We start from the raw sequence: 234,478 nt of genomic DNA, 5'->3' as shown, positions 1-234,478 counted from the left end.
TATTTAGTAGAGATAGGACTCGAACGTATATATATATATAATAGAGGAAGTAAACAAAAATAACCTTAAGCTATATAACTAACTATAGTATCTTGCTTTACTTATAATAGTTATAACTCTTCTACTATAATATATCCTTTAGCTATAGTATAAATTATTAGGGACGAAGTACGAATTACTTATCCGACTTGACTATAAGGCTATTATAAGGAGTATCTATCTATAATATTTAGATATATACGATTTTGCTAAAATTTATATAATATAGAATCTGCTAATCGTAAGTCGTAGTAAGTACGGGTACTAGTTTAAGTATTATAATTAGCTAGAATTACTATACTACTTCTTATTATATATATTATAGCTTTTCCTTAGTAGTTTCACGGAGAGTAGGGCTAGAGCTATATTCCTATTTCTTACTCTCTTCGACTATAATATATTAATTACTACTCGTGCTATTAACCTATTATAATAGAATAATAATAGATAACTACTATAGGTACTAGCCTAATAATTCCTCGGTAGTCTTATAAGTATACTACTATAGATCTTCGAAGTTAAGTAGCCTTATAGTAGTAGAGGATATATATATAAGTCCTAGGAGTAAGTATCTTTCCTATCTTTAAGACTATAGTAATAGTATTTACTTAAGTATAATATACTAGACGAAAGATATATTATATATTATATAAGGATATTATCTCTATTTTAATAAGCTCTTTTTCAATCTCCTTACCTTTAACTTCTCCTTATATCTCCTTTTTACTATAGAGAGTACTAGTATACTTAAAGTCTTCTATTAGGAGCAAGATACCTCCTTAGGTTAATAACGAATACTTAATTATTAATAATACTAGCGAGACTATTATCTCTAGTATTTTTAGCGCGAATAATCTTAGACCTAAATACTCTACTAGTTAATATATATTCTAGCTAGTAACTAAACTATTAGGTATCTAATTAGTCGCGCTCTTAGTTATTATCTTAACTATAGAGTCCTTAGTTACGCCTACTATATATCGCTCCTATATAATCCTATTACTTACTTCTAAGTATCCTACTACTCCTTCTTTAATAGTAAGATACCTACCTCCTATACTACCGTCGACCCTTAAAGTTATCTTACTTATAGATAGTTATCGCTATAAGAACTTTATTATCTTCAACCTACGATTAGGAGAGGACAAGAAACTAACTACAGAATATAAATTAACTTTTATCTAATAGTAGCTTTATATATAGGCTAGGAACTAGTCTTAGTAGAAAGAGTTAAAATAGGATATAAAACGCGACGAAAAATAGAACGGAATTATATCGATTACTAAGATAGATATAGGGGAGCTAAGGATTATCTATCTAGGCTACTCTATAGTTATAAAATATCCCCTACCTCGTGCTAGGGATTTAGTAATCTAGCGTTATCTATTATAATACTATAAGGGAAAGAGGTCGAGCTCCTTAATTATATAATACCTAGAACTAGTAAGTTTATATACCTTCTTAATAATAATATTTATACTAAGTCTTATATTTTTAGGGTACTACTATAAAGATATAGTCGAATAAAATCTTAAAGGAATTATAAGAAAAGGCCTAGCTCGATCTTATTATTAAGTTAAATTTAGCTTTCTAGGTTCTCGCCTATCCTAGCTTTTAGAATATTATCGATATAGCCTAGCGGATACTAGAACGCCTATCTCTTCTAACTCCTAAGTAATATTAGAGTCGCCTACTCGAGACTATTAGGCGCTAGTAGTAGGATATCCTTACTACTCTTCCTAGCGACCGGATAGTCTCGCTAGCTCTTAATTACTAGATATCTCTATTTTAGTAAGTATTTATAGCTATTATAGACTACTTTATTAATAGTAGTTAGAATTATCAAGAGTTATTACTTAGATTCGAGTTACTAAGCTATTAGTATACTAGCGAAAATCTCGGTCGGATTTTGATAGATATTATTAACTAGCAAAATATTAGCGGCTATATCTATATAATTACTACTAATAACGCCTTATATATATAATTTAGCTCGCTCTTAAGTAGCTTCTTAATATAATAAAGGTCGCGCTAGAGAACGATACTATTAAGCTATAGTCCGACGAAATAGAAAATAAAGTTACGTTCTAGCGTAATTAATAGGATATTATAGATACTCTTTAAAGGTACTCCTCCTTCTCCTTACTATTTTTTCTACTAAGTTTCTTAACTAATAATAAGTAGGTCTAAAGCCTTATAAGTTTTATTAACGCGAGTCCCTAGTAATAAGAAGAGTTTCTCTAGATCTAAGACGATTTTCCGCCCCTTAAAGAGATTCCGATTAGGCCTCTAAAGATAACGAAAAAGAAGACGCGACTAGTCCTAATCTAAGATATTCGGACTTAATAGAATTTAATATACCTAATACTTCGCTAGGCTCGTTATCTCCGAAATACTCTTAATTACTACTATAAGTAATAGTATAAAAACCTTTTGATCGATTCTAAGTAGTAGCGCTAGGTTAAGTACTTTCTAAGTATTATATAAAAGTTCTATTACTTTATCTTAGCTTTTTCGAAGACTAAAACTCCGATAGTATACTAAGTCTTTAGTATTTATAACTCCCTTTTCGATTATATAGAAATAGCTCTATATAAACTTCGAAAGAAAATAGTAAAGTAGAAGGAGGTAATAAGTAAGACGCTTAAGGCTAGTTAGGAGAAACTTAAAGATTACTATAGGGATATATTATCTTCCTATAGAGAAATCTTTTACGCTCGCTATAATCCTCGATCTATAGAAGAAACTTTACTTTTTTAAAGAAAGAGATTAGAAGATAAGGCCTAGTAAAGAAAAATAGATAGATATCTATTATAGGATCCTTATTAAAGTATTTAATAAGTACTAGAAGGATTTATAATATAATATTACTAATAAGCCTATCTTATAGGTAGAGTACTATAACGTAATTCACGGCCGGTCGGGACACACGGCCGGTCGGGACACCTAGTACTATTACAAAGATTCAAAATTGATTATCTCAACTAACACCTATTAATTTAACTAGATAATACGATTTTTATATAAAGTAATCCTGTGGCTAGTTTGGCTATATCTACTATAGGTAGGCGGAGCCCTCCTGGCCGGTTGAATCGGCTAATTAGGCATATCGACCTCCTTATGCGATACTACCTTATTAGCTTTAGGTGGTTGAATTAGCTGCTGAACTAGCTATAGGCCCTCTTTGATCGATAGGCCTCCCTTATAAGCTATCTGCCTAGTCGATCGAGTGCGCTTTCGACGTTTCTTTTTATTCGCTGCGCGTAGATCGGCGTTTTCCTTTACTAACAAGGTAGTGTGATATAAAGCTTAATAGTAGCCCTTGAGAATCTAATTAATTACTAATTTTAGTAGGCTTAGAGGGCTTTTTGACCGCTAATCTATTAGATCTTTTATTATTCTAGCCTGCTTTTCTAGCTACTTTACCGTTCGAGGCGTTTTTAGTGTAAATTAGCTAGATCTACTACTTAGTCGACTTAATAGTGGTAGAGGCGTTCGAAGCGATATATTAAGCTTAGAAAGCACTCGACTAGTATTAACTAGCACGATACTAGTAGCTACGAAGCTGCTTTGGACGATATTCGGTTAAAAAGCTTCTAGCAGTACGCGAGGATAATCTGTAAGAAAATCGAGCTTGTCGATATGATTATAGCCTATTCGGGCTAGATCGCTTACGAAGCGACTATACGCACGCTTTAGCACTATAAAGCACCTAATATTAAGCGGCTATAGTAAGTAAGACGAATATAAAGGTATACAAAGTAATATAATATCAATTTCGGCACAGATTCGATCGAATTAAGGTGTAAGATAGCTACCGTGCCCGTTAAGGATTAATAGCCGAAATCGTCCTCGTACACGCGAAGTAGTGTATAGAATAAAGAGCTTTTGAAGCTAGCAAAGGCCGATTTCATCGGTAGTCTAGCTATTATTCGATACTTCGATTCGCTAATTCCTAGGGATATTCGGCGATTCAAACTACCTAGCGATATAAATCTAGCCTTTGAAAATAATATAGGGCGGTAGCGTATAGCTATTAGCGCATATTGCTTCGATCGTAGTGACCTATTCGCGATTACTAGGCTATAGGATCGATCGCCGACCGTAGTATTTAGCGCGCGTAACTACCTTTTGCGAGGATATAAGGCTTATCGCAAAGCCTATCTTATTAAAGTTGTAGATATCCTCCGGTTAAATCCTATTCTCCTTAATCGTACGTTGTACTATCAAGAACCACTCTTTAATAGCCTTTAGATCCTCGTTAAGAGCGCACTAATAATTATATCGTTTAGAATAGCGTGATTAAAGCTTATCGCGCCGTTTAACGAAGGTTGATACCTAATTAACGCTAACCGTTAATAGGGGGTTAGTTCTACGCGCTATAAGAAGGATATTAGCTATCTCTCGAACAGTAGAGGGCCTAGGCGCTATCCTACGCGAATCTATAGAGAGAATCTATTTAGTAAGCGAATCCTCTTCTAATTAAGTTAATTTATGACCTAATAGGCGTTTATTAACGTGTGAGGATCTTCTATGCGCGCGCGCGTATAGTATAGAACGCGGTATACTATATAGCTCCGCTGCTACGCGAATAGATTTGATGCGGCTATTTTCTATATCATCAAGGGCTAAAAGGATCTTGCCCTCCTAATTAGCCGATTTTTGCGAAGATTTAGTGCGAATTAGTAGTATAGTAGGCTGTTAAATTAGGTAGGGTAGTAGGAATACGCGATTTTGGAGTGGGTGTCCCGACCGGCCGTGTGTCCCGACCGGCCGTGAATTACGTTAATAAGCTAGATTTATTACTAATAGACTCGGATTTTAGGGGTGCTTCTATAAAAAAGGATATAGATAAGCTTTAGGCCTATCTTAATAGCCTACTTTATATTCTATATATATTCCCTTCTCCTCTTACTTCTGTAAAACGAGCTAATATATAATAGAAAAAAACTCTATACTAAACTAGCTACTATAATAGTAGAAAGAGCGCGAATATATTTACCTAACCCTCTTAAAAATAGCCTATAATATCCTTATAATTCTAGTAACTAGTACTAGTATTAAGAGGCTTTTTAACTTAGCTCGCGATATCTACTACTATTATCGGGGCTTACTAAAGTAAATAATAATTAGTATATTAATAATCTATCGCTTATTAAAGTATCCTAAGAGGGATAAGAGTAATAGTAATATAGATCTATATACTAAAGATAATAAGGATATAGTTAACTAGGCCGAGCGAGATCTATAAGCTAAGGAGTACAAGGCTTATATAATAAAGAATAGTTTCGGTAATATTAGTAAGGATAATAAGGATAAAATAAGGATTATAGTCGAAGTAGTAGATAAGAGAGTAAAGCGCGGACTCTATATAGATAAGGTAATTTCTAATAAGGAAGGAACGGATATTAATAGAGATAGTAAATATAATAATAGGGTTTATATTAGAATAGAGGCGAAGAGTACTTAGCCTCGAATTTTAGGAAGACCTTAAAAGCGCGTAAGGATTCCGAATAACTTTATTAAATACTAGAATTAGGGAATATAATATATTTTATTACTTTTATATATTATAAAAAACCTAAGCTTTTATAAAAATAATCTTTACTTATGATTCGAAGAGTAAAGAAAGGTTGATTTTTAAAGTATATCTATAGTATCTCTTAAATATTAGGTCTATAAGGATAGTTATAGGACTATACAGGGCTAAACAGGGGTATTCACGTAAGCTATAACTTATATAACTACCCTTCTAGGATCTTATCCTCCCCTACTTAGACTAAACTCGCCCCGAGCTTTAGGGTAATATAGTCTAAGCTTACTATCGCTCCGTTCGGTTATATCCGCAGGTTCCCGCCTTAGTGCGTTTGTATATATAGGGCAAAGTTAAAATAGTAGGGGTTTAATAAAGGAGAAGGTGTAATATTATTTTCGGCTACTTATAACTATCGCGTATAGCTAATAGTCGCCGAAAGCTCCTATTAGAGTAGTCTAGGGGAATAAAGGATCCCTTATTATAAATATAGGTAAATTCCCCTAATCGCTTCTTCTTCTCTTTATCCTTCTTCCTTATCCCTTCTAATACTATTTAGGTTATCCTATATATTCTAAGACTTTTTCCTAGGCTAGATAGCTTATTCCGAGTCCGAACTAGACCTTTAAGTAGCTAATAGGTCTTTAGTTCCTCCTTATTCTCTTTCTAAGCTAGTAGCTAATCCTCCTACTAAATTCTCTCCTATCCCTTTATCTCCTCTCGTTCTTAACCTTTCTCTACTAGACGCTCTATTAAGCCTTTAGTAATCCGAGGGCTAGCTTATAAGCGATTAGGAGCTTTTAGTATCTTGTGCTTCTATTCCGTCGCCTTTCCCTAAGCCTCCCCTTAGTAGCTCTATTAAGTATTAGGTCTAGACCGCTTAGTCGCGAATAGCTCTAGTAATAAGGAAGAGGGCTATTATAGTAAAGTATACTCTAGCCTAGATTTTCGCGTATACGCGCAAGAAGGACTTCGATCCGAATACCGCGCAGACTAATAGGCTATAGACGGGCTTAGATACCTAAGGAAACCCTCTAGCAAGCTAGTTTAAGACTAACTATATAAAGGACTCTTAGACTAATAGCGCGCGAGTTCGGGATGTAGACTAGAGAAACGACGATCCGAAGGATTATAGTATCCTAATAAAGGTTCGGGCGGCCTTTACCTAGTAGATTAGTAAACCTACTCCTAATAGTACGGAGTGCTAGTTATATAGTAACTAAAATAGTCTATTTAGTTCTTATCGTATTTTCGGGACCGTATAAGAGGGTCTGTTAGGGGGCGAAGGCTATAGAAATTACTAATTTAATAGTAACGCGTCCTAGTACTCCTTGCGGAGGGATAAGCTCCTTGATCCTTAGGTATAGGAGTATTATAATAAGATATATCCTAATTACGTATTAGTTAAGGATAAAAAGGTATATTTCCCTCCGTTTATTCCCGATCTCCCTAGCTAACCTTTAGTAGCGCGATCTAAAGGGTAAGAAACGGGCCTATAATAACGATAGCGGTAAGGGTAGCTCTAAAAAGAAGAAGGGCTAGGATAATAAGCCTAAGAAGGGGAAGGATAAGGGTAAGGGTAAGACTAAGGATAATAGTACCTTCTTTAAGAATTCGTGGCTATCTAGTCCCCTAAAGGATCCTTAGATTTATAATAAAAACGACTTTATAGTCGCGTTAGAGGCCTATAAGGCGATTTCGGAGATAATCGCGGCTTTAGAGAGCGATCTCGAGATCCTAGAGGCGTACTTAGTTAAGAATAGGTAGATTAAGCTTAAGGATAATAATAATAATAATAACGATAATAGCGATAGTAACGATAACCTATTCGTCTCTATTAAGAAGTATTTAGGGAAGTAATCTCCTTTTCGTATACTTTCGGCGTTAGTATAGGTAGTTAAATACGATATACTTTATATTAGTATTAGTACCTTATAGGAACTACGATAGCAAAAGGTCTATTAAATAAATCCCGTTTGTCTTAGTTAGCGTCCTAGCTATTCCGAATATCCCCTAGTAGTAGTTTACTAGATCCTAATAAGTCTGTATCCTAGAGCTCGTCCCTAGATATAGGTAATTAGAGCTCCTCCTAGTCTATCGCGCGTCTCTTAGTCTTTCTGTTTTCCCTATCGATATATTTATAGCTTTAATCGAGGGCTTCTGTTATAATATTCTCCTCTCCTACTTTACTCGGGCGTATACTATTAGCCTAGTCTATTAGGAATTAATTCTATTCTTCCTTTATAAAGATAGATAAGTCCCTATATATAGGGGGAGTATTATCTTGTTCGATAATTTTTAGTAGCTCTTAGGATCGTCTTAGTCGGATCCCCTATCTCCGGAGTACTACTTATACTACCTATAATATCTATAGGCCTCCTAGATCCTTTATATTAGCTTTAATTAGCCGCGAACTATTAATTAGGTTCTTTAGGACCTATCCGTTTAGTTCTTCTAGTATATATATACTAAGTAGGTACGCTATAAGGACCTTAAAGGGTCTGAACTACTTACTCTCGAATTTCTGTACTAACTTATTCCGAACGAGGACCTAATCCCCCTTTTCGAAGCTCGTCTTTGTTACCTAGCTATCCCTAATCCTATTAGTCCGAATCGCTTAGGATAGTAGTAGCTTATTCGCTTTAGTATAGGTATTACTTATATCCTAGAGCTCCTTAGTCCGCCCCGCGAATACTAAGGATTCTTTCGTTAGGTCGTTACCTAGTAAGCGGGGGTAGGCCCTATAAACTAGAAAGAATAGGCTATACCTAGTTACTATATATTCCCGGACCCGTATAGCTAGGGTCGCCTACGCTAGGTATAGATCCTACGCCTTTATTAGCTTTCCTATAAGATACTTTATTAATATACGGCCGAGTAGACTATTAAGGTTTTCTACTTTCCTATTCGTATAGGGGTAGTAAGGGGTAGTTAGCCGGTACTAAGTTTTTAGTAGGTTTAGGTAGTAGCTAACTATACCCGAAAGGAGGTTTAAACTATTATCGGAGAGGATCTCGAGTAGCGCTCCGTAATTTATAAAGATTTCCTCGTAGAGGAAGGTTCTAAGCGCTTCTTCCGTAGCTTCCGGGATAGCTCTAGCTACTAGCTATCTAGTTAACGTAATCCATAGCCATTCGGAACACACAGCCTTTCGGAACACCCTATCCAAAATCGCGTCTTCCTACCTATCTACTAACTTCAACTACCTACTATGCTACTAATTCGCTCTGAATCTCGGCAGAAATTAGCTAATTAAGAGGGCAAGGTCTTACTGGCCCTTGATGATATTAAAAATAGCCGCGTTAAGTCTCTCCGCGAAGTAGCGAAGATATACGAAATACCGCTTACGACACTGTATTCGCGCTTACACGGTCAAGCATCACGCGCAGATAAACGCCCGCCTAGCTATAAACTAACCTAATACGAAGAAGACTCGCTTATTAAATAGATTCTCTCTATAGATATACGTGGAGTAGCACCTAGGCCCGCTACTATAGGAGAAATAGCTAATATCCTACTAGCTACGCGCGGTAGCTATCCTCCGCCTACCGTTAGTGTTAATTAGCTATCAAATTTTGTTAAACGCCGCGATAAGCTTCGTATACGCTTCTCGAGACGCTACGCCTACTAGCGCGCCCTAAACGAGGACCTAAAATCGCTACGAGCGTGGTTTGCGACCGTATAACGCGTGATTGATAAGAACGGTATCTAACCCGAGGATATCTATAACTTTGATAAGACTAGATTCGCGATAGGCCTTATTTTAGCGTAGAAGATAGTTACGCGAGCAGAATACTACGGTCGGTGATCTACCCTATAGCTAGGAAATCGTGAATAGGTCACTACTATCGAAGCAATCTGCGCAGATAGCTATTCGCTTCCGCTATACGTAATCTTTAAAGGCAAAGTTACTATTACGGGTTAGTTTGATAACCTACTAAAAGACTAGCGGTTTAAGGTCTCGAATAATAGCTAGACTACCGATAAGATAGGCCTTCGCTAGCTATAAAAGCACTTTATCCTATATACGAATTCGCGCGTACGAGACTAGTTTTAGCTATTAATTCTTAACGGCTATAGGAGCTACCTTACACCCTAATTCGACCGAATCTGCGCAGAAAATAATATTATTCCTCTTTATATACCTTCGTATTTATCGCACCTACTATAACCGCTTAATATTAGGTGCTTTGCAGTGCTTAAACGCGCGTACGGTCGCTTTATAAGCAACCTTGCGCGTAGAGGATATAACTATATCGATAAATTCGATTTCTTAGATAACTACTAACGCGCGCGGCTAGAGGCCTTTCACTAGCTAGCTATTATCTAGAATAGCTTCGTAGCTAGTAGCCTAGTACTAGTCGATACAGAAAGAGTGCTTTCGAAGCTAAATATCTCTCTACGGACGCCTACACTACTAAGTAGCTAGCTAAATAGCAGATCTAGCTAATTTACGCTAAAAACACCGAGAACCGTAATTTAGCTACAAAAGTAAGCTTCGATACTTAAAGATCTACTAAAGTAGCGGTTAAATAGCCCTCCGAGCCTATCAAAGACTATACTAGATCAGATTATTAAGGGCTACTATATAGCGCTATATAACACCGCGCTACTAGCGCAAGAAAACGCGAATCTACGCGTAGCGAATAAGAAGGTAGTGAAGAAGCGCAATCGTTTAACAAGGTATATACCCTACGAAGAGGGTTTAACTATCGAAGAGGGCCTATAGCTAGTTACGTAGCCAGATTTGCTAGTAGAAGCACCTACGGTAGAATCGCATAGGCAGGGCGAATTACCTATTCAGGCAGACTAACTAGCGAAGAGAGCTCCGCCTAGGTGTAGTAGGTGTAGAGAGATTGGCTACAGGATTAATTCATGTAAAAATCGCTATATTTAGCTAAATCAATAGGTATTGGTTGAGACATACCGATTTGAAATTTTCTAATAGGTGTAGGTGTTCCGAAAGGCTATGTGTTCCGAATGGCTATAGATTACGTTACGTAGTTAATTACTTTAATAATCTATCTATTACTATTCGGTATTATTAGTAGTCGTCCGATAAGATCGATCCCCTACCTCTAGAAAGGCCTAATCCCTTTAGTTACTAGGTAGTAGGCTATTTCCTGTTCTAGGGCCTTCTTTAATTCCTAAGAAACCTAGTACTAAGAGTACTTACGTACCGCGGTCTCTATATCCGCTCTTATCTAGGGCTACTAAGCTCTCGGTCTTAAGATACCGTTTAGGCCTAGCTATCCTAGATATCTATATTATAAGTATATCTTATTAACTAGATTACCCCTAAATACTAGTTCTAGGTAGGGGACTTTTAGTCAGTTATTATATATAAAGGTTAGTTAGCGGTTATTAGTATTCTCCCGGTCCTATATAGAGAGGTAATCCGAGTATTAGGTTACTACCTTAGATAGGAGCTTATTATTAGGGAGTACTCCTATATCTAAGAAGTTAATAGTCGCGGCTAACTACTTATCCTCGGCTATCTTTTAGATAGTTATATTTATAGCTATTAGGGCGGCCTTCTATATAGGCTAATCTCGTGTAATATTAGCAGGTAATCCTTTAATAAAGTCCGGTCGTCTACTTAAGGCGTCGGGCACGATAGCTTTAGTACCTAGACGGTATCGGATCTTAAGATTATACTCCTAAAATTCGCTAATCTAGCGGGCGAGACGCTTACTATAGGTAACAGTCGTCTATAGGTACTATAGGCTAGCGTAGTCTATCACGATTTCTATTTAGGTTCTATTATTAATATATTTATCCTAAAGCCGTAGGGCCTCTTTAATAGCTAGTAGCTCCTTCTTATATACCGGGTAGTTAAGCTTAGCGCCTATAAGCTTCCGCCCGTTATATACGATAGGGTAGAGTACTTCTCCTAGCCTCTTCTAGAGTAGGACTAGGCTAATCGCCTACTTAGAAGTATTAGTCTTAATAGTAAATAGCCGCGTAAGGTCTAGTTATAAGAGAATAGGGGCTTCCGATAGCTTCTTCTTTAATTTTCGGAAAGTAGCCTCGTAAGCTATATTCTACTAGATAGAGCGGAACTTAAGCTTCTAGAGCTTAGCGTCTGATTCTTTTAGGAGTTCGTATAGGGGTATATATATCTCCGCGAACCTATAGATAAACCGCTAATAGTATATCGCGAGGCTAAGGAACTACCGTAGTTCGTATATATTCTAGGACTATAGCTATATACGGATAATATCGACCTTAGCTAGTATAGGCCGTACGCTCTCGCTCCTAACGATATATCTATAGAATTCTAGTTCGCTAGTTACGATCTCGTACTTCCCTAGTTAGATAATTAGTCGTTCCCTCTCGAGGATCTCGAGTACTTTTTCGAGGTATTCGTAGTACTCTTCTATACTATCTAAGAAGATTAGGATATTATTAAGGTATACGACTACGAACCTGCTAAGATAGGGCCGGAGGGCCTCGTTTATAACTATCTAGAAAGTTATAGGGGCGTTATAAAGGCTAAAGAGTATTATAAGCTACTTATATTTTCCCTAGATAGTGTTAAAGGTAGTTTTAGGTACTATACGATTAGTTAGGCGTACTTACTAGAACCTAGACGCGAGATCGATCTTTATTAGGACCCGTATATTTCTGATTTAGTTAAGAAGGTCTTAGATCTAGGATAACGGATACCTATTCTTCTTAGTTAGGTTATTTAGGGTATAGTAATTAATATATATCCTCTACTTACTATTAGATTTAGGGGCGAATAAGACCGGAAACCCCTAGGAGCTAGCTAAAGAGCGGATTAACCCCTTCTTTAAGAGAAGATCGAATTAGCGTATCTATTCGTCTAGCTTCTCTTTAGAAAGAGAATAGGCGTAGATATTTATAGGCTTCGCGTTACTAGTATTAATATTATAGAGAATCTCTCTTTCCGGAGGCAAGATATTAGGGAGTTCGTCGCGGATAATTATCCTATATTTCCTTATTAGGGTCTAGATCTAGGAGTCTAGGTACGAGATAGGAGTCTCTAGAGGAGGGGAGTTAACTCGAGGAGCCCTTATAGAGATTATAAGGGTATCCTTATTTTTCTTGCGTATTTATCTATATATCTATTTAGCCGATATTAGGAAAATACTAGCTTCTTCGAGTTCGTGATTAGATTGAGCCTCGTAAGGTTCGATAATATATATTCGCTAGTAATTACGGATAGTTAGCCGAGAGCTAACCTAATTAATAGTCGGCTTTTATTACTTTAGGAAGTCCTATCTAAGGATAATATTAAAATTAGGTAGGTCTAGGATCTAGACTTTTATACTTCTAGTCTATATACCTATTCTTAGTAGGACGCAGGTATATCCTTCTATATATAGGAACCGCCTATCGGGTAGTCTTACCTAGAGGACGTCTAGTAGCTTCTTTAGGCGTATAGATCCTCTTAGTAACGCTATAGCTCGAGAGGAGATAAATATATAGGAGGAACCGGAGTCTAGGAGGGCGTATATCGGTACTTTCTAAGAGCTAACTTAGGCCTAATAGAGTAGGAGGCCCGCTTAGATAGCGAGTAGGGAGGCTTTGTATATATTAGGTTTAAGGAGGTTAGGTCCTAGTAGCGGGGGTATATAAGAGGCGGCTCGGAGCTAGCTAGCGAAAGCCTCTAATTCGTCTAGTCGCTTATATTTTTTAGCTATAAAAGGACTCCCTTAGGGTAGTCTCTCTTAATATATTCTAGCTTCCTATATATATAGTACTTTACTAGGGTCTATCCCTATATCTTCTCTCGCGAGGCCGTACTCGAGCTATCGCGACCGCTAGCTATTACGTTTATTCGGAAATCGCTATTAGCGTCTCTAGTCTTAGAGAGGGAGTAGTTCCTAATCTACCCGGAGATTATTTCTCTCCTCTTATACTAGATAAAGTAGTCGATTATAGCTCGAAGAGTAGTTAGGTATTCGCGATCCTTAGCCTACTTCTTTTAGAGAGTAGCTTTTATACCCTTTCGGAGGTATTAGATAACGACTTCCTCCGGAAGGAGCACCTCTGTATTAATAGCTACTTACTATAGGTTTATAGTATATTTAGCGAACGCAAGAGATCCTTAATATATATTAGCGAAGCGATCCTAGCGCTTTTTAGGGCTAAGGTATTCGGAGAATTCCCGAAGGATCTAGGCGCGATAACCTTCCTAGGTCTTAACTAGTTCCGCGTACTAGTTAATAATCTGCTAGCGGTAGGTATTCTATACCTTCTTAGCTCGCCCGGTTAGGGACTCTTAGGCGTAGATAATCTTATCGGTATCCGGAATTCCTGCGCCTATAAGATACGAGACCTCGTAGAAGAACCTTTCGTAATCGTATAGATATACGTAAGCGGTATCTTAGGCGATTATTCCTAAGTAGGGGCGGATACTAGGTACTTTTTTTATTAAGATCCTATAAATCTCTAGGAGGTTTAAGTTAATTACTAGAGACAGAGGAGAGCTAGTTTAGTTAGTTTCCTCTAGGGTAGTAGCGGATACCTCCCGGAAGGATAAGGAGGTATTCGACTACGCCTAGGTACTATTCTATTATAGGTAGATACTAGAGGTAGTAGTCTTAATATCCTATATAGTCTTAGCGTAGTTATCCAGGGTATAGTTCCGAAGCTATATTTAGTAGGCTTTAGCTATAATCGGGGGTAGGAAGGAAAGGGCCTAATCGGTCTTAGGAGTATTTAGGCGTTCCTCTCGCGGGTAAGGATCCGTAGAGGTAGAACGGTAGATCGAAGTAGTATCTATTAGAAATAGGAAGGATCGAGGAGAATTCTAAGAGTATCGTAAATAATAGCCTCTTATATTAATAAGGGTTTCCCCTTCTTATAATCTGTTCCTAAGTATAAGGGTCTATAAAGAGCTATATAGGGGTGTTCGGAACTTTAGGATAGATAGTACGTTATTACTATTAGGGATTAGCTATTAACCGAGGTCCTCGGGTATTATAGCTAATTAGTAACGTAGGGGGAGAGGCGGGGCTATAAGAGCCGTAACGGGGGTTAACGCTCTCCTCTTAGGACCGTTCTTTAGGGGTTTACGAGGTCTCCCCCTAAGCTAGTCCTTCCTTATCTTTGTTCGTGAGTCTTTAGATAAGGATTACTTTTCTTCTCTACGAATACTTATTTTTGTAAGGATTAGGGAGGGAGGAAGAAGTATATAGGACTTCGCGCTTCCTTTCGGAAGGGGTCCTTCCTCCGGAGAGGACTATAGAAGGCGCCTCCTTTAAAAGGTTTACTACTAGATATGATTCGAAGAGTAAAGAAAGGTTGATTTTTGAAGTATATCTATAGTATCTCTTAAATATCGGGTCTGTAAGGATAGTCACGGGACTATATAGGGCCGAACGGGGGTATTCACGTGAGCCATAACTTACGTGACTACCCTTCCGGGATCTTATACTACAGAATTTAATAATTATAAAGGCTATATTAAGACTCGCGAGTTCGAGCCACGATAGCCGGCTCGCAAAAAATTACTCGCGAGTTCGAGCCAGAAGCGCGAGCCGGCTCGCGCGTCGAGTCTAAAAAGCCAGCTCGCCGCGAGTAATTGTAAGGCCTAATCCTAATTAATTTAACTATAACTCCCTCCTCTAGTAGTAATTCCTTAGAGGTTCCGTAGCTACCTAATATTATAAGCTTTATTAGCGGACCCTATCGATACTATTATAATAAATCAACTAGATTTTATAAGTAACTAGAGACGCTCTATCTTTCTAGTAAGAAGAAGCCTATAGAGATATACTCTAAGATAACTTATAGAAGGAATAGTTAGATATACTATAAAAGGACTAGTTAAGGAAGAGTATAAAGAGAGAACGAAAGGAAGTTTATACTTTACTATATCTACCGAAGATAACTTAATTAGACCTAGTATATTAAGTATAGCTACTAAGATAATATAGTTAGTAATAGTTAAAATCTCTTAAATCTATAGGGAAGCTATAAAATCCTAATTCGCTAATTAATAGCTTAAAGCCGAAGAGACCTAATTAAAGAAGTTTAAATTATCTAATATAATAACTTTAGTAACTAAACCCCTAAAAGATACTAAAATCCTCCTAGATAAATAGGTCTATAATATTAAATAGGATACCGAAGGATATATCCTAGAATTCCGTGCTAGATAGGTTATATATAGTAACCGCTAAAGTCTAGGCGTAGACTTCTAACCTAATAAAAGATATATCCTAGTTATCATATCATATATATATATCTAGCAACTCGACTCAGTTTTTAGCCCTTCTTATTAGTCTCTTCCTACGGGTATTCTGCTACTTCACCCTATCAAAACCGCTTCCCGCCCTACTAACTTCTTTGACCGCCCTTTATAGCCTACTAGATTCTCCCGTGTATTACCTACCTTTGAGTCCTTTTATTCCTAAGTTATCCTACTTACTATTCTCGACTCGCGTTAGACTTTTTATCTGACTCCCTAGGTTCAATCCTCTCCCCCTTTATTTTTGTCTTCCTATTTCCTCCTATACTTTTTTTATACTATCTATCTACCTCTTAATACGTAATCTACTATTAATCTAGATATAGAACTATATACTACTAAGCCTAATCAATAGCGTTAGATATTAATAGATTATATTAAAAGTTAGACCAACTATCTATTTAATACTATATCCCTAGATATCGAACCTATAATACTCCTCTCTAAGCGCTAACTTTACCTTTAGTCCGCCGCCCGCCGCTATCTACGCCGTCGTTCTTCGCTTATAATAGTACTATTTACTTTGCTATAGGCACTAAAATATACTTTATAGAATTACTTCTAGAGATAGTTAAGGTCGTTTATACTCCTATTATAGGCTATAGTACAGAGCTTTGTCTTCGCGTATATAATAGTCTTTCGAAGTGCCCTTAGAATCTAATAAAATTAGTACTATATCTAAGTATAGTATACTAATTTATATACCTTAATATATTCGCTTCGGCGATTTAAGTAATACCGATATTTCTTATATCGCCCCCCTTCCTACTCGTAGTTAGGTACTTCGAACCCCCTATTTTTAATACCTACTTCCTAATCACTAAAATAGCGAATATAGATATCTAGTACTACTCTTTCTAACGGTATAGCACGATCTATACTACTATACGAGAGTATACTTCGCTAGGTCCTACTAGTAGTTCTACCGCTTACTATCGTCTAGGAGTCCTCCTTGCCTACTATACTAAGTTTATAAAGAACCTTTCGATACTAGGCGGCCTATTTACTCTTATCCTCCTCTAGCGAATTAACTAGCTATTCGATCTACTAGATTAGGTACTCGATTTATTAAATTTTAGTAAATACTATCTTAATAGTAGATAGTAATAACGCGTATATAATAGTAGGGAAACTCGAAGTCGCGGTATAGTAATCGTCTACCGTCTCTTCGCAAATTCTCTGCTTCCGACGCTATCCTAGTTCGAGTAGTATTCCCGAACTATATCTTCCCGCTATAGGCCTAGCCCGTCAAAAATTACTTAATATACGCGGATATATTACTAAGTCTACGATTAATTCGATAATTCGATAATTAATAATCCTCGGGTACTAGTAGATATATAACCGCGTTTTAGTAGTACCTTTAGCTTTATATACTATATAACACTTTTTTAATTACCTATACCTTCTGTCTCCCTTATATATTACTACCGTCGTTATAGTATTAGTTATACTACTACTTCGCGATAAATAACCTAGTATCGTGCCTATACTATAGATATTACCTCTAGTGCTTCGCCTTACCTAGGCCGGAACTATTACTGTACTTCCTATAGTATCCCTATCTTAGTATTAAAACGTAGGGCAAAGTATTCTCGCTATATTACCCTATTATTAACCCCGCCTCTTACTTACCCTAATCCCTCTATACTTAATTCTCCGACCCCGGTCGATATTCTACCTATATTACCTATCCCTTAGCTCCTATCCCTAGTATATTATATACTATCTACTCTATAACCTTCGATTTTACTATCCCTCCCTCTATTATAGATACCCCTACTAACACCTCTTCTATATCTACTAAGGACCTAGTATACAAGATATCCTAGGTCGTTTAGTTCGCTAATTTGTTCGGAATTTTATTACTAATATCGCTAGGAGGTACGTTAGATACCTCTAACTCGAATCGTCCCTCGCGGCTAGATATCCTCTACTACTATATAGGTCCTATTAAACCTTAGTCCTATAGATATAGAGTATAAATTTTACGGTGCTCTTTTTTAGTCTAGCGAGGTCTATACTTTAAACGATATACTATTATAGGAATTATATTATAAGCGAGGCGGTATACTACCTTATCCTTTACCGAAGCCCCTAACCCTAATACGTTATCTCTTCGAGTCTAACTCCTAGTAGGCGATTCTATTTCGAAAATAGATTCGTACGTTAAATATAGCACTTACTTATACGTTAATAGGTTATTAATAAGACCCGCGTCTCTAGCCCTATAAGGCTTTCTATATCTTTTAGATCTAGGATACTTTTATTATCTCCTTAGGCTACTCGCTAGGGATTTACCGGTATTCGCGTAGATATACTTTTTAGATCTGTCTACTACTATAGAGGAGCGTTTACGCTATAATCCTCTCTTATACTTTTACCCCGAACTCCTACAGAAGCTCGATCTTCTTTTATATAATATAAACCCTTTCTATAAGGTATTCTATCGTACTATAGCGTTCCTATCGGAATATATAGATATCCTAAATCTCCGTTTAACTTCTTAGGTATAATCTCGATTTATATTATAATAGATATAATATCTTATACTAAAAATATTATAGCTTTACTTAGTTTAAAATACTTCCGAGGATCGATAGTATAATCTTCTAGCTACTAATACTAAGCTTATAGCCTTCCTCCCTAATATATTAAATAAATTCGATAGGTAGGGCTATTATAATATTATACTATATCTTCGAGAGGCCCTACTATATTATCCTAATATATTGTCTAAGTTTTTCGAAGGTTTAGGACTAGTACTAGAAGTCTCTATCCCTCCTAAGCTTCTAACTAATCTATCTATACCTACTACTAATATAATTAAGGACTCTGCCCTAGGCTTTAGTATACCCCCTCCTACTAATTACGAGACTCCCTATTACCTCTCCTATATCTATTATAAGTATATACTATATCTTCTACTATAGTATATACTCTCCTACCCCTATAGTAGAACTAGCTACTCTCGCTATATAGAGCTAAGTAGTCTAATAACTACTAGTAATTAGAGGAAAAATATAAATATTACCCTAATTATATACTACTACTAGCTTCTCTATCCTAGAAATAAGGGTACCGATATTCTTTATTAGAGGAGTATACTCTTCTAGTAGTTCTTAGTTAATACGTTTATTACCGATAATTTTAAGAACCTAGAGTTCTATTAGTTTAACTAGAAGTCCCTTCGTGCTAATAAGTACTCTACTACTTATTACGTATTCGCTTATAATATTAACCTAAGTAATATTAGTTATCTAATAGTACTACCCTCGACTATTAAGGGTAGTACACGATTTATATAATAACGCTACTAAGACTCGATAGCGATCGTTCGTTACTTTAGAAAGCTATATTTCTTTATAACCTTTACGTGTAATCCTTACTAGGATAAGATTACTAATAAACTAAAGACTAATTACTTTAGGGTCCTAATATAGACCTAGCGAGACCGCCTAGACTTAGTTACCCGTGTTTTCTATCTTAAATTATAGGCCCTAATTCACGACTTAACTAGGCCTAATAGTATCTTTAGCCCTTATATAGCTAATATCTAGATTATTAAGTACTAGAAGCGCGGTATACTATACGCCTATATCCTTATCTAGATTAATAAGGTATATACCTTTAATACTCTAGAATATATCGATAAGGTTATATTAGCAGAAATTCCGGACCTAGATTATAACCGAGGTAGCTATAAGGTCTTTAACGTCGTGACTTAGAGCTTAATCTATACCCTATATAGTAAATATAACCCTTATACTTCCTATATAGAGGAACGGAATAGTAAGCGAGTTTGCACGAAGGGATTCCCTAAGCCTCTATCTAATATAATAGTAGTTAGTAATAATAGATATCTAAAGTACCGACGTTCCCCTACTAGCAAGATCCTATATAAGTACCTAAAGACCGGCTTAGATATAATAATCGGTAATAAGTAGGTAGTACTATATAACTATTTTCTAGCTTAGAGGTATAAGGTATATATTAATATCGAGGTATACTCTACGATTAAGGCGATTAAATATATCTATAAGTATATCTTTAAAGGATCGGATCGTATTACCGCGGAATTCGAGGTTAATAAGATTCGAAACTACGTTAATAGTCGTTTTATTAGCTCCGCTAAGGCTATATAGCGCCTTTTCGAGTTTCCGGTCTATAGTATAATACCGCCTATTTTAGTATTAGTAGTATACTATAAGGATAAGTATACTATATCTTATAACCCTTTAGTTACCTCTACCTAGGCGGCTAAGAGAATCTGTAGCTAAATATCGATATTAATTAGCTTTATAAAGTACTATAAGAAGAACCCGGATAACTATAACTTTATTTACTAAGAAGCCCCGTCGTTTTTGATATAGAACAAGACTACTAAGTATTAGACTAAACGACTTCGCTATCTAGTTAGGAGTCGTACGTAGATTAGGCGTATCTATATAGTCTACCTATATCACGGTAAGGTATATTATCTCCGCTATCTCCTTATAATTATAAAAGGCCTAGCTTTATACCTCGTACTTCGGTCTGTGCTAGCCTATCTTGCGTACCCTCTAGATAGCTATAATATCTAAGATAAGATCGTAGTATACCTATCCTTTAAGAATATATATCGCCTATAGTATTATTACCCTTAATACTAAGTAGCTTAAATATTTCTAAGAAGCTATTAAGATTCGGACTAGATAGGAGCTCTAGCGTCTTTTTATTAGTTACCTTCTTTTGGGTAAAATTAATAATAGGAGTTAGATTTAATCGGAGTTTAAAGGTACTATCTATAAGAGGCTTCGCGCCTATATTAATAATAATTACCTCTAATACTTACCTATACCTTTACTAGATTTTCTACTCTATAAACCTAATTTTCCTAAGTATAACTATAGGTTATAGCTTATTACTCAGGAACTTCTTACTATTAATAAGATACTTACTAACTATAAGCTACCCCTAGTTATAAATAATTAGTCCTCTGCTACACCGAATCCCTTAATTATAGCAGAGAGATCGTATATTATCCTATAGTAGCCAGAACGGTCCTAGTAGTTCGAATCCTAGTTAAACGAAGACTAACGAATAGCGTATTTAGCTATTTTAACTAGAGTAAACACGATACTATAGAATACGTAGTTCTTCCTTTACAGGCTAGGCGGTACTAGCAAGACCTTTATATATAAGGTAATTATAACTAAGTCCGCTAAACTTTCTCTAATACTAGTTCGAGCTACTTAGGTCCTCTATATAAAGCTCTGCTCCGAATCCTAGATTATCCTCTATATTACCTCTACTAGGATTATATCTTTACTACTTCTAGGTAGTCGTATAGCCTATAAGCGTTTCTACCTCCTACTTAAACTAACTATAGGCTAGTAAGGTCTTATTAGTAGAGGTACCTAAGTAGCTATATTAATATAGAAGGTATCCTTAATTATTTAGGATAAGATAACGATAATATATAAGAAGTACTTTAATATCGTTAATAGGAATCTTCGAGATATTCGTATAGATATAGTAGTACGTCCTATAGATTCCCTCGCTAGAGAGTCTAAACTTCTCGGGAAAGACTACCCTTTCGGCGGTATACCTATTATACTAGATAGAGACTTTTAATAGATCCTTCCTATTATTCCTAAAGGGAATCGTACCGATACTATAGCTACTTCGGTCCTCTACGCTAGTATATAGTTATATCTAACCTATCTTTATCTCCGTGTTAATATACGACTCGATACGGTGTCGCTACGGAACCGAGTTCTCGGTAAGTAGCTTCGTTATATATCCTATAATAGCGTATATTATAGTCGTATTTACCTCCCCGATATTCTATAGATAACTTCGAATATAGAAGGCTTTCTATATTTAGTCTACCCTATATAAAATCTCTTCGCTACCCCTAATAATCCGGACCTTCTTATTTCACGCGCTATTCTAAGCCCGCGAAATATCTTCGTTTACAATATTAATAATATCCTACTTAACTAAACCCTAGGGACTATATATACTCTCTACTTAGTTAATAGTTATATAGTAGAGGATAAGGACTTTGCTAATACGAGCGATATTATACTAGAATTCTTAAATAGTATTAATATAAGCGGCCTATCTCTTACCTATCTCCGTCTTAAGATATATTTACCTTTTAGTACCTACCTACTTCTACTTAATACACTATACTAATAACTTTATATAGATTAGTACTTCTATTATAGTACTCCGGAACCTTAACCCTATATAGGGCCTATATAATAGAATAAGATATACTATCCTAAGGATTACTTAACGTTACTTAGAGGTAAAAATTACTAATAAGTCTGTTAAGAATCCTATTCGTTTAATCCCTCGGTATAAGCTCTCTGTTTAGGTTCCTAACCTCCTATTCAACCTTACCTATTACTAGTTTCCTATACGCCTCGCCTACGCTATATTAATTAATAAGGCCTAAGGTTAATTACTATCCTATATTAGTATCGATATTCGAACTTAAGTGTTCTTGTATAGGTAGCTCTATATCGTACTTTCGCGGACTATAAATACGGATAATATATCTATCTTAGTGTCGCCACAGAATAAGGACTATTCGGTAGAGAATATTATTTATCCCGAGGTTTTACGCTATACCCCTAGCCTATTATAGTTAAGTTCGTTTTTATATAAATAGAAAGTATCTATTATTTCTAACCCTATTAAATTATATCCGTGTACTAACTCTCTATACCTATTACAAATTTATAATTATTGCGCGATTTAATAACTCTAGGTAATATATCCGCGTAGATACTCTTAATAACTACGTAGATATCCTCTATAATCGGGTATCGCCTCGGTGATATATCCGCGTTAGCCTCGGTCGTGCGTCCGCGTAGATACTCTTAATAACTATATAGATATAATTATCTATAGTTAGCCCCTTTTACTCTATATCCGTCGTATTATTAGGTATATATCTACGTTCTACCTACCGGTATATATATTAGTCTTTAATAGTTATCTATATTCCCATGTTATTCCGTTTAACTCTACTATAATATAGGCTACTCTATAATAGTAATACTAATAACTTCCGCGGTTATATATCCGCGAATAATATAAATATCGAGGAGTGTCTTTATAATTAACTCGATAACTAAATTCCCTAACTAAACCCTTTCCTTAACCCTTTTAAAGCTATTATAGCTCCCTCGAGTATTCTTTATACTTATTATAAGTATAATACTATTATTTAATTAATAGATATTCCCCTCTTTACTAGAAGCGCCTAGCGCCTATATATAAACGCGTATTATAATAGCCTAGCCGATTTAACCTTACAAAACTTAGTTATTCTAGAGGAGACTATATATCGGGTAGAGTACTATAACACGAATAAGACTCGTCTATTAGATAGTTACTTTACTAAGCTCGATAGGACCTTTAGTATTAGAGAGGCTTAAGTATATAGCGAGTATCTTCTACTCTATCTACGTACTAATCTAATATCTATCGTGCCTAGGAACGTTACTAACGAGGACTATAACCTACGGTATCTACTAATTTTAACTCCTAAGCTCTGCTATATAGGCTCTATTATTACCTATTATACCGACCCCTCTAGCCGCTATCTATTCCTTTTGTTAATTAATACCTATATAGGCCTAATAGGTAAGGTTCCTAAACCCGAGTCTAAATACTCGACTTAGCGCCTATAGTATAACCTCCCGAGTACCCCGCGGTAGTAATTAACTTAGATCCTAAGAGTAGGCTATCTTTACTTAGTTTCTAGTAATTTGTTCGGCTTCTATCGATAGGAGAATATCCTTCTGCCGTATATTACTTTGACTAATATATCGTACTTACCTACCGACTCGGCCGCTCCTTCGACTACTTAGGTCTCTTCTATAACTCTATCTAACAGAAAACGACCTTATAACTTAATTAGCACTCGGTCTCCCCTCACGACCCCTATAGTATTAATCGCTACTACCCCTATTTAGGTTCTAGCTACTTAACAGGATACTACGACTACTAGCTAGGGTTAGTCTAAATACTACTTACCTTTTATATAGTATTTTCTAATACGTTTCTGATTAGGGTCGTTAACTATTAAGCCTTAGGGTAAGACTACCTAATATTCTAGTCGTAAGTGTAACTCTTAAAAGCCTCGTAAGTCTTACAAGGGCGAAAAAACACCCTCGAAGAGCTCGACATAGCCTCCTCTAATATTAAACTCACGGATCGAAAATAATATATAAGATTCGAGTAATTCCGACTAACGCTATAATCATAACTAGTTACTTAGGCCTAAGATAAAGTTCCTACATAGGTAACTAGAGCCCGTAGGCCTCGAAGGGCTTAGTAATATATTAAGGTAATATCTTCAAGATTATACCTAAGTCCGAGAGAATTAAGGGATACTAATAACTAGCGAATATATTTTAACTTTATATAACTAATTCGGAAAGGTACGGTATACCTCCCCTACTATTCCTTTCGCATCATAATTATACATAGTTAACACTTACAGATACTCCTGCCCGTAGAGTATCTAGCTAATATATCTCGAGCCGGGCCAAAGGCCCGGCCCCGCTACTTGTCTTAGATATATTAGCTAAATTATTTATTACTATAGCTACTATCCGTAATTAGAAAAAGAAATAGTAGGATATAATTAGAGCCTACCTTAATACTATAATTAATAACTATATTATATTTATAAAGTAACTAACTAGATATAAATAATTTAGCCTAAAAGGAGAAGATCTAGTATACGTACTAAACTAGGCGCTTTATAGATTACGATAAGTAGGATACCTCTAGTATAAACTATTTAAAGATAACCTATCTAGCCTAGGCCTCTCTCTAATCCCCTCCGAACTATATATCTTTACTAATAAGGACTATACTATATTTATTATAATCTATATAGATAATATTCTTATAACTAGATATAAAGATCTATTAAACTCTATAAAAAAGGCCTTTTAAATAAGAGAAAATTAAAGACCCTCCTATTTAAAAGATTCCTTGGTTATAATATAATTAAAGAATCCTCCGGTAATATCTTTATAAGCTAATAGGCTTAATTAATAATTTTAATCTATAATAAGGGCTATAAAAATTATAATCCTTCTCTAATCCTAATAAACCCCTCTTAGAAAATCCCCTATCTAAATAATCTAATAGAGGATAATATATTCGACTAGGGCGCCTATACTAAAATAATAGGAAAGATTAGTTAGCTCTTAATTAAAATACGCCCGGATATTATAGCGACCGTATTAGTGTTATAACGCTATAATAAATACCTAAGAAAAGATAATATAGTAGTATATAAAATTTTATTATAATACCTTATAGGTACCGTAAATTTAGGAATCCTATTTAGAAGAGAACCCTCTAAGGGTCTAGAAGGATTTATCGGCTTATTATATACTAATACAGAGGATAGAAAATCTACCGAAGTATATATTTAGTTCTTTGCTAGTACCCTAATCTTATAGAGCTTAAAAAGATAAGATATCGTAGTAGCCTTATTAACTATAGCCGAGTACTATACCCTTACGACTATAGCGAAAGAAGGACTTTACCTTGCTAAAATTACTACAGAACTTTTACCTATACCTCTATTAAACTAAGATAAAGACTTCGACAAAAATATTCCGATCACCTTATTCTGTGATTCCGATAATACTATCACGACTGTTATAAACCCTAAAGTCAGCCCAGAATTATCTTAGATTAGCACGAGATACTATCTAATCAGGGATCTTATTAAAAAGAACCTTATTTAGTTAATTAGTATCCCGAGCAAGGATAATACCGCTAATATACTTACCAAAACTAAGCCTAATAGGATTTTTCAAGATGACCGTGCTAAATTATTGTATATAAGAAATCCTAACTAACCCTTTTGATAGACCTACAGGTCTACAAGGCAAGGAAGCAATCTGGAGGCGAGATAACTAGGATTGGGAAGTCTAGGGAGAAGGAAGAAGAGAGAGAGAGAGAGAGAAAACCCACGATGGGGGAAAAACCCTCAAGACACATGACCGCTACTAGGCCTAGCAACCATCTGGAGAGGGCAAACTCTCTCACCTTTCTTTTCCCTATTTACTATACCATACAATTATGTATGTAAAATTTTCTATATTGCTACTAGTCCTAGGGGGGTATAAGAGAGTTTGCCCTCTCCGGATATTTGCTAGGCCTAGCAGCGGTCATGTGTCTTGGGGGTTTTTCCCCCATCGTGGGTTTTCCCTCTCTCTCTCTCTCTCTCTTCTTCCTTCTCCCTAGACTTCCTAATCCTAGTTATCTCGCCTCCAGATTGCTTCCTTACCTTGTAGACCTATAGGTCTATCAATAGGTATAAGGGGCGCTTATTAAGAAAGTGTAACCCTTCTGCTTAGCCTATTCTTTGAATTTAAAGAAACTTCTGTCTCTATCTATACGGATTTCGGAAGGCTAAGTGCTAGTAGAAGTAAAGATATACTTTAGTATTTAGATTAGGATATCCGACGCTTAGCCTTTTATCTTTATTAGGATAGCCTATCTAAACCTAGTAGTATCGTTAACTACGATTAGGACGTATAATATATTCCTAATTCTAAGGGGGGTATATAGCTAGATATTAATATAGATAGATTCCTATAGTATCTTAGAGCGTATCTAGTTTGTGTAGGATACGATCCTCTTAGATTTTGTAATCTTATAAGCTATATAATTAAAATATTCGTTACTATAGACCTCCTTACCGATTTTGTGATAGTTAATTTTTGCGGTAGGCTATCTAATCTAACCTAGATAGTAATAGGCTACTTCTAGTAAAATTATAGTAAAGGAATATATAGTCGCTATAATTAGGGGGGCCTTCTTTTCGTACGCTATAGATAGTTTAACTAAAGTAGCCTTTAGAAATAGGACCCCTCGTTTCCTATATATGTATACTAAAATCTTTTATTTATTATTTAGGTTAACGAATATATTTTCCTAATCTTTCTAGTCTATTTTATAGTCCTTGTATATTTAGGTCGTAGACAGGAGGTTAAAGTTACCTATTAGCATATATTAGTAATATATATTAAGGGTTTTAGTGCCTTCTAGAAGGATTAATTTAATTCGAGCGATCGCTTTTCTAAGAGATTTAACGGTTCTTCTATCAGAGATTTAGTATTAGTAGCTATAGGGGTTACTTTAGAATTTTATAATTATATTTCTATTAACACAAATCGAGCGTAATACACCTAAATTAACGATCTATTTAGTAGAAGGATTCGTTTTGACTAAGGCTATAGTAAATTAAGGATCTAGGCGGTTAGCGAAGTCGAATTCTACTGCTATAAGGGCGTAGTAGTACTTATCTTCTTCTCTATTAACCTAAATTGCTATATTCGCGCTTATACTCGTATTATTATCTTCTTGTTCTTTAAGATCTCTTCTGTATAGTTAAGATTAGGATTAGGATTAGGATCCCTTTAAAGTAATTAAACTCTTGTTCCTATCGTTCTTTCTAGTAGAAATTGTTATTAATAGATTTTGCTAGTTTTTCCGAGGATTTTAGGACGATTAGGCGGGAATCTAGGTATTACCTCCGTTCTTCTTAATCTTATTATTATATATTATAGTCTATCCCTCTAGCGGTAGTCTATTCGGATTGTCTGTATTCCTCTACGGGGTATTTACCTAAATACCCTTAATAGATCTCTAATCTAACGTTCGCGACGTAATAACTAAGTAGGTATAGTCCTTAGTAGTATAGCTCTTCCTTCCGTAAAAGAAGTAATTACTATTCGGGACGATTTGATTTAGTCCTTCGATCTATTCTTTTACCTATTCCGATAGCGATTTACCCCTCGGGGGTATATACTTTAATAGGAGGTATTTACCTTTGTCTGACTAAGGTTTTAAAGGGTTTGTCGTGGTTATAACGCTCGAGAATTAGTAATTTCTAATTTCTAGTTTATAGATTACCTTAGTAAAGGTTCGGAAAAGGTCTAGTACTATAATCTTTGTAATGTTTTCGTATCTGTTAGAATAATCTGCTAGTCTAGTAGCCACAAAGGTTAGGATATTACTTTATAATTTATCAAGAAATAGGGAAACGATTATGCCTAGGGTAAGTTAGACTTCTTCCGTTACTTTAGTATAGGCACTACGAAATTTATACACAAAATCGATTACCGATAGGTAGTTAGCTCGGTAGGTTCGTAAAACTCTGGTTACCTTCTTTTTACTAGGCATAAAGCCAGTAGTATAAAGGGCCTTTTTTAAGCTAATAATATATTTATTAGCGAATTCGTATCGGAATCTTATAGCTTTAACTATCGTATCGATATCCTTTAAGATAGATTATTATAGCTATATCTGTATAGTATAAGAGTGCTCGACCTAAGTTTCTGCTTCGTTAGATATTACTTTAGGCCTATCGTATTTTAGGTTAACGAGGCGATAGAGTCCTTTCTTTTTAAGGATTTAGTATATATCTCTAAACTAGTCCTCGAAGTCTTCTATTCTTTCTAACAATTTAAGTAGGTTAAGGGTAAATTCTTTAGGGGCGCTAGTAAGTTAGTTTACTAGCTAGCCTCGGGATTTTAGGGTAAAGAATTTACTATAGTCCTTACGAGATATAGGGAATTCTTTAATATTAGCCGCTTAGCCGAGATCTTCTTTAGCTATAGTTAGTATTTAGGAATATAATTAAGGTTTAGGTAAATTTAATAATTTAGGTAATTTAGATAGGATTTAGGGATAGAATTTAGTAAGAAGGGAGGTTTGTAGGGAATATATAGTATTATTGTTAGTGTATTATAGTAGGGTCTGAAGTAAGAGATATTAATATTATAGTAGTCCTAATAAATATTAACAGACGCGTCTTTCCTTTGTTGATCTTAGATTTAGCTTCTATAGCCTAGTTAATTATATTATATTTAGTGAATTTCTAGCTTTTATAGCCTAGTTGAGTTTGTTGAATTTGTATTAGGTTTAATAATTTAAATTTGAATTTAGTAATTTGGTGATTATAGCTTCTATAGCCGAATTTAATAGGTTTAGTGATTGAAAATCTAAGAACTTGCGGTTTTCACAAATTTAGGCCTTACTATTACGATCGGGCTTATAACCTGATAGACCTATAGGTCTACAAGGCAAGGAAGCAATCTAGAGGCGAGATAACTAGGATTAGGAAGTGAGAGAGTTTGCCCTCTCCAGATGTTTGCTAGGTCCAGCAGCAGTCATGTGCCTTGAGGGTTTTCTCCCGCTCATGGGTTTTCCCTCTCTCTCTCTTCTTCCCTCTCTCTAGACTTCCCAATCCCAGTTGTCTCGCCTCCAGATTGCTTCCTTGCCTTGTAGACCTGTAGGTCTATCAGGAAGTCTAGGGAGAAGGAAGAAGAGAGAGAGAGAGGGAAAACCCACGATAGGGGAAAAACCCTTAAGACATATGACCGCTGCTAGGCCTAGTAAATATCTAGAGAGGGCAAACTCTCTTAAATATTATAATAGAAGCCCTCGATCGAAGCTATAATATATCGATAGGAAGAATAGAAAGACTAAGAAACGCGCGATAGACTAGGAGGAGCTCTAATTACCTATATCTAGGGACGAGCTCTAAGATATAGACTTATTAGGATCTAGTAGACTACTACTAGGAGACGTTCGGAATAGCTAGGATACTAACTAGGATAAACGGGATTTATTTAATAGACCTCTCGCCGTCGTAGTTCCTATAAGGTACTAATACTAATATAAAGTATATCGAATTTAACTACCTATACTAACGCCGAAAGTATACGAAAAGAAGATTACTTCTCTAAACGCTTCTTAATAGAGACAAATAGATTATCGTCGCTATCGCTATTACTATCGTTATTATTATTATTATTATTATCCTCGAGCTTAATCTACCTATTCTTGACTAGGTACGCCTCTAGGATCTCGAGATCGCTCTCTAAAGCCGCGATTATCTCCGGAATCGCCTTATAGGCCTCTAACGTAACTATAAAGTTATTCTAATTATAAACCTAAGAATCCTTTAGGGGACTAGATAGCTATAAATTCTTAAAGAAGGTACTATTATCCTTAGTCTTACCCTTACCCTTATCCTTCCCCTTCTTAGACTTATTATCCTAGCCCTTCTTCTTTTTAGAGCTATCCTCGCTACTATCGTTATTATAGGCCTATTTCTTACCCTTTAGATCGCGCTACTAAAGGTTAGCTAGGGAGATTAGGAACGAATAGAGGGAGATATACCTTTTTATCTTTAACTAGTACGTAGGAAGGATATATCTTATTATAATATTCCTATACCTAAGGGTCGAGGAACTTATCCCTCTATAAGGAGTACTAGGATATATTACTATTAAATTAATAATTTCTATAGCCTCTAGCCCCTAATAGACCCTCTCGCTTAGTCCCGAAAACGCGATAGAAATCGAATAGACTATTTAGGTTACTATATAACTAGTATTCCTTACTATTAGGAGCCTATTTACCGACTTATTAAGTAAAGGCTACCTAAACCTTTATAAGGGTACCGTAATCCTTCGGGTTATTATTCCTCTAGTCTACGTCTCGGACTTATAAGCTATTCGCCTAGAAGTCCTTCGTATAGTTAGTCTTAAACTAACTCCCTAGAGGATTACTATAGATATCTAAGCGTATCTATAGCCTATTTGTCTACGCGATATTCGGATTAAAGTCCTTCTTATACGTATACGCGAAAATCTAGGCCGGAGTATACTTTACTATAACGGCCCTCTTCCTTATTACTAGAGCTATCCGCGACTAAGCGGTCTAGACCTAATACTTAATAGAGTTACTAAGAGAAGGCTTAGGAGAAGGCGATAGAATAGGAGTATAAGACTCTAAAAGCTCCTAATCGCTTATAAGCTAGCCCTCGGATTACTAAGGGCTCGATAGAGCGTCTGGTAGAGAAAGGTTAAGGATAAGAGGAGATAAAAGAATAGAAGAGAATTTAGTAGGAGGATTAGCTACTAGCTTAGAAAGAGAATAAGAAGGAACTAAAGACCTATTAGCTACTTAAAGGTCTAGTTTAGACTTAGAGTAAGCTATCTAGCCTAGGAAAAAGTCTAAGAATATATAGGATAACCTAGATAGTATTAGAAGGGATAGAGAAGAAGAATAAAGAGAAGAAGAAGCGATTAGGGGAATTTACCTATATTTATAACAAGGGATCCTTTTGAGAGAGTTTGCCCTCTCCAGATGTTTGCTAGGCCCAGCAGCGGTCATGTGTCTTGAGGGTTTTTCCCCCATCGTGGGTTTTCCCTCTCTCTCTCTTCTTCCTTCTCCCTAGACTTCCTAATCCTAGTTGTCTCGCCTCCAGATTGCTTCCTTGCCTTGTAGACCTATAGGTCTATCAGGTTATAAGCCCAATCGTAATAGTGAGGCCTAAATTTGTGAAAACCACAAGTTCTCAAATTTTCAATCACTAAATTCATCAAATTCGGCTATAGAAGCCATAATCACCAAAATCACCAAATCACCAAATTCAAATTACTAAATCTAATACAAATCAACAAATCCAACCAGGCTATAGAAGCTAAATCTAATATCTTCAAAAGAAAAGACGCGTCTGTTAATATTTGCTAGGACTACTACAATATCAATATCTCTCACTTTAAAACCCTATTATAACACCACATATATCCCCCACAAACCTTCCCTCTTACTAAATTTCATCTCTAAACTACCTAAATTATTAAATTTACCTAAATCTTTATTATATTCCTAAATATAAACCATAGCTAAAGAAGACCTCGGCTAAGCGGCCGGTATCAAGGAATTTCCTGTATCTCGCGAAGACTATAGTAACTTCTTTATCCTAAAATCCCGAGGCTAGCTAGTAAACTAACTTACTAGCGCCCCTAAAGAATTTACCCTTAATCTACTTGAAATATTAGAAAGAACAGAAGACTTTGAAGACTAGTTCAGAGATATATACTAAATCCTTAAAAAGAAAGGACTCTATTGTCTCGTTGACCTAAAATATAATAGGCCTAAAGTAATATCTAACGAAGCAGAAACTTAGGTCGAACACTCCTATACTATATAGATATAGCTCTAATAATCTATCTCGAAGGATATCGATACGATAGTTAAAGCTATAAGATTCCGATACGAATTCGCTAATAAATATATTATTAGCTTAAAAAAGGCCCTCTATACCACTAGCTTTATTCCTAGCAAAAAGAAGGTAACTAGGGTTCTATAAACCTACCGAGCTAACTACCTATCGGTAATCGATTTTGTATATAAATTTCGTAGTACCTATACCAAAGCAACGGAAGAAGTCTAACTTACCCTAGGCATAATCGTTTCCCTACTTCTTAATAAATTGCAAAGTAATATCCTAACCTTTGTAGCTACTAGACTAGCAGATTATTCTAACAGATACGAAAATATTGCAAAGATTATAGCACTAGACCTTTTCCGAACCTTCACTAAGGTAATCTATAAACTAGAAATTATAAATTACTAATTCTCGAGCGTTATAACCACGATAACCAGAAAATCTTCAAAACCCTCGTTAGACAAATATAAATACCTCCCGTTAAAGTATATACCTCCGAGAGGTAAATCGCTATAGGAATAGGTAAAAGAATAGATCAAAGGCCTAAATCAGATCGCTCCGAACGGCAATTACTTCTTTTGCGGAAGAAAGGGCCATACTACTAAGGACTACGCCTATTTAGTTATTATATCGCGAACGTCAGATTAGAAGCCTGTTAAAGGTATTTAGGTAAATACCCTATAGAGGAATATAGATAATCTAAATAGACTACCGCCGGAGGGATAGCCTACGATATATAACAACAAAATCAAGAAGAACAGGGGTAGTAATACCAAAATCCTATCTAACCCTCCTAAAATCCCTAAAAGCTAATTTCTATTAGAAAGAATAATAGAGATAAGAATTCGATCACCTCGAAGGGATCCTAATCCTAATCCTAACCCTAATCCTAACTATATAGAAGGGATCTTAAAGAGGAAGATACTAATACGGGAGGTAATACAGATAATAATACGAGCGCAAATATAGCAATATAGGCTAGTAAAGAAGAAGATAAGTACTACTACGCCCTTATAGTAGTAGAATTCAACTTCGCCAACCGCCTAGATCCCTAGCTTACTATAGTCTTAATCAAAAGAAACCCCTCTACTAAGTAGATCGTTAACTTAGGTACATCACGCTCGATTTGTGTTAATAGAAATGCAATTATAAAATTCCAAAGTGACCTATATAGCTATCAATGCTAGACCTCTAATAGAAGAACTATCAAATCTCTTAGAAAAGCGATCGCTCGAATTAAATTAATCCTCCAGAAGGCACCAAAACCCTTAATATACAATACGAATACATACTAATAGGTAACTTTAACCTCCTATCCACGACCTAAATATATAAGGACCACAAAATAGGCTAGAAAGACTAGGAGAATATTTTTGTTAACCTAGATAATAAACAAAAGATTATAGTATACGCATACAGGAAACGAGATATCCTATTTCTGAAGGCTACTTCAATCAAACCATCTATATATAGCGTACGAAAAGAAGGCGCCCCTAATTATAGCGACCGTATATTCCTTTGCTATAATTTCACAGAAGTAGCCTATTACCGTCTAGGTATATTAGATAGCCTACCGCAAAAATCAACTATCACAAAATCGGTAAGGAGGTCTATAGTAACGATATTTTAATTATAAAGCTTGCAAGATTACAAAATCTAAGAGGATCGTATCCTACATAAACAGACACGCTCTGAGATACTATAGGAATTTATCTATATTAATATCTAGCTATACACCCCCCTTAGAATCGGGAATATATTATATATCCTAATCGTAGTTAACGATACTACTAGGTTTAGATAGGCTATTCTAATAAAGATAAAAGGCTAAGCCTCGGATATCCTAATCTAAATACTAAAGCGTATCTTTACTTCTACTAGCACTTAGCCTTCCGAAATCCGTATAGATAGAGACAGAAGTTTCTTCAAATTAAAGAATAGGCTAAGTAGAAGGGTTGCACTTTCTTAATAAGCGCCCTTATACCTATAAACAAAATAGTATTACTAAAAGCTCTAGATATCTTATTATACAGGGGCCCGAACCCTTATAGTAGCTACGCCCTAAGCTCCCGTATTTTTGTAGCCTAAAGCTATAGTTACTACTACCTATTATAAACCGAATCCGTAAACTAAATAAAAAATTATCCCCTTTAGAAAGATAGAATAAGTACTAGCATAATACTAATAGCTCAGGGTAAAGTAACTAATCGATTTAGGGTTTTTACGTATCTAGTATTCTAAAGCCTATATCTATATTCTAAAAGAATAACGAACCTAAGGACAAAAGATAGCCCTAAGGGTATAGATTAGATACCTAGTTAGATATAATAGTAAGAATAGCTACTAATACAGGATTTACGACCTATAAGAGAAAAGTTATAATCAGAAGAGATATAGACTTTTAGGAAGAACTATCTACACTACTATTAGACCTAGATAATCGAATTAAACAGATTATAAGAAAGGTTCTATAATATAAAGATCTAAAATATTAAAAAGACAACCGATATAACCGTGAAACGATTAAATAGGCCTACCTAAAAGACTACCCGCGGATAACGACTACTATAAAGATCCCGACCGTAACACCTACTCTAATATAAGCCTAGATACCTACGAAGAAATCTAAATTTATAAACTTCCTATACTCCAAAAATTCTACCTCTCTAATAGGAAAGAGGAAGGGATATAATCTTCTACCTCCTTAAGTCTAATTCCTAAAAGACCTAGAATTACGCGAGGGACGAATTTTTCCCTAACCCGCTCTAATCCCTCTAAGTATACTACTAACTATACTAGAGGACTAAAATATCCTAATTTTACAACCTTCCTAATATCGCAAAATTTTACTAATATAACCGAGGAAAAGAGCCCCTAATACTCGACCGGATCCTAAAATCTAAATCCCTAGAGACCTAATTCCTAACTAGGAGGAATTTTTTCACGCTAGAACCCGGATAGTCTAATCCCGTTAATTAAGAGAAGGACTATACTAGGATAATTCCTACCTACGCTAGAATCTAACCTAAATCCTACTATTAAAAAGTCTAAGATACTATCCTAATTAATTTAACTATAACTCCCCCCTCTAGTAGTAATTCCTTAGAGGTTCCGTAGCTACCTAATATCACAAGCTTTATTAGCGGACCCTATCGATACTATTACGATAAATTAACTAGATTTCACGAGCGACCGGAGACGCTCTATCTCTCTAGTAAGAAGAAGCCTACGGAGATACTCCGAGATAACTTATAGAAGGAATAGTCAGATATACTATAAAAGGACTAGTTAAGGAAGAGTATAAAGAGAGAACGAAAGGAAGTTTATGCTTCGCTACGTCTACCGAAGACAACTTAATTAGACCTAGTATATTAAGCACGGCTACTAAGATAATACGGTCGGTAATAGTTAAAATCCCTTAAACCTATAGGGAAGCTATAAAATCCTAATTCGCTAATAATAGCTTAAAGCCGAAGAGACCTAATTAAAGAAGTTTAAATTATCTAATATAATAACTTTAGTAACTAAACCCCTAAAAGGTACTAAAATCCTTCTAGGCAAATAGGTCTATAATATTAAACAGGATACCGAAGGATATATCCTAGAATTCCGTGCTAGATAGGTCGTATGTGGTAACCGCTAAAGTCTAGGCGTAGACTTCTAACCTAACGAAAGATATACCCTAGTTATCTTAGATATATCGGCTAAGTTATTTATTACTATAGCTACTATCCGCAATTAGAAAAAGGAATAGTAGGACGTAATTAGAGCCTACCTTAATACCGCTATTAATAACCGTATATTTATAAAGCAACTAACTAGATATAAACAATTTAGCCTAAAAGGAGAAGATCTAGTATACGTACTAAACTAGGCGCTTTATAGATTGCGATAAGCAGGATACCTCTAATAAACTTTTCAAAGATAACCTATCTAGCCTAGGCCTCTCTCTAATCCCCTCCGAACTATATATCTTCACTAACAAGGACTATACTATATTTGTTATAATCTATATAGATAATATCCTCGCGACTAGATATAAGGATTAATTAAACTCTATGAAAAAGGGCCTTTTAAACAAAAGAAAACTAAAGACCCTCCTATTCAAAAGATTCCTTAGATATAATATAATTAAAGAACCCTCTGGCTACATCTTTATAAGCTAACAGGCTTATTTAACAAATTTAATCTATAATAAGGGCTATAAAAATTATAATCCTTCGCTAATTCTAATAAATCCCTCTTAGAAAATCCCCTATCCAAATAATCTAACAGAGGATAACGCATTCGATTAGGGTGCCTATACAAAAATAGGAAAGATTGGTTAGCTCTTAATCAAAATACGCCCGGATATTATAGCGACCGTGTCTAAACTATAGCGCCGCAACGCACACCCAAGAAAAGATAATATAGTAGCGTACAAAGTTTTATTACAATACCTTGTAGGCACTACAAATTTAGGAATCCTATTTAGAAAAGAACCCTTAAAGGGTCTAGAAGGATTGTCGACTTATCGTACGCTAATACAGAGGATAGAAAATCTACCGAAGTATATATTTAGTTCTTTACTAGTGCCCTAATCTTATAGAGCTCAAAAAGACAAGACATCGTAGTAGCCTTATCGACTATAGCCGAATACTATGCCCTTGCGACCGCAGCGAAAGAGGGACTTTACCTTGCTAAAATTGCTACTAACCTTTTACTTATACCCCTATTAAACTAAGATAAAGAATTCGACAAAAATATCCTAATACCCTATTTTGTGATTCCGATAATACTATCACGATTATAAACCCTAAAGTTAGCCCAAAATTATCCTAGATTAGCACGAGATACTATTTAATCAGAGACCTTATTAAAAAGAACCTTATCTAACTAACTAGTATCCCGAGCAAGGACAATACCGCTAATATGCTTACCAAAACCAAGCCTAATAGGATTTTTCAAAATAATCGTACCAGATTATTACACATGAGAGATCCTAACTAACCCTCCCCTTCCAAATTTTATTATATCACACCACTATTATTATTATTTATATTGCTACTAGTCCTAGGGGGGGTATAAGAGAGTTTGCCCTCTCCAGATGTTTGCTAGGCCAGCAGCGGTCATGTATCTTAAGGGTTTTTCCCCATCGTGGGTTTTCCCTCTCTCTCTCTTCTTCCTTCTCCCTAGACTTCCCAATCCTAGTTATCTCGCCTCCAGATTGCTTCCTTGCCTTGTAGACCTGTAGGTCTATCACCTTTATTCTTCTAGACTACTCTAATAGGAGCTTTTAGCGACTATTAGCTATACGCGATAGTTATAAGTAGCTAAAAATAATATTATACCTTTTCCTTTATTAAACCCCTACTATTTTAACTTTACTATATATATATAAATACACTAAGGCGGGAACCTACGGATATAACCGAACGGTGTAGTAGTAAGCTTAGGCTATATTATCCTAAAGCTCAGGGCGAGTTTAGTCTAAGTAGGGGAGGATAAGGTCCCGGAAGGGTAATTACGTGAGTCCTAGCTCACGTAAGTACCCCCGTTCGGCCCTATATAGTCCCGTGACTATCCTTACAGACCCGATATTCAAGAGATACTATAGATATACTTTAAAAATTAACCTTTCTTTACTCTTCGAACCATACTAGAGGGGGGAGTTATAGTTAAATTAATTAGGATAGTATCTTAGACTTTTTAATAGTAGGATTTAGGTTAGATTCTAGTATAGGTAGGAATTATTCTAGTATAGTCCTTCTCTTAATTAATAGGATTAGACTATCTAGGTTCTAGCGTGAAAAAATTCCTTCCTAGTTAGGAATTAGGTCTCTAGGAATTTAGACTTTAGGATCTAGTCGAGTATTAGGGGCTCTTTTCCTTAGTTATATTAGTAAAATTTTGCGATATTAGGAAGGTTATAAAATTAGGATATTTTAGTCCTCTAGTATAGTTAGTAGTATATTTAGAGGATTTAGAATAAGTTAGGGAAAAATTTATCTCTTATATAATTCTAGGTCTTTTAGGAATTAGACTTAAGAAGATAGAAGATTATATCCCTTTCCTTTTTCCTATTAGAGAGGTAGAATTTTTAGAGTATAGGAAGTTTGTGAAATTTAGATTTCTTTATAGGTATCTAGGCTTATATTAGAGTAGGTATTACGGTTAGGATCTTTATAGTAGTCGTTATCCGCGCGAGTAGTATTTTAGGTAGGCCTATTTAATCGTTTTACGGTTATATCCGTTATCTTTTTAATATTTTAGATCTTTATATTAACGTAATTCACGGCTACCTAACCCTTCTACTAAATTTTGAATAAGGATAATTTAGCTAAAGGATATCAATTTATCTCAAATCAGCTCTTGTTATAACGAGTAATCTTATAGCCTATATTCCTATACCTACTGCACCTCTGGGGAGCCCTCTTGCGTAGTAAATCTGCCTTATTCGCCGATCCGCCTGCCTTATTCGATACTATCTAGCTATCTTCGACTAGCTATACTAGCTACTAAGATAGCTATAGGCCTTCTGCGATAGTTAGGCCTCCTTCGTGGGCTATCTACCGATTTAACCGTATACGTTTCTAGCGTTTCTAGCGTTTCGTCTTATTTGCGCGGCGTAAATTAGCGTTCTCCTGCGCTAGTATCGTAGCGTTATATATCGATAGATAGGTACCCTTAATAATCTAATCTATAGCGGTTTTTGATAGCGACGGAGGGCTATTTAAGCGCTATTTTAGTAGATCCTTAAGCAAAGTAGCCTACCTCTATAGCTAGATTACTATTTTAGGTGTTTTTAGAGTGAATTAGCTAGATCTGCTACTTAGTCTGCTTGCTAGTAGTGTTAGCGTATGAAGCGAGATATTAAGCTTTGATAATATACGCTCTGAGTCTATTAGTGTAAGACCGGTAGTAGCGAAGCTAGATTAGATAATTTGCGATTTAAATATCTCTACTCGCGCTTAAGGATAGGTTAAAAGGAAATCGAGCTTATCGATATAGTTATAGCCCGCGCGGGCTAGATCGCTTACGAAGCGACTATACGCACGCTTAGGCGGCGTAAAACACCTAATATCGAGCGGTTATAGTAGATAGGAAGAATACGCTAGTATATATAGTAGTATAATATTATTTTCTGCGCAGATCCGGTCGAATTAAGGAGTAAGGTAGCTACTATAGCTATCAAGAATTAATAGCCGATAACGACCTTATACGCGCGAATTTATATATAGAATAAAGTGCTTCTCGAGCTAGCGAAGGCCTATCTTATCGGTATTATAGCCGTTATTCGAGACCTCGATTCGCTAATTATAAGGCAGATTCGATTCGAACTAGCTAGCGATATAGACTTTGCTAGTAAATATTATATAGGGCGGTAGTAAGTAACTATTAGCGTATATAGCCTTAATAGTAGTTACCTATTCGCGGTTTCTAGGTTATAAGATTAAGTAGCGACCGTAGTATTTAGCACGAGTAACTACTTTTTAAGCCGATATTAGGCCTATCGCGAAGCTAGTCTTATCGAAGTTATAGATATCCTTCGCGAGGATACTATTCTCCTCTACTACTCGCCTTACGCTCTTAAACCACCTATAAAGCGACTAAGGATCTTCGTTTTAGGTACGTTAGTAGTCGTATCGCCTCGAATAACGCGATCGGAGCTCTTCGTGGCGTTTTACGAAGGTTAAGATCTAATTAACGCCTATAGTAGGCGAGGGGGATAAGCTACGCGTAGTAAGTAGGATATTAGCTATCTCTCGAATAGTAGAGGGCCTAGGCGCTATACTACGCGTATCTATAGAGAGAACCTATTTAACTAGCGAATCCTCTTTAAATTAAGTTAATTTATAACGTAATCCACGGCCGAACCGGACATACGGCCGAGCCGGACACCCACCCCTATTACAATATTTTAAAATCGATTATCTCAATTAACACCTATTAATTCAACTAGATAATACGATTTTTATATAAAGTAATCCTGTGGCTAATTTAGCTATATCCACTATAGGTAGGCGGAGCCCTCCTAGCCGGTTGAACTAGCTAATTAGGTAGATCAACCTCCTTATGCGATACTACCTTATTAGCTTCTACTAGCTAAATTAGCTGCTAAACTAGCTATAGGCCCTCTTCGATAGTTAGGCCTTCTTCGTGTGTAATCTGCCTAGTCGATCGAGTACGTTTTTGACGTTTCTTTTTATTCGCTACGCGTAGATTAGCGTTCTCCTTTAATAGTAATATAGTGTAATATAAAGCTTTATAGTAGCCTTTAAGAATCCTATTAACTACTAATTTATATAGGCTTAGAGGACTTTTTAACCGCTAATCTATTAGATCCTTTATTATTCTAGCCTACTTTTCTAGCTACTTTACTATTCGAGGCGTTTTTAGTATAAACTAGCTAGATCTGCTACTTAGTCGGCTTAATAGTAGCGAAAGCGTATAAAGCGATATATTAAGCTTAGAAAGCACTCTTTCGGTACTAACTAGTACGATACTAGTAGCTATAAAGCTACTTTAAAACGATCTTCGGCTAAAAAGCTTCTATCCTCGCGCGAGGATAATCTGCAAGAAAATTAAGCTTATTAATATAATTATAGCCTATTCGGGCTAAGTCGCTTACGAAGCGACTGTACGTACGCTTAAGTACTATAAAGTACCTAATATTAAGCGGCTATAGTAGGTAAGACGAATACGAAGGTATATAAAGTAGTATAATATCGTTTTCGGTATATATTCGATCGAATTAAGGTATAAGATAGCTACCGTGGCCGTTAAGGATTAATAGCCGAAATCGCCCTCGTACACGCGAAGTAGTATATAGAATAAAGAGCTTTTAAAGCTAGCGAAGGCCGATTTTATCGGTAGTCTAGCTATTATTCGATACTTCGATTCGCTAATCCCTAGGGATATTCGACGATTTAAACTACCTAGCGATATAAACCTAGCCTTTAAAAATAATATAGGGCGGTAGCGTAGAGCTATTAGCGTATATTACTTCGATCGTAGTAACCTATTCGCGATTACTAGGCTATAGAATCGATCGCCGACCGTAGTATTTAGCGCGCGTAATCACCTTTTGCGAGGATATAAGACCTATCGTAAAGCCTATCTTATTAAAGTTATAGATATCCTCTAGTTAAATCCTATTCTCCTTAATTATATATTATACTATCAAAAACTACTCTTTTATGGTCTTTAGATCCTTATTAAGAGCGCGCTAATAGTTATATCGCTTTAAGTAGCGAGATCGAAGCTTATTACGCTATTTAACGAATATTAATACCTAATTAACGCTAACAGTTAATAGGGGATTAGTTCTATGCGGTGCAAGAAGGATATTAGCTATCTCTCGAATAGTAGAGGGCCTAGGCGCTACCCTACGCGAATCTATAGAGAGTATCCATTTAGTAAGCGAATCCTCTTCTAATAGTGTTAATTTATAGCCGTTTAGGCGTATATCGACGCGCGTAATCACACCCTTAGCGCGATCGCATAGGGTAGAACTTAGTAGGTCGTATAGCTTCGCCAATAGATTTGATACGGCCATTTTTGATATCGTTAAGGGCTAAAAGGATCTTGCCCTCCTGATTGGCCATTTTTGCGAAGATTCAGTGCGAATTAGTAGCATAGTAGGCTGTTGAATTAGGTAGGGTGGTAGAAAGACGCGATTTTGGGGTGGGTGTCCGGCTCGACCGTGTGTCCGGTTCGGCCGTGGATTACGCTAGAGGCGCGTAAAGCTATCCTAGTAGCGCGGTCTTAGAGGGTAGTCTTCGGTATATTATATAGCTGCGCTATAGCGCGAAGAGACTTAATTTAGCCCTTTTAATAGGCTTAAAGAGCTAATTAAATCCTACCCTCTTGCTCGGCAGATTTCTAACGAGATTCAGAGCGTTTGGGTGGCATAGCTAGTGGTTGAATAAGGTAGGTTGCTAGACGCGCGTGATTTTCGTGGGGTGGCCGACTTAACCGTGTGGCCGAGATAGCCGTGAATTACGTTATAGAGCCTTTCTTATATAATCTATTTAATTCGATTATCTAGGTCTAATAGTAGTATTGATCGTTCTTCCTAAAAGTCTATATCTCTTCTGATCATAACCTGTCTCTTACTTAGGTCGTAAATCCTATATTAGTAGCTATTCTTGCTATTATATCTAACTAGCAAAGAGGGGAATACTTACGGTAGTCTGATCTTACTAGATAGGTCGAGTCATAGAGGAACTAAACTAAAACCATAAGTAAGTCCCGGAAACCTCTAAGGTAATCGTGTAGTCTGATATTAGGAACTAAATGTAGGAATTAAAAAGAGTATAATATTATAAGTATAAGGAATCCGACTATAAAGACTATCCTAAATCCTCCGTCTAAACTATTAATTAAGTATAATTATAATCAAAGATCCTATAATCTAGGTCTTTAGATAACCCTCCTTAATAGTAAGGCTCTAAGGCACCTCTTACTACGGAATATCTACCTTTAGGTATATATAACCGAATCCCCTACTATATAACCTCCCTCCCTATAATTTACCGTCCCTTAGTTAATTTTCCGTCTCCTTCAATAGTAGCGCAAGATCTTTTAAAGGACCCTAGGATAGGCTTATTAGACTATATAAAGTTTAGCGAAACTAATAGCCCCTTCTCCTTCCGTAGAAAATAAGAGTATTCGCTAAATTACTACTATTCGGCCTTTATTATTATCTTAAAATATAGTAGGTAGGGCTATCTTGCCTAGTCGCGCTACTCCTAGATTAATCTATACGCTCGTTGCTAATTCGGCTAAAAAGAATATCTAATTCTTCGATAATAGTAAGTGATAGACCTATAGGTCTACAAGGCAAGGAAGCAATCTGGAGGCGAGATAACTGGGATTGGGAAGTCTAGGGAGAAGGAAGAAGAGAGAGAGAGGGAAAACCCACGATAGGGGAAAAACCCTTAAGACACATGACCGCTGCTAGGCCTAGTAAACATCTGGAGAGGGCAAACTCTCTCAGTAAGAGAATCCTATCTTTCGCGACTAATTAGCGTATCTCCGATCGGACTTAATTCTAGTAACTAAATTAATATAGAAAAAGGATATATAAGCCGACTACTATATTTCTAACTAGACTATCCTAAAGGAGTCTTTTTAGGTAACAAAAAATCGCGATAATAAGCTAAAAGCTTAGACTAAGTACCTAATTTAGGACTATCTAGGGTCTTATAGTCTTCTCTAATACTAATAAACTATAGCAAAACTATTCGCTAAAGATATTTCGCTAGTCCTATTAATCTATAAGGAAGGTATAGCTTCGAAATTCGTATATCTCCCTACCTATAGGTAACTTTTTCCTAGAAGAGACTAAATTTCTCCTTATCTTCTACTATCTATATCGTAGCTAATATCTTATAGATTAAACTACCTTTTTAGTAACTACGATCGTATAGATCCTACTACTACTTAGCGAGGTATCTTTATATTCTAAGTAGTATCTTAGTATAATTTCGCGGGTCCTTATTAGTTAAAGAGACCGTCCCCTAAATTATATTTATTATTCGCTAATATATAAGAAGATCTATTATATTAATATCGAGATAGCAGAAAGTAGTCTGTTCGCTAGGGTACGCACTCTTCGCGTAGTAAGGAAACAAAGCTAGTCGATATTAATAATCCGGTCGTAGCAGAACGTAGAATATATAGTAGATATAGTTATCACGGCGTAAGTTATACGTGGTAACTCAAGACAATTCACGATCAAATCGACCCCGCGTCGCCTTAGGGTAACAACCCCAAGAGCTCTGTATAGGGCTATAGGGACTTAGTACGCGGAACCTCTATATATATATTATAGGAACTAGTAGAGCCTACTAGACCCTAAAATTTAGTCTTTAAAATCAGACCCTATAGACTTAGACTCTCTACCTAGCTAAAAGGTCCTCTGTCCTGCGATATAGACCCCTTAACAATAGTCGCGCTATACTAATTACTAGATACTACTATACTATACGTTCTTAGCCTATCTAACCCTTAGCGTATACTTTCGCGATTAGTAGTACTAGTTATACATATTGAATTTTTCCTCGATTATATCTATTGGACCGCGAGGATAATAGCCGTCCTAATTATTACGTAGCTATAAAAAGATTTGAGAGAGTTTGCCCTCTCCAGATGTTTGCTAGGCCTAGCAGCGGTTATGTGTCTTAGGGTTTTTCCCCTATCGTGGGTTTTCCCTCTCTCTCTCTCTTCTTGCTTCTCCCTAGACTTCCTAATCCTAGTTATCTCGCCTCCAGATTGCTTCCTTGCCTTGTAGACCTATAGGTCTATTAGGTTATAAGCCCGATCGCAATAGTAAGGCCTAAATTTATAAAAACCATAAGTTCTCAAATTTTCAATCACTAAATCTATCAAATTCGGCTATAGAAGCTATAATCACGAAAATCACTAAATTACTAAATTACTCAATTCAAATTATCAAATCTAATATAAATTAACAAACTTAACTAGGCTATAGAAGCTAGAAATTTACTAAATATAATATAATTAACTAGGCTATAGAAGCTAAATCTAATATTAACAAAAAGAAAGACGCGTCTGTTAATATTTGTTAGGACTACTATAATATTAATATCTCTCACTTTAGACCCTACTACAATATACTAATAATAATACTATAACAAACCTCTCTTCTTACTAAATTCTATCCCTAAATCCTACCTAAATCATCAAATTTGCCTAAAGCTCTATTATTATATTCCTAAATACTAACTATAGCTAAAGAAGACTATAGCTAAGCGGCCGGTATTAAGGAATTCCCTGTATCTCGCGAGGACTATAGCAAATTCTTTACCCTAAAATCTCGAGGCTAGCTAGTAAACTAATGTACTAGCGCCCCTAAAGAATTTACCCTTAACCTACATAAATTATTAGAAAGAACAGAAGACTTCGAGGACTAGTTTAGAGATACATACTAAATCCTTAAAAAGAAAGGACTCTATCGTCTCGTTGACCCAAAATATAACAGGCCTAAAGTAACATCTGACGAAGCAGAAACTTAGGTCGAACACTCCTATGCTATACAGATATAGCTCCAACAATCTATCTCGAAGGATATCGATACGATGGTTAAAGCTATAAGATTCCGATGCGAATTCGCTAATAAATATATTATTAGCTTAAAAAAGGCCCTCTATACTACCGGCTTTATTCCTAGCAAAAAGAAGGTAACCAGGGTTCTACGAACCTACTAAGCTAACTACCTATTAGCAATCGATTTTGTGCATGAATTTCGTAGTGCCTACACCAAAGCAACGGAAGAAGTCTAACTTACCCTAGGCATAATCGTTTCCCTACTTCTTGATAAATTACAAAGTAATATCCTAACCTTTGTAGCTACTAGACTAGCAGATTATTCTAACAGATACGAAAACATTGCAAAGATTATAGCACCAGACCTTTTCCGAACCTTCACTAAGGTAATCTATGAACTAGAAATTGTGAATTACTAATTCTCGAGCGTCACAACCACGATAACCAGAAAATCTTTAAAACCCTCGTCAGACAAATATAAATACCTCCTGTTAAAGCATATACCTCCGAGAGGTAAATCGCTATAGGAATAGGCAAAAGAATAGATCGAAGGCCTAAATCAGATCGCTCCGAACGATAATTACTTCTTTTGCGGAAGGAAGGGCTATACTACTAAGGACTGCGCCTATTTAGTTATTACATCGCGAACGTCAGATTAGAAGCCTGTTAAAGGTATTTAGGTAAATACCCCGTAGAGGAACATAGACAATCCAAATAGACTACCGCTAGAGAGATAGCCTACGATATACAACAACAAAATCAAGAAGAACAAGGGTAGCAATACCCAAAATCCTATCCAACCCTCCCAAAATCCCCAAAAGCCAATTTCTATTAGAAAGAATAATAGGGATAAGAATTCGATCACCTCGAAGGGATCCCAATCCTAATCCCAACCCCAATCCCAACCATATAGAAGGGATCTTGAAGAGGAAGATACTAATATAGGAGGCAATACGGACAATAATACGAGCGCAAATATAGCAATACAGGCTAGTAAAGAAGAAGATAAGTACTACTACGCCCTCACAGCAGTAGAATTCGACTTCGCCGACCGCCTAGATCCCTAGCTTGCTATAGCCTCAATCAAAAGAAACCCCTCTACTAAGTAGATCGTTAACTCAGGTACATCACGCTCGATTTGTGTTAATAGAAATGCAATTATAAAATTCCAAAGTGACCTATATAGCTATCAATGCTAGACCTCTAATAGAAGAACTATCAAATCTCTTAGAAAAGCGATCGCTCGAATTAAATTAATCCTCCCAGAAGGCACCAAAACCCTTAATATACAATACGAATACATACTAATAGGTGACTTTAACCTCCTATCCACGACCTAAATATACAAGGACCACAAAATAGGCTAGAAAGACTAGGAGAATATTTTTGTTAACCTAGATAATAAACAAAAGATTATAGCATACGCATACAGGAAACGAGGTGTCCTATTTCTGAAGGCTACTTTAATCAAACCATCTATAGCGTACGAAAAGAAGGCGCCCCTAATTATAGCGACCGTATATTCCTTTGCTATAATTTCACCAGAAGTAGCCTATTACTGTCTAGGTCATATTAGATAGCCTACCGCAAAAATCAACTATCACAAAATCGGTAAGGAGGTCTATAGTAACGAGTATTTTAATTATAAAGCTTGCAAGATTACAAAATCTAAGAGGATCGTATCCTACATAAACCAGACACGCTCTGAGATACTATAGGAATTTATCTATATTAATATCTAGCTATACACCCCCCTTAGAATCGGGAATATATTATATATCCTAATCGTAGTTAACGATACTACTAGGTTTAGATAGGCTATTCTAATAAAGATAAAAGGCTAAGCCTCGGATATCCTAATCTAAATACTAAAGCGTATCTTTACTTCTACTAGCACTTAGCCTTCCGAAATCCGTATAGATAGAGACAGAAGTTTCTTCAAATTCAAAGAATAGGCTAAGTAGAAGGGTTGCACTTTCTTAATAAGCGCCTCTTATACCTATAAACAAAATAGTATTACTAAAAGCTCTAGATATCTTATTATACAGAGGGCCCGAACCCTTATAGTAGCTACGCCCTAAGCTCCCGTATTTTTGTAGCCTAAAGCTATAGTTACTACTATCTATATTATAAACCGAATCCGTAAACTAAATAAAAAATTATCCCCTTTAGAAAGATAGAATAAGTACTAGCATAATACTAATAGCTCCAGGGTAAAGTAACTAATCGATTTAGGGTTTTTACGCATCTAGTATTCTAAAGCCTATATCTATATTCTAAAAGAATAACGAACCTAAGGACAAAAGATAGCCCTAAGGGTATAGATTAGATATATGGTTAGATATAATAGTAAGAATAGCTACTAATACAGGATTTACGACCTATATAAGAGAAAAGTTATAATCAGAAGAGATATAGACTTTTAGGAAGAACTATCTACACTACTATTAGACCTAGATAATCGAATTAAACAGATTATATAAGAAAGGTTCTATAATATAAAGATCTGAAATATTAAAAAGACAACCGATATAACCGTGAAACGATTAAATAGGCCTACCTAAAAGACTACCCGCGTAGATAACGACTACTATAAAGATCCCGACCGTAACACCTACTCTAATATAAGCCTAGATACCTACGAAGAAATCTAAATTTTATAAACTTCCTATACTCCAAAAATTCTACCTCTCTAATAGGAAAGAGGAAAGGGATATAATCTTCCACCTCCTTAAGTCTAATTCCTAAAAGACCTAGAATTACGCGAGAGACGAATTTTTCCCTAACCCGCTCCAATCCCTCTAAGTATACTACTAACTATACTAGAGGACCAAAATATCCTAATTTTACAACCTTCCCAATATCGCAAAATTTTACCGATATAACCGAGGAAAAGAGCCCCTAATACTCGACCGGATCCTAAAATCCAAATCCCTAGAGACCTAATTCCTAACTAGGAAGGAATTTTTTCACGCTAGAACCCGGATAGTCTAATCCCGTTAATTAAGAGAAGGACTATACTAGGATAATTCCTACCTACGCTAGAATCTGACCTAAATCCTACTATTAAAAAGTCTAAGATACTATCCTAATTAATTTAACTATAACTCCCCCCTCTAGTAGTGATTCCTTAGAGGTTCCGTAGCCACCTAATATTATAAGCTTTATTAGCGGACCCTATTAATACTATCACGATAAATTAACCAGATTTCACGAGCGACTGGAGACGCTCTATCTCTCTAGTAAGAAGAAGCCTGCGGAGATATACTCCGAGATAACTTATAGAAGGAATAGTTAGATATACTATAAAAGGACTAGTTAAGGAAGAGTATAAAGAGAGAACGAAAGGAAGTTTATGCTTCGCTACGTCTACCGAAGATAACTTAATTAGACCTTGATAGACCTACAGGTCTACAAGGCAAGGAAGCAATCTGGAGGCGAGACAACTAGGATTGGAAGTCTAGGGAGAAGGAAGAAGAAGAGAGAGGGAAAACCCACGATAGGGGAAAAACCCTTAAGATATATGACCGCTGCTGGGCCTAGCAAACATCTGGAGAGGGCAAACTCTCTCACACCCCCCCTAGGACTAGTAGTAATGTGAATAATAATATATATAGTAGTATAATATAAAATTTGGAAGGGGAGGGTTAGTTAGGATCTCTTATGTATAATAATCTGGTACGATTATTTTGAAAAATCCTATTAGGCTTGGTTTTGGTAAGTATATTAGCGGCATTGTCCTTGCTCGGGATACTAGTTAGTTAGATAAGGTTCTTTTTAATAAGGTCTCTGATTAAATAGTATCTCGTGCTAATCCAGGATAATTTTGGGCTAACTTTAGGGTTTATGACGGTCGTGATAGTATTATCGGAATCACAAAATAGGGTGATTAGGATATTTTTGTCGAATTCTTTATCTTGGTTTAATAGGGGTATAAGTAAAAGGTTAGTAGCAATTTTGGTAAGGTAAAGTCCCTTTTCGCTACGGTCGCAAGGGCATAGTATTCGGCTATAGTCGATAAGGCTACCACGATGTCTTATCTTTTTGAGCTCTATAAGATTAGGGCACTAGCAAAGAACTAAATATATACTTCGGTAGATTTTCTATCCTCTGTATTAGCGTACGATAAGTCGACAAATCCTTCTAGACCCTTTAAGGGTTCTTTTCTAAATAGGATTCCTAAATTTGTAGTGCCTACAAGGTATTGTAACAAAACTTTGTACGCTACTATATTATCTTTTCTCGGGTATACGTTATAGCGCTATAGTTTAGACACGGTCGCTATAATATCCGGGCGTATTTTAATTAAGAGCTAACTAATCTTTCCTATTATTTTAGTATAGGTACCCTAATCGAATACGTTATCCTCTATTAGATTATTTAGATAGGGGATTTTCTAAGAGGGATTTATTAGAATTAGCGAAGGATTATAATTTTTATAGCCCTTATTATAGATTAAATTTGTTAAATAAGCCTGTTAGCTTATAAAGATGTAGTTAGAGGGTTCTTTAATTATATTATATCTAAGGAATCTTTTGAATAGGAGGGTCTTTAGTTTTCTTTTGTTTAAAAGGCCCTTTTTCATAGAGTTTAATTGATCCTTATATCCAGTCGCGAGGATATTATCTATATAGATTATAATAAATATGGTATGGTCCTTGTTAGTGAAGATATATGTTCGGAGGGATTAGAGAGAGGCCTAGGCTAGATAGGTTATCTTTGAAAAGTTTATGCTAGAGGTATCCTGCTTATCGTAATCTATAAAGCGCCTAGTTTAGTACGTATACTAGATCTTCTCCTTTTAGGCCAAATTGTTTATGTCTAGTTAGTTGCTTCATAAATATAATGCGGTTATTAATAGCGGTATTAAGGTAGGCTCTAATTACGTCCCACTGTTCCTTTTTCTAATTGCGGATAGTAGCTATAGTAATAAATAACTTAGCCGATGTATCTAAGATAACTAGGGCATATCTTTCGTTAGGTTGGAAGTCTACGCCTAGACTTTGGCGGTTACCATATACGACCTATCTAGCACGGAATTCTAGGATATATCCTTCGGTATCCTATTTAATATTATAGACCTATTTACCTGAAGGATTTTGGTACCTTTTAGGGGTTTAGTTACTAAAGTTTTGTTAGATATTTAAACTTCTTTAATTAGGTCTCTTCGGCTTTAAGCTATTAGTCGGCGAATTAGGATTTTATGCTTCCCTATAGGTTTAAGGGATTTTAACTATTACCGACCGTATTATCTTAGTAGCCGTGCTTGATATACTAGGTCTAATTAGTTGTCTTCGGTAGACGTAGCGAAGCATAAACTTCCTTTCGTTCTCTCTTTATGCTCTTCCTTAACTAGTCCTTTTATAGTGTATCTAACTATTCCTTCTATAAGTTCTTGGAGTATATCTCCGTAGGCTTCTTCTTACTAGAGAGATAGAGCGTCTCCGGTCGCTCGTAAATCTGTTATTTGTCGTGATAGTGTCGATAGGGTCCGTAATAAAGCTTGTGATATTAGGTAGCTACGGAACCTCTGAGGAATTACTACTAGAGGGGGGAGTTATAGTTAATTATTAGGATAGTATCTTAGACTTTTTAATAGTAGGATTTAGGTTAGATTCTGGCGTGGTAGGAATTATCCTGTATAGTCCTTCTCTTAATTAACGGGATTAGACTATCCGGGTTCTAGCGTGAAAAAATTCCTTCCTAGTTAGGAATTAGGTCTCTAGGGATTTAGATTTTAGGATCCGGTCGAGTATTAGGGGCTCTTTTCCTCGGTTATATCGGTAAAATTTTGCGATATTAGGAAGGTTGTAAAATTAGGATATTTTGTCCTCTAGTATAGTTAGTAGTATACTTAGAGGGATTAGAGCGGGTTAGGGAAAAATTCGTCTCTCGCGTAATTCTAGGTCTTTTAGGAATTAGACTTAAGGAGGTAGAAGATTATATCCCCTTCCTCTTTCCTATTAGAGAGGTAGAATTTTTAGAGTATAGGAAGTTTGTGAAATTTAGATTTCTTCGTAGGTATCTAGGCTTATATTAGAGTAGGTATTACGGTCGGGATCTTTATAGTAGTCGTTATCCGCGCGGGTAGTCTTTTAGGTAGGCCTATTTAATCGTTTTACGGTTATATCGTTATCTTTTTGATATTTTAGATCTTTATATTATAGAACCTTTCTTGTATAATCTGTTTAATTCGATTATCTAGGTCTAATAGTATAGATAGTTCTTCCTAAAAGTCTATATCTCTTCTGATTATAACTTTTCTCTTGTATAGTCGTAAATCCTATATTAGTAGCTATTCTTACTATTATATCTAACTAGGTATCTAATCTATGCCCTCGGGGCTATCTTTTGTCCTTAGGTTCGTTGTTCTTTTAGAATATAGATATAGGCTTTAGAATACTAGATACGTAAAAACCCTAAATCGATTAGTTACTTTACCCTGGAGCTATTAGTATTATGCTAGTACTTATTCTATCTTTCTAAAGGGGATAATTTTTTATTTAGTTTACGGATTCGGTTTATAATATAGGTAGTAGTAACTATAGCTTTAGGCCACAAAAATACGGGAGCTTAGGGCGTAGCTACTATAAGGGTTCGGGCCCCCTATATAATAAGATATCTAGAGCTTTTAGTAACACTATTTTGTTTATAGGTATAAGGGGCGCTTATTAAGAAAGTACAACCCTTCTGCTTAGCCTATTCTTTAAATTTAAGAAACTTCTGTCTCTATCTGTGCGGATTTCGGAAGGCTAAGTGCTAGTAGAAGTAAAGATACGCTTTAGTATTTAGATTAGGATATCTAAGGCTTAGCCTTTTGTCTTTATTAGAATAGCCTATCTAAACCTAGTAGCATCGTTAACTACGATTAGGACGTATAATATATTCCCGATTCTAAGGGGGGTATAGCTAGATATTAATATAGATAAATTCCTATAGTATCTCAGAGCGTGTCTAGTTTGTGTAGGATACGATCCTCTTGGATTTTGCAATCTTGTAAGCTTTATAATTAAAATGTTCGTTACTATAGACCTCCTCACCGATTTTGTATAGTTATTTTTGCGGTAGGCTATCTAATATAACCTAGACGGTAATAGGCTACTTCTAGTAAAATTATAGTAAAGGAATATACGGTCGCTATAATTAGGGGGGCCTTCTTTTCGTACGCTATAGATAGTTTGATTAAAGTAGCCTTCAGAAATAGGATACCTCGTTTCCTGTATACGTATACTATAATCTTTTTTTATTATCTAGGTTAACAAAAATATTCTCCTAGTCTTTCTAGCCTATTTTGTGGTCCTTGTATATTTAGGTCGTAGATAGGAGGTTAAAGTTACCTATTAGTATATATTCGTATATATATTAAGGGTTTTAGTGCCTTCTAGGAGGATTAATTTAATTCGAGCGATCGCTTTTCTAAGAGATTTAACAGTTCTTCTATTAGAGGTCTAGTATTAATAGCTATATAGGTCACTTTGGAATTTTATAATTATATTTCTATTAATACAAATCGAGCGTGAATATACCTAAGTTAACGATCTACTTAGTAGAGGGGTTTTTTTGATTAAGGCTATAGCAAGCTAGGGATCTAGGCGGTCGGCGAAGTCGAATTCTACTACTATAAGGGCGTAGTAGTACTTATCTTCTTCTTTACTAGCCTATATTGCTATATTTGCTCGTATTATTATCCGTATTACCTCCTATATTAGTATCTTCCTCTTCAAGATCCCTTCTATATAGTTAGGATTAGGGTTAGGCCTTCTTTAAGATAATCGAATTCTTATTCCTATTATTCTTTCTAATAGAAATTAGTATTATTAGATTTTGTTAGCTCTTCTAGGATTTTGGAAGGTTTAGGTAGAATTCTAGGTATTACCCCCGTTCTTCTTGATTCTATTTTATATATTATAGTCTACCCTTCTAGCGGTAGTCTATTTAGATTATCTATGTTCCTCTATAGGGTATTTACCTAGATACCTTTAAGGCTTCTAATCTAGGGTTCGCGATATAATAACTAAATAGGCGTAGTCCTTAGTAGTATAGCCTTTTCTTCCGTAAAAGAAGTAGTTACCGTTCGGGGAACCTAATTTAGGCCTTTAGTCTATTCTTTTGCCTATTCCTATAGCGATTTACCTCTCGGAGGTATATACTTCAACGGGAGGTATTTATATTTATCTAACGAGGGTTTTGAAGATTTTCTGGTTATCGTGGTTATAACGCTCGAGAATTAGTAATTTACATTTCTAGTTTTAGATTACCTTAGTAAGGTTCGGAAAAGGTCTAGTACTATAATCTTTACAATATTTTCGTATCTATTAGAATAATCTGCTAGTCTAGTAGCTACAAAGGTTAGGATATTACTTTGTAATTCATCAAGAAGCAGGGAAACGATTATGCCTAGGGTAAGTTAGACTTCTTCCGTTACTTTAGTATAGGCACTACGAAATTTATGCACAAAATCGATTGCCGATAGGTAGTTAGTTCGGTAGGTTCGTAGAACCCTAGTCACCTTCTTTTTGCTAGGAATAAAGCCGGTGGTATAGAGGGCTTTTTTTAAGCTAATAATATATTTATTAGCGAATTCGCATCGGAATCTTATAGCTTTGACTATCGTATCGATATCCTTCGAGATAGATTGTTAGAGCTATATCTGTATAGTATAGGAGTATTCGACCTAAGTTTCTGCTTCGTCAGATGTCACTTTAGGCCTATTATTTTAGGTTAACGAGGCGATAGAGTCCTTTCTTTTTAAGGATTTAGTATATATCTCTGAACTAGTCCTCGAAGTCTTCTGTTCTTTCTAATAATTCAAGTAGGTTAAGGGTGAATTCTTTAGGGGCGCTAGTAAGTTAGTTTACTAGCTAGCCTCGGGATTTCAGGGTAAAGAATTTGCTATAGTCCTTACGAGATACAGGGAATTCTTTAACCCCGGCCGCTTAGCCGAGATCTTCTTTAGCTATGGTTAGTATTTAGGAATATAATTGAGGTTTAGGTAAATTTGATGATTTAGGTGATTTGGATAGGATTTAGGGATAGAATTTAGTAAGAAGGGAGGTTTGTGGGGATATATAGTGTTGTTGTTGGTGTATTATAGTAGGGTTTGAAGTAAGAGATATTGATGTTGTAGTAGTCCTAACAAACATCAACAGACGCGTCTTTCTTTTGTTAATATTAGATTTAGCTTCTATAGCCTGGTTGATTGTGTTGTATTTAGTGAATTTCTGGCTTCTATAGCCTGGTTAAGTTTGTTAATTTTATTAGGTTTGATGATTTGAATTTGAATTTGGTGATTTGGTGATTATGGCTTCTACAGCCGAATTTATAGGTTTAGTGATTGAAAATTTGAGAACTTGCGGTTTTCACAAATTCAGGCCTCACTATTGCGATCGGGCTTATAACCTAATAGACCTATAGGTCTACAAGGCAAGGAAGCAATCTGGAGGCGAGATAACTAGGATTAGGAAGTCTAGGGAGAAGGAAGAAGAGAGAGAGAGGGAAAACCCACGATGGGGGAAAAACCCTCAAGATACATGACCGCTACTGGGCCTAGCAAACATCTGGAGAGGGCAAACTCTCTCAAATCCCGCTATACTACTAGAGATTAAGAGCTATACGCGATTATATATAGTTTTAAGATTTAGCGGTATTACCTTAAAGGGTCTTAGTACTAAATCGAAGTCTTTTTAGACTATAATAATTTAAGATCCTTTAATAGAACCCGTAATTATATAGGCGTTAAGTATAATAGTATATAACCCTTTCTATATTTAGTTTTATAATCTTATATTACGTAAGGAAGAAAAACCTAGTAGATATACTCTTAAGAATAATAGAGCTAGCTTTAAGAGACGCCTTAAATACTACTCTGTTAAATCTATTATAGGCCTAAATAGTAACCGAAGAGGTACCGGAACGGAGCTAGGTAGTAGTATAGTTAGTACTAACTAATCTTTATTAATTTAAAAATAAATTACTACTAGATTCGGGGATTTAAGAGCTAGATAGTATCTTAGATACCTAGAGGCAAGAGCTAGGTCGCGCCTATTACTTCTACTATAAAAAAGTAGTAGATTATTATCTTAGGTAATATATCTACGTCTTAAATATAACTAGTAACCTATAAAGTATAATACTCGAGGCCTAGCGAGATAACCCTAATACAAGAGAGATTCGTTTATTAGTTAACTAGAATATCCTAACGTTAGGGTACTAGTTAGTTAATCCTAATAAATTAGTATAGTTTAAGGGACGACTATATATTCTAACTAGTAAGAAATTAAAGCAAGAGCTAATAAAGCTATATTATAATAATCTAGTAATAGGGGGCTACTTTAGCTAGTCACGAACAATTAAATTAATTAGTCGAAAATTCTACTAGAAAAAACTCTATAAATAAGTAGATAAATACGTAAAGTTCTGCCCTATATACTAGAGAGCTATACTACTAAGATATAAGAAGTACGGCTTATTAAAGCCTCTTCTAATTCTAACCCGATCGTAGCAAGAAACCTCGATAGACTTTATTATAGGCCTCCTACCTACGATTTATAAAGGAAACGAAGTCGACTCGATCCTAGTCGTCGTAGACAGATTTACTAAATTCGTGAAATTTTTCCTTTAAGTTATTATCGGTATAGATTAGAATATTATCTATAAAAGTAGTACAGAAATCGTTAAGATAATCGCCTAATATATAGTTAATATAACGTTAGAATATAGCTAGTCTATTAGTTAGTCTAAATAGTAGAACTTTGTACTTATATAATCTATATCTCGACTTAAAGGTTATAAGGTCTTCTAAATCTAGATATATACGAATTCTGTGAAACCCTTATTAAATATCGAGTTTAGTAAACTATTTAGCCTTACTAATTTATTAAAGTAGTTCGTTAATTAAAGGTAGAGGATACCTATCCTTCTTAGTTAAAGTATTTAATTTTCGATAGTTAATATAGAATCTTAATCTACTACCTAGCTTAACTACTATTAGGATTAGTAATATATATAGCATAGATAAAGATACTATAAAACCTTTTACTAGATTCTATAGTATATACTACTTAGTAAAGCGTAACTCTTCTTCTATTATCTTGTAAAGTAGATAGTAAAGAGGTGAATACTTAAGGTAGTCTGATCTTACTAGACAGGTCGAGTCATAAAGGAACCAAACCAAAACCACAAGTAAGCAAGTCCCGGAATCCTCTAAGGTAATTACGAAGTCCGATATTAGGAACTAAGGGTAGAAATTAAGAAGAGTGTAATATTGTAAGTGTAAGGAATCTGACTATAAAGACCGTCCTTGAATCCTCTCTTTAAACTATTAATTAAGCCTAATAATAATCCTAAAGATCCTATAGCCTAGGTCTTAGATAACCTCCCTAGGCGGTTAGGCTATTAGGTATCTCTGACTACTAAATATCTACTAAATATATAACCGAATCCCCTACTATATAACCTCCCCCCCTATAATTTACCGTCCCTTAGTTAATTTCCTATATCCCTCGATAGTAACGCTAGATCTCCTAAAGATCCTTAGGCTAACTTATTAGACTATACAAAATTTAGCAAAACCGATAGGCCCTTCTCCCTTCGCAGAAAATAAGAATATACGCTAAATTGCTACCGTTCGGTCTTTATTATTATCTTAAAATATAGTAGGTAGGCCCGTCTCGCCCGGTCGCGCTACTCCTAGATTAATCTATACGCTCGTTACTAATTTCGGCTAAAAAGAACGTCTAATTCTTTAATAACTATAGGAGAATCCTATCTTTCGCGACTAATTAGCGTATCTCTGATCGGACTTAATTCTAGTAACCGAATTAATATAGAAAAAGGATACGTAAGCTAACTACTATATTTCTAACTAGACTATCCGGAAGGAGTCTTTTTAGGTAATAAAAAATCGCGATAATAAGTCGAAAGTTTAGACTAAGTATCTAATTTAGGACTATCTAAGATCTTATAATCTTCTCTAATACTAATAAACTATAGTAAAACTATTCGCTAAAGGTAGGTCGCTAGTCCTATTAATCTATAAGGAAGGTATAGTTTCGAAATACGTATATCTTCTTACCTATAGATAACTTTTTCCTAGGAGAGACTAAATTTTTCTTTATCTTCTACTATCTATATTGTAGCTAATATCTTATAGATTAAACTATCTTTCTAGTAACTACGATCGCGTAGATCCTACTACTACTTAGCAAGGTAGTTTTATATCCTAAGTAGTATTTTAGTATAATTTCGTGGGTTCTTATCCGTTAAAGAAACCGTCCCCTAGATTATATTCGCTATTCGTTAGGATTTAAGGAGATCTGTTATATTAATATTAAGATAGCGGAAATTAGTCTATTTACTAGAGTATATACTCTTCGTGTAGTAAGGAAACGAAATTAGCCGATATTAATAATCCGGTTATAGTAGAATATAGAGTAGGTAGTAGGTATAGTCGCGCCTTACTAGTTATTAGATACTACTATACTATACGTTTTTAGCCTATCTAACTCTTAGTACGTGCTTTCGCGATTAGTAATACTAATCGTATATATTAAATTCTTCCTTAATTATATCTATTAGACCGCGAGGATAATAGCCGTCCTAATTATTACGTAGCTATAAAAATATTAGTACTACTATACTCCTATTAATATTCTAATCCCTCTCTATTTTCTTCCTAAAATTTAGCGGAACCCTTCTAAAATAGCGAAAACTTATATCCTAAAAAGTCAGATACTATAGCTTCTCGAAACTTAATACTAGTAGTAGTTATATCTTAGGAGGGAATCGAAAATAGCTCCTAAGTTCTTTTCTAGAAGATAGTGTAAATTATACCTTAAATTCCTTCTTAGCCCTATCCTAGTTACTAAGCTAGATATAAAGGTATTATAAGCGTTATACTAGAGTCCTATAATTAATACTATTAGTATAAATATACAGAAGATATACTAGCTAAGTTATATATCCCTTATAAATCGAATTAGGGCTAATTTCGGTCGTATTTTTGCGGATAGATCTACTAATAAGCTAAAAAATTACTAGCGCTTCGCGCTTACTTTTAGTATCTAATTTCGTCTTTAGAATTACTTTAGCTAGCCTAGAAGTATCTATCTTATATCTATAGGGTACTAACTTTAATAAACCTAGCGATATCTTTAGTTTCTTAGTAGTAGGCTCTATTAATAGTTCTGATTTCTATAATTATTTATCGTTATCGTTATTGTTATTATTATCGCTTAGTTCCGGGCTCTGTTTGCGCGATTAGATTTCTTCTATAGAAGAAATTCGGCTTCCTTCTAGATCCTAGTTTTGCGATAGAATTTCTTCTATAGAAGAAATTTAGCTTTTATCCTTATCTAGAGCTATACTTTAATTCTTGTCTACCTTATCTAAAATTCGCGGTATCTAATAGTATTTATATATAAATCTATCCTTATTAATCGATAGATATTATCTTAATAGCCTTTCTAGCGTTAACTCTATTAAATCTAGCGATTTATAACGTAATCCACGGTCACCCTGGACACACGGTCACCCTGGACACCTACCCCCATTAGAAAATTTCAAAATCGATTATCTCAACCAACACCTATTAATTCAACTAAATAATACGATTTTTACATGAAGTAATCCTATGGCCAACTTGGCCACATCCACTACAGGTAGGCGGAGCCCTCCTGACCGGTTGCATTAGCTGATTAGGCAAATCGGGCCCTTCATGCGATACTACCTCATCAGCTTCTACTGGCTGAATTGGCTGCTGGACTAGCTGTAGGCCCTCTTCGATTGTTAGGCCTCCCTCGTGTGCAATCTGCCTAGTTGATCGAGTGCGCTTTTGACGTTTCTTTTCATTCGCTGCGCGTAGGTTGGCGTTATCCTGCGCTAGTAATGCACCGCTATGTAATGAGAGATAGGCGCCCTTGATAATCTGATTAAGTATAAGTTTTGACGGCGTAGGCGGGCTATTCGATCGCTGTTTAAGAAGCTCTTTAAGCATAGAAGCTTGCTTCTCTAGCTGTATTACTGTCCTAGGCGTTTTTGGGGTGAATTAGCTAGATCTGCTGCTTGGTCGGCTTGATGGTGGTGTAGGCGTATGAAGCGATATATTAAGTTTCGAAAGTACTCTGTCGGCAGCTACTGGTACGATACTAGTAGCCGCGAAGCTACTTTGAATAATATTTGGTTGAAAAGCTTCTATCCTCGCGCGAGGATAATTAGCAAGAAAATCAAGCTTGTCGATATGATTGTAGCCTGTTCGGGCTAAGTCGCTTACGAAGCGACCGTACGCACGCTTTAGCACTACAAAGCACCCAATATTAAGCGGCTGTAGTAAGTAAGACGAATGTGAAGGCATATAAAGTAGTATAATATTATTTTCGGCACAGATTCGATCGAATTGAGGTGTAAGATAGCTACCGTGGCCGTCAAGGATTAATAGCCGAAATCGCCCTCGTACACGCGAAGTAGTGTATGGAATAAAGAGCTTTTGAAGCTAGCGAAGGCTGATCTTATCGGTAGTCTAGCCGTTATTCGATATTTTAATTCGCCAATCCCTAGGAAGATTTAATTCAAACCAACTAGCGATATAAACCTAGGCTTTGAATATAATACAGGGTGGCAGCGAGAAGCTATTAGCGCATATTACTTCGATCGCAGTAACCTATTCGCGATTACTAGGCTATAAGATTGATCGCCGGCCGTAGTATTCTGCCCGCGTAACAACTTTCTGTGATGATATAAGGCCTATCGCAAAGCCTGTCTTATCAAAGTTATAGATATCCTCCGGTTGTATCCCGTTCTCCTTAATCACTCTTTGTATAGTCGCAAACTAGGCTCGTAGGGCTTTCGGGTCTTCGTTTAATGCGCGTTGGTAGTTATATCGCTTAGAGTAGCGCGATTAAAGCTTATCGCGCCGTTTAACGAATGTTGATGCCTAATTAACGCTAACAGTTAAGGGAGGGATAGTTCCACGCGCTGCAAGAAGGATATTGGCTATCTCTCGAACGGTAGAGGGCCTAGGCGCTGCCCCCCGCGAATCCATAGAGAGTATCCATGTAGCAAGCGAATCCTCTTCTAACTGGGTCAATTTCTGGTTGGGGTTGCGTCTCTCATTGATAGAGACTACACCATATGCACGCGTATGTAGGGTACTGTGCGGAATTTCGTATAGCTTCGCTGCTGCACGAATAGACTTGACGCGGCCATCTTTAATATCGGAGAGGGCTAATAGGATCTTGCCCTCTTGACTAGTCAGTTTATGCGAGGATTTAGCACGAATTGGTGGCATGGTAGTTGGTTGAATTTGGTAGGTTGGTAGATTAACGCGTTTTCTGGTGGGGTGTCCAGGGTGACCGTGTGTCCAGGGTGACCGTGGATTACGTTAGGCGTTATTAAGATTACCTTATATAACCTCTTTAGCTCTTCGGATCCCCTACCTATATATTCCTTTCTTAAGTCGTTTAAAAAATAGCGTTATTAACTCTAAGTTATATTTTTTCGAAACTAATCCCGCTCCTTACTAGCTTACTAACCTTTTTAGCGAAAGTTTTTATTCGGACTCTAATTATAATCTTTTTAGCGTTACTATTCTAAGCTTATAGCGCTATATATATTACTTACTAGATATAGTTCTTATTATATTCGCGGCGATTAATTACCTCTCTTATTACTATCTAGCTATCCTTATAATCTTCCTAAGTCTTATATCCTTTCTAAAATTCGCTATCCTTTATAGAGATATAGAGTTCGATCGCGATAGAGTCTAAAAATTCCTGTCCTTTTTCGTAAATCTTATATAGATAGAGTTTTGCTATCTTATAGATCTAGTCTATAGGTAGCGTTCGTAATTCTTCGATAATCTTACTAGAGGAAGTAACTAGTATTAAATAATTACTTAGTATCGAAGATATAATATTAAGATACTAGTTCGTAGCTAATATCGTAGTCCGGTTTGCTATATTAAATTCTTCTACAGAAGAAATTTTATAATAGAATTTTATAGAGTTTCATATATTATTATAGGTCGATATCTTCTGTAGAAGAAATTCGTAGTATTTAGCGAAAATCGTCTATACTTAAGCTTTACTTCGGAAGCTTCTCTCCCCTCCTAAAATCCTTACTATCCCTAGTAAGTTCCTTTCTATTACCTTTTTAAAATAGTCCGAAAAATTACTAAATTTTTAAACAAAGCTAAAATTTAATAAATTTAATCCTTCTCTAAGAGAAATTAGCAAAACGTAAGAAATCCGGAATATTTGTATTAAATAGACTAATTAATACGCAAGATTTTAATAAAGAAAATTATAGAGTTAACTTAACCCTGCTCCTCTCGCGGTAGCCGTCCTCTTCTGCGTCTTTATATAGTAGGTAGTAATCCGTTCTTAGCCTTAATCCTTTTATCCTTATCTAAATTTCTTTTATCCTAGAGCGCTTAGTAATAAAATCTTTTTAGCCTACTACTATTAATACTAGCGCTCGCTTCGTTTATTTATTAGTAAAGGGTACTATCTAATTCTTTAATTTCGTACGCGCTATTTTTTAGATCTTTTCTAATTCGATACGGCCCTATCTATCGAAATCGGAGCTTATTTCTAGACTTTATATCGTCTTCTAACCTAGTATTATAGAGAAGGACTAAATCTTTCTCTTTTAGTAGCGTAAGCTATAGGTTTCGGTACGAGTTATAATATTCTTTATTCTAAGCTCTTAGCCTCTATAGGCGTATTATCGTATTAGAGATATCCTAGTCTTATCTTTTAATTTACTTAGCTCGTAACGCTATTAGATCTACGCGTATCTTAATTTTATCCTAGGATAGGGTTAACTAAGTAGGTATATCTAATTCTACTAGCAAGATAGCGTCTTACCTATAAATAAATTAGAAGGGCGAGATACTAGTATATATATATAAAGTCGCTCTATAGGTAAGTATTATAGCTAGTAGCTTTTAGGACTATTTTAGTTTAATCCCTCTAAAGATTTATACCTATTTATTATTTTAGATAAGGTATCCTTTAACGTTCGTATTACTCTTTTAATCGCTCTATTTACCTATAGGTTATATACAGAAATAGAGACGGTATTAATACGATATAATTTTAAAAAATTCTATATTTCCGAATATATTTCAGGACTAAAATCGATTATAATCTTATAAGGCACCCTATACCTATAGATAATATCTTCCTAGACGAATCTAGTAGCGCTTTTGCTATCTATCTTCTAGAGAATCCTCGCTTCTAGCTATCTACTTACTAAGTCTCTTACCTAGATAATCCCTTTCTAACCCTCCTTATTTAGTAGCGGGATAGTATCGATATACTATTCCTCCTAGATTCGTATTAGTCTTACGCTTCTAGTAGGTTTATATAGTCTAATAGGATTACGCGCCTAGTATTTAAAGTATATACACACAAATTTCGTAGTCTCGTTATATATTTCTAGCTAATAGTACTATATAGCTAATAAGTTATAAGTAGCTTCGCGGCCTTTATAGCCTAATTCTTTATATAAGCGCTATAGCGTCTCTTTTCGTATCTTAATATCGTCTAAAACCCTTCGTATAATTAGATCTCTGCTATATCCTCTATAAAATAGATACTAATCTTAGACTATAAATTTTGAAGCCTTTTTCTTAAATATACTAAATTCGCTATAAGATATCCTAGTTAGTCTATATAGCGTTATTAAGAATCCTATAATTTTCTAAGATTCTTCTAAATAAGATCCGTCTAGAATTTCGGTACCGATATTTATTTCTTCTATAGAAGAAATCTCTTAAGAGACCGGAATTTTAATAGAAACTATAGTTTTAATAGGGGATCCTATAACGCGAATATAAGAGATTTCTGTTACGATAAATTTATTAATATCTCTCTCCTTTTCTTACTCTTCTATTTCTTTAGGCGTAGTAGGCTTCCTAGATAGGCTATTAGCGGTACTATTTTTTGTCCTAGGAATATATTTTATATCGAAATCGAAGAGCTAAATCTAAGTTAACTATCGCGTTACTAAGATACTAGGTAAGTCCGAAGCTAGTTAATTTAATTACGTAACTAGCGTATTAGTATTAGTTTCTAGCGTAAACCTTACCCTATATAGCTAATACTATAGCTTTTTAAATACCTTTATTATCTCGCGATATTCTAATTTTCTAGTATCGTATATCTACTCTAATTTAGACTATACTCCTAACTTATATCGCGTAATCTATTATACCTCCTCTCTTTTCTATATTAAAACGCTACCCTATCCTATTTTTAACGCGTCTACTATAATTATTAAATCCAATAGGTCCTAACCGTAATCGACTAGTATAACTATAGGAAAACTATATAGTATCTCTTTAATTTTCTTAAAGGTATTCTACTTATTATTACCCTAATTAAATATTATATCCTTCCTTAAGATCGTATATAGCGGCGCTATAATATACTAAAAATCTTTTACTAGGATTCGAAAATAGACTATAAGACTAACAAAAGAGCGTACCTTATCGCGATTAGCAAGGACTAGCTAGTTAGCTAACTTCGAAATCTTCCGCTTATTAGGCCTACGCCCGTTAGAATCGTATATCTAGCCTATAATCTTAAGGCTAGATATTATAAGTTACGATTTTTCCGCGGAAACTCTCGCTCTCGCGAGCTCTAAAAGATATAGGGTCTTGTCTAGATTTTATATATATTCTAAGATAAATCTCCTAATCCCTAGTTTTGTAAACTCTTTATTATATTAGGTTTTAGGTCCTTTAACCGGAATATTATCTATAAAAGGTTTAGTAACCTATAGAACTTTAGCTAGAATCTATATAACTACTCTTTAGAATTACGGTATAGAATTCGAAGCCCCTTATAATAGGGTAGTCTATCTTAGTAAACTAATCGGGATCTAAATCGCTATTATATTTTGGTCGCGACTATCTAGAGTTATTTAATTATATCTAGAAAATAGATTAATAGTAGATATATTACTATACCTAAAGGTTCTTTAATAAATTCGTCTGTATTAGGGAGTATATTCGTATCGCGTATTATTACTTTATTAATATATATTACCGCGTTAACTATTCGATATTTTCTATTTTTCTTGCGTACTAAAAACTAGGAGTTATAGTAGGAACTATTATAATATTTAAGAACCCCTTTTTATAACCTTTCTTATAGTATCTCTTTAACTACGTCTTTTAGCGCTAGCGGAATTCGGAATCCTAGATATTACTATACCTTATACGGAATCGTTTTGATATATTATAGTAGTATTACTTCTAGAAAGATTAAAGATATATAGGACTAATCCTATATAAAATAATCTTCTCTTTTAAATAGTATCTCGCGTAGTAGCTCCCTTTCCTTTAGTAGAAGATTCTTTCTAACTACCTATTAATAGCTAAACGCGTTCCTTTTACAGAGTTTGTGATTCGAAGAGTAAAGAAAGGTTTATTTTTAAAGTATATCTATAGTATCTCTTAAATATCGGGTCTGTAAGGATAGTTATAGGACTATATAGGGCCGAACGGGAGTATTTATATAAGCCGTGACTTACGTAACTACCCTTCCGGGATCTTATCCTTCCTTATTTAGACTAAACTCGCTCTGAGCTTTAGGGTAATAGTCTAAGCTCGCTATTACTCTGTTCGGTTATATCTATAGGTTCCTGCTTTAGTACGTTTATACCTATAGGGTAAAGTTAAGATAGTAGGGGTTTAATAAAGGAAAAGGTATAATATTTTTTTCGACTACTTATAACTATCGCGTATAGCTAATAGTCGCTAAAAGCTCCTATTAGGGTAGTCTAGGGGAATAAAGGGTCCCTTATTATAAATATAGATAAATTCCCCTAATCGCTTCTTCTTCTCTTTATCCTTCTTCCCTATCCCTTCTAATACTATCTAGGTTATCCTATATATTCTAAGACTTTTTCCTAGGCTAGATAGCTTACTCTAAGTCTAAACTAGACCTTTAAGTAGCTAATAGGTCTTTAGTTCCCCCTTATTCTCTTTCTAAGCTAGTAGCTAATCCTCCTACTAAATTCTCTCCTACCTCTTTATCTCCTCTCGTCCTTAATCTTCCTCTACTAGACGCTCTTATAAGCTCTTAGTAATCCGAGGGCTAGCTTATAAGTAGTCGAAAGCTTTTAGAGTCTTATACTCTTATTCCGTCGCCTTCTCCTAAGCCTTCTCTTAGTAGCTCTATTGAGCGTTAGGTCTAGACCGCTTAGTCGCGGATAGCTCTAGTAATAAGGAAGAGGGCTATTATAGTAAAGTATACTCTAGCCTAGATTTTCGTATATACGTATAAGAAGGACTTCGATCCGAATACCGCGTAGACTAATAGGCTATAGATACGCTTAGATACCTATAGTAATCCTCTAGGGAGTTAGTTTAAGACTAACTATATAGAGGACTTCTAGGCGAATAGCTTATAAGTCCGAGACGAAGACTAGAGGAATAATAACCTAAAGGATTATAGTACTCTTATAAAGATTTAGGTAGCCTTTACTTAATAGATTAGTAAATAGGCTCCTAATAGTAAGGAATACTAGTTATATAGTAATCTAAATAGTCTATTCGATTCTTATCGCGTTTTTAGGACTAAGTAAGAGAGTCTATTAGGGGCTAGGGGCTAAAGAAATTATTAATTTAATAGTAATACGTCCTAGTACTCCTTATAGAGGGATAAGCTCCTCGATCCTTAGATATAGGAATATTATAATAAGATATATCCTTCCTATATACTAGTTAAAGATAAAAAGGTATATTTCCCTCTATTCGTTCCTAATCTTCCTAGCTAATCTTTAGTAGCGTAATCTAAAGAGTAAGAAGTAGGTCTATAACGATAATAGCGGCGAGGGTAGCTCTAAAAAGAAGAAGGGCTAGGATAATAAGCCTAAGAAGGAGAAGGATAAGAATAAGAGTAAGACTAAGGATAATAGTACCTTCTTTAAGAATTCGTAGCTATCTAGTCTCCTAAAGGATTCTTAGGTTTATAATAGGAATAACTTTATAGTCGTGTTAGAGGCCTATAAAACGATTCCGGAGATAATTATAGCTTTAGAGAGCGATCTCGAGTTCCCGAGGCGTACCTAGTTAAGAATAGGTAGATTAAGCTCGAGGATAATAATAACGATAATAATAATAATAATAATAATAATAGCGATAGTAATAATAACCTATTCGTCTCTATTAAGAAGTATTTAGGGAAGTAATCTCCTTTTCGTATACTTTTAGCGTTAGTATAGGTAGTTAAATTCGATATACTTTATATTAGTATTAGTATCTTATAGGAACTACGATAGCGAGAGGTCTATTAAATAAATCCTATTTATCCTAGTTAGCGTCCTAGCTATTCCGAATATCTCCTAGTAGTAGTCTACTAGATCCTAATAAGTCTATATCTTAGAGCTCGTCCCTAGATATAGATAATTAGAGCTCCTCCTAGTCTATCGCGTATTTCTTAGTCTTTCTATTCTTCCTATCAATATATTTATAGCTTTAATCGAGGGCTTCCGTTATAACGTTCTCCTTCCCTACTTTACTTAGGCGTATACTATTAGTCCGGTCTATTAGGAATTAATTCTATTCTTCCTTTATAAAGATAGATAAGTCCTTATATATAAGAGAAGTATTATCCTATTTAATAATTTTTAGTAGCTCTTAGGGTCGTCTTAGTTAGATCTCCTATCTCCGGAGTACTACTTATACTACCTATAATATCTATAGGGCTCCTAGGTCTTTTATATTAGCTCTAACTAGCTACAAACTATTAATTAGGTTCTTTAGGACCTATCTATTCGGTTCTCCTAGTATATATATACTAAGTAGATATACTATAAGGACTTTGAAAGATCCGAACTACTTACTCTCGAATTTCTATACTAATTTATTCCGAATAAGAACCTAATCTCCCTTTTTAAAGCTTATCTTTATTACCTAGCTATTCCTAATCCTATTAGTCCGGATTACTTAGGATAATAGTAGTTTATTCGCTTTAGTATAGGCGTCGCTTACGTTCTAGAGCTCTTTAGTCTATCCTATAAATACTAAGGGTTCTTTTATTAGGTTATTACCTAGTAAGTAGGGGTAGATCCTATAAACTAGAAAGAATAGGCTATACCTAGTTACTATATATTCCCGGACCTATATAGCTAGGGTCGCCTACGCTAGATATAGGTCCTACGTCTTTATTAGCTTTCCTATAAGATACTTTATTAATATATAGCTAAGTAGACTATTAAGATTTTCTACTTTCCTATTTATATAGGAGTAGTAGGAGGTAGTTAGCTAGTACTAAGTTTTTAGTAGGTTTAGATAGTAGCTAACTATACCTAAAAGAAGGTTTAAACTATTATCGGAGAGGATCTCGAGTAGCGCTCCGTAATTTATAAAGATCTCCTTATAGAGGAAGGTCCTAAGCGCTTCTTCTGTAGCTTCCGGGATAGCTTTAGCTATTAGCTATCTAGTCGCGTAATTAATTACTATAATAATCTATCTATTACTATTTAGTATTATTAGTAGTTATCTAATAAGATCGATCCCCTATCTCTAGAAAGGCCTAATCCCTTTAGTTACTAGGTAGTAGGCTATTTCCTATTCTAGGGCCTTCTTTAATCCCTAAGAAATCTAGTACTAAGAGTACTTCTATATCCGCTCTTATTTAGGGCTACTAAGCTCTTAGTCTTAAGATACTATTTAGGCCTAGCTATCCTAGATATCTGTATTATAAGTATATCTTATTAACTAGATTACTCCTAAATACTAGTTCTAGGTAGGGTACTTTTAGGCTATCTTTATACGTAAAGGTTAGTTAGCGGTTATTAGCGTCTTCCTAGTCTTATATAGAGAGGTAATCCGAGTATCGAGTTACTATCTTAGATAGGAGTTTATTATTAGGAAGCACTCTCGTATCTAAGAAGTTAATAGTCGCGGCTAGCTACTTATCTTTAGCTACCTTTTAAATAGTTACGTTTATAGCTATTAGGGCGGCCTTCTATATAGGCTAATCTCGTGTAATATTAGTAGGTAACCCTTTAACGAAGTCCGGTTGTTAGCTTAAGGTATTAGGCACGATAGCTTTAGTACCTAGATAGTATTAGATCTTAAGATTATACTCCTAAAATTCGCTTACCTAGCGGGTAAAGCGCTTACTATAGGTAATAGTTATCTATAGGTACTATAGGCTAGCGTAGTCTATTACAATTTCTATTTAGGTTCTGTTATTAATATATTTATCCTAAAGCTATAGGGCCTTTTTAATAGCTAGTAACTCCTTCTCGTATACTAGATAGTTAAGCTTAGCGCCTATAAGCTTCTGCCTATTATATATAATAGGGTAGAGCGTCTTATCTAGTCTCTTCTAGAGTAGGACTAGACTAATCGCCTACTCAGACGTATTAGTCTTAATTATAAATAACTATATAAGATCTAGTTAAGAGAGAATAGGGGCTTCTAATAACCTCTTCTTTAGCGTTCGGAAGATAGCCTTATAAGCTATATTCTATTAGATAGGGCAGAACTTAAGCTTCTAAAGCTCGGCGTCTAATTCTTTTAGGAGTTTATATAAAGGTATATATATCTCTACGAACCTATAGATAAACCGCTAATAGTATATCGCGAGGCCGAGGAACTATTATAACTCGTATATATTCTAAGATTATAGCTATATATAGATAATATCAATCTTAGCTAGTATTAGCTATACGCTCCTATTCCTAATAATATATCTATAGAATTCTAGTTTACTAGTTATAATCTTGTACTTTCCTAGTTAGACGATTAGTCGTTCCCTCTTAAGAATCTTAAGTACCTTTTTAAGGTATTTATAATACTCTTCTATATTATCTAAGAAGATAAGGATATTATCGAGGTATACGACTATAAACTTACTAAGATAGGGCTAGAAGGCCTTATTTATAACTATCTAGAAGGTTATAGGGGCGTTATAAAGACTAAGAGGTATTATAAGCTACTCGTATTTTCCCTAGATAGTATTAAAGGTAGTTTTAGGTACTATACGGTTAGTTAGACGTACTTACTAGAATCTAGACGCGAGATCGATCTTCGTTAGGACCCGTACGCTCCTAATTTAGTTAAGAAGGTCTTAGATCCGGTATAATAGATATCTATTCTTAGTTAGATTATTTAGGGTATAGTAATTAGTATAGATTATTTAGGGTATAGTGAGATCCCGGAAGGGTGGTCACGTGAGTCATGACTCACGTGAGTACCCCCGTTCGCCCCCGTATAGCCCCGTGACTGTCCTTACAGACCCGATATTTAAGAGATACTATAGATATACTCCAAAAATCAACCTTTCTTTACTCTTCGAATCATATCTGGTAGCAAACCCTTAAAAGGAGGCGCCTTCTACGGCCCTCCCCGGAGGGGGGACCCCTTCCGAAAGGAAGCGCGAAGCCCTATATACTTCTCCCTCCCTCCCTAATCCTTATAAAAATAAGTACTCGTAGAGAAGGAAGGCAACCCTTATCTAAAGGACTCACGAACGAAGATAATAAGGGACCGGCTTAGGGGGGACCTCGTGAACCCTCGAAAAACGGTCCCGGGGGAGGAGGGCGTTTACCCCCGATATAGCCCTTACGGCCCCGCCTCTCCTCCTACGTTACCGATCCGCTATAATACCCGAGGACCTCGGTTACTAGCAGACCCTTACTACCTTCTTAGAAGAGTCCGGACACCCCTATATAGCTCCTTACGGATCCTTACACCTAGGAATAAACTATAAGAAAGGGGAAACCCCTATAGGCATAAGAGGCTACTATTCACGATACTCCCTATATTCTCCTTAATCCTTCCTATTTCTAATAGATACTACTTCGACTTACAGACCTGCCTCCGCGGACCCTCTCCCGCGAGAGGAACGCCTAAATACTCCTAAAACCGACCGGGCCCTCTCCTTCTTGCCTCCGATCGTGGCTAAAGCCTGCTAAACGCAGCTTCGAAACTATATCCTAGACGACTACGCTAAGGCCGTGCAGGATATCAAGACTACCGCCTTTAGTATCTACCTATAACAGAACGGTACCTAGGCGTAGTTAAATACCTCCTCTTCCTCCCGGGCGGCGCCCGCTACTACCCTAGAGGAGACCGACTAAACTAGCTCTTCTCCGTCTCCGGTAGTTAGCTTAAATCTCCTAGAGATCCGCAAGGTCTTAATAAAAAAGGTGCCTAGTATCCGTCCCTACTCAGGAACGATCGCCTAAGACGCTACTCGCGTACACCTACGCGATTACGAAAGGTTCTTCTATAAGGTCTCGTACCTCGTAGGCGCAGGAATTCCGGACACCGACAAAATTATCTACGCCTAAGGGTCCCTAACTAGACGAGCTAAGAAGGTATAGAATACCTATCGCTAATAGATCGTTAACTAGTACGCGGAACCGATTAAGACCTAGGAAGGTTATCGCGCCTAGATCCTTCGGGAATTTTCCGAATACCTTAGCCCTAAAAAGCGCTAGGATCGCTTCGCCAATATATATTAAGGATCCCTTACTTTCGCTAAATACGCTATAAATCTATAGTAAGTAGCTATTAATACTAAGGTACCCCTTCTAGAAGAAGTCGTTATCTAATACCTCCGAAAGGGTACGAAAGCTACCCTCTAGAAGAAGTAGGCTAAGAATCGCGAATACCTAACTACTCTCCGAGCTATAATCGACCGCTTTATCTAGTATAAGAGGGGAGAAATAATCTCCGGTTAGATCAGAAACTACTCCCCCTCTAAGGCTAGAGACGCTAATAGCGATTTCCGGATAAACGCTATAGCCAGTAGTCGCGATAGCTCGAGCATAGCCCCGAGGGAAGGTATATAGATAGGCCCCTATAAAATACTATATATATAGGAAGCTAGGTTATATTAAGAGAGACTGCCCTAAGGGAGTCCCTTTATAGCAAAAAAACATAAGCGGCTAGACGAATTAGAGGCCTTCGCTAGCTAGCTCCGAGCCGCCTCTTACGTGCCCCCGCTTCTAGGACCTAACCTTCTCGAACCTAACGCACACGAAGCCTCCCTGCTCGCTATCTAAGCGGGTCTCCTGCTCTATTAGGCCCGAGTTAGCCCTCGGGAAGTACTAATACGCGCCCTCTTAGACTCGGTTCCTCCTATACGTTTTATCTCCTCTCGAGCTATAACGTTACTAAGAGGATCTATTCGCCTAAAGAAGCCTTCGGACGCCCTCTAGGTAAGGCTACCCGATAGACGGTCCCTACACACAGAAGGATATACTCGCGTCCTACTAAAAATAGGGATATAGACTAGAAGCGTAAAGGCCTAGATCCTAGATATACCTAACCTTAAGATCGTCCTTAGTCGGGACTTTCTAAAGTAACAGAACCTAACTATTAATTAGGTTAGCTCTTAGCTAACTATCCGTGATTACTAGCGAATATACCTTATCGAACCTTATAAGGCTCGACCTAATTACGAACTCGAAGAAGTAGGTATCTTCCTAATATTGTCTAAATAGATACGTAAGTAAATACGTAAGAAAGACGAGGGCACCCTTATAATCTCTATTAGGGCTCCTCGAGATAACTCCCCTCCTCTAGAGGCTCCTATCTTATACCTAGACCCCCGGATCCGGACCCTTATAGGGAAATATAGGAAGATTATCCGCGACGAACTCCCTAATACCTTGCCTCTAGAAAGGGAGATCTAGTATAATATTAATACTAGTACGCGAAGCCCGTGAATATCTATACCTATTCTCTCTAAAGAGAAACTAGACGAATAGATACGCTAAGTTAATCTCCTCTTGAAGAAGGGACTAATCCGCCCTTTAGCTAGCCCCTAGAGGTTTCTAGTCCTATTCGCCCTAAGTCTAATAGTAAGTAGAGGATATATATCGATTACTATACCCTAAATAACCTAACTAAGAAGAACGGGTATCCGTTACCCCGGATCTAAGACCTTCTCGACTAAATCAGGAGCGACGGGTCCTAACGAAGATCGACCTCGCGTCTAGATTCTAGTAAGTACGCCTAACTAATCGCGTAGTACCTAAAACTACCTTTAATACTATCTAGGGAAAATATAAGTAGCTTACGATACCCTTTAGTCTTTATAACGCCCTGTAACCTTCTAGACGGTTATAAACGAGGCCCTTTAGCCCTACCTTAGTAAGTTCGTGGTATGTATCTCGACGATATCCTTATCTTCTCGGATAGTATAGAAGAGTATTACGAGCACCTTAAAAAGGTACTCGAGATCCTCGAGAGGGAACGACTATTATCTAACTAGGGAAGTACGAGATTGTAACTAACGAACTAGAATTCTGCGGATATATCGTTAGGAACGGGAGCGTATAGCTAATACCGGCTAAGATCGATATTATCCGTACGTAGCTATAACCTTAGAACGTACACGAGCTACGATAGTTCCTCGGCCTCGCGATATACTATTAGCGGTTTATCTACAGGTTCGCGGAGATATGCGTGCCCCTATATAACTCCTAAAAGAATCGGACGCTAAGCTCCGGAAGCTTAAGTTCCGCCCTATCTAGTAGAATATAGCTTATAAGGCTACCTTCCGAAAGCTAAAGAAGAAGTTATCGAAGCCCCGTTCTCTTATAACCGGATCTTACGTAGCTATTCACTATCGAGACTGATACTTCTGAATAGGCGATTAGCCTAGTCCTACTCTAGAAGGGACTAGAAGAGGCACTCTACCCTATCGTATACGACGGGCGGAAGCTTATAGGCGCCGAGCTTAACTACCTAGTACACGAGAAGGAGTTACTAGCTATTAAAGAGGCCTATAGCTTTAGGATAAATATATTAATAACGGAACCTAAACGGAAATCGTGACGGACACGCTAGCCTATAGTACCTACAGACGACCGTTACCTATAGTAAGCGCCTCGCCCGCTAGGTTAGCGAATTTTAGGAGTATAATCTTAAGATCCGATACTGTCCGGGCACTAAAGCCGTCGTGCCCGACGCCTTAAGCCGACGATACCGGATTTTATTAAAAGGTTACCTACTAACGTTACACGAGATCGACCTATATAGAAGGCCGCCCTAACGGCCGTGAACGTAACTATTTAAAAGGTAGCCGAGGATAAATAGTTAGCCGCGACTGTTAACTTCTTAGATACGGGAGTACTTCCTGAAATAAGCTCCTGTCTAAGGTAGTAACTCGATACTCGGATTACCTCTCTATATAAGACCGGAAGACGCTAACGACCGCTAACTAACCTTTACGTATAAAGATAGCCTAAAAGTACCCTACCTAGAACCGGTATTTAGGGGTAATCTAGTTAATAAGATATACTTATAATACGGATATCTAGGATAGCTAGGCCTAAACGGTATCCTAGACCGAGAGCTTAGTAGCCCTAGATAAGAGCGGATATAGAGACCGCGGTACGTAAGTACCCTTAGTGCTAGGTTTCTTAGGGATTAAAGAAGGCCCTAGAATAGGAAACGGCCTACTACCTAGTAACTAAAGGGATTAGGCCTTTCTAGAGATAGGGGATCGACCTTATCGACGACTACCGACAACACCGAACGGTAATAGATAGATTATTATAGCAATCGACTACGCGACTAGATAGCCGATAGCTAAGGCCGTCCCGGAAGCTACGGAAGAAGCGCTTAGGACCTTCCTCTACGAGGAAATCTTTATAAATTACGGAGCGCTACTCGAGATCCTCTCCGATAATAGTTCAAACCTCCTTTCGGGTGCGGTTAGCTACTACCTAAACCTACTAAAAACTCGGTACTAGCTAACTACCCCCTACTACCCCGTACGAACAGGAAAGTAGAAAATCTTAACGTCTACTCGGCCGTATATTAACAAAGTACCTTATAGGAAAGCTAACGAAGGCGTAGGACCTATATCTAGCGTAGGCGACCCTAGCTATACGGGTCCGGGAACACGCGGTAACTAGGTATAGCCTATTCTTTCTAGTTTATAGGGTCTACCCCCGCTTACTAGGTAACGACCTAACAAAAGAACCCTTAGTATTCGCAGGACGGACTAAAGAGCTCTAGGACGTAAGCGACGCCCGTACTAAAGCGAATAAACTACTACTATCCCGAGCGATCCGGACTAATAGGATTAGGGATAGCTAGGTAACGAAGATAAGCTTCGAAAAGGGAGATTAGGTCCTCGTTCGGAACGAATTAGTACAGAAATTCGAGAGTAAGTAGTTCGGACCTTTCAAAGTCCTTACGGTATACCTACTTAGTATATATACTAGAAGAACCGAACGGACGGGTCCTAAAGAACCTAATTAATAGTTCGCGGCTAGTCAGAGCTAACGTAAAGGACCGGAGCCCTATAGATATTATAGGCGGTATAAGTAGTACTCCGGAGATAGGGGATCCGACTAAGACGACCCCGAGAGCTACTAAAAATTATCGAACAGGATAATACTCCCCCTATATATAGGGACTTATCTACCTTCACGAAGGAAGAATAGAATTAATTCCTAACGGACTAGGCTAACGTGCACGCCTAAGCAAAGTAGGGGAGGAGAACGTTATAAAAAGCCCTTATCGGAGCTATAACGTATTAACAGAAAAAAAAACTAAGAAACACGCGATAGACTAGGAGGAGCTCTAAGTACCTATATCTAGGGACGAGCTCTAGGACACGGACTCGTTAGGATCTAGTAGACTACTACTAGGGGACGTTCGGAATAGCTAGGACGCCGAACTAAGACGAACGGGATTTATTTAACGGACCTCTCGCTATCGTAGTCCCTACGAGGTACTAATACTAATACAAAGTATATCGAATTTAACTACCTATACTAACGCCGAAAGCACGAAAAGGAGATTACTTCCCTAAACGCTTCTTAATAGAGACGAACGGGTTATCGTCGCTATTACTATTATTATCGTTATTATCGTTATCGTTATCCTCGAGCTTAATCTGCCTATTCTCGACTAGGTACGCCTCTAGGATCTCGAGATCGCTCTCTAAAGCCGCGATTATCTCCGGAATCGCCTTATAGGCCTCTAACGCGACTAAAGTCGTTCTTGTTATAAACCTAAGGATCCTTTAGGGGACTAGATAGCCACGAATTCTTAAAGAAGGTGCTATTATCCTTAGCCTTACCCTTACCCTTATCCTTCCCCTTCTTAGGCTTATTATCCTAGCCCTTCTTCTTTTTAGAGCTACCCTCGCCGCTATCGTTATTACGGCCCGCTTCTTGCCCTTTAGATCGCGCTACTAAAGGTTAGCTAAGGAGATCGGGAATAAACGAAGGGGAATATACCTTTTTATCCTTAACTAGCACGTAGGAGGGATATATCTTGTTATAATATTCCTATACCTAAGGGTCGAGGAGCTTATCCCTCCGTAAGGAGTACTAGGACGCGTTACTATTAAATTAGTAATTTCTATAGCCTCCGGCCCCTAACGGACCCTCTCGCTTAGTCCCGAAAACGCGATAGGAATCGAACGACTATTTAGGTTACTATATAACTAGTATTCCTTACTGTTAGGAGCCTATTTACCGACCTATTAGGTAAAGGCTACCCGAACCTTCGTAAGGGTACCGTAAATCCTTCGGGTTATCGTTCCTCTAGTCTACGTCTCGGACTCGTAAGCTATTCGTCTAGAAGTCCTTCGTATAGTTAGTCTTAAACTAACTCCCTAGAGGATTACTACGGTATCTAAGCCCGTCTATAGCCTATTAGTCTGCGCGGTATTCGGATCGAAGTCCTTCTTACGCGTATACGCGAAAATCTAGGCCGGAGTATACTTTACCGCGACGGCCCTCTTCCTTGTTACCGGAGCTATCCGCGACTAAGCGGTCTAGACCTAACGCTTGATAGAGCTACTAAGAGAAGGCTTAGGAGAAGATACGGAACAGGAGCACGAGACTCTAAAAACTCCTGATCGCTTATAAGCTAGTCCTTAGATTACTAGGCTCGATAGAGCGTCTGGCTAGGAAGTTTAAGGACGAGAGGAGATAAAGGGGCAGGAGCGAACTTAGCAGGAGGATTAACTACTAGCTTAGAAAGAGGATAAGGAGGAACTAAAGACCTATTAGCTACTTAAGGGTCTAGTTCGGACTCGGAGTAAGCTACCTAGCCTAGGAAAAAGTCTTAGAATATACAGGATAACCTAGATAGTATCAGAAGGGATAAGGAAGAAAGATAAAGAGAAGAAGAAGCGATCGAGGGGATTTACCTATACTTATAGCGGGGGATCCTTTGTTCCCCCGGACTGCCCTGATAGGAGCTTTTAGCGACTATTAGCCACACACGGTAGTTATAAGTAGCCGAAAATGATATTGCACCTTTTCCTTTGTTAAACCCCTACCATTTTGACTTTACCGTGTATATACAAACGCACCAAGGCGGGAACCTACGGACATAACCGAACGGAGTAGCAGTGAGCTTAGGCTGTGTTACCCTAAAGCTCGGGGCGAGTTCAGTCTAAGTAGGGGAGGATAAGATCCCGGAAGGGTAGTCACGTAAGTCATACTCGTAGTACCCCCGTTCGGCCCCGTATAGCCCCGTGACTATCCTTACAGACCCGATATTTAAGAGATACTATAGATATACTCCAAAAATCAACCTTTCTTTACTCTTCGAATCATAATAGTAATTAATATATATCCTCTACTTACTATTAGACTTAGGAGCGAATAGGACTAGAAATCTCTAGGAGCTAGCTAAAGGGCGGATTAGTCTCTTCTTTAAGAGGAGATTAACTTAGCGTATCTATTCGTCTAGTTTCTTCTTAGAAAGAGAATAGGTATAGATATTTATAGGCTTCGCGTTACTAGTATTAATATTATAGAGGATCTTCCTTTCTAGAGGTAAGGTATTAGGGAGTTCGTCGCGAATAATCTTCCTATATTTTCTTATAAGGATCCGGATCTAGGGGTCCGGGTATAAAATAAGAGTCTCTAGAGGAGGAGAGTTATCTCGAGGAGCCCTAATAGAGATTATAAGGGTATCTTTATCTTTCTTATATATTTATCTATAGATCTATTTAGCCGATATTAGGAAGATACTAGCTTCTTCGAGTTTGTAATTAGGTCGAGCCTTATAAGGTCTAATAATATATATTCGCTAGTAATTATAGATAGTTATAGGCCTTGCAATTACTCGCGAGTCCTCGGCTCGCGCTACTCGCGAACCGGCTCGCAGGACTCGCGAGTTCGAGCCAGGAAGGCCGGCCCGCGGAAAATTACTCGCGAGTTCGAGTCAGAAAGTCCGGCTCGCGAGCTGACGACGGTAATACACTAGTAATCGAGCCGATCGAACCGCGAGTTTTTCTGGCTCGCTATATATAATAATAAATTACCGGCTCGATTTTACAATACCGTACGAGCGGGAAGACTCGCGAGTCCTTGGCTCGCGAGTTCGAGCCAGAAGTGCGAGCCGGCTCGCGAGTCGAGTCCAAAAAGCCGGCTCGCCGCGAGTAATTGCAAGGTCTACTATATAGTCTATTATAAGATTATAATCCTTCTAGTCCTAATTTAGATCCCTAATAGCTTTTTCGATCTAATTAAAAGAGATCTATCTTTTACTTCTAGAAAGATAGTTAATATTAATTTTCTCCTTCTTAATTAATTTTAATCTTAACTTTTAGGTTGTTCTTTAATAAATTAAGTATATTATTCTAAATCGCTTATATCTTCTCTCTTTACTAGATATAAGGAAATAGATAAAAAGATAGTTAAATATATATAAAAGTTATCCTATTTAATATAATTCCTATAGAAGCTCTATAGCTAGGTATAGGTATAGGTAGCTTATAGGCTATCTATATCGCGATACTAATCTTTAAAGTCTTAGAAAAACTCTTCCTTATTCTTCGCTTACTAGTTAGAATTCGCCTTAATCTATATACGCTATAGCTAACTATAGTAATCTAGAAGGATCTCTAAAATTCGCGTATTATTCCTTATATTATAGCGCTTATATATATATTTAAAACTATCTAAGAATTCTAATATATTTCTATCTTCGAATTATAGTATACTAAGAGTCCCTAGCTTAGGTATAGTCCTAACTATTGTAGTAGGGGTTTCGGTTGCATGTACTTTGTAGATGTTTAGTAGTAAGAGATACCTGATAGCCTAACCGCCTAGAGGAGGTTATCTAAGACCTAGGCTACGGGATCTTTGGGAGGATTATTATCATACTTAATCAACAGTTTGGACAGAGGATTCAGGACAGTCTTTATAGTCGGATTCCTTACACTTACAACAACACACTCTTTTGATTCCTGCCTTTAGTACCTAATATCAGATCTCACGATATCTTAGAGGATTCTAGGACTTACGTGCTTATAGGTTTAGTTTAGTTCCTCTATAACTCGATCTATCTAGTAAGATCAGACTACCGTGAGCATTCCCCTCTTTATTAGTGACCGACGCAGGGGTTTTACAATAAAGGTAGCTAAGATAGAGGACTATACTATTCCTACGATATAATTATAAAAGGATCTGCTGCTAGGATGGCTACTACTAAGATTGCTACTACTAAGATTGCTAAGATTGCTAAGACTGCTAAGACTGCTGCCGCTACTAAGGCTGAGACGACTAGAACTACTACTATAACCGCTACTATTACGACTACCGCTATAATTAAGAAATTCTGTACTTTTCTACAGAAAAAGTAGGTAACGTGTTTAACCCTAACGAAAATTAAGAGAAATTAAGACTATTATTCGAAACTAATATCTTATATTATAGCTAAATACGCGACTTTTAGCTATATATAGGGGGCTACTCCTATAGAAGGTCTTATAGCTAATACTATATCTTTATTCGACTAGTATATCTAGCTCGTCCGCGGATTATTAGCTAATCGATACTAAGAGAATCGAGAGATATTAATTCGATTACTAAAAATATCTCTAGACTAACTATATTAATAGATAAACTTAGTCTATCCGAACTTTATATAGAGTTAGTTTATCGCTTTAGAAAGGTTTCTATAGGCGGCTAATATAGAGATCTTACTAGAAGAGAATACTATACTAAAATAGTAGTTATAAAATTCTTCTATAGAAGAAAATACGAGAGAAACGTATACTAAATAGACGACGAAAAGCGATAAAAAAGAAAGGAATAGCTATAAAAAGAGAGTGCGAAACTAGAAGAAAAATCGAAAAGAATTAGGAACTACGCTACTATCTAGACTAGCTACTAATTTTACGACTTCGTTAAATTTAAAGAGTTAATTACCTTACGAATCTTGCTATATCCCTCTAGATACTATTATACCTAAAAAACCCTAAAAATATCTAGACTAGATAGAGCCTATAAAGCTAAAGTAATCGCCGTAATCTAAATAGCTAAGTAAATACGGAATATCCTTAGATATACCTACGAATATAACCTCTTTCGATACCTATCGTGATCCTAGCGATCGAGCCTCCTCTTAATCTGCTAAAGGTTTGCCTAAAGGGTTTAGTAAGAGGGTACCTCTACCTTAGTACGCTATAATTCGAAGTAGAAATATATCAGAATTCTTAGATAGCTTTGAACGTATATATAAAGCGCTATAATATAAGGAATAATACGCGAATTTTAGAGATCCTTCTAGATTACTATAGTTATTTATAATAGGTATAGGTTAAGGCGAATTTAAACTAGTAAGTAAAGAACAAGGAAGAGTTTTTCTAGGACTTTAAAGATTAGTATCGCGATACTAATAGCCTATAGGCTATCTATACTCGAATCTAGTTATAGAGCTTCTACAGAAATTGTATCGAATAGGACGACTCTTATATATATTTAACTACCTTTTTATCTATTTTATTATACCTAGTAAAGAGAGGAGATATTAGCGATTTAGAACGATATACTTAGTTTATTAAAGGACTACCCCGAAAAGTTAAGATCGAAATTAATTAAGAAGGAGAAAATTAATATTAACTATCCATCTAGGAATAAAAGATAGATCTCTTTCGATTAGATTAAAAAAGCTACTAGGGATCTAAATTAAGACTAGAAAGATTACGATCTCGCGATAGGCTATATAGTACCTGAGAAAGGAATCTAGATCTATACGGATTCTAGAGAAAAATCGTACAAGAAATAGAAAATAATAGATACTCTAAAAAATAGAGATTCTATAATTAAGAATACGAGCTCTCTAAGAGGATAGGATTTAGAAAGTTTAACGAAAGCTTTTAATAGTCTAGTAAATATATTAAAGATTATTAAAGACTAGTAGAAGGCTACTAATAAATAGAGAGTCTTAGTTTAGTACCTAATTACGAAAAAATAATAGTTATAATAACTCTACTTATATACCTAAGATAGCTACCTAATAGCTACTATTAGTATAGGAATAAAGAATATTAGGTAACTAGTTATCCTATCTATCTAGTATTGTAGTGGGGGATTCGGTTGCATGTACTTAAAGGCGGATATTCAGTAGTAGGAGATGCCTGAGAGCCTTACCGCCGAGGAAGGTTATCTAGGACCTAGCTTGCGGGATCCGGCATTATCATCATACTTGAACAATAGTTTAGACAGAGGATTTAGGATAGTCTTACAGTCAGATTCCTTATACTTGAAATATTATACTCTTTTTGATTCTGCCTTTAGTACCTAACATCGGATCTTATAATTACTTTAGAGGATTCTAGGACTTGCTGTGTGGGTTTGGTTTGGTTCCTCTATAACTCGACCTATCTAGTAAGATCAGACTGCCGTAAGTATTCCCTCTTTATTAGTGACCGATGTAGGGGCTTTGCAATAAAGGTGGCTAAGATAGAGGACCATACTATTCCTACGATTGCGATTATAAATGGATCCGCTACTAAGATTGCTGCTAAGATTACTACTAAGATTGCTACTAAGACTGCTAAGACTAAGACGACTGGAACGACTACTGCGACTGCTGCGACCGCTACTATTACGACTACCGCTATAATTAAGAAATTCTGCACTTTTCTGCAGAAAAGTAGGTAACGCGTTTGACCCTGACGAAAAATTAAGAGAAATTGAGACTATTGTTCGAAACTGATACCTTATATTATAGCTAAATACGCGACTTTTGGCTATATATAGGGGGCTGCTCCTACCGAGGGTCTTACGGCTAATACTATGCCTTTGTTCGACCGGTATACCTAGCTCGTTCGCGGATTGTTAGCCGATCGATACTAAGAGGATCGAGATATATTAATTCGATTGCTAAAAATATCTCCGGACTAATTATATTAACAGATAAACTTAGTCTATCCGAACTTTATATAGAGTTAGTTTATCGCTTTAGAAAGGTTTCTATAGGCGGCTAATATAACGATCTTACTAGAAGAGAATACTATACTAAAATAGTAGTTACAAAATTCTTCTGCAGAAGAAAACACGAGAAAAACGTATACTAAATAGACGACGAAAAGCGATAAAAAAGAAAGGAACAGCTATAAGAAGAGAGTGAAAAACTAGAAGAAAAATCGAAAAGAATTAAGAATAGCGCTACTATCTAGACTAGCTACTAATTTTACGACTTCGTTAAATTTAAAGAGTTAATTACCTTGCGAATCTTGCTATATCCCTCTAGATACTATTATACCTAAAAAACCCTAAAAATATCCGGACTAGACAGAGCCTGCGAAGCTAAAGTAATTATCGTAATCTGAATAACTAAACGACTACAGAATGTCTTTAGATATACCTATAAATATGACCTCTTTCGATGCCTATCGTGATCCTAGTAATCGAGCCCCTTCTAAGTCTGCTAAAGGATCGCCTAAAGGGTTTAGCGAGAGAGTACCGCTACTGCCACCGTTACCGCCGAGACTAGCTCCTTCGCTAATACTAACGCAAGTTTATACGCCTAATTCAGAGATACAAACTTTGCGATATATAGTTAGGACTATACCTGAGCTAGGGACCCCTGGTACGCCACGATTCGAAGGCAGAAATATATCAGAATTCTTAGATAGTTTTAAACGTATATATAAGCGCTATGATATAAGAAATAACGCGCGAATTTTAGAGATCCTTCTAGATTACTACGGTTAGCTATAGCGTGTATAGGTTAAGGCGAATACTAACTAGCAAGCGAAGAACAAGGAAGAGTTTTTCTAGGACTTCAAAGATTAGTATCGCGATACGGATAGCCTATAGGCTACCTATACCCGTACCTAGCTACAGAGTTTCTGCAGGAATCGTATCGAATAGGACGACTTTCACGTGTACTTAACTACCTTTTCGTCTGTTTCCTTGTATTTAGTAAAGAGAGGAGATATTAGCGATTTAGAACGATATACTTAGTTTATCGAAGGACTGCCTAAAAAGTTAAGATCGAAATTAATTAAGAAGGAGAAAATTAATATTAACTACCCTTCTAGGAGCAAAAGACGGATCTCTTTCGATTAGATCGAAAAAGCTACTAGGGATCTAAATTAGGACTAGAAGGATTACGATCTCGCGATAGGCTATATAGTGCCCGAGAAAGGAATCTAGGTCTACGCGGATTCTAGAGAAAAATCGTACGAGGGACGGAAAATAATAGATACTCTGAAAAATAGAGGTTCTACGATTAAGAATACGAGCTCTCTGAGAGGACAGGATTTAGAAAGTTTAACGAAAGCTTTTAACGGTCTGTCGGTAAATATGCTAAAGGTTATTAAAGACTAGCGGAAGGCTACTGATAAATAGAGAGTCTTGGTTTAGCACCTAATCGCGAAAAATGATAACCGAAATAACCCTGCTTATATACCTGCAAGATAGATGTCTGATAGTTGCTACTGGTGTAGGAATGAAGGGCATCGGGTGACTGGTTGTCCTGTCTATCTGAGTATGCAAAATAAAGGACTATGCTACTAGAATGAACTGAATCGGGTAGTACTTAGAAGGGTTGGTAAGAATGGACCGGAGGCGCGCAAGAGAGGTGACTAATTTTGGAAGGATATGGTTCCGGACTAGTACCAGTAGTAGAAGAGTTAACGCGCAAGCGTTAACGCTGTCTCTACTATTGCTGCGCCTCAATTATATTCAGGGGTCTATTCTTACTGCACTCCGCAAATTTACACTACCCTGGGAAAAGGTGGAGACACGCGCAGATCTGATTGCGTTGCGAGCCGAATAAATTGAAAGACGAGACCAGGATGTCTCTGATGCGATGATGCGGCTATAGAGGCTAAGAGCTTAGAACAAAGAATATCACGACTCGCACAGAAACCTGCGAATTGCGCCCCTGAAAGAAAAAGATTTGGTCCTTCTCTATAATACTAGGTTGAGGACGATATAACGTCTAGAAATAAGCTCCGATTTAGATAGATAGGGCCGTATCGAATCAGAAAAGATCTGAAAAATGCGTATACGAAATTAAAGAATTAGACGGCACCCTATACCGACAGATAAATAAGGTAAGCGCTAGTATTAATAGTAGTAGGCTAAAAAGATTTTATTACTAGGCGCTCTAGGATAAAAGAAATTTGGATAAGGATAAAAGAATTAAGGCTAGAACGGATTGCTACCTACTACGTAAAGGCGCAGAAGAGGACGGCCGCCGCGAGAGGGACAGGGTTAATTTAATTCGATATTTTTCTTTGTAAAAGGTGTGTGTTAATTAGTCTGTTTGATACGAATATTTCGGATTTTTTTTATTTTTGTTGATTTCTTTAGAAGTAGATTAAATTTATTGATTTACTAAATTTTGTCTTTGTTTGGAAATTTGTAGTTTTTAAGACTATTTTGAAAGGTAATAGAAAAGGAGCTTGCTAGGGACGGCAAGATTTTTGGGAGGGGAGGGAAGTCTCCGGAGAGAGCTTAAATTATAATGATTTTTCGCTAAGTGCTATAAATTTCTTCTGCAGAAGATATCGACCTATAACGATACGTTAAACTCTGCGAATTTCTTCCGCGAAATTTCTTCTGCGGAAGAATTTAATATAATAGACTAGGCTACGATATCCGCTATAGCTAATATCTTGATATTATGCCTTCGATGCTAAGTGATCGTTTAATATAAATTACTTCCCCTGCTAAGATTATCGAAGAATTACGTACGCTACCTACGGACTAGGTCTATAAGACGGTAAAGCTCTATCTGTATAAGATTTGCGAAAAAGGGTAGGTATTTTTGACTTAGTCGCGATCGAACTCTATACCTTTGTAAAGGATAGCGAATTTTAGAAGGGATATAAGACTCAGGAAGATTTTGAGGATAGCTAGACGGTAGCAAGAGAAGTAATTAATCGTCGCGAATATAACAAGAACTATATCTAGTAAGTAATATACGTAGCGCTATAAGCTTGAATAGGGACGCTAAAAAGATTATAATCAGAGTCCGAACGAAAACGTTCGCCGAAAAGGTTAGCAAACTAGTAAGGAGCGGGATTAGTTTCGAAGAGATATAGCTCCGAGTTAATAACGCTATTCTCTAACGACTTAAGAAAGGAATATATAGGCGGGGGATCCGAAGAGCTAAAGAAGTTATATAAGGTGATCTCGATAACGCCTATAAATCGCTAGATTTGACGGAACTAACGCTAGAACGGTTCAAAAATACTATCTATCGATTAATGAAGATGATTTATATACGAATATTATCGGATGCCGCGAATTTTGATAAGGTAGACAAGGATTAGAGCTTAGCTCTGATAAGGATAAAAGCTAAATTTCTTCTGCAGAAGAAATTTAATCGCAAAACCTGATCTAGAAGGAAGCCGAATTTCTTCTAGAAGAAATCTAACCGCGTAAACAGAGCCCGGAACTAAACGATAACGATAAACGATCGTAGGAATCAGAACTATTACGGAGTCTGCTACTAAGAAACCGAAGATATCGCAAGGTTTATTAAAGTTAGTACCCTGCGGATAAGATAGATGCTTCTAGGCTAGCTAAAGTAGTTCCGAAGACGAAATTAGATGCTAAAAGTAAGCGCGAAGCGCTAGTGATTTTTCGGCTTGTTAGTAGGTCTATCCGCGAAAATGCGACCGAAATTAGCCCTGATTCGATTTGTAAGGGGTATTAACTTAGCTAGTATATCTTTTATATATTTATACTAACGGTGTCGATTACAGGACTCTAGTATAACGCTTGCGATACCTTTACGCCCGGCTCGGTGACTAGGATAGGGCTAAGAAGGAATTTGAGGTTTAGTTTAAATATCCTCTAGAAAAGAACTTAGGAGCTACTTTCGATTCCCTTCTAAGATGCGAAAACCTTTAGTATCGAATTTCGAGAAGATATAGTATCTGACTTTTTAGGATATAAGTTTTCGCTATTTTAGAAGGGTTCTACTAAGTTTTGGAAGAAAATAGAGAGGGATTAGAATATTAACGAAGCGTGGTAGTGCTAATTTTTGTATAGCTACGTAACGATTAGGACGGCTATTATCCTCGCGGTCTAATAGATATAATCGAGGAGGAATTCAATATATATAACTAGCATTACTAATCGCGAAAGTATGTACTAAGGGTTAGATAGGCTAAAAACGCATAGTATAGTAGTATCTAGTAACTAGTACGGCGCGACTAGACCTACTATCTGCTCTATGTTCTGCTACGACCGGATTATCAATATCGGCTAATTTCGTTTCCTTACTACGCGAAGAGTGTATACCCTAGTAAACAGACTGCTTTCCGCTATCTTGATATTAATATAACGGATCTCCTTATATCCTAACGAATAGCGAATGTAATCTAGGGGACGGTTTCTTTAACGGATAAGAACCTACAAAATTATACTAAAATACTACTTAGGATATAAAACCACCTCGCTAGTAGTAGCAGAATCTGCGCGATCGTGGTTACTAGAAAGATAGTTTAATCTATAAGATATCGGCTACGATATAGACGGCAGAAGATAAGGAGAAATTTGGTCTCTCCTAGGAAAAAGTTATCTGTAAACAGGGAGATATACGTATTTCGAAGCTATACCTTCCTTATAGATTAATAGGACTAGCGACTTATCTTCGGCGAACGGTTTTGCCCTAGTTTGTTAGTATTAGGGAAGATTATAAGACCCTAGATAGTCCTAAATTAGGCACTTAGTCTAAACTTTCGGCTTATTATCGCGATTTTTCGTTACCTAACAGACTCCTTCCGGGTAGTCTAGTCAGAAATATAGTAGTCGGCTTGCGTATCCTTTTTCTGTATTAATTCGGTTGCTAGAATTAAGTCCGATCGGAGATACGCTAATCGTCGCGAAAGATAGGATTCCCCTGTAGTTATCGAAGAATTAGACGTTCTTTTTAGCCGGAATTAGCAACGAGCGCACAGATTAATCTAGGAGTAGCGCGACCGGGCGAGACGGGCCTACCTGCTATATTTTAAGATAATAATAAAGGCCGAATAGTAGCAATTTGGCACACTCTTATTTTCTGCGAAAGGAGAAGGGCCTATCGGTTTTGCTAAATTTTGTGTAGCCTAGTAAGTTAGCCTAAGGGTCTTTAGGAGATCTAACGTTACTATCGAGGGATACGGGAAATTAACTAAGGGACGGTAAATTATAGGGGGGAGGTTATATAGTAGGGGATTCGGTTATATATACTTAAAGGCGGATATTTAGTAGTAGGAGATGCCTAAGAGCCTTACCGCCGAGGAAGGTTATCTAGGACCTAGCTTGCGGGATCCGGTATTATTATTATACTTGAATAACAGTTTAGACGGAGGATTCAGGACAGTCTTTATAGTCAGATTCCTTATACTTGAAATATCACACTCTTTTTGATTCCTGCCTTTGGTACCTGATATCGGATCTCACGATTACTTTGGAGGATTCCAGGACTTGCGTGCTTATAGGTTTGGTTTGGTTCCTCTATGACTCGACCTGTCTGGTGAGATCAGACTGCCGTGAGCATTCCCCTCTTTAGTATATAAAATAAAGGACTATACTACTAGAATAAAATAAATTAGATAGTACTCGGAAGGGTTAGTAAGAATAGACCGGAGGTATATAAGAGAGATAACTAATTTTAGAAGGATATAGTTCCGGACTAGTACTAGTAGTAGAAGAATTAACGCGTAAGCGTTAACGCTATCTCTACTATTACTACGCCTTAATTATATTTAGGAGTCTATTTTTACTATACTCCGTAAATTTATACTACTTAGGTAGATTTAGTAGGGATTTCTCTTAGAAAAGACGCTAATTTCGAAGGATTAGAAGGGAGCGAAGACGAAATATATAAAGGAGAAGTCTTCGCTATTAATAGATAACTAGCTAGTCGTAAGCGCTCTAATAGTCTAGAAATTATACGAAAGTACGTAGTATACGACTAAGTAGATACTATCTAGCGACTATTAATAAAGATAATATAATAGCGGATATAGTACTAGCCCCTTTACGAATTTCTTCTATAGAAGAAATTTATAGACAGGAATAGGATCGCTAACTAAATAGTTAGCCGCGAGATTCTTCTATAGAAGAAATCTAAGACTAGGATAGTTAGACCTAGAGAACTAGTTAAGACGTAAGATTTTCGACGCCTACTTACCTATCTAGACTAGGAAATTCGTCGACTATCTAAAAGCGCCTAAAACCTTCCGCGGATATTACTACCTAATATAAGGAAGAAATTACTAGAAAATTACTAGCTATTCCTATACCGTCTACGATTATACTAGGTAATCTGATATTTATATTACTACAACTACGTAGCTAAGTTAGAAATATTACGAATTCCTTCGAACCTTCGGTCCCTATAATTACTACGAATACTATAAATACTATAAATACTACGAGTACTACTACGCCTATATACTTCGCTACTACTTAGCGAGTTATAAAAGTAGATAAAGTAATCGCGCGGGTATAGGATCTTAGGAGATCGGTACGAATCTCTACGCCACGAAATTTAGGTACGTTTAAGGAATATACTAGAGGGCTCTTATATATAAAGGTATACGTATATAGGTATAAGCTTAAAGCTACGATTAATTAGGGATTATTAGTTAATCTTATTTCCCTAGAAACGGTATATATATTAAACCTTAATATTCGAAAAGATCTAAAGCTGTATATAGTACCTATTAATAGCTAAACGCGTTCCTTTTACGGAGTTACGGAAGGCTTACCTATTTTAATCGGCGATATTATAATATACTCTTACTATATAATTATAAAGGATTATATAGCAGAGATTCTTCTAGGACGAATCTAGTTACGCGATATAATAGCTTCTACTATAGAGAAAATTAATAGTTCTGTTAAAATAGTAGTCTTTTCGGAAGACCGGACTAGGAAGTTAGTTTTAAGGTATATTCTCTAAGTAAGAAAACTTCGGTCTAGGAGTATTAGCTATAGCCTAAAGATTTTGTAGAACTACGAATACAGAGATAGATTTTTTAGGATACCTAGAAGCCTAATTAGCGATACTTCCGGTATAATAAATAAGATACCGATACTAAAAATAGGCTATAATTTACTATATATTTTAATAGTACCCTCTAAAAACGCTATAAAAGTACTAAAAATATTTAAAAATATAAGAGATAGAAAGATATTAAAAATTTTAGATAAATTAAGATTTAGCTACGACTATAAGATTCGTATAGGTAGCTATAGGATATTACTATAAGATTTCTACGACTAAGGTATCTTTTAACTATAAATCCGAGCCCTAGACCTATAGGTATAGGTATACTAGTTTATACTTTATTTAAAAGAGTAGCGGATAAGATTAAACTAGTTAACGCGACTAAAAACGATAGATTAGTACTAACTAGTTATACGAATTAGAAGGAAATCTACGAAAAGAAATACTTTACTAAATATTGCGTGTCTAATATTAAAAGTAAATTTAATAATCTACTAATATCGCGGATCTCTATAATTGTAAGAGATATATATCTAATATCTAAAAGGGAGTAGAAAATATTAATTAGAAGGATCTTCTGCTAAAGGAAAGAGGATTATTATATAAGATACTATTTAAAAGAGAAGGTTATTTTACGTAGGATTAGTCCTATATATCTTTAATTTTTAGAAGTAATACTACTATAATATATTAAGATAATTAGTATAAGGCCTAGTAGTATCCTAGATTTAAATCTCGCTAGCGCTAAAAGTATAGTTAAAGAGATATTATAGGAAAGATTATAAAAAGGGGTCCTAGAATATTACGATAGTCCTACCGAAATCCTTAGTTTTTAGTATATAAGAAGAATAGAAAATATATATAGTAAACGCTATAATATATATTAATAAAGTAATAGTATAAGATACGAATATACCTCCTAATATAGACGAATTTATTAAAGAATTTTTAGTATAGTAATATCGTCCGCTATTAATCTATTTTCCGGGTATAACTAGATAACTCTAGATAGTCGCGATCGAAATATAATAGTAATTTAGACCCGATTAGTTTACTAAGTAGACTATATTATTATAAGGGGCTTCGAATTCTATACTATAATTCTAAAGAGTAGTTATATAGATCCTAGCTAATATTCTATATATTACTAAACCTTTTATAGATAATATTCCGGTTAAAGGACCTAAGACCTAGTATAATAACGAGTTTATAAGACTAGGGATTAGGAGGTTTATCTTAGAATATATATAAAATCTAGATAAGATCCTATACCTTTTAGAACTTATAGGAGCGAGAGTTTCTATAGCAAAATCGTAACTTATAATATCCGGCCTTAAAATTATAGGCTAGGTATATAATTCTAACGGGTGTAGACCTAATAAGCAGAAAATTTCTAAGTTAGCTAACTAGCTAGTCCCTATTAATACGATAAGATACGCTCTTTTATTAGTCTTATAGTCTACTTTCGAATTCTAGTAAAGGATTTTTAGTATATTATAGCGCTATTATATACGATATTACAGAAGGATATAATATTCGATTAGGGTAATAATAAATAGAATACCTTTAAGAAGATTAAGGAGATACTATATAGTTTTCTAGCGGTTATACTAGTTAATTATAGCTAGAATCTATTAGACCTAACGCTTATAGTAGACGCGTTAAAAATAGGATAGGGTAGCGTTTTAATATAGAAAAGAGAAGGGTTATAACGAGTAGTATAATACGAGTTAGGGTTTAGTCTAAATTAGAGTAAATATATAATACTAGAAAATTAGAATATCGCGGGTAATAAAGATATTTAAAAAGCTATAGTATTAGCTATATAGGTAAGATTTACGCTAGAAACTAATACTAACAAATTAGTTACGTAATTAAATCGACTAGCTTCGGACTTACCTAGCGCTTTAGTAACGATAGCTTACTTAGATTTAGCTCTTCGATTTTAATATAAAGTATATTCCTAGGACGAAAAATAGTACTGCTAATAGTCTATCTAGGAAGCCCGCTATGCCTAAAGAAATAGAAGAGTAAGAAAAGGAGAGAGATATTAATAAATTTATTATAGCTAAAATCTCTTATCTTCGCGTTATAGTTTCTCTAGTAGAAACTATAGTTTCTACTAAAATTCCTATCTCTTAAGAGATTTCTTCTATAGAAGAAATAAATATTAGTATAGAAATTCTAGATAGGTCTTATTTAGAAGAATCTTAGAAAATTATAAGGTTCTTAATAATACTACGTAGGCTAGCTAAGATATCTTATAATAAATTTAGTATTTAAGAAAAAGGCTTTAAAATTTATAGTCTAAGATCGATATCTATTTTATAGAGGATATAGTAGAGATCTAATTATATAAAGGATTTTAGACAATACTAGAATACGAAAAGAGACCCTATAACGCTTATATAAAGAGTTAGGCTATAAAGGCTGTAAAGCTACTTATAACCTATTAGCTATACGGTACTATTAGTTAGGAATATATAATAAGACTACGAAATTTATACGCGTATACTTCGAATACTAGGCGCGTAATCCTGTTAGACTATATAAATCTATAGGAAGTATAAGACCGATATAAATCTAGGAGAAATAGTATATTAATACTACCATACTACCTAATAAGAAGGTTAAAAAGGAGTTATCTAAGCAAGAGATTTAGCTAGTAGGTAGCTAGAAGTAAGGATTCTCTAGAAAGTAGATAGTAAAAGCGCTACCGGATTCGTTTAGGAGGATATTATCTATAGGTATAGGGTATCTTAGGAGATTATAATTAATTTTAGTCCTAAAATACGTTCGGAAATACGAAATTTTTTAAAATCGTACCGCGTTAACGCTATTTTAATTTCGGTATATAACCTATAGATAAATAGGGCGATTAAGAGAGTAATACGAACGCTAAAAGACGCCTTATCTAAAATAATAAATAGGTATAAACTATTAGAGAGTATTAAACTAAAATAGTCCTAAAAGCTACTAGCCGTAATACTTACTAATAGAGCGACTTTATATATATATACTAGTATCTTACCCTTCTGATTTATTTATAGATAAGATACTATCTTGCTAGTAGAATTAGATATACCTACCTAGTCGATACTATCCTAGGAAAAAGTAGAGATACGCGTAGATCTAATTACGTTACGAGCTAAATAAATTAAAAGATAAGACTAGGATATCTCTAATACGATAATATAGCTATAGAGGCTAAGAGCTTAGAATAAAGAATATTACGACTCGTATAGAAACCTACGAATTACGCCTCTAAAAGAAAAAGATTTAGTCCTTCTCTATAATACTAGATTAGAGGACGATATAATATCTAGAAATAAGCTCTAATTTAGATAGATAGGGCTATATCGAATTAGAAAAGATCTAAAAAATAGCGTATACAAAATTAAAGAATTAGATAGTACCCTATACTAATAGATAAATAAGGTAAGCGCTAGTATTAATAGTAGTAGGCTAAAAAGATTTTATTACTAGGCGCTCTAGGATAAAAGAAATTTAGATAAGGATAAAAGGATTAAGGCTAAGAATAGATTACTACCTACTACGTAAAGGTATAAAAGAGGATAGCTACCGCGAGAGAGATAGGGTTAGATTAATTCGATATTTTTCTTTATTAAAATATTATATTAATTAGTCTATTTAATACGAATATTTCGATTTTTTTTTATTTTTGTTAATTTCTCTTAGAAACGGATTAAATTTATTAAATTTACTAAATTTTGTCTTTATTTAGAAATTTAGTATTTATAAGACTATTTTAAAAGGTAATAGAAAAGGAACTTACTAGGGATAGTAATATTTTTAGGAGGAGAGAGAAGTCTCCGGAGAGAGCTCAAATTATAATAATTTTCGCTAAATACTACGAATTTCTTCTATAGAAGAATTTAGTATAATAAACTAGGCTATAATATCCGCTATAAGCTAGTATCTTAATATTATACCTTCGATACTAAGTAATCGTTTAATACTAATTACTTCCCCTACTAAGATTATCGAAGAATTATAAACGCTATCTACGGACTAGATCTATAAGATAGTAAAGCTCTATCTATATAAGATTTACGAAAAAGAATAGGTATTTTTAGACTTAGTCGCGATCGAACTCTATACCTTTATAAAAGATAGCGAGTTTTAGAAGGGATATAAGACTTAGGAAGGTTTTAAGGATAGCTAGATAGTTACGAGAGAAGTAATTAATCGCCGCGAATATAATAAGAACTATATCTAGTAAGTAATATACTCGACGCTATAAGCTTAGAATAGTAATGCTAAAAAGATTATAATTAGAGTCTAAACGAAGACTTTCGCTAAAAAAGTTAGTAACCTAGTAAGGAGCGGGATTAGTTTCGAAGAGATATAACTCCGAGTTAATAATACTATTCTCTAATAACTTAAGAAGGGAATATATAGGCGGGGAATCTGAAGAGCTAAAGAGGTTATATAAGGTAATCTCGATAACGCCTATAAATCGCTAGATTTAATAGAGTTAACGCTAGAACGGTTATTAAAATACTATCTATCGATTAATAAGGATAGGTTTATATATAAATACTATCTATCGATTAATAAGGATAGGTTTATATATAAATACTATTAGATATCGCGAATTTTAGATAAGGTAGATAAGAATTAAAGTATAGCTCTAGATAAGGAAGAAAGCTAAATTTCTTCTATAGAAGAAATCTAATCGTAAAACTAGGATCTAGAAGGAAGCTAAATTTCTTCTATAGAAGAAATTTAACCGCGTAAACAAAACCTAGAACTAAGTAATAATAATAATAGTAACGATAATAGTAATAATAAATAATCGCAGAATTTAGAACTATTAACTAAGCCTACTACTGAGAAACCGAAGATATCGTAGAGTCTATCGGATTCGGTACCCTATAGATATAAGATAGATACTTCTAGGCTAGCTAAAGCGATTCCGAAAACGAAATTAGACGTTAAAAGTAAGCGCGAAGCTCTAATAATTTTTTAGCTCGTTAGTAGGTCTATTCGTAAAAATACGACCGAAATTAGTCCTAATTTAATTTATAAGGAGTATATAGCCTAGCTAGTATATCTTCTATATATTTATACTAATAGTATCGATTACGAGACTCTAGTATAACGATTATAATATCTTTATACTAGGCTCGGTAACTAGGATAATACTAAGAAGGAATTTAAGGTATAGTTTAAATTATCTTCTAGAAAAGAACTTAGGAGCTATTTTCGATCCCCTTCTAAGATATAACTACTACTAGTATTAAGTTTCGAGAAGCTATAGTATCTGACTTTTTAGGATATAAGTTTTCGCTATTTTAGAAGGATTCCGCTAAATTTTAGGAAGAAAATAGAGAGGGATTAGAATATTAATAGGAGTATAGTAGTACTAATATTTTTATAGCTACGTATTAATTAGGATAGCTATTATCCTCGCGGTCTAATAGGTCTAATCGAGGAGGAATTTAATATATATAACTAGTATTACTAATCGCGAAAGTATATACTAAGGGTTAGATAGGCTAAAAACGTATAGTATAGTAGTATCTAGTAATTAGTATAGCGCGACTATATCTACTATATATTCTATATTAGGCCTTGCAATTACTCGCGAGTTTTTCCGGCTCGCTATATATAATAATAAATTACCGGCTCGATTTTATAATACTGTACGAGCGGGAAGACTCGCGAGTCCTTAGCTCGCGAGTTCGAGCTAGTCTTTCCGGCTCGCGAGTAATTTTCCGCGAGCCAGGGACTCGCGAGTCTTCCGGCTCGCGAGTTCGAGCCAGAGGTACGAGCCGGCTCGCGAGTCGAGTCCAAAAAGCCGGCTCGCCGCGAGTAATTGCAAGGTCTATTCTATATTCTACTCCGACCGGATTATTAATATCGACTAGTTTCGTTTCCTTACTACGCGAAGAGTATATACTATAGTAAATAGACTACTTTCCGCTATCTCGATATTAATATAATAGATCTTCTTATATCTTAACGAATAGCGAATATAATTTAGGGGACGGTTTCTTTAACTAATAAGGACCCGCGAAATTATACTAAGATACTACTTAGGATATAAAGATACCTCGTAGAGTAGTAGTAAGATCTAGATAATCGTAGTTACTAAAAAGATAGTCTAATCTATAAGATATCGGCTACGATATAGATAGTAGAAGATAAGAAGAAATTTAGTCTCTCCTAAGAAAAAGTTATCTATAAATAGGGAGATATACGTATTTCGAAGCTATACCTTCCTTATAGATTAATAGGACTAGCGACTTATCTTTAGTAAATAGTTTTATTCTAGTTTATTAGTATTAGGGAAGATTATAAGACCCTAGATAGTCCTAAATTAGGTACTTAGTCTAAACTTTTGGCTTATTATCGCGATTTTTTGTTACCTAAAAAGACTCCTTCTAGATAGTCTAGTTAGAAATATAGTAGTCGACTTACGTATCCTTTTTCTATATTAATTCGGTTACTAGAATTAAGTCCGATCAGAGATACGCTAATTAGTCGCGAAAGATAGGATTCTCCTATAGTTATTAAAGAATTAGACGTTCTTTTTAGCCGAAATTAGTAACGAGCGTATAGATTAATCTAGGAGTAGCGCGACCGGGCGAGACGGGCCTACCTACTATATTTTAAGATAATAATAAAGACCGAACGGTAGCAATTTAGCGTATATTCTTATTTTCTGCGAAAGGAGAAGGGCCTATCGGTTTTACTAAATTTTGTGTAGCCTAATAAGTTAGCCTAAGAGTCTTTAGGAGATCTAACGTTACTATCGAGGGATATAGGAAATTAACTAAGGAACGGTTAATTATAGGGGGGGAGGTTATATAGTAGGGGATTCGGTTATATATACTTAGTAGATATTTAGTAGTCAGAGATACCTAATAGCCTAACCGCCTAGAGGAGGTTATCTAAGACCTAGGCTACGGGATCTTTAGGAGGATTATTATTATACTTAATCAACAGTTTAGACAGAGGATTCAGGATAGTCTTTATAGTCGGATTCCTTACACTTATAATAATACACTCTTTTTGATTCCTGCCTTTAGTACCTAACATCGGATCTCAGCTAACTTTTTCTAGTATTCCGCCGTAATATAGCCTAGTTTTTTATAGTAGAAGTATTCCTTCTTACTCCTATTAGCGCTCCGCTTTACTAGGTTAGTCGCCCTCTACTAGTTATTATAATATATAGGATATTCCCCTAAGGATATTAGGGGTCCTATATCCTAGTTAGTCCTCTAGTCCTATCTTTTTAGGTTCTCTATCCCCTCTAGGTAGCTCCTCTTATTACTTTAGATAGCTATTAGTTAGTCTAGGATCGTCTTCTCTACCTAATTATAGAATACTATCTATTTATCCTAGTTATCTATTACTAGCTCTAGGAACCTCCTAGCTTCTAGCCGGATTTCCTTAAGGACTCCTATCTATAGTCGGTCTATCTATTACTACTTATAGAAGGTTTCTCGTAGTTAGTTATATATCCCTATAAGCTTTAAGGTATACTAGTAAATATCCTAGAAGTATTATTAGGTATAATTCTACTAGTCCTACTTCGCCTCTCTCTAGATTTCTATTAGGTCTATAACCTAGGATAGGGCCTATCTCTCGAAAATAGCCTAGGTAAATTCTATTCCTAGATTATTTTTCTAGTATTCTATCTAGTTTATATTAATATTACTATCTAGAAATTTAGTAACCCTCTCTACCTTCTACTAGTTATTATAGAACTACTAGGGGTACCTATACTAGAAGACTTCTTACTTAGATTTAAATAGGTCGTATTCTCCTAACCTATTAGCGTAAAATATTACTATATTATTAGGAGTCCGGGGCTCTCTAGGCTCTACTATAGCCCCTAGTATAGGTATCCTATTCTCTTAGGATATAATAGAGGAGGCTAGTAGGATATAGTCCCCTCTCCCTAGCCTTCCTATATATTAGTAGTTAGCTTCCTACGAGAGGGACCCTATTAGTCTAGGGGTTTCCGCCTATAAAATCACGGTAGTCCTAGCTTATTCCCGAAGCTATATTAATAGTTCGTTCTTTTACTAGGATAAGCGTAAGCGCTCCTTAAGGTCCTCGAGCTCCTACTTTTAGGCCTTAATTTCTGTTCGCTCTCTGCCTAGACCTTGCAATTACTTGCGGCGAGCTAGCTTTTTAGACTCGACTCGCATTTCTGGCTCGAACTCGCGAGCTGGAAGACTCGCGAGTCTTCCCGCTCGTACGGTATTGTAAAATCGAGCCGGTAATTTATTATTATATATAGCGAGCCAGAAAAACTCGCGGTTCGGTCGGCTCGATTACTAGTGTATTACCGTCGTACGGCTCGCGAGTAATTGCAAGGCCTAGTCCTAGACCTTGCAATTACTCGCGGCGAGCCGGCTTTCACTTCTGGCTCGAACTCGCGAGTTAAGGACTCGCGAGTCTTCCCGCTCGTACGGTATTGTAAAATCGAGCCGGTAATTTATTATTATATATAGCGAGTCAGAAAAACTCGCGGTTCGATTGGCTCGATTACTAGTGTATTACTGTCGTACGGCTCGCGAGCCGGACTTTCTGACTCGAACTCGCGAGTCCTGCGAGCCGGTTCGCGAGTAGCGCGAGCCGAGGACTCGCGAGTAATTGCAAGGCCTACCTAGTCCTATATACTTCTCCCTCCCTCCTTAATCCTTATAAAAATAAGTATTAATAGAGAAAGAAGGTAAGCCTTATCTAAAGGACTTACGAATAAAGATAAGGAGGGACTAGGCTTAGGGAGGGGACCTTATAAACCCCTAAAGAACGGTCTTAGGAGAGAGCGTTAACCCTTATTATAGCTCTTATAGCCCTTACCTCTTCTCCTATATTACTACTCTACTATAATACCCGAGGACCTTAGTTAATAGCTAATCCCTACTAGTAGTAACGTACTGAAATCCTACCATGCCGTTGCTCACTGGTTAATCCATTAGGCCAAAAGGTCTAAGCCAAACCATCTGTTAGGATGGTTTGTCCTGCAACGGTATTTATAGACGGTTTAGTCCCGCATATCTTCCTATATGCGCTCTGGGACTACAGTACTACCTATCCGGAAGGCTCCGAACGCTCCTATATAGTCCTTATAGACCTTTATACCTAGGAACGAATTATAAAAAGAGGAAATCCTTATAGATATAAGAGGCTATTATTTACAATACTCTTAGAATTCTCCTTAATCCTTCCTATTTCTAATAGAGAATACTTCGATCTACTATTCTATTTTCGCGGATCCTCGCCCGCGAGAGGAACGCCTAAATACTCCTAAGACTAATTAGGCCCTCTCCTTCCTACCCCTAATTATAGCCGAAGCCTACTAAATATAGCTTCGAGACTATACCCCGGATAACTATAATAAGGCTATATAGGATATTAAGACTACTACCTCTAGTATCTACCTATAATAGAATAGTATCTAGGTATAGTCGAATATCCCCTTATCCTTCCGGGAGATACCCGCTACTACCCTAGAGGAGACCGACTAGACTAGCTCTCCTCTATCTCCGGTAATTAATTTAAACCTCCTAGAGATTCGTAGGATCTTAATAAAAAAGGTATCTAGTATCCGCCCCTACTCGGGAATAATCGCCTAAGACGCTACTCGCGTATATCTACGCGATTACGAAAGGTTCTTCTATAAGATCTTATACCCTATAGGCGTAGGAATTCCGGACACCGACAAAATTATCTACGCCTAAGGATCCCTAACTAGGCGAGCTAAGAAGGTATAGAATACCTATCGCTAGTAGATTATTAACTAGTACGCGGAACCGACTAAGACCTAGGAAGATTACCGCGCCTAGATCCTTTAGGAATTTTTTGAATACCTTAGCCCTAAAAAGCGCTAGGATCGCTTCGCTAGTATATATTAAGGATCCCTTACTTTCGCTAAATACGCTATAAACCTATAGTAAGTAATATACCAACGCTAACCTTTCTAACGGCTTTCTTTTTATTTAAATTTTTATTAGCTTTGGGCAATGACATAATTTCTGAGAAGGAAGTCATCAGAGATTGAAGCATCTGGTTACTGACTGCGACCTTCAGTATAGCGTCAGAATCATCCCTCATTAGGCAGCATTTGAAGCCAGGAACAAAGTCAATAACGATGCGAAATTTGTAAATGGAACCAACGAACGCAGACACAACCGCGAGGTCATTGACGCTTGGGCTTCCGCTACGCTGACCAGGCAAAAGTTATCAATGTCTCGATGATGAGAGAAAAGGTAGAACGGATCATTTACAGACGAAACGCGACGGTGGTGGCCGGGGCTGTGGCTGGATAGCGAAACTTGGACCTTTCCGAGGAGCAGACCTATTGTCTGCGGAATCAAAAATCTAATTAGCTTGTGCGCAACGCGAATTCTTCGGGGCAATCGAGGCCAAAACAGACAATATTCGGTAGTAATTTGGGCTAAACATCAATTATGGCGACAAGCTGGGACGCCGAAAATTTCATCCATTAGAATAAGCCTTAAGGGCAGGTAAGAACTCCAGGGGTTAAGTATAGGAGCAATTCACTCTCGCCGCCGTATCGCTCAAAACTTGGGAAAGCAGCGAAATCTCCACGGATTCCGGTTTACATAACCCACTGCCAATTTGGTGTGAGATTTGAAACAGGTCCTTGGGTCTGTGCTTGATGCGCAATGGCGAGAAAGCATTGCCTCAACGAAACGATTGGTGTTGCCAGAAAATCTCCAAGGTCAGTCTTGATGTAGGAGGTAGATGCGAGAATGACCGGAGAGTAATCGACTACCCATTTCCCGCAGATAAACTGTTGCCGAAGAAAAATTGTTTGCTGGTAATTGCTCATGAAGCCATACATGCAGTTCAAATCCTTCATATACTGGATTGGCTGCGCGAGCAATCTGCGGAGCGCAGATTCGTTGCCATAGGCCTCTACCAGGTCATGCTCTTCAATCCACCAAACCTTCAACTCCCCAAGCATCTTGAGCTCGGGTGTCGCAGTATTCGTGGTCATAAGAATTGAATCCGGCGTCTTGGCGTATTGGCTTCCAAGGCACCTGAAGTCGGCGAATTGGAGGTCAATTGACTGTACCTCCAGGATTTTCCCCACAAGATATCCAATTGAGTGATTGAAAAGACCTTGGAGCCCTGCCTCGTCCACAATAAGGTGTGATTCGGCCTCAGGGTTGCCAGAAGTATGCGTGTATTTGATGGCTTTGGTGCTCCACCTTGTGCTTTGAATATAGCTTTCGATGCCGCGGAAAAAATTGGGCCATCGGTGAAGTTCTCCCAAGAACTTGATACGGTGGAGGGCATTTGAAGTGGTCTGATGAGGCCCAATGGGAACAGGAGGAATTGCCTGGGAGGCCATCTCTCTCGCGCGGACTTGCTTGGGGGGCATATTGTCTGGCTATGTGGAAATATTCATTATCAGCACCACACAAGAGGTATTATGGTTTCTGGACTGTACTTTACCAAAAGAAAAAGACCGTATGAGAGATCTTAAAGCCTGGATGGCATTGAAAGCTCCGATCATGGATAATCAGAAGATGTGCTTGCTAGGCGTGCTCATGTCTCATGTCACATGGCGCTCCTTCCCGTAATGTTTTCGACCACTTGGTACCTACTTCTGATAGATAACCTCCTTTTTTCTACCTATCGTTTCAGTGTCAATTCCTTTTTTCATCATGGCGCATTTTTCAGACCATTGGCAATTAGATCTAGTAGCTTCCCCGGCGACAGATTCTGTGGCTCCCTCGGAGAAAGATCGCAGAGAGGAGGGATGGACCAGGGGGAGTCTCAAATTTAGTACCAGCGTGCTGCATCCCCAGCCAAACCCTTGGTCACAAAACTTGCAAGCTACAGGATCGAGAATTACTGTCTTAATAGACATCCTCGTTTGAGGCTGTATGGATCAACATGAAATGTGTTTAAACTGATCTTGAATGAATCGTGAGGAAACCTCGTGGACGTAACCTTGGCTTTCTCTGCATCCCAATCTAGCTCCAAGGCTCTACATGAACATCTACACATCCCACTCTTATTACTCCATCCAAGCCTGTATCTTGGCCAAAAGTCAGACAAGGCGGCCGGGGCTTCTACTGAGGATCACTACTCGACGTAATTACTTCCGAGAGGCTCGAAGTCATTTCTGGACGGACATGCTTAAATACCTCGGGTTACTGTGTAAGGCTTTCCTTTACCGATGTCGCCAATTTGCATTATTCCCAAACGTTTAGTTCACACAGTTTACCCTAGATCTGGGCATATTCTGGCAAGCTGACGGGGTTAGATTGGCAGGCTGTATGACTTCCAATTGAGCCGCAAGGACAACCGACGGTCTTCCACGAAATTGTAAGTATCGGTGCATCTTGTATTCTCAAGTACTCACACAGTTGTCAAGTGCATATACAACCATGTGGACTTTCGTTGACGCTTGGATGTCCAGATAGACGATGGCTCCAAAAATACCTCAGCATAAGTTGTAGCCGGCCAAGAAATGTTCACCTAGCACTAAACAGTTAATTATTAACACGGATCAGGGAGAATAATTTTTAACCCTCTTTCAGCATTATCGTATACTAGACACTAACTCGTATTCAAGTATACAAAGTGGTACACAAAGTACCAACGTCGAAGTAGGATCTTGGAAGGCCTCGGCCAAGCCCAAGACGACACGCCGATCAGGGATTCGATGCAATGGGCCCTTTTTTGGTGGAGACTTTTGGGCGAGGATGCCTTGGATATTGCGAATCATAGCAAGTTCTGACACTCCACCGTGGATACGGGACAGACCCCCTTGACATAGCTAAATGATGAATTGGACAATTTAACTGGTCAGGATGTCGCGAAGGAAATGTAATCAAGTCCAGACAGTTGACAGGAGCTCAAGGCGAATGGAGGCAGGCCCGGAACCAGTGAGGTTCGTGCTGGATCAAAGGCAAGCGGTACAAGAGAGGATCATCCTCGTAGGGTAGACAAGCAAAATAATGAGCGTATGACTGGCAGCGCCATTAGGCTAGCATGGCTCTCCGAGTCCGCTGGACATCTCCGCGTTGGCTGGCGTCCTCGCCAACAAGAGAGGGCTTACGGGTACAAGGATACAAGAAGAGCAAATGGAATGATAAACCGTCGAATCGTTGCAAACTAATTTGAATTTTTGGCTGTCCTTGGTTTGACTGGTCACCGACAGGGACAACCGAAACCCCTCCGTGCGGGTGATGCAAAATCTGTCATACGTGTCATGAACTTTTTATGTTTTCCGTTCGCTCAGAAGACAATCGTCATGGTTGACCAGCATTTAACACCCCGTTGAAACAATCAAAACACCCCTTAAACGTTCTCAAGGACCTGCTCCTTGAACTCCCGCTCAACCTTCTGGCCCTTGTCGTCGGTGGAGGACTCGCCGTGCAGAGCAAGGAGAGCACCGAGGTCGAACTTGGGGGACTTGAGGAGCTTGACCTTACGGATGTGGACCTAGAAGAGCGGAAGAATAAGCATACATTCGACGCCTGAAGGCTATCGTTCCTAAAGGAAGCAGGGAGTGATAAGATTGGGGGAAAACTCACGTTCTGCAGGGGATAAATGCCCTGGGTGGCCTTCTCAATCTCGCGGCCGATGACCTCGGGAATGAGCTTGTGGGTGAGCTGAGACAGAGTGCAGCTGGCAGCCTCACGCTGAATGATCTCGGTCATCTTCTTGCGGATGGCGCGAATTTGAGACGAGCGGGCGTAAGTGGTCTTCTTGATCTGGTTGGGGCGTCTCTTGGTGAAGGCAATGGCGAACAGGCGGAGGAGGTAGTCGTCAGTGGTCTTCACGGTGATGTTGGCCTCAATCAGAGACTGCCACTTGCGGACCAGGGAGCGCAGCTTGTCGGTGGTGAAGTCCAGACCGTGGAAGTTGGTCAGGCAGTTCTTGCCCTGGATCTCGTCGACGCGGAGCTTGACCTTGCGGAAAGAGTGGTCCTCATCGTTCTGGAGGTCGGCGAGGGAAACCTCGAAGATACGGCCCTTGAGAGAGTCGTTGGCGTTCTTCAGACCGCTGGTGCGGTTGACCAGAGTCTTGCCAACACTTTGGGAATCCGTTAGTATGCGATGTCCAGGTACGAGGTGCGATGACACCGGCGGTCCGTTCGGCCGAAGAGATTGACAAGGGAGGGAAAATCATACTCGCGGATCTGGAAGGTGGAGGGAGCCTGTGAAGAAAGGAGAAAAAAAAGTCAATGTTGCGACTCCCCAATATATGTTGCATGAATCTCCAAAACCGGGCACTCACCTTCACAGAGTACTCATCCTTGCGGGAGAAGGGGTCGACGGTTCTCTTCTTGATACCCTTCTTGCCCTTAGACAAACGCTTGTTCCTAGAATTCGAGGCTGATCAGCCACAATGTTCGAGATTGATAATTTCGGCCAATGTTGAGACGACGAGATGGAAGTTGTCGAAGATGAGGGTGGAAGAGAGTGATTGAGATGCCGGCGAGGAATTCAGGGAAAAAGCGCATACTTTCCAACAGCCATGTTTGCGAGTCGGGTCTATCTGAGTGTTGTGAAAAAGACAGACAAAGGGTATCGCACCACGGCGCTCGGAGGGTTTCGAGATTCACGCTGCACTAGTCGACGGGAGGGTTGGAAAACCAAAACCCACAGAAAACTCGGCTAAGCGAGCCAACGCGGGCCCTACCGCTGACATAACTATAGGTCACGTGCGTCTTCACGGGCCTCTGGCAGCCCTCGGGTCAACTGCCGCAAGGTCGGCCAATCATAACGTTGGGCATATCATAAGTCACGTGGTGATAGATTGTTGAATCTTCTTCACGTGATGGAGAGACTATGGGCAGTTCTAGTGGTTGTTCGCGGGAGTCAAGACATTCTGGGCACTGGGGGCCGGATTTTGGCAACTTGAGATATACAGTTTGTGAACTCGGTACGAACTGACTCCGGTTCTAAAGTAAGAATCTATGTTCTCCTCAAGAGGCCATTGGAATGACTACGAATACTTGCCTTGATAGCTTCTCAGCGTGGGAACCGCAGTACGCTAGGCGGCTCCACACTGGCAGAATATTGTTCGTTCCAATCCCCTCGTCAGAGGTGCATGGTAGCGTTGAGTGTTGAAACTGGCAAATCCTCCAATTCAAGCCAGACATAGACCAATGACTAGATTTACTTGTTTCTTAAGTCGTGCTGATAGTGACCTATTATTGTCCAGGATGGATGTTGCGCGAGCTCGTGATTTCCTAGTCCATGGCGGCGCTGTCAACCATCCATACATACTTCTACCGCCTACGCAAGTCTCCGCACGAGCCACCCCCTCACTGCAAGACTCTCCGCGGACTTGCGTTCAATCCTTTTTGCGATCTTCTCATCCTTGTTTCCCGCGTGTCTACTCGGAGGAACCGCAACATTCAAGATGGTAAGACTCTGCATCGCCTTGCGCCTGTTCAAATCTTTGCTTCGCGTTATTTTAGCCACCGGAGGCGTTTCACGTTTTATATTGTCAATCTTGTCAATGTACCTTGTCAGGTGGAGTGTGCTAATTCCAACTTTGGGGAACAGGGAAAGCGTAAGAAGTCCAGCAGAACGCCTCAGGGGCCGCGAAAGGTACGGTCAATCGACTTGAATCTTTAACGAGACCTCAGCCTGTCTAGATTATGGGAATCTGATGTGTTTACCTGTTAGCGCGAACCTCTTGCCACAACATTTGCCTGCCTCTTCTGCAACCATGAGAACTCTGTCATCGTCAAATTGGACAAGAAGCTGGGCCTAGGTGACCTCTCATGTAAAATCTGCGGTCAAAAGTTCCAGACCGGCATTAATTGTGAGTTCAATACGCATTCCGCTTCAACCTCCTGCATGGTCGCTAATCCGATGTTTTTCGCGGCATCTTCAGATCTGTCCGCCGCCGTGGACGTGTATTCGGATTGGGTGGACGCCTGCGATGCGGTGGCGAAGGACACTGCCAATCAATACGACGGTCCTGTTGGGTCAAGGGGCGCAGGCAAGTCTGATGCGCTGGCTAGCGCGGGACATGGCGAAACGTACGAGGACGACGATGACTATTGAGCAGGGCACGACAGTAGGGTAGAGAACCTTAGGCGAATGGCGCACGGACATGGTATCAATTTGAATAATTTTGTTACAAAAGCAAGCTTCATGAGCTCAGGATTCACAATCATATACCTCCTCGTTTATGCTTACAATGACTGAGTACCCCGATTTGAGCGTATGGGCTAAGGCGCGGCGTAGTGTCGTACACGCCACGTAGACGGATCTTGGCTCGTACCAGAAAAAAATAGCTTCCTAGAGTATATAACCTCTCCATCTATTTGGACCAAGTGCGGAGGCACGCGCGAGCCTATCCGAAGATGAGGGACAGTCCGTAGGGGACAGCTGAGGACGCATAAATGTCACCTTATCTCCGTGTCACAGGGAATCCAGTTGAACCTCGTGGGGGAGACTCTCGCATTAATAACGTGACTTTGAAGGTCAGGCTGTGTTGGTCTAGAGGGTGTAGTATCGGTCACCGAAGTCACCCAGACCGGGGATGATGTACCTAATTGATGATTTCCAGTCAGCAAACGGGCGGGACATGAAACGCACAAGGGGGCCGCCTACTTTTTGTCATCCAGTCCTTGGTCAATGAATGCAGTGACCACTCGGAGTTTGGGGAATCTCTCCGCAAACTCGGCAACGCCTGAAGGGCTTGCGATCAGGTTCAAGAACAGGATGCGGTGCTCGGGCACTCCCCTCTGCATCAGAACCTCGACGGCCAGAGTCGCCGATCCACCTGCGGGATCATTCTATCAGTCAATCTTCCTGGTGTTCAAATCGGCGTCCTGGACATACCGGTCGCAAACATCGGGTCCAGGAGGAGGACCCAGCGGTCAGCAATATCAGCAGGGAGCTTGTCGTAGAAGAGCTTAGGCATGCAAGTTTCCTCATCTCGTTGAATCAGGATCTTTCCAATACGGACAGATCGGCAACAATCTCGGAGACCCTGCTCCATGGCCTCTCCGGCGCGCATGATCGACACGCCGCAAATCTTGCCCTCAAACTTGACACCCAGGTAGTCCCGACCGACGGGGGTCGTGACCGATTGTTCCACAACGGGGAGGTGATTCAGGCCTTCCTCAACCAAGAGCCGGATGATACGATTGGAGTAGAAAATGAAGTCGGCACGAACCGTCCGCTTGTCTCTGATCATTCTGTTGGTTGCGACGAGCAGATCAGCAACCCCGTCGATTCTGTGGATACCATGATCATGCTCGAAAAACGAACTTACGTCAAGAGAGCAATCAGCTGAGGGGTCTGGGGGAGCACATGGACATTCTCAAAAGAGACTTCCTTAGACACGGTGGCCGTGGGCTTTTCTTCATCAGCCCGATATGTAGGACCGACGCCCTGGGCAGGGGACGGGACAGCTCCTTGACTCGCCATTGTACAGGAATAGAGCGGAGAGCAGAGTACCTGAGCGGTGGTTGGTGTGTAGCTTCAGAAGTCTAGTGGCGGGGCAAGGGCACCTGAAGAAGGAACAAAATATAGGTGGAGAGATACCTCGCCCGCGTGAAGAGGAGTACAAATGAGGCACGCGAGTCAATCAGGGCGGAGGAAGCGGGGGGCAACTTTTTTGTTTTCTTATCGCGTATCATCACATTATCGTGGACTCTGCAAACGGTATCGGCAGATTGACGGGTTGACGGAACGAGTCCTCCGCACTCTGATCAATTGTAACTCATCGTGCATTGTTATATGGAAATCAAACCCCAAATATATCAAGATCTTGAATGCACATTCTCCAAGATATATCAAGCAGTAAATCCTAAGGCAAGTGACGAAATTGCGGATAATGTACACTCGATACTCTTGTACATTGCATACATGGGACAAGCCTACAGTTTATCTTGTACAAGTGCACAGTACATGTCTCCAGCAGGTTCGAAGGTTGATCAAAACGTGTGCGACTGTTTCGTAGTCGCTCTTGACGTGTGAATGCCGAGGGCGCCTTACACTCCCCGTCTTATCGTGCGATCCTCTTATCCGACTGCCTTATCGATTGCGCGGCACTTCTTGGCCTGGGCCTCTCAAGGCGTGTCATAGTGTCATGCACCTGCGGATTCCTTCAGCCGGGCACCTCAGCGTAGATGTTCGCTGAATCAGCTCTTGGAATTGAATAGAAAGAACACAATCCCTGAGATACTATCGGACTCGGGCCTCATCCGTTTCGGTCACATCCAATTGGTCTTTCGGAAAGCTTCAATGCGCCACGGTAAGGCGACTTGTGTGGTCCAGGTCTGACTGCATATTTGAGACAGGCCACCCAGCGCTCAGACTCGTCGTGACACGGGAGCGCTTGCAGCCGTCCAGCTGCCTCGGTCAGCGACCTACGCGCGTCTGCCCTTTCTACAACCGAAACAAAGAACAACCGTTGGCTCGAGATGTCTTGAGCATATTCGCAAAAGGACCCGCTGATTCTCTGGCCCATTGAATGTTCACTACGTTGAAATATCCACAATCTCGCTACACGGGCCTTCCTCTGCACTTTCAGCCACCCCCTCACTGAGGTCCTCAAATGAAATGCGACACTTCAGCGTCCACCTCTAACCTGCAAAAATGGATCAGTCGCACATAAAAGCTCGACGCCTCGTTACTTATGGCTCATCTGCGCGACAACAACCCCCTGCGGAAGCGGCTGACGTGCGTAGTGATCGCGCTGGCCCGGCGCGACTGTCGCGCACGTTGACCGGCGAACAGCCTAAGAACAATCGTCAGCGCAAGCTTCCCAACTCAGAGAAAACACTTAAACCCAATCTCTCAGTGAAATCGCGCAATTCTGGAGAAGACAGCATCTACGATCTGCCCTCCTCAGATGAGGAGAATTCGGGACGCGGAGCTCAGCGTAAGCGCCGGCGACATGGTGGTGAGGCGGATAAAAGTGCTGCAACTTCCCATGTTCGCCTGTCTGGGCAAGCGCTCGTCGTTTCTGGGAGCTCAGGCCCAGAACCTAGATCGATCTCGACGGCCCCCGGGGAGGCGGAATTCAAGTCGTCAATCAAGACAACCCAACCTCGCGCATTGCAAAACGGATCACCCCGGGCAGAGTTGCAGTCTCGGGAGAGAAAGCTTCACCAGTCGCCAGTTCCGAAAGATACCGGTCGAAGCCCACGAGTGCCCACCAGCGCCGCCACAACGACGACGACAGCAACAACAACAACAAAGAACAAAGACCCACGGCAAACGGTGCTTGGAACGGTGAACAAGACACTCATTGCGGCAAAAACAAGGGATGACGGGTGTGGGAGTGTGTACGCCAGTTCCAAAGGGGAGTCTCAGTCATCGAATTCACAGAAGCTGTCAAGGAATTGTGGGATGCCAAAAACCCCCACTCGCAAGAGACTGATTGACACACTCGGCACACCAGAGCGATCACTGGACGCCTCCTCAGTCACACCCAATACCAGCCCGTCATCCACGCCATCGACGGCTCAAAGCGCTCGCAATCTCAGCAAGGCACCGTCGCCAATCCTGCGGCCGGACATGACATTGACGGACCAGGAACAGGACTCGACGAGGGCGGCGGCGCCACCACATCTCACCGGTTCTAGGGTCACATATGCACGCCAGCGATCGTTTTTGGATGATCTAGTCCTGTCAGCTGGTCTGTCAGGACAAGGGGACTCGGAGTCTGACATAATCTCGAATTCGCAGCCACGAGAACTGGACTGCCTTCTCCCGCGCACGCGCCCAATTGAAGTCGAGGAACTGAGCCAAGAAGATGGAGCCGTGCGAAGTATTCATGAGCTCCGTCGGGCAGGAGGAAACGCGCGGTATCGCGGTGCGATTGAATCCATATTCGAGGATCTCGAGGATTTCAGTCTCTCGGCGTCGGGCCGATGCAGTGCTCTTATCCAGCTATGTGAGAAGATGCTCGACGCAAAATCAGCGCGTCAATTTGCCGAGTGCAATTTCGACAAGCGACTTGTTGAAAGCCTCTCGAGTGAGCTTGGGACAGTCTCAGCTGCGCTCGCGCTCTGTGTGTTCAGTCTCTCGTCTCTTGGAAGACCCATCCCGCACATTCTTGCATCTGCGGCATTACCGAGATTGCTCGAAGTCTCCCCAAAGCTTTTACCCGTCCGCCAAGATCTGGGGCTGGTCGCGCGTGATCAAAATGCCAACCTGTCCAAGTCTACACAAACATCGGTACATGATCTTGCGCTCAAAGTCAAAACAACCTTGTTCCCTAGTGACTTGGTATCGGTACTTTCCCCGTGCCTCTTGGCACTCCATACCCTTAATTTGACTCTCTCAGCGATCCAGAGCAAGGGCGAGATTCCGGAGGGTATCTCCACGCCCACTCTTCATGGGGTTGTGAACGTGTTGCTTTCGGAGAAGGATTGTATGCAAGACCAGGGTTCTCGCAGCCAAGAGGGCTATCGATCTTTGAGATTGTCTCTGTCCATTATTGAGGCCTACAGCGTTCTCGACACTCAGAGCCAAGACGATCAGCGTGACGTGCTCGGGGCCCTCGCCGACCTGCATGATCTCCTTCGAATTGAGAAAAGTCCAAATTCAGAAAATCATCAAGTACAAACGCTCTATCTCCGGGTTCTTCTGAATATCACCAACAGCAACCCGGCACTCTGCGATACATTTGCGACCGCAAATATGATTGACAATTTGTCCGCGATTGCGGTGACCCAGTTCGGCCACCTCACCGAAAACAGCCTTGCACAGGATAATGGTTCTCTTAACACCGTGATTTTGGCCCTTGGTGCACTTATCAACATGGTGGAAAAAAGCGCTGCATCGCGCAGGATGTTTCTACGGTCAACCTCCGCGCCACAATCAATTCTTGATCAATTACTTCGACTCTTCTCGGCGCGTGTTGATTCTATCGCCAAGGTGAGGGTCCCTTTGGATGTTTCACATGCACTTTTGCGTACGAATGCTGACTACAATATTCATCAGGCTCACTCGGTTGTGGAGGTTCACCACAACGTTGCGGTGGGATATCTGGCCGTTCTGCTTCTAGCACTTTGTCTTGACGGAGAAGCGCGGTCACAAATCCAAGAATCACTCAAGCCGCAGGGACTCGCCAGCATCATGTCCACGGTCAATGAGTTTTTGCAACACCATCGGAGAATTGAACAGGAAATACAATCGGCCTCGGTCAGGAAAGAAGCAAGTGGATTTTTGGTCCGACTTCAGGATCTGGTCAATGAGGTTCAACGCATCGATAATGAATGATGAAGAAAGATGTTGTCATGAGCATTTGGGACAATGAACACACGGGCGCTGCTTCGGAGGTTTCTGTTCATTCGCTCCAGGGTGCTAATTAGGCGTTTCATTTTGATGGGCAATTTTTCGTTTCTTTCTCCCCCCTCTTTCAATTCACACCCAGTATAAGACAGGGCCCTTTGTGCCCAACGGTCTGGATAGCACTACGATGCCACACACATCAATTGGTACCAGTGCGTCATCCTGGCCTCGAAGAATAAGACTCTTCTGAAAGCCCACTGTTAGGCGAACAGGCGTCTTGCGAGTTGCTGAAACCCCCTTTGAACCGCTACTATGCATGTATGATGGATGGATCGTACTTACTCCAGTGGCTGGCACCCGATTACACTGTTTGCGAAACATATCGCACGTCAACTAATTTCTGGTCGGTGTCAACATTCGGACGAACCACATGTGCCTGAAGGGGCCCGTAGTGAACATCGACCTGTTGGCTCATCAAATCCGCTGTCAAACGAAGTACCGCCTCCCACTGAATGGTAGAAAACCTGGGGATCGACTACTGATCGTGACAGTACTGGATCGAGGCACTCGGGTTAAAACGATCTCCCGTCAACTCCTAGTGATGACCGTGGCGTTATCTAATCAGCTGTTTGCAGTGTTTGCCATATGAGCTCTCCGGGGCTTCATGGAAAGTTTGCCACCCGCGGTTGGAATGGTCATCGGCTCCGTTTCCTTACCAGCTACTCAATTCCTCTTTCTCTTCCTCTAATCCTCATCATTCTCTGGAGTCTGATTGCCCCTTATCGTTTCTTCCATATAGTCTTCGTGCAGCCCTGTTGGCTGCCTCTATTTTGAATATGCCTGCCGCACCTAAGCAACGAAAGATCGCGATTGTCGGCAGTCGCTCCGTGGGTATGTAATCACTTCACTGTTTGGGTGACAAGGGGGGAGAATTATATCATTGCTGTGCCAGCCAACATAGTCTAACATTTATTCACCCCCGTCACTCTCAAAAGGCAAATCATCTCTCACTGTGCGCTTTGTCGAGCAACATTTCGTTGAAAGTTACTATCCAACGATTGAGAACACATTCAGCCGGATTATCAAACACAACGGCCAAGATTACGCGACGGAGATCGTGGACACTGCCGGACAGGTCAGTCTGATGCTCCAAGCTCTTGTTTCCCCGACCTCATCACAGTCAAGTTACTAAATACTCTCGAATCCGTCGACAGGATGAGTACAGTATTCTGAACTCTAAGCACTTTATCGGCATTCATGGTTACATCATCGTGTACTCTGTCACATCACGTCAATCCTTCGAGATGGTGAGAGTGATTCGAGATAAGATTCTCAACCATCTGGTATGATACCTTTCCTTCGCAAACCCTCTGTTCCAGATGTGCTCATGCTTGGATTGTTTCTAGGGCGCCGACCAGGTACCACTTGTGATTGTCGGGAATAAGAGTGACTTGAAGGGTGACCAACGGCAGGTCACTCTTGATGAGGGCCGCCAACTGGCAGAAGAATTCAGCTGTGGTTTCACCGAGGCCAGTGCCTTCCTCGACTTCAACGTGGCGAAGGCATTCGATCTGATCATTGGCGAGATCGAAAAATCGCAGAACCCGTCACAGCCTACTGGGAATAACAAGTGTTCTATGATGTAAACCACACACCCAATCTCCTGTGGCTTATGAACCCCCTGTCTCATTCGAAGAGACCATTTGCAACGCCCATCTGGGTTTCACCCTTTTGACAATCAAACTTGCTGCTTCTGGCTTTCCTCACTGGAAGCATGTCTCGGCCCGGCCCACGTGTCGGGTCTTTTCTTTTTCTTGGGATGGCGATGGTGAGAGCCTTTGCGCCGCTTGCTTTCTCTCTCTCTCCTTCCCCCCCTTTCCTCATACATACTCTTTGATCCTCGAGTATGAATGATTCTTCTGTCGGGTGATCTCTGCTCTTCGTGGCTACTTTTTTTTTCATTTGCGTTGAATCTGTTTGATTTTGGCCGAGTCGGTCTTTGCAACGTTGCTGTGCCATGTTTGACTATGTTTTATTATGTCATGTGGTGGCATGCGCGGGACGTATTTTTTTTCGCATGGATAATGATTGGCTTCTATTTTCTTCGATGCTTTCATTCTGTCGTTTTGCTCGGGTCGCGTGTGCTTTGGGAATTTGGGAAATCTGGGTTGTGGGATTTTGGATAGTCAACGAGCATAGAATAATCAAAACGGCCACGCGGGCCATATTTGGGAAATCGATCAACACGAAGCCAGAAGCATAGAAAAGGAAAAGGAAATAGGGAGAGAGATCTGATCTCACCATTGAGACGGTCCATCCGAAGTCTCGAATCCTGTCATTAGATATGGTCTATCTTATATATAAAAACAAATAAAAATAGAAAAAGCTACGATGCATTGCGTGTAGATCTATACATGTTCCGACCACGCTCGATCGCTGCCCGGCCGGGACCCAAATCTGTGGATTAAGTAATGCCCCGCGCGCGCACTTTTTGGGATTTTACCCCTCCACAACAAATCGGGCTTTTGACTCACTCCTGTCAGGTCCTCAATCTCTCTTGCACCACATCTCGCAAACATGCTCGACCTGAATGACTTTATCACCGAGCGTGGTGGCAACCCCAACAAGATCAAGGAGAGCCAGCGCAAGCGGTTTGCCCCTGAAGAGGCTGTCGATGAAGTGATCGCATTGTATGAGGAGGCTCGGCGCGGTAAGTTGGTTGACATTCAAGCGGACGATTATCTTTGGGGAAAAAAAAGACACGGAAATCAAAGGACAATTCGAGGGAAAGTATGTGCTGATACTCAATGGTTTAGCCCGGTATGAGGTGACTCAGTTCGGCTCGCAGCTGAACCCGCTACTGAAGCAGATTGGCATGAAGAAGAAGGTATGCTTTTCAATTCGGGGAGTTAAACGTTCAAAACTCTTCACTCCCAGTCCATCACCTGCCGGTAAACTCGGATGAAGGATGGACAGAACCAAAGTTGACATTTCCATCAATCCCTACAGAACAAGGAGGATGCCACCGAGCTCATGGCGCAAAAGGCGGAGCTGGAGAAGCGCAAGAAGGAGGCCGAGGATAAAGCGGTGCAGAAGGAATTGGAACGGGACCGCAAGATTCGCACTATTGGAAACTACGTTCACGAATCTGTGCCCGTGAGCGATAACGAGGTAAGTCCGAGTGCTCCGCACGCACTCTAGACCTCCTCGCATGGGCACCGGAGTTTGATCGTCTAATGTCGCAAATGCTGGCTAGGACAACAATGCGATCATCAGGACTTGGACCCCCTCAGACGCCGTCATGGACCGACCCGGCTGCCTCTCTCACCACGAAGTTCTCACCCGTCTGGACGGATATGACCCCGAGCGTGGTGTCAAGATCGTCGGTCACCGTGGATACTGCTTGACTGGATATGGTCTCTTCCTCAACCTGGCGCTTGTCAACTACGGCTTGGAGTTCCTCTTCAACAAGGGCTACACGCCCAACCAACCCCCGCAATTCATGCTCAAGGACCTCATGGCGAAGACTGCTCAACTTGAGCAGTTTGACGAGGAGCTGTACAAGGTCACCGAGAGCGAGGAGCAGTCGACAGACAAGTATCTGATCGCCACCTCTGAGCAGCCTTTGTCTGCTCTGCACGACAGCGAGTGGTTGCAAGACAAGGATTTGCCTATTAAGTAAGTACCTGGAAGGGAAAGCGAGAGAGACAGAAGGCAGAACCAAAAGGAAAATACATCCGAGCAAGAGACTGACGGCTGGATCATCTTTCTAGGTACGCCGGATACAGCACATGTTACCGCAAGGAAGCCGGTGCCCACGGAAAGGATGCCTGGGGTATCTTCCGTGTTCACCAATTCGAAAAGGTAGGAAGACATTCCTGGTGTGCGGGCCCCCTGTGATCTCGAAGCCGCACAAGTTCTCTGACATGGGTTTGACGCTAGATTGAGCAATTTGTGCTCACCAAGCCCGAGGATTCGTGGCAAGCCTTTGAAGATATGATGGCCACCTCGGAGGAATTCTATCAATCCTTGAAGCTTCCCTACCACGTGGCCGCCATTGTCTCCGGTGCTTTGAACAACGCCGCGGCCAAGAAGTATGATCTGGAGGCCTGGTTCCCCTTCCAGAAGGAGTACAAGGAGCTCGTTTCGTGCTCCAACTGCCTTGATTACCAGTCTCGTGCCCTGGAGATCCGCTACGGTGTCAAGAAGGCCACCGATTTGAAGAAGACCTACGTGCACGCACTGAACGCCACCCTGTGTGCCACCGAGCGTACCCTCTGCTGTATCCTGGAGAATTACCAGCGTGAGGATGTAAGTTGCGAATCCCCCCCCCCCCCCCCCCCCCTCTCTCTCTCCTCTCTCTCTCTCTCTCTCTCTCTCTCTCTCTCTGTCCAACAGTCCTTCTTTTCTCTTCTTTCTTTTTTTTCCCTCTACGATATGGGTGGAACCTTGACTCGTTCATTCTGTGTTCTACTGCCCTTTGGGGTTCTTGGGGTGTCCTCATGTTGAAACGTTTTGTGCTAACGCTCTGATTCACATAGGGTATCGAGGTCCCCGAGGTTCTGCGCAAGTACATCCCCGGTCAGCCCGAGTTCCTCCCATATGTCAAGGAGCTCCCCAAGAGCTCCACTTCCCAACAGAAGAAGAACAAGGAGAAGGCGGCAGCCACCAAGCCCGCGGCAGGAACCGAGGAGGCGACCAAGAAGATGCAGGATCTGCAGGTCTAAATCGGACAGAGCACCGCCTCCGGTCGGGGTTTTGCGCGCATGTCCGTCCGAGTCCCCGTTGTCCTCTGTTGATTCTGCTTGCCAGTTTTATTCATATCAAAAATCCTCTCATTCGAGCGTCAAATGATACCATGGAACGGTTTTTCCCCATGTCCAAAGGACCTGAGAGCAGACATCGAGAAAGCTGAGTCTGTAGATCACCATCGACCGCCGGCGGTCGGATGCGAGTTGGTTCCACGATGTACTGGTCCTCCCATCATTGATGGCTGTTTATTCCGGTTCCCTCTTTGTCGCTCTCTCTCTCTCTCGACCGTAGATAAGGTGGTGGTGGTACCTACTCTAGGAGTCTACATTGGGTACATCAATATACGTGTACTCTGTATACTGTTGTGTACCTGCACGATGGAAAACTGTAGTAGTCTGGGGGGTTGTATCAAAGGAGGTTTGGCAATGATGGAGGGAGACCTCTTGCAACAGAAGACCGAGGGCACCATGCTCTGGCCTCTGCGCCAGTACACACATATTTATCACTCCACCCTAAAACTCAATTGTACCTACACATCTTTCCAATCAATTCACCACACAGGGCTAGAGATGACGACGCAACGAGACCAATTTCCCCCATCTTCAGCCCCACCAAATGAACAGGTTGCGGACACATTGTCGTGTCATTGTTTCCTTCCCCCCGAACCGACTGGATCACGAGCTCGAGGGGGATCACCCGATCGGGCGATCAGGCCCGATGCGTCCTGTGAGGAATATATTCAGGAAGCATCCACACGGTGGGGAAGGAGGGATTTAGCCGTGTTTTTTTTTGTCTTTCTTTTTCTTTTTGGGGCTAGATGGTGCATAGAATTGACATATAATCCGGGCAGCGATGATAAATATATCTCTTTAGAGCAGCGATCAGGCCATTGATCTCTCTGGTATTTATAGATTTTTTTCCCTTATGGGAAATGACACGGTGTTGGACGAAAGTGCCCTCTTTTTAAAGTACGATACCAACGCTGAATGGGGATCATGTGAAAAACCTGGGTTCTTTTTCTCATAGATCCATCGAAGAAGTGCTTTGAGAAGTGTGTGTGTGTGTGGCCTTGGACTTTGTAGGAAAGTTGACCCCTTTCAAATGGGTAGACAACAGCCACAATGATCATTCGAAAAGGGAAAGAAGAAGATGGAAATGGGAAATGATGTTTATTACTATGTCATCGTAATTCTTGTTCAAATGGATATGATGTACCTATGTAGGACAATAATCATCGATTACTCCAGTCACACTATTTAGGCACAAAATGTCCAGGGATGGATGAGTCATCCATTTCAACTGGAAGCCAAGTGCAGGAGGAGTACAGGACCTGCGCATGAAGAATTGCACCATTGCACCATTGCACCATCAGGGCGCCAGTACAAAGTCAAGGCAGGACTCTGTACTCTAAGGAAAAAGTCCATGCAAGTGATGTGATCCCCTGCTGGAAAATACGGAGTCAACCGTGTAAAAAGGTCCACATCTCTTCCACCACCCGTGGACACCGGACAGATCCATCCGGTCGTACTCTGTCTTGTACCCACACAATTGGCTGATGGGGGGAAGAGCAAACACCGAGTCTCCCAAAGTCCTTTGCAATGGAACCAGAGGCAATCGCCGAATTCTCACCGAATCTCACCGTCGACCATTCCGGTCATTCACTGCTGCACGCTTCCCTTGACCCCGATGCGGGCTGGTTTCGTGTTGGCGGTCCGATTCCGGAGTTGGACACCTCGTGGCAGTTTCGCTCCACGTACCGTACCTCGTCAAATACTTGACTTGATCAAGGTGTACCTGGAGGTAGAGTAGGGCCGAAATGGATTGAATTGGAAGTTCCAGGACGTCGAATGGAGCGACAGAGAGGAAATCAATCAACTCCCAAATCATCACATGCCATCCAGCCCAGATGCGCTCTTTCCAATCGTGAGAATCCATGCGGGAGAATTGAATGGCAAAGCTGGAAAAGGTTTAGTGACTCAGTGGGCTGCAAAAAGCACCTCATTTCCAGTCTCCGCCCGCGTTCCGTCCCCCCGCCAAAAAAGTTACTCATCGGTGATTCATAATTTCCATACCATCATCCCACCTCGACCGTCTTCCGTCTTTTTCTTTCACACTTCTCTCCCTCTCTCCTCCTCCTCCTCATCACAGCTTTTCATCTCGTCCATTCCTTCCAATTCAATATCCTTATCTCCACTCGTCCATCCTCCCCTCGGACGCATCCGCCTCTGCCCCTCCCGACCTCAAGTATACTCCCCTCCACCCCCCACACACACACGCACCATGACGTCGGCCAAAGATATCCGTCCTCGCGGCGACGACCAGGCCCAATTCCTGTCCACCTCTCCTTCCACCTCCTTCCACTCTCCCTCGAGCCACCAATCTGCGCTCAATCGCGTCAACATTCCGGTCAATGTCAAGCACCTCAAGCCGTTCGCCACCGAAGACATCAAGGTTCTGCTCCTCGAGAATGTCAACCAGGCCGGTCGTGATATCCTCAAGAAGCAGGGTTATCAGGTGGAATTCCTCAAGTCATCCTTGCCCGAGGATCAATTGATCGAAAAGATTCGGTGAGTTGATTCCTGAACTCGAGCCCGGGTGGGATCGAAGCACGAGAGCTTCCTACTTGAAAAAAAGTCTAAAAAAAACTAATACGGTTTAAACAGCGATGTACATGTGATTGGTATCCGTTCCAAGACCAAGCTGTCCGCTCGTGTCCTCAAGGAAGCCAAAAATCTCATTGTCATCGGATGCTTCTGTATCGGTACCAACCAGGTGGATCTCCAATATGCCGCCGACCAGGGTATCGCCGTCTTCAATTCCCCCTTCAGCAACTCACGCAGTGTCGCCGAGTTGGTCATTGCGGAGATCATCTGTCTTGCTCGTCAATTGTGTGATCGTTCCAGCGAAATGCACAATGGTACCTGGAACAAGGTCAGCAACAAATGCTGGGAGATTCGTGGAAAGACTCTTGGTAAGTCGACGACGCGGGATTACGTCCCCTGGTGCCTCCAAAAAATCGAATGGCTTTCTTTCTGTTTGCGCCCCTCCGCAAAAGGAGAACAAGACAAGAAAAAAAAGAAACAGGGGTGACGCTCACAAAGCCCGAGGCTAACAGTTCTGTGTTGGGGTTAGGAATCGTGGGATATGGTCACATTGGCGCGCAATTGTCCGTCTTGGCCGAGTCCATGGGTATGTCGGTCATCTACTACGATGTTCTCAACTTGATGGCTTTGGGAACAGCCCGTCAGGTGGAGACCTTGGAGCAGCTTCTGGGTCAGGCCGACTTTGTGACCTGCCACGTCCCTGAGCTGCCCGAGACCAAGGGCATGTTCGGTCAGCAGCAGTTTGAGCAGATGAAGCAGGGTAGTTATCTGATCAACGCCAGCCGTGGCACTGTCGTCGACATCCCCGCCCTTATCGAGGCCATGCGCAGCGGCAAGGTGGCCGGTGCGGCGCTGGATGTGTACCCCAACGAGCCCGCGGGCAACGGTGACTACTTCAACAATGAACTCAACTCTTGGGGTGCCGATCTGCGGGCACTCAAGAACTTGATCCTGACTCCCCACATTGGAGGATCCACCGAGGAGGCTCAGAGTGCCATTGGCCTGGAGGTGGCCACGGCGCTGACCCGCTATGTCAACGAGGGCTCGACCCAGGGCGCCGTCAACATGCCCGAGGTTTCTCTGCGTTCTTTGACAATTGATGAGCCCAACCACGCTCGGGTACGTGATCCTTCCGCTGGTCTCCCCGGCTTTTCTGAAAAATGGGGCTTCCCAATCCTTCCCCTCTCTCCACCGGGACGGGGTAATCATGTGCTGACTTTCTTTTCGCAGGTGGTCTTCATTCACAAGAACATTCCTGGTGTGTTGCGCCGAGTCAATGAGATTCTCGGCGACCACAACGTCGACAAGCAGATGACCGATAGCCGAGGCGATGTAAGTTGCTGCGCGATTCGAGTCTCGTGATCCGTCACAACCGTTCTTTTGGAAACATCGACTAACGCAAATGACGTGCAGGTGGCTTACCTGATGGCCGACATTAGTGATGTCAACACCACACAGATCAAGGAGCTTTACTCCAGCCTCGAGAGTCTTTCTTGTAAGAACCATCCCCCCTGCCCCGGAGTCTGCCCTGCCAAACGTACCTTTTGAGAGTTGACTCCAACCATACTAACGTTGTATCTCCCTTCTCTCTTCTAGCCCGTATCATGACTCGCATCCTGTACTAAATGCGTGTACCTTGTCTCCCCCCCCTTCTTGTTACGTTTTTCCTTTTTTGCACCACAAAAAGCGGGTTTAGAGCGAAACCCCCCATGCCTCTGTAATCAACTTGACATACCTGGAGAATGTTTGCTTTTCCCCTTACGCCCCGACTCTCCAACCTCTTGACGAAATGCTGGAAGAGGGAGAGACTACTGTATGACCCTTTCAACGAGGTCCATGAGAAGACATATTCTTTCTGGCGCTTTTCTTTTTCTTTCTTTTGCTCCTCCCACCTTTGCTTCATTGGCAGATACTTTGCCTTGTTTGTGATTTTCCTTTTTCTCTCTTGGGGTTTTATCCCTCTTTTTTTTTTCTTGGTCCTCCTTTCCCGTCAACCCCCGTTTCCTGTTGACCTGTTCAATGCTTGACTGACTTGTTTCCGTTGCATGCGACGGGAATTTGTTTTTTTCTCGATGCGGTGCCTCGCTTGCTTGCCCGCTTCTTCTTCTTTACCACTCTTTCCTTGATAAAAGTGTGGGATTCGACGACCTTGATAGAAAAAAAAAGCACACCCTTTTCGTTTCGAGAGATAAAATAAAACAACCCCCCAACCACATCGATCTAGAAGAAACAGAATATATTTTTCTATACAAATGGTCCTTTTTCCATGAGTTAAATCAAGAAGAAACCAACATACCAACCTATTGAATACCTGCACATGTATCAGAGGGAAAGATTACGCGCCGAGGCCACGATATCCATACTGTGTAATGTTGAGCTACAATTGGAAATGGTAGATGCGATAAAAGGCTACTTTGGGTGACGCTGTATTGATGTGACTGCTAGGTGACAAGGCCACAATTTCCCCCCTGCTCTAAAAAGCCATGCATGATCGTGGTTTTTCTGCCGTCACCATGGTTTACTTCGTGTGGGGTGGGATCGTCATGGTCCTTGGTTTAGCCGGAAAGGCAAGAAGGATTTAATGTCAAAGGGCTTGGGGGGGGGGGGGGCTATTGGGCGAAGTTGGGCTAGGTTCAGGATTCGGAGAGGAGTAAGGCCAGAGAAGATCAGGTGGGAGCGGAAGAGAGAGAAAGAGCCATTTGAGGGATAGAAGGAGGGGAGGCGGAAATTTATAGAGAGAGAGTGTGTGTGGGGGGGGGGGGGGGGGGGGATGAAGATGGTAGAGGATGCTGGGGAGTAAGCGGGGAGATTTGAGACGGAAAAAGGCGCATCAGGAGGCTGACCGTCAGGAAGGACAGAACAGAGAGGGAGAGAGAAAGAGAGAACGGGGAGGAAAAGGGGAGATGGTGTATGTCGAGGATGCGACCAACTCAACCACGCCCTGGATCCCTATACCCCGGACTTCGACTTCTTCGCCGAGGCGGTTCTCGTCGATAGTCTCGTCCGTCCCACCAGCTCTCCAGTCCTGATTAGAATGAGAACTGTAATCTCCCGAGTCTCGACCTCGATCTCGGTCCCGATCATGCGAGTTGCCGCTGTAACTGGGCACATAAGAGTCAACGTTATGACCACCACCCCCTGCACCACCACCACTACCACCCTGCGGAATTCTCCCGCTGCTTAGCCGTCCCTGACCCTGCGGGAACCGCTCTCTGCGCTGGTCATCTCGTCCCTCAGAACGACCGCTCTGTGATCCTTCCCAGGGGGGAGGCGGGACGCCACCTGCGGGAACAGGCGGACGGGGTGGAAGACCGTTGTCTCGCTGGGATGGGAAAGGTCCACGGCGATGTGGCACCCCGGGCGGTCCATGAGGTCGACCACCGCGTACGCCACCAGGAATCCGGCTATGGTTGTGGTTGTAATTGCTGTTGCGGGGATCAGGTCGGGAACCTGGACCAGTCCAGCCACCGTTCGACGTTGGATCGGTCGGGCCCATGGCGGGCACCGGGGGTTGCGGTGCTCTCTGGTCACGGAATTTCTTGCGGTCGAGTTCGTGGGAATCTTGGTAATGCGGGATTTCGCCGGGTTTGGCGGGGAGAGGAGGGGTTGTGAAGTAGGGATGCTTGAGGGCGTCGATAGCGTTGATTCGTTTGCGCCAGTCCAGTTTCAAGAGCTCCGTGAGGAGTGACACGGCCAGAGGGCTTTGGCTATCAATGGTGTTAGACTTGAGAGGAAAAGTCTCCAGGGATGCACTCGAGCACGTTTGAGCTTGCGCGCTAAGGTTAAAATCACTCACTCTTTGAAGACCTGGGCAAGGTTGCCCGGCTTGTGCCCAAAGCTCTTAACCCCGTCACATCCTGGGAGAGAGCTCCATCCGGGCATGTTCTCCTCGGTGGGCGTGCCAACCAAGGAGAAGATGAGCTGAGTCTGGTTCAGATCACTGCTGCCGCAGAGGATAGGTTTGCCTTTGAACATTTCACCAAAGACACAGCTAAGAAGAGACCCAGATTAGACATGTCTCATTTCCAGGCAACTGACTGACCCCGCGAGAACGGAAGATGGGAAACATAAAGATCAAAAATTCAAGGCATCGAATCCCAAACTTACCCAACTCCCCACATGTCGATGGCAGACGTGTATTTGCGAAGCTGCAGCAGCAGCTCGGGTGGTCGATACCATCGTGTCACAACCAAAGCCGTGTATTCTCGGCGAGCCTCGCCGCCGCCCTTTCCGGCTTGTGGTGGAGGCTCATCAAACGGTCGTGCCAGACCAAAATCGGCAATCTGAAGAATGCCACCATTACTGATCAAAAGGTTGGCGGCTGTTGCAGTTTGCAAAGAAGCATCAGCATGGTTTCTCTTTGATATATGAGAGCTGCCGCCTGATCAGCACATACCTTTCATGTCTCGATGAAGGATTTGATTCTGTAGTCGGTCAGTCTACCACCTCCTCACATGCAAGACATGCGCTGTTGCGTACCTCATGCAAGTACCGAAGACCCTCAAGTAGTTGGTAAAGATAACACTTGATCTGAGGCTCGGTGAACTGGACAGCAGGGTTCTCCAACAGTCCCGAAAGATCATGTTCCATGTACGGAGTCACCATGTACATGCTGGGCTTCTTTCGTCCCTCGCCTAGACCAGGTGTTAGCCGATACTTTTTGCTTGTCAAGACCAGAGGATGAGCACGATTATACCCTTGCTGCGTTCAACAGCCATTTCCTTTAGCTGGAGAATGTTGGGATGGGAGAGAGCCTTGAGAAGCTTGATCTCACGGATGGCTGTGATTGGAAACTAGAAATGTAGTCAGTATCAAAGAACACGAAAAAGGAGACAAAAAAGAGGCTCACGAGGGTGATTACGTACACCTTCTTTCTCATGATGCATGAGAATCTTCTTCAAGGCGACAATAGTATTGTCTTTCTTTGATCGAGCCTTGTAGACCTCCCTGCGCATTGGTCAATCACCTTGTCCACCAAACAGACCATTTATCCCGGATGCCATACCCAAAAGTTCCTTCCCCCAGTTTGCCAATGAATTCGAAATCACGAATATTGGAACAGCCGGGGAACCGGGATTCGCCCCGGTCGTTTCTCTCCAGGGAGACGATCGACATGGTGTTCTCGAATATCTCTATTTATTTCTGGAGGGTCCGTGTTTGAATCGGGGCAGCAATCTGGAAGCTTGCCAGGCTGCTGTATCGGAGGGGGATATTGGTTTCAGAACCTGACGCTTCTGAGAGAACGAGTCCTTTCCTCACTTGACGAGCGGTTCAACGTGTGGCGGAATCGATTTGGTAGCGGTGATAGAAAACGGATGTCGGAGATGAGAATTCGTGGATGGAAAAAACAGAAACGAAAAGACGAGTCCGGGAGTGTTGCATTCACGAAGCCAAGTGTCTCATGAGGAGAGAAGTGAGAGGGAAATAAAAGGGAGAAAAAAAAGAAAAGGATGTTTGCGCGCCTTCACATGGCGCGACTCTCACTTCGTGGGCGTCGTCCAACACTGCTTGCCCGTCCGAGGGCCCGCGGCCACGGACAAATGACGAAACAAGGTGCAGGTGGCTCCGAAGGAAATCGACGTATGGCGACTAAATCGCACTCCTTGTACCTCTGGGCGACACTCACAGATAAGTTGCTCCCCCGTATGAGAAGAAAGAAGAAAGAAGAAAACACCACAAAGCTGCAATCACCTCTTTTCTTCTAGCCAGTCCGCCGCTCGCAAGTGGAAATAGTAAACCGGCGCGCGTTGCCGTCACCTGATCACGTGATTCAATCCCGATCGAACCTCCGTCGACAACCCGCTTTTGGTCACTCACTTTGCTCCAGCAATTTAGCCCTCGTCGGTGGAAAGCAGACTCCATTTGCACGGCACACATCCTCAGTGAGTGAATTGCCATGTCTCGTCTCTCAGATTGTTCTTCTCTAAAGCCATACTGACCCACCCAATTGCTCGCAGTCATGGCAGGCAAAGGAAGCCACCCCATCCACATCCACCCGGTCCGACCACTCTACCGCTTCACGGCCACCGCTCTGGGCGCCAGCATGTGGTTCTTCGTATGACTTTCCCTCCTGTCCCAATATTTTTGCTCTTGACTGCCTATCCAGTTGCAATTTACACGGCCAGTTTGACTGATCTTTCCACATCGCCTCATAGCTCATGTACCGGGCCAAGAAGGACGGTGCCGCTTTGCTGGGCTGGAAGCACCCATGGGACCACTAGACGATGAGAAAGAGAGACAATGCTCGGACCGCACCATACCTTCTCGTTTCTGTTTACAATACCATGTGCCATACTCCATGAAAGCCGAATTGAATTGATACTCAATCACATTGCGCCGCCATCATGCACTGGTCTCGCTAATCCCCGGGTCGACGCCCTCAACCGTTCGAATGAGTAACAAGACAAATTCTAGGTAGGATCTGGATTTATAGACATTCAACGAAACACAGAATCAAACATGCTATTCTAAAGCCCACAAGACATGCGAGCAAACTGCCAAATAAATCCAAAAGCCGAACGCTCGATATAGCAAATGATTTTGTTTTTTCATCCTTTGTATCCGTCGCATACAAGTACAGTATATTTTTGTTTCAGGATTCGCCCTGTGTGTAAGTTACGCCCGCATCTGCTCCAGGAGGACCTTGTACTGGCGGCGCTTCTTGCGGTAAGTGGGCTGGAGACGAGCTCGAAGGTGACCGATCATCCGAGCCAACCGGGGGAAGAGAGTTGACTCGGACATCCACGCAACTGCGAACAGGCCCAGTGCCAACGCCACAAGCCAGCCGCGGAAGCCGTCAGACAGGAAAGTCAGTTGCATCACGTCCTGGACCCATTCCGAGGGCCGGAAGAGCATGTAAGCCGCAACTGCAAGCGCGATAAGGATTGTACAAAGATATGGAACTGAGAAAGGAAAACAAAAAGCGCTCCATTAGTATTTCCCATGGTCTGCAGGGGTTGGGTCGAGAGTATTGCTCACCATTCTTTGTCAGAGGCTGTCGGAAGGGCGGGCCAACGCTGAGGACAACGCTTGTGAGAATGTACTGGAAACACGAGAACAGGAACAAGGCCGAGTTCTCTGAGTTTTCAATATTGCTTTTATCGACATCGAGCTGAGGAGGCAGATACCTTTACGGCGCATCAGGCTGATTAGTGGCTGATTTCGTGCACCAAGGATGGATTTTTCACGAGCACTTACCATGGCTGCATCTGAACCGTCTTAAAGATGGCCAACTGCCCCAGAACCACCATGATGATCTGCCCCAAAAGGGGGGTCAATACTTTACGTGAGACGAGATCTGCCGTGGGCCGTTTGCGAGAAAGAATGGGATATGGACCCGTCCATCCCACTTGGGTTGGAGTTAGTTTGTTTTGGAAGAAGATGAGAGAGACAGATGCAACTTACTGAAAATGGCGATCGGCATGATCAAGGCAAGATCAATAAACAGAAACTATCCCCAGAGAAAGACATTAATCCCCGTGATTTCCCAGTGTTGTGGAACCAGGGAAAAAATGGAAGGGGAAGAGACACAACGGTCTTGCAACGTACCTGGAAATCACCAAGATTGGAGCCCGATGTATATAAGAAGCTGACGGTGGAGAATTGAATTGCCGAGTAAAGACTCATGAACTTGAAGCAGCAGAAACTAGTCACCAAAGCTGCACGTCCCTCACTGTTTCCATTTTTCGTCAGTTGATGCAGACTCTCAAAGGGGGAAATTAACATCTCAGTGACGTACCGAATCAATTTGGGCACACAAGAAATGTCAAATTGTCGGCTTGTGAAGGGGGCAGCCACAGACGCTTCGGCGTCCGACAGGGAGATACCGACGTCGGCAGCCTTCAAAGCGCCGCAATCATTTGCACCATCTCCGCAGAAACCGCAGCAGTAATCAATCGACTGAAGCTTCTCGACCAGTTCGTGCTTTTCATCCGGTGACATTCGCGCAAAGACTTTACCAATCACAAGCATCTAAATAATTGCGGAGCCGTGATAAGCAGATAGCCACGACAGCAACCGATCAGATTTGAAAAGGAGTGACTTACCCGGTTGAGGACGTCCTCGTTGCCATAGTCCACCATCCATCGGAACACGTCACCCGTAACGGCAACGCAATACTTTTGATTGACTAGGGAGTTTCCAGGAATAGAAACGTCGGTCTCAGAGTCTCGTGCGGGCTAGAAGACAAGTGAGCATGGTGGCTAGCTGGCGGGAGCGTGCAGGAATCATCGTACCAGAAGAGTTCGTGGATCCAGTCGGAGATCAGGGTCGTCCACGCTTTCCCAGATGATCGAGGTCTTGGTTTCAAGTCCAGGTTCTATATCAATGATCGTCAGCATCGTCGTACTCTCTACACAGTCATCGAGTGCATGCTGACCGTCAATCAAGTGCGGGATGAAACATTGCTCGTCGGCCCCGATCATTTTGCACTCTCGAGCAACGCTAATGGCAGTCAAAATGTTATCTCCAGTGCACATGACATTCCGAATGTTAGCCTGGTTCAATTCAGCAATCACTTCGGTCGTGGTGCTCTTCAGCTTGTTCTCAAAGATGATGAATCCTGCGAATTCTAAATTGCTCTCGGCTTCAGTACGTGTCAACTTTTGCACTTTCATCCAGCTGAGTTTGCGCTCATATCTGGTGGCACAGGCAATGACACGGTAGCCCTTGTGGGTGTAGTGACTCAACAGCTCTTCGTAATCAGCGGGCACTGTGATGGTCAGTCGGTGGCTGTCATTCTCACCGCATAGCGGTCGATAGAAAGAAGACATCACTCACGGGACTCGGGGCGACAGATATCCCTGATACTTTCAGGAGCACCCTTCACAAAAATGTGGACTCCATTGTCTCCGAACTGTCTGACAACCACGCTCGCGCGGCGGAGTTGGGAAACAAATTCAAAGCTACGAAGGACTCCGAGCTCGACGGCAATCTTCGCGCATTTAGAATCAGCATGAGAACCAAGAGAATGTGTCTGAAAAGGATAAACGCACGCTGGGTCCATTCGGTTGAAGATCCCCTCCGTGGGTGACCGGTGGCTTTGCAACCGATGGAGTGATGTTGTCAAATTTAGCGCCCGCCTGATCAGACGCGTGGCCTGCGCCTTCCTCGTATGTCCATCCCGTGAATTGAAACATCTTCACGTCAAGCGGATCACCAAGCAATTCGCCATCCACGACACGCAGAGAATGACAGGTCGCCATGGTGTATACGATCTTGCGCTGCTTCTCGAGGTCGAAGGGCGAGTCCCGGTTTGGTGGAGGTAGCAACACTCCCGCTGACGTCTCAGACAACAGTTCGGAAAATCTGAATGAGGTCAGAGAAAGCCAGACGCGACAGGTTTATCGATTCCATCAACGGACCTTTGGTTCTCGCCAACCGTTCGCGCGCCCAGAACGTCCAGTCCATCTTCCGTAAGCGTACCGGTCTTGTCAAAGCAGACCACATCCAATTTCCCACCGACATTGACCCTACAGCGGAGATCGAATTAGAGCCGCTATTAGGAGTCCGGGGGAGCTAGGAATCACTTACTTCTGCGGGCTGATGCAGAAAATCGATTGCTTCTTCAGCCGAGACAGTGCAAAATTGGTACCAATGGTGAGTGTTGCGGGGAGGGCGGGTGGGACGACAATGGTGATCAAGTCGAGTGCACGAACGATGATCAGGTGCCAAGCAAGCTGTCTATGATTTAGTTGGAAGCCCGCCACATCTTGCTGGAACATGGAAAACTCACGCCAAGTCGGACAAAATTGATGAAGGATGCAATGAATCCCAGAAGGGCAACCATTCCCATCACAGCAATGTATCTGAATGAATCCCGATAGAATTTGAAGCCTGAAGGTTTGGGGAAAAGCATCGAGCGAACAAGGGCACCCTTGGTGGTCAAGAATCCGGTTCTCATGACGATTGCCAAAGCCACAGCCTCGTCGTCGTCCGCGTTTTGGGGCCGTCGAGCCCGAATAACTTTGGTGCCACTAAAGAGGAAATGCTTTGCGACATCGGGATGAATAGAGGGCGCACTGAGATCGAGATACGCCAAGGCCTCGTCGGTCAGGGGGGTCTTTGATACGGGAACAGATTCGCCTTTTCATCATTTAGCACGCTGCCATATTCGAGGAGGGGAGGAATGTCTGAAGGGTGACTGACCTGTGAGCATGCTTTCATTTACAATACAGTCACCAGACAGGAGAATACAATCACATGGCACTTGGTTCAAGGAGGGATCAGAGAATTCAAAAACGTCTCCGGGTACCAGATCTTGGGAAGAGACCGATCGCCCTGTTTTTGAGATCCATGCATTAGTCTCAGCTTACTCCGTCGCGCTCGCAGGTTGCTCATGAAGACTCACAGAAGCCGTTCCTCAGAACACGTACGTCGCAGTCGAACAGAGAAATTTCGCGCAGGCGACGCATGGTCTAGATGGCAAGTCAGTAATTCGATGTCCTTTTGGTCCGAGGCATCTGTGTAAACCTACGGATCTTGTCTCCAAAACTGTCGTTCCAATGCTGAAGACCGAAATGAGAAAGATGCAAACGGCGTAATAGTAATACTCATCCATGGACCAAAGGACAAGACTGGCCACCTGGAACATATAGAAGGGATGGAAAGCCTATATTCAGGGTGTCAGATGCGAAGTCGACGGAAATGGGTTGGAGTGTACGAACCTCGTCGACCAAGAGCTGAGGCACCGTCTTTTGCTGGATATCAATGACATTTTGACCGAAAATTTGCTCCCTGCTGTCTCGATCCTCGGCATCCAGACCAGCCCGCATGACCTTTGCATTAGTCCACGATGGGTCTTTCCAGCCGCTGATCAGATCGAACTTATCCTCCGTCGGGTGGTAGCAGAAACGCATGTGCCTGTAATCTAAGAAACGGAGGTATTCCATGTTCGGGTCCGTATCTTCGTCAAAGACACGTCCGGATGAATCGACGAAGACGGTCGACAAAGGACGCCCATATTCTTGCTTGTCAATTCGTTGAACCATGAATTGATTCCATTGATCCTACAGGGCCCGTCAATTCAAGAGGTCAATCAACAAGGTGGTGGGAACAAGATGGCACGGTACCTCAATTGCAACCCATTGACATTTCCCCAGCGGTGTCGGCTTCCCAACCAGCTTGACCCGCCAGCGCGGAAGCCACCGAAACACCAAGTATCCCAGTCCTCCCGTGATGAGACATAGAATCAAATAGATCGCGTATCCGGTCGCACTGGTCGAGAACCCAGCGAACACAGCTGTAAGGTCCTCTGAGGCGATATAAACCTTCTGGTTCAAACGGCCACCGGTCCGTCGGTCACGGCCATATGAGCTTGCAGAGAGGAACCGCGACAGCAAGGGACGTTCCACCGACTCACGCGAGAGTCTCTTCGAGGCAAATGAACTGCGGTGAGACTCCAGATCGGCACCGTTCAGACCTTCCAGTGACTGCTCCTCGCCGTCGCTTTCCACTTCCAAGGCATCCTCGTTCGACCATTCCGCAAAATCCTCCTCGTCTTGGAAGTATGTGAAGCTCACATTGGAGTCGGCTCGTTTGCGACGATGGAGAAACGAGACCACGCTCGACGGAATACTTTCGGAGATGGGTCCATCGAAAACCTACGGCGCCAAGGTCAGTCCATCCGTACAAGATGAAGGAGACGAACACTGTGAAGGGATTCATGTACCTCGTTCCGGGCCATCTCTACGTCAGACACCACACTCACGCTATGTAGGGATCAGCAATTGCGCGTGACTGGGGGTTTAGAAGATGAGAACAGACCTGCTGCGCAACGAGTCTCGCCGACGACTCGGACGAGGCATGGAGAGGTCCACAGGACCAGTCCCCGGCGGGGAGGGTGGACGGCTGCTCATGATCTCGTCGGCTTCGGTTGCGAAAGTGTCGATTTCCTCGTTTCTCGGCTGGACTCGATCGCGCTGCAGCAGAATATCACGGATAAAGGCGAAGCCAAGTGCGAACTCGTTTTATTTACCGTGTACCCATAAGATGGCGGCGCCTCTTGATTTCGAGCGCCTCACCGCATTGGAGAGGAGGAGAAAAAAATATGTAGGCCGAATGATGTAGTGTACAAGCAATCTAGATCGCAGCGGCTGGCATGACTTGCTCAGGTCGATCTCCGCTGGGAGGGGACATCTTCGTCGATAAGGCGCGCCTCTTATCTGCATGTGATCTGCAGGCAAGGCTCTGAGATCATCGCGGGTCTGTGCCAGTTTCGCCTTGCCGATGTGCGCACTCCTTTGGACTTTACCGCGCTACGTAGCTGCCAAGTGTACCCTGGGTACAATGACTACAGGGCTTTGATTCCATTCCAGTCATTCTTCATGATGGGCAGACCAGAACCACTCTGACTGTTATCCATATCATATGGGTTCAGTGAATGCTGCAGGCTGGGGTGGACTACCGAGTCTTCGATACATCAGCCATCGACAGCACAGTCCGTCTAAGGCGACGTTGTCACCAGGAAACGAGAATGGCCTTTCCTAAGCTCCCGCTCATTATCACGGCTTTATCATGATTCAACGGGGAAATCTATGTAGTTTATCCAGTAGAATTCGAATTCATCGTGTAGTGCTCTTCAATTCAAATCGTCTTGGCAGAGTCCACCGCGGGAGAATGCATGGTTGGAGAGAAAATATATATCGCCGCAGATATCGGGCAGTGGGAATACACACACCTCAGCTGGAAACCCTTCGCCCTTGGGCCGGGAACAAGGTCAACCTACAGAGATTCATGGAAGCTCCTCTGGTGATTTTGTACCCCACGTTCACGACGCAGCGCATGTGTCAGTTCAATAGGCCCATATCTTTGAGTGGCTGAGCTGCTACCAACTTGGTAGTACCAAGTAGGAGTGCGACGGAAGTAGCCATGACCCAGACGCGTTTCTAAATATAAAATCAGACAAGCACGCGGGCTGGACGACGGTCCGCCCGGGTCGACAATACTGTACTGCGTCTGCAGACAGTCCTTCAATATGCTAGAGGCCTAGTGGAGGCCCGGTCTGGACTGACTCGATGAACCGACCGAGCCACGGATCCTCGTTCACTCATTGAATACCGGCAGTGCATATGCTCCTTCGCCCAAGACAAGAGATGATCACCTCATTAACTTAGTACCGTAGTACCACACAACTGTACACTGGAACTACATACTCGATTGAGTATACATCCTTCAGTGATGCTGTCAAAGCTACCTCCGGGGTGGATGTCAATTCCAAAAAAAAAGCCGAACCCATCCACTAAGCCATAATCATGTCCGTCTGGTCCGTCCAGACAAATTCTGCATCCGAGAATCCAATCCTCATCAATGATGAGATTGATGTTCTCGGAAATTCTCTCGCTTCATGGTCCGATCGATCCGTTGGCCAGATCTCCACTGGTCATGATCCACGATGAAATGGAAGGCACCTCTTCCAACCCAATCGTCGGATAAGTCCCACTCGACACATCGATTCACGCCTCAAGACGTGGTGAGCCCAAGATCCTATGCTCATCACTCTCCGACCCTCCACAGGCCTCCCGGCACAAGAAGATCCACTCTAGAAGCACAGAAGTGCAGCCAGCGTTATACCGTATACCCCAACACCAGCATGTCCCTCGTCTTTACCGCCCAACTATTTTACCATTTCACCAAGTCCATCGATCTATAGAGACCTGAGAAAGTATATAGTTCAGCCTGACCAAAAGAGCCTAGTTTATGCACAGCTTTCACCATCTATAGCTTACTCCTCTACCCTCGTACCCGAGTTCCCTATAACCCATTCATAGTGTGGCAGACATCCGTCCTTCCGAGTGTCGTCGTGCGCGAGTGCCAGTCTTCTCCGATCCACAGTCGAGGCCCCTTCTCGTGTCGGACGTGTCCCACGAGGACTGTTTTTGGAGGAAAAAAAAAGGTTCCAGAACTTTGTTGGGATCGTGACCGGGTGCCTCAACGCCAAGGCGTCTCCGACCACCGGCGCTACTCGCCGAAAATCCCTCCAGAAAAAAAAATTCCCATAATGGCTTAACCTTCCCACCTGAGAGGCGCCTCAGGACTCTCAGCTAATCCCACCAACAAAGGCCCCCCCCTGCCTTCGCCTCTTGCAGTCCACAGTCCACAGTCCACAGTCCAGCAACACGCCGACTAGTCCACCTTGCCAGTTCCTCTTCGTTGTTACCCGCCTGAGGTTGCCCCCCTCCCCCTCTCGATATCAAATTCTTCCCCTCCCGACCCTTCTCCAAACTTTCCCTTTTCAACCTCCTTTCTCAACCTCCCCTTCTTTCTCACCTCTGCTCCCACACGTCTCCCTCCCACCTCCCATCACCATGTCTGAGCCAATCAGGAATAAGAAGGCCGATTTCCCGGTCGCCCCGTAAGTTTTTCCCATGCAACTTTTTGCACCTTCCCCTGCTTATCAGCGGCGAGGTGTTGGTCTGCCAAAAAAAAACGCCCCAACTGACATGTTGAAAATGATTCCAGGACCCCTCAAAACACTCCGGCCAACAATGCTCCGATCTCATCTCACGCCCAGCAGCCTGGCGTGTCCAGTATCAAGGAAGGTAGGCGATGAATGACTCTTCCGTGCCCGTTTCACAAAGCGAAGGGGGAAAAAAATTTCCCAGAGCCAGGGCCCTCCCCCACCAACCGCTCATCATGATCTCGGGAAGGATTTCCAGTGCTGACCGCTGTTTCCCCAAACAGAGCCCATGGACAGCGCCGCTGCCGCCTCTCTCTTTGCCCGTAACCCTGCCTTGATCAACATGATCCAGGGTAAGCTTGGTCAACTCGTCGGTCGCTCATCCGGCTACATCGAGTCTCTTCCCCCCGTCGTCCGCCGCCGTGTGGCCGGCCTGAAGGGTATCCAGAAGGAGCACGCAAAGTTGGAGGCTCAGTTCCAGGAGGAGGTACTGGAGTTGGAGAAGAAGTACTTCGCCAAGTTCACCCCTCTGTACGAGCGTCGGGCCACTATCGTTAACGGTGGCATCGAGCCCACCGAGGAGGAAGTCGAGGCGGGCAAGGAGGATGAGGAAGAAGATGAGGAGGAGACCAAGGAGACCGAGGAGCAGAAGGAGGAGACCTCCGCAGCTGGTATCCCCGAGTTCTGGTTGTCGGCCATGAAGAACCAGATTTCGCTTGCTGAGATGATCACTGAGCGCGACGAGGAGGCCCTCAAGTCGCTCACCGACATTCGCATGGAGTATCTCGACCGCCCCGGATTCCGCCTCATCTTTGAGTTCGCGGAGAACGAGTTCTTTACCAACAAGACCATCACCAAGACCTACTACTACAAGGATGAGAATGGATACGGTGGCGACTTCATTTACGACCACGCCGAGGGGTCCAAGATCGACTGGAAGGATGACAAGGACCTGACCATGCGTCTGGAGAGCAAGAAGCAGCGTAACAAGAGTAAGTCTCGCTTTTTTTTTTTTTTGATTGATTGAGACCCCTGTTACCCTTTTGTCGAGGTTTTCACCCACCTCTACTCTGCCCCCATCTCTCTCTCTCTCTCTCTCTCTCTCTCTCTCTCTCCTGCTCCTCTCGTTTCCTGTGCGATATCTCAGGCACTGACTCTTTTGTTCCACAGACACCAAGCAGACCCGTATTGTCAAGATCAGTGTGCCCACCGAGTCCTTCTTCAACTTCTTCTCACCACCTCAGCCCCCTGTGGATGATGATGAGTCGGTTGCCAGCGACATTGAGGAGCGCCTGGAGCTGGACTACCAGCTGGGTGAGGACATCAAGGAGAAGCTCATCCCCCGTGCGATTGACTGGTTCACCGGTGAGGCTCTGCAGTTTGAGGAGCTGGGTGATGACATGGATCCCGAGGACTTTGATGATGAGGATGACGAGGATGAGGATGAGGACGAGGATGAGGATGAGCGCGGTTCAGACCGGGACATCGATGATGACTCGGATGAGGAGGTAAGCCTGTCCCGTGCGCCTGGTGACGGTGTCGCACGCTCCCCCGTCCCCCTCCTCTTAACCCGACCAGACGATCTAACCTGACCATCTTTCTTTTCTCCAGGATGGTACCTCCAAGCCCAAGAAGGAGGCTGCCGAGTGCAAGCAAAACTAGACTTCCCCTCTACGAATCCTCTTTCCTTTTCCCCTCCTCACCTTTCCTCCTCTTTTCCGACCCTCTAAAAGTGGCTCGCCATTGAGCGGAGCAGCTCACTGACATGTTTCATGGAAATCCTCCCTTGTGTTCTCGACGTTATTGCTATGTTTCCCTTTCTCACCTCATCTCTCCATCTCCATCTCACTGATGCCTTTGTCCTCTACACCTTGCACTGCGTGAAATTCTGAGTTTTGTCTACCTAATATCAATTTTTTCCAATGAATTGACATACCATCGTGTGTAATTCATTGTTGTGCCCTGATGTGTGGGTGTTATGGATGGCTGGGTCTATACAGATCGAAGTCTCCTGCACTCCGGGTCGTGAAACTGTGATCCACGTAATAGCAGTGCCACGTAAACACGCACAGTGCATCGTCCAGTGTGGCTGGGTAGTGCATCAGTCGGTTCAGGACCGGGTGCTGGTCGCCCGTATCGTATTCATGTTCGTATATGTCCTTGGGTCACTTTGACCAATCCTTACTGAAGAAGCTCCGTCACGTATTAAGTAGATGTTTCGTATCAGACCTATGTATAATAGAGTTCATGTTTAGTATCTCCCACCCATCCTTGCGATTGCTTGACCTACGGATGCTGTCCCCTGGAACGTGGACCTCTCCTCGTCTCATGTAGAGTTCCAGCAATTGTCCGAATTCATCGTGAGCTTGAAGTAATTTTCCCACCAGGATATCCATCTTGTCGACCATCCACAACAGGTTCACGTTAATGCTTCTCGTGCATGGATCATTTTCTACGAGTCCTGACTCGGTCCTGTCTCGATGGATCCGGCTCCACTTCACTCTCCTCCGAAGCGGCTGGGAAGGTCGATCATGATTCCGCTATTTGAAGGATGCTGGGTTGGTTATTTCCCACTCATAGTGTGTGCGTGTGGCACAGAAGCAGATTCCCCGAGCTGTGCGAAGGAGGGTTGATTCATCCAAGCTTGCAGTTTTATACTTCTCCTCACCGCTCTCCCCAATCTGGAGATCATCCTGGGCAACCGATGAACGACCCTGTCAGGCACACCAGCAAGAAGGCGGTGACCGAAGCAGTGTGGGGGTGTGGCGCGGTCCCTCTCGATTGTGCCCCCCAGTCCCGTGGCCGTCCCCGAAGAGAAGCTCCCCTTCAGGGGCTGGCTCGCTTCCGCTGGGCCAGCTGTTACAACGGGATCTCGGAGTATCCTTCTGCCATTTTTATGACACCCTTCACTGGCACTCGCGCGCGCTCTCTTTACGCCCTCCACACTCCCCGACACGGTCCTCTTCTTCCATTCATCCTGTGCTCCTCACTTTCCTTCTTTCAGATCATGAGTGGATGAGTGGTTGCTATGAGACTACCCTGTCTTTCGACCGCTTATCTTGTGATTTGATCTGCCCTTTTTTTTGAATTCCTGCGTCTTAGTACCTCACATCTCGACTCTCTTCGTCCGCTCCCCTTCCCTCTCTTCTCTTTCCTCCCTTTCCCCATCATTGGGGATCTTCGACTCTTGCATAACAACACCACGAACGCACGCCTCTTGAGAAAGTCACCCTCGACTGCGTGCGCCAATCACATAGCGTTCACTCAATCTCACAACACAAGATGGCGCACATCTACGAGGTTGGGACACGGGCCTGGCAGCCTGACCCAACAGAGGGATGGGTCGCATCAGAGGTCAAGGAGCGGTTGGTTGATGAAGACAAGGTTCGATTGGTCTTTGAATTGGACAATGGAGAGGTAAAGTTACCCCGCGCTCCCTGTGAAAGTGAGAGCTCGTGATGAGAACGCCGTCACACGCTGGTGACGCAATGTTCTGTTTCCTTCCTCCTATACAAACACACCGCTGACCAAACACATGAACTGGAACAGACCAAAACCGTCGAAACCACCCAGGCCGAGCTTCAGGTGGACAACAACCCGAACCTCCCACCACTGATGAACCCAGCCATGCTGGAAGCCAGTGAAGACTTGACAAATCTCTCCCATTTGAATGAGCCTGCGGGTGAGTCTCTCCCCTCTTTGCGATATCACCTGAGTGCACGACAGCCAGGCACAAGTACAAGTTGAACTGACCAGACTTCCCCGCACAGTGCTACAGGCCATCAAGCTCCGCTATGCGCAAAAGGAGATCTACACATACAGTGGTATTGTGTTGATCGCCACGAATCCTTTTGCGCGTGTCGACTCGCTCTACGTCCCTCAGATGGTTCAGGTGTATGCAGGGAAACAGCGCGCTTCCCAGGCTCCTCACTTGTTTGCCATCGCCGAGGAAGCTTTTGCGTAAGGGATGCCCTGGAACACTTACCGAGAAAGCCCTTTCACGCTGTGCTTTGTATGCATGCTAATCTTCTCTCTCGGTGGACGATAGGGACATGCTTCGGGACGGCAAGAACCAAACAATTGTGGTCTCTGGTGAATCGGGAGCTGGAAAGACGGTCAGCGCTAAATACATCATGCGCTACTTTGCAACCCGCGAATCAGCCGACCAGCCTGGCAAATACACCACCAGCCGCGCAGATGCCACGACCGAGACGGAAGAACAGATCCTGGCGACGAACCCCGTCATGGAAGCCTTTGGTAACGCCAAGACCACTCGCAACGACAACTCGTCTCGATTCGGTAAATACATCGAGATCATGTTTGATGACCAGGCGAATATTATTGGCGCCAAGATCCGCACATACTTGCTGGAGCGATCACGACTGGTATTCCAGCCATTGAAGGAGCGCAATTACCACGTCTTTTACCAGCTCGTGGCTGGTGCCACCGATGAGGAGAGACAGGACCTGGGTTTGTTGCCTGTGGAGGAGTTTGAATATCTCAATCAGGGTGGTACACCCGTCATCGATGGAGTTGACGACAAGGCCGAATTCGATGCGACCCGCAAGTCCTTGACCACCATCGGTGTCACCCAAGATCAACAGACGGAGATCTTCCGGATCCTGGCGGCTCTGCTGCACTTGGGTAATGTGAAGATCACGGCCACCCGCACTGACTCGACCCTCTCCTCCTCCGAGCCCGCCTTGGTGCGCGCGTGTGAGATGCTGGGCATCGACGCCAATGAATTTGCCAAGTGGATCGTCAAGAAGCAGCTGATCACCCGAGGAGAAAAGATTACCTCGAATCTGACCCAGCAGCAGGCCGTGGTGGTGCGTGATTCCGTCGCCAAGTTCATCTACTCGAGCCTCTTCGACTGGCTGGTGGAAACCATCAACCGGGGACTGGCCAAGGAGGAGGTGGTGGAGCGGGTCAAGACGTTCATCGGTGTTCTGGATATCTACGGGTTCGAGCATTTCGCCAAAAACTCCTTTGAGCAGTTCTGCATTAATTATGCCAACGAAAAGCTGCAGCAAGAATTCAACCAGCACGTCTTCAAGCTCGAACAGGAGGAGTACGTGCGGGAAGAGATTGATTGGAAGTTTATTGATTTCTCCGACAATCAGCCCTGCATCGACCTGATCGAGGCCAAGCTGGGAATCTTGTCTCTGCTTGACGAAGAATCTCGACTGCCCATGGGCTCTGATGAGCAGTTTGTCACCAAGTTGCACCATCACTTCGCTGCGGACAAGCAAAAGTTCTACAAGAAGCCTCGATTTGGCAAATCTGCGTTTACCGTCTGTCACTACGCTGTGGATGTCACCTACGAGTCGGATGGTTTCATTGAGAAGAACCGGGATACCGTCCCCGACGAGCACCTCGAGGTTCTGCGCAACTCTTCCAACAGCTTCATCAAGGAGATTCTGGACACCGCGGCTGCGGTGCGCGAGAAGGACTCGGCGGCCGTCACGTCCAAATCGGTGACCGCGGCTGCGCCCGGCCGCCGCATCGGGGTCGCTGTGAACCGCAAGCCAACGCTGGGTGGGATCTTCAAGTCTTCCTTGATTGAGCTGATGAACACCATCAACTCCACGGATGTACACTACATCCGCTGTATCAAGCCCAACGAGGCCAAGGAGGCGTGGAAATTTGAGGGTCCCATGGTTCTGAGCCAGCTGCGAGCCTGTGGTGTCTTGGAGACCGTCCGCATTAGTACGGCTGGGTACCCGACGCGATGGACGTATGAGGAGTTTGCCATTCGATACTACATGCTCTGCCACTCCTCCCAATGGACCTCCGAAATTCGGGACATGTGTCATGCCATCTTGCGCAAGGCCCTTGGTGATGCCAATCATCAAAAGCAGGACAAGTACCAGTTGGGTCTGACCAAGATCTTCTTCCGCGCTGGTATGCTTGCGTTCCTGGAGAATCTGCGCACATCACGATTGAATGAGTGTGCGATCATGATCCAGAAGAACCTGCGTTGCAAGTACTACCGCCGCCGCTACCTGGAAGCCCGCGAGTCTATCCTCACCACGCAAGCCTTCATTCGCGGATTCCTCGCTCGTCAGACGGCCCATGAAATTCGTCGCAACAAGGCTGCCACGACCATCCAACGAGTTTGGCGTGGATCCAAGGAGAGGAAACACTACAACTTCATCCGCAACAATGTCATCCTGGTGCAGTCGGTGATGAAAGGGTTCCTCTGCCGACGCAATATCATGGAGACGATCAACGGCAACGCAGCCAAGGTCATCCAGCGCGCGTTCCGCTCCTGGCGTCAGATTCGGGAATGGCGTCACTACCGCCACCAGGTTGTCATCGTGCAAAATCTGTGGAGAGGTATTCAAGCGCGCAAGGCGTACAAGACCCTGCGTGAGGAGGCTCGCGATCTCAAGCAGATTTCGTACAAGCTGGAGAACAAGGTCGTGGAGCTGACCCAAATGGTTCAATCCATGAAGCTGGAAAACCGGTCCCTCGCCTCGCAACTGGAGAATTACGAGACTCAGTTGAAGTCGTGGCGTGCTCGGCATAACGCGCTCGAGGCACGTGCCAAGGAACTCCAGGCTGAGGCCAATCAGGCCGGTATTACCGCGGCTCGATTGGAAGCCGTCGAGGAAGAATTGAGCAAGGTCAGCCAGGTGTCGGCCGACTACCAAGCGACCATCAAGCGCATGCAAGAGGAAGAGCGGATCAGTCGCGAGAACCTACGCGTCGCCACGGAGGAGCTGGAGCGTCTCAAACTCGCTGGTGCGGAAGCGGAGCAGGAGAAGACCGTGCTGAGGCAACGTGTCGTGGAACTGGAAGAGGAGCTCGAGGTGGCCAAGCGCTCGGTGCCGCTGAACGGTGGTCATGTGGACGCCCTCAATGGCAATACCGCTCAAGCACCCCCGAGCGGATTGATCAACCTTGTTTCATCCAAGAAACCCAAACCTCAACGACGCAGCGCGGGCGCGGAGAAGATCAGCACCACGGATCGCTTCAGTGGAGCATACAACCCTCGGCCAGTGTCGATGGCTATCACCGGACACAGCGCGGCTCGGGCCGCTGCGGCTTTCTCACCGGGACTGGATTCGGTGGAAGCCGAACTCGAGCAGTTGTTGTCTGAAGAGGATGATTTGAACGACGAGGTGACGATGGGCTTGATTCGCAACTTGAAGATCCCCCTACCCAGCTCCAATCCTCCTCCTACAGAGAAAGAGGTGCTCTTCCCCGCCTACCTGATCAACCTGGTAACCTCGGAGATGTGGAACAATGGCTTTGTCAAAGAGTCCGAGCGGTTCCTGGCCAATGTCATGCAATCCATTCAGCAAGAGGTCATGCAGCACGAGGGTGAGGATGCGATTAACCCGGGTGCCTTTTGGCTTTCCAACGTGCACGAGATGTTGTCCTTTGTCTTCCTGGCTGAAGACTGGTATGAGGCACAAAAGACGGACAATTATGAATATGACCGCCTACTGGAGATTGTCAAGCATGATCTGGAAAGCCTGGAATTCAACATCTACCACACGTGGATGAAGGTGTTGAAGAAGAGACTCTACAAGATGATCGTACCCGCGATCATCGAGTCGCAATCCCTCCCCGGTTTCGTCACAAGCGAGACCAATCGCTTCCTCGGCAAGCTGTTGCCCTCGAACAACAACCCGGCGTACAGCATGGACAACCTGCTGAGCCTTTTGAATGCGGTGTACCGGGCCATGAAGGCCTTTTACATCGAAGGCTCGATCATCATGCAGACCATGACCGAGTTGTTGAAGTTGGTCGGCGTCACGGCCTTCAATGATCTTCTCATGCGACGCAACTTCCTGTCATGGAAGCGTGGCTTGCAGATCAACTACAACATCACTCGGATCGAGGAGTGGTGTAAGAGCCACGACATGCCGGAGGGGACGTTGCAATTGGAGCACTTGATGGTACGTTTTTCTTTCTGACAGAAATTGCTGTGGTGAAAAATCCATCGGGAACACCTCGGGTTGAGTTGATCTTCTGCACGTTTTCGATACTAACTTGGCATTATAGCAAGCCACCAAGTTGCTTCAGTTGAAGAAGGCCACCTTGAATGACATTGAGATCATTCAAGATATCTGCTGGATGTAAGTGAAGCCGCCGCTCCGTTTCACCACGATGTGATCGAATGACTGACTGACGCTTCCCTTTCTTTTCAGGCTTTCACCCAATCAAATTCAAAAGCTCCTGAATCAGTATCTGGTGGCCGACTATGAACAGCCCATCAACGGCGAGATCATGAAGGCCGTGGCCTCTCGTGTCACAGAGAAGAGTGACGTCCTTCTCTTGACTCCTGTGGACATGGAGGACAGTGGTCCCTATGAGATCGCTGAGCCCCGAGTGATCACCGCTTTGGAGACGTACACTCCATCCTGTAAGTTGGATTCCTCCCACTTCCCGCTCCGTGCATTGGCCCGGTCTCCTTGGTGGCCTTGTCCTTTTTTGATCGAGATATGCTGACACTTTTACCCTCTTTCTTCAGGGCTCCAAACACCACGCTTGAAGCGTCTCGCCGAGATTGTCTCTGCACAGGCCATTGCGCAGCAAGACAAGCTCGGGATAGAAAACGGGGTTCTGGAAGAGTAGACGCGGGGCTGGGGTTGTTCATTGTAAATTAGACATGTTTCTTTCTTTCTTTTCTTTGATCTCTGAAAGATGTTTCCTTGTCAGCTACGGATTAACGACCAGTGTGATACTTTTTGTTCATTTCTTTTTGGGGTGTTTCTTTTTTGACGTGTTCTTGGCATCCTCTCATCACCGTCATTACTTGCATGTTGCTTCGGGCGGATCTCCGGTTCCGATTTTTGTGAGAGTTTAGAGAGCATGCAGAGCAGAGTCGACCGGCTCTGGCTCTGACCAATGTGGGTATGTCTTGTTGGAGAGATACATTGATGAAGTTCTTTTCTATTTTCTCTTTCCCTCCCCCCGTCCCCCCATTCTTCAACCTTTTTATGTTCTGTTGTGTTCCATGACACGAAGTCGCTGTCACACCGCCTTTCATTTCTGGCCTTGTTGATGACATATGAGATCTGTGAGATGGGGTTCACTTTGGATGTACTTTTTCGGGATGAGAGTCGCTATCTTGTATGATTGCCAGTAATTCTTCGGAGAGCGGGCGGTGGAACAACTTGATTGCCCAAGAGCGGCACACCACTTCAACCTTTCAGCGTCTTCCCTTTTCCCACCTGTGATCTTTCCTCTCTACACTCCAAAAGCATTCATCAAAAGATTCTCAAATAAATCCAACGACCCTCCCACCCTCTGACCATGCCTCTCACCAAACTCAACTTCATTACCGGCAACAAGAACAAACTCGCCGAGGTGCGAGCGATTCTCGGCAACGTCATCGAGGTCGACAACCAAGCCGTCGATGTCCCCGAGATCCAGGGGACTATCGAGGAGATTGCCAAAGAGAAAGCCCGACGAGCTGCTGAAGCGGTATGTCTGTCTAGGCTTAGTCCTTGCACATTGTGCCGTATTGCATCGCAGTACTAGCATTCTCTAATCCTCAACAATGTCGCGAGAGAGAATCTACGTACTTGGACCTGACTGACCATTATTTTCTGGCAGATCAATGGCCCCGCTTTGACGGAGGATACGGCTTTGGAATTTGATGCCCTGAAGGGATTACCTGGTCCATACATGTAGGTTTTGGGGACCCTTTTCTCTCCACCTCTCTCTTTTCCCCCGTGATTTCTTGAGGTCCCTGGCCTCTTTCTGTGGGTGAGCTCAACCTTCTTTGGGAATGAAATGATCCAGATCCAGTTGAGGAGGTTGTGTGATGGTGATGACTCGGAGTTGACTTGCTAATTCATATGCAAACCCTGGCAGTAAAACATTCATGGAATCGCTTGGCCATGAAGGGTTGAACAAGATGCTGGATGGGTTTGAGGATCGTAGTGCGCAGGCTGTTTGCACCTTTGCCTTTTGTCGGGGACCAGGAGAGGAGCCTTTGATTTTCCAGGGACGGACGGCGGTATGTCTTTGATTCCAGTCGGATCTTTTGCCTTGAATCTATCCAGAATCTCGAGGTTGAACTGGTGCGATACATCCTCTATCAGCTTGCTAACACCACCGCTGGGTAACAGGGTACTATTGTGCGGCCCCGAGGTCCCACCAAGTTTGGTACGTTGAGTCCCTTTGGATTTTGCCTTCTGGTCTTTTACGTGTTTAAATCTGGTTACGATTTCAAGCGGTATTCAGAGAACTGACTGTCTTCTAGGATGGGATCCTATCTTTGAATATGAAGGCAAGACATATGCCGAGATGGATAAAGAGGCAAAGGTAAGCTTTCACGCCTCATTTTCCCCCGAGAATACCAAGCCTTCTCCTTCCGCGTGTCAGCAACGTGGCACCACGATTCGTTGGTTGATGCACGAATGATCAATCCCCCAATATCTGAACACGCTAACCTCGCAATTAGAACAAAATTTCCCATCGATACAAGGCGCTGGTCAAGCTCCAGCAATGGTTGGCAGAGGGTCAGCAGTGAGCACGGCGCTTGGAGCAACAGTACAGTGGCATAGATCATAGATCCGCGGGAGGGGTATAACTAGACATTTCTCTTCCCCCCCTCTCTCTCACACACACACACGCACGCAGAGAAACCAAACTAAACCAAACACATCCACAATACAGATGCGATCCAGATAGCCCAGTATATGAGAACAAAATAAAATTATAAACCAGACATCAAACATCAGACATCAGATATTCATGATTCAACAATTCAATCCTTCAACCTATGAATCCAATTCACTCAGCATCTTCCGCATGGGACTTTTTCCAATTCTCAATCCACTCGGCGATTCGTGCGCAATTGCTGTCGACATCTCCGTCCTTTTCACTGTTCAATTCAATGACAATCTCCTCGTCATATGCTTCACGGGCTTCTTCGAGCAATACGCCAAAGATCTCTGCATCGAGGTTTTCTTGAAGCTTTTCCTCGTGGTATCCTCTATCAACATTGTACCGGTCATGTTAGAAAGAGACTATTCAAAATGGCAGAAAAAAAAGAGAGAGAAAAAGACAGAGGAAGAGGGAAGGAATTGCGCAGAACTTTTCCAACAGAGTCCAACAAGCGATCACTCTTGCCCTTAACCTCGCGGCAAACAAACGGGGTCGAGGTTGGCAAGAGGAAGAAGAATAAAAAAAAGGAAAACATGAAACGCACCTTGAACTTAACCGATCATACAAAAGGGACGTTTCAGGACAGCGTACGACAACGACGAGATCAATCCACGATTTCGGAATAAGGTCGCAGGCGTGCCAATCGATCAAATAGCCACCTTGCAGAACTTCGTCTTCGATAGCATCGAGCAACTACTCAAGAATTGGAAATGAAAACGATTAGCACAAGTACGAAAACATCTCAAAAAAAAAAAAAGACAAAAAACAAAAAGAAAAGCAAAAGCTTTGTAGATAACGAACAGCAACTATCTCTCTCCGCCTCCGCCTCCGTAGATGCGCGCGCGCACACACACGCATATACAGACCCCTCCACCAAGAACGTCTCCCCGTCGCATCCACGCTCAACATCGAGAAAGATTCGGGATGAGACTAGCTTGCGCACATTCGCCAATCCCTCCTGACTCCCTCAATCCCCCAAAAAGAATATAAAAAAAACATCCCAATCATATCAACATACCTTATCCTCATCAACCACCCAACTTTTCCGCTCCTCATCATATTCATCAAAGCAGTCGCGCTCCTTGGCGATCTGGTTCACAGACAAATGCTTCAGGCCTGTGTCCTGGGCAAGTTGTTCGCAGTGCACGGTCTTGCCGACGCCCGGAGTGCCGGTGATGATGATATTCGGTGAAGTGCGCATTATCGCCGGAGATGGAAGTTGTATGGGTTTGGGTTTAGGTTTTGGGAAGAAGGGCGGGGGTCCTTTTTGTCCACTTCTCTTCAAGAATTGTGTGAGAGAATAAAAGTGGTCGAAGGATTGCTGCGCAAAGGTTGGGATTATTTGAAAAAATTATAAAAGATTGGATTGTGAGAATGAGTCGGCGAACCTTGCGACTTGTTTCTTCCCCGCGGATGTGGAAATTATTTCGGATTATTCTTCGACCGCTTATCGCTTATCGATTGTTGATTATCTTTTATCTTATCACGGGGTACCGGGGGATATCACATGGCGCCCATATAAGCCACATGCGTACTGCACAGTTCCACCCTCAGCAGCGTTTCCGCGTCGATGTTACCAAAAAAGAGGATGGCTCATATCACTCTTGTATATGACCAAGTCTGATTTGCAGAGAATTGCTTTACACGAGTCCAAATATGTTCTAGAGACGAGAAAAAGAAAATCCTGGCGCAAGATCTGTTCAGCACAGACGACGTCCAGGAGCGTCACTACCCTTGCCACGTTATGACATTCATCTGGTTCCCTGTGAGAAACAGCTCTGGTGGGAATTTTTTAAGTGTCTGTACAAAGTATGAGTGTAAAAGCGTTGGTTTGTGTCATGTGTATCCAGGCCCTTTTTACATCATGATACTGGAGCCCGTCTTCGTCCCCGTCTTACTAGGCTCGTCACCTGGTATTGGGATTAACCTGTCAAAGAGTAAAGAATCAATCAGATATGTTTCTCTTCTACCTTTTTGAAACATCACACAGTATCATTTAAGAAACAAACTTACTTGAGCAGCTCAAAAAGCTTATATTTCTGTAAATACCTGTTCCCTCGACGGTACGCCTTTAGCAATCGAGCCGGATGGTCACTTTTCGCCGAAGTACCAATTAGGCGCTGCATCGCCGGAGAGGTCTTGAACATGGGATCAAACACGAGCAAATTGGCAGATCCGTCGTCGCGGATTTCAAAGCCAATGATGGTCATTGAATGGCCTGCCGTGAACCACGATTAGAAGGACGTGGAGAATAGGGGAATGATAGGCAGCTGATTTCGCGCTCAGTTCTGTGTGTGTGGGTGTGGACCATGACTTACCATCGTGTTGGAAATAGATCGGTGGTAAGTCTGTTTGAAAGACTTTGATTGACTCGTTGTCCACCGGACAGGCGGCACGAAAGTAATTTGCTACTTCCATGTATAGTTGATCGTGTGCCGGTAGTCTATCACTCGAGGCAAGGCTGCTAGCATCGCAGCTGTAGAAATCAAAGATATTTGTCAGCAACCTTGTCTTCCATGTTTGGTTCGGAAGGTGTTGGAGAGGGCCAAATACTCACGGAATTTCAAGGCTCTGAAAGAGAGCTTGTGCCTGATGAAAAAAAAATCAGAGTTACCGATTAGTTTACTGTCATTCTGAAAAGGGCCGCAATTCCCCTTTATTGAAATTCCGACTTACTTCTGGAGTCCCGATGAATTTCCTCGTCCCCTTAATCCCTCCCGTCTCCGTTCTCCCTGTACTATTAAAGCCCATGTCCCAGGCCTGCTCAATCAGATCCTGTAACTCCAGAATAGATGGTATACCGTGGGGAAAATGCGAATGGCCCAATGCTTGCGTTTTGTTGATATATGAGATCAACATCTGGATGTTGCGATATCCGCAGAACCCACCCTCACGCGAGAGCTTGCAGATATGGCGCACCTTGGGATTGCAGAGAAATGCGCGTTGAACTGTCTTGTCTTGCTCGCAGAGCCTCAAGATGACGGGAATGAGCTTGTCTGTCTCATTTTCCACGGTAGTTTGCCGTGCCAATTTTCCATCTGAGGTGATGTGGGTTTGTTTAGATGTTCGGCCTCCTTTTTCCAGCAAATGTTTGAGCCATGATGGCATTTTCTTTTCATGGGCGTGGGGACCCAGTTCCGCGCGCTACAAAGTAACATCAGTATGGAATTTTCCACAAGGAAGAAACAAACAAATGCTCAAACACAGAGAGTGAGACGTCGACTTACCCCCAATCTCATCGCACCATCTTCTCCTCGATGTCGTGGCGGACTCTTCGCCTTAGCAGGTTTTGTGACATTATTTCTTCGCGCCATGTCTCGCCCCGAGCCGCGCTTTCCACCTTCCAACGCTCCCTGAAGATCTAACTCGTCTTCCTTCCCCAATGGCAGATCATAGTCATCTGTATTAGCGGAATCATCCGCAATATACGGAGCCGAATCTGTCTCGCCATCTTCAAAGGCAATCCCCTCTGCAAGATGCAAATCCAGATGAGTGGACAGCTCGGCAGTCGTCACTGTCTCGCCGCATCCATGCGGACAATCGACATATTTCTCGGTGGGATCTTCGTCTGCTTCTCGCGGAGATTGCGAGTGAGATCTCGCATTTGACCATGCATCCACCTCAGGTTGATGCGATTCTCGGTGCCAGTCGCCATTCTCCGGGTGGCAATGGTCAATGTGCATTTCCAGAAAACTGGCGTCCGTGTCGGAGAATGGACAGAAGGGACATGATAGAGCCTCTGATTGATTCATGGCTCCAGATTTTCAAAAATCGATCTCCCGCCTCTTTTTTTGAGACCGCGACCGTCTACTGGTTCTGTTTACCTGGATGGTGAGTTTGTTTTCGACCTCTTCAAAGTCGTGGTCTGTCGAATTGAGGGGAAAAGGTCGAAGCCTCGAGAAATGAGGATGCTACACAAGCTCTTGGTTCAGCAGAGTCGCCGGACCACGCGCACAGTAACCCAGTGATGCCACCTGTTTTTGTACGGAGTAAGACCAGTACCTCTTGATCTTGTTGGTCGACAAGTAAATACTCGACTTTGCAGCGGTAACGATAGATGCTAGATGTCCTTTGAAACTTTTCAATCTCGCGGTGCCTGGAAATGTGGCGTGGGGGTGAGTGAGGTGAGACCCACTTCTGGCCGCAGGTGGAATCAGATCAGCCTGACAAGTCAACCTTGTCACAGGTACCTACAATAGCGACCTCAAGTGAGTATTGAGAGAAGTAGAAGCTACTAGACTCGCATTTCATATGGTGTAGAATGATCTATCAACGCTGGATGGTGCGATTTGATCGATCGGGTGTCTTTTCGAATGAGATACACACGGTTCATGACTAGATCGCGCGAACTGAATCAACGAATTGAAGACAAATGCACCCCAATAAGCAGGCACTACACAAAAATAGTCAGCATGTCTCAATGATCTTGACTTGGAAAGAATGTATGAAGAAAACTTCAATCTGCATGTCTCACCTTATGGTTTAAGCCTTGGACGGAGCAGAAAAAAAGCTAAATAGATTGGATTAGTAGTAAACGTGTCTTACTATCGTTCATTTTAGTCCAAGCATGACAACGGCAAGCACAAGCGAAGAAATTGCTATTTTCAATACAAATATCAACATTAGACGTGCCAACAACAGAAGAATTCACAATGGAGGTATCAGCAATAGCAGTGTCAACAACAGAGGTACAAACAATTGAAGTATCAACAATGCAAGTATCAATATTCGTGTATATCATCGCACGTGTAGAGAACATCAATTCAACGCAAAACAAGGACAAAATGTCTTTTCATCGTATTCCACCATCTTTTGCGAGTTCACTTTCTGAAAAACCCCGAAGATCGTGCAGATAGGTACCGAAGCGTGCCGAAATCTCAATCACATCTCTCAAGTGTTCGTAAGTAAGAGTGGTTTTCTTCCACTTGGCGTACTGTCGAGTAGTGGTGATGATGTTTCTGATTTGGCGTCCATTCAGCTTGATCTGCTTGAGAGCATTGAGGTTCTGGCGCAGGTTTTCAAAATCGATATCTTCCTTGAGATTCTCAAGCCGGTCAATGAAGATCTGCCAAATCTGATGTCTTTGATTGGCACCCAGCTCAGGGTAATGAATGGCCAGCTGAATGCGGGAAATAAAGGCTTCATCGAATGTCCCCACACGGTTGCTGGTCAAGATGAGAATTCCCTCGTAGTACTCCAGCACACGCAAGAAGACAGAGACCAGGGCGTTGCGCTGAAGATCCTCGAGGCTTCGTTGCTCCAGGAACACATCCGCTTCATCGAGTAGGACCACGCAGTCCCAAATACGTCCGAGATGCAGCACCGAGTCAAGGTATTTTTCAACTTCCTCCGGTTTGGTGCCCACATCTCCACAGGTCACCCGATAAAGGGGTTTCTGTGCAATCTCAGCGACTCCTTCTGCGGTAAGAGTTTTCCCAGTGCCTGGGCCGCCGTGGAAGAGAAGAATCAAACCACTTCCTTTCCCACTGATCAAATCAGTGGACTTTTCCTCTTCCAGCTGACTGACCACGAGAGCCTCGATGAGATTCTTGGCCTTGGGGTCGATGACCAGGGAATGAAAGGCCTCACGGTTCCATTCCACGTCGGAGATGCAGTCTACAGCAAGGTCACTCCAGACTTTTCGACGAAGATTAAATCCTTTGATTTGCGATGGGAAGAGATACTGAAAGCGTGCGTCGTCTCTGATTACGTCCAGGCTAAGTTTCTGGGTAGACACATCGCGCGAGGCTTGGTTCTGAGGATGCAGAGTGCGAAATGTGTCCATATCAATCATGTAACGATCGGCCGTCTGTGAGTTTTAGCATCTGATGCACTGCATGTAGTTTGAGAGACTGAGAGCGGGACTGTTACCGGTTTGTGAGATTTATCATCATTCCCAGGTTGATAAGTGATGAGACTTTTTTTGCGGCACTTCCAAAACGTTGAACCTCGCTTTTGGAGCAGCTTGAAAATGGATTCGGGAGCATGTCGGAGTGGGAAAATGTTCAAGTCGGCAATGGGAATGATTTTGTCCCAAGAGTTCGCAGGAAATTCAATTTTCAATTGCTCTCTCTTCCACGCAAAGGACCCATTGAACTGCAAGGTCTTTCCACTGAATTCACAAATCAAGTTTTCACGGGATTGCCGTGACTGAGAATCAATCCAGTCTTCCAGGCTGGATGGCCTCTCCTTCGTTGTGTTCTCAGGATCCATCCCCAAATGGTGGATTGCGGAGGACATAGAGCTCGTCAGAGGACTCATCGAAGAACCAAAATTGTCCTGTCTGGGGACAGTGGGCTTGCAGTAATGCTCTGGTCTTAGGGTGAGCCAGGACTGCGCAACGAAACCAGTGAAGAATTCCGCTGACTTCTGGACTAATACATCGCCAGGCTTGAAAAGATACTGAAGATATTGCGGCGTTATTGTGCCTTTCTCCAGCAGACTGTCCGCCATCTCAAAGTCTTTTCCCAGCGCGCGTTCCACATAAACCAAGAAAAGCCTGATTTGTTCAAAGGCTTCGGTGGTGAGAATAGACTGGATCTCCTCCATGTCCTCACGGCTGTGATACACGAAAAGATATGGTGCAAGAACCCGGCAGTTCATCGTATACTCGGCGAGTATATCTTTGAATTCTGGCTTACGCCTGAGAATTGCTTCCAAACCCTGCCTCAAGGCCACCTCGACTGGCAGAATGAATTCGGTTGAAGGTGGAGGAAGATGAAGGTGATCCATCGATTTGGAGTAACGGGGCCCGATGGGAGCCTCCAGACGCAGGATCTCTGGGTATGTGCGAAGGACGACAAATGCAATTCCTGGGTTTTTCAGAAGATACAGCTCGAGGTTATTGATTCGATTCCGACATCTTAAGCGCGCAGTATTTTCCCCGTTGGGTGTCATTTCTGGCTCGTCCTCGAAAAGAGTTCTGTCCAGATGTGAAGGACTCTTGTCATAATCATCTGCGGGATTTTGAACTTCCTCATAAAGACAGTAAAGGACTTTGAATCGTGCTGGATGTCCCTGCTCGCCATTGGCAAGACTTTCAAGCTGCGATTCTAATTCAACAATGCGGTCTAGTAGTTTCTGGTTCTTGGAAAGGATTTGAATTGCTTCCCTTTTACTCCCAGCCAGTTGACTCTCGTTAGGTGCCTCTGAAGCAGCAGAGCTGTGTGACTCTTTGGGAGGGGGGCTAGATGGAGATTCTTTCGCCAGATCTGGCCACCTGAGATTCGCCGCTGCAGGACCTTTCGAAGCCTCGGTTTGCATATCGATGGGACGAGACAAAGACTCGTCTAAAGAGACTTTTAAACGTACACCCTCCCCATCCTTTGACTGGCTAATAGAGTCCATGAGCCAAGGGCGGGACTTCAGTGGCCGAGTACCAGGTTTCCGTCGCAGCTCTTCCCCAGGAATTTCTGGGTAGGAGTGGAGGTAGTAGGAGTTTGGCAGTTGATCGCCTTCTGAATTATCTGAGGAGGTGACTGGGCCGTTTTCTCCAGAGGCAACTGCCATAAGCTTGCGCCTCTTAATGTCGCTACCTTCACTTTGGTCATCCGTTATAGTCAGATGCTGGTATGAAGTCACTCGCGCCTCTGGTGAGGAGGGTAGGGAAGTCCACTTCAATGGTACCCAATCTTCCTCTCTTGTCGGCTTAATCTCCCCTGACAGTGGGGCAAGATTCCGGATAGTTGATCTCGTGGGACTCGCCCTGCGTTCTCCTGATCGGCTCTTCATGGAATGAGCAATACCTAAGATGATAATTAACCGTGTTCAGACAGAATAAGAGGGGAGGTGAGCATTGGTGAAATGCGATTGTGATGTCGATAGATGATCTTTCTGAGGGGGCCGGTGCATTGCTGGCCAACTGCGCTCGAACACATCTCGCTGCAGTTGAAGCACTCGCTCAAATCACGTGAATGAGGCTGAGTGCTCAGTTCTCCTCATTACGACCGTGCTACTGAGGCCTATATCAGAATTTGTCATGGAATTTGATGTAATCAGGAATTCTCTTTCAAGGTATCACTGTCAGGTCATCCGTTTACAGCCATGGATAAGGATCTGCCAACGACAGCCATCTCCCACTGGTATCGAGGAGAACGGTGAGTGCCAAGGAGATGCCCTTTGCGGCCTGTCACTATGCGATCTCACACTTTGCTAGTTCCAATGACTTTGAAAATGCAGAAATTGCCTTTGAGAATGCTCGGAAGAAATTTGAAGCAGATGGAACCCGAGATTCTCGGAAAAAGGACCAACTCCGCATGTTGAATGTGGCAACAATGGACGACCTTTTGCATGCGGTGAAGGACGCACAAGAGAACTTTCGTCAAAATCGAACTGGGTCTGCTTATGGACGATATATGAATCAGCTTGCGGAAAAGATCCATTATTATGGAAACATTATGGATGTCCTTGTGCAACATCATCCCGAGTTCACCTCCTTGGCGTGGGGTGCAATGAAACTTCTGGTTGGGGTAAGCGATCTTTCTTTGACCTCTCCAACAATGACAAATCGATACACTTGTGTCATTGAGAACATGTATTTTAACATCACTCCTCATTCAAGGCAATTGTAGAGCACAAAACGACCGGACTGACCATCGCAAATGGCTTAGTGGATATCGCAGACGCTCTGTCCCGTGCTAAGCTAGCAGTCTATCTATACCAAACTTCGTCGATCAAGCAATTATTTGCATCTCTATATGCCCATATTATACGATTTCTGCTACGTGCGTTAGAATGGTATGAAGAGGGATCTTTCAAACGCGCTATTCATGCTGTCACCAAGCCCGCCGCCCTTCGGTACAACGATATCATTCACGACATCAATAGTACCACCGACAAAATGATGGCCCACGCGGTCGCAGGTAGCCAGGTGGAGCAGCGCGACATACATCGCAGATTTCTCAAGGTCCAACGCACCGTCGAGGAGAATGCATTGTCGAACACGACGGGTCAAGCGGAGATATTGCAAAAACTTCAAGACTTGTACAATCTTGTTGCCATCTCACGGGCCGAGCAAGCGGGAATTTCTCGCGCTGTATTCAGCATTCAATCAGCTCAAGCACTTCAGGTCATACACGCCCAGTGCTCCATCGACCATCAAAGCTGTCTGCAAATGTCCATCGGTCTCCGCAATCATCATCGCCGCACATTGAGAACCAAGACAACGCCCTTTTGGAAGACACCTCGCCTGCAAGCGTGGAATCGATCATCCACTTCCTTACTTTTGCCCGTTCAAGTCCGGATAGCCGATCGATTGGTTGCTCAAGATTTCTGCACGAATATTGTCGAACAGCTTCTCCATAACAGGATAGCCAATCTCTGGGTCCTGCCCCACCAAAGCGAATGTCATCCTGTGATGGCCACACTCAAGAGTCTCATTTATCAGACCGTGACTGTGATCGATTCCATGGGCTCGAAGAGCAATATTCTCCAACATATGGATCGGTTTAATTATGCGGTCCTTGTGGAAGACTTCCTGGATGTCCTTGCCGGGCTCCTCCGCTCGTTGACAGTAGTGTATATGATTGTGCAGCTGCAAGCCATTGACCCACAATACTCCGCTGATTTTATCTCTTGCCTCCACCGCTTAATTCAGAAGATGTCTGATACTGGCTCACCAACTGTGCTCAGAATACTCGTCCTCAGCTGGAGTCCCAAAAGTCCATTGTTTGAGGAGGGCGGGACTCGACCACTCAAGCTGTTGATGCGTGAAAACTCTCGACGTCGAGGACAGTTGATGCCAAGACAGCCTCTTTCTCTACCAGTGGAACCTTGTGGGGACGCGGCCACCGAGTCTTGATGAACTTTGATCTCAAAACACATATTTCGAGCAGAGATGAATTGATATGGGAATTCGATATTGAGAACATATTCCATCGAATTGAAAAAAAATGTCAATGACATCGTCTATCCTGTGTTCTTTGCGCGAGAGTCTTGTGAGTAAAACATGAAAAGAGAATGATTGAGCTACTGTAGGTTGAGAACCTCCCCACAGATTAAGATAATCCACTCTCATCCAGGACCCACTCTTGCCACGCGCTACAACAGAATCCTAGGCATGGGTGTATGGGTGGTAAGCATTTGCTTGCATATTGTGAGATATTAAAAATGAACAAGCGAGGATTGAAGATGGCTCCATAGGGAGATTCTTATACTTCTTGCATACTGGAACATATTTTACTTGCATCACTGCCCCGGATGCCCACTTCATTTCAATGCCAGGACACCTTCCGTCGGCTGAATGTGCTGTTGCAGTCTACCTCGTGACTTCTTCGATGATCAACCTTAGCCAATGGAACGAAACCTACCAACCTCTCGTCAAGAAGTTCTAAGCCATAAGCTTATCGTAAGTGAGCTGCTATCAGCTAGCCAGTATCTTTTCAAGGCCGGTCTACGCAGGGCTTGCGCTTGCTGACAGAATTCGGCAATTGCGAATTGTTCTTTATAGGGGCTAGTGTGCTGATTAGCAGCAAGAGCAAGAAGGAATTGAAGATGAGATATTACCGGATATTGTGGCGTCGAAGCCAAACCATTCAACATTCTCCGTACTTTTAACGCAAAAGCGGCTCCAGTCATCGCCCGATTAGCCCCTGCTCATGCATTTCGGAAGCTTAGGTTTCTTACATCCATGTCAAACGTTTTCAAGGTTCAAACGAGACCACGAGGTAAGCAAATTGGGCCCCTCGAACGCTTACCTTTGCGCGCTGCAATAGCTCGTGTGCTGCCGTGTTCTCTTTATCTTTGCCATTTTCACCTATACCTTCAGAAGAACTTTACTTGTAGGGGTGTCGTCTCAGTGTGAGCAGATCAACACCAAGATTCTCGCGATGGTGTGTCTATAGTTATTTTCAGATACCTTTCATCTCAGGTCTGGTCTTTAAGTCTCTCTATATAGTTCGTATTCTGGAAAGTCAATTTTGTGGTCCAATTCCCGTCATCAACCACCCTCCCGTACCGAAATTATCGTCGAGACCCGTGCGTCATCTTTCACAGAGCCCATCCACACTGCTTACCCTGCTTGATTTGCTTACCTTACTTTGTGACCCGTGCGTATCGTGCTTATCGTAGACGAGGGGCCCGATTGCGTGATTGCATTGAGTGATGGTAATTGGTCTCTCATCCCGAGCGGTCACCTGTTTGGCGGGGTACCTCCGACCTCGCGACATCATTCTACCAGCAGAATAGGGCGGTGACTGGAGCGTATCCCCGAATTGGATCGAGGAGAGCGGGTCACCAAAGTTGAGTCACCGCAAAAAAATGACTCCAAAAGAAAAAAGACGCCCAGCGCCGCAGCCGGCCCACTCCTCCGCTTTCGCTTTCCCCTCCCCCAATTCTCTTTTCTTTCCGTGTTCTTGTCTTGTGTCGACAGCAATCTGGTCAATCGTTTGGAATTTCAAAGTCTGGGACCGTTCAAGCCTGGGAGTACATTGGCAATGACCTCTTCAGAATCATACCCTGTGGCCAATGGGGCCGGCCACAGCAATTGGGTGGTACAAAAATTCGGCGGCACCAGTGTCGGCAAGTTTGCGTTGAATATCATTGAGCAGGTGGTCCAGTACGTGAGCAATGACTTCCCCTCCTGGGAGCTCCCCCCGGTGCCTCCCATCCCCCGAACGATCTTTGGCATATCAGAACTCACCTTGGGTCTGCAATTCATCATCGTGAAGTACATGTGGGCTGACAAGTGGATCTGGCATGTGAAACAGACCCAGCCTGGTTGACAACAGGGTCGCTGTTGTATGCTCCGCCAGAAGCAGCTCGACCAAAGCAGAGGGTACTACAAACCGGTGAGTCATCAAAACGCTCGATGGAATACTTGTACCAACCTGCAGATGCAAATGCACGCTACGCAGGTCACGGCCAGTATCAGGTCAATCGTGTTGAGCACCAGCTGATGTCTCTTTGACATGGACATATAGGTTACTGCGGGCAGCCCGGGATGCTGAAAGCTCCCATTCTCAGCAATACCACACTTTCGTCGAAGCCGTCCGCTCGGAGCACGTGCAAGTGGTGCAGGAACAGATTCAGTCCTCGGAACTACGGGATCAAGTCATTGCCGACATCAACACCGAATGCCAGAAGGTTTTGAAAGTTCTTGAGGCCGCGCAAACCCTTGGGGAGATCAGCGCGCGATGTGTGGACAAGGTGATGAGCGCGGGTGAGAAGCTGAGCTGTCGGCTCATGGCCGCGTTTCTCCAGGACCGTGGGGTCGACTCACAATACGTCGATCTGGCTGAGGTGATTGACTTCCCCATTGGTCCGAATGGTCTGGATCAGGACTTTTACAATTCTCTGGCGGCTGCTCTGGGTAAGCTGGTCGCGGACTGTGAGCACCGGGTGCCGGTCATCACAGGGTACTTTGGCACCATTCCCGGTGGCCTGCTGGATCAGGTCGGCCGTGGCTATACCGATCTGTGTGCCGCCCTCGTCGCCGTGGGCACTCACGCCAAAGAGTTGCAGGTGTGGAAGGAGGTGGATGGCATCTTCACGGCCGATCCGCGTAAGGTCCCGACGGCGCGACTCCTCCCGACCATCACTCCCGCTGAAGCTGCCGAGTTGACCTTTTATGGATCCGAGGTTATCCACCCGTTCACCATGGAGCAAGTCATTCGCGCCAAGATCCCCATTCGGATCAAGAACGTGATGAACCCGAAGAACCGCGGCACTGTGATCTTCCCCGATTCTGCCGCCGAGCTGGAGCGGGACACGCCTGGTCACGACCCTCGTCTTTTCCGCACTCGCAGTCCTAGCCTGATGCAGAAGCCCAAGCGACCCACCGCGGTGACCATCAAGCACAAGATCTTGGTGATCAACGTGCACTCGAACAAGCGGTCCTTGTCACATGGCTTCTTTGCAGGGATCTTTTCCATTCTGGATAAGTGGCGCTTGTCGATCGATTTGATCTCCACGAGTGAAGTCCACGTCTCGATGGCTCTCCACTCGGAATTGCCCTTGCTGAATGGTAATGGCCGTGATGATTATCAAGTGATTGATGATTCTCTCAAGGGTGCGCTCAACGACCTGACCAAGTACGGCACGGTCGATATCATTCCCGACATGGCCATTCTCAGCCTGGTTGGCAAACAGATGAAGAATATGATTGGAGTTGCGGGACGTATGTTCACTACATTGGGTGAGAACAATGTGAATATTGAGATGATCTCACAAGGTAAGACACTTGTCCATCCCCTCATCAAATTGATGTCAAATCCCGATCCCGCCCCATCCCACCCTCCACCTTTATTTTTTGTGCTCTCTCTCTCTACCGCCCTCTCTGGGTCGCCTCCTACCATGTCGCCCCTCGTCTCCCTTGATCATCCCTTGTAGGGAAAAAAAAGGCAAAGACAATCGACTGACGCGTGGCCTTGATGTGTCTTTCTCCTGCAGGTGCCAGTGAAATCAACATCTCCTGTGTCATCGAAGAACGCGATGCCGACCGTGCCCTCAACATCATCCACACTAGCATGTTCACCTTCCTGGAATAAAATGCCCCGGAAGGGAGGACATAGAACGTACCATTTTGTCGTTTGAGATATCCCCTTTGGCCTATTTCGCTGGATTTCTGTTTTTTTAGGGGCTTGCCATTGGGTGAGCCTGACCTTTGCTTCGATTTTTCGTTTTGTTCGTGATAGAGAAAAGTTGGCTTTTTTCTTTTTGCATGATATACCCGAGTGATTTTCAACGAAGATCTCGGGACACACATTTGTTTCAGCTCAGCATGCCTCCTCGTTTCTTGAAGAAGGGCTTCCTCCTTTTTGTCTTTTTTTGCATTGTGGCGGTCGGCGGGCGTTTTGTTTCCCTCGGGTGGGTTTTTTTTCGTGTCGTGGAGGCCGTCTTTCTTGTTCCCCCCCCCCCTCCTTGGCCTTTTTGACCTTTATCCTCTTAATTAGACTAGTTGATTTGACGAGCGGGCGCGTGATTTTCACACTGGAGAGATGGGTGTGTTGAGGACCGGTGGGCATGGAGATGGGAGATGGGAGATGAGAATGGCGGAGACATCGATATTGAGAAGCTTGTTGAAGAAAAGCTTGGCCTCGCAGCAATGATCTCCCCTCCAGATCAATTTTGTGTGTCCCAGTCATCCCATGGTTGATGAAACTTGCGCCCATCCTCTCACAGCGTTGGAGCGTCGGATCCCCGCATGATGTACATGAAACGAGAATGAATTTCAACATGAGCAATCCTCCAGAGGTACCGAGAGGAAGCAAGGGTCACGATCGTGATGCTTCTGTACCTACTCCAGTTCTTCATATCCAAGGTTCGACTCTACTGTACATCTCAAATTCACATGTAAATGTAAAAATCAATCCGCCACCCAGCCAGCATCGGCACCCTGCTTCCACACCTCTTCACTCAACTCATCTTCTACGGGGGAATATCTGTCCACTCTCGACATCAATACTAGAAGATCGGATGAATCTTCCCATACCATCAATTTATCACTCTGTGCTTTCAATCTGGGTAAATAGATCAACCAGTCTTACTATTTGATCTACACGATCTACAATCAAGGGGAACCAAGAAAAGTAATACATCTATTCCTATTGGTTATCATAATAAAACAAATGATTCCCCCAAAATCCATTTTTTTATATAAAAAAAAAACGGGTACAGCTGCATCTGCAGCTGCCGCCTCCATAGGTACCAGCGGCCCGGGGATCCATGAAGGCCGGGAGTGCAAGGAAAAAACAAACAAAAAACAGTTTTCTTAGGGCACAGAACGCATTATGCATCACCTGCAGATGTATGTAAGTCATCATGGATCGAGCAGATGGTGATTGAAGATAGGTTAGGGACAATTGAGTACCTATATGTACTACTGTAGTTGATGGTGATTTGAACTCGTAGATCAATTATCGAGTACCTACGTATTACATTTTAGACGATTCGTATCTTTCCACCTATGTATATATTCGCTGATATGATCATATACTTATTCAATAGGTGATATGTATTCCTAGACTTCAGCTATAGAGTATCCTCAATACGAACACTTTCCCAAGGTCAAAAAGAATATCCCTATGAAGAGCCTAGGGCATACTCACACTTGGATGTACACCCTCCAATACTCCTACTGTCTGACCGTAGCCCCCGGGCACCCGACCAGCCGACATGACAACTAACTAAACTACCGTGACCGGAACTGGTAAGGGGAGGTTGAAATAGATCGGAAGGAGGGGGAAGATGGAAGTATAGGTGGCACTATCTATTGTATTAAATCTGATGCAAGTACAGTGTAGTATAGTAGCCCCCCCCCCCTGTCAATGATCGATCCCGATCATTTCGAGTTAAGGCTCACATCCATGAATACACATGCATGAACGGATGCACGGATGATCTTCCGCATATATGCAGGAGGGAATCAGGTTATAGTGGGGGGATCCGTCCCCTGCTTTGATTTTTGAATTATTCGGGATATAGGGTTAAGTACTGTGGTGATGTATGAATATTTACTTGGTATATACTTAGCACTGGTCCTTTAATGTAAGATTTCAATTTTGGTATCGAGTTGGTTGGTTGATAATATGAAAAAAAAATATATGGGATATAGAGATGCGAATGCAGACTGCAGACTTGTAGGCTGGACTCGGGGTGCGGAAGATGGTACATCTCAAGGATGTACCCATACTTGAAGCTATGATACTCTTGCACTTTATACACCAGCCCATTACTTATAAGTGTTTCTTGATGTCTTAATTCATCAATTACACTGTATATTAAAAAAATCTAAAAAAAAATATACCTAAGCAGAGAGCGCGTGATCCGAGGCAATTACTATATTCAGACCCGTCGTGAGGCTATAAATATTTAGCACATAGACACCAGACACTAGAGAGCACCCTTATATCAAACCACATGATCCATTTGATTTTCTGTCTATCTTGTTTCAAAAAAAAAGAAGAAAAGAAAAACTCAAAAATAAAAGAGACAAAAAAGTCTATTAGACTACTGTTTCAACATAAACCACCCAGGCTACTTAGTACACATCGCCACTTGGCTCCAGCTGGAGAATAGCGTAGCGCATCGACTCCCCTCCCTTGAATCTTGTACAGTACTATGCAAGTACACACTACACACCACACAGTACTAGTAGCCGACTCTCTTCTCCATCAAGTCTCCAGAATAACAGCAACCTGAGCACAGCGTATATCAGATCATACCACAAAACACTCTATCTCATGTATCAGAGCATCTGCGAGGACCACGACAGGGCGTGTCAACCGCATACCTGCCGCTGGATGATCAGTCCCCAGTCACCAGTTGTCACACACCCTTTTTGAACCCGGAATCCACTCTCCATGGAGAGGGGAGAGTGTCTTGTCACTCGGACGTGAAGTGAACCTGTGAACTTTCTTCTACGAGTGCTACAAGTCCGTGGAGTGGAGGCTGGAAAGGGCGAGGCGAGCAAGGGATGGGGTTTCCAGGTCCACTTTTATTTTTGGGGGCAGAGGGGGAGTGTGTTTCTTACATTCCAGAGGGAGAGAGAGAACAAGAGGGAAAGAGATGGTAGGAGGTAGGAGTTGGGAGAGAAGAGGTGGAAAAGGGAAAAGGAAGGGGGGAAAGCAATAATTGCTGCTCTATTATATGGTGATTTAGAGTCCACCAGGCTTTGATAGTGTTTACTCGTGGTGAAGTGAGTAGGGCGTTATTTTCAAGGGCAAAAGAGGGTGAATTTCCATGATTGGAGGGGACGATGTATGAGGTTGGGAATTGAAGTGGATGGGCGGGAAAAGAGTAGAATAATATTGAGCAAGTAAAGATCGTAGTGGAGTTTACGTTGCATTCATATTATTCTACACGGGGGGGGGGGGGGGGGGGGGGAAGACGGAGAGACCTCGGAGGTTCATTGGGGTCCGGAGGGAATTGGTTCCATTGCTACATTCTTCAAGTCTACAGTCGTCGTCTCTGTGGGTTTGGCAAGGTTTAAATCGGATTGAAAACGTCTGATCGGTGGATCGCGCGGCAGGCGGCTACTAATTATTACCTACCCGCCGGTTGATGTGTACGAGAGTAATGATCCTGGACGTGGGAGTCTTGTACAGATGGGCTTGAAACTTGGGCGACCCAAGGCTGAAAATAATCATTCCGAGTCCAGACAAGATCAGATCGACTCGGGTGGAAAGAAAAAAGAACCAGAAAAGAAAAAGAAAAAGCAAGAAAAAAAAACAAAAAAAACTTGGCGACCTGCGACACCGATGATGTCGATATTTGGTGGCGCCGGGCGGATGGGATGAGCCCCAGTCAAAAGTTGGAGATGCGGAAGTTGGTCCAACAGGACGGGTCGGGGAGGAACGGCATCGCTTTCTGCTTGAAGGAGAGAAATGAGTAGTATTCAGTGAATACTACTCGCTGAGTGCTGTACTATAGGAGAATGAAAGTAGAGTTCTGCGCGACTCCATATTTCTAAACGAGTCACACACTCAAACAGTGGTACACTCCACGACGGTAGAGTTTGGCCCAGCCATAACCCGGTTTTTCTGTCTTCTCATCTCGATTCTTTCCCTGCCTGCCACGTTCCAATGTCATGTCCCAAGGACCTTTCCCGTGCGGGCCAAAAAGGTACCCTAGAAATAATGATGGATCGTGGATGGTCCAACGCGCCCTCCCAAGAACTTCATTGGACGAGGAGTGGCCGTTGACCGGTCCCTGGCTCTGGTCCACGGATTGTCTTCAGGTACCCGGAGTCGACCTGTTCTGGACACGGAGACTGGGAACCAGGAACAAAACTTAAGGATGCTGCATGTCTAAACTCGGGAGTGTTCTGACGGTGGATGAGCAGAGCTCATTCTGCCTCCCTCCAAGAACACCCACGGCATGGAGAATGCGAGCCGAACCAGGCAGGAGGAGACATTGCAGGCAACCCTTCTAACGTGGACCACCTCCAGGGCTCCGAGGATTTGTGAAATGACAGTCGAACCTCTCACTCTCATTCATGGTCTTGCGCGTACTACTAGGATCAGTCGGATTGCCGACACGGCAGAGGAGTATAATGATGATGACGACGGAGGACCATCCGAGATCATGTCTCACTGGCGGTGGATAGATTGACTGAAACTAAGATCGCAGATTCATGTGCCGTGCCACTGGTGCGCGCCCACTGCCCAGTGTGGGATCCTCATCCGATCGGTCATCGTGGAGCTGAAGTAATGAATCGAAATCCAGTCCCCTCGACCTGGGTCAAGTGTACCCAATCCAAGTCCGCGCCCGTCGGGATTGACCATGTCGACGGCAAAGCCCTATGGGAGTGACTAGTTGAGGGCTCATGCTCCCAGCATCAATCAAGGACGAATATTGGTCAACCCGGTCGAATCGCCGTGGTCAATAAAGCCCAATAATCATCGATATAGTCCTGGATGGAGCCACAAGTCACGGTTGGCCCGACGATTTCCATCAATTCTTCGGACAGCCCCCCGGGGTCATCGTATCATTCACCCATTCGTGCACGACCAGCAACCACTCACCCATCCTCATGGAAAAGATGGTCCTGGAGGAAGAGTCAAGTTGACATCTTTGACTATGGGTGAAAGTACTCGTCCTCTTGTCATCATTCAGTCTGCTGAGCGCCCTCAGTCTGCGGCGAACCACGACCATGGAGATTGAAGCGTAGAAAAAGCGAAATTCCCTAAAAAAGAACAACATAACTCCGGAGATCCCAATCCACAAGTGGATCCCATGATTTCCATCTTTTTCCAAGGCGCGCAGCCGGTTTAGCTCGACTCCGCCCAGCGTTGAGAACCAGTCGGGAGGACGGATCGCCGCCTGCTGAATGTCGGCGAGCAAGGAGCGCGAATCCCTTGGGTCCCTCCAGAACGTGTACAATACCACCGTATGGTCACAGCATACCGTATGGTCACCTCCCTCTACCCCTCTACGACGCGTCCTCTCCACGCGTTCATACCATACCAGACCACCTCTCCTCCACCGCCATACCATACAGGATCTGGAACGCCCTCGCCTGGCAAGCCATCATCGCTCCTCCTCCTCCACTTATTCTCATCCCCCCCACCTCGAAAGAGGAAAAAAAAAAAAAAAAGGGCCCGATCCTCTGTTCCCTTACAACTCCAGTGCGTCTGAGCATCGACTCTGGAAACCACCAGACAGTAAAGAAGAAGAAGAAGAGAGAGAGGAGACAAAAGGTCGCCAGTGCCAGATCTTCACAAACCACAAGAGATCTCAATCCTCCCTCCAATTCCCACCCCCCATCTTCCTCCCTACGCCCCTCTCTTCACTCTGCCCGTGCAAAGCCTCGGCCAGATCACCACGACGTGTCATACAAAGCCACACCAATCTCCACCCATCTGGTCCCCTCCCGCTCTGGACCTTGCAAGTACACAATCACATCACCCGCTGCTGGACCTGAACTGCCAGTGGTCAACATCAGCCATCATTCTGCTTGTGTTTCCCACCATCTGCCCTTCGCGCGCTCTCTCTCTCTCTCTCCCTCTCAGAGTCCATCCATCGTGGTTCACATCGAGCCATCTGTCGCCCGCGATCATCTCGTGGAGATTCCACACTTGGCCGCCTCTGTCACCCGCTCATTCGCTTTCCCCCTCCCCAAGTGGACGTGTCCGATTCTTAGCGCCTGCCCAACGCTAACCATCTTGTCCACTCTCATCCACTCCATCACAGCCGGAGACGATAGACTTTGATAAACAACGACATCACCTCCTCATCCACCGCCTACGATTGGTCTGACGGAAAAGACAACAAAACCACCAAGTTATTTTTTCTCCCTCTCCATCCACGTTGGCTGGCACCCGTGCCCCGTCGAACAGTGTCCCTCCAGTCCTCTTCGGCGTACACCGTTGGACACCGTTGGGCAACAAATACAGACCCTGCCGTCGGCTCAGTTCACTAGGCTGTACCCGTCCCCTCCCCACCCAGACGGTTCAGTACGATCCCGCTCTGGCGCCCTCGATCCTATCATTGCGAGTCGCGCGCGTGTGTGGATTATCAACGACAGTTTATCCTCCCCCCCATCCCCCGTTTGTTGATTCACGCGTCATATGATTGCTCAGTGCGACGAGTGACTTGATCTCGTTCTCGATCCTTGCACATAATGGGATCGACGCGTCCGGCGCTCGGTGCGCACACCTTCGCCCCAGCACTTGGCCCATCAGCCCACGCCGCGCCCAAACCTGAGCCCCGTCTTCAACCTTCACCGCTACCACTCCAACCTATGATCGAGACTCCATTGCTCCCTTCATCCAACACGCACAGGCCATCGCCCACGGAAGGGTTGGCGTCGCACGAGTCCGCCTCGGAGCAAAAACTCGGATTCGTTCCCATCACCGCTCCCAATCCTCCCATGTTCAAGACCGACTCGCCCGACAAGAAGCCGGCCTTTCCCACTTTCGCCCACCAGACCTCCATGCCCGCGCAGTCGGCCCTGTTCACCACATTTTCCAGTGTGCACTCCACCGACGAGTCCACAGACAATCGCTACGTGGACGACGCGGCGCATGGCAGCTTTGCCGATTTCCCGGATCCCTCCTACGACGCCAAGGCGCCCATGAAGCGCACCTTGATGGAAGCCGCGCCGCTCAGAGAACGTCCGGTCAAGCGGCAAAAGTCGGACGACGCGCAGCTCTATCGACTGCCCGAACCGCATCAGATGCCCGCGATCGAGGACGACGGCACCAAGCCGCCGTACAGTTACGCGACCCTGATTGGCATGTCCATCCTGCGCGCCCCCAACCGCCGTTTGACCCTGGCGCAAATCTACAAGTGGATCTCCGACACCTTTTCCTACTACAAGAACCTCGATGCCGGCTGGCAGAATAGCATCCGACACAACCTGAGTCTCAACAAAGCGTTTATCAAACAGGAGCGCCCCAAGGATGACCCGGCAAGGGTAACTATTGGGCCATCGAGCCGGGCATGGAGGGCCAGTTCCTCAAGGACAAGCAGGTCCGCCGTGCCACCATGTCCAGTCTGCCTCTGCCCGCCGCGCCGCAGCGCGAGTTGATCCCGCAGCCGCCCAGCGCCACCACCACCACCTGGGTGGTGCCCCCTCCCCGGTGCTGCGACAAATGCCCCCGCTCAAGGCTCCCTCGCGCCTGGAGGATCTCTCGTCGGATGCAACGCTGCCCGCATCGGATCCCGCCTTGCAGGAAGATACCGCAGATGAAGCGCCCCGACGCACCGGGCCCCCTCGTCCCGCCCCCATTCGATCCTCTCCTCTTCAAGCCATTCGATCATCGCCCCCCATCCCCCCTCCTCGTTTCGCTCGTGCCGGGACCCGCCCACCCCCACGCATCAGGCCGGCCCGACTCCGGCGCAGCGTTCGCGCAAGCGCAAGTCCATCTCGATGAATGACAGCGGCTACTACTCCTCGCTGGAGTCGTCTGCACTGCGGCCCAACAAGGCCGGCCACATCCTGACCTCAGACTTGGACATCGAGCCACCTCGCATCAAGCGGGGCCGCGCTGAGGAGGAAATCGCCCGCATGCGCAGCTCATCGCAGGAGCACAGTCCCGGTGAAACTACCGCACGCAAGGAAACCAAGCCCGCGGTGGCGTCGTCGCCTCTGCGCGACGAGTATGTGAGCATGCTCCCACCCCCGCTGACCCCCGTGATCAAGTTCAAGAAGCCGGCCAAGCCGCCCCCTTCCGTCTCGCCCAACACGAACCTGCGCAATCACCGCCGCAAGATCCAGAAGATGGTCAATTCCCCCATCAAGCAATTGGGCATCGGAGATGATGAGCTCCTGCCCTGGAGCCCCGCCTTTACGCTCCTCGACGAGGCCTTTTCCTTGACCCCGGCGGATCATGCTCACAGTACCTTTGATGTCTTTGCGGATCCATGTGGAGACACGTGCATGTCCGCGGTCGCCCTTGGGTCTCCGGAGAAGCGCCCTCACAAGCGCCCTCGATTCGAAAGCAACACTCATCCCCTGACCGATTTGAGCAATTCCCTGGGGGGTCGGTTGAATGTGCCCTCGCTCACTCGATCCAAGTCGAGTACTTTCCCAGAATCCCCGTCTCGCTTGCCCGACGGCTCGCGTCTCGCGGAGGGCAGTCAGGATGACTTTTTCGCCTTCCACCTGTTTGATGAGAGTAACGATAGCCCCAACGAAGTGGACGGTGTTGATCTGCTGCAAGGCTTTCAAAAGATCGGTGGCTCCAACAAGGACGAGAGTCTCAAGCACAAGATTCTCCATGCGCGTCCTCATTTGAATGGTCGCAGCCACTCCACCATGTTTTGACGGGGGTTCCTTGTTCCTCCCTCCTCCTGACATATCGACGTGTTCGATTTGTCTTTTTGTTCACCCTTGCGACTGTGTTGTTCTTTTTTTTTTCCCCTTCTCTCTCTCTCTTTCATTGTTTTGATGGTTTAAAGACTGGACTTTTGTCCTGTCCGCTTGATTCCCCGTCCGCCCCTCATTTTGTTGATTTTTGATCTGGTTGCACGTGATGCCGATTCTGTATGAAGCTTTCTCGGTCCACTCCCGACCTCGCGCGTTGGATACTCCCGGCCTCGACGCCGAGCATGTTTTGTGTTTTTGTTTTTGTTGGGGAGGAAAGTGGCGTGTGACTCGTGAGGCTCAAGGCGTCCTCGGCTTTCTGTTTCTGTACTTTGATCATCATCGTCGATGTTTCACCATGGGCCGTGCAAATCTATGCTCCCCGGAGGTGGAAAGCAACAGGTGGAGCCTGTCTTTTCTTCTTCTGTGCAGTATCTGCAACCCTGTCGATTGTCCAAACTACTCTACTGAGTCGTCGCCGGCCGATGTGGATCGGCACTTGCTTTTTGTTCCTCCATTTCTTCAATTCGCGCCTCTCCCACACACAGATCCCCCCCACCTCACAGGGGGGACTTGACTACGACCTTTATGACGATGCCAAGATGTACATGAACAAGCGATGGTCTTTTTTTTTTTTTTTTTCACTCTTTGGGATATTGGGATTTGATGTTTTCTTGAGAGCTGCCAGACAGATTGTTTCTCGCCTGCATCGTTGTTGACTTTTCTGCTGTTTGATTTTCCTCCGCCCTGTCCAATTTGTCTTTTGTGTCCTTTGAGAGGGTGTTTTTTGGGGGGGTTTGAAGCACGCGGTGCACACTGTCAAGGGAGCGCTCAGCGCTGGAAAGGGATTACATGGGACGTGCTAACTACATTGGAGGCGTTGTTGGCTTTTTGTGAGGTTGATTTATTCTTAGGTTGTTTCTATCTTTTCTTTTCTCCCTATGTGCTAGAGTAATATGAACGTGATTATCACCTGTCCCGAGTATCCCAGTTTCCTCCTTGGATTCTTTTTTGTCCTCTTCCGATTAGACCATGATCTGCAAACATAGACGTACTGTGAGTGTCGTGAGTAAAACTAAAGACTCTACATCCCTCCGCGCCTCCAAGCCCCTAATCTTTCCGAAGCAAAAACCATCCCTATTCATCTTACCAAGGCCAGGAACCATCTACAAGGAGATCAATCGGCATTCCAAAAGTACCCTAGACTTGTAGAATTTGAATGTCATTTGGATTTCTTTTGATTCATTATTTCTTTCTCCAAAAAAAGAACTAAGACAGGAACACAAAAACAGGTGCCTCGAATACCTCGTTTCAAATGTTTTGAGCACTCCCCTCCCCCCATGTTCACATTGGAAAAAGATGTGTTTTTGGTCGTTGAGGCGTTGCAAGTGTGCTGGGTTGTTGGTTTTGGTTTTTTTTTTTTTTTTTTGGAATATGGAGTGATAGAGTGGGCGAGGATGATGGTGAGGAATGTAGATGGGTTTGGAGACTTGAAAGATTTAAGGGGTGTCCCTGAGAGGAAAAAAAAGGATTTGGTTTCACGAGGGAAGGTCGAAGAGAGTTGAGAGTGGGAATGATTTGATGGTGCCTTTCTTTCGTGGGTTTGATCTGAGAAGATGGGATGTGTGATTGTGGGATGTTTGGGACCTGTTGATATTCCTGATCAATATCTTGGGGTTGGATCGAGTCGAGACGGGTCGAGTCGAGGCTTTGTGGTGGCGGTGTTATGACTATTTGTGATAATAGTCTTTATATCGATCTGTATGCGTTATGCAAAAGTCGAAGATTTTCTTGTAATCCCAAGGATACCTGAGGATCGAGAACCGACAACCGACGATCAGCAATTGTCTTTGAGATGTTGAAGACTGAGGACAGATTCTCCAGCAAGTCGTGCGCCTTGCTCATGGGAAAAAGAGTCGTCGGGTAATAAATGAGGACAAAGACACAACCTGGACGGCTGAAAGACGAGAGTGAACAACATTCGATCATTCTGGGTAGCAGCCCGTGGCCACTGTGATCGAGGTGATGGGCAAAGCATTGAATAGCACTTCTTCTAATCACTGCTAGCGCAGCCACGACACCCACAGCTGACACACTGAATGGATTGCTCATCTTTCAATTGAGCCTTGGGAACACGACAAATGCATGTTGAATTGAAATTGGTTTCCTTGGTCTGAACGCAGCGGAGACAGCAGAGCTAGAAGTTTGACGAGAAATGTCAGTCAACCAAAGGTCCTATGTCGAAGCGCAATGCGCAATGCCAAGGAAGGAGAAATGATATTTGCACAATATTGAGAAAATCATGATCAAAACTCCATCGCATGGTTTCGAGTGTCAGGGTATTAACTCACCTTCTCATAACCCTGTTTTTTCCATTTCGCAATCAGGTTGGCATCGGCATAGTTGTTCTTCAAAAGCCAGTCGTATAATTGTTTTGAAATGGCTTCCTTTTCATAATATAGATCGTAGATGTATCTTGAGCCTGGGGGTGAGGAGAAGACAAGGTCAGTCTTGGGGTCATCAAAAGAGAAGATTCATTTCCAATTTTTGAAACGAGAACTGTCTCGAAAGACTCCCTAAAGCTGCCGATGAACGGGGCAAACCAGCCAACCTCTTTCGTCGGCCAGCCAGCCTGGCTCCTCAGTGCTTGAGGGTGCCAAGCACAAGCGCACGCGCACATCTATCGTATTGCGAAAAGGCGAGGCGAGGCAAGGGAGATTGCTTGTCACTTACGCTGGTGACTAATCTGAAAGATTGGCCAGAGAACTTCATGTTTCTTCTTGCCCTCATGAGACGCATTCTCCGCATCCTTCATTTTATTGCCGAATTCCAGCAGAGTGTCTTCGATATCATCGAACCCAGCTGGTGGGGGTTTGCGATTGCGAGCTGCCGTGCGAACGGGTGGCATGGTGACAGAAAGGAGGTAGCAGGTGAAGATCGAGAAAAGTGGGGAATTATGATTCCAAGCACGGAGATTTTCAAGAAGAGAATAAAAGCACCGTAAAAGCACTCGATCTGGCGCTGAGACTATCCCGTAGAAATGCAAACTGGAGACAACACTTCGCAATCGTCGGTCCGATGTGGTTTTCAAAGAAGCCACCCGATGCCGCGTCATTTTTGTGCCAGCTCAGACCGCCTCGAGTTTGCGGGCAGGGCGAACTTCCGCGGATGAGACCGGGGACTCACCTGCGCATTCGAACCATCCAATTCCTTAAAATATCATTCCCGTTCGAATCATTGTGAACGAGGGTCTCTATATATCTTCTTCATTGTCAAGACATCTCCGTATATCACTCCCCACAACACAATGGACCCTTCTCTCGATATCTCCAAGCTCAGCGACGCCGACAAGGCTGATCTGCAGCAGCAACTCGCCAACGAGCAGCAAAAGGCAACTATTCAGCAGAGTAAGTTGTGTCTCAATGCCTATATTGATCGGTCTCAGGTTCCAACAAGAATGATGACCTTTGCCTCATTCCTCCCAATTGCGCGCCGAGCTCGATCGAGCTCTCTTTTCCTCCCTCAGAAAAAGAAAGTAAAAAACCACCGGATTGCTAACCACTACCCTTGCTTTTCACAGCCGTCCACTCCCTCAACGAGGTCTGTTTCAAGAAGTGCACAACCTCCAAGAGCTTCTCATCCGGTACTCTCGACCGAAGCGAGGAGGCATGCGCGGCAAACTGCGTGGACCGATGGATGGATTCACAGCTGTTGATCCTGCAGAAGCTGGGCAGCATGCGCCAGTAAATACTTGCGCTTGAGTGGGAAACCGCTTGCTTCCGGATTTGAAGTGGAGAAGCGGGTTCGCACATCGTATCCAAATTATCCTGGGTCTGGAGCTGGATCATGATTTTGACATGGCTGAGGGAAAGCGGGGGCGGCTAGGGCTGCGTTGGACTGGCGCGTTTCTATGGTTTTTAGTTCTGGTCCAAGTCCTCTCTTGTCGCTTTGGCTCTGGATTGGATCCGGGATAAAAGGGACATTCCTACCGGGAATTTATACGACTTCTCATGCCTCACTTTGGTTGGATTTGGATGGCATCCCGTGTGGATGGAATCTCCTGCGAGGGGGAATTTGACAGAAACCGACGGCTGGTTTATGGTCTGTCCGATGGCAGGCTAACGATTATAGATTTGTATGTCCCATCTGGTGATCATTTTCATGGAGTGATGGATGTACGAGTTGTTTCTTGTATACTAGAATCGAAGTGAAATTAAAGCTTTGTGTAATCTACTTTAATGCGGTGGCTGTAGATCATCGAAGTTCACCTCGTACACTCGCCTTTCGCCCTTTGCAGCCAATGCTCAAACTGGAGCCAAATGGCTCATTTTGCCGGATTCCGTAACCCCAGATCATATCACGCCTAGCTCGACAGATCTAGACATAGACATGAAACGCCCAATGCGCATCCATCGAGCCAGACACTCGCCTACGCTGAGCACTGGCTGAGGGCGCATGGTTGATGTCAAGAAGAACCAGCCAGCAGACATCTACAGAGAACTCGTGTGGCCTATGACACACATCCATTCTGTCCTACGGGCGTGACACTGGAAGCCGGCTTATTTTTTTTTAATCATGTCAAGAAGTATTTCTTTTTTGTATCATTCAGCCCTCGTTGCTGCGTATAACAACCAAGGAACTGGCTGGTATTGAGAATCACCACGGTGGAAAACAAAGTTCGCCTAAACCCAAAGAAATCAATTTCCTATTCTCCATTTTAGACGATAGCCAGCTTGGTGGCGGCCAATGTCCAGAGCGTCAACATCGGGCGTGAGACGGGCGAAAGCCTTCTTGGAGCCGTCGGGGCTGTAAAGAGACAGTTAGCAACGATAAAAATGGTCGAGAAAACGCAGGCCACATCGAGAATGGGAATGCCTGCACCCTAATTCGAGAGCAGGATTCAACGTACCGGACGAGGGTGTTGACCTTGATGGTGTCAACGTCGTACAGCTTCTTAAGAGCCTGCTTGATCTGGCGCTTGTTGGCCTTGACATCAACGATGAAGACGAGGGTGTTGTTCTCCTCGATCTTCTTCATGGCGCTCTCGGTGTTCAGGGGGTACAGGATGATGTTGTGGGCATCCATGCGGGGGTCACGGGGGACCGAGACACGGGGGTACTTGGGAGACCGAGAGAGCTGCAGGGTCTTGGGGCGGTGGAAGGTGGTCGAGGTGCGGACCTTGCGGGCCTTGTGGAGCTATTGATTCGCACAGAATGTTAGTTGAAAGCTGTCGCAGAGGAATTGGTGGTGCAAGTGCTTTTTTATCGCAGCTATGACCGGCAGGCAAAAGAGAATGATTCGAGGAGAGAAAACTCGGTAAGATGTGCATGAAGGTAAAAGGAGGGACAAAAGACGTACAGAAGAGCCCTTAACGACTGCCTTGGCGGCAGCGTTAGCCCGGGAGGCATTGCCTGTAGAGCGAAACTTGTCAGTTCTCGGTCATGTATGCAAATGTCGAAAATGTCGGGATTTGTGTATTTGGCGGATTTGATCGAATCGAGAAATAGTTCCAAAGTGTCCAGATCAAATTCCCAATATCGACTCAGTCTTGCCTGTTGTCGGGCTGTTGTCGCGATTGTTTTTTTGTTTCCTTTTCTTCTCGTCCGTAATGTGGCCGCGCATTGTGAATCCACGATGTGGGATTTGAAGCAACACATTTTGGCCCGTCCACCTCTTTTTCAAAACCCTCCGGAACACATTTCTCGATCGCACAAATTTCACGGGATAGTCGAATGCATGTAGGCGAGCTCATTCGAACGTACCTTGCTTGGTGGTAGGGGCCATGGCTGTCGTCCGCTGTCGTGGTGATTGTCGTCGCAGTGTCGAAGTTCGAACAATTTGGAGTGGCTTCGCTAAGCGAAAACCCTACCACTGTGTGGGTCAGGTGATCTCGGGCGGTCAACGACGGGCGGTCGGCCGCCGAGCCCATGCAGCTTAGTCACGATCCAGTTTTGGCTCGTCACATGACATAGACTCCACTCGCCGACGGATGGCCCGCATCATGAGGAAAGTATGGAGAAGAAGGGCAAAAAAAAAAAACCGAGGGCCTGATCGAATCGCAAAATCGGGAATGCGCCTGAGCTAGAAATGCACCGTTTCTTGGGCACTACCTCTTCAGCTCAGCCCTGAGAGCTCATTTACACCTTGAATTTCATTCACGGCTTCATCAATCACACCAACCACCTCCGCAATGGCCCCCAAAAGCCGGTCCAAACGGCCAAGCCTCCTCTCCAAAGGCCGTCCTCCAACCGTCAAGCCCAAACAAGCAGCCCTCTCATCCAAAGCAACCCGCAATCTAATCCGCTCCCACCATCAACTTCTCAAAGCTCGCACTCAGGCCGAAAAGGCCGGCGATGCTGCCAAAGTCAGTAGCATTGACGCGCAAATCCAAGCCAATGGCGGCCTCGCCAGTTATCAGATCGCCAGCAAACTGGGACAGTCTATGGACCGAGGCGGCGACTCCAGCAAAATCCTGGTGGACTGGATCAAGCCCGAATTGGCACGATGGACGCCCGATCTGCCCAAACTGCGGGTGCTGGAAGTTGGTGCTTTGAGTACGAAGAACGCTTGCTCGCGGACGCCCGCCCTAGAGGTGACTCGAATCGATTTGAATTCGCAGGAACCGGGGATCTTGAAACAGGACTTCATGGAGCGGCCATTGCCGGCGTCTGATATGGAGCGGTTCCATATCCTAAGTCTCTCGCTGGTCTTGAACTATGTGCCGGATGCCACGGGACGGGGTGACATGCTCAAGCGCTGCGTCGAATTCCTCACAGCCCAATGTTCGATTACTTTTACGCCGACACTGTTCTTCGTCTTGCCGGTGGCATGCGTGGACAACTCGCGCTACGTGACCGAGGAACGTTTACTTGATATCTTGTCCAGTTTGGGGTTCCGATTGGTACAAAGCAAGCGCAGCAACAAGTTGATCTATCAACTATGGCACTATGTCGGCCAGTCAGCCCCGCGCAGTTTCAAAAAAGAGATGCTCAATCCTGGTGCCAAAAGAAACAACTTTGCCATCGTTCTGCGTCAAGGGTGATATCACAATTCACAAGCGGAAAAAGAAAAAGTCATAAAATAACGCGTCGCATCACGCTATGTATACATAGACACGCGGTCGGGTCCTCGCCCGGTGTCCCGGGCGGAGCAGTTGGTGGAATCGAGACCAACCATTCAGTTCTCTGCAATCATGTCTCGAGGCAAGAATGCCCAGATAGTTCCGATCGCCGCCAGCATCATGGATGAGAGGAGGAGGAACCAGTCCAAAATTCTCTCGCGTCGAGGAATCTCATTCCCAAAGATCTTCAGATAGAAGGCGAGGGGGAAAATGATGCAGATCGTGAAGCAGAGGAATGAACCAAGGAAGGCCATGATGCGGTCAAACGCCGGGAATACGATGGCCAACACGACAATCAACGCCACGGTGAAGACGCGGACGGCGGCGCGGCCCATCCTCCGCATGGACTCGCCTTGTGCATGATCGCTAGCTGTTGGTCCAATACCTACGCCGCAGAGGACTTCGAAGGTGGCCACGAGAGGACGTGCGCTGTGGTCGCGGTCAGCTATTGAAGATCGTGCAATGATCATCCATTCAGAAATGGCAGACTTACTTCAACGGCACTTTCGTCAATGGAATAATGGCAATAAAAATGATGATGCCGACGGAGGAAATGGATCGTGGATACTGGTCCACCGTGAGGACATTTGCAGTAATCTCATCCCGGACAATGTCTCCAAACATGAGCCATCCGATGATGGCCATAGAGCAATCAAGAGAGAACTATAATCGGTCAGGCCAATTTTTCCAAAATAATAGAGTATTGGGGGGGGGGGGGGGGGGGGGGGGTTCTGGTGACAAACCGTGAAGATGTAGGTCGACCACAAACTCTTTCCGTATTTCTTAGGGTGTCTCATGTCACGGTAGATCTGGAAAAAAAAAATGCGAGTTAGCTTGCAATACCAACAGAGCAACCGATGAGTTGATAGCATATGGTTCATAAGACAACTTACATTCGGGAATACACCATGTCCGCCCCACGGAGCTATCATCTTCATGTCAGTACAGGCAAAACAGTATATTCGATGGGCCGGGCCGGCATGGTCAACCTACACATGATCAGACCAAAACTCAGTGGCAATGTTGCCCAATTCTCTGGGAAGAGGAACGTCTTCGCGGGTTGCCGCAGCGAGCCTGGTGCATCTGGTTTTATCAATCCATCAATGCAGATGAGCAGGACAACTTTGAAACGTCAGTCTACTTCCTCGGTGTCTCATGGAAGCTGTGATCACGCGGCATGCTGTGGAAATAGTGGGACTTACTGGCTGTACAGGAAACAATGCCTAGTATACTGGTCACGCTGAGGAAACGCAGGGGTAGGAAATTCAAGGGAATCAGCACCAGGCCACAGACAATCTTCCATTCGAGGAGGCCCAGGGCGGGGATCAACACATGCAAGCTATCCGCGAACAGCACCACCAGGGCAACACAGGCGCCGAGCAACTCCAGGCAGAACAGAATACTTGTCACCAAGCGGGCTTGTTGTCCAAAGCTAATATAAGCCAAGTCCGCATAAGTCACTAGACTCTTGTCCACATCCAAGCACTTGGCGAGAATACGCGCAGTGTATGAGGTGATCACGGCGGAGTAGATCAAGAAGGACAGTCCGAGCACCCAGCCAGCATGTTTCATAGCCAGTGGTAGACTCAGCAAGCCGATGCCAATCAAGACGTTGACCGAGTTGAAGACCGTCTGAGGCACCGTCGACTGTCCAATGATGATATCTTCATGAGTCCCGTCCACGTGTTCGACGTGCTTGACGATCAAAGGCGCGCGATCAGGATCTCCGGAAGCCTCTGCGAGAGCCTGCTGCTGCTCTCGGTGGAATTGAATCACATTGCGGCGAGCGGTCTCACTCACGCGAGATGAGATGGTCCCGTAGGATGCACCGTAGCTTCGCTCAAAAGACGAAGCGAGGAGACCTGCACTGGGGGCTCGCTTTCGGGACCGGCCCGGTGCGCTCAGATCCTCTTGCTCGGAGTCCTCCCCCGCCGAGTCCTCGGAAAGAAGAGGCCGCTCATGGTCGGATTGGCGACCCCAAGGAGGAGAGCTTCGCGAGCCATTGTCTAGACCTGATGCGATGGCGAGATCATCATCCAGATCCGCCGATACGAATGACGAGCGACGGGGGAGAACCTCGGGAAACTGAGCAGCTCTTTGCCACGAGCGCGCAAAGTTGTCAATACTGTTCGGCCCGCCGACTTGGCGAATACGTGAGAACGAAGACGATCTGTCATAGTCAGTTAGAGGAGGCAACGATCACCATCATAAGGGGTTCCAAGAGAGCACCCTCCCACAGCCATCTGACAGCGTACCTGGCTCTCCCAAGATTTTCCAGATCGGAGATTTGATTCCCACGACTTTGCTGATCAGCGTCGTATGAATTCGCCGCGATAACCGTCGGAATTCTGGATGAGCCCCAGCTGGACGCCTCCCCTATGGCCTCATCTGAATTTTCAGGCGCCATTGACAGTCAGTTGTTTGGATGGAATCCCTGTGAAACTTTTCCCAATGGTCGTGTGCCGTGTGGCAGGCGAGTGCGACGGGTGGAGTCCGCGGTGAAGGTTGAACGAGCTGCTCTTGGCTCCCAAGGACGGGAAATTGCAACCGGATGAGACTGAACACCCTTCACGGTCGTTACGGTTGGCCAGCTGGCGATGGTGTGAAGAGATTTGTACGCACGATTCTTCTTTCGAGCCTACACACTCTTTGAGAACTCAGGTGATTTACAGAGAAAGATAAGAGCGAGCTGGCGAGAAACAAGAAGGAAGCTCCCAGCTCCCATTAGTGTCTCGCAGTGTGGGGTTAAAGCGTACCAACAACTGATAAGCGCTCTTTTGACTCTCGCGCCGCCGATTGGAGAGTTTCGAGTATGTAATAAATAGGCTCAAAGTTGGGACTAAAAGATCAGTGAGAGGACCGTGGTGGGGTAATTGCTCTACCGCATAATTACGAGGGGTGTCACGGTCAAAAGGAAAGAGAGAGAGAGAGAGAGAGAGAGAAATTTTAATCCGATGATGTCGTCGCATACGACGCCCGTGCTGCAAGCCTTTTTTTTCCATCAACTACCCAACTGATAGGTTACGTGCTTGGCGTCTCGAGTAGTTGGCGATCGGCGCCGAGTGGTACTGCGCGACCCGTCTAGATCAGCCCCGGTCGGAGGATTGTGGTGGAGAACTCGAGAGTACGAGGGTAGAAACTCCTCTCTGCGCAGGAGTTGATGGTTTCTGTGTAATAGAGGAATAGAGAGGGTCTTCATATGACATCCAAAATGCCTGCCACGGCTTCGCACGGCTCGTCCGGCCGATAGCGGCGTTTTCTGCAGGCGCATGCCATGACGAAAGTGTCGTTGGCATATCAAAGGTACTTCTGTAACTGATCCCGGTCCCAATCATGCCCTTGGGATGGCGAGACCGTGCGAATCACGTGCCTTCACGTGTCGACGGTTCCCTAGTTCCTCAGGTACAGTACCGGAGAATGGACTCGAGAGGATGTGTACCACTGAGTGCGTGGCACATACTGATCAGAGCACTTCATCAACACGTCCACATAGATCAAGACATTCTATGATCCTGCACGCTTTGTTTACCTGAAATTGCAAACTGGAAATTGTGAATTTGCTGGAATCCTTTTTTCCTAAAAAGTACTATATGAAACCTCTATCTTCCTCATAACTTTCAAAGGACTTTTAGCGGTGGAGAGAAGGGTATCAAATGATGAAACCACGGAAGATTCATGGTGCTGTGGATGTCATCAGGAAAAGATGAAGAGAAAGGTTGAGTGGGGAGCAAGAGTACACCGAGAGTGCCGAGTACGATGGCAGCCTGAGGAGGAAAGGGTGCCGGCACTGTCGAGGTGAGTATTTGCGCTGGTACTCAACCCTCGAAGAAGGAGTACAAGTGCAGTACCTCCTTCAAGGTGCCTGGCAGCAATGTCGAGCAGGTACCCCTCGTGGCCAGCTGTGTCCACCTCGAGACCAACCACCGGGCTGGAAACCGCTTACCTCATCCCACCCAGCGAGCCCAAAGAGCCCCTCGAAACCCCACGCCCGCGCGAAAAATGGAATTTTGCAACGACGTCAAAGGGTGTTGAAAGGTCTTCTTCCCCACTACCAGATTCTCTCATATTGTGTAAGTCGGCCGCCGGACCAGAAAACTTGGATGCACTTTCACCGGTACCAGAAGAACTAACTTGTGCTCTTTGTACCCTCGCGAACAGAGTGTAGGGACTGTGACCTGTCTTTCCTCGGGTCTCTTCGAATCGTGCTCCCCGGTTAGGCGTCAATAGGCAGGGCCTCGGACCATACTCAATCGCCTTTTCCCCCCAATTCAACCAAAGCCTCGCCCACCATGAGTTCCAAGGATCAAGGGCAGGGTGAAGCGGAGAAGAACATTGAGATCTGGAAGGTCAAGAAGTTGATCAAGCGCCTGGAATCCGCTCGCGGAAATGGTACCTCCATGATCTCGCTCATCATCCGTAGGTGCTACCGTTGCCGAAACTCTCTTGAATACAGATATCCCTTCAAGGGACCTATGAACTCAAGCCCCGACTAACCCACCCCTCTGTAGCTCCCAAGGATCAAATCTCTCGCGCGGCAAAGATGTTGGCTGAAGAATACGTACGTCGTCCTGGTCTTGACATGCAAGCGATTTCTCCCGAGGAACCATTTTCTCCAGATCGCCTGTGCCCCCATACCACTGGACGGGCATGGCGAATCCTCACTTGCGCGCGAGGCTAACGTGGCTCAATAGGGTACTGCCTCCAACATCAAGTCCCGTGTGAACCGTCTTTCCGTCTTGTCCGCCATCACCTCCACCCAGCAGCGTCTGAAGTTGTACAACAAGGTTCCACCCAATGGTCTGGTTGTCTACTGTGGTGAAATTATCACCCAAGAAGGCAAGGAGCGCAAGATTAACATTGACTTCGAACCGTTCAAGCCCATCAACACCTCGCTCTACCTTTGTGACAACAAGTTCCACACAGAAGCTCTGAGCGAGTTGCTCGAGTCGGACCAGAAGTTCGGTTTCATCATCATGGACGGTAACGGTGCGCTCTTTGGTACTCTGAGTGGTAACACTCGCGAGATTCTGCAGCGTCTGTCTGTCGATCTTCCCAAGAAGCACGTAAGTTTCCTCAAACCTCGGACATTTTCTTGTCAGCCGACGAGAGGCAACACTCCTTCCCATCGACCCTCGCACGAATCAATCTATCGGTCTCGTGGCTGCAAACCGCTGACTCGTGTTTCTTTGTTTGTCTACAGGGTCGTGGTGGTCAGTCTGCCCTGCGTTTCGCGCGTCTGCGTGAAGAAAAGCGTCACAACTACGTGCGCAAGATCGCTGAATTGGCTGTTCAAAACTACATCACCAACGACAAGGTGAATGTCGCGGGTATCGTTCTGGCCGGTTCCGCTGATTTCAAGAACGACCTCAACCAATCCGACATGTTCGACCAGCGCCTGCAGGCCAAGGTCATCAAGGTTGTCGACGTTTCGTACGGTGGAGAGAACGGTTTCAATCAGGCGATTGAGTTGGCCGCTGAGACCTTGAGCAGTGTCAAGTTCATCCAGGAGAAGAAGCTGATCGGCAAGTACTTTGAGGAGATCTCTCAGGACACGGGCAAGATCTGCTACGGTGTGGATGATACTTTGAAGGCTCTGGAGCTCGGTGCCGCTGAGACTCTGATCGTGTTCGAGAACCTGGATGTCACCCGTTGGGTCTTGAAGGATTCCAACGGCTCGGAGGTGGTTCTGCACACTACCAAGGCGCAGGAGAGCAACCGCGAGCTTTTCCAGGACAAGGAGACTGGCTCCGAGATGGAAGTCGTGGACTCGGGTTCCTTCTTGGAGTGGTTGGCCGAGGCCTACAAAGACTTTGGTGCCGAGCTGGAGTTCGTGTCCGACCGATCCAGCGAGGGTAACCAGTTCGTGAAGGGCTTTGGTGGTATCGGCGCCATCCTTCGCTACAAGGTCAACTTTGAACAACTTGCCGACTACAGCGACGATGATGAGTTCTACGATGATTGACGTCTCGGCACCCTCGCAGAGAGCGAGGATGAACGGCCAGAAGCTCCCGAGGCGAGGCTTCTGACGGCTCGCCCCGTGGATCACGCAAGCGACTCCAAGACTAGAACCCTGGTATCCGTGAAGGATCCCGTCAAGAACCTTGTTCCAAGCCCTGTGAAGTTGCCCAGAGGTAAGCGATTCCCCCTGTTTGTCGTCTCGCTTTCCCGGTACCAAAACCACTAACCGTCTTGGTCTTCCTCCTACTAGGGTCATCCAAGCTCCATTACATGCTCACTGAGGTGACCTCAGTGTCTGAGACGATCTTGAGGTGTAAATTGCAATTTGATTGATTGGATGCAATTCTCTGCAACCGTCTATTGCCTATTGCGCCCGCTGTGTACTGCGCATAAGCGCGCCGTGCGACAAGAGCAGGGTTCAAAAATAGCGCGAGCGGCGGTTGTCTTGCTGCGGTCCATTTGTTTTATCGGTGACCTGGATTGACCCCTGAGACGATCCAGTCCATCGCTTCTGTTGCTTTCATGTTCGCTCTTTTTTAAGTCTGGAAGAAGGAAAATCAAAATTCACGATCTCGCTGCGCTGCTGCCCGATGGCATGGAGGTGGATAATATGAGCCACGTCCATGATCGTAGGGCTAGGAGTAAACTGTAGATAGGCTCGACACTAGAGCCGGACTCGCCCACATAGCTCCGAATGGGTCCTCGGGGTACTCGGATTTGTCACAAAAACCATGGAGATGTATATTTCAATGGGACTCAAAACCTCGACGATGGTACTTCCATCACGCCAAATAATTCTGAAATCCAGTCAAAGTCTGGGTGAAAACGCCTTTTCCCCCGTCTGTACCGACATGAGGAGAATAGGTATCTACTTTGTTTTTTTGTTCTTGTTTTTGAATCAACACTCAGTGACCCGGGGGTGAAAGACCAATACTGGCCGTCTACTAGGAGGCAGCGCGCACACAGAGCTGATCCTTCCATGTTCCCCAGTCTCTGCAAGACTCCGTCGCACGACGCAAATCATCCAACACCTGAAGAACAGCTTCCTTATTCTCCTTCGAGGGGGCCTGTCCACACTCCACGAAGAAGACATACTGCCACGCGCGTTTCAAGCTCGGCCGCGTGTTAATACTCGTCAAGTTCAGCCCATGCGCCTTGAATATCAGCAATGCATTTGCCAACGCACCCGGGGAGGCATGATCCACCGCAAACGAGATCAACGTCTTGTTCGTAATGCCCGTCGAATCCATGGGAGACCGTTTCTCAAAGGCCAAGGAACCTGTTCTCTCCACGCGAGTGTTGCGCAGAATCAAGAAACGCGTTGTGTTGTCGGCGCGATCCTCAATGTTCTCCATCAATATGTCGAGGCCGTGATGTTCGGCCGCGAATTTGCTCGCTATGGCCCCGGCCTTCTCACCCGTCTCCTTTGCAACGATCTCCGCGGCTTTGGATGTAGATGAGACATCTTGTCTCTCGATGCCTTTGAAGTGAGTCGACAGGACGTTTTCACATTGGCCCCATGCCTGCGGGTGCGTGTATAGTTTGGTGATGGAGCCGTCGTAGCCGGACCAGCCAGAGGGGTATGTGCCCTTGCGGACGAGCAGACAGTGATGCACGGTGAGATAGTATTCACCACAGACTTTGACGTCTGTATACAGAGAGGTGCGGTCGGCGAGGAGGTCCAGTGTTTGCACGACGGAGCCATTGGTGGAGTTTTCGAAGGGGATGACTGCGAAGTCGGCGGTTTGGTCTTGAACGGCCGAAAATGCGTCGGCGAAGGACACATGAGGGATCAATTCTGCATCGGTGTTTTTAAATGATTCCGCTGCGGCCTGTAAGATACGAACGGCCAGATGTTAGATAGAGCTAGTGCTGACCTCCGAGTTGAGGTGTGGGGTAGATCAATAAATTGTTACGCGGGGGTATGTCTGAATATGGCTCTTTTCCATACCTGATGGGAGAACGAGGCCAGTGGGCCAAGGAAGACCACTTTCAGGCGATTGTTTGACATCGTGAGAATCAGAAATTTACGAGACTCAATGATCCTTCAAGTTTCAAGCAATTGATCCGAGTACATACAACAGGGCAAGCAGCGCATGGTTCAAGCGGTGAGGGGCGTACACCTCATGCGGGCATATCGACAACAAACAAGGCAAACTCGATGCTTTACCGGCGGGTTTGATCGCATGTCGCATGTCGCATGGGAGAAGTAAAGTTCATCTCTCCGCACATTGCAAGTCCATCGGACTTGTCTTGTTCTATAAATAAGTGCAGATGAGGTTGAGTTCCATTCGAAGTCTATATTCCCGACGTGGAGCGACGACACAGTGTCTGCGCAATTCCTGTCGCAATCACTCGGTACTTGCGGAGCGCTTGCAGCATGACTTGACCTCTCGCAGAATCCCGCTATTCTACGATTATTTGCACCCACAGCCCTCGCATTTACTCAATCTCTCAATATGTGATCTCTTACCGACAACCAAGAGTACAAACACACCAATAGATACGACTCTTCCTTCCATCACAAACCCATCACTCCTTCCCGTCGGCCACCACCTGATCTACTTCCCTCCGCAAGTGACCCTGTCGCAACTATTGCCGGATGGTACAGACATTCTCCACACGCCAGGCGACCCGTTTCATCGACGCCTTTGGGCAGGTGGGAATCTGCGATTTCCTGGTCCGAGTCTCCTTCTGGATGGACAACGAGCTGTATGCATTGAATCCATTCGCAATGTCACCGTAAAGGGGCGCGAGGGCGATGAAAAAGTGATTGTGAGGATTGAAAGGCGCGTAGGCGCGGTCGCCGAGGGTGAAGATCAGCAATTGACTCGGGATCGAATATGGGCTGAGGACGAGGCTCTCGCGGGTGAGGCATCGGTCATTGAGAATCGGGATTTAATTTTCATGCGCACAAAGAGCACGACTGAGCTTGAGGCGGATCAGTCGTTGTTTGATGCACCTGGTCGTTTTGTGAAAGGTATGTCGGCACCTATCTCGATTTTTGTTTGTTCTTGATTCCAATGGGCTGACGATATGTTTTCGCTATGAAATCTACAGCTCCATCGGATGCGACGTTTCGTCATTCAATCCTCCCCAACAAATCCCTTCTTTTCCGTTTCTCAGCGCTCACTTTCAATGCGCATTCAATCCATCTGGATCGGCAATACACGCAAAAGGAAGAAGGGTATCGTGATCTTTTAGTCCATGGGCCACTGACCTTGACGCTTCTCTTAAGCGTTCTTGGGCGCCATTTCAAGGATCTGGGGCTACGGGTAGAGAGTATCGACTACAAAAATCTTGCGCCTCTCTTCGTAGACGAAGCCATGACAGTTTGCGCAAAGCCGAAACTTAGTGGGACTTGGGATGTTTGGATTGAGGGGCCTGGGGGTAGTCTCGCTGTACGGGCCTCAGTGAAGAGTAGCAATGCACAAGATGCAATCTAAAAGCTTCCATCAACTTCTTACTTTTGTGACAAGGATGTTTGCATCTTGCCGATATCTGTCCGTAAGATATAGGAGGTACATGTACAAACTACTCAATCAAGATACTTGACTGGAGCTCGAGTCTGCCACGTAGCGTCCTTGCCGACAAGGAGGGTTGACAGACAAGGTAACGTTCAATAAATAATCGTCACGATCAGGAACTGGCTGAAGAAAGCAGGAATCTGCAGGGTTGAGTTGGGAATATACAGGTCCTCCTAGATGCGATATCTGCGCAGGATAGCTCATGACTGCCTGGGTCTAGAGGATCATTATGCTGTCTATTTTACCCCCAATGGGAGTTCTGGTCAGCTCGTGTCATGAGCGGGCCATTTTTGGTGGCGAGCGCAAGCTTCCATATCACTAATCTCAAACATTCTCAAATATGTCTCGCTTGCGATTGGTCGGTAATGGTGTTGAACATGTCCTCTTTATAGAAATTGACTCAAAATTCCGGACCGAACCAATTTCTGTCAGAATCACTACGACAAACATATCCTATTCACGAGTGGTCAAAAAGAACCGGGTTTTGCTACAGAATGAACTGGTGGGAGCTGCTTCACCTTCTTACCCAATCAAACTTCGGGATGTCGTGAGCATCGCAGAGCCGCGCCAAGAAATCACGGGGGCCGGATAAACCCACTGCCGTAGCGGATGTGCACACGTTTTATTTCTTCTCATTTCCACACCTCACGATTTTTCTTTTCTCCTCTTCATCGAACTTCTTGATGAAAACTCATAGCCCTTGGGTATAATGACATGAGCTTTGATTCAAGCTACTTTTAACCAAAACACCAGAAACACCATACTCCCCATTGGCCAGGATGGATTTCTTCTGGAGCGCACCTCCCGTGGCCAGGTACGCTTGTCGTTCTCGCGCCTGTGGCACGATTGGACGCCTCAGCTAACGTGTCCGCTCAGGACACTCACTGCGGCAACCCTCATTGAGTCTGTGTTGGTCTACGGCCAGGTGCTAGGAGGTGGACGGATCGTCTATCTTCCCAAAAGGATCTTTTTGAAGTTCCCTCCAGAGCTTTGGCGGATCGCCAGCGGCTTCTGTCTCACTGGCCCAGATCTGCAGTGTCTCTTCGACCTGTACAATCTATGGCGCTACAGCAGTGCCCTTGAGCTCGAGTCGGTTCGCTTCCCCAGGCCTGGAGATTTCTTCATCTACGTCCTCTTCGTAAGCATTGTCATCCAGGTAAGTTGACTTGCTCGGCGACATGCCAGCTACAGTAGAGTCATCACTTTTTCTCTCTGCCCGTTTCTTCTTGCCCGCATCCTTTGCCCCCTGTCACCTCGCATATCTGCCCGCCCAGCCTTTTTCTAGCTGAAGCGGTTCCTGGAAGTGAGGAAGAATACCCCTGCATCCCGTGCAGTACCGCATTCGCAAAATTCAAAAAGGTACTGCATGCGGTGTGGGCGTGGTGGGACTGCCTCTGAGATAGCTGTCGCGATCCTTATTCGCGAACGGTGGTTAAGGTGCCCTACATTCTACATAATCATCTGTCAATTCGTGTCCTATATCAACCTATTTATCATTCAATCCCGAGAAATCAATCCAACTCAGAACAACATGATCCGCCTTCCACACGATCTTTTCCTTCTGGTAGACATTGCATGGTGCAGGTGCTGACATTGATAAAGCTCACGGCAGGCTTGTATTTTGGATTCGTCTCCTTCCTCCCCGGTAAGCCTTTTTCCCCCCTGTTTACTCATGCTCCGGGTAGCAACAATATGCGGTGCGATAGAGCAGACACTGAGTTTCGCTTGCCTAGCTTTGATCATGGCTCTTATTTGGACCTATGCCCAAGAGAAGCGCGGTACTAAAGTCACATTCTTCGTGATCACCATTCCCGTCATGTACTTGCCCGCGACGATGCTGTGTTTCACCTTGATTCGTGGCGGATGGCCCGGAGTCCTTCTCGAGTGTACCGGTATCCTTGCCGCCCATCTTTACGACTTCCTTACTCGCATCTACCCGACATACGGAGGTGGCAGGAACTTCATTTCCACGCCACTCTTCGTTCAGCGCTTCTTTTACAAGCACACTCCAAATGTTGGCTCTCGTGGCTACGGCACGGCCTACCAGGCACCCCCCTCGTCCGTCTCGCAAGGCCGTACTTCTGGCTTCAACGCTGGCTCGCGCTGGGGTAGCTGGGGCTCCGGACGAAGACTCGGGTGACCTCTACGCAATGCCACAGTTAGTAGAAACTTCGTCACATGGAACGAATCTTTGCAATTTTGCCCCCGAAGATTGTGTTGTCCACTTACAGCATGAACTCTGCACCTATCATAAGATGAATGGCTCAGATTCTGCAGTCATGTTGACACCCCCCCCCCCCCCCATGATGTATCATTACAAAACACTCGTCTTCAGTATTCAATTGCATAGCGTAAACTGATTCCTAGATTCAATTTGAGAGAAATTGATCCGCCAATTTTCAAATGTCTCCCGTATGTTACCCCATTTCTCGTGTGATCTGGTGGCGAAACGTTCTTGATGAGAGCATTTAAACACTGCAAGTATTAGGGGAGTGTTCTCCAGACAGGAAAGAAATATGTCGTTTAGCAGGCTCCCTCAGCTATCCGTGCTGCAGCTGGAGACCGTAACTAGCCTCGAATTGTACATCTATCATAGAACCTGTCTTAGTTGGCGCTGATTTCTCCTTCCTCCAGACCAGAAGGACTGGAAATATAGCCTAAACGCAGGGACGGCGGTGTGGCAATGTTGCTTCAAAAGGATAGAGGGGCAATGGAATCAGACTCCACTGAAATTACTAGTGATAGAGGGAGTATTTATTCAAACACACTGACATATCGGTGAGATTGTCAGTATATCAAGCTAATCCCAGTGTCTTCTGCCTGGATTATCAAGTTGGCAAGTCGATCGCTGGAATACAAGTAGATGGATTTCTCAAGCTGGGAGGTCATCCAATCATATCGCCCGTGGCTTGAGAAAGGTTTGCCAGTCACAGTCATGCTCGAGTCACCTGACTTACCACGGGCGCTAACCCAATCGGGAACTCGAGCTGCCGCACTCGCAAAATTTCGTTCTCGTCGAACAAATTTTGGAACTTCAATAGCATACTAACCACCAGAATGGCCGCCGTCAACAACATGGAGGTGGACTACACCATTAAGCCCCAGGCGCTTACGCCATCCTCTTCCAGTGAGGACTGGCCTCTTCTGTTGAAGAACTACGAGAAGCGTGCGTGAAGAACTTCTTTTCTCTCCGGGGTTGGTGAAAATCCTGTAGGTCGTTGACGATGGGCTAATTGATCTCGAATCGCGTTTAGTGCTCGTCCGCACCGGTCACTTCACCCCCATCCCTGCCGGTGCTTCTCCCCTGAAGCGTGACCTGAAGTCCTACATCAGCTCTGGCGTGATCAACCTGGACAAGCCTTCCAACCCCTCTTCCCATGAGGTTGTCGCGTGGATGAAGCGCATCCTCAGGTAATTCATCTCCCTGGACACTTCCAATCCGCTCCAATCGGGCCAACTCGCACGAACAATTCTAACCATTGCCTTCTTTTTTTGACTCTAGAGCCGACAAGACTGGTCACAGCGGTACTCTCGATCCCAAGGTCACTGGCTGTTTGATCGTCTGCATTGACCGTGCCACCCGCCTGGTCAAGTCCCAGCAGGGTGCTGGTAAGGAGTATGTCTGTGTTATCCGTCTGCACGACAAGATTCCCGGTGGCGAGGCCCAGTTCCGTCGCGCCCTCGAGACTCTCACCGGTGCGCTGTTCCAGCGTCCCCCTTTGATTTCGGCCGTCAAGCGTCAGCTCCGTATCCGTACCATCCACGAGAGCAAGCTTTACGAGTTCGACAACGAGCGCCACCTTGGTGTCTTCTGGGTCAGCTGTGAGGCTGGTACCTACATCCGTACCCTCTGTGTCCACCTGGGTCTTCTGCTCGGTGTTGGTGCCCACATGCAGGAGCTGCGCCGTGTTCGCAGTGGTGCCATGAGCGAGGAGAGTGGCATGGTTACTCTTCACGACGTTCTGGATGCCCAGTGGGTCTACGACAACCAGCGTGATGAGAGCTATCTGCGCCGCGTTATCAAGCCTCTGGAGAGTCTGCTCACCACCTACAAGCGTATTGTCGTCAAGGACAGCGCTGTCAATGCCGTCTGCTACGGTGCCAAGCTCATGATTCCCGGTCTTTTGCGTTTCGGTATGTTTGTGTTGTTCGCTCCTGCTCCCGGTCTCGGTGATCTATGAGGAGAAGACTGACCATTTTGCGTTTCCAGAATCCGGCATTGAGGTCAACGAGGAGGTCGTCCTGATGACCACCAAGGGTGAGGCCATTGCCATTGGTATTGCCCAGATGTCCACCGTCGAGCTCACCACCTGCGACCACGGTGTTGTTGCCAAGGTCAAGCGCTGCATCATGGAGCGTGACCTCTACCCCCGCCGCTGGGGCCTGGGCCCTACTGCTCTGGAGAAGAAGAAGCTGAAGTCTGCCGGCAAGCTCGACAAGTACGGCCGTGTCAACGAGGCCACCCCCGCCAAGTGGAAGAGCGAGTACAAGGACTTCAACGCTCCTCTGGAGGATGGTGAGCAGCCCGCCGCTGTGGTGGCTACCACCACCACCACCGTGGTTCCTGTGCCCGCCGCCACTGAGGAGGCCGAGTCTCCCGAGGCCGAGGATGCCGAGGAGGATGGTGACGATGACAAGAAGAAGCGCAAGCGTCACGATGGCGAGACTGCCGAGGAGAAGGCCGAGCGCAAGCGCAAGAAGAAGGAGAAGAAGGAAAAGAAGGAGCGCCGAAAGTCCAAGCAGGCCGAGGACAGCGATGATAGCGACTAGATGTTCTCAGGAAGACCAAATCTCTCTTGTGCATGGTCTGTTTCCTGTATCATATTTTCTGCTTTTTCTTTTCACTGGAGTCTTGGGTCAAAAGGGAATCTGTTGGTTTGAAGAGTTACAGTTGCTTTTCAATGATGTTTTATTTCATTCTATAGCCTGTTTTTCCGATGGTAAACGGCCGTGGTCGTGATGCATCCCGATCGCCAACCCATTGAAGCTCACCCATGGGTACTCGTAACCTCTCAACACACTCCCATGAACGGCAATTCTGTTGACTCGGCTGTCCCTCGTTGTCTCGTGGATGCAATGGACATGGGAAGGGGCGTTGTCCACGATCACATTGATTGCCATCTGCGCACACCCTCAGTGCCGGATTCGAGACAAGAGAACAAGTCTGCTTATCAAAGTTGCCTATGCGAGCATTCAGTTGAATTACAACAGCAGTAATCTATGTGCTTCATCCTCATCATCATGGAGGAATCTGCTCATTTCACTTTCCCATTCTTGTCTACTCTCCCCCATCTTTGCGCCCTAGTTAGTTTTGTCCATCCATCTGTGACCCCTCTTTGTCTCTTTCTCTCGGAAAACACCAAATTATCCGCCTTGCCACCCTTGTTCAGGGAAGATTAACCTCAAAAGGGCAAAAAGCAACGTCAGCTACAGGGTTCGAACCTGTGCCCCCGAAGGGACTTGATGCCCAAACATGCGATGGGGATCCCATTGCCCTGATCATGCGATCGGGAGGTTCAAGTCAAGCGCCTTAGACCACTCGGCCAAACTGACATGTCAAGGGGTGGGTCATTTTCTGGCTATATGACACAGTCAGGGATCTTCTCAATTAGGAGCAAAGATTTGATTGTCAATGAATATGGTCGAGCTGTATCAAAAATCAGGGATTTGCAGAAAGTACAGTATGGTAGGTGAGTTATGTACCTGTACCTGTGCCTGTATTATGCAGCCGTCGGTCTATGTGCTGAGGGTGGACAGAAGTGATATCTTTTGAGTGGACTTTGAGAGGGATCTGAGCTCAAACACACTTTTTGTCTACGTTGTGCATACTTGTTGAAATGCAGATTTTAGTGATTCTAGTCAAGGAGACGTGAGAAGCATGGATCGCGATGACCATTGCCAATGTGGGTCTCCTCGTGCAGTCGTACGTCAACACATTCCACACTTTGCGTGTCAAAGCTTCCGGCCTGTTCTGGGCATGCGAGCCCTCCAGTGTATGATTGACGACCACGCAGACCTCAATCAGAAAAAACACAGCACAGAAAAATGAGACTATTTCTTACCGCTAGTCCTTCTGCAGAGACAGGTGAATGCGAATCTCGACTTTTGCGTCCATGCGACCTGATCCCAGCCAAGTCTTTAACGATCTCGTGACCCGAACGTTATCCGTATCTCCGCATCTGTAAACCCCCGATTTAACGATCTCCAGAACCTCTTCAATCTCGATCTCAGAACCGAGTCATTCACTGAGCTCCCTATGCTTTCCCGCCATTCTTAGTCCCTCACATCAATCCACCATGGCAGCTGAGCTGACCTCCATCAAACTGAACCCAGAGAGCCATCTCATTCTGGTATGAGCAACTCGTCTCCGCAGCATCGACGTCACCCAGCTAATTTGGCATTCCGTCCCTCTCTCTCTCTATCAGGATCAACCCCTCCTCCGCCTTCCACACGAACTAGCTCGACGCAACTTCAAAGCTGTACAGCGAGCAGTAGAACGAGAAAAGGAATATGTTCTTCCCGCCCTGAAAGAGGCAGCAAATGCCTCGCTCTCCAACACGCAGACCCCCGACCAGACCTTGGCCGCTCTAGATGCAATGATCTCCCGCATGCAAGGACTGAAGCGGAAGATGCTCAGTCTCCAAGAGGAAGAGAAGAGGATCCAGAATCAGTCAAAGAAACGAATTCAGCATCTTGAGGCCCTGTATCAGATCCCCAGCTTGGCAGATGTCAAGTATGATCAATGGTCGCGTGTGCGACTCGATCGGTTATTGGTGGACCATCTGCTCCGGTCGGGATACTCGGAAAGTGCCAGACAATTGGCCCAAGAGCGAGATATTGAGGATTTGGTGGATCTGGATGTGTTCACGCAGTGCCAGCGCATTGTGGAGAGCTTGCAGCGGGGCGATACCAAGGAGGCATTGCAGTGGTGCGGGGAAAACAAGGCGGCTTTGAAGAAGAGTCAGGTATGTGTGGCAGGACAGGGAGCTGGGGACAAAAGGTCATTGAAAGTACCGTACTGACGAGAGGCTGATAGCATAATCTTGAATTTGAACTTCGGCTGCAACAATACATTGAATTGGTCCGAACGGAGGACCCAATGAAGAAGATCGAGGCAATCAACCATGCGAGAAAATACCTCGTCCCCAATTCCGAACCAGATAGCAAGCAAATTGAGCGGGCAGCGGGCATGCTGGTCTTTGCCCAAGACACAAGAGCGGAACCTTACAAGGTAGAAAGATATCCTATACCCAGGAATTCTGAACTCGTCAGCTCCCTTTGCGGCCTTTGGCTAATGCGTCGACCTTAGACTTTCTTTTCACCGGATCGATGGAAGTTCCTGGCGGATCTGTTTATTCAAACTCATCACGAATTACTTTCTCTGCCATCACAGCCACTCCTCCACATTGCCCTCTCTGGCGGTCTCTCGGCGCTCAAGACTCCACTGTGTCACTCCGCCTACACATCCTCCAGCTCCAACTCGCAGTCCACGACGACCTCTGTCTGTCCCATCTGCTCGACCGAGTTGAATGAGCTGGCGCGGAGAATGCCGTATGCGCATCATTCCAAGAGCTATGTGGAGAGTGATCCGATCGTACTCCCCAATGGCCGCATCTACGGCAAAGAGACTCTTGACGATTAGCAAGAACACCGGGTCTGAGTCGGGCAAAGTCAAGGATCCCACGACTGGCGATGTCTTTGACGAAAGTGAGATGAAGAAGGTTTATATCATGTAGCGTGGGCGTGGGGGAAGGGGACTCATTCATTTCTCAAGCTGGGAGTTTGGAGTCTCATCGTCAATAATATCAATATCCCATCATCATTTTCTACAATCTTTCTACCATTCTCATCTGTGGGGGAGACCCCTTTCCACTCAATGCGTATAGATTTTGAAAATTCCTCACCATCACTCCTACTCCTATCGCCATCTCGACCTCTCTTCTTACTCTTCTTCCTTGAGATTCCTCCTGTCTCACTTCAAAGACATACATCCTCGCCAACCGATCCTCTCCACGCCACCACACCCTCCCACCCATCTTTCCCTTCCACTTCCCCAGCGTTCTCGCATGCGAGTAGCCCTCGTACTCTGTCCACGGGAATTTGAAGCTCGTCACCACCTGCAGTCCCGCATGTCGCGCCAAATCTTTGATGTTCCAGAGCGTGTAGGGCTCGCCCTCGAACAAAGAAACCAGGATTTGACCTGGTCCAGTGCGCATCCCTTTGCCAGAGGTCTCCTTGTTCTCGAAGTCGAATGATTCGGAATCGTCCTCTTCCTCGTCTTCCTCGTCCTCCCCCCACTCTTCTTCTTCGTCATCTTCATCCACCGGCGGCGGCGCCTTCGAAAGAAGCGGGACACATGCCTGGAAGAACGACACAAGAAGTTCTTGATTCGCACGAACTTGACGATTCACATCCGTCGAGAGTCCGCCCACATGTGGGAAATTGAAACAGATCACATCCCAGGGTCCTCCCCCCCCACCACCGCCACCACCACTTAATGACATTCGCAATTCGTACGCAGCAGAACCACTAGACTGGGCCCGGGCTTGCGCTTGCGCTTGCGCCTGCGCCTGCTGAGCAAGTTTCCACGCTGGAATCTTGCGTTCTTTGCGAGGATACCCGTTGCGAATCTCCTTGCCCCGCCGGCGGGGGTGCCCAATTTACGGGCATCGACGGAGAAGAGAACTTTGGGTGCTGGTTTTTGAGTCGACGAGGACTGAGTCTGAGACTGAGACTGAGACGAGGTTTGCTGGTCCTTCTCATCGTGTGCATTCTCTTGATCTGTCTTTTTCGACTTGGACGTTGCAGAGTCCAAAATCTCCTGAATATGCTGTTCAGCTTGGGGATATTTGCTAAAGAGCGTTTCTTTGGAGTCGTAGCATGTCGCGCATAGCTTGCGACATTTGTATTGCTTTGCCAGGGAGCGGGCAAAGGAGAAGTCTCCTGATAGTTGGATTTGTGTTAGCTTGTCGTTGAATCTCATGCTATCGAACATGGAAGCACAACGGAATAGAAGAAAACAAAAAAAAAAAAAACAGAGAGGGACGGAGCACGAAGGAATGCATGGAGATGGATCTCATGAAATTTTTGTTCCTCTCGCGCTGCCTCCAGCAAGATGGAGAGCAGGTCAAATCCACACCAACACACTCTCGACATTTCCATCATGAATCATACTTCATTTTTCCCCCTCTTTCTCCATTCTCCTGGCATGAAGAGCGACAAGACAAAACGACTCCCTTCATCACCGGAACCAAGTCTGTCCAACCCCAGCCATAACATAAAATTATCGAATGGAGAAAAAAAAAAGAGAAAACCCACCCTTCATCTCAAACACACATAAAAAAAGAAACGAAAAAAAAGAACAAAAACTCACCTTCACCAACCAACAAAATCCGATCTTCCTTTAAAAACGGCACTATCGGCCTCTGATTCGTCTGCAACGACTGCTTCTTTTGCCCACCACCTGCACCTCCATTCCCAAGCTTGGTTGAGGTCGATACGGATGCCTTGGTCTTCATCTGATGTCCTCCCGGCACAGAGCCACTTTTGGCCGCACTACCACCACCAGCGCGATGCGCAGTCCCGGTAGTGGTGTTGGTACGTGGTGAAGGACCACTTTTTTGCTTCTTGCGCGGCATAGTAGCGTAGTGGAGAGGGGGGGGGGGGGGGTTCACCAAATTGGTCTGGATTCGATGTTGAATCTTGGGGGTCAATCACCGCCGAGCTTACGTCTGAATTGAGGCCCGGTTTTTGATGAGAGGGGAGAAAGAAAGAAAGAAAAAGTCAATAAATAAAAGGATTCAAGACAATCCACGATATGATATCATACTAAGAAACTTGAGGAGAAATGGGGGAGTATTTGGGAGTTTGGCGGACGGAGGGTTGAAATTTGGGGCTGGTCCGCGCTCCACTCGGCCGATCAAAGTTCCGGCGCTTCTTTTTGGAGTGGAAATGGACTGGAATGCGACGAGTGGTAGTTGAAAAATGGTTATTAAGGGAACATGGATTTGAGATTGAAGACAAGGAGGAAGGTAGATGCCAAATTGTTAAGCATTCGAGTGCGGTGATTTAGCCCTGATCATCACTTTGAAACAGTCTAAGATAGACTGGCTCTAGGCTGTGGTTCTCAGTCACTCCGGTACAACCCCAAGTATATCAAACGACGCAATCTATTCCAACATGGCATGGCTATATACAAGGAACTGAACAGAGACCGTATCAGGCTATACCTGGCCCCTCAAAAAAAAAAGACATGCCCAAATTACGATAATGCATACAGTGTTCAAGACCGACGGCCTGCCTTCATGTGCCAGTACTTGTCTTCCGGTAAAAGATATTAAAAAGGGACGCGGAAGAAGTGAAAAAAAGGCAAATCCACCAACACCAAAGATAAAGCACAAAGTCGACTCTTCAGCCCGCAAACAACTCGGGAACCATGGAGGGGCACAATGAGACATCAATCATACATATGCAAGAACCAAGAAAGAGAGAGGGATGAAGTGGGCGATTCTTGGTCGTCGAAAAGCCCTAAGATGCACGATGGTTTTGCTTTCGGACGCACGATACTCGCTCGGGGAAAAAACAGAGCCAGAGCGACCACTGGCGGTGTAAAAAAGAAGACGGTCATATCTGGTTTGATACGCCTTGTGGTATAGGGAGAACTTTTTCTGATGGAGAAGAACTCCCCTGACTCTTAAGAGCGCAGCGAGTCACGCATGCTTTGGCTGCTGGCGCTGACCAGAGGGTTGGCGGTAGGAAGAAGGCCAGTCTTGGGCCTGGCATTCTGCTTGATCTTGGCGACAGCATACACGATACCGGAGATAAAGCCCACAACGATGGCAGAGACACTGGGGAAGGTCACGGGGGCATCGAAGAAGATGAGACCAGACACGGCAATGGGAAGCTTGTTCAAGGCGCCAACCATGGAATAGGTGGTGGAGGAAGTGACCCGCACGCACCAGGCGGAGGTGTAGGAGATGAAGACGGAGGAGACACCGGTGATGAACATGGCGAAGAAGATCCCGTTGCGGTTGGCTTCGGGGAAGTTGCGGGCCAGGTTTGCAGCAGACCAGTCCTCGACCAGGAAAGTGGCCACAATCAGGACGGGAATGGAGAGCAAGTTGTTATAGAACATGGCTGTCACTGTGTTAGTCTTTTTGGTACGCAAAAGGGCGCAGATCAGTGCAGAAACGTACTGTCAAAGTCCTTGAAATTGGTCAACTTGATGCGCTTGCGCATGCAGAGCATGTAGGACGAGGTGCACAGGCAGTTGATCATCATCCACACGTAGCCTGCATTGAGGGTGGAGACCTTGCTGCTGGTATCACCACTGCTCTCAACGGCGTGCTTGATGTCAGCCCAACCGGCAATGATGGAGCTCAGAACCATCAGGCCGAAAGAGAAGAGGGCCATGTTGGAGACAGAGCCGCCAAACCACAGAACCTCACCATAGGCGATCAGAATGATGGTCAAGTTCTTGAAGATGGTGTAGACGGGAATGGAGAGGAACTGGAGAGCCTTGGAGCCAGTATAGATCATGCCGATGAGCAGGAGGGTAATGGGGAACCCTGGAAAAAGAAAATAAAACCACATGTTAGCTAGGGTTCGAGGGCGCTGGGAGCACGATGCAATTTTTGAAAAAAAAAAAAAAAAGACAAGCATACATTTCCGGGCCTCGTCGGAGCTGAAATCACGATAGGTGATCAAGCCCATCGACTTGCATGTTTGGATTGCGAGGATACAAACTACGGACTAAAAATTGCGCTTGTCAATAAACAATCTCAATGGGATGACTGTCTGCCAAAGAAAGATACTGCCACCACATACCTGAACCATAAGCAGCAAAAAGTTGAGGTTAAAGTCCAGGCCCGACAGAACATACTTGTTCATCACGGTCATCAGAATGGAGGAACCGCAGTATGCCAGCACCGGAAGAGCAGGATTGTTGGATATAGATGAAGGCGGAGAGCTCGTAGCCCGATTCAATGGAGGCGGCGCAGCCTCAAAGGCCTTGTTGCCCTGATCGAGTTTGTCCATCTCGATGGAGTAGTCGTTGTTCTTCTTATCATCAACCATCTTGGCGGACTTATCTGAGAGAGAGTCGGTCGGGAGACGTTCGGCTGGTTTGGACAAAGGGATATAGCCAGTGGAAATGGCACACACACTCAGACACGGGACAGTGAGCCCTGAAAAGCAAGCGCAAGCTCAGCAAAAATGAGTGCCGACAAAAATCGGGAGAAGCTGACACGGCGGGATGTACACGACGCGCAAAGGGGAGGCTTTCATTTCAAGGGGAGCAAATAATCTTCTGGCCGGATCCAGCCTGCTTACCTCAGCGGGAGGCCCTACCATGATGAGTCAGCAGACTCGACAATTGACACCTAAGGAACAAGGCTGCCATAATCAAGACATGTTAGTGTACCGCTTGCTCCTTCAATCAGCTTGAAGACTGGAATTCTTGAGGAAAGCTTTGACTGCTCAGATAAAGTCCCGGGTAGGACACAAAGTCTTTGATACCAAAAATAAGGAACAATGTGTGTGAGAAGACTGCTTCATCATCGAGACCGGTGTAAGGGCTCATCATATGCAACGATACTCTCAATCTTCTTCTCTTCCTCCATTCGAAGCCGTGTAAGGCTTCAAATTCAGCACAAAGATTGGTATCGGCAAAGACGACTCGCTAGGATAAGGAAGAAAAGGTACAACTTTCTATGTCTCATTGGCGCATCAACACTGATGCAATTCTCGATCACGGGTGATACTGACAGGGGAATCTTGATTGTAATTGAGTCTTTCCAGAGTGCACCTATCTCATTTATTGAATCGAACAAGCTACCACAGCCAGCCAGTATACCAAAAGACCAGTATATCCAATATAGATGTATATGGAGCAGGAAGCCTCTCATCTTCCAAATGGGAAATGAGCTTGGTTGAACTTTAGACATAGATGAGCTTGCTTAACTAGTTTATTGAATATTGGGTTGCTCCTGTCCCTCACTGTCTAGTATGCGAGAGACCCGAGCGCCGAGACTAAAAGTACAACTATACCCAAAGCAAAGGGAACAAAGTACACAGTCTCGCACAAATATCGAAGTGTGGGTATACATACTACACATAAATTGACTACGCAGGAAAGGAAAAGAGAGAGAGGAACGATCTTTGTTGTTAGTAGTGGTCTGCGAGGAGGCAAGACAGACGCACAGAGGAAAACGAAAGAGGGAGAATATGCAGACGACAGAATAGAGAAAAACCCTCTTGGCTGGCTATCACATGATCGCAGATGACAGGCAAACATAGCATCGCAGCTGGGCCTGATGGCAAATACCTAGAGAGGGCAAACTCTCTTACAAATCTACACAAACAGCGAGAGAAAAAGAGACACAAACAATCTAGCCCACGTACAGTGAATCTCCTGAAATCAATTGTTGCATTTTGTCAAGGCAGCAAGACAGCAAGAAAAAGCTTTCCAAGATGCGACAAGACCTCAGCTTATCAAGGTAGAGCACTCAAAACCTCAGCCTGCCGAGCAGCCCAGTATCGTCTCTTCTCATACCACTCCTTGTCCAAGGGCAAGGGATATTTGTACTTCCCGGGGTTATGATAAACCCACTCCACCCAATCGGAGTACAAGTGGCTCACGTCTTCTATTGTCTCATGATCGCCCACGGTGGATCCATAATATCTCCAGAAAATGTCACGATCTTCATCGACCTCGAGATCACCAGTTTTTCTCTCCTCAAGTGGCAGTGTCACTTTTTCCGGGGCCGTTGTGGTGTTCTGCATCGGACTCGCATCATATCGAAACCAGCCCTCTTCTGTTGATCCGGGAAAGAGAATCTTACGGGCTCCAAAATTTGGGAGCAAGGCAAGCCATCTTTCCTGGACAGAGTCACGGTGCTGTGAGAAGGGCATTCCACTCATTGTCTCGTCGAGCAGCACTCCGAATTCTCGTTCCTCGTCGACGATTTCGTCGATGTCTTGTTCGATCTCATTCGCGCTTTTCCAATGTCTCCCCTTAAACCCATGCGACCAACGACAACAGACGTGAGTCATGTCCAGTGACTGAAACTCGTCGAGACGCACCATGTCGTCTACACTTTGATGCGCCACGGTAGACCCTTGAAGCTCATCGATCATCATCAGCAGCTCGAGGACCCAAAGAGCACACGCCGCCTTTTCAAAGGGTCGTGATGCTTCCCTCCCAAGAAGCTGGAGGAGTGGAGAACATCCATCGGGGACACAAAAGCAAAAACAGTGATCACGGATAGAAACATCGGCTCCCTGATGAAGAAGACAGGCAGCGAATGTAAGATAATACGCAATTCCTCCAAAGTAAAAAGGGTTTCGCTGATAAGGATCCCGAGCAGAATAACGATGCCGGTACTCGGGTCCGAGTTTGCCGATCAAGATGTAAATGGCTGTTTTCCCTTCATTGTCCTGGCTATTCAGATCGCAGCCGTGATCCATCAGAGTGAGAGCCCGGTCCGCATAACCATGAGACGCGAAAGTAATGAGTGCCGTCCTTCCAAGGCTGTCACGATGGTTGATAAGAGCGAACTCGTTTTCCATGAGGCAATCTATCCATTCAGAGCCCGGAGCATGATTCAACAATGTGCCATGACCCCAATGACTGTAGTCCTCAAATAGCATATGCTTATCCAAGCCATTCTCAAACATCAGCCTGAGAAGCTCCGGTTCACACGAGGGCGACAAGGAGGACCCCCCAGTAAAATGTGCCGTGAGAGAACACACTTCCTTTTTCAGCCAGCTATCATTGGAGTCTCGTTGCGCACGAAGAAAGTCGAATGTTTGGCGAATTGTGTTCATCTCCTTGCAATGAAGTAGGAAATTCAGATTCGAAACATACTGCTGGGGATTGAGATTCCTGCCGAGCCCTAAAAGTCTTTTGTTGTTGAGAAGGAGCCGTATTGATTCAGTACATTCGTTAATTGCAGCATACTCTAGGCAAAGTGCTCCCGGAGCGTTGGGCGCGGCTTCGAGTATGATGGAGAGTGAGTCTGTCAGCTTGTATGCTGCGGCATAATCTAACGGGTAGTAACCGCTGATGTCGGGGATGTGCAGTAGGGAGACAAAAGCCGGGTATGCTTGCAGTAGTTTCGAAAGAATATCTGGTCTGAGAACAGCAAAGTGCGCGGCTGTTTGACCGAGGAAGTTCTGGCCAGCGAGCGAGCTGGAACAATCGGCAATATGGAGAATTTGTTCTTTCGACTCGCAAAGAATGCTGTCCGTCAGAGGTGTTTGGCCCCAAACCCCTGGATCGAAAGGGTAAGCGAAACGAGCCTCTCGTAATCTCTCTATCAACTGACCAGAGCTTACCATAACAGTTGTGAGAACATATTCGTTGAAAATCAAGAAGGAAGTGATCACATCTGTGGTTTTTGAAATACCCAAGATATGCTCCAGATATACATGTTTCGTTTGGCGCGGCGTGATAGAACCCGTCAGCTGAGCAATCGTATCCTGCACCGAGCAGCATCTGAAGCAGACGCAAGTGGATTCCCTCTCCATTGGGTGAAAATCTCCACATGGCCACTATCTTCAAAAGCCTTTAGTTTCGAGCTCCATATTTAGCATCTACACCCATAAAACGCATTATACGGCGGAAGGATGACTTACGGTTTGCTCACCCTCTCATGGGCACCAAAGTCGCACAACACCTTCATAAACTCGACGCATATTTCCGGGGCGTACATGGATGACGTGTGCAGAATTTCCTAAGGAAAGTGTCAATAGCTGTGTGATGACCGCATTTCTGATAATGATCTCCACCGACTTCCAGCAACGTCAGGCCACTAGGAAAGATATCCCATGGCGACAGCTTCTTGCTCATCAAATTTCGAGATAAGACGAGACATGATTCTGACAAGGCCTGTTTTGCCAACTTGTTGGACATGAACTGAAGGGAGGACAGCTTGTTATCATCACCAGTATGTAAGAAGCGGTAAAATATCACAGCCCCAGGTGATGTGCGCTTGACAAGAGGCTGCAATGACAGACTGGGCGTGATGGAGAAAGTAGGACGACCCCATGAGATTTCCAGCTTGGCCTGAAAAGCGTACATGAGGCCTAACTTGGCGAGACCGAAAAAGTAGGAGTATTCCCGTCTTTGGTCCCGATTGTCTTGCCCAGCGAAAGATCTGAATCTTGTTCGCGGTGACATGTTGGCAATGTCCAGACTTTGAGTGCCTCCTTTCTCCACACTTGTGTTGATTGTCGGTAATGATATTAATTTGGACGACTTGGGTGACTCGCTGCTGATCCTTGAATTCTGGACCGATACAATAAGATTCGACAAAGAAATCAGCATGTGAATGTCGTCTTTGATGTCGCAACTGATTTTTTCCAGATTCCGCTCGTCCTTTGTGCTGAGAAATGCCTTGTACACTCTTCTGCGCTTCGAGTCAGACCGTCCGGGCATCAGTTTGGTCACCATAGCCTCCAGTCCGGTCAATTGTGAGGATCTTCTGTCGATCAGCTGTCTCATGGTAGATTGTGTTCCCGGATCGAGGTCGCTCAGCACCACGGGATCCTCTATCCATTTCAACGCCTCGATAAAGACCGGCAAGAGGTCGTAAATTCGGCATAAGTTTTTCGGAGCACTTTCGGTCTGGCGGATGTACTCATGGATGTGGCTGGCAAGTTTGGCAGAAGAGTCCACCAGCTGTACAAAGGAGGAGATCACAGCTACTGCGGCCACGACTTCGGCCATGCTGGCTGAATCGAGACTGCAGGTTCCCCGCCCTCTGAGCTCTCTTTTGCGATGAGGAAAAGTCGATGATGGCGTTTCAGTGATGCGGGTACCCGCAGAAAGGCCTTTTCTTTCTCCCTCCTCAGGAGTATTAATTAGATAGATAATCACCGTTCGCTACTTCTTGTTGGTCGTTCGACGAAGTCCGAGCGAAATGCGGGGTGAAATATGCAGGATCACGGGCAGAAGATATCCTGGATCTTGGCCCCCATTCTTATCCGTTACATGTTGAATCCAATCCCGACACGAATTACGTGACCGAGACACGGGCACTGATGCAGCTCGAAAACCCAAGCGAGATATCGAGAATGAGGATCTGACCAGTCGAAATAGGTCAGCTTTTTCACCAGGGTGGCGATGAACCCTTAACTGGGTCGATAGATTGCGAGAGCATTCGACTGATGTGAGAATAATGGGAGTTTCCTGCCGAGGCGCATCAAGACGGTCAGAGTGCACGAGGGAGAAGCATAAATGTTCATTTTGCCAAAGCGGCTGATTCGCTGCTAGAGAAACCTTGTCTACTTGATGAATGAGCCCACAATGAACAGGGAGTTGACAAATGCAGGAGGCGCAAACGACTACAGATGAGTAGATATGATATCTACGATTCGACCTTCTCGACACATCAGGTGACGTCTTATTTGGGCAGGAGTATTGTCCCGGTCATCTCCAGTCTCCGTATATCTCATTCCTGTCTCAATGTTACTATAATCGAGAAACAAAAGACCTTGGATACACGATGTTTGCTGCAACGCCCAGCTTTCCACATTGCCATAGTACTAGCGCGCTGTGATAATCCCATATTGCACCGATTGTGTCTTCTTGCCCACACCGCAAGTCTATGAATTTGAACCGCTACTTGAGAACTTGAGAAACATTCAAAAAGAAATCGACAACCTGATTGTACACCCCAAATGCCCAGTCCCGAAACTATACACCCGGAGGAACGTCTGAGCTTCCAAGTGGAGCCCCAATAACCTCGTGCCCCTCGGCGGACAGGCCGCTCCCGTCCCTCTCCTCAAAGGAAATTCAATTTATCCTTTTTTTTCGGTTGAATTTCGAAACTTTCTATGCTCATCACCTCCAGCTTCTCCTCTTCTCTTTCCAAACTATCACCCTTCTATCTCACAGTTGAGAAGATCCCATCTTCCATCGTGCCATCAATTGCACAAATTGATCCTCCCTTTTCTTCAAGAGGATTCCAAAAAAAACCCCCCTACCATCTCCATCCAACTTGTCCAAATCAACTCTCCCAAAAGGGGAAACACCATCCCCCTAATATTACTATCACCATCAAGACCTGAAAAATTCCTCCTCAACAACCCCCCATTCTCAACTCCCCCCAAAAAAAGATGCCTTCCCCCACCGACTCCGACGACGAAGCCCTCTTCGCCTCCCTCGCCAACGAAGAAGACCCCAGCTACCGCGACACACGCATCCAACAACTCCACGCCGAATTCGCATCCTCCAAAACCAACCGCTCCACAGATCCTTCCAACTCCATCACATTCACTCACCAAAACGAAAACTACCGCACCCTCTCAACAGACCAGTCCGTCCTCGACCACACCACCTCCACCTCCCGCAGCCTCATTCACTTCTCGCACCCGGATTTCGCCCGCTGCGCCGTGATGGACCAGGCCCTGACGCAGCTGGCCGCTGCGCACCATGAAGTGCGCTTCGCGCGCGTGGACGTGCGCGATACGCCGTTCTTGGTGGAAAAGCTGGGGATTCGGGTGTTACCGTGTGTGATTGGGTTCAAGGATGGGGTGGGGGTGGAACGGGTGGTGGGGTTTGAAGGGTTGGGGGAGAGGGGGTTTGATGCGAGTGGGAATAGTTTCAAGATTGGGGTGTTGGAGCGCAGGATGGTGGCGAAGGGGGTGTTTGATGGGGTGAGGGTTGGGGAGGGTGAGGGAGGGGGAGAGAGAGGGATGAGTGATGGGGAGGAGGACTGGAGTGAGGATGAGGATGGGGATCGGGAGAGGAGGAGGCGGAATGGATTGATGGGGAGAGCGCAGGGGAAACGGAGGGGGATTCGAGGTGGGAAAGTGAATCGGAGAGATGAGGACGAAGACGATGATGATTGGGATTAAGGGGGGCAAAGATTGGACCGCGAGAGAGAATCTCCAACGTTGTCGTGAACCTAGCTATCAACAACAAAAAACAAAGTGACCATGATAGACAACCACCCGCCTTACAATATAGTTAAGACCTAGATTCCTCTCACTACTGTAAGATTACGGGAATAGTCATGGCAAATTAAACGCGAAGCTCAACTTCAATCCTCTCATACGGCTAAGGTTACAATATCACAGATATGCCAGAACAAGCCACTAAGCCGGCAAAGGAACTCGACAAGCATTCAAAAACAGCATGGCGGAAAAAAGGACTTGGTACGAAAGTGGAACAGAAAGTGAACCAAAAAAGGGTCCAAGGGGGGAAAACAAAAACAAAAGAAGGGGGAAAAAGTTCTATACAAGAAACTGAAACACTAGCACAAACATCCCAAAAGTTCGGTTCATCGACGCCTGCGTTGCCCTGGAACTGGATAGCTGAGTGGGAGAAGAGGGGGAAAAAGAAAAGAGAGAGAAAAAAAAAGACAACAGGCTCGGCATTCAAGCGAGCGGAATCGAAAAAAGGGGGATGGTGATAGAGGTATGTCGGGAGATACGGCGAAGAAAGAGAAAAGCGTCATCGCAAAAGTATCCAAGAGGGAACAAAAAGTGTCATATAGTCCGAAAGAGAGTAACGGGACTCCCATCCCTCGCAATCCAAACTCTCCTCTAGATAGCAACGTTTTTCATCTCGCCCAAAACCTCCGAGTCAACGATCTCCGTCGATTCGGCCGCACCGTCAGCCTTGTCCTTCTTCGCCATCTTTGCATCCTCTGCCGAGGGCTTGAGATCGCTCGAATTGGCCGAAACCTCGTTCTCCTTGTTCGAAATCTGAGGGGTCGCCACCTCCATCAAATCCTCGGCTGGGGTCGCCTCCTTGGTCAGTTCACGCGCATCTTCCGCAATCACAGGGCCTGCCGTCGATGTGCTGGGGCTGGCAATCTCCTCGGTCACACGCGCCAGGGGACTGGACACGCCAAAGGTCGTCTTGGGACTCTGCGCCGAGCCCTTAGCAAACCGGTGAGGAGAGCGACCACGCTCCTCGGCACGCGTGGGACTGCCGTAGGGTGACTCTCGGCCGCTCGACTTGCCGCTACCACTGACGCCCAGTCCGTGAGGACCGCGCCGCCGGGGAGCCCGACGACCATACTTCTGGTCCACTCGCCAGCGCAGAATCTCCAGGTAAGGGGGTTCCACGTTTTGCGACTTGAACTCCTTGAGCTTCATCTCGTTGGTCTCCTCGTCGACGATGGTCTTGCCGCTGCAGAGGTCCTCTGCAAAGCTGGCCAAGAACGCCGCCCACGAGCGCGCCACCACGTACTTGCAATCGTAATCACGGCCAAAGATGATCACCTGGCCCCATTTACCGGCGGGTCCGGGAGCCAGGTCAATGGCCAGGTGGTTGCCACCCCAGTCTCGAGAAATGGGAATCCAGCCGTGGTGCGCGTAGGCCTTTTGCACGGCGCCGGGAGGTTGCGAGTCCTGACGGTCGAGCAGATCATTGCGCCATGCGCCCGCGGGTTGCTGAGCGGCAGCGGCGGACGAACCGGCGACGGCGCTCGAGATGGGGGCCGAGGGAGGACCGTTTTGGCTCAAGAATTCATCATTCACAATCTTCCAGTTTCGTCGTTCCTGCACAATCTCCTCGCAATCCAGAAGCATACATCCGAAGAGCACACCGGTGGGCAGACCACCACGTTCTTGGCCATCGTGGATCATCAGAGACTCGCGCAGCTCCAGGGGCAATGTGCAATCCAATTCGTGTTCCAATTCATTGATGTCGTTTTGTGTGCATCCCTCACCCAAGTTGTCCAGGAGTTCCTCATAGTTCTGTTCCAACCAACGCTCGATCTTACGCCACGAGTGAGCTACGGGGGGTGGAGGGGGCGCCCCGTCGTGAAAGCTCTGCATTTGAATTTCTGAGGGCACCTCCGTCTCGCTCGAGCCGCGTTTTTGCGAAGCCAAGGAGCGCATGCCAGGGGAATAGGGGCGGTTACCCGCAGCATGGTCGGCAGAAGCGTCGTTCCATTCGGTCACATGTGCGGAGCCCTTGGGTGGCTCGTCGTCATACGGACTGGAGAGGTCGGGTCGGGACTCAATAGCGCTGGTGGCAATGGAGGTGAGAGGTTCATGCCGGCTTTGACTGAGGGGAACGTGCCGACCGGTGCGATAGGGAGAATCGTGAGAGGCATGACGATCGTAGGAAGTCATGGTATGCCAAAACGAGCGCCATGCTGAGCCGATGCTAAAAACAGGCCAGGGGTATCAGCAACAAGATCCAACGAAGAGAACAGGAATCGCCGTCATTTGAACGCGAGCGGAGAACATCACACGAGTTGGCGTTCTTGTTTTTTTTTTCTTGTCTCTTTCTCGTATCTTGCTTTTTGTTGTTGCATGACTCGATTGTCAAACTGCCGACAGCGGCACGGGGCAGATAGACTTACGCGTTGGCCATGATGACAGGGTGGGTGAGGCGAGTGAACGATAAAGGAGTTTGTGAGAAAGAGAGCTCAGGGCACGGTCATTGGCGACCAAAAGTCTCCGAAGACGGGAGGAGGAGAGGAAGAGAAAAAGAGAGAGAGAGCAAGTAGGCTTCCACGAAAGAACACCCTGCCGTCGGAAAATGCCGTAGACAAGGGGGGGGAAGGTTCGATCCAGAGGGAGAGAGCGTTCCAGAAGACGAGGTGGAAGAGAGAAGGGGTCCGTCTGCTCACGACCAATTGAGGGACCCAGTTCCAGGGACAGTGGTCGAGTGTCGAGGTGGGAGAATGGAAGTTCCAGTTGTCGTAGTGGATGGATGCAAGCTGAGGATCAGAATGAACCTTTGGGAAAGTGGCAGCCACGAAAAATATGATAGAGTTGGTCCTTTTCCCCGTGATTTGCAAGGCTCGGCCGGTCTTTTTGGGTCTTTGGGGGAGAGAAGGCGGCGACCACCTAAGAGGAGAACGAAAGGAGAAGGCGCCCTTTTTTTTTCCTCTTTTCCCTTTTTCTTTTTGGTTCTTTTCTTTTTCCAACCAAATTGACTGACGTTCAAGCAGTGATGCAATGGGAGAACCAACAGAAATTCAAACCGGCAACGCAAAATGCTCATTGGCAGAGAGGATGTACAATACATATTCTTCTGGATTTGGATACTCTAAATTGAGGCGTTCCCTCGTTCAAGACATGAGACTTTTGGGACTTGACAGGGCCAGGTCAGAGTCCACGGGCGTCCTATGGTACGGCCAGGGTACCTGAGCCCACCAAGAAAGCCCCAAACCACTGGCACTGACCCTTTTGGGCCCTCTCTGCACGAGGGAAACTTTGCCCGGCTGAATTCCCGGATGCGAGATTCGGGTCTTGAAAATCCAGGGCTCATTCTCTTTCTCTTTCAGGGACATAATTTCGGATGCGTTTGGTTATGCACTGCCTGCTTGAGCGCGCGTGGGCGCTCACTCGCGCTGGAGTTCTTTCCCCCCCTCCCCTTTGGGCCCGCATTCGGGACCACTGAAGGCTCAGGCATGCCGATCACAAAAGCGCGGTGTCTTCCGGGTGCAGGAGCCTCGCATCATTGCGATGAGGTCAGTTTGCCGCCCAGAGAATCTCATTCAGGAGACATGGTGGCAAAATGAAACGAGGGCAAATGAGTTTGATCGACGTAGGTCATCATGTCCGGGAGCGTTAGACTTGAGGACATCATGGTTGGAATTGCAATGTTGACGAGGGCGCGTGTTCCTTGTGTAGTATGGATGTGCAGTCCGTAGTCCGTAGTCGGTACTGTCGGACAAGTCCTTCTAAGGTGCTGACGATGATGATGGCTGTACTCCAGTAACTTTTACAGTCACACCAGTCCTGCGGCCAAACGCACATTAGAGATTCAACATCCACCATCGTCCAATGGCCGACCGAGTCCAATCGACCAGTAAGCGCATCTATGTTTAGAACGCGGGTCACGCTCCCTTGAAGAAAGGGGGCCGTTGACAGAAAACGACCTTTTCGTCTTGCAAAGAGCCTCTCCTCCCCTGGTTACCCCCTTGTCTGTCACGAGGGAGTCTCGTGACCAACTGTTGAATTTGAATCAAAGATGCTGACTCTGGTGCGCGAGCGTTACTCCTTATCCGAAAAACCCCAACATCAAAAAAAAAAAAAAAAAAAAAAAAAAAAAAAAAAAGAGTCAAACTCACTGAATTAAAACAAAGTCAAAAGAAAAAAAGAAAACAAAAATCAAGCTTCCTCCGATCCAAGACAGGATCGACCGCCAGCCAGAGAAGGCGCCGAGGCGGCCACCAAAAGATGCCCGACGCAAGTTAAGATCGATAGTGTCTCGGGAGGCGCCACAGGACTGCTCTATGATGATTGGACCCGTCGGGACCGAGATGTGAACCTGAACGATGGTACAATGTCTGGATGCTAACATGTATATGGATGCATGTATAAGGTGCCATATCATTACAGGTTTAATAAGACGATACATTATTGACGTACATACCTCAACGCTAGAATCAGAATATGTCAAAGACGGGAAAATGTCCAGATCGTAGAGGCCGCATCATACTTATTCGACAATGCTGACATACGGTAGCAAGCTGAAAACGAATACCCGCCAAGCCCAAGATAAATCCATGCTTCTATTGTTCTATCGATATAGAGTGATTATCTCCTCATATCGGCTTGATGATCCTCCCAGCCGACGACTAACCTATAATGTTCTTCAATCTGCTCTACACACCTACTCTCACTAATCACCACAACCCATGATTTACCTGGTTCGGAATATTTACAAGCTGACACCTAGCAGAATAAGACACCTGCTCCTCACACCGAACGCTAGACCTGTGCCTGCCCTTCTCTCCCCCCCCCCTTGAATCATTTGAAACTAGGCGCATACATAATTGATCTCATACTTCCTGTGATACTAAAACACAACCAAACCCAAGCACGATAAAGTTAGTGCTGCCAATGACGATGTCCCAGTCTATGGAATTTGCATAGGGAATTCATCAATAGATGAGTCGTCTGGACGTACGTGCTACTCAAAGTTGGCTTCGTCGGTGGGGGGTGTGCTCGACACGCAGGGCGAGAGAGTTGTCATTGGAAGATAAGGAGGGGAACATGATGTTGGAGACTGCCCGCGCACACTTGGCCAGGACTGGTTTGATAAGATAGGCAAAAGCCGATACAGATACAGAAAAAATACGGATACAAGGGGAGTCGATGTAAAAAGAGTGGACGCGAATGATCTTCGCAAATATTTCAGATAGACTACGGAAGAAAGAGACTCACGCGACACCAGATCATGAGTTCGTATCATGCGATCGGAGAGCACGATCCGGGTCGAGTCCCAAAAACCACCTGTAGCACGAACCCTCCGCAGACAAATGGGGGGAAAAATAGCCCGCAGACATGGCGGTGGTTGGTTGGCCGGGGAGAGGCAGAAGAGATTGAGTTGATAAACTCCGGGAAAAAGAAGAAAAGGACTGTCGTGACAAGGATGGTTCCTGAACACCACACAACAAGAAAACGTCTCCCCTCAACGAGGGAAAGACCGCCGCACGTACAATCATAGCCGTGGGTCGACCGAGGAAAGAGGCTTGGCTCGCCAAGCTCGATCCAGCACCATACCTGCGAGTGCCATGCAAGTTCAATGGGACATAAGAAGCACAAACTCCGACGGATGCAAACGAAGCAGCCAGACTTCGTGTCAAAACATGAAAACGCCCCCGAATCAAACCACAATCGAGCCGGTCAAGCCAGACTCAATCATGGCCCAAGGCTGCACCAAAAAGGCCAAGAGCACCCATACGTCATGACAAGAAACACCGTCCGACCATTTGCCAGGATCGTCATTCGCAAAGAGGGGGAAAAAGAGAGTGGACGCGATTGACGCAGAGAGAACAAAGCAACGCAGAATGACCAAGGCGAAAAAGGGAAGGGAAGAAAAAAGATCCAAGAGAAAAGGCATCAAGCAGGGGTTGCGAGAGGACAAACAAGAAACAAGAAAATATCCTCAGACCCAGTCCGAGGATTTCATGCATGCCGCCTGGGCAACCGATGCAAGAGATCCGTAGAACACAGTAGACGGAGTCTACCAAACCAGAAGACAATTGCGCAGGGGCGCAGATAAAAGGAGAGCAGAAAAGAAAGAGAAGAAGAAAAAATAAGCCAAGGAAAAGAAAAAAGAACAAGGGCAAATGGGAGGTCATGGGACAAAAATGCGCAGAGAAACGAAATCATGTCCATAATTGTCGAGATATGCCACGCTCGTCAAATCAAAAACAAAGCTCCCGTGCACACTTAGACAAGCTAGGCGGCAAAAGAGCTTTGCAAATTAGTTGAAGGGAGAGAGGGCGCCGTGGTGGCAGCCGCATCCAACTTTAAAATGCGCCGCAAGTCATCCTCCATCTTCTTGGTGTCGACCGGTCGAGAGGTGGAGGAGGAAGAGTTGGTCAGGGGAAAAGCAGCCTGGTGGTATTGGGGCTGCGGGGAAACAAAGTTGTTTTGGTACGGCACGGCCGCAGGCGCAGTCGCGGCGAAGGTGTGATTGGCATAAGGCGCAGGGGAAGAATAACCGGAGGAGTGGATATTGCTGTAAAAGCTTGAATTGGCCCCGTTGCCGTAGATACTGCCATAGCCATTTGCCACGGGTACCTCGCGCCGCAAAGGGGAATTGGTGTTGCGGAGGGGCTGCGAGCCGGGGCCATAGACGTACGGGTTTGCCGCTGGGCTCGCGGTGTGACCATGGCCATCAGCGTGCGAGGGCTGCGGTGGGCCAGAGTAGGCGCGCATAGGGGTGGCATAATGAGGAACCGAGGCATTGATATTTGGCCGGACAGGACTGGCCGCACCGAAATCACGGGTAGGTTTGATGGGCGGGGAATTAGTGGAAGCAGGTGGCTCCTGAGGCCGAGGGTTCAGCAACATGTGCTTCAACTGCTCCGTGGTGGCACGATACTGGTCCCCACTGGGCGCAGCGGGAGCCGGGGAGGGCGAATGAGTTGGGGAGCTTGCCGACCGCAAAGCGTTCATGCGATCTTGGTAGGATGGCGCAAAGGAGGGACCGATGGGGGAAGCTCGTGCACGATCAGTCTCCAGCTCCATTGAAAACATGCCGCCTGCAGTGTGGTTGGAATGGGAACGAAGGACTTTCGAATCGGTCTGCGGCGAGCGCATGCGAGTCGATGCCTCTGGGCTGCCCATGGTATTTGAAGCACGAGCCTGCACAGCAGCTTGAAAAAGAAAGTCAAGAGGTGAGGGCTGGTGCGAGGCTTGGCTGGGCTTGGTGGGTTGCGAGCGAGCAGTTCGTGGTTTGGATGGAGTGGTTTCAAGGTCGGCTTCCATGTCCGCGGTATCGCTGTCAGTTTCCAAATGTGGCGCCAGTTCTGATTCAGGCAGAGACTTGGAGAAGAAGCTTGGAATGGGCAATGCAGATGGAGCAGGGGAGGCATGGAAGGTTGGACCTGCATAGGCAACGGCGCTGTCTTTGGCCGGAGTTGCTGCGCCAGACTGGGAATTCGAATGCTTGTGGCCATTCTGGTAGGGGCCCGATGAGTTTCCATTGACATTGCGAGGTTGAGGCTTCTTGCCGGAACGCGGGGGTCTCTTCTTGGACTGGACATTGACCGACGAGTCTGTCATGGCTCCTGCGCCCGCGGGACTCATGTGGCCAGGCGGCGAAGATGGTGGGGTGTTGAGGAGAGCGGAATTCTTGGATTGAGGAGTGTTGGACTTCTTGGAAGCGCGACGCGGATGGGGTTGGGGGGTTCCGCTCATGGCGCTGTTGGCAATATGATTGTTGTTGTTCCGAGCGGCCTTGGGGGTGAGAAGGTGTGGAGATTGGGCCGACATTGTGACGGTTGGTGTTGGCTTAAGAAATAGGCAGCCGGTGCGAGAGAAGAGCGATCAAAGGAGATGTGAAATAGACGGACGAGCAACGCTGATGAGCACAAGAGTTGTGCGAACACGTTAGAAGAGGCAAGCTCAGTCACTGCTCAGCAGCTGATCAACTGTGCGAATACGCCGGAGATGCAGAGGAACGAGACCGAGGGAGAGTGCGATTTGCGAAGCGAAATATGGAAGAGGAAGTGGATTGAAGAGGGGGGAGGGAGGGTTTCAAAAGAGGATGAAGCGGCGACGTGGAAAAGACTCTAAAGTGACGTGAAAGCAAACTCGATTGAATTGCACGAGTGCGACATGTTTGGCATGGAACGAAGAAACGTGGGTGAGGGCAAGAAGAGAAGAGAGAGCAGAGTCATCGTCAAGTGACGGGTGTCGCAGGACCGGGCACAGCGCGCGGCGGGGGCAATGACTAAGGCCTCCGCCACTTCCCACTCAACCCGATCCGTTTTGGTTCTCCATCGATCGTATCCGAGATCGTTTCTTTGACTGCACCCCCTTTGGACCTTTGCTCCGCCCACTCCGCCCTCTCCACCGCCCAGAGCTGGTCCGCAACGATCCAAGTTGGTGTTTGCGGCTGCCGGGTGTGGACTTGGTGCGCTCGGAACTGAGGATTGCGAGAGATGAGAGACGATGGAACCATCTGAATCAAACGAGCAGGGTGATCTCCCAGAGTGATGGAGGCTCTGATAGTGTGCCAATTCAATGAGTGATTACTTGACACCGAATGCCTTGCTTGCCTGCTTTCATTTGTGGTTTTTATCGTAGTTCCTTTAAAAAAGTGTCGGCGACCCATCCTCCAAGGTCCTATCGCTCGTTATCTCAAAGTCTCTCTCCGCCTTAAGGGACCCTACGTAATATCACCTCCAACTACCCGCCCGTATATCTCTCTGCCGCGCACCGATTCTCCCCACCTCTCAGCAAACAAGTCGAACCACAATCCTCCACAGACTTTCAGCCAAGATGGCGGACGTTGAAATGAAGGAGGCAGAGACCTCTTCCAGCAAGAGCAAAGCTGTTGCCAAGGGTGCCGACTCATCCAGCGACAAGAAGAAGTTCGAAGTGAAAAAGGTACCTTAGTCCGCCAACCTTGGGAGCCACTGACAATTCACGGTCACCCATCACGGAACTAACAACTCACTTTGACAGTGGAACGCCGTCGCTCTCTGGGCCTGGGACATTGTCGTCGACAACTGCGCCATCTGTCGAAACCATATCATGGACTTGTGTATGTTCCTCCGCCGCGCGGTCCACAGAGATTCGCCTGCGTTTGATAGGAAACCCCGGACTGACCTCTCTTGTTTCAATAGGCATCGAGTGCCAGGCGAACCAAGGATCAACAACTACGGAGGAGTGTACTGTCGCCTGGGGAATCTGCAACGTGTGTATCTACCATCCTGGTCCCTTTCCAGTGGAAACACCAGACTCGAACGAGTGACATTTAAGTGAGAATACTGGCTGACATTGTTTCCCCCACTTTATTATAGCACGCATTCCACTTCCACTGCATCTCGCGATGGCTGAAGACCCGACAAGTTTGCCCGCTCGACAACCGAGACTGGGAGTTCCAGAAGTATGGACGGTAAACGACGCTGGGCGTTGTTGTGTTTACGAGACATCTCTTCGAGGTGCCCTTTCGGGGTGGCTTGTTTTTCCCTCTCATCCTCTTATTTCACCCTCAATAACAAATTTACCAACGAGATCAATGCACTACCGATACCATTTCAAAGCTACTGGGCTTGCGCCTCTCTTACCAACTCAAATAATAGAATGTCTCGGTGGAGGACCAGTCATCCCCATGATTCGACCTGAGCAAGGAATTCAAGGCCCATGCAGTCGCCATTTGGTAAACAACTTGCCTAGTTCGAAACAAAGGTCTGGCAGGGAGACGATTCCAGACCCATGACCTTTCTCAGTCCTTTGGTTTTGCACCCAGCCATTTCAGACATGATGTTTCCGAGGATGACGATGATTCTGACAATGGTGGCCCTCTCCTCCCACCGCTCTCTTCATCTTCTTCTCAAATCTCAGCGTGACTTCTTAGATGCCCCATCTACAGCCAATCCAATCCCCCCTTTTCCTCACGCAGCAGGGTATTCACGCAACCTTCACCCCATCAACCACCACCCCGTGGACCCCCGCCGTCCTCGCAGGCAAACTCCCAAACCACTTTTCCGGATGGCGATTATAAAAGGGCCAGGGCGGAACCACGACCAGCGCAGTAAATAATGTCCCTGCTAACCCAGTCCATAGCGTAAGATGGATGTCTTTGTAGATGTAACCGGCCAGGAAGCTTAGTGTCTGTTCAAAAGCAGGAAGAGAGAAAAGTGATCATGTCAGCTTGTGTCCGATGTGCAGCAAAAGTCCAACCTGGAATGACAGAGCAGAGAGAGAGAGAGAGAGAGAGAGAGAGAGAACAAGAAACACAAGACAAGATGGAAATTAAGCTTCAGTGCTCCGGATATGAAGGGGGACCTAAACTCATGTTCAAGCCTCAAGCTTGAGCTCGACACTCCAAACCAATCCGCGCAACACTCCGTATAAAGCGCAATACACAAGGAAATCTCCCATCAACACCCATCTCTCAGCCACCCTCCATTAAGATGAAATGAACTTACCCCAAAAAGTACAAGCAAGACCGTACTCAAAAGCTCAGCAAGTCGTTGGCCGTGAAAGTCCTACACGTTTGTTCCCGCCCAGTTATCGCGATTAGCTTGAGCTTTCAATAAGACAGACGCAGGGTCGCGTGGAATCGAGGAATGTCAAATCGCGCAGTGCAGTGTAGTCTGAAGGAGGAAAAGAAGGAGGAGGATTCCAATCATCTCTTACAATCTGGCCTTCAAAAGCATCTTGCAATGGTTTTAGAATGTCGTCCATGGCTTTGGAATACCGAGGGATACTCTGGGGATCGCGAATCACGGGTATTTCCAAAAGGAGGGGGAAAAAGAGAGGAAATACGGGCTGGACTGGACTGGACTGGACGGTGGTAATGTAGTCAAATGTCGCTGGTCGATTGAAACGGATGTATGGTTCGGAGATGGGGCGGCTTATCGTATTGTTGTCATCTGCCCATCGGCTCCGCTCCCACCTCCGCCTCGAGATCTGCGGAGTGCGGTTGAGTGTAGTCGGGTGATGGAGCCGATGGCTTGTTGGCTTATAGTGGCGAAGCTTATGGTAGATGACAGATACTACCTAGTTCAACAGCGTGCTCAGCTGTACGAACGAGAAAGGGTTGGAAGGATTACGGAACCACTTCGAACTACAGCGGAGTCGAAATGTTTATGTGAAGAAAGGACAATGAAACCCGGACATGTATATAATTTGAATTTATTTGAAAGGGGAAAAGACCGTACCTAGGTAGGTAGCGCACAACTGCCCGTCTCATGATAGAGATGAATGGAAAGTAGGAGTGCGATAGTGGTTCTGTATCATGTCTACCCACCCGCGGCTCTACTAGCTGACGAGGGCCTCTAGTTTCTTTCCGCAACGGCCATAGATTGCACATGTTCAACCCCCTGAGCACAAAGAAAGGTCGTGGATCCGCCGTGTTTGAAAGCTTGTCCCTTAACGAGGATGAAGAGAAATGGACGGGAAAATATTGAAGACAATTGGCCATGCAATTATAGCATTTAGTCAGTTGGAACAAAAATAGAGATAAGCTGACCGTGACCTCGGTTCTAAGTCTGTGGCCGGTCTCAAGTCAAGGTAGGCCATCAAGAAAAGAAATTCCGCGGTTGCGCCAATCCAAGACCGAGAATTAGCGATGACCCCGGCAGCCTTGGTCTAGAGTGAATGATTCTGCCCCGCTGATTGCATCGACAATCAACAGCGGCCTTCACGGCCTAGGCAGCTCGAACCTCGTGGCTGCGCAGCATGTGCCTTGGTAGCCTGCGTGCTAGCTTTTACACAATGGACAGAGCACCACTCTACTCAGAGGTTACAGTAGCGCCACCATGAGCAGGCTCGAGTAACTTCCATTGGCAGGTGATGTTGTTGCCTGCAAAGTGGGCAATGATGCGATCGGCAATCTCATCAAAGCGATCCGTTGCCAAGGCCAGGATGGTTGGTCCCGCGCCAGAAAGGCAAATACCCAAAAGGCCCGGCTGAGTGGCTGGGGTCATGGATTGCAAGATCTCCGTCAGACCCGGAATGAGAGTCTGGCGGTACGGCTGATGCACTTTGTCCTGCATTGCGAGATAGATCATGTCGGGGTCTGGTGGTGAGCTGCCCAAGGCGGCGGGAAGCAAGGCAGCGCGTTGGAGGTTGAAAACCTGCAAGAAGAGATTCGTGTCAGTGCGAAAGTGGCTTCGTCAGGTATACTTTGTGGGATTTTAGTGTGGAAGCATGGATGACATACCACGTCGGCACGAGTGTAGGTCTGTGGGAGCACGTTGCGGGCGTTCGCTGTGGGCACGACAAAGTCGGGGATGATCGCAATCGCCTTGATTTCCGGTGCCCAGTCGAATTTGCGGTAGTGACCAATGCCCAGTGGTGGCTCTGGAGGCTTAATGCCAGTGTCGACTCCTCCGGCGGGGGCGGGGAGCACCTCACTCAGAGGGATCTCTTTGCGCGCCACATCTTCAGGCTTGAGCTCGTTGAGGTAGGTACCGACGAAACCACCAAACAGAGAGGCGGCAACATTGTCCGGATGCCGTTCTGCAAAGCAATGCCATTAGGTTAGTATATCTGGGCGGCGATCTATGCAGCAAATGCTTCGGGTTGGTAGAGAGTGGATGCCAAATTGCGCCGGTATCACACTCGTCTCCAGCAACAGCTCTGGCGACCAAGACAGGGGAGCTGAACCCCCGACGAAGCGCATGCCATTGGCTGAATCGTGACCATGCGCAAACCTGTGAGCCATAGGTTTCTACTCACCGATCATCAAACAATAATCCAACAAACGATCCTTGCTCAGTCCCAACTTGCCGACCTCGTTGGCCAGCATCACACCAGCGACGACGGCCGTTCCAGAAGATCCCAACCCCCGACCCAAGGGAATCGGGTTGACAATATGCACGGAGGTCTCCACAGGAAATGCACGCTGGTTATGGCACCGAAGGACATAGAGGGCGACGCGGGTGATCAGATTGACCTCGGGGTCCAGACTAATCTGCTCAACGGACTTGCTCTGATCCTCGTAGGTGATGGCGCAGTTCAGCGGTAACGTCGAGGATTGTTTTGTAGAGTCAATCTTGACATGAATATCGAGGTGGAGGGACAGGGCCAGACCGATCACGTCGAAGCCAGGGCCGATGTTCGCTGACGAGCATGGCGTGCGGATCAAGAAAGAAGTGCTCATGTTGGGCAGATGGTCGACGAGCGCGATGAGATCGGGAAGACCTAGGCCAGTCAAGAGAATCAATAGCTCTACAAAAGGTATGGGCCAGCGACTTCAATCAATGCCCAAAGAAAAGGGTTCTGGGGTGCGATTCGCGGCAATTGGAGAAGATATGTCTTCCGCAAACCATACGAATATGGAGGGGCCGATGACTCGATGCGGGCACTTGGCGTGAGCTCAGCAGAAAAAAGCGAGCGCAAGTCCGACGTCGGGGGCGAAAGTGGGGGCGCTGCAGCGGCTCACCTTGCGTCGCTGAGTCGCTGAGTCGTTGGATTGGAAGCTTGTGTTTGGGCTCATTGGTCCCGGGCAGAATACAAAGTCTGGTGTAGAGTGATAAGGCTGGAGGTTAAAACTACAGCACACAAGCAATGCAACACCATCTGTCTGCAAAGCTGCTTGTGGTTGGTGTCATCGATACAAGTAAGCAGAGGCGGCTTATATGGAGGAGGGTGGAATATAATCAAGAAAGACACGAATAAAAGGAAGATTTCATTGTCTTGTCTTGCTGTACAGCAAGTAGCTTATCAACACCAGGTAGAGCTTCCAAGCCGAAAGATTATATGTTGATGGGTGACCGCTTTCGTGTGCATTCAGGGGATGGATATCCATTCAGATCCAAATTTGCCGCCTTGAGGCAGTCCAGTCGCTCGATGGATCAGGCAGAGCGTGTGCAGTAACCAGCAGAAGGAATCAAATTTCATCCGTGGAGAGTGCTGAGAATATAAAAGGATCAAGGGGACATCTCGGAAGATCGGGGAGGTCGCGGAAGCAGCACGTGGACTATATCACGGGATCACGTTGAGATTCTTGAATTCGGAGTCAGCTGCATCGTGGATACTTGTTGGATTTGGCCGCCTTCCTGGATGGCTTGGTTGAATGCATAAAACCATCTCCGCAGACGCGACCACACTTCCAAGCACGGTGGCTCACTACGCACGCCCATGCAAGTCATGGATATCACTCCCGCGGTTGTAGCGCAGGAAAAACGGGTAAATACCTACTGCCACCTACGTCCATGCTGCACATCTATCACGATTCATCCTCTCCTCATCGTGTTACCTTGGCCCCCGGCAATCGAGTCATGTCCGCCCGCAGATGTTTATTAAGGAGATAGCCGATCGCAGTGAATGGCCTTCCATGCAGAGAAAGCACGGGACTTTCTGGCTTCGGTCACTCGAAAAAGCGTAACAGTCCAGGGGGAAAACAGTTATAGAAAATACCTCAACCTCGCAGGACGGGATCCAGCAGGATGCGGGACATATTGCTGTCAAATTGGATTGCTCTATGGGTTAGGCATCCATTTGTGGCTGGAATACACTCTGGATAAGAAAAAAAAAGGGTAGACTCTGTACTTAGTAAGTGGATCCTCGTACCATTTGGCGGCACAGGCCAACTCCAGCGTGAGACATGAAGCCCAAGAGGAAGCGGAAGAAGAAGAGCAATCCATTATTGACTCGTTAGTACGGGCTCAATCGGTTAGGTTGGTCAAGTTTTGAGAAAACTAGCAAAGTATACGGGAGCATGGAGTTTGAATACGTAGTCTATAGCTTAAAGTCAACGGAAAGTGATACTGCCTGCAATCAGTTCGGATATACTTGCTGATCCGCTGAGCGGGGGGTTGCGAGGTGATACTACTCAAGTGCGTCCTTGTAATGCTCGCTTCAGTCGGGATGTTCCAATTTACTTTGTGACGATTAGGCCGGTCGCTACAGTATTTACGTCGGGACCCGCCGAGAAGTTTTTTTTTTCGCCGACCAGACCACGGCCGAAGTGATCTCTAAGACAAGGGGGCCGTGGTGGATACTGGATGGTCTACATAATACCCCTCATACACAAGTTAAAGGATTATTCTCAGTTCTCACGCTTAAGTTCTTTGTAAAACTTGCGGCATGAGTGTTCCGGAGCGGAGTACTGTATGCTGGACAACTGTATACGGTACAATTAATATTCAATCTGACATGTGACTGTAATTACGATAATCTACAAAGAAACTACTAGAGCGCAAGAGCTGACCAAGGACTACCGTCCTGTAAGTCTCTTGATTATCTTGGAAAAGAAAAAGCAAGTCTCCTGCTGGGCGAGGAAGGATTTCTTCTCTTTATTACATGACTGCATCAAAGCAGTTCTGATCTATGCAATCCTGCATACTGTAACTCTGCAGCCTTGTTTCATCGGCGGTACCGTACAGGGCTTTAAATCCACCGGCACACGCGGTGCATGAGTTCCGGGGCCTGTGACTGGACCAGCGGCCCCCCCGAAGCCCGCTCCAGCCCGACAATTTTTACGGTGTAAAACTGCAATCCCCATCCAGAACCACCCGTGGCCGCCCAGTCGAGCCCGTGCGTTGTTCTCGCCACAAACCTTTTTCGGTCACCTCGAAAGCCGTCATCCATCATCTCCTCCTTCCCCCTCCCACCGCACCTCGGCCCTCGAGATTTTTCTCTTTCAAACCAATCCATCGAGCTACTCGCGACTTGAGATACGCTCGCAGAATCTCTTTGTGGGAAATCAAAAAGACAGAGAGCGAAATCTCTGCGCACAATTACAGACCCCTCCCAACTACCCGTCTCCCAGCAGAAAGAGAAAAAGCTTGCGGTCACGTAACTCGGAAGATTCTGCCTGTGAACAGACTTCCTCACGTACTGCATCCAAAGCTTGCGACTTAGCTCGCTCGCGCACTTACAGCCTGTCGCTCTGGAGCACCCAAGCTCCTACTCACTCGACTCCTTCAAGTTGGCGGGACTTCGCTATCTTCAGTACTCTTCCCTTCTTCACCCTCTTGCGGGCCCCAAGTTCCGGGTCTTCGGCGGGGGCGACACCAGACCCCCCTAACTTGACTTCACACCCCAATCTGAAGCGTCGCAGCCAGACGTACGTCGGGAAACGTCAGACCCTACTCAGGGGGTCTGGCTCATGAATGGAGGCCTGCTTTCCATAACGCAGTCCTCTTAATATCAGAAAAGCAAACCGGCTTACGCTCTGTGGCTGTTCGTGCTGCCGACAAAGCATTTATATCAAAACCATATCGAACTCTCAAACAAACCTCATTACCAGAGTTTCTCCCCATCACAGAGGGGAACTCTCATCTTGCCCACCCTGGCGAACTAAAATCTGATATTCGATCAAACCGACTCCTCCTCCGCCTCCCTCTCCCCCAAACCAATCGTTGACCACGACAAAAACCTTGGCTGGTCTCCTCCCACGGATCCCACTGAAAGACAAATCATTTCAACCGCCGCCATGTCCAGCAGCCACCGCTCAGACAAGGAGGTGTATCTGACTCGGTATAGTACTCCGGCTCCCGAGCTCGACGACCATCGTTTCCAGACGGATCCTGTGAGTACACCTCGCATTGAGGCACCGCAAGGTGAGCTTCTCAGCAGGCAGGATACCGTGGCCCATCAAGGTCCGAGAGGTGAACCTCTGCCCGAAAGACCCGATCTGCTGCAGCCTCAGGATGCCCTGCGTGACAATAATACGACTGTCTTCCGTGACTTTGAGCAAGCCATCGTCGATGACGATCGTTCGGACGTCGATGCCGTCGGAATGGGACGACGCATCATGATTGATCCAACATCCAATTTCCAGACGCCTCGTCGGTTCAGTGGTCTTCCGCAGGATCATCCTGGGGGTGTCACGACCCGCAGTTCCTCTGTCTCGGCCCGCTCATCGTCTCCACCCAACTCAGTCGACGCGTTCGCGGACCCCCGCCGTCGTGAACGCGCCAACACTTTGGAAAGTCATGCGGCACCCGACCTGGAGGCTATCCTGCAGCGGACCGTCTCGGGAGGAACTCACGCACGTCGTCCCACTTTCAGCAATGCGAGTGTCATTCGCCCTCAGCCTGGCGATATTTCGGTGTGTGCCCTCGATGAGCCTGGCGTACAGATCACCTTTGAGGAACCCGGTCGCATTCCGGTCATTGATTATGAGGAATTGGAGGAATTTGTCGCCCTGCATCAGCAGAAAGAGGCTGCCCATATCTGTCGCCGTAAACACAGCGTGAGCTCGCAGAGCAAGAAACCGCGGATCTTTTATGATCTGCGCCCCGGCGCCAAAAGCCCCCTCGGCGATGGGCACAAGCTCTCCGAATCGGCCAATTCGTCGGATACATGTGGTGTGTGCGATGAAGACGAGAAGCAAACCGCCAAGGTCCTGGATGAGAAGGAACTGATGGCGACTCTGCCCAATGCGAACGATCCTATGCGCTTTGGGTTCTTCTCGTCTGAGTCTCAGACCACGGTGCACGCGGCGGAGCTGGGGGATTTGGTTCTCCCCGGCGACAGTTTCCGCGACTTGTTCCAGTTGGGTCCAGAGGGTGGTGTATGGTGGTTGGACGTGGTCAACCCCACTGAGGCGGAGCTGGGTGCCATCTCCCGTGCGTTCTCCATTCATCCGCTGACCACGGAGGATATCTTGACGCAGGAAGCGCGTGAAAAGGTGGAACTCTTCAAACAGTACTATTTTGTCTGTTTCCGCACCTTTTACCAAATCGACAAGTCCAGCGACGACTTTTTGGAACCCGTCAACTTTTACATGGTCGTCTTCCGCGATGGGGTCCTGACTTTCTCCTTCTCGGAGAACCCCCACGCCTCGAATGTGCGCAAGCGTATCGGCAAGCTGCGCGACTATGTCTCGCTCAGCAGTGACTGGATTTGTTATGCCATGATCGACGACATTGTTGATAGTTTCGGTCCCGTCATCCGTGACATTGAGCTCGAGTCCGAGGCCATCGAAGATCATGTGTTCATTGCGCGCGTGGACGACTTTGAGACCTTTCTGCCTCGGATTGGCGGTCTCCGCAAGAAAGTCATGAGTCTGATGCGTCTTCTTGGGGGCAAAGCGGATGTGATTCGTGGTTTCTCGAAGCGCTGTAATGAGCAGTACTCGGTAACTCCTCGCGGCGACATTGGTCTCTACCTGGGTGATATTCAGGATCACGTGGTGACCATGATGTCTAACTTGGCGCACTTTGAAAAGATGCTCAGTCGGTCGCACACCAACTATCTGGCCCAGCTGAATGTCAACAATATCGTCATGGGCAATCGTGTCAACAAGGGGCTGAGTAAGATCACTCTGATCGCGACCATCCTGGTTCCGATGAATCTGATCTGCGGTCTGTTTGGTATGAACGTCAATGTTCCTGGCAAGGATGATGATGGCCTCGCCTGGTTCTTTGGAATCATCGGAGTGATGGCGGCGATTGTGGTGATCAGTATGTGGTTGGCCCGATGGCAGAAGCTTGTGTAGGGGAGTCGGTAGGGTAAGCGCAAGCGGGGAAAAAGGGGCGAGAGAAGGAGATCATTGTCGATCATCTGGATGTCGACAACAGTTGCAACTGCTTCTGAACGCCCTCTAGTTCTGTGTGTTGTTTTGTTTCGTCTTTTTGTCTCGTTTGCATACACTCCTTTTGAAATAGGTCATGTCATGATCGTGCCCTTATGATTGATATCTCTGTGATGCTTTTCTGATGCTGCGATACATCCTATGAGCGCGGACTGGCAGTTGACACGTTCTTGTTCGTTTTTGACATCTCAGCTGAGAATAAATGCTTGAAATTCGATTATCTTGTCCAATCTGCATCCGAGTAATGATTACTCCATGTAATAATTATATGCCCGTCACTTTTGTCTCTCCGTTCATTCGAAGCGGTCTCGATTCCTTCCACTCCAAAAACCAGGTTCTGGGCTGGCCCACTGACTCCAGCGGTTGGAAGCCACATGTGGTTCCAGGCAACAAGGCACTCCATTTCCGATAAGGCTGAACTTCCTCGATAAGCAAGGGACGGGTAGCTCTCCAATCTACAAAAGTCGAAACTCAGCTGATCAACACCAGCGCTGAATGTCGCTCAGGTCTTTGCGCTGTCGCGAAGAAGGATCGCAACCTGTTCGAGCACCAATCTTCAGCTCTCGATATCCTTATCTGCTCACCGTCACCTTCTGACGCCTCCCCCGACCTCTCTCTGTCCCCAGATAAAAAAAAAAGGGATTCTCCCATCTCACACGCAATCCCGCGGAGCAAATCATCCCCCTCCCTTTGGAATTTACCACATCCATGCGCCACCACCCGACTGCACTGCAGTATCTCCTCGCTGCAACAGCCGCCAGCAGCCTCAGCTCATATGGCATCCACCTTGCCGCCGCCTCCAGCGACCATTTGCCTGACGCCCCGCGCGAGACGGAGAGCAGCCTGATCGGCGGGCCGATCATTAGCAGCGGGGCTGGATTTCCCGTTGCGCTGGACTCATTCAACGGACTGGATGTGCCAGGGCTGAGACATGAAGACTTAGAGACAGGGTCATCATTATTCCCTTCTGAAAGTGACTCCGGACAATTGGATCTTGTGCGGAGGAATTATCCCGCAGATGCCAAATCATTAGGGAACAATCAGTTCCAGCAGCCAGTCATTGAAGTCGGCGGGATTCAATGGTTTTTCGTCACCAAGGAAGTGGTGAATGGGGTCAAGGCGAAAACCACATCCACATTACCCGCGAGTTTGAATGCTCGTGAAGCAGAAGAGGAAGACAGCCCGAAACTCGAATTGCGGAGACGAGAATTGCTCGACGAGGACGGCGAGGAGCGGGAAGAAGAGGAAGAGGAAGAGGAATTATTGGCCAAACGCGACCAAACGACCGTCTATCTCTCGTTGACAACGTGTAGCAAGCCTACGACGAATAGCACGGATGCCGCACCGGGTACATTTCCTCAATTACAAATATACTATTCGACAGACCCGAAGCTATCCAAGCCCGGACCTGGCCAGGATGATAGCCGTCAGACTCTCGTCTCTGCCGTGAATGGCTTCGCAAATGCCTCGATCACCACCGATGGCGATATTTTCATTGGCGTTGCTGCACCCAACTCCACAGTGTGGAAGGGGAATTACAAATATCAAATCGCCACCTCCATCGATGCCCCTTTCCACAGCGTTATCGACAACGATCCTTTCCTGTACTTTATCGACGCCGACATGTCTGCGGCACTCCTGGTCACCAACAACTTGACCCAATCCGATCCGGATTCCACCAACTACAAGCAATGGATGAACCTCACCCCACCATTTACCATGTTTGCGCACAATGTGAACAATACCGCACTAGCAGGACTAGAACGGTCTTATTGCGCGTTGGAACAACTGTCGTCGCTGGGAAGCATCAGCAGCTCGACCGAGGTCGGCATGACCTCTCGGGGATTGGGAAATAAACCCAAGGAGCAATTTTACATTACGGGATTGAATCGGAGTTCGACCTATAACGGCATCTTGGCCATGCGTGGCAACTCGACGCAATGGGATAATGGAATTATTGGCGGTGGTGGGAAGGTCTGGAAGGCAATGAACTTTACCACCAAGGCTGGTATGTGCTTTCCCCTCCCCCCAAAAGCAAAGTCTGGCTCACCGAATCCGAATTCCCCGTCCTGGGGACGTATATTGTGATCTTTTTGTTGTCTGTCTGCTTGTTTGGGGTTTTTTTTTCGAATTGAATTCCACTGACCCAGTCATGATACAGACGACAACTGCGCCGTCCTCTTCAACCTCACTTTCTGCTCCGAGGTCGCATATGCCGTCCCCGCCAACCCCAAACGCACCAATGTCAGCCAATTGCGCAACATTTACGACGATTACGCCTCAAAATACTATCAAAACTTTAATTATAGCCTCCAGCAAGTCCAATGCGACGCCAAACCCGAATCAATGTACTCTCTCGCTGTCGGCTGCGACGACTGCGCCCACGCCTACAAGCAATGGCTCTGCAGCGTGACCATCCCTCGGTGCGAAGACTTTTCCAGTACAGCCGACTACCTCCAAGTCCGCAACGCAGGCCAGGCCTTCATCAACGGCTCCGCCCTTCCCGAAAATAATGCATATCGGACCAACCCCGTCACGAACGTGAGTCGGAATCCGCTGATCGACTCGGAGATCCAACCGGGTCCGTATAAGGAGATCCTCCCGTGTTTGGACATTTGTTCGTCGTTGGTCAAATCCTGTCCGTCGACGCTGGGGTTCGGATGTCCGACGGGGGACTGGTTGAATGCGAGCTATGGATATCGAAGCAGTGATGGGGATATCACCTGTAGTTATTTGGGGGCGGCGTTTTATCTGAACCGTGCGTCGAAGACGGGACTGGCGCTGGAATGGCCTGTCATTTGGATGGTTGTGGTTGTTGTTGTCGCCCTTGTCGAGGGTTGGGGTTTGTAATGTACATATGTCGCATAGATGGAGGTGAATAGATTCATGGCAAGCAGTGTGGTCATTCCTCAATGTAAAAAAAAAACATGGATGATGCCTCGACTGGATACAATGCAACTCTTTAAATTTACAGTACCTCCCTGGGCGTGATGTATCTCTTCAAGGCGATATTTTAAAGATTATTGAAGATTCCTCATGGTCCAACTTGAAACTTCCATAGATGAGCAATTCAGTTCAAATCATGTTCAAAAACCCTCCAGCTCCAAATCCAACCCGACCCAGCCCACTAGAATATCCATGGTCGGTAGTTACCGACTTGATATGATCATCTCCCAACTAAACAAGTAGGTAAAGCTCCGACTTTCCATCCGCATCTCACCCATCTCACAGGGCCATCATCCCTCCTTATAAAAACAAAACCAAAAAGAAAAAGAAAAAGAAAAACCCCCCAATTCCATCCCAAATCACCAACTCAATGCACTCTTCCCATCTCCCACCCCTCCACCCTCCACCCTCCGATCCCCCCATCTCTCCCTCCAAACATCCCTCTCCTCCTTCCACAACTCATTCACACATGGATCACACGAACTCCCACAACACATCCCCAATTCCGGCGGCGGCGGCGGATCGTTATACGCGCGCGACGCCGCACGGAGAAGTTGTTTCGTACGAGTCCCGCTCAGACGAGTCTTCTGGAGACGTTTGAATGTGGGCGTTTCGCTAGGTGTGTAGTATGCTTCTATATTTGTGTGTGCGTGCGGATGTGTGTCGACAAGATGGTGTGGGGGATGATTTTCACGGGTCGACTTTGATGTCTTTTCCGGGCTGAGAGGTGAGAGGGGAGGATTGTTTTTTGGATTGGAGGGTTTCGAATTTGAGGACGAGTTGGTAGCGGGATTTGGCGTTGGGGAAGGAGTTGGTGATATGGTGGTTTTGAAGAAGGAGGTGATTGGGGCGGAGATGGTTGATAGGAGGGATGAGGATGGTGGAGATTCGGGTGAGGGTTGTATAGGGCTGGGTGGATGGGGATGGGTGGTCATGTTTGGTGTAGAGGGTCGAGTGTAGAATATTTTTTTGGTTCGCTTTTTGAGGTTGAGAGATAGGTAGGATCTGATGAGATAGGGGGGAGGTGTTTATTGTGTCTGCGAGAAATCGAGACACGGGCTCTTGATAGTTCAACGGTTGACGGTGGTCTTGGGCGACGGAACTGGGTTTTGGTCAAGGTTGGCGTCGGTGTGTCAATTTGTCTGATTTGATCACTTTCAGATGAGATCGGATATGATTCTGGCGAGATTGACTGTGTCGTGATGTCCCGGTCTTAGATGGACGCTTTGTAGTGCCGGCCGTATACCGAGTTGAGAGTATACTATGATGGGATCACTGCTCTAGATCCTTGCACTTTGATTCAGTTTGAGTCGAATTTGTCTGGGGATCTGGTTGATTTATGAGTGTGATGAGCTATGTGGTGATTTAGTATGGTGGAAATGACTTACCTCTGACATCTCGGCATAGAGAGAGAGAGAAAGAGAAGAACATAGTGCCAAGTTTTGTATTCAGACTGGCTGGCGCATCGACATGAAGACTCTCTGCCTTTCAGATCCGAGATCGGGCCGAATAGGAACAGATTCACTGGCAATGCTTGGCGGGCTTTCGGGACGTGCCGTAGTGCTGGCGTACAAGAAGTTCAGCCGAGCAAGTAGAATAGAGATCCTGCTCGGAATAGAAACTGGCCTGAATGTCAAAATCTCTCAACAAGAGGCGCAGCTTGAGACACAATTTACAATGAAAAGGGTTGCTCAGAGGTACTTAGTATTCTATAGGCAGGGCCCAACCCGATGAGGGCCGCTCTGAGTCTATCCGATGTACGAACCCGCCCTCTCCAGTACAAGAGCAAGCTATTTTACAACGCCAAATAAAAAAAATGGGAAAAAAAAGTAACAGAACGCTCATCATTGGTATCATCAATCATAAGTTTGGACCAAGTCTCCCTGACTCTGAGCCTATTTTCGCCGCGGTGTGGGCGTCCAGATATTCCCGAGCCCCGACCTGCTGGTTGATCCAGACCCTCGCGGTGTGCTACTCCCAACCTGTGACAAGAGCTTTTGCGCTGCCGGGGTCAACATCTTTGTCTTTCCTCCCGCGACTGCTCCCCCCGGTGTGCGTTGTAATCCAAAGTCAATTCGGGGGCTACTGGCGAACCGCGGCGTGGCCGTGACGGGCGTTTTCAAAGTCTGAGCGGCCTTCGCAGCTCGCTTGGTCCGCGAAACACGATCGACCATGCGATGGTGAAGAGCCTCGCGCTTGCGAGTCTCGCCAATCTGAAACGGATTGGGTGTCGTGTCCGAGGATGACCCCAGAAGTCGCCAGTCCGCCTTGTAATCATCGGCAGACGATGTCCCAAAACCCAGCTCGGGCTCATCTTCGTCAACAAATGCATAGCCATTGACGCGAGGGGTCTCGCCACCCGGTATGGCAGACGCTTCGGATTCGCCCAGGTGCGGACGGCCTGCAATGACATCTTTGATGGCGGATAATGAGGGAGAGGGCGGGACCGCGGACGCTGCATCGGCAGCGGCAGCAGCGTCGTGGTCCAGGAGTCGTGTGTTTTGATACAGAGTTCGTTTAGGACCGGCGCGAGAAGCGGTCTCGGCCTGTTGTTGAAGGGTCTCGTGGGTGTCCTCGATTGAAGATGGGAGGAACATGAGACCATTGTCCGGACGGTGTTTCCAGGAATCCGGTCTGGCTGGCCGCGCGTCAAGATCGGTCTTGATATCGGTCTCTCCCGTCTCTTTTCGCTTGGTCAGGCTTGTCTCAGGATTGCCGCCTTGTGCGGTGATACGTTTGACCTCTTGCTTGTGATGAGCGATTTGACGCGCCGATGGAATCTTGTTGTTATTCCAGAGAAAAGCGTATTTTTCACGCTTCTTGGTATTTTGCTTGTCCAGAACTTTGTTGAACGATTCGTTGTCTTCACTGGTGTACTTTGCCTGAAAGGCTGTCAAGCCCATGTTGGACACGTCGGGGATTTCTTTGCCCTTGACCGTTGACGCTGTCGTCGCCGTCGTCGCTGTTGATGCTACCGACATGGGAGTATCCCCACCCCATCCACGGGGCGTCTCATCGGATCGGCCGGCCGAATGACGAACAGGTGTACCCGCCACCGACCCGGTTTCCGTCTTGCGCCTGGCGTTCGAACCCGGCGTGGGAGTTCGCATCACATCCGTCAGTCGCTTCTTGGCACTGGAGATCCATGCTTTGTCCTTGGAATCCAATGCATCGAGATATTCCTGCTTCGCCTGGATCTCCAGCAGACCTGGAAAGAAATCACGGGCGATAATGTGGGAGAGCGCGCTCGTGTAAATGTCCTCGTCCAGAACGGTCGCAGGGCGCTTGATTCGTTTCGGAGCGGGAGGAGGGGGCATCAGCTTGCTGTCTGGTCGCTTTGCCAGAGCATTTGACGACGAAGGGGATGCCATGGCTTTGACATCGATATGGTTGTAAAGGTGAAAAAAGGAAAGACGGGGAGCTGGGGAATTGGAAATGTCGCAAGTCACATAGGCTCACAGCTGCGTAGGATCTCTAAATGGTGACCCGATAAGATAACGATGAAGTGGGTCAAGACATCACGTGGATCTGTACAATACCTCGCCAGTTGTCGGAGGGAGGACGTTTCGATTCGCCAAGTCGAATCTGGCAGCAGGTGAATGATACTTGCGGTCGTCGAAGTTTTGACTTGATATCAAAGGACCGTCACTTTGCCATTGTTTGAAAATAATCAGAGGTGCTGCATGAGGAGTCTTTGAAAAGGAAGAGCTCATTCAAAATTTGACAAATGACTCTGAAGCAATAACGTGTAGCTGAACACCAGATGCCTCACATAGACTTGAGACTCCACTTGACATACGTTCTCTCTAACCACGTCACATTCATCTTGATAATCTCAGAGTATAGTCTAGATATAGGGAAGAAAATACCAATAGAACCTTGTATGCACCCAAATCTGAGTGTTCACACGGAGTAAAAGTGGTAAACTAAAATATTCCGACTTCGCGGACCACACCTATACGTCCTCAACCCATGAGACTATGAGACAAAAAACAAGGGTCACCGCTTCAATTTTCATATACATCCAACGCCCGTTCTCTTTTCCTTTCCCTTTGTTTTTTTTTGCAGATAGCGGAGTATTCTCCATTACACAAGGGTCATATTTCAAACCCCATTGGAAAAGTACTCTGAACTTTAAGGTTCGCAATCGCAAATCGCAAAAATCTTCCATAGTTCGCCCACTTTCTTGATTGACTTGTTCTTCTCAAAGCAGGATGATCTGTGTAATGGAAGTACTGTTTTTTTTGAATCGTTGAGTTCGCTTACTATGGACAGAAAACTTATCCACCAGGGACACGATCAGACCTTGACGGTATATGAGTATGAGTGAACATTTTGCTTGACAGAAAGATGAAGTAATCAAGCGATTCATTTTGTGACATTTCTTCTGGCGCATTCGAAAGAAGTCAGATATCGGTTATAGCCAAATAATTTGCGCCGCCTGACATCTCATCAACGGCATTTAAAAAATCCGAAAAAAAAGCTCACATAACTCGAGATATGCCAATCCAGCATGGTCATGCTCTAATGTTGTCTAATCAGATACCTCTCTGCTATGACCTAAGGTTGTTTCAAACACAAGTAATACAGCACGCGATGACGTACCATGAAGCGCTAAGTTTCTGCAATCTTTGAAATTACATGCACGTTGCAGTCCGATCTACATGCATAGCCATCATGACTTCATCCTTGCATTTCATGCATCGGGCAAGAAGAATCCAGAAATTACTTGGGGACCCGCTCTCTGATCCCGCTTGATCGGCTTGATATCCTCGGCCCTTTGTGGGTTATGCAGTTTAACATGATCATATCACAACATAATCTTTGGGTGTTGAATCTGTATGTAGAAAATTCGCGGTATACTGTATTTACTTATATTTAAAATGATCCCTAAAACCCCCTCTACCTACTACCTATCCAAGTCAAGATCTCCAAAAAGCAAAGGAGAGGGGGAAAAAAAAAGAAAAGAAAAGGTGGTCCATACATAACTATCAATTTCACAATGGCCCAAAAAAACATTTCTTCCCCAAATCTTACGTACTATACTGACCTTCAGCTTGGCACTACAAGTCCTGTCTAGAATTCAAAATGATCAACCTCCAAACCATATACCACCACACCATCCACTTCACCTCCCACCCCGCGATGACCTGACCCCCATTTCAAGTCTACTTTTTACAATTTCCCCTTCTATTTCCTGGGTGACTTGACTCTTGAAAAAGGCGGTGTCGATCAAACAACACACTCACTCACCCAAAATGCCCAAAGTATAGATCATACCCGGCCATATCTATCCATGAACCGCCGATCCCAACTCTAAGCCTACCTAGCCCAGTCAGTCCCTCAACCCATGAACACAACACACTCGCCCTGTCCAAAGAGCGCGAAGAAAAAAAAACTAAGAGTCCGGCTACTTCAGCCCTAAATTTGAGTTCGATTTGCCAACGCTTTTCGGCATAGGACCGAAATTGATCGCCATTAATTTAGTCATTCACATTGTATGTCTCCACTCTTCTCTCTTTTTTTTTTTCTTTTCAAGGGAGAAAAAAAATACCAAAAACCAACCCCAAATCCTCTCCCCTCCCCCCTCAAAAATAATAAGAATGAAAAATGAAAAGATTCCAACTTCTCCACCAGACTTTCAACCCCGTTCTAACTACGTTAATAACTCAAACCTAAAAGATCCCGTCCCCAGTTTCAGCCCTCCCGAAAAACTCAAAAAAACAAAAAACGGTCGACTCAATTTTGAGAACGGGTTGAGTTTCAAACCCTTTTACTGCATAATCTACGTATGGAATATACCTACCTAAAAAAAGTATTGGACGACTACATATGTGGTCATAGATGTGGGTTATGATATGTATTAGGTACGGTTGATTGACTGGTTGAAAAGAGAAAAGAAAAAGACTGGAGTCTGTCCGTCTGAAGGTGCTCTTCCCCCCCTAACACCTAACAACCCCACTTGTGATTATTTTTGGGACTGTTTTTTGAGTTCGGAAGGGGGAGAGGGGGGGGGGGGGGGGGCGGTAATTGTTTACCTGCACTTTAGTACATATGCATTTGACATGGTACAATTTCTCCATAGACGGTGTTGTGGTGAAGGCTGAAAAAGTACGGTATATTGAATTAGTACCTTATCTGGATCAAGTGTCTAGGACGTATATACCCTAAACGTAAACCCGGACAGTCGGGTACAGAACCTATAATCTCCGTGTCTGCATTCATTTATTCTCCTCCTCGTTACAACCGAAACTGAAGAGAGTCATGTAAATACCCAACATGAGTTATCACCAGGTAGTTCTAAGACTGCCAAGGTTATTAAAAAGAAAACACAGATCCAAAATCCATCTTTGCCTCCTGGCGTATATACCTATGTCTCTTGGATGCTTTATAAAAGGTTTGCCTTGGGCATGAATTTCTGCGCTTGGCTCATCTAATCAGATCCTTCCAATATACAAAAAGACCATATTTTCACACGTTCGCTGAGGAATGCATCGCACGAGGACAACCCGGTTGCAAAGAGATAAAAGAACAAGGAGAATTCCAACAGGAGAGAGAGAGAGAGAGTATAACACCCAACCATGAAATTGGTAATTGGTACGTAAAACAACCAGCAAGAAACAAGCGTATCAATCAGGCAAGAAAATGTGTGTGGTTCAAACAGGTCATGGGCTCGTAGAGATCTATCACGGACAGAGCATCTAAAATATAAGACAAACAAACACAAAAAAAAATGAAGACCAGTGAGCAACCAGCCTGATGAAAGGGCTGGCTCGTGGTTCGCATGCGCCATATATGTATGTGATGAAAAAAAAGCAAAAAAAGAAAATCCAAGATCATCATTTTTGCGTTCCAAAAAAAGAAAAGAAGATTGCTTTCCTCTTTTCCTTGTTTTTTCTTTGCTTTTCCCCCCTCGGGAGGGAGCGGATTGAAGCAAGGCAAGAGGGATGAATGTGAGGAAAGAATGGAAAGGACAGGGACGAGCTCAGCTCGCAGGGGTCGGGAAGAGGGAGTAAGAGGTGGTGCGGGACTTTTTGCGATTGGGGTTTCGGTTCGGTAGGGTGGGAAGGGCGGATGTTGATGTTTGGATGGGGACTGGAGCAGTTCCACTGCTACTAGTTCTGATACTGACGGTATCAGCATCGGCTGCCACGTCCGGGACGCTCTTGGAGCGATCATGTAGTGCGGCCTCGGCACTGGCCAGGCTTGCGTTGCTGTCGGCGTGTGCCAGCATATGAGACTCGGCGAGACTTTTCGTCGGGCGGTGCAAATTGCCCGAGGCAGGGCGGGCCAGAATTTCTGCGGCGCCGAGTCGATCCGTCGGCATCAGTTCGCGTGAGTTGCACAAGGAATGCACGAGTTCCGGGACAGAGGCCGTCGAGACGGAGGAACGGTGCTTGCGCACGATGCTGGCCGCACGGGAGAGCATCAGACTCTCCTGGGAGTTACATTTGCTGATGGGCGAGAAGCTGGACCGAGGCGAGCCGTTGTGGAGACCGGCCAGGGGGAATGGAAAGTGCCGGTCTGATGAGGCATCGGCATCGGCGTCGGCGCCGGAGAGGTAGTCTTCATACATGATGTCATGATTGAGGTGTTTGGAAAGGATGGAGGGGGTGACGGGGTGAAAATATCCCGCTGGCCCGTGGATGAAAGTGCGGTCGTAGTCGGTCGAAGGGGTGGGAACGGAAGGGGGAGGTGCGCTTGAGCGTGCAGAGGACTGATCGAGGTCGGGAGTGGCCACGGTGGAGATGCTCAATGGACTGGGATCGAGGTGTCGACTAAGCTTTCGTGGCGCCGACGAGCCCCAGGACTCACGGGCCTCGGCAACGTTGCTGGCCTGGGGCCGGGTCTCGTCGATGGAGGTGCGTGTCCAGTCAAAGTCCGAGGTGGACTCTGCAGCGTGCTCGTAGCAATAGTCAATGTCCGCATCCCACGAATCATACGCAAGGTCCTCGCCGTAGGAGAAACTTTGTCCACCGGGGATCACGGGGGAAGTGCCATCCAGCTCGTCGGTCATCACGTCTTCCTTGGGCGAAGTGACGGGCCCCGTCTGAGGGAGGGTGGGTGAGCTGAGAGCTTCGGAGAATTTGCGAGACAAGTCTTCCGCGATGTAGATCGAAAGCGGGTTTGTGGGAGCCACCAGACGACCAGTCCGACGAGGTTCCACCGTGCCAGGACTGATATGCGAAGTCGATCGAGAGTGGGCCGTGTTGGTGCTCGATTCGGGGCTTTCCCACAATCGCGTGCCTTCGTCCTCCTCGGGCACCTCTTCCAGCTCGTACTGGCTACTCAAAGACGTTTTGCGCGCGTTGAAGCTGTCGGCGAATACCGGGCCAAACTGGATCTTGCTCGGCGATCGCTCGGGGCCAATGTACTCGGGGTACGTGGGCACAGGGTTCAGTCCCAGAATCTCGTCGATAGCCCGAGGCGCCGGTTCGATGTTCTCCTCCGAGGGGACCTCGGGAACCATTGGTGGAGGCGGAGTCGTGGGACATTGGCGAGGATATCTCGAGACGGGGCGAGAAAAGTTCTCGAATGTGCGAGATTCTGTCCGCGTGTGGCCTCCTTGGCTGGGACTCATCGACACTGTTGCGGTGGGCGAGGCGGGGGGACTTTGAGGCGCCCGCTCATTCACCGTGGTGGCGGTTCCAAACGCCGCGAGGTCGTCACTGGAGACATTGCGAAAGCTGAGATCATCGGCGCGAATACCCTTGAGGCCAGCCTCGGGACGCTGGGAAGCGCGAATGACGGAGAACTCGGTGACAAGGTCGTTTTCACGAGTTTGATCTAATAGTTGGAATTGCGAGGGACTGGTGTGGGTGAGATGATGGAAATCAAATGGATCGGAGATGATGCTCTTGAGTCGTTCATCTATGGAAAAAAGAGATTGGAAGAAATCCCATGTCAACACTCAATTCGTGCTGGGTCTGGTGGATGCGGCAATCATTGACCGGGACAATGAAACCCGTTGGAGTGATCGGGGTGAACGGATGTCAAAGGGGTTTGTGATGAAGAGTAAATTGTAGACTTACGGTGATCGGCCTGTCGCCCTCGATGCCGACTCGGCTTCTCACTGCGGGGCTCGTCCTCCTCGTCCAGCGTGGCGGCGATGGTGATTTTGCTTCCTTGTCGACGGAGAATGCGACTCCCGCGCGACAGCAGCGACCTGGACGACCGCTCTGACCTCTCGGCACGCATTCCCAGTACTGACGGGGCTCGTTCATCCTGCAGATCACTCGATTGCTCCACCGAGGACATCATCGATGAGCCCGGGGAGCGGCGCGACACCGTGGACGTCGTGGTGTTACTTCTTGAACGACTCCCAAAGACCGACAGGCGTTTGGGACTCGGGACGATGGCGGTCGAGCGTGACCGAATATGCGATGCATGTTCTGGTGGATCGTTGGAGGAACGTGTCGAAGGCGGATCACTTTGACTGGACTGATCATCGTCCCACTGTGCGGGGAGACGTGCAAAGGCCGACATGGTTCGGGATGCCGACCACTGGTTGGTCTCAAGTGCACGAGAGGGGAAAATAGAGGTTGATGAGGAGATGGGTTAATTTGGACCTCGACTTGCGCTTGGGACAAGAAATAAAAAAGAGAAGAAAAGACCACCGCACTGCGCCCGATGGATTGGGTGAGGAACGTTGTTGTCCCTTTTGAAGGACCAAAGAGAGAGAAAGAGGAAGGGAGAGAAAGACAGAGACACAGAAGCAGGTGGAGACGAGACAGTTCAGACGGGATGGGTGGGCTGGACGTCAAAGATGTCCAATTTAAGGGCGATCAAGTTGAAGCGGCACCGATTGGTGCGGTTTCATGGTCAGTCGAGGCACGAGGCTCGAGGCTATATGAAACTCTCTTCTTTTCGAGGTGCAAGAGAGAGAGAGAGGTGCACACCGGGTCTGTCGAGAATAGAAACCTTCGGTGGTCTGTGGGAACAATTGACCCCTTCTGATGTTTGAGAAATGGAGAGGGGGGTTTGAGAGTGCAAAGGAGAGACTGGTCGATAGATTGCAAGATCGTGGAGAGAGCTTTTCCGGGTGGAGGAGAAGGAGGGTGGAAGTGGACAAGGGGACCACAAAATTGAGTCACGATGGAAACGCGATACTACTATTCTTCAGATGAAGATCTCTCTCGGACGGCAGCGCATCAATCAAGACTTGAAAGGAGAATCTGTACAGTCCACACATCCACAGATACAGACCAGAGGAAGAAAGGAGAGGAATGGTGAACAAGCGTTCAACAGTGAAAGAGAGAGAGAGGGGGGGGGAGAGAGGGAGGGAAAGATCCAATGGATCAAGAATCGATGGAGGTGCGTCGAGAAGATGCAGGTTCTAAAGAGTAAGAACGAAGAAAGAGAAGAGGGGGGAAGGAATTGGGCTCTGCTGATGGAAAGTCTGGTCTGGAGCAGGCGGATGAAGAACTCCAGAATGATGGATCCCGACGATGCATCCAGAGGGACTCCCCAAAAGACCGAGAGGAGCGTGATTCTTTGAGTCTGTGAAGAGAAATTATGGGCAATGCGCATCCAGTAATTCCCACGACGAAACAGGTCCATCATTACCAATAAGACTAATAATAACCACGCATCGCTCCCGTGCCCGCCGTGGTACACGACGTGCCCCATCCACGCCCCCGTACGGTAGGAGATGTCAACCTCTCGGTACCAGATTCAAAAAATAAAAGATTGGCAATCCCTGTAAGAAAAAAAAAAAAAAACAAAAAAAAGAAGCAGAAAATGATAAATCCCAAAATCAACCATCCCAAGACCCAAGACCACAAGATTCCCACTTTCCACGGCTGATTCCAGAGAGACTCCAGAAAGGAGCCTCGGTGGATCCGAACGTTCAGGGGCGCTGCGCGATGATTTGAGAGTTCGACCGTTGCACAGACAGGACGCCGTCACGTCTGCTGAACTGCTCCGGTCCACTTCCACCGGCACGATACCGTCGCATTTTGATGGGATCGGAGGGTGATTTCCTCTTTACTGTGGCCCGGGGGGAGATTGGCATCATGACTAGCTTCGTAGCTCCTCTGGTCTGGCCCAGATGGCGGGAGACGGGCCATATCGTCCCAGAGTCCAGAGTTTGACATGATTTGATTCCATTTGTCTTTTTGTTTGTCTGGGTATCCTATCCATCAGCTTTGATCCTCCTCGACTTGATTCATTGGGGAAGAGGATCAATGCAGATATCCTTGTTGATATTTTTGCATTCTTTTATTCAAAAAACAAAAGTCCCATGTTATGTGTGCCTTCGTCAGTGATGACCCCGATCATCCACAACGAGTCCCAATTCCATGGAACCATCCACGCAAATGGTCCCGATGGAGCTGACTTGCGCGTGCAAACCCCCTCGGGAGGTCGGGAACGTGTTGGTGAAAAGTGGAGAGCCATGAGCCCTGGACGCTAAACTACTTTTGGAAAGAATCGGCGTGAGAAGAAAGGAGGAGAGAGGCACCACCTCCCCCAAAAGCAAACCAAAAAAAAAACAAGACATAAATTACGCTGAACACAAAACCATCGAACCGACTCAGGACGCCTGAGATCCAGCAAAAAGGCCGTCACCCCCAGAACGGCACGACACCGGTCCAAACAACTCCATGATACGTCACATGATCACAGTCGGCGTCGAGGCGAGTCGTGTCTCGGGGGGCCCACCGTCCTCGACACACACGATTGGAACAGGTCCTGGACCGCTCATGAGTCAGGGAACGTGCCTGTCCGGCTCGTCCCATCCATGCATGATCAAAGCTGGCTCAATCACTCCAAGGAGGGACAGTACGGTCGTGCCCTGACCCGAAGACCATCTTGTGGATGTCATGTTTGCTCCAGGACCACTCCTCAGCTCAAGTCTGCTGATCTTCGACGCGATTCTACGTTTATTCCCGTGGTCTTTAAACTTTCCACCCAATCCTTCTTTCTGACACGCAAACCAATCAAGAGTCGACTCGACAAAAGAAAAGAAAAAAAAAGGAACACAAAAGTCATTTACATCGAGATGATTATCAAGAGGCTGGAAAAAGAAGGAGAATAGCTCTCACAACAACAACAACAACAACAACAACAACAAAAAATTCAAGAACCAAAAATCAAAAGAAGAAATCAAAAAAAAACACCTCCATTCTTGTTCCTGTATACATGCATCAAATGCTGCAGGTGGGCGCATATCCATGCGCATTGGATGTACCACCGTACGTCCGGCCAGAACTACACCTAATCAATCGGGACTCACTGCCTACGAGTCTCCTACAATCTACTGCACTGGACCGAGTTGCGACATGAGCTTCCTGCTTCTCTCCGTTCAGAGGCTGTGATTCTCGGGTTCAAGGTCCCTCGCATTTAATCTTCATCGTGCCTTGCTCCCCCCCAACTTGGTCGAGGGTTGATACCGCATATCTGGACCCATGATACTTGCCGGAATGCGCATTAGACTGGATCCAGGCATGATCTATCGCATTGTTCCAAGATCTCTACCTAGCTCCCGGCAATTTGACCATGTTCTTTCGTGACAGCCGCACATCCACAATTTCGACATATGGTAGATCAATCAGATGGTAGTGGTATTATCAATCAACGAGAGGGTCTCAATTGTACACAACAAATCAGCAAAGCATATACAGTAACGGGTTTTTCGTCCAATCGATACACACGACACACACACATACCCCATCAAATTTCGGATTTCGGATGTCTCAAAGCGTCCGCCAGCCTCCTCCACCTCCGACTCTCGCCCGGTGAGCAAGAATCATGAGAGCTGTCTCTTTTCTTCTCCCCCGCGTCTTTAGCGCAGCCTCGGCTGGAGGGGGCGTGAATGAGAAAGTCTGGGTCGAGCGGGGCGGGCGTCACAACGGTTTTTTTTTTCATTCTGGATTGCGTCTTAAAATCCCTCAAGAGAAATTAGTGGGAGATGAAGACGACTGCAGGAATAATGGGTAGACTCGAGTTGGGACTTGGACTCGGTATGTCGTGGTTTCGCTTCAGCCCTGTCCGTCATTTGGAATCATTGGGCTCTGAGGTATGAGACATGAGATTCGGGCGTCTAGTTTGGTCTCTAATTCTCTCTCACACACTCTCTCTGTTTTATCTGCTCTATCTGCTCCATCCACTCTCTAGTGGGGGGCATCTCCATCACAGGCATCACTGGTCTCACTGACAACTGGGGATGGTCTTGGGTGAGAATGGCCACTCATTAGTTTGGTGGCGTTGTAGTCGATTTTAGTGCATGGTTGGATTGGAGCGTCGAAACATTGGAGCAGGACAATCGAATGGGAATAGAGTCGCTGGCCATTACTGTAATACTGTACATGTCTGGCGCTTTCAAGCCTTTAGGCATTACAAGACATATGTAATGAGATGTAATAACTTTACGGTGGAGGAGGCTCGTTAACTTTCCCAAGTCCAGCTTACAAAGGTAGAGGAGAAGGAAACCCACCACGGACCTTTTCCGGACTAGACGAGTCCCTTGGCCCTCGGAGACAAGGGAGACATACACA

At 44.7% G+C, this 234,478-nt stretch overlaps 50 protein-coding genes and 1 non-coding gene across 51 annotated transcripts; 25 read left to right on the top strand and 26 right to left on the bottom strand.

Moving 5' to 3' along the window:
* Nucleotides 1–59,842: 59,842 nt before the first annotated feature.
* POX_e06358 (uncharacterized protein) lies at nucleotides 59,843–60,196 on the bottom strand (the record flags this gene model as incomplete). Its single annotated transcript, XM_050115181.1, has 1 exon — nucleotides 59,843–60,196. The coding sequence occupies one exon, from the start codon at nucleotides 60,194–60,196 to the stop codon at nucleotides 59,843–59,845; it is 354 nt and encodes a 117-aa protein (XP_049967641.1).
* Nucleotides 60,197–98,726: 38,530 nt separating this feature from the next.
* Nucleotides 98,727–99,515, bottom strand: POX_e06357 (uncharacterized protein; the record flags this gene model as incomplete). The annotated part of the gene is made up of 1 exon (XM_050115180.1): nucleotides 98,727–99,515. The coding sequence occupies one exon, from the start codon at nucleotides 99,513–99,515 to the stop codon at nucleotides 98,727–98,729; it is 789 nt and encodes a 262-aa protein (XP_049967640.1).
* A 1,931-nt stretch (nucleotides 99,516–101,446) lies between these two features.
* POX_e06356 (40S ribosomal protein S1) lies at nucleotides 101,447–102,630 on the bottom strand (the record flags this gene model as incomplete). Its single annotated transcript, XM_050115179.1, has 5 exons — nucleotides 101,447–101,590; nucleotides 101,683–102,184; nucleotides 102,283–102,308; nucleotides 102,389–102,473; nucleotides 102,617–102,630. The coding sequence occupies 5 exons, from the start codon at nucleotides 102,628–102,630 to the stop codon at nucleotides 101,447–101,449; spliced, it is 771 nt and encodes a 256-aa protein (XP_049967639.1).
* Nucleotides 102,631–103,519: 889 nt separating this feature from the next.
* Nucleotides 103,520–104,172, top strand: POX_e06355 (Transcription elongation factor; the record flags this gene model as incomplete). Its single annotated transcript, XM_050115178.1, has 3 exons — nucleotides 103,520–103,522; nucleotides 103,666–103,710; nucleotides 103,789–104,172. 3 exons carry the CDS (start codon nucleotides 103,520–103,522, stop codon nucleotides 104,170–104,172), a joined length of 432 nt encoding a protein of 143 aa, XP_049967638.1.
* A 438-nt stretch (nucleotides 104,173–104,610) lies between these two features.
* POX_e06354 (Uracil phosphoribosyltransferase) lies at nucleotides 104,611–105,546 on the bottom strand (the record flags this gene model as incomplete). Its single annotated transcript, XM_050115177.1, has 4 exons — nucleotides 104,611–104,662; nucleotides 104,725–104,896; nucleotides 104,956–105,314; nucleotides 105,392–105,546. The coding sequence occupies 4 exons, from the start codon at nucleotides 105,544–105,546 to the stop codon at nucleotides 104,611–104,613; spliced, it is 738 nt and encodes a 245-aa protein (XP_049967637.1).
* A 1,173-nt stretch (nucleotides 105,547–106,719) lies between these two features.
* On the top strand, nucleotides 106,720–109,353 carry POX_e06353 (uncharacterized protein; the record flags this gene model as incomplete). The annotated part of the gene is made up of 1 exon (XM_050115176.1): nucleotides 106,720–109,353. The coding sequence occupies one exon, from the start codon at nucleotides 106,720–106,722 to the stop codon at nucleotides 109,351–109,353; it is 2,634 nt and encodes an 877-aa protein (XP_049967636.1).
* Nucleotides 109,354–110,201: 848 nt separating this feature from the next.
* Nucleotides 110,202–111,011, top strand: POX_e06352 (GTP-binding protein rhb1; the record flags this gene model as incomplete). Its single annotated transcript, XM_050115175.1, has 4 exons — nucleotides 110,202–110,256; nucleotides 110,361–110,500; nucleotides 110,580–110,708; nucleotides 110,772–111,011. The coding sequence occupies 4 exons, from the start codon at nucleotides 110,202–110,204 to the stop codon at nucleotides 111,009–111,011; spliced, it is 564 nt and encodes a 187-aa protein (XP_049967635.1).
* Nucleotides 111,012–111,942: 931 nt separating this feature from the next.
* Nucleotides 111,943–114,092, top strand: POX_e06351 (Serine--tRNA ligase, cytoplasmic; the record flags this gene model as incomplete). The annotated part of the gene is made up of 7 exons (XM_050115174.1): nucleotides 111,943–112,075; nucleotides 112,182–112,252; nucleotides 112,375–112,536; nucleotides 112,622–113,043; nucleotides 113,139–113,229; nucleotides 113,308–113,676; nucleotides 113,907–114,092. The coding sequence occupies 7 exons, from the start codon at nucleotides 111,943–111,945 to the stop codon at nucleotides 114,090–114,092; spliced, it is 1,434 nt and encodes a 477-aa protein (XP_049967634.1).
* Nucleotides 114,093–116,397: 2,305 nt separating this feature from the next.
* POX_e06350 (D-3-phosphoglycerate dehydrogenase 2) lies at nucleotides 116,398–118,345 on the top strand (the record flags this gene model as incomplete). Its single annotated transcript, XM_050115173.1, has 6 exons — nucleotides 116,398–116,684; nucleotides 116,781–117,088; nucleotides 117,250–117,839; nucleotides 117,951–118,052; nucleotides 118,134–118,215; nucleotides 118,317–118,345. 6 exons carry the CDS (start codon nucleotides 116,398–116,400, stop codon nucleotides 118,343–118,345), a joined length of 1,398 nt encoding a protein of 465 aa, XP_049967633.1.
* A 1,220-nt stretch (nucleotides 118,346–119,565) lies between these two features.
* POX_e06349 (Serine/threonine-protein kinase bur1) lies at nucleotides 119,566–121,835 on the bottom strand (the record flags this gene model as incomplete). The annotated part of the gene is made up of 8 exons (XM_050115172.1): nucleotides 119,566–120,427; nucleotides 120,517–120,711; nucleotides 120,828–121,041; nucleotides 121,117–121,144; nucleotides 121,200–121,354; nucleotides 121,417–121,513; nucleotides 121,586–121,667; nucleotides 121,726–121,835. The coding sequence occupies 8 exons, from the start codon at nucleotides 121,833–121,835 to the stop codon at nucleotides 119,566–119,568; spliced, it is 1,743 nt and encodes a 580-aa protein (XP_049967632.1).
* Nucleotides 121,836–122,679: 844 nt separating this feature from the next.
* Nucleotides 122,680–122,941, top strand: POX_e06348 (uncharacterized protein; the record flags this gene model as incomplete). The annotated part of the gene is made up of 2 exons (XM_050115171.1): nucleotides 122,680–122,775; nucleotides 122,876–122,941. The coding sequence occupies 2 exons, from the start codon at nucleotides 122,680–122,682 to the stop codon at nucleotides 122,939–122,941; spliced, it is 162 nt and encodes a 53-aa protein (XP_049967631.1).
* Nucleotides 122,942–123,335: 394 nt separating this feature from the next.
* POX_e06347 (putative cation-transporting ATPase) lies at nucleotides 123,336–128,575 on the bottom strand (the record flags this gene model as incomplete). Its single annotated transcript, XM_050115170.1, has 20 exons — nucleotides 123,336–123,622; nucleotides 123,699–123,847; nucleotides 123,918–124,068; nucleotides 124,125–124,170; nucleotides 124,269–124,392; nucleotides 124,459–124,691; nucleotides 124,766–124,897; nucleotides 124,955–125,430; nucleotides 125,499–125,652; nucleotides 125,714–126,026; nucleotides 126,083–126,190; nucleotides 126,252–126,397; nucleotides 126,454–126,803; nucleotides 126,867–126,998; nucleotides 127,069–127,135; nucleotides 127,195–127,329; nucleotides 127,385–127,726; nucleotides 127,790–128,320; nucleotides 128,389–128,428; nucleotides 128,484–128,575. The coding sequence occupies 20 exons, from the start codon at nucleotides 128,573–128,575 to the stop codon at nucleotides 123,336–123,338; spliced, it is 4,008 nt and encodes a 1,335-aa protein (XP_049967630.1).
* A 1,395-nt stretch (nucleotides 128,576–129,970) lies between these two features.
* On the top strand, nucleotides 129,971–130,114 carry POX_e06346 (uncharacterized protein; the record flags this gene model as incomplete). The annotated part of the gene is made up of 1 exon (XM_050115169.1): nucleotides 129,971–130,114. One exon carries the CDS (start codon nucleotides 129,971–129,973, stop codon nucleotides 130,112–130,114), a length of 144 nt encoding a protein of 47 aa, XP_049967629.1.
* A 909-nt stretch (nucleotides 130,115–131,023) lies between these two features.
* On the top strand, nucleotides 131,024–132,777 carry POX_e06345 (Nucleosome assembly protein 1; the record flags this gene model as incomplete). Its single annotated transcript, XM_050115168.1, has 5 exons — nucleotides 131,024–131,070; nucleotides 131,178–131,257; nucleotides 131,400–132,107; nucleotides 132,286–132,623; nucleotides 132,727–132,777. 5 exons carry the CDS (start codon nucleotides 131,024–131,026, stop codon nucleotides 132,775–132,777), a joined length of 1,224 nt encoding a protein of 407 aa, XP_049967628.1.
* A 202-nt stretch (nucleotides 132,778–132,979) lies between these two features.
* POX_e06344 (uncharacterized protein) lies at nucleotides 132,980–133,511 on the bottom strand (the record flags this gene model as incomplete). The annotated part of the gene is made up of 3 exons (XM_050115167.1): nucleotides 132,980–133,018; nucleotides 133,052–133,146; nucleotides 133,406–133,511. The coding sequence occupies 3 exons, from the start codon at nucleotides 133,509–133,511 to the stop codon at nucleotides 132,980–132,982; spliced, it is 240 nt and encodes a 79-aa protein (XP_049967627.1).
* Nucleotides 133,512–134,397: 886 nt separating this feature from the next.
* Nucleotides 134,398–139,704, top strand: POX_e06343 (Myosin-2; the record flags this gene model as incomplete). Its single annotated transcript, XM_050115166.1, has 7 exons — nucleotides 134,398–134,532; nucleotides 134,665–134,797; nucleotides 134,886–135,075; nucleotides 135,164–139,025; nucleotides 139,132–139,205; nucleotides 139,278–139,492; nucleotides 139,601–139,704. 7 exons carry the CDS (start codon nucleotides 134,398–134,400, stop codon nucleotides 139,702–139,704), a joined length of 4,713 nt encoding a protein of 1,570 aa, XP_049967626.1.
* A 681-nt stretch (nucleotides 139,705–140,385) lies between these two features.
* On the top strand, nucleotides 140,386–141,610 carry POX_e06342 (Inosine triphosphate pyrophosphatase; the record flags this gene model as incomplete). Its single annotated transcript, XM_050115165.1, has 6 exons — nucleotides 140,386–140,556; nucleotides 140,689–140,762; nucleotides 140,950–141,094; nucleotides 141,207–141,243; nucleotides 141,341–141,402; nucleotides 141,542–141,610. The coding sequence occupies 6 exons, from the start codon at nucleotides 140,386–140,388 to the stop codon at nucleotides 141,608–141,610; spliced, it is 558 nt and encodes a 185-aa protein (XP_049967625.1).
* Nucleotides 141,611–141,873: 263 nt separating this feature from the next.
* POX_e06341 (Adenylate kinase isoenzyme) lies at nucleotides 141,874–142,948 on the bottom strand (the record flags this gene model as incomplete). The annotated part of the gene is made up of 3 exons (XM_050115164.1): nucleotides 141,874–142,075; nucleotides 142,292–142,440; nucleotides 142,766–142,948. 3 exons carry the CDS (start codon nucleotides 142,946–142,948, stop codon nucleotides 141,874–141,876), a joined length of 534 nt encoding a protein of 177 aa, XP_049967624.1.
* A 656-nt stretch (nucleotides 142,949–143,604) lies between these two features.
* POX_e06340 (uncharacterized protein) lies at nucleotides 143,605–145,499 on the bottom strand (the record flags this gene model as incomplete). Its single annotated transcript, XM_050115163.1, has 6 exons — nucleotides 143,605–143,674; nucleotides 143,761–143,965; nucleotides 144,066–144,223; nucleotides 144,305–144,336; nucleotides 144,424–144,891; nucleotides 144,975–145,499. 6 exons carry the CDS (start codon nucleotides 145,497–145,499, stop codon nucleotides 143,605–143,607), a joined length of 1,458 nt encoding a protein of 485 aa, XP_049967623.1.
* Nucleotides 145,500–146,539: 1,040 nt separating this feature from the next.
* On the bottom strand, nucleotides 146,540–149,478 carry POX_e06339 (uncharacterized protein; the record flags this gene model as incomplete). The annotated part of the gene is made up of 2 exons (XM_050115162.1): nucleotides 146,540–147,556; nucleotides 147,619–149,478. 2 exons carry the CDS (start codon nucleotides 149,476–149,478, stop codon nucleotides 146,540–146,542), a joined length of 2,877 nt encoding a protein of 958 aa, XP_049967622.1.
* Nucleotides 149,479–149,790: 312 nt separating this feature from the next.
* On the top strand, nucleotides 149,791–151,546 carry POX_e06338 (uncharacterized protein; the record flags this gene model as incomplete). Its single annotated transcript, XM_050115161.1, has 3 exons — nucleotides 149,791–149,843; nucleotides 149,903–150,215; nucleotides 150,308–151,546. The coding sequence occupies 3 exons, from the start codon at nucleotides 149,791–149,793 to the stop codon at nucleotides 151,544–151,546; spliced, it is 1,605 nt and encodes a 534-aa protein (XP_049967621.1).
* A 1,633-nt stretch (nucleotides 151,547–153,179) lies between these two features.
* On the top strand, nucleotides 153,180–155,231 carry POX_e06337 (Aspartokinase; the record flags this gene model as incomplete). Its single annotated transcript, XM_050115160.1, has 4 exons — nucleotides 153,180–153,418; nucleotides 153,474–153,533; nucleotides 153,666–154,915; nucleotides 155,134–155,231. The coding sequence occupies 4 exons, from the start codon at nucleotides 153,180–153,182 to the stop codon at nucleotides 155,229–155,231; spliced, it is 1,647 nt and encodes a 548-aa protein (XP_049967620.1).
* A 6,575-nt stretch (nucleotides 155,232–161,806) lies between these two features.
* On the top strand, nucleotides 161,807–163,954 carry POX_e06336 (uncharacterized protein; the record flags this gene model as incomplete). The annotated part of the gene is made up of 3 exons (XM_050115159.1): nucleotides 161,807–162,601; nucleotides 162,681–163,031; nucleotides 163,091–163,954. 3 exons carry the CDS (start codon nucleotides 161,807–161,809, stop codon nucleotides 163,952–163,954), a joined length of 2,010 nt encoding a protein of 669 aa, XP_049967619.1.
* A 2,092-nt stretch (nucleotides 163,955–166,046) lies between these two features.
* Nucleotides 166,047–166,901, bottom strand: POX_e06335 (Pre-mRNA-splicing factor cwf14; the record flags this gene model as incomplete). Its single annotated transcript, XM_050115158.1, has 3 exons — nucleotides 166,047–166,190; nucleotides 166,345–166,475; nucleotides 166,727–166,901. The coding sequence occupies 3 exons, from the start codon at nucleotides 166,899–166,901 to the stop codon at nucleotides 166,047–166,049; spliced, it is 450 nt and encodes a 149-aa protein (XP_049967618.1).
* A 399-nt stretch (nucleotides 166,902–167,300) lies between these two features.
* POX_e06334 (Mitochondrial import inner membrane translocase subunit TIM8) lies at nucleotides 167,301–167,740 on the top strand (the record flags this gene model as incomplete). Its single annotated transcript, XM_050115157.1, has 2 exons — nucleotides 167,301–167,400; nucleotides 167,574–167,740. The coding sequence occupies 2 exons, from the start codon at nucleotides 167,301–167,303 to the stop codon at nucleotides 167,738–167,740; spliced, it is 267 nt and encodes an 88-aa protein (XP_049967617.1).
* A 950-nt stretch (nucleotides 167,741–168,690) lies between these two features.
* POX_e06333 (60S ribosomal protein L25) lies at nucleotides 168,691–169,777 on the bottom strand (the record flags this gene model as incomplete). The annotated part of the gene is made up of 4 exons (XM_050115156.1): nucleotides 168,691–168,799; nucleotides 168,903–169,189; nucleotides 169,352–169,404; nucleotides 169,756–169,777. 4 exons carry the CDS (start codon nucleotides 169,775–169,777, stop codon nucleotides 168,691–168,693), a joined length of 471 nt encoding a protein of 156 aa, XP_049967616.1.
* A 406-nt stretch (nucleotides 169,778–170,183) lies between these two features.
* Nucleotides 170,184–171,035, top strand: POX_e06332 (25S rRNA (adenine(2142)-N(1))-methyltransferase; the record flags this gene model as incomplete). The annotated part of the gene is made up of 1 exon (XM_050115155.1): nucleotides 170,184–171,035. The coding sequence occupies one exon, from the start codon at nucleotides 170,184–170,186 to the stop codon at nucleotides 171,033–171,035; it is 852 nt and encodes a 283-aa protein (XP_049967615.1).
* A 134-nt stretch (nucleotides 171,036–171,169) lies between these two features.
* Nucleotides 171,170–173,520, bottom strand: POX_e06331 (Vacuolar amino acid transporter 1; the record flags this gene model as incomplete). Its single annotated transcript, XM_050115154.1, has 7 exons — nucleotides 171,170–171,542; nucleotides 171,607–171,776; nucleotides 171,857–171,922; nucleotides 172,007–172,038; nucleotides 172,107–172,235; nucleotides 172,316–173,283; nucleotides 173,369–173,520. 7 exons carry the CDS (start codon nucleotides 173,518–173,520, stop codon nucleotides 171,170–171,172), a joined length of 1,890 nt encoding a protein of 629 aa, XP_049967614.1.
* Nucleotides 173,521–175,402: 1,882 nt separating this feature from the next.
* On the top strand, nucleotides 175,403–177,075 carry POX_e06330 (Eukaryotic peptide chain release factor subunit 1; the record flags this gene model as incomplete). The annotated part of the gene is made up of 4 exons (XM_050115153.1): nucleotides 175,403–175,529; nucleotides 175,622–175,671; nucleotides 175,805–176,176; nucleotides 176,314–177,075. The coding sequence occupies 4 exons, from the start codon at nucleotides 175,403–175,405 to the stop codon at nucleotides 177,073–177,075; spliced, it is 1,311 nt and encodes a 436-aa protein (XP_049967613.1).
* A 940-nt stretch (nucleotides 177,076–178,015) lies between these two features.
* On the bottom strand, nucleotides 178,016–179,082 carry POX_e06329 (uncharacterized protein; the record flags this gene model as incomplete). The annotated part of the gene is made up of 2 exons (XM_050115152.1): nucleotides 178,016–178,903; nucleotides 179,023–179,082. 2 exons carry the CDS (start codon nucleotides 179,080–179,082, stop codon nucleotides 178,016–178,018), a joined length of 948 nt encoding a protein of 315 aa, XP_049967612.1.
* A 591-nt stretch (nucleotides 179,083–179,673) lies between these two features.
* On the top strand, nucleotides 179,674–180,517 carry POX_e06328 (uncharacterized protein; the record flags this gene model as incomplete). The annotated part of the gene is made up of 3 exons (XM_050115151.1): nucleotides 179,674–179,783; nucleotides 179,861–180,051; nucleotides 180,132–180,517. The coding sequence occupies 3 exons, from the start codon at nucleotides 179,674–179,676 to the stop codon at nucleotides 180,515–180,517; spliced, it is 687 nt and encodes a 228-aa protein (XP_049967611.1).
* Nucleotides 180,518–181,377: 860 nt separating this feature from the next.
* POX_e06327 (uncharacterized protein) lies at nucleotides 181,378–182,738 on the top strand (the record flags this gene model as incomplete). The annotated part of the gene is made up of 4 exons (XM_050115150.1): nucleotides 181,378–181,412; nucleotides 181,475–181,754; nucleotides 182,201–182,243; nucleotides 182,332–182,738. The coding sequence occupies 4 exons, from the start codon at nucleotides 181,378–181,380 to the stop codon at nucleotides 182,736–182,738; spliced, it is 765 nt and encodes a 254-aa protein (XP_049967610.1).
* Nucleotides 182,739–183,655: 917 nt separating this feature from the next.
* Nucleotides 183,656–185,368, top strand: POX_e06326 (H/ACA ribonucleoprotein complex subunit CBF5; the record flags this gene model as incomplete). Its single annotated transcript, XM_050115149.1, has 4 exons — nucleotides 183,656–183,764; nucleotides 183,853–184,009; nucleotides 184,101–184,732; nucleotides 184,809–185,368. The coding sequence occupies 4 exons, from the start codon at nucleotides 183,656–183,658 to the stop codon at nucleotides 185,366–185,368; spliced, it is 1,458 nt and encodes a 485-aa protein (XP_049967609.1).
* Nucleotides 185,369–186,019: 651 nt separating this feature from the next.
* On the bottom strand, nucleotides 186,020–186,151 carry POX_tR114. The gene has a single exon. It is a non-coding gene; the product is annotated as a tRNA-Ser (tRNA).
* A 743-nt stretch (nucleotides 186,152–186,894) lies between these two features.
* Nucleotides 186,895–188,240, top strand: POX_e06325 (Protein fyv10; the record flags this gene model as incomplete). The annotated part of the gene is made up of 4 exons (XM_050115148.1): nucleotides 186,895–186,948; nucleotides 187,024–187,563; nucleotides 187,635–187,829; nucleotides 187,908–188,240. The coding sequence occupies 4 exons, from the start codon at nucleotides 186,895–186,897 to the stop codon at nucleotides 188,238–188,240; spliced, it is 1,122 nt and encodes a 373-aa protein (XP_049967608.1).
* A 184-nt stretch (nucleotides 188,241–188,424) lies between these two features.
* Nucleotides 188,425–190,236, bottom strand: POX_e06324 (uncharacterized protein; the record flags this gene model as incomplete). The annotated part of the gene is made up of 3 exons (XM_050115147.1): nucleotides 188,425–189,203; nucleotides 189,263–189,541; nucleotides 189,972–190,236. The coding sequence occupies 3 exons, from the start codon at nucleotides 190,234–190,236 to the stop codon at nucleotides 188,425–188,427; spliced, it is 1,323 nt and encodes a 440-aa protein (XP_049967607.1).
* Nucleotides 190,237–191,291: 1,055 nt separating this feature from the next.
* Nucleotides 191,292–192,673, bottom strand: POX_e06323 (GDP-mannose transporter; the record flags this gene model as incomplete). The annotated part of the gene is made up of 4 exons (XM_050115146.1): nucleotides 191,292–191,734; nucleotides 191,794–192,165; nucleotides 192,262–192,349; nucleotides 192,425–192,673. The coding sequence occupies 4 exons, from the start codon at nucleotides 192,671–192,673 to the stop codon at nucleotides 191,292–191,294; spliced, it is 1,152 nt and encodes a 383-aa protein (XP_049967606.1).
* Nucleotides 192,674–194,089: 1,416 nt separating this feature from the next.
* POX_e06322 (uncharacterized protein) lies at nucleotides 194,090–197,327 on the bottom strand (the record flags this gene model as incomplete). The annotated part of the gene is made up of 3 exons (XM_050115145.1): nucleotides 194,090–196,094; nucleotides 196,235–196,332; nucleotides 196,392–197,327. The coding sequence occupies 3 exons, from the start codon at nucleotides 197,325–197,327 to the stop codon at nucleotides 194,090–194,092; spliced, it is 3,039 nt and encodes a 1,012-aa protein (XP_049967605.1).
* A 1,391-nt stretch (nucleotides 197,328–198,718) lies between these two features.
* POX_e06321 (uncharacterized protein) lies at nucleotides 198,719–199,459 on the top strand (the record flags this gene model as incomplete). Its single annotated transcript, XM_050115144.1, has 1 exon — nucleotides 198,719–199,459. The coding sequence occupies one exon, from the start codon at nucleotides 198,719–198,721 to the stop codon at nucleotides 199,457–199,459; it is 741 nt and encodes a 246-aa protein (XP_049967604.1).
* A 690-nt stretch (nucleotides 199,460–200,149) lies between these two features.
* POX_e06320 (Glucan synthesis regulatory protein) lies at nucleotides 200,150–201,935 on the bottom strand (the record flags this gene model as incomplete). The annotated part of the gene is made up of 2 exons (XM_050115143.1): nucleotides 200,150–201,725; nucleotides 201,925–201,935. 2 exons carry the CDS (start codon nucleotides 201,933–201,935, stop codon nucleotides 200,150–200,152), a joined length of 1,587 nt encoding a protein of 528 aa, XP_049967603.1.
* A 3,827-nt stretch (nucleotides 201,936–205,762) lies between these two features.
* Nucleotides 205,763–207,304, bottom strand: POX_e06319 (uncharacterized protein; the record flags this gene model as incomplete). The annotated part of the gene is made up of 1 exon (XM_050115142.1): nucleotides 205,763–207,304. The coding sequence occupies one exon, from the start codon at nucleotides 207,302–207,304 to the stop codon at nucleotides 205,763–205,765; it is 1,542 nt and encodes a 513-aa protein (XP_049967602.1).
* A 1,011-nt stretch (nucleotides 207,305–208,315) lies between these two features.
* On the top strand, nucleotides 208,316–208,938 carry POX_e06318 (RING-box protein 1; the record flags this gene model as incomplete). The annotated part of the gene is made up of 4 exons (XM_050115141.1): nucleotides 208,316–208,423; nucleotides 208,502–208,580; nucleotides 208,663–208,733; nucleotides 208,840–208,938. 4 exons carry the CDS (start codon nucleotides 208,316–208,318, stop codon nucleotides 208,936–208,938), a joined length of 357 nt encoding a protein of 118 aa, XP_049967601.1.
* A 316-nt stretch (nucleotides 208,939–209,254) lies between these two features.
* POX_e06317 (uncharacterized protein) lies at nucleotides 209,255–209,581 on the top strand (the record flags this gene model as incomplete). The annotated part of the gene is made up of 1 exon (XM_050115140.1): nucleotides 209,255–209,581. One exon carries the CDS (start codon nucleotides 209,255–209,257, stop codon nucleotides 209,579–209,581), a length of 327 nt encoding a protein of 108 aa, XP_049967600.1.
* Nucleotides 209,582–211,278: 1,697 nt separating this feature from the next.
* Nucleotides 211,279–212,651, bottom strand: POX_e06316 (Homoserine kinase; the record flags this gene model as incomplete). The annotated part of the gene is made up of 3 exons (XM_050115139.1): nucleotides 211,279–211,623; nucleotides 211,710–212,008; nucleotides 212,228–212,651. The coding sequence occupies 3 exons, from the start codon at nucleotides 212,649–212,651 to the stop codon at nucleotides 211,279–211,281; spliced, it is 1,068 nt and encodes a 355-aa protein (XP_049967599.1).
* A 2,231-nt stretch (nucleotides 212,652–214,882) lies between these two features.
* On the bottom strand, nucleotides 214,883–215,149 carry POX_e06315 (uncharacterized protein; the record flags this gene model as incomplete). The annotated part of the gene is made up of 1 exon (XM_050115138.1): nucleotides 214,883–215,149. The coding sequence occupies one exon, from the start codon at nucleotides 215,147–215,149 to the stop codon at nucleotides 214,883–214,885; it is 267 nt and encodes an 88-aa protein (XP_049967598.1).
* Nucleotides 215,150–215,930: 781 nt separating this feature from the next.
* Nucleotides 215,931–217,940, top strand: POX_e06314 (putative metal ion transporter; the record flags this gene model as incomplete). The annotated part of the gene is made up of 1 exon (XM_050115137.1): nucleotides 215,931–217,940. The coding sequence occupies one exon, from the start codon at nucleotides 215,931–215,933 to the stop codon at nucleotides 217,938–217,940; it is 2,010 nt and encodes a 669-aa protein (XP_049967597.1).
* Nucleotides 217,941–218,744: 804 nt separating this feature from the next.
* On the top strand, nucleotides 218,745–220,886 carry POX_e06313 (uncharacterized protein; the record flags this gene model as incomplete). The annotated part of the gene is made up of 2 exons (XM_050115136.1): nucleotides 218,745–220,044; nucleotides 220,198–220,886. 2 exons carry the CDS (start codon nucleotides 218,745–218,747, stop codon nucleotides 220,884–220,886), a joined length of 1,989 nt encoding a protein of 662 aa, XP_049967596.1.
* A 455-nt stretch (nucleotides 220,887–221,341) lies between these two features.
* Nucleotides 221,342–221,917, bottom strand: POX_e06312 (uncharacterized protein; the record flags this gene model as incomplete). The annotated part of the gene is made up of 1 exon (XM_050115135.1): nucleotides 221,342–221,917. The coding sequence occupies one exon, from the start codon at nucleotides 221,915–221,917 to the stop codon at nucleotides 221,342–221,344; it is 576 nt and encodes a 191-aa protein (XP_049967595.1).
* Nucleotides 221,918–222,877: 960 nt separating this feature from the next.
* Nucleotides 222,878–224,353, bottom strand: POX_e06311 (uncharacterized protein; the record flags this gene model as incomplete). Its single annotated transcript, XM_050115134.1, has 1 exon — nucleotides 222,878–224,353. One exon carries the CDS (start codon nucleotides 224,351–224,353, stop codon nucleotides 222,878–222,880), a length of 1,476 nt encoding a protein of 491 aa, XP_049967594.1.
* Nucleotides 224,354–227,967: 3,614 nt separating this feature from the next.
* Nucleotides 227,968–230,468, bottom strand: POX_e06310 (uncharacterized protein; the record flags this gene model as incomplete). The annotated part of the gene is made up of 2 exons (XM_050115133.1): nucleotides 227,968–229,853; nucleotides 230,015–230,468. 2 exons carry the CDS (start codon nucleotides 230,466–230,468, stop codon nucleotides 227,968–227,970), a joined length of 2,340 nt encoding a protein of 779 aa, XP_049967593.1.
* Nucleotides 230,469–233,331: 2,863 nt separating this feature from the next.
* POX_e06309 (uncharacterized protein) lies at nucleotides 233,332–233,430 on the bottom strand (the record flags this gene model as incomplete). Its single annotated transcript, XM_050115132.1, has 1 exon — nucleotides 233,332–233,430. The coding sequence occupies one exon, from the start codon at nucleotides 233,428–233,430 to the stop codon at nucleotides 233,332–233,334; it is 99 nt and encodes a 32-aa protein (XP_049967592.1).
* Nucleotides 233,431–234,478: the final 1,048 nt, after the last annotated feature.

This window comes from Penicillium oxalicum, chromosome V (assembly GCF_001723175.1).
Source record: "Penicillium oxalicum strain HP7-1 chromosome V, whole genome shotgun sequence".
NCBI lineage: Eukaryota > Fungi > Ascomycota > Eurotiomycetes > Eurotiales > Aspergillaceae > Penicillium > Penicillium oxalicum.
This window is presented reverse-complemented; position numbering and strand designations above follow the sequence as displayed.